The following is a 288,358-nucleotide window of genomic DNA, read 5'->3' on the forward strand; positions in this document are numbered from 1 at the left end:
CCAAGCATTACTTGACTCTTACCAATAGGTTGGAAAGTCAGCACTGCTAATGAAATTCTTCATGTTATCTGAAAGATCATCTTTCCCCCCATCCCAGAGTAAAAATCCAGCGATTTTCACACTCAAAGAGCAGGCAAAAGGCAAAGCAAATTCTTACCCCAAGGAATTTGTGATACCCAAGGCAGAACTAGCATCACCCTGTCTACCCTGCTCCTGTCCCACACAGCATTTATTCTGCAAAATCCTGCTGGACCGGAGCTGCCTTACGGCCCCGCAGGGGAATTCATCCCTTTACTGCCCCCACCTTGGAGAGCTTTATACTCTGGTGCTTTTCAGCACTCTCAGCATGACCTTGGGAAGGAAAATGGCACCGTCTCGTTCCCATCTTGCGCCAGCCAGGAAGCCCAGCGCCTGCCAGACACCGCAGAACACCACAAAGTGCAAGGGAACCTCTTCCCTCCCCAGGCCAAATCAGCCATTTGATAATTAACCAGCGGGCCAGACGAGCCCCGCGGAGGAGGCTGAAGCTGGCGGGGCTCTCCCACGGGCCCCGGGAGGCCGGGGCTGACCCCGGCCCCGCTCGCAGACACGGTGGCAGATGTGCCGGGCTTCCCCACGGCCTCCCCCTTGCCTGGCAGATGCCGGCCTCTCTGGGAAAGCGCTAAATGGATTCTGCTGAATCACTGCAGCAGATGGTTCGTAACACCACCTGGATAGCACAGAAGAGAGAGAGAGATAAAGAAGGTTGGAGAACACAGAGTACCTAGTGTGTGGGCCGAGTTATCCCCAGGGATAAGTAACCTGTGGATAAGGTCGGCATTTGAACTTTTGTTTTCCCAAATTCCTGCGTTATTAAGACTGAGAACATCAATTTTCTAGAAATTATATCCTGACATCTCAACATATATTGTTTAAAACCCTTCAAAACCCACTGGGATGCCAGAGCCCACTCTTTGCCACTGGGAAATGCTGTCAGCACTGCCTGGCCCAGGTTGCTTTGCTGGTGGGAGCATCAGCCTTCATCCATGCCTGAACCAAGATCCTCTAGCTGGGGTTGGGTACAGAGGAGGCTGATGTGTTGGAGGTCGAAGAATATTAAGAAGGATTTAGGAGAAGTTGTTGGGTTTTTGTTGTTTGAGGGGTTTTTTAGAGCCAGGTTGGCAAATGCTTCAGTTTGCTGCAACAGATAATTTTGAAAGGGCAGGGGAGCCAGCTGTGCACAGAAGTGAGCAGCTGTACAAAAGAGAACAACAAACAGGAAACAGGTAACAATAACCAATGTGTTTGCTTGATCTCCTCCCGTTAAACAGCAATTTATTTATTTTTTTTTATTGGGATGAAAAGAGCATGTTAGGAAGAGAAGAGAGCTACAGCACATACACAGAGGGTGCCTACTTGGAAAGCACTTGGAATCCCACCTCTGAAAAGTAAGAACCTGGGATCCCTTGGACTGATTGTCAGGAGACATGGCTGCACAACCTGCAGCACTTCCAGCTGGGTCTCCCTGGCACAACACACCAAGTCCTTTGAGATAATGTGCTCTCCAGGCAGTCAGTTGCAGCTCTGCTCATGATTCCTCCTCCTCCTCCTCCCAGGACAAGGCGTTTTCACACACCAACTGCACCGTAGGCTTGACTCCATTTCACTGGAGCCCAGCTTTGTCCTACATAGGCTGTTTTTGCTGGGTCACACCTGCCATTGATTCCCTCAGAAAACAGCTGCTGTTCATGTTCTGCTGTTCACCTTGCTCAGCACAACGGTGCAGAAAGACACTCGTGGGCAAGCAAAGCTCAGGGTGGCACGAGCTGACCTCGAGCACAGTAGAAACTGGAAGGTGACAGTACTGCCAACCAGCTGGGCAGTAACACAAAGATTCCTCTGCCCCAACTACTTCACATGGGGGACCTCCCTCATTAAAATCATGCAAGAATTTAACCAATTTAAGCAATAAAAGAGATCCATCCTCACAGTGCTTCCCCACTATGTTGAATCCAACAGCACCAGGGACACTCTTATGGGTCAGCATGAACTCTCCTTATGCTTTGGAGGCACTTGCTCCAAACCCAGACCCCATCACCTAATCCAGGAAAAAGCCATTTCTCCACAGTCTCCAGCTGCACTGCAGCATTTGGTGACGCATGGCCAGATGCACCCGGATAGCCACAGCCACCTCTGTGCCTACCAGACCACTTCCAGAAGGCACTTCAAAACAAAAGCTAAAAATAAACAAAACCAGTTCCCAACACTCATCCCAAGGAGAACCAGGCTCTGGAAGGGTGGCACAAACCCCAGCTGCTGGCATGGGCACAGCTGACCCCTGCCAACCTAAGGAGTCCATGATGTGCTGTAATCCTGGAAGATGACAGCCCTTGCAGCATGGGATTAGGACAGCAGATGCTCCTGGGGGTCACCCCCTTTCCTGTAGGTCACAGGTCCCAACGTGGCCAAGAGCTGGCAGGCAGGGAATCCTGTCTAGAGCGTCCCCATTGCTTATTTGGTACATACACAGCCTGCACACACCCCTTCCCAGGATCCGCTTAGTGGCCTGGTTTCTTCCCAAAGCTTTTTATATTTCACATTCCTAAGATTTAATTATGTTATCAGAACAACAGGCATCAGGATTTGGAGTGCCAGAATTCACATTAGCAATTGCTATCAACAAAGAAAATGGGCACAGCATGCCCATGCCAGAGGAGATGTGGGCTGCTCTCCTCAATCTACTCATGGTTATTTATAGCCTGTTTGCAAAGCCATCCACCTCCCAGGTTTAGCTTCAAGCTTGCTTCTTTCTGAGCACCCTCTCTCTCAAAGAAAAGCCTTTTGCCTCCTCCTTCCCCAGCACCACACTCAGATTTGGGCAAATTATTTAATTTTTTTGGGGAGGCAAGGGCAATAAAAAAACACCTTTGAATCCACCACAGCAAAAAAAACTGGAAACAGAGAGCTGCAGGGACACCTAACTCTCAGCAGCAGAAATTAAAAAAAAAAAAAACCTAAAAAAAAAATATGTATTTATAGTTTTTAACACTTCACCACATTGCAGCAGATCACCACGTATCTTCAGCAGCTTTCAGCCCTCCCCACAGATGGGGATGCAGGCACAGGATCTCTAAGGAAGGGACACATGCTTGAAGGCAAGAAATACCCACCTATTTTGAGACGATTGCAAAGAAACCACTACGTGGTAGCAGGAGGGGAGTGATAGCTGTGCCTCCCCACCAGCATTAACTATAACTTGCCCATCCTTTAACCAGCACCACTTTGAGGCAGTCCCACTCTGCCAGGATCTTTTGCTTCCAGGTAATTAAGAAAAAGACACAGTGCTCATGGTACAGGTGCAAACCTCCCCACCAGCTTAGTGCCCTCCCCTGAGCAGCAGGGACAGCTCGTGCCTTCCTCCTCCCAGTGCCAGCTCCTGCTAAACTCAGCCCAGGGATGGAGGTGGGTGTTGAGAAGATTGGGTCAGAGCTCAGCTCCCCAAGGCTGGGAGAGACTCTGCATTTAGGAGAACACCCTCACACCAGTTAGCCAGTTAGCCGAGGTTGTCGGGCTGTCCTCGCACGCCACGTCACCCCCGTGCTCACGGGTTTGTCACCTGGCCACCACCACCATCACTGGGGACAGGGCTGGCCCACAGCTCCCCCAGGGAGCGCCGAGCCCCTTCAAACAGCCCCAAAATGGTCAAAATGCAGAAGTGGTGCTAGGTTAGGTCCAGCCCAGTCACTAAGGAAATGTTCCGTCAGGCTCTGACTGAGACACGGCAGCTCCTTACATGCCTAAAATTCCAGATGGCCCTGAAAAACAAAGAAAATATTAGAGCACATAGTAATAAAATTTTTTTTAAGTGGCAAATTATAAAAATACTTGCAATTAAAGTAATCATTATTAATACATCATAAAAAATGGCAAACACCACACCCCTTTCTGCTAAAGGGGGGAGGAAGCTCAAGCTTACAATTCTAGCACGTTTTATTTCATGTAAATTTATAAAGACAACAATCCTAGTCACGATTGTCACATTGTACAGCACATACCAATACAGTTGCAAACAGAACTCCACGCAAAACTAAGCGCTAACAGTAGCCTGAATCACTCTTCCTGCGATTGTCGTATCTAGACTAACAGTATTACACTAACACTGAAGGAAAAATAGTTCACTATAAAACAGTGATAGAACATTTTTATAAAATATATTCCATTCCAATAGCTTTTCTACATACTGTATACTATAAAACTCTCCCACAAAAATTAGTGTCTTTAAATATACATATTTAATCTGAACTGCACCAAGATTAAAAACAATTAAAAATATCAATGATTTTTTTTTTTTTACATTAACTTCACAGTATTTGTTTGTAGTAGAAGACAAATCCAGTGTTTAAAATGCAGAGCAGGACTGTTCCCTATGGAGACAGCAACTGCCCCACAGAGAAATAGTTTATGAAGAGACAAGCGTTAAGTGTGCCATGTTTTAGTACTTCTCCATAGAGCCATGAACCATTTTGAAAACATGCTCCGAGCTATTGCAACTTAAAAATAAGAGACACACAGAGAAATAGCCAAAAAAAAGTCACCTTAAGAACAAAAATAAGTGCAAACATTTCTTTACTTTAGAAATTCAAGCTAAGAGGAGGGGGAACACAAATACCAGACTATGAGAACAGTGTGTTCATGATGTAGTCAAGGATGAGAAAGTCTTTTCTTTTCTTATTTAAAAAAAAAAAACAAAACAAAAACAACTTTTGCCCCATATTCACTGCAGCACAGAGCATGCTCATAGCATCAGTTTAATGAATTATTTCTATACTAAGATCAGACAAAAACTTGTTTCAACTTTTCCCTGCTCCATATGCTAATGATGTTCTTATGGCACATCCTATTTTATGATCTTCTAAAAAAAATAAAAACAAACAGTAATTGAGGACTGAAATGCAAACAAAAGTGTCACAAGAATGCAAAATTAAGATTACCAGCTTCAGTAATGCTGACTCTACATTAAACTCTTCACATGTTGCTCAACATGCAAAACCCATTGTTATAAAATTTAAAGTGTAAATTAACTAGTTTTGAAATAGATTAACAGTAATAATTCCACTTCAAAAACAAAACAAAACAAAAATCTAATAAATACTATATCAAGTATCTTCAGGAGAAAAAAATAACTTAATTTTAGTAGAAAGAAAAATAACTTAATTTTACTAGATTTTGTTCAGTGCTATTTCCAATCACAGCAAAAATAAAAAAGGGAAAAAAAAGAGAAAACTGATTAAGTAGAATAAGACCACAGTACCAAAGCCACTTATGTTCAAGATACAGTACTCTCCCACAACTTTCATATGTAACAGGTTCAGCAAAAATATTTTACAGTTGAGAAATTAAACTGAAAACAAACCCCAAAACTATAAATAAAGGAAAATTTCACATTACATGTACATTCATAGTTTAAGAGATGAATAATAAGAGGCTGTAACAAGTATATCCTGATTTTCCTTAAAGAGGAAGTACTTAATTAAAAAAAAAGTCAATCCCATATTATTTATGTAGGTAGTGCTCAGTTTTTGGACCAGAGGGGGAAAGGCATTGGGAGGTTTTTTTCTTCATAAGATGCAATACAGTATTTTAAGCACAACTTTTAAAAATAATCTAAATCAGTGCTTCAAATTCATTTTAAATCACACACTTAAGTTTCACCAAACAACTCCAGGAGTGTCAAGAAAGCTGGTGAAGCAATGCTAATGCAGCAGAAGGACATTCACACCCCTCAGATATTATTATTATTATATTTCAGTCCTGTGTACATGTACCTTGAATGGGTCATTTGACTGGAAGGGAACAAAGTGATATCCACCGACATGCACAGACAAAATTATGCTCTAATAGGCAAGAAACTGAATCATCTGGAGTAAAACTGGCTATAGTTACAGGCAGCCTCAGTTTACAAACAAACAAAAAAACCCAAAACATCAAAACCCCCAACAGCTTCCCCTGAAAAGGTGGGACTTGGGGAAAAAGTTAGGCCACTCTTTCCCTTCAGCAGTTTATCTTCATGCTGCCTCTTGGGAACACCAGCAATTGCACACAATTTGGCTCAGAGGGAATTGCCAACTTCATAAAAATAAAATAAAATATAATTTCATGCTGCTGGTTTTAGCACGGCAGCAAATTTTTCAGGCAAGACAGCAGGGCATCTCCTAATGCACAAGGCATGAGTACCTTGAACTACAAAACCCCAAAAACCTGGTAACAGGAGGGGTATTTGGCCACTTTACAGCTGCCGTCCCCTCCAAGGGAGATGGGATCAGCCTCTGGATGTCAATATGGGAAGGAAAATATTCATGTATTATACAATTTTTTGTATGTCCTAGTGTGCATCCTTCAACATTTCAGGAGTGAATACCCTGCAGACAGAAAGTGTTTTTCCATCCACATTTTATGCTCAAAAGCAGCTTTTCAGCAGGTCAGCCCAGTGAGGAGGATGGGTGGGAAGGGAAAATTTTAGTCAAGTCCCAAGGCAAAAACTTCTCATTTAGATTTTAGGACCAACTGCAGAGCAGTATTAATGGAATAAAGAGAATAAAAAATGACCAGTACCAAAGACGCAGCCAGGAATCTTCAACCCCTTTAAAATTTGGGCCAATTCAATGTCTCATCTAACTCTATAAAATAAAAGTACATCTGCCCACTCTGCAATGTGTGGACAGATTTCTCTACACCAAAATGTATTTAAATCACAGTTCATCTCTTCAGATGTTTCTCTGCAACACACAGAGAGCATTTGGGGAACTTAATGGAAGCCAAATTTTTCTCCAGAATGTGCTGAAAATATTTTTTCCAAAAAAAAGGTTAAAAAAAAAAAAAGGAAAAGAAACCCAAACCAACAAAACCCTGACCACAAAGCAAGTACTTCCAGTGTGAAAAGTGATGCTAAATCATTGCAGAATTACTTAATATCATTTCACATTAATAATGTAACATGGGTGCACCAGAGAAGACCTAAAGGACTGTGCTAGGAAGGGAGGGTGGGTGGCAGGGGAAGAGGAGAGATGGAGAAGTGGAAGGATTGCATTAAAAGGCCTCTGGAGTGTATACCGCTGCATCTTTTAAAGATCATATACCTGAAGTGAATATCACCAAAACAAAATAAAGGGAGGAGGAAAACCAAAATTAGAATTCAGATGCTGCCTTCTTTTTTTTTTTTTTTGTTCTGTTTTGTTTTAAACGGGATGGGGGGGGGGGGGGGGTGTAGATATTTAAAAACAAACGAACAAAACGAAAGTCACACATCTCAAACAACCAAGGACTTTACAAGGCCACAATGAAATTTGCGGATATGTCTGTACAGATCCCCGGACTGCGTGAAGCGTCTCTCGCACCACTTGCACCCGTGGGGTTTCTCCCGGGTGTGCACGACCGCGTGGCGGCTGAGGTTGTGGGAATACTGGAAGCTCTTCCCGCACTGGCCGCAGGTGTAGGGCTTCTCCCCCGAGTGAGTCCTCTCGTGCCTCTTTAGCGTGTACATGCAGGAAAAAGTCTTTCCGCAGAGGGTGCAAGTGGGGACCGACCCGTCGGGGGACAGGCGGGTCCGGGAGCCGTCCTTGTCGCGGAAGTGAGAGCTCAGGTGCAGCTGAAGGATGTGCGGGCTCGGGAACACCTTGCTACAGAGGGGACAAATGCAGATATGCCCAGGAGGCACCAGGACGCCCGAGGAGATGTCCGACGAATCCATGTCGTCCTCGCTCTCGTCTCGCTCTTGATCTATATCCTCCTCTCGGGCATGAGAGCTGCCATTCCCCGCGAACATGTGTCCTAACCCTGTCACTAGGCTTTTGGCTGAATTCCCAAAATGCTGACTCTCTGGACTCCTGGCTTCGCCGTCCTCCTGATCTGACAGCAAGTCTTGTTCATCTTTAACAAGTGGCTCGGTACCCTGCTGCTGGCTGTCGGAAGCCAGCTGTCCAAAGACATAGGAGGGGTGTAAGGAATCTCTCCCCGGCACGGGCTTGAAAGACAAATCCAGCGCGCAGTCCACATCACTCGAAGCCAGGGGATGGTTAACAGACCTTTGGGACAAAGGTCCTGTGGAACTATTGACATTAGCCTTTGTTTTTCCAGCTGCTGCGGCGCACGGTTCTGCCTCTGTCGGCACAGAGCTGACACTTATATGATCAGAGGACCAGGCGGGGTGACTGCTGACCTTTTCTTTGCCTGCTGCTCTCTCGTATTCTGCAACGCTGAATTTTTGTTTGTTTCCTGGGTCAAACTCGTGGACCAGGGGCACTCCGGCATCTAGAAAATGCTCCGCTTTCTCCAAACTAGCCGCCTCATCATTAATCTTCTCTTCCGAACATAATTCTTTATCTTTCAACTTGCCCTTGCAGACTTTCACAATGTCATACATGTGAAGGTAGCTCGCCGCAGCCAGCACATCTTCCACTGGGAGACTGTTGAATTCCAGCTTTCCCTCGTACATGAATTCAAGCAGCAGGCTGAAGGCAGGGGCTGTGACAATGTCACTGTTCAGATGCACAATATCCCTTTTGTCTAACTGGTCCCTGTAGAAAAGATGGAAGTACATACTGCAAGAGGCAAGAACGGCTCTGTGAGCTCTGAATTGAGCTTCTCCAACTAAAACAGTACAGTCACACAGGAAGCCCTGGTGACGCTGCTGACTCAGACACTGCAGCAACTGGCGGCTATGGTCTGGAAACTCCATTCTTCCTTCATAACCTGTTCAAAACAGGAAAAACTTGAATGCTACTGTAAACTAAAGCCTCCTAGCAGCTGTAACAAACAGATCGGCTTTTTGGTAACCCAAGCCAAAGAAACAGCCTTGGAGATAACATTTACTGTTAATTGTCTGTAATAGTTTTATTAAAGGGGGGGGGGGGGAGGAAAAAAAAAAAACCACCAACACAACATGTTTCTCATCCTTTCGCACCTGCTCCGAACAGGAAAAACTTGATTGTAAGTAAACAAAAGCTAGTAAAGCAGCAGCCCCTCCAACCTTTGTTTCTCCCACTAAACACTTTAATAAAATTATGCAGAGGAAAGCGCACACACACCCCCGAAAAGAAAAAAAGCATCAACTCCCAGGCTGTCTTCCCAGCAACGCTAACTTGGGGCATCTTTTAATAAAGCATATTCCCCGCGACACGCACGCACACACTCACACGCACATTTAAACTTTATCCTCAGTCGTTATGCACCGAATCACAACAAAACAGCGGCGGCTGGCGCTGGGGGAGCGGCGGCTCTGCGGGGAGGGGGGCGAGAGGCCCCGGCCCCCGCACGCCAAAAGGGCGGGGGGGATAAAGGGGGGAAGGAAAAAAAAAAAGTTTTCCTTGAAGTTATTAAAAGGCAAGGAGGGAAATAAGCGGCGGAAGGCCGGCGGGAGGGCAGGACGGAGGCTGCAGCCGGCTGCGTGCCGCGGCCAGGCGCTTACCTTGCGCGGGGCGCGGCGGGGCCGGCCGCGGGCGCGGAGCCGGGCGGGCAGGAGGGAGCGCGGTGCGAGTGCGACCGAGGCGCGGCGGGAGGGAGGGAGGGGGAGAGAGAGAGAGAGGCAGGCGGGAGGGAGGAGGAGGGAGGGAAGGAGGAGTGCTCGGTTTGCTAATTACACCGCAAGCTGGAGAGTCAGCTGCTCTGACTTCACTGCGATGGAAATGCTACCTCCAGCTGTGCGCCTTTTAATGCCATATGTTACTCCAAATCTCGCTACCAGCCAACCACAGCTTGCTGCCTTTTAAAGTTCCAGCAGCCCCATTTATAGCCCGCGATTAAATCCCACAAACTTGCCCCGAGCCCGCCCCCCCACCTCCGACACTCTCGCCACCACCAGCCCCCAGCCCGGACCCCACCTCCCGCCGCAAAGTTGCTCCCCGCAGCCCGCCGCTGTGACCTTCGCCGGTGCCCGGCTCCGCGCCGCGCCGGTGGGGCCGGCAAGGGGAAGCACCGCGGAGCCGCTCCCGGGATCTCCCCCTTTCACAGCCGCGCTCCCCCAACTTTGCGGGGAGGACTTTCCCCCGCCGGGGTGTGGCGCGGCGGCGAGTTCCCCGCCGCGTTTCCCCGCTCCGCGGCTCTCCCCGCGGTACTCACCGGCGGGCGGCGGCGGCGCTCGGCGTCCGCATGTGCGCGGCGGCGGCGCGGGCGCTCCGCGGGCGCGGCGCGGGGCTGTGGCGGAGCAGGTTGTTCGCCGGCCGCTCTCGCGATACTTTCGCTGCTGCGAGCCGCGGGTGCGGGCTGGGTGCGGTACGAGCGGCCGTGTCCCCGTCTGGAGCACACAATGGCCCCGCCGCCCCGGCCAGCCCCGCCGCCGCCGGCCGGTGCGCGCTGCCGGCTGCGCCCTCCCCTTCGCCGCCTCCGCCTCCTCCTCCTCCTCCTCCTCCTCCTCCCGCTGCTGCCGCCGCCGCTGCCGCTGCTGCCGCCCTCCCCTCGCGGCCGCTGCATTGGCAGCGCCGCCGTCCCGCTCCCAACTCCGCTGCGCCGCCGCGGACAGGGCGCGCCCGCCCGGCCGCTGCAGCCCGACGTGCCGCGGAGCGCGGCCGGGGCAGCGGCCGCGGGGCTGGGGCGAGGGGCGCGGCCGCTTCCCCGGCACACACACACACACACACACACACACACACACACACACACACACACACACACACACACACACACACACACACACACACACACACACACACACACACACACCGGGTTTGTCTGTAGTTGCGCGCCAGCTGATAAATTCCAAACGCCGACGGATTTTTCAAGATGACCTTTCCGATCGTTGATTTGAATTTTAAATTTTAATTAGCTGCAATCGCATCAAAAGTGAGCGCCCTGCGAGGAGCGGGGTTCCCGCCGGGGCTCCCGCCCCGGTCGGGGCCGGCGGACGCGGCCGAAAGCCGCCGGGAAGCCGCGGCCGCCGGAGCCGCTCCGACCCCGCTGGGAGCTGCCGGGATGTCGCGGCTCTGCCTTGTCCCAGAGCCTCGGGGCTGCAGCAGCGCCGGGAGGGGAGGCAGCGGGCTGTGGATTGAGGCTCCGGGTCGAGGGGGGTGTTGACGTTTTTGAGGGATGAATGTGAGAGTGCTGGTGGGTAAGGGACAGTGGAGGGGTAGCGGAGCACCGGGTGCACTTCAGAGCTCCCCTGCCAACGCCGTGCGTGGTGCCAGCTGAAGTCTCCAGACTGTGCTTTAGTCTCCAACAAGTACAGCAGGGAAACTCCTTTCCCTTTCCTTCCTCTAGGTTGCCTTGCCTCGATTGCAATATCTGCAAAATAACAACTTTTTTTTTTTAATTGATCCATTTTGTTCCTACTTTTTTTTTTTTTTTTTTTTTTTACAATGGTAGCATTAGAACCTTAAAACATCAGGTTTAATTTGGATTTAATCTAATTTGGTTTGGGTCTCTAATACATTAAGGCTCTTTGTCACAGGAGCTGGGGTCTGCATCACCAACACCGCTTTTCTTCCACAAACCTCAACTGTTTAACTCCACTAACAGTGAATGGCAGGATATTTGGATGGCTTTGAGCATTAATGATTGTGTTGTCACAAAGCTCTTCAGAGTAACAGGATTTGGTAATACTGTCAGCTCTAGGGTTCAAATTGGAAAATTCCAGCTCAGAATGTGGAGGTGCCCAGCAAAAGAGTTAAAGGTCCTGGGGTTAAATCTGTCACCATTCAGTAAAGCTGAGGGCTTTATCTATTTGTCCACTATGGCAGACAGGACTGGGGAGCTCTATCCTTTTAAAGAGGGTGTCATCCTGCAGTCACAGCCTGTGCAGGCTCGACCAAAACTGGAGCAATTTCTTCCCCAAAATGCAAGGGCAATCTCCACAAAGTTACTCTGTGGATTGCTTAACTTGTGGAGTTTTGTTGTCTTTGTACATTGGAAATGTTAGGCAGAATTTTGTACTTGTATGAATTAGGGCTTCTTGGCAGTTTTGTGTAACTAATAGTTCATCTTATCCTCTCCCCTTTAATAAATAAATTGAGAAAAAAAACAAGATTACAAAAAGAACCAAGATCTTAATTCCTATTTGGGCGCTGTAAGCTAGGTATAATTGTCTGCAATCTAACAGCATCTTATTTTTAGGAAGCCAATTACAATTTCACAGTAAGTCTGTGGTCATTATCGAGTTTAAAGTGTCAGAAAATAACAACAGCATTCCCATTTCCTCTAAGTATCCATTTGGCATGTTGCTGGCTTGCTTTTTCAGGACTCAGAAATACTATACTCACCTTCACACCAAGGCAATGCTGGGTACAATACAGGTGTTGTACTGATTTAGCTACGGTTGTATAAAATACTGGTAGTACAACTTGCTAATGTAAACAAGCACAAAGTCATTACTGGAAGCAAGGCAACAGGAAGAACTGCCCCAGAAACTTTATTCCAAGAGCTCCTGCATTTCTGACAGCCCTCGTGAGAGCACGACAGGGTGAGCAAACGATCTGCTTTCCTCTCCCTGGCCCCTGAGCCCTTCTCAGGCTGAGGGCTCCCCTCCCACCAAGCCCAGAGCAGGAGGCTCTGTTTTCAGTCCTTCCTCAGTGGAGCAGAGCCAGGCAGAGCTGCTTGGCCAATACAGAGCTTTGTGACTGGTGCCTGTGCTCGGAGGAGATCACAACCACCATGCCACCAAACAGCAGGCTGCCTGAATGTGGATGGGGACTGATGGAAGCTGTTGGGAGTGACTATGTTGGGCATCTTTGTGCGGCTGTGTGCATTCCTGGGTCTGGCTAAAACTCTCCTGGGCTCCAACAAGCCTTTTGCTGCCTATGGAGCTTTCCAAAGTTGAGCAGAAAGCCCAGCTTTAGGGCAGAGAGAGAAAAAATCAGTGGTGCTGGCAGGGCTTTCACTTGCCAGGCAAGGCTAGCCCTGCTCCTGGTTGATTTTGCTGCCTGGACACCAGCCAAAGCCCACAGAAATTAGTAGAAAAACCAACTGGATCAGGTCCATAAAGCCTGAGGACTTGCTTCCATTCTTACCCCTTTGATCCAACAAGAGTAGGTATTTACTGAGTGGGGCCTCTCTAGCCCTCTTTGTTGGCCAGATGCAGAAGCAGTAGCAACAGGTTTTTCATGCAATTTAATTGTTTTCTCTCTCACCGCATTGGGCAGAAGCCTCTTTGTGTTTGTTTCTACATGATTTCAGTGCTTTTATGTTCTTTTTTCTTTTAATAGGACATCTTCTTTGTGATAGTCCAGTTGTATCTCAGAGGGAGAGTCGGGGCCTGAGACTGTGTAATACTTGCAGGATTGAAGCTATTTTAAGTGCATTGGTCATAGTGAGGTTTATTTGCAGAAGTTCTTCCAAACTTTTTCAAAGGCTGTTTTATCCCTTGCAGACAGCAGCGAGCATTAGAAGGACTGAATGCTTCATTCCCTCCTGTGAAACAGGGAGGAATTTAACTCCAAAAGATGCAGAGATGCTGGTGGCAAGACAAGGAGCTGCCCTTGGCATCCACGGGACTTCCCCAATTAGCAATCTCCTCCAGCACTTACCCTGCAGTCAAATCCAAGGTCAGCATTTGGGGGGGTTGCTCAGTTTGCAGTCAAGTCATAAAAGTGGGCACGACTTTCCCAAAGATCTTTTCAAGCATGTCATCCAAGACTCCAGAAAGCATTAACTTGCACTGCTGCCATTCCAGACATTAATCAGAGCATATATTGCAGACAGCCTCCTCAGCAGTGTGCTTATGTGAGTCGTATTTGTTTTATGGCTGTCCTGCTGATTTCTCCCCGATAACGAGACCCTGCGTGTGCTGCAGTATTTGTGAATATATATTGGAGCAGCCAGGGCCATTGTCAAATCATCCTACCAAATGGAGAGGCTGGTGGCACTAAGCTGCATGTATAAATCACATATTGTTCTATTTGCCGTAACGTGGCTGTCAATAAGGCTGCATCAATCTAGGAACACACATTAAAATCAAAAAGGACTCTGCAGAGGTACCACTGGCACAGGTCACATTCTACTCTGCAGTGAGAGCTTGCAACATCCCTGTCCAAGCCAGCCAAGCATTTAATATAACACCTGTACCTTGGCTCCCCTGTCAGCATCTGGGAGGCAACTTTCACTCAGTTATTCATCTTCCATAGTTTCACTCACCCTTAGCTTCTGGTTATGTAGGGTTTTTTTACAGTTTACTGTGTTCTGTTTTTCTAGAAATAGTAAATGAAGGTACCTTTTCAGCCTTTATCAAGCCATTGCTTTTTCAGTAAAGAGAGAATGCTTCTTGCTTTGCAATGGTGAAGGAAATTTGCATGGCGTTGACAAGGCACACTCTTCTTTCAGAGTTTTTTTCCTCTTTCACTCTTGTTCATCACCCTGGCAACTGTATTTTAACATTGCTTGGGATTTCTTTGTCAAATTAATCTAAAATTTCAAATAAAATTAATCATGTTCCTTTCTTTTTAATATTTATTTATTTATCAATGGCCAGGAAGGAACCTGAGAACCCACATTATAAAATAACAGGTGTATAGAAGTTTGCAGCAGGATATATAGAGAAGGATGGTGAAAGACCATAAATACTAGTGGACAGAGACAAAATTGGTGTCTGCTTTGGGAGCAGACATAAAATTTATCAGACTCAGACAAAACTATTTAAATCAGAATCTGCTGTATCCTCAATAAGGGTCCAGTGTAGAGTTACTAAATTCTTATTAAAGGAGAGAATTTAATTGGCGTTGCTCTATTTGTAAGCAAATAATGCACTGTGTTAACAATGCACTTTATTTTGGTAACTCCCAGAAGAGACCTTAATACTGCAGAAGTGTTTTGCTAGACTAGGACTGGGAAATCTCAGGATGAAAACACTTGCTAAGCAAAAAATATAACCTAGAATAAAGGACTTTTGTTCTAAAGATGTTCTCATACCACTGTTGAAGCAGTTCCTCAGAAAACACTTCATCCCAGGACGAATCAATGTTAGCCACAACCACTGCCCTGAGTTTTGTAAGGCAGAGATCTGGCATATTTATCCCACTATCTGCAAAAGGTCTCGTAAGCAGGATCCATTCCTCTCCTGGGACTTGTGGGGTTGGCAGAACGTGTTCTTAGAAGTGTTGGGTTCCTCCTTATATAAATCATCAATCTCAAGGCATAAAAGTATCTGTCTTTTCACACGTGTGGAGTATATAATATGAATCTTCTCTTTTGCTTTTCCAGGGGGTTTCCAAATCTACCTAGCATGAGTGCAAACAAACAAGTAATCCCAGATGCCTGTTAAATAAGAAAATCCCAAAGATCTCACTTTTCTCCATTGCCCATTCTAAAACCTCCTGTGTTACACAGTTCAGACTCCTTGCTGCAATGTCTGACAGTGATACCCATGACTGCCCTCCCAAACACATCCCCATAGCTGCAGCAATCACCTCTACTCTTCCTTTATCCTCTTATCAGGTACTGAGTCAAAACCACCCTGCCTGTTCCCACCTCCAAGACCCTTTGTAACTTGGAATGCTCACACTGGTGTCATCTTCTAACCCTATTCCTTATCCTCCTGGGATGTTTTTCTCTTCCCTCACCCTTGTATCCTTTTTGTGCTAGCCCCCTCAGCAAAGGCAAGTCCTGTTCTTTGCTGTGCCTCAACCTTGCCTAGATGTTGCTCACAATGTAGTCAGAGGAGCTGGGGTGAAGATTTTGGTGACACTGGATAGGAAGGATTTCAGGGTGATTCAGGGAGCTCTGTGCAGAGAGAAGCTGGGCTCAGTGGGCTGTCACTGCTTGACTCCTTTGGGAGCTTGAATTCCAAACTCATGCCTCTGAGAGCAGCCCAGCTCCAGGTATGGAGAGAGAAATGGGAGGCTGGGCATGAAGAGAGCAAGACAGATAATTTTTCTGGTCAAAATGAGCTGCTTTTGTCTCAGAGCTGTACAGTAGCCATCACACTGGTTGCTCCACTTCCCTCTGATGTATTCCAGGTGGAGGGGAAGTCCAGAGAATGTCATGTAAGAAATGCAAATAAAAATGTCTTTCTAGACTTCCTTCTCTTATGTACTGTCTGCCAGAGCCTTTGCTCCCCTCTTTTACTGTTTTGCCTATGGATGCATTTTATGCTTTTATGTTGCTCTTCTGGTAAAAGAAGAATTACTTGCTGTGAGTTTACATAACTTGCCTTTTACTGCTCTGGAAATGAATATGGGACTTCAGTCTTAATTAGACTTTCAGTGTAAGTCCTGCTTTAATGAATCACTGAAAGATGTGAATAACATTAAGCTTCAGAATGTGGCTGCAGAGTTGGATACCTGAAGCTGATCACCCAGCTGGGTCTGTGGGAGGATGAGCACTTAGTACAGAGGTGAAGGTGCAGTGAGGGGGAATAGCCTCCCTGAAATCTGAGTAAGTTTGAATTTGCATGCAGGTAGACCCCTGCCTGTGAAGAGTTTGGATTTCAGAGCCTGTGCTTGTGTATTCAACACTTGGGTCCTGCATCATGGCTTCACAACAAAGCAGCAGACTTCACTGCATCAGGAAGTTCAGGCTGCAGTCTGAGATCCAGGCTATCACGTTACCCAGTTCCTCTTGCAACACAGCGAGCAGCCTGAGCTCCACCTGCACCCAGGGAGGAGAGGGATTTCAGTAGTTTGCTCTTGGAAATAAAGTGGGATGGTAGAGATGTCAGAAAATGTACAAAGCCTTGGGAAAAAAAATATCGGCTCATTAAGATATACTCCTGATGCTTTTGCAAAGTGTCTGTCTCATCTGGTGAACCTGGTGACACTTGCTAAAAAGCAAAAGACACTCAGCACCACACTTAACCTGGAGGCCAGCCCATAACAGTTAGTAAGTGAAAGGAACAACCTGGAATGGGGATCACCTGCTGGGGACCTGGGGTGTCGCTGGTAGGATGTCACCTGGTCACAGCAGAGGGGTGGAAATGGTGCTGTTTGTAGACAAAAAGGGGTTTTGTCTACACTCTTTTGCAGAAGACAAAGTGGGGCCAAACTAAAAGTAAGACTAAATGGACAGGGAGAGTTGCAGAAGTAGGAGTGGGCCAAAACCCTGTGGTTTTTACATCTCCCTTTTTTGTCCGACCTTCATGACCCAGACTTGATGATATGCCTAGAGGGTCCATTGGGCTGGGGTGACTGTAGGACCCAAGGTTTTTGTAGCCAGCAGTGTCCATGGTGTGATGTGCTGCTGCTCATGCCTGCCTTTAATTCCATAGTCCAAAAGGCTAAGTACTTATTTTCAGCTGAGTGAAGTAGAGATAGCCTCCAGCTCTAGTCCAGAGCAACGTTCAAACTACACCTTTTTAATCAGGATACTCTCAAGCTCTCTGCTGCATCTTAATGATGAATATAGGAGAGGATTTGTGACTACATGCATTAAGACCAGATTCCTAAGAAGGCAGGGACAGAAAAGGAAAGCAGAGGTCCTTTTAAGATCAGTTCTAACAAAACTATAGTTAAAGAGGAATTTGTTTTTATTTGGTTACTGAGAGTTACCTGAATCCCCCCAGCTCTTCCAGTACTGCATTTGATGTAGAGTCAATACTGAGAAGTTCAGCTCTGATGCAGAAACTGAAATCCGAACAATTTCTCCCTCCTAATTTGGAGATCAGATTGCCCATTTGATTCATGTATACAGGTAAGGTGGGCAAAAGTAGCAAAACTTATATAGAGCAGAGATGAGAAAGAAAGGAATTGCAAGGTAAATGGTGTTTGGAATCATAAGGAAGTCTGGGGAAATAAGCAAACATCAAGGAACAGTGAAAGGATAAAAATGACAAAAAGTACATTTTATTTACTGGAAAAATAAGATGGGTAAAGGCTGAACCCCACAATCCTTTACTCATGCAAGGATTCCTGTTGACTCCAATACTTGTGTAAAAGTATTTCTCTGGGTAAAGGATTTGTTGGACTGTGTCCAAAACCGGGTTAAGGTTGATGTTTCCACAGAGGCGGCAGTCTTTCCTATGCCACCCTGGGTAGTAAATGACAACCACGGGACACGTCTTACGGGACACACCAAACAAATGAACAAACAACAGCAAAAAAGCAACCTGGGGGGCTGAGGGTGGCAGGGCTGGCAGGAAGGTGGCTCAGTGGCCGGGGAGGGAGGGTCGGTGGTGTCGGACCCTCGGCCGGCGCACGCGGCTGCCAGCACAAACTCACACGAGTTGTTCTGGCGCCCGGCCTAGAACAACACGGGGCTGTTTTTTCCCTTCTGTGCTCAACTCTGTTGCTCTGGGACAATGTGAGAGTTTTAATTTTATATGCAGAAGGAAGAAAGAACTCGACCTTTTCCTTTTTTTTCTTTTTTTTCTTTTTTTTTTTTTTTTAACTTTTCTGTTTCTCCACTGTACTTATCTTTATGTGTGGTGGTGTTACAAGGCCAGGTCAGCAAATACTTTATTCCAGTGACAAGTTTTTGTGCAAAGGTCACAAGGGGTGGCCGTTGAGTGATCAGGGCACTTCTAATTGTCACAGACAGATGTGCTGCTCCCACCTTTAATTTTCTGCTTCTTCTGTGGGCTGCCAGGTCCAGCTGTTGCATAAAGAGGGAGAGAACAATGAGTAGAGCAGTAGAAGGGTGGAGTTTGGTGCTTAAAGCCTGACAGACAAATGAGATAAAAAGTCTGTGCCCTGCTCTTGGCACCAGTGACTCAGGGAGCTGCATTGCACACCTTGCACTTGTCCAGGTGTGCCTCGATGGAGAGGCAGAACTCTGGCCAGCCAGCTCTTCCCACATCTTCAGCAGAACCATCAGAGTGAGCCTGCATGTACCTGCCCAGCAGCACCTGGGAGGGCTCCACTGTGCCAGCATAAGCCCAGCCTGATGAAGAACTGCTCATCACCCTCATCCTCCTCCAGGAGTTAGCATTAGGTGCCATGAACATGCACAGCCTTGGTGTCACTGAGGCTTAACTCTAGGCAGGTGCTCCCTGGATCAGGACCTAAATGGTTAATTTTCAAGTGGCTTCTTAGAGCAGATGTTCCCATGTGTATCCCCTCCTTCCTTCTTCTGACACATTTCCTACACAAACAGCAGATTGCATTGCTGCTGTCCTTTTGATCTGAGGGAGGGGGAGGAAAATCCCACACAAATGATATTAGTTCTCTTTTCAGGCAGGCTGGTGACGGTGGGTATGGACATGTGCCTCCCTCCCACCTCTCCCTGCCCAGATGCTTTTTCTGGGACTTTCTTCTTTAGTCCCTGCCCACTTCTGGAGCTGCTTTTAAGGTTGCTTACCTTAAAGTCTGGAAAGAAAGAAGAGGTAAGAGGGGGGAAATTGTGGAAAAATTGTTGTTGCAAAACACTGCTGTCTGTCCAAATACATCCAGAGGCTGGGGTACTGTCTGCTCCATCTCCTGCCATGCTGCTGGCTCTCATGCATGCACTTGGCTACCTCCACTCATCATTGGGCACTGATGAGTTAAGCCACACTGCCTGGATGAGGCTTAAGTTCTTACCAGTCAGGAGACTCTCTTTGAGCTTGTGTCTAGATCATTCCCAATCCCAACTTACTGTCCAGACTAGTGGAGATGGCCACGTAGTCTCAGGCCGCTTACAGAGGGACAGTTCGTGCAGCCTCTGTGAGAGGTGACTCAGGGTGGGGTGGCAGGACACTGCAGGATCAGATCATTATGGGGACAACAGACCTTCCCTCTTTCTTCCAGGAAAAGAACCAGGAACAGCAGAAATCTCAGCAAGATTGTGGGTTCAAGATGAATTAAAGGTGATTCTCTATGGGATTGTAGTTAAGCTGTGCATCTCCTTGATGCAGCACCTCTAGGGTGTCAAGACTGCACAGGTTTGGAGGACTATGAGAAAATTTAATGGTTAATAAATTCATCAAAAGGTGTTAAATGCAATGCACAGATTTGGGCTTACAAAGCCACACAGTGCTGACAGTGTGAAGAATACTCTGGGGTAGAATCACTGATTGCTTACCCCAATCTTACATTCATTTGACCACATCACTGCTGTTCTATTTTGGAGAGAAGACACTAGACTTGATGTACCTTTGGTCTGTCCCAGGATGGTCTTTTTACATTATTATCCTGAGACAGAGAAGAAAGCTTCCTGTCACTCTGCTACGAGTGGCAGCCGCAGAAGCCCTCTAGATGTGTGATGGAGATAATGGAGGTAAGGTATGGTGCCACTAATTTTTCTAGCATCACTCACCTGTGACTTGACTGGTGTGAAAAAGACAAACAGTTCTGCCTGAGCTCCTTCCTAGAATCCCAGGAATCTCTGCCCAGGGAGAGTCTTTGGGATGTCTGGGAGGCTTTACACTGCCAGTGTCTCTGGCCTTGCCACAGCAGCACTGTGGGTGCACTGACCCAGGGCAGGATGCACATGTGAAGTAGCTTAGCACTGAGCTTGCTGCAGCTGAGACATCTAAATGTAGCCAGTGGAGTTTCAGAAATCAGATATTTTTCTTTATTTAATTTTGTCTTTTTTCCCTGCTTTAGCATCATCCTCGTTTCTAACCCTCAGCAGTGGGCTTATAGCATCAGTGCTCTCTCCTGTTGCCTTTGGAGGCTCCCATAAAAATACCTGATTATTATGAGGATGATGTTTCTTGAGGCAGGGGATGGGAAGGCTCAAACGTGACACTGTGACCAGCCAAAGCAGCAAGGCAGGGAGTGACTGATTGAAATGTTCTAAATAAAAAATTCCTTTAAACCAAAACCAATTCCAAAGAGACTCAGCATATTTGCAGATGTTATTCATATAGAAGAAGAATCAAATATCATCAAATAACCCACTAAGCCTGACTTGCTCACTGACTTAGATGGGATAAGCTAAGCTTTGCATGTTATTTCGCTCGATTTCTTGAGCTTGTAACCAGAACCAGGCAGTTTGCAGCACTCAGCCAGCACGTTCAATTCAGCTCCTTCTTCTGTTGCTAAATTTATTAAAATTGCCCAAGAGTGTGCACTGGAGCCGTCTCCATGTGGCTGTTGAGCAGCGTTTCTGCAGAGACATCAAGCACACAAGGCTCCTGGGCGGGCTGGGTGTGTGCAGCCGTGCGGGCTGGCCCGGGCACTGCCAGCACCTCTGCTTTCCCAGAACATCTGGGGAAGCGCCAGAACATCTGCCCCTGGCACAGGCAGCGGCGTCAAGCAGCGCTGCTCTTGCAATTCTCTCCCAGCAACAGGCAGCAGTGGGGAAAGGGAAGAACATTCCTGCAAGGAAAAGTGCAGGCTGCTTTTCTTTCACGGTGTTTCAAATGCAGTGGTTTTTACAATTGCGTTTGGGATGTTTCCTAGATGGTGATTTATGGATATCTTTGTATTTCACAAAGGTCCGATGTTTAGTGTTTCACCCTGTCTGCAGGGGGAAAAAAAATAACCTGCCCAGTTCTTTGTTTTCCTCATTTACATTTTTTCATTATTCTTTCATTGCAACCCATCATGTGAGCTCTCATTTCAAAAAGTATGGGGGTAGAAAAGCTAGTTTGCTGTACTTTCATTTCCCTGAAACTTTTTTGAAGTTTATGAAGTGATGAGAAGTTAGAGACTGCAAAGAAAAAGCAGCCAGAAAAATGGGGACAAGTGAATCCCTCCCACTCACCACCCTGGCATCACCCCAACATCTTTCATTTCATTTTGTTCAGCAATAACAATAATAGGAAACAGACTTTTTTATCAAGTTATCAAGTGTCCTTTGTGAATACTCAAAAAGGTGATTTTTTTTTTTTTTAGTTTATTATCATAAGCATTGGGCTTCATTGCTCAACAATTGGAAATGGAAAAGTTAAAAAGAAAAGCAGGTTATGGTAGGCACAGTCCCAGTCACTGGGAGCTCAGACTGAATCCTTGGGAGACAAGGATTTCCCCACAAGCATCAGAACCCTGAGGTCTCCACAGGGTTCTGATGCTTAGAATATGGTCTGATGGACAGAATGTTCTTAGACATTCTGTCCATCAGACCATATTGGCTCTGCAATATCAGTAAAAGCTGAAAGCAATTTCTCTGTGCCTTTCCCAAAGCTGCCAGCATCCCTCAGTCCCACCCAGCATCTGTCACGAGCTCTCCTTCCCCGATGCCTTCACAGGTCATCCCAGGAGTGTTATCAGAGCTCAGGGCTTAGGTGGTTGCCCTTCACATCAGGAGACTGTATGATACATTTCAGCACTTAAAAAGATAAGCTTATCAGTTTCATTGCCTTGTGTGTAATACATGTTTATGAAGAGTGTGTCCATACAATTTATACCACTAAATTTTCAACCCTGTGGCAACCCTTAGTAGCCTTAGATACAGCAAGAATCAAATTCTTTCCCTTTAACATCAAATTGTTCGTTATTGTGTGATTTATTCAAAGGCTGCAGCGTGGAAAGTAAGAAATGCCAGTTGTTGCCAATAATATAATCACATGTGGGGCTTAATCCTGTAAACATGCACAAGGAAAGTTACTTACATATCTAAGTCTTTGGTGCCAGCAGCTATTTGAATAAACTCCTCAGCCTGAACATGCATCTGTACAGTATTTAACACGTAGGGTTTGAGCCAGCCTGGGGTCTTTGTGCTAAATATATAATAATTATTATAATGAGGGTATTAATGATTTGTTTGTGTGCTGTTCTTACATCTAGTGCCAAATATTATACAGAATGTGAATCTGGGAAGAATTTAGCCCTTCACATTTTATATCTGTAATAATCCATGACTGAATTGCTGGATTCCATCTCATTTGTATATGCCATATTTTTTTCCAGAACATCTGTTTAAACCCACACTGGATAGCTGCCAGATTAGTGGAAAGGATATGGTATAAAGAAGACTTTTGTTTCCTCCAAGCAAGGAGAAAAAATAAGTTACAAGTTGGTGCAGATTGCCGAGAAGAAGCAACTTTTTCTCTCCAGAAGCAGATGTCCTGTAGTGTTTGAAAATGAAATGTTTTTGTGTCTTGCAGGCAAAGGTTCTGTGCTTCAACAATATTGATTGTCAGTTAGTGCAGGCTGTCAGCCTGCCGTGGTTAACCTACCAGTTGTTGGAGAGACAATCATGAGCAATTAAGAATCACATTTCGCAGTTTCAAATGCATCCATATTGCCACTTCATTCAAAATCCTTTTTTTTTTTCCATGTTGGAAAGTACATTGGTGAGAGAGAGAGGAGTTTTCTTTTTTCCTCCTGCCAACCATATTTTCATTGCTGGCCAAATTAAGAAAGATATATAATGCTCATAAAGTTTCTGCAGTTTCTTGATTAAAATCTTACATCCAGCACTCCTTTCAACATCAATCTATATTAATAAGGAGGGAGCACATTGCATTGCATGTCTCTGTGTTGTGCCTTAGACACAAAGCACCAGGGAAGCATCAAGGAAAGATTCAGCTGCAGAACAAGCAGTAGCACAAAGAGGAAAGGACTGTTCTTCATGAGGATGGACCTTTGTGATTTGAAACAGGAAAATGGATAGGAAGATTAAAACTAAGAAGAGCCAAGGGGCTTAGCAGCTGAAATTACAGCAGTGCTGGCTGTGCAGCAGTTATGGGAATGGCTGATAGAGGCAAGGTAGCAAAGTGCTGAAATCAACCTGATACACTGAGAAAAACAGCCCACAAGAGATGAAAATGGAGTACTACACATTCCCAAAATCAGCAGTGCCTGGAAAGCCTGTGGCTCCTGCCACCCCTCTGCCCACCATCCTTCAAGGCTTTGGTAACTGGTGGCCCTTTAAAGAGAAATATCAGAATCATTAGGTCTGGGCACTGTCTTACCATAACTCAATTTGTCACAAAGCCTGTGCCAAGCTCTATGCACGTTGTGCTGTGACAAACTGTGCATACTGTCACCTTAGTTGGTGGTTTCAGTCCAAACACCTGGGAACCATCTCAACATCATAAACCAGCGTGACTTAGAAGGACTTTAGGCAAAGACAAATCCTGCCTCCTTTTCCAGAACTTTTCCATACAAAATCATTTCCTAAAAGCAGCAAAAAAATCCATCAGTTCTTTCAAGACAGCACACCCTTCACAGCCTCAAAAGAGGTTTCTGACCATCAGATGACACCCACCATGGGGTTTCTCCACACCCCAAACCTCAGAAGCCCTTCCTGTGCCTCTGTAACCCACCTCTCATGAAATCCATGTGTTGTCTGGGTCTATAATGCTTGGGAGAACGGGACTGGGAGCAGCACTTGCAGGTTTTGTTGGTGAGAATATGCCCCTTGCAGACACATGGGTTTCTGCCTTATACACAGGGAGAACAAGAAAATGTCAAATCCTAAGCAAACCCATATACATCGTTCAGAGATTGTCAAGAGCAACAGTAGAAAATGTCAGCATATGCTTCACAGCTCAGAGGATCAGAAAAAGAAGTTGGCTGTGACCCTGTCCCTGGGAAGGGTTTTTTCCCCATCCTGCCCTCCTTTCCAACAGCATTATAAACCCCCCCAAACACAGAACAGCATCCAAACTCACTTAGCCAGCAATGGACTTGAGCTGAGTCCCACAGAGCTGCTGTGGCATTGCAGCACTGATGGATTAATACAGTGAAATCTTCATGATTTGGGATCTCAGCAGAAGTATTTCAGAAAGGATGGGCAATTTGGGTCAGCAGTACTGGAAATGAAAGATTCTCAAACTGGGGAATCCAAAGAAAAAAGGGAAATTATACAGCTGAATAATATTGAAAAATCATTTCCTACATGCAAATGTACACAGGTTCTGATACCAAGGCTGATATGAGTATAGAAGTGAAGGGTTTCATCTTTAGTAAGACTTTGTCAATTCAAAACTTAGATTAAAGGGATTTCTGTGCAGTAGTTCTCTGACCATCTTCACCTCTTCTCTGTACAAAACACAAGTTTGTGGTTTCACAATCACATTTTCCTATTTTTAAAACATATTTTCTCTGCTGTCTTGCTCTGTGAGAAAGACATTGAAACTGCAAGAGAAACTGTCTCAACAGAGGAAACTGAAATGGTTTTCGTGTATGACATGTGAACAAGGGAACAAAGTAAACACCGACAAAAATAGAAGGCAGTGCTTTATTTTCTCTCTGATCTTTCATTTTTAGGGGATATTTGTGATTAAGAGAACTTCCAACATTTCAGGCAAATGGGAAATTTTTAAACAACAGATGTAATAGAGAGTTTAGGTGCTAGCATGCGATGAAACAATATCTTATTCTTACTGACAGCAGGATACAAAGATTGTTTGAGTTTAGGACTCTTCCTGAACTGAGCAAGAGCAATGGATAAATGGCTTTAAAAGGACTGCAGATCTTTGCAGCACACTCCATAACTCTGATAGCTCTGTATCTTTGATTCATCTAGGAATGAATTGAATAAACCCAAGAATTAAATAAGCATTCAAGAAAACTAAACATGATTTTTTTTCCCCTTATCCTGTGTCTGTCTTTGAGCTGAGGAAGAGGTTTCTGTCAAGCAATTCAAGCTGTGGAAAAGTACCCTGAGCACCTCACTGTTATTTATAAATCCCGAAATCTTGCTCCTGGTACCAGAGATGAGAAACTTGAGAAAATCATTTGGTTTTATGCTAATCTTGATCAAACTGTTGACACTGACATTAAGCAAACATACTGGGGTGTAATTACATTTCACACTGATCTATGAAATATTCATGTAATAATAACGAATACATACATGCAATCGTACAATATCATCACCATAAACTGTGGTCAAATACCTATGGTATTTGCAATTCTTATACCTTGTTCATATAAATAAATATTCATTAGAACTGAAACTAATTACTGCATGGTTGATGACAGCTGAGAATATTAAGCACCACTACTGAATTATGCCTTCAAAGGCAATGAAATGACATTCATTTTTAAGTTGGGTCAGTTTATTTGTCCAGCTATGATAATATTTTTTTCCAATGGAAAGAATAATGTTTATACTAATTGTCATGAGAATGTCTAAGCATTTTCTGTGACTAGTAATCAAATTAGGGAGCTGCAAGTGTCTGTAACTACACCAATGTTAGTCTATTTTCATATTTAAAATTGGCCTTTCCCACAGCTCATTCAAGTTTATGTTCTAGCCACATGTCCCACAGATAAATAAACAGATGCTCTATATAAAGAGTTAGATCATATTCTGAATGAGTGAGGAACATATGTCATCATTAAGGGAAGCTTCAGTGCCAATGCTGGCATTAAGGTAGAGGAAAGAAAACAAGGAGGAACTTGAAATAGAGCAACATAATCCCAAGGAAGTTGTCAAAACCAGAAGAGAGGTTATTTGTGCTAGAGTTGGCAAGAAAATGTTGTTCGGCAGTTTTTACTGAAAAACAAAAGAATAGCTAGAGGAAATTTTGATTTTTAATTAAAAAACATCCTCTGTTGTTGGTAGTTCTGGCCTGAAACCAAAGAGTATGTTTTTTTACCTTAACATGCCAAATTGTTATGTTTTGTTTTCACTGAACTTTTTGTGCTGTGTTTGAGGTGCCCAGTGAAAACAAGAAAACAAATAAAACTGAAATTTCCCAAGAATATTTCTTTTTGTTGGAAATTTAATTTTTTTTTCAACTGAGAATTTTTCATGTAAGTTTGTTTTTACATACTGCTGATGAAAGGAGGATATCCAGATATAGCTGATGATAGATCTTTGCTGTCTGAATGCAACCAGATGACATTGCTTTTATTGTTACTGTAGTGTTGTGTGCTTCATAAATAGAGACTGGAAAGACAGTTCATGCCCAAGAGATCATTGTAATCTAAATATAAATCTAGAGGCTTTATTTATAAAATGTACAGAATCAGGGGTTTTTAATTGCATGCAGAAATATTGTTCAGAGCAAAGTACTATGCACACATAAAAAGAATTTTAGTTCTGAAGTTTTGAGAAAATCGTAAGTGAAAACTCATGCTATAAGTGACAATTAAAAAAAAAAAAAAGAAGAAGAGAAGAGAAAATGTATTTGCAAATACCTTAAGGATTTAACTGCAATTCAATCACAGCAAATGAGCAGAGGACTGACACAGAAAACCTGGAAAAGACCAAAGATCTCCCTGAAGAACCAAAAGAGGGAGGTGAAGTCTGTGATGGGCAGAGATCACTGATGCAATCAGAGGGTTTACGCAGGCTATTGATCCAGGTGATGGTTGATTTCCCTAAATAACAATCTTTCTAAGATACATCTGAAAGTGTGGTGAATAATGATGCACAAGGTATTGGAAAGCAGCAGAGCTGCTGCTACTCCGATTTTTATCATTAAATTCCCTAAAAAAGGGTTAATTTTTTGGTTTTGGGGTATCCAAGGGTGGGAAGGGAGAGACTGTCTAGAGGAAAAGGAAAGACCCAGTTCACTGCTACCAGCATGGGGGGATGAGGATCAGGAAATTGGGGGCAGGCTGGGGAGGCTCTGGCTGATGGTAGATGGAGAGGAGGGATGTTCTGCATCTGCACCTCATGCACCACCTCCGGAGGAGGCTGCTGGATTTAGCAACCACTTTTGGCAGGCAGTTGCATCGGTCAGTGGCAGCGTGTAAAGGTTTGGCAGTACACAGCCGGATCTGTGTGAGACTTGGCAGCCTGCACCATCTTTTTATGTACTTGATTTGAGAAATGAGTACACGACAGAAATTTCTCATGGCCTGATGCGACAGAAAACATCTAGTGCTTTGTAAGCTGGAAACCTCCCTTAAAGCCCCAGATCCAGAAACACCCGCCTGGCACTCTGGATTTGGAAAAGAAACTTTACAGGAAAGTTGTTGAAAGGCTATTTGGGGCAGGATTGCTTATAAACCAATAAGCTTTATTCTATTTCATGTCCATGGCTGTGCAAGTGCCCTTCTGTCCAGGTGTCCAGCATTGCCACTAAATGAGTCTACACCAACCAGCCCCTGCCAACAGGCCCTGACCTCCTGAAAAAGGAGTGAGGGAAAGGGCAGCCTAGGCCAAGGTGGCCACTGTAATTGTCTGCTCACAGCTGTTGTGGCCTTGACCACCTGCTCTGGGTCCCTTGGATGGGCCAGTCTTCTGAGGCTGCCTGGAAGAAGAGCAGAGCCACAGGTTGCCAAACCCAGTCAGCAGGCACTGGCAGGCAGCTGGCAATCAGGTGTGTTCCTACCTTGCTCCAGCTATTTAATTTATGTGACCATTTGGGGGAAACATCTGGCACAACATCTGACTGACACATAACCAGCTACAGAAAACTGATAAAAACCAAAGCAGCCATTAGGGATAACAAAATGCATTTTTGTTCATCTTAAGCCTCATTCTCTTCTCTCAGCCACCAGGAGTGAGCCAGGAGTAACTCAGTTGTGGTCAGTGAAGGACAGGCTAAAGATGGTATGAGTTTTGGTAAAAATGTTCCTGCCTGATGAGACATTTTCTTAACCAAGCCATCCAAATTTCCCCACTTGCATCATCACTGATTTTGTGTAGGACCTGGGATAGTAATTTTTCTTTCTCTCACTTCAGTTTCTCTAAACAAGGGAAACAAAAGTCTGCTTTGGTCACACAAGTTGCTATCTGCCAGTGCATTCTAGAAGAGTTGAACATAATTACAGCCATTCTGGCTCCATCGATGATTGCATGTAACATTTAACAACTAAAGGTAAAACAAGATCAGGAGCTGGAAAGTGAAATACTTGCAGTTTATCCTGACTGTATGTTTTCACTGCCACAGCTTCCCAGCAACCATGGTAGATTCTCCATGCAGAGCATTTACAGGCTGCCTAGCTTTTTTCCTGACATTAAAGACAGAGAATCTAGAGGACTAGAAATGTGTTTTAACATTTAGCTTTCCTGTATCAACCAGCTGCTGTCCTCACTATTTAAATTAAAGATAACAGTGTGATGTGAGGGAAGCCCAGGTCCCCGTGGGGCTCAGATGCACGATCCAGCTCTGCAAGCGAACAAGCTGCCTCATGTCAGCTGAGCTGTGGTAACTCCGTGGGTGCTTGCTCCTACAAGCAGTAACAATAGCTCCCTACAGCAACTGGAGTGTGCTATCTCAGCCCTGCTTTCACCACCAGCAAGTGCCATTCTGCTGCCTTTCCTGGAGGCAGAGCAGCCCCATGGTTACAGCAGTCACCCCACTCAGCTGGGCAGGAACTCAACTGAGACCTCTCCAGGGATGTGGCCATTCTCCAGACAACTTAGAATTGGACTGTGGTTGTGCAGTGGCAAAGTGCAAATGAGAAGCTCACAATCTTCTCCCCAGGTCTACATGAAGTTCTACAGCTTCACAAGCAGTCACTGCTGCTGCTATCCAAAGTAAATGCTTAAAATACTTTCTGCTGTTGGAATATGCCAGAACAGCCCTCCTCCCACATCCAGCCCCCATATGGAACGATCTAAATGCAAAAGAAATTACTAAAAGGGTGTTTTTGAAAATAATTAGGTCAATTAGAATGTAACAAGGAGAGTGGTCTAGACATAGAGAGCATTTAAATTAGAAACAAACTACTCCATTTGGGTTCTTCAGTTCAATCAGCTATTTAATCATCAATTCGTCTATGTGAATTCTTAGCGAATTAGGGAATTTGCTAATTTAATGTACCCTCAAGGTGGTGACTAAATTATGTATCAATGTCACTGATGCCTGCTCTGTCTAAAGCATGGAAACACAGTCAAGCTCTTCAGAGCGGGGCTTTGGTGTCACACACTCTCCAGGGATCCCACAAATGGATGTGTTTTAGAAAGGTCTGTAAGGTTAAAAATGAGACTTTGGTTCTGCATTAGCCAATCTGAATTTTGCTTAATGTTTCCTTGCCCAAACCTCAAGCCCAAGCACAAAGCTGCTAATAAATGAGAGGGAACTGAAATGAATTTGTTTCTCAGCATGTCCTGTACTCTAAAGTGGCAGGTGGCCATTTTTTAAGCCAAAGATAATAAACAATAATCACTTTTATAACTGATACAGTATAAGCAGATCTAAAAGTGGAAGGTGATATAGGAAACCATAGCATCCTCTTACATGGCATGTTAAGAAACTAGTCCTGTAGCATGTACAGCATGTCTCCCAGGCAATATAAAATGCCATCAGTCTCTCCTAGTGGAGCTAACCCTTACCTGGGTGAACCTGGCCCCTGTGCAAAGCTGCACAAGAGTTATCCATCACTCAGGTCAGTCTTCTCATTGTAACTGACACATTAAAAAGATCTGTTCTGACTCTATAATTGATGCCCTGCCAGAAGCCAAAGTGTCCCTCCTCTGGGGCTCAGATGTGATCATCTCACATCCTTTAGGACTGACACAGACTTTGGTGAGACTGAAGTCAAGCTCTGAAGAAAACAAGTGTGTGGTATGTCTCTGAAAGGGACCTTTGCAGAAAACATGGGTGGGGAGGAAATGGAAGATGAGAAAGTTGGGTAGAAAGGAAAACAAAACTGGAATTTTGGAAAAAATTTTATTTTGTGCTGCACAACATGCATGTTTTACCCTCTTTGCCATTCCCTTTCATTTAGACTCAGCAATTTGAGGAAGCCCCCACTGTGTAGTCAGGATTCAATCTTGGGTCCTGCCTAGAGCAAAATGGATGCTATTATTTGTCACACGATAACTCTGCTTAAACACCCTGTGCTCCTGTGTGGCGAGAGCAGGCTGACAGCCCCAGAGATCCTTTCTGACTGGAGTGGTACCTCTACAGGTAAGAGGCAGCATCATTCCAGCACAAGGTGCTCTTTGTCAGACACTGTCATCTGCAGGGGTTCCTGGGAGGTTACACGGTGACAGGAAAACAGGCTGAACGTCACAGAGTTCAGATGTTCCTTGAGTGGTATTCAAATGCCTGGAGATAGAGGGATGGGTGCAGCCTTGGCAAGATCTTAAAAGCAAGATAAGGAGCAAAGAATAATTAGGCATCTGACTGGAGCTGAAAATTCACATCTCTCCTCAGGATTGGTGAACAGCTTTGGCTAAAATAAGATGCAATTTGAATCTCTGCCAGTTGCCTGTATTAATCTGAGCCCTGCTTTTCTTTTCTTTTTTATTTTTTTCTACTTAAGATCAGAGATTGCTTTGTTCAATGTTGGAGCACGTCAGAAATTCTTCTGTGATCCTTGGAAGTCTAAGTGGAGGGGAGTGGAGAAGAAGGAGTTGCCATATTGCTGCATTTCACACCTGGTGCAACCAAGTCAATGCTGCCTCCCGGTCTGGGTCTGGGATTCAGCAGGGATTTTGTGAAATCACAGAAGCTGCATAGTTAGTTACCCAGTTTGCTTCCTCTCTGTGCCTGTTTTTAGGACATTTCTTTTGATTAAATATAAATTCTAAAGAGAGGGATCCTCTGTTCATGCTGGGGCTGGCTGTTTTCAAAGAAGTTTGCCCTTCAGCCCAGGACCTTATACAGAGATCAGCTTCCTCCAGTAGCTATTTGCTGGCTTTAAAATGACTTGCACCCTTCCCACATGGGCCTGAGATGGCATAGAGCTGGCCTCCCCACATCTTTGGGATTCTGAAAGCTTGCAGGCACCATCACTGAAGCCCAGAGCAGACCCAGGAGTGGGGTTTCAAAAGTACCCCTTGACTTCAGAAAATGAGATTATTTGGGCAATAAATGAATACACCAAGTATAGACTAATGTGGTCAGATCTGAAATGAAAATAAAGACAATTTTAACATTCCTTTACAGTGCCTGATTGAAGAATTTGGTCACATGGCAGGAAAGAAGGTCACTGAAGAGAGCTCTTTTAACAGAAGCTCATTCGTATTTTAAACTGGTCATATGCCTTTTCATTTGTGTCTTCTCAAATGTGAGTCCCCTCTTCCTTCATCTTTATTTACACTAATCTGTTTTCATAACTTGCTTTGAATTGCAAGCAGACTTTTTTCTGTCAGCCAGTTTGAAGGGGCAGCAGAGGCATCCCCCTCAACTCCTGCTTGCCTTGTGCCCAAGAGGAATCATTTCTCCTAAGGAAAGAGCATCATGGCAACTGCTTTGACATGATGCATTTCATGCTGACTGGTCAAGATCAATTTTAGGAACAAACTGTAGCATGCAAGTGTTGCCACTCTTCCATTTGTCTCTGCAGTCAGGCTCACATCAAACACACTCCACGTCACGTCATGGACCAGAAGAAAAGGTTTGCAGCTAAAACAGTGGGACTCACAGCCAACACTATCAGAAGTGTTCCATAGTGATGGCACTGTGGCAAAACACAGATTTCTATCAGAGAAACACAGATCATGCTCAGGAGGACAGCAGTGTTTGTAAAAGCGTGGAGTACATAATGAGGAGAATTTCACCACGCACAGCAAGGAGATGTGTCGGCAGCTACAAAGCAATAGATTTAATTCATACCTGCGAATAATTTGATCTTCAATTTTCCTCCGCGTTACTTTCTACACCCAAACAGCTTGTACAAGCTATCAACGGGCAGAAATTGTCAAGGAGTTATGGCTTTTTAAGATCTGACTTTCTCAGCAGTTGCAAACGCAAGAGCAGAATGCTGATTAGCCTAAGATGACATGTGCATAAAAAAAAGGACCCCAGGAATATAATAATTCAAGGCTACTTACAATGGATTGTGTTTTTGTAAACACTTCACAAATAGTGAACTGGGGAATCTGAGCCCCGAGCTGGAAGCCAGGCTGAATGCATTTCCAGGAGACATGCAGTTAGTACCTTGACTGTGGTAAGATTACAATGAGCATTTTTCACTATTGCTAAGTATACATTTGAGCCGTGTGGGTCAGCATGGTGACTCAGCAATCAAAGTTACTTCATCCTGCTGCAGAGGACTGCAGTTTGGTTTCCAGCACCACATTTAGGATTTCCAGGGGGAGCAGGAGATGAGTCAGGGAATTAGAGCAACCTTGCATTACTTAACTAGTGCTTGTGGCTTGATCAATGGCACTGGGAAGGCTCTGCTGTAGGGAGCCCCTGCAACAGTGTCGCAGTGTGCTCAGTGCTACAGAGCGCTGTGGAGGCTGCCACTGCCCTCAGAAATAGGGGAAAATAGAGAACACAAAAAAAGGTACATACTGTGAGCAAATAATGCGAAAAATTACTGTAGCATCACATGGCAGGTAGTATTTACCTTACTGAGTGTGAACTGATGCATACTGTATCCCATCTGTGATGCAGGCACACATAAAACTTCATATTGCATGGCAAAAAAATACTGCTATTTTTGGAGGTATAGCAAATCCCTGGTAAACTGGAATGTACACAAACCCCACAACATTCCTTAGAGCAGGAGTGTGTCCTCGCTGGTCAGCTGCAACATCGGGCAGGTAATTAACAAATGCCTGGATAAAATGAGCAAGGTCTTGTTTATCAATCAACATCCTATTAATTAGTTCACATGCCAATTTTAATTGAAGTGATTTGTATTAATAATGGTCGTCTGTGCAAGTTGTGTGGCTTACCTGCAGGAATCTGTCCTTGCTCCTGGGCTTAAATTTTGGCAAATATCCCAGCCTAGGAAATACCATCACAATTTCAGAACACTGATTTTTTGAGCACTAAATAGCTGTGTAACTGATAGCTACTTATTAATAGAACCCTTACATGGGAAACCATCATCTGATAACTACATCTGAAGTGAAAACAGAATAACAGTGTTATGTAAGAAACTCTCTAGCTGAATCCATATCATAAAAAAGCTCCAATGACACACATAAGGGGGTAACATTATTTGCAAATTATAATAATGGCTTTCCACATCTGTTCTCATGAAGAGGGAAAGCTGTGTAGCTGCTGGTATTTTATTTAAGGTTTGAATACATCCCATATTGCTTTACATTTTGCAAAAAAAAAAAAAAAAAAAAAAAAAAAAAAAAAAAAAAAAACTATTACTTTTCTTCATTTTACCTTTTCTTATTTTGTTAAAGTCAGTGCTGTAGCTCAGGTTACTTGGAGATTGTCCTAATCCCAAGATCAGGTCAAGCCTCTTCTGGAACTGAATTATCCCAGGTGTGCTTTCAATTAAAAAATTACTCTGTGAGGACAAATATTAGGACAATCACAGCTGCTTCTGTGCTACTGCACGTGATTGTTATTTTATCATTTATAGACTTGCCAGAGCTCCCTGGTGCTGTGTGCTGTCCTCACACTTCACAAGAGGCAATGCCTGCCCCAAGGAGCTTAGAATCAAAAACCACAGAATGGGCTGGGAGAAGGGAATTAATCAATTATTGACTTTCTCAGCATTAAATACAGGAGTATCTGAGGCATGGAGATTCAATGACTTGGCTAGGTTATGCAGAGAGTCTATAAAAGAATTGGGAATTGAAAGTAGCCCTCTTCCATCTAAATCCAGACATGTTGAGTCATCAGTCAATAACAAGACTGATTTCCATGGCAGTGGTGTTTGGAGGCTTTAATCAGGTTTCATGTCCTATTATGCTGGGTACTGTGTAAATATAGAATAACAGATACTCTCTGCCGGCATGTCCTTAAACAGATCCCTGCTGATTTCAGTGGAACTCTACACGTCCAGAAGGATACCCTGGGGTAGATCTGATTTTCTAAATAGGGACGAGGCACAGTAGGTGGGAGTAAAATCTGCAGGATTTATGGGTAACATACCATTATAGGTAACGGGTAGCAACTTTGATCCCTTGTTTTATTTTGGAAGAGGGTAAATGAATGTGGGAGAATCATAAACTTTTGCAGTGATAGCCTGGTACCCACACACTTCGAAGCATCTCAGTAATGGTGTTTAACTGAAATGTAAAGTTTTTCTGCCCAAGAATAAATCAAATACACTTAAAACAACTTTGGCAAAGCTTTTCTCCAGTTTTGGGACACAGTCTTTAGCAAAGAGTGACCTCTTTTCTAGCTGAAAAGGTGGGACTGTGAAAAGTGGATGGAAAATAAAGATGCTATAATGGGAGAACTGTGAGCACGTTTGGAGGACATCTGCTAAGATGTTATCGGTGGCAAAGAAGCCCTGCCCATTCGGTGACATCATTCCCTACAACTGCCAGCCTGTCCTGGCAGGCTCCGGGGCTGCAGCGGAGCGCTGTGTGAGAGCCAGGCTGGATGCGGCAGAGGAACACAGTGGGCTCGATTCCCTCCGGGCTGACAGGCAATAAATGGCTGAGGAGCAGTCGCTCCTCCAGCTGAATGCAGATGACAAGGCTGAGGGCAGTGAAGACCTCAAGGCCAGTCAACAGATTGATTTCTTTGTGGTCGCCTTTGTCATTTTAAAAGTTAGTATGTTATGTGAGCACCAAGAAGCTCCTGCAGAGATGGTGCTCAGCACTGGACATGGACATGTGGAGAGGTGGGTTCCCACACAGCCCTGGGGGGATAGTCCTGTCCTGACCTACACAGGCTCCTCTTGGACCCAGTTCATGCATGAACCCTTCTGTTCAAGGCTGGGATGGGAAGCTCTGCAGACAGGCAGTGTCCAAGAAAACTGATGCTAGTGACAAGTATGCTGAGGGGTGGGGTGGGCAACCAAACGGGTACTTGTTACATCAGCATGTGTGCAGGGGTTTTGACCCTGAATTTTGCAGTGCATGTGTCTGATTCTTGCTCCTAATATCTTCTTAAACTTCTCCCTAATATCTACTTCTGGTTTCAATGCCTTACTCTCTAACAGTGTACTTGAATCAGGACTGTGTTGTTGAGGCAGACCTCCAGATCACATTGATTGCAGTTAGGTTTGTATCACAGACCAGTCTGGGAGTGTATGAACTGAGTGCCCTTCCAGTGAACCTAAAGCAGTGTGATCCGCCAGAGCAGTTCACATGAACTCTGGCCATCACTGAATATATTGTCCATGGGATCCCATTAAAGCTAGCCTGAAGCACCCCCACTTCCCTGAAACACCTTTGGTTTGGAGATGGGGTCCTCAACATCCGCAGAATCACTCCAGAAAACCACTCCTCCAGGGCCACTACTGGTCACACACACCAAGTGCATTGCAGCTTGTTGCTCTCAGGGAACTTCAGCTGAGGGCAGAGGAAGAGGGTTTGGGCTTGGAGAGGAGCCCAGCCCCCTCAGAGCAGGATGGACATAACACACTCTGGCCACAGAGTGCAGCAGCCACAAGCCTATCTGTAGGCACAGCTAACAAAACCAGTATAGAAGTAGCCAAAGGCTAGAAAAACACTCAAAAGTTTTGTGACAATAAGACATCTTGCAGAAAAGGAGAACTCAGTGATTTTACTGAAGGCAAGTGGTAGCATAAGCTTAGACATCAAAGAAACACAGGAGAGTGATTCTCAAACAAACAAAAATAAATTTATAATATATAAATTATTTCTGCACCTTTCCTTTCACAGGACTGCTTCTTATATCACAAATAAAACAGATTCTGAATATAGATGAAGACATCAGTAAGCACAATTTTGTGGTTGCAGTTGCCAGTGTCAGACCAGAATGATGATGGAACAGTCACTTCTCCCCTTAATTTTCCCAACTATATAATTTTGAGCAGGTGATTCAAAGCATAGCAGATTGTTGTGTGCATGCAGATGCCATTAAAAACACACTGAAGAAATTACAAGCAATCTCCTCTCTTCTAGCATTATGAAAATGATAAAAACACTTGCCTGTCCACTGGGTAAATGGCAAAGGTATATGCACTTTACAGGATATGGGAAGCCCCTGTCACCATAATGCTTAAAACCTTAAAAACTTGATTGAAACTCTTGCTCTTTAGGAAACTGCAAATGTCATGATGAAGACTGAGCTGCTCTGTGCTCCTGTCAGCTGGAGATCCATGTGGCCAGAACCAGTGCTCCAAGAACCCACTGCTGAGCCTGTGCCCATCCAGCAGAGTGGCTGCTGCTCCTTTGACAGAGATCTGTATGTGGGGATCTGCAGGGGTAATCAACCACTGAAATAGCCCCCAGGTTAATATGCCCACATTGTGCTTAGCTCTGTAATTTTAGGTGAAGAACATAATCAGCACTGGGTGTGTGAGTGTTGGGAATGCAACAGGAACCTGAAAGTTTTTGGCTTTTATTTTAGTATGTGCCTATAATGTCAGTACTTCAGTCTCAGAGGATTTGCCTACCTGACTATAGTTAAGATCGTGATGTTCTCTCACACAGATCATTGGAGTTTAGCTTTTTTGGGTATCTTTCCTGATCTAAGAATTCATGACAAGTCACTTTACAAGGAAGGGAGAAAACCAGCAGTTTGAAGCAGACTTCAGTCCCTTAGGATCAAAGCCCAAGTCTTCTGATGAGCCTACAGCACCAAACGGTGCCTAGTCCAGACTGAGAGTCGTGGTTATTGCAGTGGGGTATGGCATAGAACTGAATATCTGCTATTTTTGCATGCTTTATTTAGTGAATCTTCTATGCAAACCACTTGGGTTCCTGTTTACGTATCAAACTCCCCACAGCATATCTGCCCCTTGTCATGGCTATCATTATTCCTGGTGAAGAGGAGTGTACTGCTCTCACTTGGGAGTTAACAGCAGTGACACCCTGCCATCCTAGGGCTGTCTGGCTTTAGCATCCCAGGAACAGAGGCAGGAAACCACAGCAAGGTCTCCTGTCCAGCCTATTCTAGGACTTTCAGCAAGCCATGAGGAAGAGCAGCAAGGCCTCATTCAGTGCTGCTCTCCAGCAATGTTACCAGTTCAGATGATAGCAGTTTTGTAGGAAATTAATTGGAGAATTACAGACGAACTCATACATCTATTTAGTCTCCAGATGAATTTCTATAAAGCAAATGCACAATGTTTCAGCATGACTATATTTATTATTTTTTTCCAGAGAGCCTGCTATTGTTTTGCTATTGAGAAATACACCTTCAAACATTGGATTAGTTAAGTTTTAGAAGCACAAGTATGTTTATTATATTTGGCACTGTGAAAAGCACTTCTAATTTCTATTTATATTGAGCTAGATTCTTCACTGAGACCAAAACTGTGTTGTTTGTTTAAAAGCTATTAATGCCTAGACTGAGATACCAGCTCTGTGATCCTAATAAGATGTCATACAGTTTTTTCCTCTGAGTACAGCCCACCTTTTAAAAAGGGAGGAACAAATTCACTGTTGGCCCACAGAGGTGCTGTCATTACTTGAATCATGGAACAGAGCTTGTTCTACTGGGGGTTAACTCAGTAATTCCACTTCATCTTACCATTCTAATCTTTCTTCTAATGCCTGACTGTATTTTTATCCAAAGTTTCATAATTTAAAAATTTAGAAATAATTTTTAAAAGTGATACTGAATTAATTGTTACCTATATATGTGTTAAAAATGGGTGGGAACAGGAGTGCCTGCTCTTTTGGCGTGGTATCAATACACTGTCTGGAAATCATCCATTCTTTGCCACTAAATCCTACATTCAGTATTTTTGGGTAATGTAATACCAAGGCTCAGTTGATGCATCTTATCCTGAAGCACTTAATAAACTAGAGTTAACAGATGTGAAATTTGAAGAAGCGCTCAGGGAATCTAGGGACTTCCCTGAAAATTAGGGTTTATAGACTATAATCCCACTGATGATAGCTGAGTGATAAAACCCACATTGTTTGTATTTATAACAATTCTTGAGTGATTTCATTGTTCTCAAAGAAAAAAAAAAAGCTGCTTTTGTTCATTGTTGATACAAAGTCACTCTTGTTGTTGCAGACCAGGCACTTCCTACTTTACCTGGGTATTTTTATCCACAGTACTTTGCTGTGTTTGAGAGATAAGCCCTTACTCCAGACTCTGAATCACACTTCCCTCTCAGATTTGGGGAATGTCAGATCCAGATCGGGATCCAAACTTTCTAGTTTGGGCCTGTCTTTCATCATGGTAAATCAACAGTCGGCAAATCTAAACAATATGTTCATGTTGAAATCTGGAGGGTTTTTTTAATTGTACTTCCTTTCTAGCAAACAACGGACGTTTATTTTCTTCTCTTCAGGACAGAAAACTGTTTACTCTGTGATCTTATTTTTTAAACTGCTGCTTCATTTGCAGGGGGAAGTCCTAATGACCTTGCTCACCACGAAGCCTGGGAGCTTATCAATCAGGAGAGGGTTTGTCAGGAAGGTGAGAAAGCTCTCCTGAAATCAGATCTATTACCAGAGATCCCCCTGCCCCCACTGTCTCACAGCCAGTGAACTCCTATACTTACATGCACTCTTTACTTCTAGATGTAACTACAGCCTGAAGACTCAAAATTAGTTGATAAATTAATTTTGTCCGTGTTTTTGTTAAGGAAAATACATGTCCTCTGAGCTGCCCGCAAGTTTTCCACACTGATGATGAATTTAATTTTAAATACATCTTTAAGGACTACCTACATTTTAATACACACTACGTATTTTGTAAGTAATGCATGGTAGGTCAAAATGTGATCACAAACCCAGATTTTTCCTTTCCATTAGCTTTACATCTTAGAGAGTTCCCACAGCCATTCAATTCTGCCCTGGGTAACTGGGCCAGTACCACGGGGCCTGCTTACTCTGCTAAAGTACCTGAATTGTACATTTTTAAAATTGTGCTGAAATATGCCCCAGTAAACCTAAAGGTGACACACAGAAAATCCCACACTGGCGTAGCTGCTCTGCCAGCAGGAACTACTCTGTACATTGGTGGGAAAGGAGGCATTACTCTTTCTTCACCCTCCATGAAGAAATGGGAAACATTTCTCCTCTGCCTTATCGTTGGCTCCTCTAGCACACCAGCGTACCCAAAATCCAGGAATCCATTTGACACTCGGTAACCCTGATTACAGATATGATCAGTCAGACCTAGCTGATCAAAACGGAAGAAGAAAGTGAATTTCAATAAACATTTACAATCGTCAAAATGATGTGGTAAAAAAGCCTCTTATTATATCCAATAAGTTTGTAAAGGCAGAGCTGTATTCCCTAGCTTTACTGCTGTAAATGCGTTTTATGCACTTTTATATTGCCAACGGTGCATAGCTGTGGGAAGATGTGCCGTTTCCTAAATTCCAGCCAGCTTCGGATTGCAGAAATGTGATCATCAGTGATCGTATGTTTCTGAAGAAATCCAATCAGTTCTTACAACCCAGTTAACGTTTATGGCACTGTCAATTTGAGAATAAGCAAGATCTCTTAATGACCGAAGAAGACAAATTTTGATAGTGGAAGGGCAGAGAAATGTTAATCTGTCATAGGGGTTTCCACAGCATTGTTTTTAGAGCAGAATGGCTCTCAAAAACCTTACCAAAAATATTGTCATGCTGTAAGCAATAGTTTAAGCAATTTGTCATGTTTTGAGCCATTCCTACTGTGAAAGCAGGATGGCCTCGAGTGCAACATCCAGAATCACTACCCCAGCCCCTCCATGGGCAATTCCTTAATGCAGCCTGTCCAATGTGGAAAGGGATACTGAGCATCCTCCCAGGTACTCTGGTACCTCGTTATTTAATCATCTGGTATATTATAGGAATACTGTAAGGGAAAACTCTGAGGGCAGAGAAGCAGAACTGGCATCCCATGCTTTTGGGGAAGCTTGCTGGAAGCACCCCAAGAGGTTTAAAGGAGCCTGGCCCTTCCTAGAGTCTAAAATGCTGGGGCTGCCTGAGCCTCTCACCTATGTGGGGCAGGATGCCTCATTTTTGGGGATGCCCTTTGTCCAGAGAAGGGCACTAATCTGGTGAAGGGCCTGGAGAAAAAGTCTTACAAGGAACAGCTGAAAGAGCTGAGGGTTTTTAGCCTGGAAAAAAAGGAGGCTCAAAGAGGATCTTATAATTCTACAGAACTCCCTGACAGGAGGGTGTAGGCAGGTGGAGCTCAGTCTCTTCCCGGACAATCAATGACAGGACCAGAGAACACAGTCTTATGCTGCACCGAGAAAGGTTTAGGCTGGACATTAGCAAAAAATTCTTCACAGGAAGGGTGTTTTGACATTGGAATGGGCTGCCCATTCCAGTGGGAGGTGATGGAGTCACTGTCCCTGGAGGTGTTTAAGGAACGACTGAAGCGGCACTTAGCGCCATGGTCTGGTTGACGTGGGGCGATCGGTCATAGTTTGGACTCGCTAACCTGTCTTTTCAAACCTAATTGATTCTGTGATTCTGTGAAATTGTCCATGCTCCAGGCAGCCGGCTCACAGGCCGAGTCAGGAGAAGCCTCGTCCCTCCCCTCCCGGGGCACAGCGTCCCCACCGCTCCGGCCCAAGGCCGGGCCGGTGCCAGGGGAAGGGGGAACACGGAGCCGCCCGGGGCCAGGAAACGCCGCCCCCGGGGCCTGGGGCCGGGCCGGCGGGTGGGCGGAGGGGCCGGGCAGGCGGGCGCTGCTCCGCCGCGCTGCGGGAGCTCGGAGGGTGGCGAGGCCGCGAGCCCCGTCCGGGGAGCGGCGCTGAGCGAGCGGGGCGGCCCCTCGGCTCGGGCGGGAAGCGGCGGCGGCGGGGCCCGGCGGCCGCGCCGCGGAGGGTGCGAGCGAGCGCCGCGGGACGAGCCCGGCCCGGGCGGCGGCAGCGGGCCCGGGGCTGCGGGGGGAGGCGGCGGCGGAGAGAGGCGAGGGGCGGCCTCGCAGGGCGGAGCGGCGGGGAAGGCGAGCCGGCTGCCGGAGCGGGCGTGCGAACCCCACGGGCCGAGCGTCTGCGAGAGGGGGAGGAGGAGCCGCCCCGCCGCCCGGGGATGGTGAGGAGGAGGCGGCGGCTGCCGGGAGCCCAGTGAGGCCTTCGCTCGGCGCCCGCCGCAGAGCCCGCCCGCCTCGCCGGCCGCCCCCTTCCCCCGCTCGCTCGCTCGCTGGCTCGCTCCCCCCTTCCCTCCCCTTCCCCTGACTCCCTCCCCAGCTCCCTTCCCCTGCCGCCGCCGCCGCCTCCTCCGGGGCTCCAGCCATGTAAGTGACCCGCTCTCCGGCTGGGAAGGGCTGGGGGAAGGAAGCGCCGGGGCCGGGGCCTGCTCGGCGCGGCCGCATTGTGCGGGGCCGGGAGGGAAGGGAAGGGCCGGGAAAGGGGGCGGCCGCTTTCCCTTCGCCTTCCCCGGGTGTGCGCTGCCCCCGCGGCCCCCGGGCACGGCCAGGCGGGGTGGGGGCGAGGAGGCCCGGGCTGCGGCCGCCCCGGCCGGTCGGTCGGTCCTGCCGGCGGCCCGGGGCGGACAGGAAGCTGTTGGCTCCCCGGGGATGCGGTGGGAGAGAGGGCGGCGGGGCGGGGGGCTCCTCCCGGGCCTGCCCCCGCCCCGGGCCCTGCGCGAGCATCCCCCGGGGAAGCGGCGGTGGGGGCGGCTGGGGGGTGGTTTGTGCTATTTGTGAAACAGCGGCGAGCAAAGTAGCCGAGGGCCCCCCATTTTCCCACCTCCCCCGCCCCCATTTTCTCCTCTTGTCTTCTGCGGCCGCGTTGTTCAGCCCAGCTCCGCTTTGCGGACCACTGAGTGTTTGCCGACGGGGTTGTGATTCCCTCCGTGGGCATTTCGCGTGTGTAGGTGGCTGTGCAGCGCTTGTGGACTTGAATTTTTTTTTCTTTTTTTTTTTTTTTTCTTTTTTTTTTTTTTTTTCTTTTTGCAGTCGTGTTTTGCAGAGGTGTAGGGAGCTGTCTGCCGAATTCCCCCCCACCCCTCCAGGTGAAGCAGCTGCCGAAATGTTCTTAGAGACTTGTAGGACTTGTGTCTGCTTCGTTGTAAAACCCATAATCAAACATATAAACGTTCTGGTACTTTCAATTTATTTTACTGACAGGACGCTAGTGATGCAGATACAGCTTGCACCTTATTGGTGGTGTGTGCCCCCCCTCCCCGGCCACCCTTTTGGGAAATATTTAACTGTTTTGCTTTGTTTTCCTACCACCTTTATCATGTAAGAAGCAAATTAATGATTTGCGCTAGTTTGTTTTATTTATACCACAGGAGGGACGTACATTTCAAAATACAGTTATAAAAGGGAGTTACTAACACTTAATGCTGAAGAGTATTTGTTTGCAGGTAAATAAATTTGACATACTGCATGACTAGTAATTACTTTCATGTAGTAGTTTCATGGTGACAGCCACAACATTTGTCTGAGTTAGCAGATTTAAAGACCCTGTGGAACTACCTTTGATATTTTTAAATAATAGGGTTTGTGTTGTGTGTGGCGTTTATAGAACTGTTTTTGGTGTGCAGCAGCGGTAAATCAAATTTAAAAATTGATCCAGTGTCCACAATTCACTTTCAGCTCCAGTGTTCACTTTACAGTCTTATGAAAATGTCCTGTAAGTGATTACATTAACAATTAAATAGTTACACAACTGTCTTGATTTCTTTGGGGACTGAACAAAACTTCAATTACAAATACTTCAAAATGGAATTTGATTAAATCTATCTCAGGTAGGCAGCGAAGTTCTGAGCAGCACAGTTCTTAAATCATATGAGCATAAACTGTAAAAGGACTTGTTCTTGTTTGGGAACATAAAGAAGATTTTGTCTGGGCTGCAGAGGGGCTTATGAAGAAGTCACTTTTCTGCCATCCCTCAGTTTTGAAATAGGTAGCTTAGTTTGTCCTATCAAACTGTTGTTGTGTTTGCAGCATGGACAGTTGGATGTCGTAACTGTGGCCCCTCGCCTGAACAGCGTTAACCTCCTGTCTATTGATCAGCAGAGGCAGGAGAACACAAATATTTCAAATTACTGTTTTGTAAACCTAGATTAGGCTAATAGATTGAAAGAAAAAAAAAAAAAAGGGTGAGATGTGGCTGTAGAGATTTTTGTTTTCCAATTACCATTTTCCCCATAACTTAGTATCTGTGAATCCGTTGCGAACCTTGTGATCTGCTGCACTTGCTGCCATGAAATTCCAGCTTAGATGTGGTGTCATTGGACACACACAGCGCACAGTAGTAAATACTGGTGGCCACACCTAAGTCGTGGCCCACAATGCCTTTTTTGTAAGGGAAGCTAAGATGGTGGCACAACCTGGTCCTTCTAAGCTTCCTTGAAAGCTGTCTGCCCAGATTTGGTAACTGGGTCATGGTGCAAAGCTGCTGCAGGCACAGAGGGCCTTGAGCACGTTGGAATCACTGTTGCTCCTGTGAAACAGCCAGGGCAGGATTTGCGTAACGCGGGAGATGTACTTCACTGGTCAAAGCCTGGTGGGAACATCTATCTGTACGCTCCACTTGAAATGTTGGCTGGAGCCCAACTTTGTTGTGTCTGTGCTGTTTAGGTGCCGTTGGCTGTCAGCTGGGAGCACTGGGAGGAGAGAGTAGGTTGCTGGTGGCATCCCGTGTAACGGGCCTGAACGCACCGCCCTGGCCCAGTCCAGTGCTCGTGTACCTTGTCTGCTCTCATGAAAGTGTCATGTGGCCACAGTAGGCAAACTTGGGTAGCTGGATTCCGTTTTGCCTGGTCCTGCTGCTGTGCATTATGAGAACGTGTACGGATGTGTAGCATGTTTGAGCTCAGAGTGTCCTGGGAGAATCACGAATGTGCCACACCAGGGCAGTGGGCATCAGTAACTGGTGGTGTGACAGGGCAAAGTGTTAGCCCAGGGGAATGCTTTTTTGTAATCTGCTTTGTGATCTGGGCTAACAAGTGCAGCCCAGAAACAGTCTGATGTGCCAGGACTGAGGCTGGTGGGTCAGTCTCCCTTTAGTCCCTTGCTTACTCTCCCTCATAAAGATGAGGTGATTACCATAGGTGCTCCTGCATCCCGTAAGCTTAAGCTTCAGCTTAATGGAAGACTTCCTTTTCTTTCTGATCTGCTCTAGGGCATGAGTGGAAACAAATACAAAACTTTACATTGAAAAGAGGACAGGAAGTACAGATTTGTATTTCTACTTTCTTAGAGAAAAAAGAAGGTGAGGATAATGTATAGAAGAGAATGAGAGAAAGAGCTCTAACACAATTCTCCCAAATACGGAAAAAGGGGTTCTGCTCCACCTTCTGTTGGATGGTTGGTTTGACTGATTCCTTAAAGCAGGTTTAATTGCTCCAGTGCCTACAGAAGTGAGTTATCTCATTATTTACGAAGAACTTAATAACCTTTAAGGAGTTAATATGTACGCAAAACTGGTGTCACCATGATACGATGCTGATGTCATACCATTCATGATTTACAGCACTTCAGCTGCATGAGGACTACTGCAGTGTTAAAAAAAGTATTACAGAAATGCGTACTGAAAAACAAGCAAAGAGGAGACTAAGAAAAAGACCAGGTTGTTTAGCTTTTGACAGTATTCAGTCCTGTGCAGACATAGACTGGAGCAGCCAGGTCATACTTACCTCAGATGCCCTCTCTTCACTGGGAACCATTCCTAGATGGCCATAAATGAGGACTGTAATCATTCCTTTTCTTTTTTTTTTTTTTTTTTTTTCCCTCTAAGGATTTTATGGAAAAGGAACTTTTTCTGGTTTACACATCTTCAGTAGTACATTGACCTATAGTTAACTTGCTCTTCTATTCCAAGAAATTACTCTTGCTTGCTGCCACTGTCTTCAATAACATCTCTTATAAAATAGATGTATTAGACACAGCTTCAATATGTGTTTGAAAATACAGTAGATAGAGCAGTTTTGCTGCTGCTGAAGCTGTGCCTATGGACATCTTGTTAGACAGTGAGAAGGGATCCCCAGCTCTTCACATTGCAAATTAAAAATAGCTTAAGTTTCTCCATGTGAAGTAAGTGCTCTGACATGGCTGACTGAAGGACTGAGGTGGGACCCGTGATGCAGGTTGGTGTCAGGAAGTGTTTAATGTTTTTCCACTTTGTTGTGCCACAGCTTCTTTACAAAACTCTCCGCCCCCTTCACCACCCCTCTCCCCTGAAAGGAGGAGGGCAGGTAAAGACACATCCCTGAGAGCATGGCTTCAATAGTAAGTGGGAAATGTTTCTTGGGTAGGAATGGTAGGGAAAAGGCAGTCCAAGCTGCTTGGACACCACAGAGAGTAGAAAAAATAGTCCCTCTGAACTTTGTATTTCTTAGTTGATCTGCTTTTTTTGGCTCTGTTGTCATTCAAATTTGGATTATTAAATGACAGTTTAGCTGATGACAAGCAGGAAGCTGCCAAGTTGTAATCCTGGCAAGTGTTAACGCAGGAAAAACGGGAGTAAGTTAGCTGCAGATTGGAGAATTCTGGTCCTTCATCCTTTTGCATGTTTTTAATAACAGTATTGCCCTTTCTACAGTCTAGTTTGTCTTGTAGCTTCCTTTTTTTTATGTATGGTTGTTGGAAAGGATACTGATTGCTCAGTGCCTCTAAATGGTTGAGTTCAGGATGCAGAGGTAGGATTGCACAGTCCCTGCACCCTGTATGACACAAAGTTAGAAGCGTTAATTTTCACACCTGGGTGTTGCATTTCCATACTCAAGCTGTGATAATCTTGGGGGTTTTGTTCAACACTTTGCAAATTGCTCAAGCCTCTAAGTGAGGTCTAGTCTCCTCTTGACATCAGCAAGCAAGTCTAGCTTGCATGGCTATTGTGCATTTTCCATGGCCATTTTGAAAGGAAGGAGCATGCTGTGTTTGTCAGGTTTCCATCCTAATTGCTCTGGAGCTCAAGGAGTTTGTTCCAAGGTATCTCTCGCAGCTGTGGATTACTGGTCTCTATTCTGCAGCATACAGTTTTCTCATATTTATTTATGAAATTAGGAATAACTTCACGTCACTTGTTCCAATGTAATTTTTTTGTGTTTCTTGCCTCCCTTAGGCAAACATCTGTTTCATGGAGTTGATAATTCTAACTAGTGAGATCGGCAGATTTGTAATTTGGGAAAAAAACCCAAACTCACCTTGCTTTTGGGAGAACTCAGCATAAACTGTTAACTGGAAAAGCTGAGGAACAGTAACAAACAGTGTAGGTTTGTAGGCAGAGTGTCAGGGCCATGACCTCCTTTCTCCATCCATTTCTGCTGGCAGTGATGGAGCTTGTTCAAATTCGAGCTTTGTGCTTTGAACGCTGCCTGTTTCAGATCACTCGGCTGTAGTACAAAGCCCCCTGCCCCTGCTGGGGTTTCAATTCTAGGTTGGATTCATTTTGACCACCTGTTTTCTTCCATCCAGTGTTGTGTCTTAGTGAATTATGGGGAATTAGTTGCTTTTTAATCTAGTTTCTGATGGATGGCTATCACCTGCATGCTCAGAGATAATTGATGCGCACGTGCCAAATGCGTGCAGAGATGGTATATATTTGTCAGGTGGGAATGGGATGTCTCTGTGGTAGGTGAGAGACTCCAGTAAAAGCCAGGTCTTTGGTGGCAGTTTGCAAATGCTGCTGGGTTTTTGTTTTATTAAACTTGTTGGTTACTGCTGGGAATTTGTCACCAATTAGGTTTTTTGATCACTCAAGTAATACTAAGTTGAATAGCAGCATGGACACTTGAAGAGCACAAAAGAATGAAAAAAATAGGGAATATTTGTAATCAGAAGCAGAAAAATAATCAGATTCAATTTAGAAAAATAATAAAAGTTAATGCATTTGGGAAGAGATTACATTCAGCGAGGGAGATAAATGCACAGAATGTTTCTGTGGTAGTCAGCCATGAGCAAGACACATTTTCAATAAGAAATGGCAATCTTGAGCTATATAGAGAGGGATTTTGTCTCATAAAGCAGAGGAATAAAAATCCCAAGTTGTGCTTGGGTATATTGTGAGAAAGGCAGCAGCAAACTGCAACACGGTTAAAGAAGAGCAATAAAATTGATCAGGGTGCTGTAAGGGCTGATTTGGGATAACAGTAAGGTACGTGAGCTTATCTGTGGTTGTTTGTATATCTCTAGGAGAGGTAGAAGTTAGAAATATCAAAGGTGGAGAAGATACTTTTTGGGGAGTTAGGAGATCTGAATGAGATTGAGGGGATGATGCTGAAGGTAGGAAAATCTGAAGCAGGATAGAAATACTTACTGACAGAGATTTATCTCTAAGACACGCTGTGTGCTGATTAATAGACTATTATCAGGCTGTAAAGAAACCTTTCAGGAGAAGTTTTGGAAATCTTCCTTACCAGGAAACATTGAAAACTGTTTTTTTGTGATATTTCAGAATTTTTATTGTTGCAAAGAATGAGGTGATGTTGCAGAGACGGAGGTCTACTAGGTAAGGTCTTGAATCCACCTGTAATTCAGACAGCACCTGGCAATATTTGAGTCTGCCCATGATCAGCCTACTCAGCGAAGAAGCAGGACTTTAGCAAACCTGTATTTTGGCACCTCCACCTGCTGAGATAAATTCTTTTGGAAAGCTAAGCCCTTGTTTAAGATTTGTAATAATAATAGAAAAATCCCAAACTTAACAATGCGGCAATGAAAACTACTCCCTGTTGTATATGTTGGTGTACATCTGTGACATGCTTTGAAATGATGGTGTACTCTTCTTTTGATCCTTTTAGAAATAGCTGGAAAGGAGGAAAACGGAGGAAAAACCCTCGTCCCTCTTGTGGAGCTGTCTACCGGAGTTCAAGAATTTCAGCTGAGTGATCTTTTGCCATAAACTGGTTTTTAAGAGACATTCCTGCCATTATGAATGAAGTAGCGATAGTGAAGGAGGGCTGGCTTCACAAACGAGGTAAGTGACTCTTCCCTTCTGGACAGTACTATGATCCATCCCTCTCTAATCTGGTGTTTAGCAGCATGTACTCAAGTAATCCATTATTTTCCTGTTCATCCTAGTGGGAAACAGCACATAGGTAGCATACCTGACTTTTTTTCAAGCTTTGGAAAATGCATGTATAAGGGGTTTTCTTGTGTGTGTGTGTGTGTGTTCACCAAAAATGGGTGTCAAGTGCTTTGAAAATGATGATAAAGGTAGCAAGTGAAGGAGATTAAATTACTTAGAATGGTAGAGGTTAAATAATTTTGGTTTGTGTATGTAGGTCTGTAGCTTTCCTTTTTGTACTAGAAGGGAGAACTAAGATGAATGTTTTTGAACAGTGAAAAATATGCCTGTATTTTGTGAGCAGTGCTGTGCTCTTGCAGAGACTTGCTAGAATATGTGCTCTTCTGCTATTCTGTGTGTGTCTGAACTGCTCTGGGTACCTGTCCTGGACAGGAAGAATAGCCTTGAGTTTCTGCACTCTGTATATTTTGGTCGTACCATGAACGACATTTTATTTTTCTACAAAGTCTTTATTCTTGACAGAGTGGCAAAACTGAAAAGACAGTCACATGTATGGTTAGGCTTTTTGCCTTCTTAAATGTTTTCTTCCAATTACAGTGGGTTTGGTTTTTTTGGGGACGTGTTCATTTTCAAGTACCTCAGCATTGATTCTATAGGGTATTACCTGTTCCTTTGTATTCTGCTATTGTTTCTTGGAAAGGAGAGAGCAGTGTTAGGTACTTTCCATGATAGTGTCATTTTTTTGGACCAAAACCAGAATCTCTGTGAATCTGTGTGCTCCAGCAGTAGGGAAGCTTACATGGTTCTGCAGACTCAGGATTTTTCTAGAGGGTTTGCAGCAACTTGCCTGAAGGTGCAAAGGTGTAGCATAATTATTTATGGAAGAAATTTGAAATACATTATCATAACCTTGGTAAAGGCTGATGGTTCTTCGGCAGCAATAAGAAATATCTAGGAATTTAGAAAACATGTTGATAATGTGTATTTAAGAGGGTGGAAGTGTATATTTCTAACAGTTGGATATGCAGTGTAGTTTAGCAGATTGATGCTTGATGTACAAATGTTTTGTTCAAGTTTTTTTAGGGGGGGTGTGTGGGATTTTTTTTTTGTTCTGGTTTATTTCGTTTGGAAACACCTTTGCACTCATTAGCTTAACTAGCTAATTCTGGTGTACCCAGGCTGCTTTGTTCTGACAAAGTATTTGAGAACTGTTCTGTGTTTGGATAAAATAGAAGAAGGAAACAAAGAGTTATACTTCCCATTCCCATTTATGAATGAAGAAACTCTTTAAATCAGAGATATTTTTTTAGTTTTAAGCAATGTTTTCAGGCTGAGTGTTTTTAACCATCTGTTGTTGCAATTCTTTCTGCACTTACCTGTAATTAAAAAAAAATTCTGTTATTTTGAGGAGCACAGCACAAAAATCTGAGGGAGAAACATTTATTTTAAACAATATGGAAAAGGCATTGTTAGGATGTTTCAGAGGCACATGTGTCTGAAACTTTTAAGAAATCATGTTGTAGTTCAGGTTTGTCTGTGTTTAGTTTTGGAAACTGAATTTTTATTGTTTCTAGGATTACAAGAAAGCTACTTTTAAGTGAGGAGACCTCTGGAGGAGGTCTTAGTAAAAGATGCCCAGATCTCCTGATCTGATTTTTTTTGTTGTTTTAAAATTGCCTTAGAGAAACAGATTATTATCTCTGATGGATTGCTGATAATATTATGATGAGATTACGTGCTGAGCACATTCCCATTTTCAAAATGTTGCTCTGCATGTTCCACATATTCAATACTGCAAATTTGTGCCCAAACTCCTAAACTGTTAAACATACCTTGGCATTTTTTGGATGCCAGGGTTCCTAATCTTTTTAACCTGTTTCCCCATGTCCTTTTGCCCTCTTGGTATGTGCAGTGACACCTATTTCATTCCACTCCATTGACTCTGCAACTGTTAATTCAGTGTTGTCCTAGTGAGGACGTTTTTAGAAAGCAGTGCTCTATTTTCTCTTCAGCCTGCTGGTGTCAGCCCTGGGAATCTCTTGGTTTTTGTAGCTGTTCAGGGATAGGTTGACAAATTCAGTTCATTTGGCTCTGTCTTTGCTGGGGAGTAACTTAATCCACTCTGTATATGTGTGTGTTTTGTTAGGCATCTTTTTTTTTTTAAATAATCTACATTTATTACTAGACATTATCAGTTTGCTGGCTCTGCTAGATCAAGTGCTTCAACCACAGGATGTTTCCAAAACTGATGTCTGATACGGTGAGCTTCTGAAGTCAAGGCATAAACAATAATTAGTGCAGGGAGGGACTGCTAAAGGGGTATAAGAAACATATGTAAGAAACATATATATGTGTGTGTGTATATAAATATATATATATATATATATATATATATATATATATATATATATATATATAAAGAGAGAGAGAGAGTATTTTAGATAATTTATAAAACCAGAGGTTGCACTGCATGTGTTCTCTAAAGATCCTAGGGCTTTCCACATGCAAGTATATTAGTGACTGGACAAAATCCAGATTGGGCAATAATGTTCTCTCAACCTAACGTTCCCCATAGCTTTGGTTGGATTTGGTGTCTCTTACAGTTCCTGTCCTGAGCAGTCTGCATGGCTGCGTGCAGTTAAACAGTTGCCACATCTCACCCCAGCAGTGGCTTAATTTTGGTGGTTTTAATGATTTGTGTATGTATAAATCAAGCTGCAAAGTGCTCTGGAGCCCTTGTGGATGGCAGGTGTAAGTAAGCATAAAGCCATCATTAGCAGGAGCAGGTGTTTCAGCCTGGCAGGGAAGTAGCAGGGCTTTCTAGAATTGTGTAGTTGTTTTCTTCTGTCAGCATGCTTTACATTTATGTTTTTGTTTCCAAGATTAAAAATACTAATGGAGAAATGAAATTAAACATTACTGCCTGACAGAGAACTCTTGGCAGTTCTCTAAGTCAGTCAGTGAAGGAAGCTCCACTTCCAGTAGTGCAGATGTTTGTTTGTGCAAGGGCCAGTTGTGTCCATGACATGTCGAACCTCAATCAGGCAGAAACAGAAGAATTCATGGATGAACTTTCCCCTCCCCATCCCTTTCTCCATTGGCAGTGCTTGGTGCAGCAAGGATAGACTCTTGTGACCACTCTTTGTGTACCTGCATGGCTGGACTCTTCCAGCACACAGGTGGCAGGTATGAAGGAGCTCAGGCTTGGGGTTTGTGCATCCAGCCTGTGTGTGTGCATCCAGGGTGTGCAGTCCCTGGTTATGTGATGCTGAAGGTTTTGTTTAGTGGGAAAGGATGGGGGAAATGATTCGATGCAGAGATGCTATAATTGTGATTGAATATGAGGGGAGAAGAAAGAAATTATCTTCCCAAATTGCTGCTTGTTGAGCTCGGAGATTATAGGTTTTCTGAATGTATATCATGAGGATTCTTAATTTTGGTTGTGTGTGGGGAACTTTTTGGAGAACAGAGGTGTGCTCAGGTGTTTTTACTTGCATTACTGATCCATTTCAAAGGTTTCATTGGATTTCTTGCATCCTTCTGCTCTGGTCCCTGTTTATAAAGGTCCTTCTATTGTTTTCAGTCTTCATCCTGTTTTTTTTTTTTTTTTTTAAAAAGTCTTTCTGCATGGCTAACAAAGAGGGGATTGTGCATTTTGATACTCTGTCATCTCTGTCCTCCCTAGTATGTCCGGTTTTCTTATTAGGGCATAAACTTGTATGAAAAAAAGGAGTCTTTTGGAGGCAGGGAAAGAGGAGGAAGGAAAAATACACACTGACATTTGAAAAAGGAAATTGAAAAATCTCCATTTCTAAGTCTGAGAAATCTGAAGCAATTATAAGGAGCTGGAGAGACCTGTGTATTCATCCATTAATATTTAGCAGGAAATGCAGAGCTATTTTGTTTTTAAATAGCATATTAACACCACATAGTAATTTTAACCATGAAAAGCATAACATGTCCTCCAAATGCCAATTTTTATGGACTTCAGGCAGGTAAGACTGATGGAGTCTGTAGCTTACAAGTTGATCCAAACTAATAGAGACCCTAAAATGAGAAATAATACATAAGACACCTACTCCACTTCTGGATATAATACCTTTTTTTTTCTTTTGGCTAAAGAATTATTTCTGTAATGAATGGAGTGAAACAGACAACCTAATAAATAACAATTGGCCCGTTGTGATTTTTCTTGCTATAGCTTCATTGCATAAAGTGGATGCAGGATCCATATGTAAAATTCAAACTAGGACTAAGATGCTGATTCCTGCTCTTTTAACTTTCTCTAGCAGAATAGCACAGATGGTGAACTTTACCTTTGTTATTTTGAGCACAGGTTTATACTTTGAGTATTCTGTTAGTGTGAATCAAAAGAGGATTTTACAAGGTATGACCAGATATATTTTTAAGCCAGGGAGTCTTTGGTGTTGCTGTTTTTCTTCACCTCTTCTCTCTTCTCTCTTTTCTGTCCTCACCATGTTCCCTATCTCTTTTCTGTATGTGTGTGTGTGTTTTTTATTTTGGGGTGTTTTTTTGTTTTTACCTTGGCTTCTGTCTGTCCCTGGGATGTAGTGATGGACTGTCTTGGTGACCTCTGTAATCAGAGGTTCATATTAGTTCAAGGATCATCTGGCTTTCATGGTATTTTAAAGAATGGCTGTGGCACTTGATGCAAATTATCCTAAGAGCCATCTGAACTCTGAAGATGCCAGCTATACAGGACACAGCTGCTTCAGAGAAAAAGCTGGGGGGAATGGAAAGGTAAGAAACAAGATAGGGACTGAACAAAAAACAGAGTGGGGCTGAATGAAGAATGGAGTGGGGAAGTTGTGACAGAGGGAAAGAAGCTGATGCTGTTTCTCTGATGGTTCAGAGCTGAAGGGTTTGGTTTATAGGGAAATCTGTTGTGCTTCTTGTTGGAAACAAAAGATAAGCTGTGTCAGTTTGTGGTTTTCCTTGTGTGTCTCTTTTTCAACACAAGGGGCAATAGTTTTGCAATTCTAGCTCTTGGTTGCTTTCATTTTGCTTGTCCTGTTCTGGGAAAAGGGGACTGGGGAGGAACCAGGAAATTGTCAACTAATAAATCTGACCTTGGTAGTAGGCAAGATGCTAGAGACATTAAGAAGGGATGAGATCACAAAACATCTGGAGAAATATGAGCTGATAATGGCTAGTCAGCTAGACTTTTGGAGGGTAATCTCATCTGATGGAATTATTTGTGGAGAGATCATAGGAAACAGGCTGGATCCAGTGTACTGCAAAAGTTTTCTCTGGATGACACGGGAAGTCAGAAACTGGGAATCAGCTGGTGCAGTGTAACTGTACTGTACTTCATCTTCGAAAGAGCTGGTGTAGCCTAGAAATGGCTCATCTTCCTTTCACAGAGCAGACTACTTGTCTTGGAGTGTTTCTGTTACTTTCCAGCAACCTTTCAGAAAACTGTCTTCCAGAACATTTTTGCATGAAACCCATTCTTTATTCTACAGCTTTGTATTTTTGAAGGGTGACATCCAAATGTTTCTTTCTTCAGTAAAAATTACTTCCCAAAAGTCTTTATTCTAACATTTTCACAAAACACTTTCAGTTCTTTAGAGAAGTGATGCTGGGTTAGATGTGTTTTTCATTGATTGTAAACTGACTGGAACTTACTTGGAAGCGAAGCGAGACTGAGCACTCTCTTTGAATGGCAAAGAGGAAGAGCTGGGATGTTGATGCCCTGGTTATTTATGTCAGTCCTGGAAGTTTACTTTCATATTCTGTTTTATTGCACATCAGAAGCAAAACAAACTAGGTCTCAAATTTATCTCTAAAAGTGGGGTAGCGTCATAGATTAATGTTACTTGTTATTAAAAGGGATTTGAGAGTGAGGGATCTAGGACGTTGCAAGCCCTGTAAAAGCAAGCCTGGGAATGCTTGATACAGTGGATCATGCAGAAAGTGCCTTATTGGTTTTGATTTTCTTTTTCATGGTTCCTTTCTTTTCAAAAGGGAAAGGTAGGCCTCTGAAAAAAAAAAGCTCTCCATGTTTTCTGTTCTTTTTTCTCTCAGTAGGCATATTGAGAAGTCATCAGGTTTGGATGTAGGAAGAAAGAAGTACTGAGTGAGTATGCTATTTTGAGGTGAAGAGAGATCAAGAGAATAAAGCTTGCTCTTTCTTGCAGGGGTGGTTTTAGGCAAGGTGCTGTGCCATGCATTTAAAATTTGGCACCTTGTCCTCGCTTGGAAATGTCTTCCCCTGCAGCCCCTGTGTGGATGCCAGAAGGTTCCTTCCCTTCCAACTGGTGCTGCTGCCACTGTGTAAGCACCACCAGTTGCACTCCTTGTCTGTGCCTGTGGCTTCCCCTGCCCAAACTTGCTCCTGGTTATCCATCGTAGCCTGAGATTTTGCCATCTGAAAAAGCTGATGAGGACTTTGGTGCTATTAGAGCAGTACATGGTGACATGTGGTGCCTCTCGTTTCATACACTTTCTGTGTCACTAATAATTCTCTTAAAAACTGGGGTGGTGGTTGCTGTCAGATGCATTTGGGAAACCGACCTTAATATCTATTGCAGAAATAAAAAGGATTTGCTTAATAGCTCAACATTTAATTTTAATGTATTTTAAAAGGGAGAGCATGGTAAAAAACAAATACTTGTCAGCTTTTACATATGTATTGGAGTAGCTGATTTATGAAGAAAAGAATTAGTTGTCTTATTTAAAAGTCATCTCTCATGGGGGAAGACAGAGGAGGTATTATTATTTTCAGATGTATTATGTTGTAGGTACAATGTGCTTCTTAAAGGGGGAACAAAAACCAGGAAACTATATGAGGAAAGAGGAAGAAAAATAATGGAGAAAGAAAAGCACCATATTAGGTGTGAAATAGTGTGTTTTTGTGAGAAATATTTACTGCAGCTGAAAGGGGGAAATAATGAAGACTGAGTGCAATTGGTAAGCATGCTGCAGACCTCTGGGATTATTCTCCCACCTCTTCCAAGTTGAGCCAAAAAATGTGAAAAAAGAGATAGCTAGTCAACTAACATTGTGAAACTTGTCAGTTTATTCAAAAGTGCATGGTCATATTTGAGGACAGCTGAGGTAAACAATCATCACAGACTGTGGGCAAGTCAGTTACTGTTTCCCCTGAGTCTCTTGGGTAAGTTGGGAGAGCATGTTTTGAAGTGCTGTCCAAAACCTAGGCCTTTGGTGAGCTGCATGTAGAAATACACTTTGGAATCAGTGGTTTTGTGCATGGTGCAGTGGTATTTCATGCTCATATGGAGAATGAGTGCAATATCTGAGTCATTTATGGGGCTGTCAAATCAGTCTCCTCTGCCTGGGCTTTGCTAATGGACTCCTAATGAGAACCACAGGATAAGCATGCCAGAGAAGTGGTCTTTGTGTTGGTGGTGAACCACAGCCTTCACAGGAGATACCTGTTTTGGGAGGGAGCTCTAGCCTTAGAGTGGTTGGGGTTGGAAGAGACCTTTAAAGATCATGCAGTTCAACCCCTGTGTCATAGGCAGGCACACCTTGCACTAACTAGACCATGTTGCTCAAAGCCCTATCCAGCCTGGCCTGGGACAGTGACAGTTCTAGGGATGGGACTTCCACAACTTCACTGGGCCACCTGTGCCAGTGCCTCACCATCTTCAGAGTGAAGAATTTCTTTATTAAATATTAGGTAGTCAAAATCTGCTCTCCTATATTTTAAAACCATAACTTGTCACAATAGGCCCTGATAAAAAGCCTCTCTTAGTCTTTCTTAAAAGCCCTCAGTATGCATAAAAAGTGAGCAGTAAGGTCTCTCCAGAGCATCCTCTTTTCAGGCTGAACAGCCCCAAACTCTCTCAGCCTGTTTCCTTAGGAGAGGTCTTCAAGACAAGCATTAGTTGCTGATGGAGACTCAAGTGGTTGACACTAGTGTGCCTTGAAGTGAACTTCAGGTGCTGATGGAGGTCAGGCTGCTTCCAGCAATTGCTACTAATTCTCAAATTTTAAATGCAGCCCTTATGTTTATGTTGGCTGTATAAATCAATTCCCAGATGTAGAAGTCCCAAGATTTTGAAAGTTTTGCCTGAATTTTCTTCATGAAGCAGTGAAGCCTGCTAGTCCTCATGACATTGAGAAAAATTGGAAAAGATAACCCAAGTACCTGCTTCGTGGTTTAGACTAAGCAGAACAAGAAGGGCTGTTTAATGACTTGTCAGAAAAAAAGCTCAAAAAATAGAGGATTTGAAATAATGTGTAGTGTATTTTTTTTTCTGGCCTCCTAGCCTTAGCAGTATCAGTACCCTGCTATTTCTGCAATTGTGTCAGACGGTCTGGGGATCACAGAACACATCCTGATACACTTCAGAAAGCAGGCAATATGAAAACATAAATTCCTGATTATCTGCAAGATGCTTGACAGGTTTCATTGTTAGTAGAAACATAGAAATGAAGCTGTATTTGAACTGCTTTTTTATTTATTAAATTCCTAAAATAAATCTTAAGATTTATGAGAAAAAAATACTTAGCTAAAATTTTGCAATGTCTTCCCATACAAACCTTCGTATGTGCCGTATTACAAATGACAACATACTGCTGCTTTGTGCAGAACGATGTAGTTAAACTGGTGTGGAAAATATTTGCACTGAGTAGTGTTTATGCCCAGAATTACAAGACTGCATACAATTCTGTATATTTTTGGTTTTATGCCTACACTGGGGTGTCTCAGTTGGAGTATTAGTCAATAGTAACACCCTTGAACAACCTGTTAAGCAGCTCAAAATCCATTGCCAGGCCTCTGCAGAGTGGGAATACAGCCTTTTATTTGCTGGTTGCTTTTCAGGGGCTTCCAGCCATGGATTTTCTGGACAGGTGTTTTTACATGTCATATGTATCCCTGCCCTGTCTGTGGTCTATAAACCATCTATAAATAGCAATCATTTAACTAACTGAAAGTGTTTTCTTTGTAATGTAGTTTTTTCTTTGTCTTTTTCTATTATTTTTAACTTCTGATCATGCAGTCTCCTTGCCTCCCTATGCTCATTAAGTAGAATGAAAATTTGGGAACACCAAGGAATAATTCAAGACTCAAATGTGTAGTTGGATAGATTTAGGTGTATTAAATGTTTATTACTCTACTTGAAGTTTATGCATGGATCAGTCTGGAATCCAGTTGTGATTATCTGTGATGACAATGCTGGTTGTAGGATTTGGAAGTAGTTTTCTAGGTGGACTTTGATTTCTGGGCAGAGGATATGAGTCCTATGCCAGTATAAATTCACTGATGAAGTAATTTTATATGAAGTGCTCTTCATGCTGCTGGGGCAATGTATGGAGGAGACCACGCTTCAGCTCATCATGGGTTTTTTTCCATAATTTTTTAAAAAAAGAAATCTTGCCTTTTTACATAGTTGTTACTAAAAAAAATTGTTTATCTGCTTTAATCATAGAATTGATTGAGTTGGAATGGATCTTAGAAATCATATAATTCAACCTCCCTTCCATGGACAGGGACACCTTCCACTAGTTCAGGTTGCTCAAAGCCCCATCCAAACTGGTCTTGAACACTTCTAGGGATGGGATATTCACAGCTTCTCTGGGCAGCTCTTTCTAGCACCTCACCACCCACAGCCTACGGAATTTCTGACCTCATCTAATCTAAATCTTTTCTCTTAGACTGAAACCATTCTCTGTTGTCCTGTCACTGTCTGCCTGTGTAAGAAGTCACTCTCACTTTAATTGCTCTTAAACTATGAAATCAGTGACTTTATTACTGTCTTTGGTGTTCTTTTTCAAACAGTGGAAGAATAGTATACTATTTGAATTTTTCAATTTGAAGTTTTCTTTGCATTAGGGATAGCTGTAAATTTGGTCTTCTTTTGTGATGTAGGTATATTTTTACTCCAGTGGGAACATTTGAAAGGTATATAACTGATGCATCTCCTGATGTAGAAGTCAAAGTTGGCTTATCACTTGCATGATAAGAAAACCATTTATTCTAAATAAGAATTAGTTGAAAATAGCATTTTCATTTGTGGAAAACCGCTGCAAACCTGCTAGCAACAACCTCCAGCTGACTTGCAGTATTTCTGTAATGCCTATTGAACAGTTGTGACAGCTTGTTTCTGTTGTTTCTGCTGAAGTTTAGCTTGTAAAGTCAAGATATCTTGATCTGAGAGATGGGAAGATGGTTAAATTACATCATCATGGAAGAATAGCGGCATACTTAGCTTTAAAGCCATTCAGGACTACATTGGCACCCCTTTGTTATACAGTGTAGCTGAAAACGAACTGCAGCAATAATGAACCAATCCATCTAAATCACAGCAGCTGAACAACTGACTGTTCTATCTCAAAATGCAAATGCTTTGTGCAGAATGGATTTAATTGTAAATGTTTGCTTAGTAGGGAATATGAGCCTTTTAGTTTGTGACAATAATTGTGAATACAAAGACCCACAGAATTTTAGGGTTTACATAGCTTGTCCCTGCTCTCATAACAATATTTCAAAGTCACTTTTTTAAAATGTACCATTTGGCTTTTTTCTAGCCAGTGAATAGAACTCTAAATGCCCAATCTCCAAGTGGTGTTTTGGAAACTGAGGGATAAATTTAGCTCTATGTACTTAGATCAGGCAGAATTTTCTGTTGTATTTCTTTCAATCTATGTTAGGGCTTTTTTGTAGCTTCAGATAATAAGAGAGAAAAATGCTGACTTTCAGAGCTTGAATTTGTTTTGCTGTGCAGAAACGCCAAGTGTAACTTGGAGTATTAAGCATTTTCTTTGAGATTCTAGTAAGGTGCCTCTCAAACAATTAAAAGGTTACTGTGAGGAATTTCTTTTGTAGTCAAACTAACAAGCAAACCCCTTCTCTATTAAAATCTTCATTCTTTGTTAAATTCCTGAAGCCTGACTGCTTGAGTGCAGCTTAAGAGGGTGAATCTCTCTCACTGATTTGAATGAATTAAAATGAAAGCAGCATTGTCATTTTGGGAAAGGCAAAAACTCACCAAGCTCCATCAAAAAAAGCAAGAAAGCAGAAATAGCTGCCTCCAGGCTGTTCTTAGGTATCTGTGTAAGGAAAACCAGATATAACTTGGAAAACAGGCGCACACAAAATGTGTGTGTTTATGCTGGTTGGCATTTTGTGTGTTCTTTAATAGCCTTCACATGTGGATTAGTCCTTCTGAAAAAAAGGCAACCAAGCCCCCTGAAGAATAGGCCTTTGTGACACTGGAGAAGTTTACTGTGCCAAAGTTATGGTAAGAATTTGTAAATTTTGGCTGCTGAAGTACTTCCTTCCCCTGCTATGTTTTCATGTTGGAAACTTGTAAGTGTGGAATAGAGGGTGTTTTTTGGTTTGGGTTGGGTTTTTTTTGTTGTTTTTTTTTTTTTTTTTAATGACAATGCAAACATTCATTTCACAAACTAAACCGCCCGTTCACATGATGCTGCTGCTGTATATAAACACCCTGTTGATCTTGTTCTGCAGAAGTGTTTGTTGGGCTTCCTGAGTCATACGGAAGTGCTCCACTGCTGTTCTTGGTACTGTGCTGTGAATTTGGGCTGTATCTGCTCAGATTAAGTTTCCAAATTAATGTCCCTGAAAGACATGTTTTTACTTGGAACAGGGCCCTCTAAGTTGTGATGTTTTTCTATGCCTCATTTTGTCTCTGTGTTTAGTATTTTACATTCTGCTCTCTCAGGAGTAGGTTTTGTCTTAGTTAAAGCTGAACCTATTGGGAAGGTGTTTGGTGCTTCATAGTTGAAAATCTTTCTTCCTCTTATATGTGATATTGTTTCTTCACACAGATCTTGTTTTGTGGGAGGCAATAACTCAGGCTGAAAGGGCTGTGCAGAACACACAGGCCCAAGAGGACGCTGGTGTTTGCACTGCCAGGTGAGCCTTCCCGGCAGCCTGGGATACAGTGATGAGCTGTGCAACACAGTTGACTTCACAGGGGTTTTCTGGAGTAACCAAGGGCAGAATTAGAGTCCAGGACTAGACTGTCATGGTGACAAAATATTTAGAAAACATTTTCTTGCTTGAAACAAAAGCTTGGATTATGCAACACAAAGCACTGTCCCAGTGTAATAAACGATGCTGTGTATTTTTAAAGGGTTCTGTGTGTTCCCTGACTGTTAGTTCTTGCCAGATTGAGCACGTTCAGGTAAAATGAGGCATTTTTCCTGCAGACTGTTGCTTTTAAAAGCTGGGTTAATTCTCACCCTTTATGCGGTGGAGTTGCAAAGATGTGGCAGCCAAATGTGACCTCACATTTTTAACACAGTAGGACAGCCCTCTTAAAGACTGATGGAATGGAGCAGTGTCTTCCCTTCAGCCATGGTGGCACAGCTGCATTAAGAGCAGTTGCTTAAAACTTACACCTTGTAATTGGCATAGACTGATCTGATTTCTTGTGTGCCTAGACTTGGTGATTGTTTTTATTGGGTTAGAATGTGCTGTTCTTGCTGCAGTAGGGACTTCTTGTTCTGTAGGTGTTTCATCCTTCCGTAATAACTCATGGAACTTTCTTTTTATTAATGCCTGAGGTTTTGTGATGCCCCAGTCTTACCAGTATCTGCACTCTGATTTGAACAGAAGCCACAGGTCTCAAGTAGATTGATTGGTCTGTAGAAGATTGTTCATTGGGAATAATATAAAATAATTTTAAGATGAGCAAATTTATGAGTACAGAATGAAGGCTGCTAGCCAGCCATGTTCAGTTCAGCACACTGCACCATTTGGAATTAATGCATATTTTTCCTAGTCTAGTCTGTGTTTCCTGGGTAATATCAGTTGTAATTTCAGAGAAAGCGTGATTTTACATATGTCCCGCCTTCTCTGCTTAGAGCAGCAGGTGGCCAGATTTCTTTCTGAAAAATAGCGAGTTGTCTCTGTTCTGCAGCAGCTCTAAGCAGATCAGCTGCAGAGACTTTATTAATCTCAAAAGTTGATTTTTCCAAAGTTACTGTAGTTGTTAGACTATACTGTTATTCTTGAAAACGGAAAACAGAAGCAAAACATGGAGGGGGAGGGAATATACTTTCCTAAGGTTTGCATCATCTTGCATCTTTGTATGCTTGGCATGTAACCGTGTCCCATTCAGAGTGCTGCGCTGAACAGAGCAGAGCTCGTTCTTTAGGCTGCTGCTTTGTCCCTACCACTAGTTTTTCTGTTGCATTGAGCTACAAAACCAGCTGCTTTTGCTTTTCATACCTATTTTTACCATCTCTAATTTGCTATTAAGATGTTAACTTCTGCCTCCCGTTAGCCTAGCATGTGTCTATACTGTGACTACAACGTAGAGGCAAGCAAGTAGTTTTACGTGCTTTCTCTTGTGCTACCCTTTCACACTTGGGAAATGGTCCCTGTAAACAGCTGCAGTGCTGCTTTATTGTCCTCTTCAAAAGCTCTGGCTCCTTGTGTTGCTTATAAAAGGCCCCAATGAACTTGTAATGTGTGTGTACTGAGAGTGCTGTTCCCAGCAGCCCAGTATCGGTCCCCCTTTTTGTGTGTCTGTGTCTGGCTTTCCATTGTCCCTGTCCTGTGACAGGCAACTCTGCAGAGCAGGGTCTGTCTCATTGTTCCATGTGTACAGCAAGTGGCTCAGATCCAGATGTGTATCTGAAGTTGCTGTGTACTGCAGTAACACAAATCATTATGTTACAGAAAAACTGCAACTAAAATGGGCGGAAAATTTAGATACACTGTAGTAAGTTTTATGCACTTTTAAGGGTTGGGGTTTAGGTTTGTTTTTTTATTAATCCTCTGACATATTACATTATGCAATAAATGGATATGCATGAAGTTTTCTTCACATTTTAAGAAACCTTTCCTATAGCTAGAGAAAAGCTTTCTTCTTGGGAGCTGCTCCAGGCTACTAGGAATGGGCTACTTGACAACAGCTCTTGTTGGTTTCTTGGAGAGGTTTGTTTATTCCTGTGAATAGAGTGGGTGTGCTTATGGTGAAACCTCATGTTTCTGAAGACTTTCCTCTTTTCAGGCATTATTTTAGAAACGGAATGACACACAACAGGATGTGTGGTTGTAGATACATGTTCACCCTTCAGGGGCCATGCATACCTTTGTGACCATGTACAATCCTGTGCTTTTTCTTTCATCATTCATGTGGTGAAATAAACCATGGGGAACAGTGGATTCATTTCTCCTTTTTATGCCTAGAACACACAGAGAATGTATTGATACTCGTCTTTCTGTTGACTCTTAAAATGCTCAGACCAGTTATTTGAGGTAAGAAGATAAAAATGAGGGCACATGCCCATGCAGGCTTAAGATTTTATTCCTCAAATTTGGTTTGAAAATTGCAATTTGATAAAATTGCATTTGTTCTATTTCTTGTGTTTGTATGCCTTTTAATTCTGAATTACCTTCATGCAGTATTAGTTTAAGTAATCTCTTACAGCATTCTGAGTGGTCCCACTTTGGGAAGGGTGAGCAGACCGGATCACATGAAATAGCTCTTATTGACATAAAGTATTCTGTGATTCGTGACCAGTTTAATACTGGGATATTGGGAATCTCATGCAAAGCCCACTTTAATTTTGAAGGAGAATAACAACTTCATATGTACAGGTGTTCGGCTTTATTTTTCATATTTCTTGTGATGGCCATCAAAGAGAAAATAAATAGCAGTTCCTCAGTTGTCAAGAGGCGTTTTCATTTTTCTGTGTTGGCTGGTCTGTTCGTATACAAAAGTTGGGATTTTTCAAGGGAAGGGTTCAAAACTTGGAATAAACAAACTGTGCTTATTTACAACTTTTTGTAAGTGTTCTGGGTCTGAACCCAAAAGTTTTTTGCTTTAATTGCTAGAATGTCTAGTTTACTAAAATTGCTGTGTAGCTGTGAAGCTGCTGGAAGTTTTGCTTTCATTTGTTTATTTGGCTCTTGTTGCTGTGAGGCTTGCTGTCAGAATGTAGAAATGTTTCTAACCTCATCCCAGCCTTTCTCCTTCTCTTTTTTTTAACACTGATGTGAAAGAAAGGGGTGAAATTTGGGTGTAGCAGGATGTCTGGTAGAACTAGCTCTGTTCTTTCTGGTCACCTTCAAGGAGGGCTTCTATTTTGTCACTGACAGGAGTTAAATTAGGTGCCTGATGGTGCTGCCTTCAGAAGAAACAGCTCCTTCAGACTCTGTGGCAGAAGAAGTGTGCTTTAGATGCATGTTGTGTTGCTGGTGGCTGCAGTTTACAGCAACAGCCTGTTGTGGAAGTTGAGGTCTGGGCCATGGGGTCCAGCTTATCAGCAGCAATTGACAGAATAGTCCGTGGATAGCAGAAGTGACCTGGAAGTTCATCATGGCTTATCTGGTGTCCTCAGCTACCACCAACTCACAGATTTCTTCCTTTGATTAAATCAATGGTCAGAGAAAGAAATTTGAATGACTGTGTCATTCATCAAGGCCTGTTTGTGATGGATTAGTAGCAGTCGTGTCATTTTTTGGCCATTGAGATGAGCAGTCACTTTTTGGAGTCAGATTCAGTAAACCCAGTGATCCGTACTGTGATGGATCTCTGCTGTGTGTTCCAAGTTAGTAGTCACCTCAAACAGTTGACATTAAATGCTGCTTTATGAATGCCCTTAAATTGTAGATTATTTCATAACAGGTTCTCTGGATGGTTGCAACTGGAGTCCCAAAGGACAGAGTAAGTTTTGGACCTGATATGCTGTTTCACCTAAAAAAGAGAGCCTTTGAAGGCAGGAGTGAAGCCTGGCTCAGACAGGAATAGGAAACCTTGAGTAGTATTCAGCCTCTGGAATTTGTTTTATCTGAGACAGTATTGTGTGAAGTCTGGAGCCAAGGTCTCCATATGAAACTACATTAGGCCTGTGTTTGGATCTGTGTATGAAATGAGATAGCTGTAGTACCAAAGGGACTTTTTTTTATTTCTGATTGTTGTATTACCTAAACTCTCTAGAGCAGGGAGATCCTTGAAGGATGCATGTCTAATACAAGCTTCCTGTTAAACTTTCACTAATTATTTTAAAATTATACTTAGAATCTGCTGTGGATGTTTTTAATTTTCTGCTTTGAAAACTTGATATGTCTTCCTTCCTTTTCCCACAATACCAGGATAGCAGTGGTTATTTTGGAAATTGTTTTCCTTGTTCGGGTTTGGATTTTTGCATGCAAACAGCCCTTATGTCTGATACCCTCTTCCATTTTTCTTGGGCTGGAAATGCTGTTGCTAAAAGGCCTATCTATTACCCATTCCTTGTGGCCTAGGGGAACAGGTCAGTCATATTGAAGGTGGAGCATCCAAGAGCTGAAGAGGTGTCTGATGCATGAGAGTACCATCCTGGAACTGAGAATTGAAGCCAGTTTTCCCCTGCTCTGCCACAAACTTCCTCCTTATACAATCACCTCGGACAGGGTTATTTTTCTCTCTCGGTGCCCCAGTTCCCTATCTGTAAAGTGGTGATAACAGCACTTCCTTACTTCACAGGGATGTTGTGAGGACAAATGCAGCTCAAACTGTGGGGCTCTTGGATATTGTGGTAACTGGGAGCACAGATGGAAGAAGGGAAATGTTCCACATAAAAGCTTTTTGTTCTTTGAGCCCAGAGGTAGATTATGGCACTGATGTGAGTGTGGCTTCACTGAAGTCATGGCTTGACTAGTGCCATGTCTTCCCTTCAAAGGTTTCCTTCCTTCCATGTGCTGACAGGGAAAGTCCTTAACGTCCTTCTGGATGTGTTTGTTTGGGTCCTTGGCTGCAGGCTCCGTGAGCCCAAGAGCCTGAGTGACTCTTGCTGTCTGTTTTCCAGCCTGGCCTGCTCACAGTTTCTGAATGGAGTGTGTGCTTCTGGCACCAGCCACCTAGGGTATTTCACAGACTAACTCACACCCTGGAAGGAGTTAAAAATACGTATGAATGGATTTTCACTTGCGAAATCCAGACTACGGTAACAGTAACTCTGAGCAAACCCTGGACTGCAATGTGACCAGAAGAAAGCAATTGTCCCTAACATAACTGGTTAAATTTCATAGAAACCACATCCTTTATGTTGCCACTGGCAACATAACATTCCTTAATGTTTGATTTCAAGCAAAGCTTTATTACCCAGCTGTACATGAAAGCATACTTCTAAAGAATTTCTGTCCAGAGTCACCACAGTGTGAAGCTCTTTCATTTTAATGTGGACTTTATAGTCTTGTTTATTTATGCTACAAACAGGTAAGAGACAGGAAACCTATGTGCTTAATATGTACTTTGTGACATGTCTGAAAGGAAGGAGGCAGTGAGTTGAGTAATTTGTTCAATTGAATCTTGCTCATGCAAATAAGTTTGGTTTTGGAAGCTTTTTCGGCCAGGAGGTAGAAGTATACTTCATTTATTTCTTGCCCCTTGGAACATGGGGCTTATGTCATCTTTCTTGTTCACCTGCCTTGATAAATTCTATATTTAGTTGTCTCTGCCATTCCACTTGAACGGGACAAAAATAACTTCAGTGTAATCCATCCTCTCTGTCCTTTCCTTCCCCCCCCCCCCCCCCCCCTTCCCTCCCCTTTCCTTTCCTGCTGCTAGGTTTAGGGCATTCAGTTGTTTGGGAAGTGGTGTTTGTTTTGCTTTGTTTCCTTACAAGTAGGGTTGGAGGGCAGGAGAAAACATTTATACTCTGGCCTAAAGTTGTTGTGAAGAGTATGCAAACTGTCAGAAACACTTCCTTCTCTCTTACAACATTTGCTGAGGGGTCAGAGTGTGTGCAGAGTGTGTGGAGGGAGGTGGAGCAGAGAGGTTGGGAAATGACTTGCATGTGACATACATCTGTCTGACAAAAAGCCAACCGTGCCAGGGGATAAATGGACAAACAAATAGTGTTTCAGTTCTGAACTCAGAGGTTCAGAACTTAAAGTTTGCACAGGAGCAACTCTTCAGATAAGCTTCCAATTGGACCTTGACTTGTGTTGTGCAAACACCTGGTAGTTAGTACAGAGGAGTCTGTCCTCTAAAACCCTGCCTGGGAGAGGATCTGGCCACAGGCTGTGTTTCGCATGGCCTCTCCTGTGTCCTGCAATGGGCATATACATGCATAGTCTAATACAGATCAGCACTGGCCAAAACCCCAGAAGTATTTAAGCCTTAACCCCTCGCCTTTAGCATGAATTAAGGTGAAGTTGCATTTCTGTTAATTTGGCTGTGAACATTGGCTATTTTTGGATTGGATAAAGAATGTCCCCTGAATTTACCAAAATGCTTGCTGTCTGTGTTATCTGAAATATTATGGTCTTCCACTATTAAGCTGATAGGGATTTAAGGGAAACTGTATCGTTTTGGTGAAACGGCTTTGAAATATGGCCTGCCACTTTCTTGTATCCTGAGCTGAGTGTTGGGTATGTTGTTCCTGACAGACGCATTGTCTGGAGATGCAGGGGGACTGATGTTGCTTTTTGTAACTCAAGCATTTTTTTATTAACGGTGTTAAAGAGGGTGATGTGGAGCAGAAAGATTGAGGGGAAACCCTTTAATTGATGCCTAACAAAAATCAAGTTGTTTTTCACTAAATTTTTCATTTCAGTCATCTGCTTTTCAAAAGAAAGTGAGATATTTTCTCTTTTTTATTTTTTGCTTATTTTTGTAATCATAGAATTGCTGCAGGACAGAAGGAAGAAAGAGTTGGTTTTGAAAATTGGTCACAATTTGCCTGTTTGTCAGTAAAAGCCTGAGCCGTGTAGCAGTGTCAGAGTGGCAGTGCAGCCCTGTCTTGAGTTGCAGCCTGATTGATGGGGGTGTGAAGGATAACTGATTGGAGGACACTGACCATGTAGGGTCTTCTGTGGTGTGAGCTGTGTTGGGCAGTGCAGTGGAACCACTCACCAGACCTGGCTTGCACTCGAGCCAAAATCCTGGTTTGAATCCCCACGCTGTGAATTTGTCACTACCAGAGCCCACCTCGCCTCTGTGCAGTGGTGTCAGGGTGCTTTGGCCCCCTTGCTCAGCCCTGCTTTTAAAGCAAAGGGCACTTGAGTTTCCAGGAATGTTAATTCCTTACTTTGCAAGCACAAATACATGTTCTGAGTGTTTGGAAAGGAGCAGGCCCTGAATTTAGAGCTTGCACTCCCAGGCACGGGGTAATCCTGTTAGGAGCCTGGGCTGCTGCGTTGGGCCCGGGCAGCCTGTGCTGCCTCGCAGGCATCTGCTTCTCTGCCGACTGAGTCAAGTCAATATCCTCAAAATTGTAATTTACACTGTAATGATGGATTACACTTGTCATGGCTTACAGAATTTTGTGTTGTGCCTTTAATAAAGGAAAACACTTTCTAATGCTTATTATGTCTGAAGTCCAACACGTCTGAACTAAAGCTCAGTGTATGCAAGGCAAACTATGCTTTAATTTTACAATTGTCTGATGGGACTTTGCGATTTATTTGTTGTTACTTCCTTAATGATGTTGCAGTCAGAGGCACTGTTTTGCTAAATGTTGTGTAAAAAGTAAATTGTAGCACAGCAGATGTTGGTATTTGGATGGATGTCGGTGCAATGGGGGGACAGCAACAGTCATCTCTGTCAGCTGTCTTCAGGCTCGGCAGGCCTGCTGCGTGGTTACTTTGGTGTGTAAAAACAGCTCGTTTTGCAACTGGGAAGTTTGGCATTACATTTGGCACTGAGCCATGTAGCTGGGTTAACACAAGTGTTTATCCAGTGATTTTCTCAAAATTGGTAACTTGGAGAGAGTGTTATTAAACTTCAGTACAAAGAAAGGGGGAATATGGATGGATCTCTTTCTAAAAGGCATTGATGTTTATAAATTCCATTAAAAAAATTCCTTTTATTTCCTTCAGCTCTGTCTTTTTTGCTTTTTCATTATCCTTTTTCCAGCTTACTGTTTACAGTTTCCTTTTCAAGGATTAATACATGGAAGCATACCTAATGAAATGCCATAACCACATTTTTCTCCAACCTGTCCTGAATTAAGTGCAAAGAATAGAGGACTGCAAATGAAGCTGCTTAATTGCAACCATCCAAAATTTGGTAGAAATTCAAACTGCAGCATGAAACGAGAACCTGCTCATATGCATATCTGCAGAGCAGTTGATTTCTGTATGATAAATTACTGTAAATTTTACCTTTGGATTAAGTATGACAATCCTTGCAGGCCATCAAGAGTTTTTTTCATAGAACTCCTGTTAATATAGGATGTATTTCTTTATGGAAGTAGCAATTTAGACTGCATTTTCAGTAAGGACAGGCAGGAGCATGTGGTAGCTTTGCAGAGCAGCAGTTTCAATCAGATTTTATACCTGAAATTTGGAACCTGTTGATTTAATGTTCATTGGGAAACTTTATCATAAAGGATTAATTTTTCAAAGCCATTTTAATCTTGTATTGCATCTGTGATTAAATAACTAGATGTCTTCATTGCTTGGAAAGGCTTCTGTTTCTTTTGAAATTGGGCAAATGATTAAACTAGGAAATTTGGATTCTCTGATGAGGGGAAGAAAAGTGTATAGAAAAACATTTTCTCAAAGCAGTGATAGCGACCCAGTAGTGGACTTGCGCTTAGTTAATCTTGTAGCTGAGCTGCAATTTTACCACCAAACAAAATACCAGGACAGTAATTTTCATTTGGGTCCTTTCTTCTCTCTCTTTTATTCTTTTTTAAAGAAGAGGCTGTTACCTGTATTGTCCAATTTCTATAGCTAAATGTGTCTTCATTTAGAAAACTGTAATTTGCTGTAAGTCTGCCCACGACCAAGGTTCAGTTAGTATGCTTTGGATAAATGAAAATTTTAAGTGTTCAGTGACTGCTTCTTGGAAACATTTTTGTCTCTTAGTTTGATACTCAGGCTGTAATCCCGAAGTTAAAAAGGTTTTATCATAGGAGATGGAGACATAAATGTACAAAAGCAGTAATAGGAGAATAATCTAAACTGTACAGCTTCCTCAGACCAGAAGGTGGTACATCTTTGTGGCCAGTGTGACACTGGAAGGTTTTCCTGGGAGTGTTGGCTGTGCCTGTGAAGGAGCAGGGTCAGTGCAGCGACCCTGTGCTCCCAGCCAGGCTCCAGTTAGCTCTGTGGAACATACCTACGTGTCTGTGTGTATCTAAAGGATGTAACTTTGAGGTTCCAGCTTGCTGGATTTGGCTGCATGTTAGCAAGGAGGTGCTGAGTGGCAGCATACTCTCCTCACAGACTGGGCACAACCTGTGCTTCCAGCTGCCTGCATTGGTGCTGGGGCAGGAGCAGGAGATGCTGGTGATGGCCACAGGCACAGCTGGCATGGCCCCTCCTGGGGTGGGGGTCAGGCTGCAGCCTCTCCCTGCCCTGCCTGTGCCCTCAGCCCCATCAGCGCCTTCCCTGCTGCCCACCAGAGACCCAGCTTGTCCCTTTGTCAACACTGCTCCAATGCAGCTCTTTCAGCCAGAATGGTAGCCACATCTTAACTCTTGTCTAGCACAGTTCTCTGCCTCCCAAAGGTGCCTCTATCCCCCGCCTCCTTTTCTCCTCCTGCTCCCTTCCCACCTTACTGGCAGCAGCAGGGTTTGCAGGGTGGCCTGGCTTGGCTTGACCCCTGGAGTGGCAGAGGAGCCTCCAGCAGCTGCCACCTGAGCTGGAAGCATCAGTTCAGGGGCCAGTGGCAGGAAATGCTGTGAAACAGGGTGTACTAAGCATGGAGCAGTGCTTGCATGCAGGCTTTTCTGTGTGGCTGTACCTTCCTCCTATGTGTGGCTGTACCTTCCTTGTATATGTGGCTGTATCTTCCTTGCCAGAAGTCCCTGAGGCACAAGCATAGCCCTAGATGGCCTTCAGGAATGTTACCCCAGGTGACCTGTAGGGCTCTTTCTCTCTCCTTTTTAAAATAAACCCAAAACCTATAAACAAGAAAAAGCAAAAAGCTGTCATTTAAAGCTTTATTTATGGTTTTCTGGTGTTCTCAAAGTGTGGCAATCTGACTTTCCTGGAGAGCTGTTGTAATTGTTGCAAGTTGTACACCTGATGGGAAGCTGTAATGCGGTTAGGTGAGGGATGTGCTTAGGAGTTTGTTTTACTTCTGTTCTTTGGGGACATCCTAGGGAGAGTGGGAAGATGGAACTAGAGAGTGTGTTTGTTTATGGGATGGGGCTTTCAGGATTCAGGTGGATGAAGAAATGTGTGTGGTGAGGAGCAGTTGTGTGGTGTGCTGTGCATGGAAAACCAGGTGTGAAGGAAAGGTGGGGCTGATGTGGCAGTCCCTGACCTCAGAAGATCCAGTGAGGCAAGTGTCAGATTTGATGCCCACAGAAACTGGTGTGAATTCAGGGCAGGGTGGGCGTGATGTTTATTTTAACACTGCTTATAGGAGCAATTTGAATATAAAAGATTGGAATTTTTGCCATGTCCTTCCAAACCAAAAATAAGAGGCACTGCAGACTGGAAACTGTAATTCAGGCTCCCATCTTCTGTGTCCATCTGCTTCCCACTTCTGTGTGGGATATGCTGTTCATTTTTATGCTATTTTTAAAATGAAAAGTGACTTTAGTGTAGCAAGATGCTGTTGGCAACAAGGAATTAATTTATGGTAGCAGTGTCAAGGTAGGTGGGTCTTTATTGTGTCTTTTTTCAGGTTGGTCTTTATTTCATTTGTCCTTGTGTAAGAAACAGATCTTTGTGTGTCTGAAATGCATTCTTTCTTAGAGCTTGGAGCTGTTAGAAAGAAGTATAATGAGCTTAATATAATAGATACTTTTGGGGTTAAAAAATAATTGTTATTATATGTATGTGGTTTTAACTGTATTTTAGACGTGTTTTAATGTCACAGGGCTAAATTGTGGTACCACTGAAATCCAGCATGAATCTTTCCTGTTTGATTATATTAAGACTCAACATTTTTACTGTCTATTATAAAAATAAATGAGATGTAATAGTGTGACTGAGTGATCTTGTGACCCTGTTGAAGCAGCAGTGTGGACTATACTCTGCTTTACAGTGACAACACACCTGAGTTCAAGGCACAGAAATCCTTGGCAGAGTTTCTTATGCCTGTGTTACTTGGCTAAGCTTAGCACCAGAGCTGTGGTGGTGGTTGTTCTTCTCTTACTCTACCCAGTGGTGAAGTTGCTTTAATAAATTCTCAGCATGCAATTAAGTTACTTTGCAAAATTCCTCTGAAGTGAGGCAGCACTCCTGTTATCTGGAGGAGATTTTCATTGCTGAGTTTGGGGTAGTGACTCAGTAAAACTTATCTGTGGAATACTAAATTTGGAGGCGTAACCAGGAGGTTGCCATGATAACAAATATTAGGACTTGCTTTCTGGGAAGTGCTCCTAATTCTTCCATTGGCCATTAAATGCCTCAAGATAAATGAAACTTTTCATTAGAGCTAACATGGTCTCCTTGTGCTTCTCCAGGCTTTTGTAGACTTGCTAGTGACAAAATGAAGAAGGGAAATCCAAATTAGCCCCAGCCCTATAAAGACACCACCTCTTTTTTAATGTTGTTTCTTATTTTTTCCAGTGAAATGTTTGCTTAACTTAGCTTTCATTCATCATTCTACGAAATATTTATCAGTTTGTAGAAACATTTTAAAATTCTACATTGGTTTTATTTTCTTGGCACTTTTAAGAAATTTCCTGATGCACAGCATGATCACACAATTACTGGTAGAGCTTTTATTGTAAGTGACCAAAAACAACTCTGTGCATTTATGTTGAAAATTAGGACTCAAACCCAGAAGCTAAAGGATAACAATACAATGTGTTGATTTCTTACTCTCCATAAATTGCTTATTTATTAAAATCCATGTTCTGCAGCTTAGTTTTTACAAAGAGACCTTTTTTCCCCTCTTCAAACTGCCTAAAATAGGTTCATACCTATTTTAGAAATGCTGCTGTTTTCATAAATCTCTCCTAATGTACTTTAACCTTTTTTTTCCCTCCATTTCTTTACAATTCCCTGAGGTTTTGATTCACAATGTGAATGACACAATGATGTGGTAATGGGAGCCTAGGAGAGCAAGCCAGGGACTCGAGCAGTGGTGGAGGAAAACATCCTCAAGGTGGATGTTTTCTGTTTTCTTAGTGGCTGTGTCCTGCTTTTTCCCTCCCCTGCTCTTAACTTTCTCATGGGCACCCATGCCCCAAGCTTCCAGGTTGTCTCTCAGCCTCACCAATTTTGGGATTTTAATGAGGAACCTCTGCTGAGTACTCTCCAGGTTTAATGTTCGTAAAACAAATCACAAAAATCATTCTTGCTCGAGTCTTTGACTCACCTAATTTTTTTTTTAGGGGGGCAGAGTGAGAGAAGGGACCTAAAATAATTTTTAATCAATTAATGATGCTTTTCCTGAGCATCCCCTATGTTTAGGTTGCTTGAGGAATAAAAGTTTAAAAACTGTGATTTTAGTCTTAATTTGTTCTGGAAGAGCTTTAGTTTGTGTATGTTTTTTTGCTTTGTCCCCTCAGACACTCTGCCAGTCTCTAGATGGGATTTACTGAATAGCAAAACTGGGTATGTGATATTCAAATCAAGCATGTGTTCAGATAAGCACAAATGTCATGCCTAAGGATTCTTAGGCAAAAAGGTAAAATCATTGAATCAACTTTCAGAGGCTGTCTAGAAAAGCCCATCCTTGTTCAAATACACCAGGGTGTGGTGTGTTTGGTGTTTCTGGTTTAGTTTTTATTTTTCTTTGCATTTGTAGTAGACATAAAATCTTTGGAGGACCAAGTCACGCTGTTTGTGTAAGTACATGGGGTGTATTTAAGAGCCTGATTTGCCTGATTTGCAGAAATACTGAACATATTCAGACTGAGCTTGAGGAATAGTTGTAGCTACTTCCTTCCTCTAAGGGAAGATATTTAAAAACGTGGAGAGGCTTATTAGCTTAAGTGCCTTGTTAGCTGCATGTGCTGTTTTCCATCATAGTGTCAAGGTAAAAATTACTTGGGGAGAAATAATTGTTCTAAGTATGCTTAATTCAGTTCAGTGAATCTGACACCTCCTCTGTCATTTTTTTTTATTTATAAAAATAAGAGAGAGTTGGGCACCTGTCAAAAGCAGAGAAATACATGATGGCACTTTCTGTTACAGGAATGTTTTATTTTGTTAAAATCCTGTAGCTGCTTGCAAGTTTATTGCAGAAAATTTCTCTAATCGTGTTGGACACCACATGGTAGTTTTAAGTCCTTTTGTTCACACCATGAAGTAGTGAAGATGCAATTCACTCGATGAGATTGTTTTCAGTATAGCTTAAGAAATCACTTTATATATTCCTGTAATTTATGTGGCTATCCTTAAAACTGCTGTTTTTAATGAAATTTCATTTACATCTTCTCCCACTGGAGACAGCTGTAGGTTAGGACTAGCCTGACTAAGCTGTGCCAAAGGTAGGAGTAAGGAGTTTTTTACATGCTGATTAATTCTCTTTTGCTCCTTTGGGAATATCTGGTATTGCTTAAATTGATTGCTGTAAGCAATATGGCAACATTTTTGACCTTCTAAACTGAAATTCAGCAAAAAAAGAAAAAGAAAAATATAAACCTCCGTGTTTCAGTTTTACATAACTATACAGTTGGAGTAAGTACAGTGGTAAAAAATACAGGGGTGTCATCTTCTGCAGTGGTGCTGTTGGCTGGTGATCTCAAACCCTTTGGCAGAGATAGAATCTCAGAACGTGGTAATTGTCCATCCCCTGCACAGAGAAAGTATTGGGTGAGAATCTGTTTTTCCTTCTCTGTAATCTGGCTTCTCATCTCTCCTATGGCCAGCTTTGTGAATCGGAGCACCCGTTGCCTTCCTTAGGTGTTTCCCACCTGCACTGCTGTGTAACTACAGACGGGCAGCTTGCAGTACGTTTACTGTTCTCCACAGCTCTGTGGGAAGCCCGAAGCCAAGGCTATGTGCTGCTTTCTGAAGTGAATTTACAGATGCGGGGTGCCAGGTGACCAGGAGCTGTCCTTCCAGGCTCCCTTTGTCGCTCGAAGGCCAGACGGCTCATCTGGCTCATCCGTCACCCTCCGCCCCACCTCCGGTGCCCACCTCCCTCCCTCGCTCCCCATATTCCCCCAGGATATGATAATGAAGCAGGTGCCCTGGACTGCAGCTCTCCCTGAGCTGGAGAAGCGGCAGGAGGTTTATAAAAGCCGAAACCGAGGAGGATGAGGAGGAGGCGGCACTTCTGCTGAACCTGTTGGCAGTCACGTCAGTCACGGCCGTGCACCGCACAGCCTGCGGGGCAGAAAGTGAGGAGCCGGTTGCCGCACCCAGTCAGGCTCTGGGTCGGCCGAGCCGGGCTGGGCTGGCCGGCGGTGGCCGTGCTCGGAGCAGCCGAGCTGCTCGCTCGGCGCTGGCCCCTGCGCTGCGGGTGACCTCCCCACGGGGAGCAGCCCCGTCGGCAGCCCCAGCCGCCTCATTGAGATTCCAGGCACAGGGAGCGCCTCTGCAGCTGTACGCTGGAGGCGGTGGCCGAGGAGCCGTCCAGAGAGGGGCCCCAAAAAATCATCAAAGAGCCGGCCCCTTCGCTGCGCCTCTGAATAGGCAGACAAACCAGAGGTCCTCCTCTCTCTCCCTGCCAGCGTGTTGGGAACGGCATTAACATAACCTCTTTTTTTTTTTTTTCCCTTTCTTTTTAATTTCCCCAAGCTACTGAAAATCTACTGTGTTTAAATATCTTGTTATGACAGTTTGCAACGGGGAGCGAAGAGTGGTATACCAGCTTGGTGGGTGTCTGTGCAGCTATTTTTATAAAAAACGAAACATACTTGAGCTAAGAGTTTTCATTCAGGTCACCCTAGACTTAATTGTTTGGTGTCAGGTCGTTAAGATCCAGAATTAGCTCCCTGCACTTGGAAAGGGCTTGCTTCCGAGTGCTTTAGAAATGCAAAGGCAAGTTTTCAAGCCCTGCTTTCTTCTTCCAAATCTGTTTTGATTTCAGCTGGTTTTGAAGCGAGTGGACACTTACTCAGTTTACTCAAGCAGTAAGAACTGTAAATCCCCATCCCACTCCTCAGCACGAACGAGATGGCAGCTCCTGAAAGCTTCACATCTTTAAGGAAATTGGCGCTTGTTTGCCGAGCCCTTATTAGGCCGACAGGATGCAGACCACTTCTCATGGCCATTGAGGCTCAGAAATGAGTCACTGTGCCTTTGATGGGTGGCACATTAGCGTTTCGATTGGCATAACTTTCATGTTCCCTCGGACAGGAACTGGGGCTGTACAAGCAGGGAGTGCCCTACATCATCAGAGCGTGTGGGAATGTAGAGAAGGCTTGCATAACTGAAAAGCTTTAATTTTTTGAGTGTTATGCTTAAGCGCAATTAAAGGTGCTACTTCTGATGCTCAGAGCAGAAAGTTTAATGCATTATTTATTGGTAGATTTGTGGTAGCCACTTGACTGCATTTCATGTAACTGAGACTTTGTCAATGCTCCTGGGCTTGTTACTTGGTTACTTTGGGCCATAAGAAAGTTAATAGTCGGTCGGGCGCGTTTGTAAATATCAAGGATAGCATTGGATGCTGACTTGGTTAACCTAATGATTTTTTTTTCAAACCATTGGTATGTATGAGTTGATTAAAACAAAAGCAGAGGCTTCTTAAATATAGTCTGTTCTGAATTAAAGGGTGTGGTGTTGGCTTTGAATGAGCTTGATGCAGCAACAAGCATGCAGCAGTTGGTAAATAAAGATGGATTTTCTTTTGTTCTGCTGGTGCTTGCTGCTCATTATTCTCCACTTACCCCGTGAGCTTCCCAGGGAGTGGCAGCTGTTTCTGATGTTAGACACTCTATCAGTGGTAGACAGCTCCAGATTCGGTGAGATACTGTTGTGGGGAGGAGAGGAAAATAATCTAACCCTGCATTATTGTAAATCCTCAGTAGAATTAACTTTTCATGAGCCAAAGGAGTTTTGTGTTTAACTTTTTCTGAAATACTCAGGCATAAGTGTGCTTTGCAGTATGTGTTACAGCGAAAAAGCTTTTCTGGCATGAGATGGATTTACATTCTGAGTGTGTGTTAAGTATTTTAATGTGCAGTGTGTGGGGGCAGGCACAAGGCAATAAAGGGAAATCAGTCTGTAACAATCTTTGTGTATGTTTCCAGATATATACAGTTTGGGAATCTTTGCAATTTGGAAATTGCTTGGAGTAAACAGAATGATACATAAAGATTTTAAATAATAAAGCTAGCAAGCTACAGAGGAGTCTGTTTGGTTCCAGGATTTTATATGTAGGATTTATAACCCATGCTTTAGCTTTCCTGTCTCTGCAGTGTTAGCATTCTGTTACTGAAAACAAAGAAGGCTCTGCCAGGGCATTACACAAGCAATGAATCACAGAGGAAAAAATGTTTTGCTTTGTAAATTGTTCACTTTTCCATGGTGGATCTTTTTTTTTTCTTTTTTTTTTAGTGTTGTCTGAGAATTTGCCACACATGCTTGCATTTACTGTACTCAGTATGATTCTTTCTAGTGTGACTACTTAACTGCTAATATTAGTGACTTCAAGCAACTTCTTCTTGTGATTCTTAAAAACAAAACCACAACAGGAACAAAGAACACAGGGTAAAAATTGAAACAGCTCAGTTCACTCTTGAGGCATGACAGCTTGCTGTGTATATCGGAGGAAGGAAAAGGTGTTGATGTTTTTCAGACAGCTTTGTCCCAGCAGTTCCACATAATTATTTTTTTTTGTTTATATTGACAAACTTCTTTTCTGCCTCCAGTACTCAGATTTGCTGTCACCTTTTGATGTGGTCCTCGTGGGCTGTAGGCCATTTATAGTGTTTTAGCTAGTCATAAAAATATAAACTTGTTTCTTAAGAATATGCACTCTGTACATATTTTTGATGACTGTTGGTAAATTTATGTTTCTGAGCTTCTGGAGAGGAATGATAGCTTGCTCAGGCTTGAATTAAAATTATACTTAGAGATCATCTCTTTGGGAAGTCACACACCAGGCAGTGTCTTGCCATTTTTTTGCAGGATGCAGAAGTAAAACCTCGGTGTGTTATATAACAAAAATTTGTAGTACAGATGCTGCACTGTGCCTCATACTCTCCTTGGCAAGAACAATAATCAATAATATTTTGGATTGCCATATTACAGTATTCATTAAGCTCCAGACATGTGGAAAAAAATTTAAATAAAATCATATTACTTTTTTACCAATTAAAAAGGTGGATCAGGAGCCATAACCAGCTAAAGCAATGCTCAAAGGAAGATCCAAGTAGAATGATCCCTGCAGAAAGGCTGGTGGTAATGAAATCCTTGATTTTTCACACAGAAGCAGTGAGTGTGGAGGAGGATGCTATATATGTATGGAATGCACCATTTTAAAGACTGTGTGATTAATCCTGTTAGAGGATGTGTTTCTAACAGAGAAGCAGGTTGGTGGGATAAAGCTGTAAGAAAGTATGAGAGCCAAACATAAGCATCTAATCTTAGAGAAAGTCTCTTATGACAGTACAGTCTAATTCTGTTTAAAATTGTGTGTAGTTCACTGCAAATAACCAGGTAATAATTTCATAATCTGCAAAGAATTATTTTCCCCTCTGTAAATGCCAGTGGGGAAGATGTGTAGCATAAGTTACAGAGTAAGAGAAGTAGAAACTCTCAGTCTTACCCTGTTCAGATACTATTTGTCCCATCCAGTCTGGATTTAGTCCTGAGTGCGGGTATGGTAAGGGGTGTGTGGCGGTCATTAGGTCTCCTGGGTGTGCTTTATGCAAGAGAAGAAAATGCCAATGAGTCAGGTATGTAAGAGCATGTTCCAAAATCCTGATTGTCTGGGCAGCCACCTCCCCAACCTGCTTACCTGGCAAACCTCTAGTCAGGAGCTGGGCTGAGCATGCCACGTGTCTTCTCATCACATCTGTGGTGTAATAGTAATGAGATTGGAGTAATCTCACTGATCTGCGCCAAGTTGGACTGGTAATTTAAATGTGAAAGGCTTCATAATCTCCTGCTGATCCCAGAAAGTTTTCGGCATTTAATTAAGGTCAGAGTTAAAAAGATGATGACAACAAAACCTTCTACATTTACCTCCTTGCCTATAAATGTTAAACCATGACAGGTGAGTTCTGAAATTCCTGGAGCAATGATGATACTTTCATAAACGCCTTATAGATTGGTGTAACACTTAGAGCAGTAACAGCCATCTCTGAAAGAAACAATGAGGAGATTTGTGCTCCTTTTCCTCTCTTTCTTTCCCCATACCTATTTCATCAATTCAAATGGATGTTTTCTGCAGACATGGCCACTGCAAAGGTGGCTCTGTGTGACTCTCCCTAACAGTTCAGTAGCACTTCATTTTTTGGTTTAGATTAGGAAACTTAAAGCCCAGTGAGGACTGAAGAGGTGAAAGCAGCTGGTGGGGGCTCTGCTCACTTGTGTCTGTGTTGTGTGGGCATCATTGGGGTTGCTTCTGCTTCTGTGTGCAGGAGGGAGAAGGATGAGTGTGAATGGAGAAGTGACACAGCTGCTGCCCAGAACAGGTTGAAACTGCACTGCAGATGGGGAGGAGGTCTGTGGGGACAGGAAGGAGACAAAGCAGCTGCAAGGGAGTTCCTGGGGCAGGGTGCACTTCACTGGGAGAGAAATCACCAGTGGAGGAAACCTAAGCAGCAGGAAAGTATGAGAGGAGCCTTGGAGAACAGGAGAGCAGCAGAAGGTTGCCAGAGCCAGTAAATATGGTGAGCCCTCTCCTCTCACTGTTCTTGGTTGTTTGAAGAGCTTGCCAGCAGGTGAACCTGTGGGCACTGGGCACCAGCCACTGCAGGGCAGCATTACAGGGTGCACAGGCGTGGTTCTACTGTGGCAGGCTGGAAAAGAGTTCCTAGTGTGCTCTCTCATCTTCTCCCCAGTGTTAAACAAACCAGTGAGAAACCCTACAGAAGCGAGGAGGGTGTGGTTGATGCGCAGCTGTGGGTGCTTTGTAGTTGACCATTTGCTTTTAAAATTTCTAAATTGGTTGTTGGCGTGAGAAGAATTGGAAAAGTGTGATCAGTGCTGTGTTTAGAATAACACCTCGAATTAGAGTTTTGTGACTCAGTTGAGTAGAAACATCACTGCAGGAGCTTTTAGGACCTAGAGGGGCAGCTTGGCACCATGAGAAGCTATTTGAGGTTCTTGAAAGACTGCCTCAGAAAACAGTGATCTGGTTAATAAGCAAAAAACTCAGATATACTGACCGTCATCCAGAAGAGCCATTGATGAGATTTGTGTCTTCCTTCCCTGAAGACCTTAATAAATCCAGGAAATAACTGAGGTTTTGATTAGCTCTTTTCTTCTTATTCTACTGCTGAATGTTTTGAACGTGGCTGTAACAGTCACACAAGTGTCACCTGTGCAGGTTACTCAGATGAGCAGAGTGTGGTGTGAGCAATGGGTGTTTCTTGAGACAAAGAAAGGTGGCATATCTTTCAAAGTAGATATTTGTTTTCGACTTTGTGGTGGCTATACATCATCCAGTGTTTTCCCCTTCGTATTGTGATATATCATCTTGTGTTTCATGCTTGAGATGTTGTGAGAGAAGTGAGTGATGTTATGTAACATAAGCAGAGAATTATCTTCTTATGGTCTGAAAGTGACTGTTGGTTTGATAAAGCAGTTGACTAATTAGTAAATTACCCATTCTTGTTTAAAATACTTGCGCTGCAAAATGTAAATGAAAAGAATTTCTCCACTTGTCAGTATGAAAAATGACAATAGCAAAAATAATACATAGGACATCTGCTCTGATTTTTTTAAAATTTAAAATGCATTTAAGGCAGATGTTGCAGAATTTGAATGGAAATCAAAGTAGATGGAAGAACAAAACATAGCTGTTTACCTTTTATGAAGTCCCATTTTTATGGCTAACATCGCTATCAGTATGTGACTCAGTGCCTGTATTTTTCCACTGTTTGTATCAGACTGAACTGAATGTTCTTAAAACTGCTGCTGTCAGGATGACATATAGTTCCAATATTAACAGAAATTATTGGTGTGTCAGTAATTTGGGGTGTTTTCTGATGTTGCTTCCCTTTGCCCATCCTCTCTTTCCAGGAGAATACATCAAAACATGGAGGCCGCGGTATTTTCTGTTGAAGAATGATGGCACCTTCATTGGCTACAAGGAACGGCCACAGGATGTTGACCAGCGGGAGTCACCTTTAAATAACTTCTCAGTAGCTCGTAAGTGTTTTTAACTGCTTCCTTGTCCAGTTTGGGAGGGGGTTGATGTCTTCTTGTAACAATAGCTGATGTCTTCTTGTAACAATAGCTGCATCAGTAGCATTCAGATCTGCCCAGAGCTCGGTATCTAAATACTAAGTATGTTTATTTGAGTTGATAAATCCCACTGTGTTTCTCAGGAATGATTGTAATGTTGGAGGTTTGATGCACTGCTTATTTTTCTTGTCTTTTAAGTTTTCTAGTAATTTAGTGTTTCTGGTTATTGAATTAAACGGGCTTATTTGTTAATACTTTGTATGTATGTTAACAAATTGCTTTAAAGTGAAAATTCACCCAGGTGCATGTACTTGGAGGGTACGTACAGCAGAAGTATTTCTGCCGCCAGATCTGGATGCCAGTGGCATTGACATTGGTCAGAGTTATTTAATTGTTAGCATAAGAGAATGCAGAGTGAGCACGTTTTAATGAGGCACACTTAGATTGTCTTAATTTTGAGCACAAACCCATAGTTCTATCAAAGCCAACAAAAGGGTTTTGAAATAACATCTCCTAACCTCTGCGCTCTCTATTATGCAAACATTTCCGACTTTGCTCAGGTGCTGCAGCACAGGATGTGATAGAAGACTCTGAAGATAATTTCCTTTTCTTGCTCATGTTTTTAACTTTTCACTGTATACTTCCAGCTTTTATTTTCTCCTGGTCTTAATCTTTCCTGTCTCGTGATCTGCCTGTGTCTCGTTCCACCAGTTAAAAATAGATCATTGTGGCACCTGTTATTAAGAATGATCTGTTCCATGTTCCTGGTGACTACCAGAAGCAAAACTCTGCAGAGGGGAGGGTAGGGGCTTTCCCTCTTCATTACAAGGTAGCTCCAAATACACGGGGTTCATCTTTGAAGCTGATCATTAAGCAGGTATTTATTTTGAAACACCCTGCTCCTGGAAGAGAGCTGGGCAGCAATAGGAATTTATGGGAATGTTCATTACTTTCCCTCCAGTAGAAGCATATACTTGTTCTGAGTGAGTGATAATGGGAACACCAGTGCCTGGTGCTCCTGTGCAGGATTTCAAGAGTGCTTTGAGGCTTCTTGTGTTGTTTGAGAGGCAGAGTTCTTGTAGTGTTTTCATTTCAGTAATGACATGGTACTTTCCTCTTCAGACTGGTATCTTCTTACAGATCAGGAAGGTAAAGCAAAGCAGAAGAAAACCATTAATTCATAAATTAATTCAGTACTTGGTCTATAGCCAGAGGCTTTTAACAAATGCACTTTCTGAAGGACACTTCCATCCTCTTGCCACTGCTAACTGCATTACTTGGGCAGCTCAGTGCCAAGGAATAAAAATGCGTCCATCACCTTTTCTTTGTCTAAGTTGCCTTTAAAATGGGTTTACTTAAATCAGTTTTCACAACAGGAATATGGTGTTTTTTTGGCAGATTGAGCCCATCAGTCTCAGCATTTATAGATAAACCAGTTTGTTACCATGGTATTGGAGCATTGTCAAAGACACAGCACGTGCCTATAAATGAGTTGTAAGTGGCATCATGGGCTGGGTGGTGGGTGGGAGGATGTTCTTAGCAGTGGCTCTTGCCTGGTGACAGGTCAAGAAGGCCTTGAAGATTGGAGTGGGGCTTCCTTGCTAGAAGCCATTATTGTGGATTTGGGCCCATAGAAGCAGCTGTTTCCCCACCAGGATTTAATTTCTCATGTAGGCAGTAGCAGGCAGTGCTGCCAGCACTTCTGTCCCTTCTGGGTGCCCACCACACTTTCACAGATTGACAGAGTGCTCTGAGTTGGACGGGACCCACAGGATCATCAAGTCCAACTCTTCAAGTAACTGGCCCATATGGGGACTGAGTCCACAAACTTGGTGTTATTAGCACCAGGCTCTAACTAGCTGAGCTCATCTCAGGGATCGCTGGATGTATTTTTGTACCACGGGTTTTCCCTTTGAACATGCTTGCCTAATCCTTTCATTGAGGTTAACATGTTGCATTAGTGTGAATGAATTTGAGATGTCTCTGGAGCAAGGCTCAGACCAGAGCACAGCCCTGTAGAAGCCTCCTGCCAGTGAAAGGTGGGGGAAATAAGTTATTTTGTAAAAGAAAAAATATTTTAAATATTAAGATTAAATATTTTGTGAAAATTAATTTCTGTTTTCTTTTCATCCAAGAGACCACAGTAGTCCCTGCCTTTTTTTGTTAATTAGTGAACCAGATTTTTTTTTTTAATGAGATGGCAGGCTGTCTTTGTCAGTCTGTTCTTTGGAAGTGGTCCCATGTTTCTGATTAAAATCTTTACCCTCTTCTGCTGTACAAAAATGTAGGCTGTTTTATCTTTGCAAGTAAAAGGAAGGGTTTTTTTAATAGGGGAATTTTATTACTTATAGTGTAAAATTCATATTGAGTGATTTTGTCAGCACATGAGAAGTGGGAAATAATTAATGAGAAAGCTATGACAGAAGATAACAACTAATGGTCACCTGTCTTTTCCTTTAATGGGTATGAAGAAAGTATTAGCAATAAATAGTGTGTGATTTCCATGTGCTTGACAGTCTCTTCTTTCTCCTACACTAGCCTTTTCCTTTTGATTTGTGAGGGTTTTGATTGTGCATTTTTGAGAACTTGTTTCTAAGCCCCTCTAGCTAAAGAGAGGTGTACTATTTATTTTAAATAACCTTTTCTCCACCTAATTTTCCTTTTAAAATGGCCATAGACTAATGTTTCCTGTATTTAAGGAGTTTATTTTCTCTGGAATCAACCTATTGATGATTTATTAAGAAAAAACCACAAAACAAAACAACGGCAAACAAAAAACAAATACAGAAAAACCCAAAGTAACACTCGTGAAACATTGTTGCGTGAGTGAATCTTATTTGTGTTTGTGTTCTGTATTTTACTACTAATAAAGTAGAAGGAATAAAAAAAGTCTGTACCTCAAAGTTCTGCTCCAGAGCTCATGCAGATGAATAACCAATAGAGGCTGAGTTGTAAATCTGTGAGATAAGTAGCCTTCATACCAATTGTAATCTCGGATTATCATGTATGTCTCCCTATTAGGTTATAAGCCTTTAAAACCATATAGCTGAAAAAAGCAGTATATTGTGAAAAACCACATGGAGAGAAAGGCTGTTCCCGTTAGAAAGGGATTATTGCTCCTGGCTGTCAAAAAGGAAGATGGACTGTGGTGGTTTTGTTGTACTGCTGAAAACATAATTGCTCAACAATACGAGAGCTCCTTTTGGGACAGGACTGCGTGTCTGCAGTCAAGTGTTTTTGAGAGGGCACAGGATGGCCAGATCAGTGGTTGGATTTTTGCTGCGGTTACTAAGAGCCACCTTTGTGCAGGTCTGTAACTTGGTGCTCCTGGCCCCTCACTTTTGCCATGCTGAATCTATCCAGACTTGAATCTATCCAGTGGTGTTAGCCAAAAACAAACACTTCATCATAATCTTTGTGTTTGTCTTCTGAAAGTTTTATTTCTTCATCATTCTATTTTCCTTATTTACCCTTTTTTTTACCTTTTTCTTCTTTCTGTTTGTCCATACCCTTCCTTAAAGAAACCAAACCACAAATAGGAAAGATTCTTCCTTGACATTATTGTTTTAAGTGTGATGTCATTATATAGGGAGCAGAGTTTGACACTTTCATCGAAAGTAATCTGCCTTTTAGCTTAAGTGCTGGGAAAGCAAATATTATGACATTTTAGAAAGTCACTGGGATAATACTAAGTGTCTTTCAAATACAAAATGGTAATTTACATTTGAATGCCTTGGTGTCTATTCCTGTTAGGAACAATTTCTCTGTCCTACTTACTTTAAAAGACCAAACGCCAGGAGAGAATCAAGAGGTTCTTTGGAGAAATTTAAATAAATTTTAACAGGCTGCTGTTTATTGTACCTACTATGTTTCACAGGAAAAACTTCCTTCAAAGTGGGCAAGTGACCCTCAGCCCCTATTTAAAATTGAATGTTTTTACAGCAGAATCCCCAAACATGCCATAAATCAGATCTAATACTTCACAGCATCGCTGTCTGTGCTCTCTTGGAGTGGTGCACGTTGCAGTAATATACTGATGATTAGAGAAGGTGGTTTTGGTGCTTCTCTTAACTTCAACTACAGTGAAGAGTACACAGTTGGGTTTAAAAGTAAGAAAAAAAATACTGTTCATTCATTTCATTGATAAAATCCATGTGATTATCATACATGGTGAGAAATAAGTGGTAGTTTCAAACTTCTAGAACCTATATGGTACAGCACTTTGGTAGAGTCTTCTGTATTTCTTGATATGTGCTGTTATGATTGAGCAGGGTAATTAGACAGCATATTGTTCACTAAACAAAACAATTCTGGGTGACATTCCTGAATTATAGTGGTTATTAACTGACAAATCTCTATTATTCATCTTGCTCTATGCCTTAAAGATTGCTGGATCAGCAAGCTTAACAAATATCAATGGACAATGCTGATTTAGGGGAGGAGTGACATGTAACTGGTCCCTGTCTATGACAGGAAAAACCTTGTGTGGTTTATCATGCTGAAATTAAATGGTTAAATCTAGAGTTCATGGCTAGTTTAAGTATCTCTGCAGCTACTTCAGAATATGAATCTAAAGTGTTTTTAAAATCTCAGCAAAGCCTGTGTTTATTTCTTTATGATGTTATAATTTGGGGTAAGTATGAGAGAACAGCTCTGGATTAGCACAAGGTTAGGAAATAGCCCGATGTTGTTCTTCCAGTCTTCAGCCAGATTTAGTGTTTTAGGACTGCATTGTGCAGGTTCCTAGAGGACAACCCCAGCCTTCATCTAATCACATTAAGCAGATAAAAACGGGAGGCAGAACAAACAAATAACAAAAAAAGAAGGGCAGCTAAACGGAGGTGGGAGTTCTGGAAGCAGGAGTGAGATCTTTTGAATGGAATTTATCAGCACCAGGCTCATGGGGCTGCCGTCCCAGGCAGTTGTGTTTGGCTTTCTCCGCCGTTCTGTGAGAGGACAGAGGTGGCTGCAAGGCCGAGCCCAGCGCGGCCGCATCACTGCGTGGAAGTTGTTTAATCTGAATGAAGGAGTGCCCTTTATTGCACTAGAGCCTTGGCATGACTCATTAATAAACTTTCTCTTATCTAACTGGAGTGCTTCAGTAGGATGCAGTATAACCTCAGTGTGCTGTTGAAGAAAAATTATATTTTCTTGTAATGAAAAATGCAGAGTTACTAATTGAAAATCTTATAATTCCAGCAGCAAATGAGGCATGAAATATATTGCCAAAAATACAGTGCTCAAAAACACTGGCAGTAAATATTTTATCTTTGTGCTAATTAAGAACTTGAACTTAAAACTGAGCATTCTAAATGCACACAATAATGAAATAAACCTAATGGTACCAGTGTCGCCTTAGTAATGTGAACTGTTATTCTGGTGGATTCTGTCCTCCACTTGCATGTTACTGATTGTGGAGGAAGTTCATACCTCTAGCAGTAAACAGAAATTTCTTGTCTTCATAGTGCCTTTTTTTTTATTTAGAAGTCTATTTAGAAACTGAAGACCAAATACCAGCAAGCTTGTGGTTTCATTACCTGCAAGGAAAATAATTTCATGCAAGAAAAAAATGCCCACAATTATATTTTTTTCCCCCCTGCTCACTTGGTTTCTTAATTTGACTTTCCTCTAGCAGGATCTGTTTAATTAACTAGCTTTTCTATTAGCATTTATCCAAAAAATGTAGTGGTTTGTGTCCTGATGTAATTTCATTTATTTTCTTTCGTTTTTCAGATCTCTGTTAGTAGAGCTAAAGTGTACCCTTTATCCAGGAGCATTTTCTGGCCCAAATTTAAAGCATAAACACTTATAACATGTTAAGAAGCTTGAAGTAGTACATGTAATATAATTTCTTCTTTTAAATTACACTGAGCTCTCAGCAGAACATTTTGATGAAGGAAGTGGTGGCTTAGCATGTCGCTGTACTTCTGTAGCCTTTTTGGGCTAAACCCTGGCAGGGGTGGCAGCTGCTCGCTGCGTGTCCGTGCAGCATCCGACTCCCACAGCTCTCCCGAAGGCTTTTGGAACAGGGTCTTCTCAGGGGGTGCCTTTGCAGTTTGATGTTCCCTCTAGTGTTTGAGGACTGGAAATGCTGAGTCTGATCTTCATCAGATTGCTGCAAAATGTTCAGATGTTCTCCTGCAGCTCCCTGGAACCCATGGACAGGGTTTTATGTGGGAAAGTCAATAGGAGGGAACCCCACTTGGGGGCTTGGCTGTAGTTTCAGTGTATGTAATTGTTGCATTATCAAATGGCTTTGGCCATGTGCTGTGCTCTGGGTGACCTTTAGAGTATGAGACCCGAGTCTGAATGGCTTCTGTGTTATCACATCACATTTCTGCTTACCTCTATGGGCAGACCAAATGTGGAGCCTTTCAAAGCAGAATTTTATTTCATAGCTGCTTAGATGGCTATCTCCCAAGCTATTTATTGGTTTCATCAACACAGTAAATTGTCTCAAGTCTCCTAAAGAAGTACTTACAGAGATTTCTATGGCTGATTAATTGCAAAGGTTTGCTAGATAAGAATAAAGACAAATGATTATTTAAACCTGCTTATGTACCATGACTCTTTCTTCCTTCATTGTGGTAGAGTGCCAGCTGATGAAGACAGAGCGACCTAAACCAAACACATTTATCATTAGATGCCTCCAGTGGACCACAGTAATTGAAAGAACATTTCATGTGGAGACTCCAGAGGAGCGGTATGTTTCATTCATATTTAATGCATAAACTCCTTGTAAAAGCAGATGCAAGTGTTCAGCATTAATAGTGAGTCCTCTGTTGAAGCTCTTATTTATCAGATGATGTACATCTGGACTGAAAAGTGACAAATAATTTTCAAGTGCCTTCAGTTTTAGTGTGTTTTCCAGTATAAAAGCAGCCCTAAAGGGAGGGTTTCAGAGAGTGGATTTTGAGCAGTGTTTGTAAGTGAATTGTTGCTAGGTTGGGTATCCAAAATGGACAGGTGCAGGTGTGCACCAGCACACAGGTAGTTATTTCTGGAATGTAAGGTTCATTTCTCACTGGAAATGTTGTGGTATGTAAAATGAAGGGTTTCTGACCTGGGAGTTTCTGGAAGGATGAGCACAAGTGAAACAGAGAAGAGATTCAGGCAGAGTTGAGTTATATCAAAATACTGACCTTTTAAAGTCTATTTAGACACCCTAGTTCTAAAGGAAAAGTTAGTTGTATCATTGCTGATTGCTAATGTTTTATGCAAATTAGATAATAAAGGTGATAGTTATCTGCTGCAGGTGCAGATTTCTGTTTCATCTTTTAGGAAACAAAGCTAAGAGCAGAGCTACATCCTGTGCTCTTATCATTGGAGAACTGATCTCTTACCTCCAGAGAGAAGAGTTTTCTAGCACAGCTATAATACAACTATGGGTACTTAAATATTTACTTGCCCTTCAGAAACTGAACTTAAATTATTCCAGTATCATTGCCCTAAGGGAGTGGGTATCTTAAAACACTGGTCCTCCCTAGATATGATACTAATACATGTTTATTTTGAAGACCAGTAAATCCTACTCAGTATTACTCACTTACTACTTTCATAGTCTTTGTATGCACTTCACATGCTCCTTATTATTGCTTTTGATTCTGTTACAGTGATCAGAAGAAGGTTTAGTCAAATTAAAAGCAAAGAAAAAGAAACTGCTCCTTGTTTCTTTTAGGAACTTTGTGGTCAGTGACCCTAAAGGGAGTGAATAGCAGTTTCCACTTGGAGGAAGATTGTATTTCAGTCTTGTTTTGTTCCCTCCTAGCCAATTAAGTCAGCTTTGTGACACTTCAGGGCTCAGAGTGTTAGTCACCTCTGTTGTGTACTCTTGAGACATTAAAGCTGAGGGTGAAATTCTGTTCTCCCAGAAATCAAAGATACTCACTTCAGGAGGGCTGAGATCTAAACCAAGTCAGTAGCGAAAGAGATAAGAAGGTCAATATACCTTTAGCTTTCTATATGCCTTTAGAACCAATGTTTGTTTTTTTGAAAGAAATGGAGAGAGAAGAGTGCAGAAGTTCTTTTTGCAATCGTTTTGTATGTAAAAATATGACTAGCAAATATGACTAGGAATGTGTTAGTGATAGTGAATAGAGCAGTCTGTGCTGGGAGTATAGGGAGAATGTTCTGAATATTTGACATTATCTTGCTGCCCCAGACAGGGCTGGATGAATTGTGCACAATTCAGGCAAAATCCAAAATAAAAATACACCAGGTAGGGAAAACCTTACGTGGTGCCATTTTGTGTTGGATACTTTTTCCCATGGACTTTGCTTCCTGTGGGGAATGATCAGCCTCTTGAATCCATTATAAACAGAAACTCACGTGTTCAGATATAATCTTTAAAAAAAACCAACTTCATAGTGAAAAATTGGACATTGATAAGGATGGCATGGGTGCACTGCAGATTGTGCACAGAGTTGTTCAGCATTGGCTGCTGCTGATCCTGCTCTAGTAGCAAAATATTTTATCTGGGATGTCCTTAGGAGAAGAATTTAACCAGTCCCTAGAAAACACCAACTAAATCACCACATCCTTTTCCCTGTATGTACAAAAGACAGTAAACATGTTAAGTTCAGATAGTCCACTGGATGTGTCTTCAGCCCTTGTGTGTGTCTTTAAAGCCTGTCCCGAGACCCTGGAAGCCCTTACAAATTGTATTCTTCATGTTCAATAAATTTGCAGTGAAATCGAGTGAAGGCCAAGAACTTCCACTTCAGTAGCTTCAAAGGTGTGAAATCTCCCAAAGGACACTGGAGTGGAAGTGTTCTCCGTGGGAGTTGAAGGGGTCACTGTTAGAGCACTGGTTGCTGAAACAGCTGTGGAAACTTTATTGTAGCCAAGACCTGTGCCTGAGATGAAATGTCACTGCTTTTGCTGACATTCTGCTAAAGTTTACACAGCAATTGCTGTACTAATGTCATCATCTTTACAACAGAAGAATAACCTAAGTGCCCTGAGCTTTAAGACCTTCTCCAAGAACATCCTTGCCACTACAGCCACTAAAATTTGGGATACGTGTGTGAAGAGGTGCCATAGTTCCCCAGGAGTTGGATGTGTGTTTCAATGCACCACAGAAGTGTAGAAACTGTCTTTAATTGCTTTGTGCATCATGTAAACCTTTTGCTTTTTGGCTTTGGCAAGTCTGTTTTGGTTATGTAAATCTCTGTATCACCAGGTCATATCCTGAGCTGTTGACTGAATACCCATTAGAAATTCTGTTATTCAAAAAGCCTTGTATTATGTCCAGACTGGGAAGACTTAAGTTGTCTCTTGTTTCTAGTATGATTAATAAAGATTTTAAAAATGCATTTTTATAGTGCTTGAAAATGTGCATAATTCATCGTATCTTCCATTGATTCATGAGAGAGTATTAGTGGCTCTGTATTCCTTGGTGATCCTTGCCGTGGCAGATGGTAATCTAAAGCCACAAGTAATTAATATCTTTGCCTATATTTTGCCAGGGAAGAATGGACAAAAGCCATCCAAACAGTAGCAGACAGCCTCAAGAAACAAGAGGAAGAGATGATGGATTTCAGATCTGGCTCTCCCAGTGATAATTCAGGTGCCGAAGAAATGGAAGTTTCTATGACAAAGCCAAAACACAAAGTGGTAAGTGGGCATAGCAGGAATGACTGTTTTTTAGGTCTTCTCAAATATAGACAAGAAACAGCCATCAAGCCATGTCTGTACCCCTGACAATTACATGATTGGCTGTAGCTGCAGCTTCTGAAGGAAACAATTGTCTCAGCAGAGCAGAGCCTGTCTGGGTCTGCCAGAGTTCTGAGTTCACGTGTGCTCACTGGAGGGCTTTCAAGACCAGCTCAGGGCTGGGTTTGGTTTGCCTATTTTCCTGCAGTACAGAGCCTGAAACCAAAGCTCCTGCTGGACCTTGTGACTCTGTAAACTCCTTGCAGGCTGGTGCAGAGGTATTCTGATGAATTTGCAAGATTTAGGGTGGGTCCATAGGTTTAATTGCTCTGGATTAAGGGTTTAGGTTAACTCCAGCCAGCCATTGCAATGTCTGTCTGTAGTGCTTCTACAACTTGGGGTTTTGCATTAAGCACTATATAGCCTGAATGTGGAAGGCCAAATAAGGAATGGCCTTCCATGACATGAGTATGTGCCAGAGGAGATCTTTGCCCTCTTGAGCCTTTTTAGGTATCTATCTTCAACATCCCTTTGTTTCTTTCTATCTCATTGTATTCTTGTCGTATTTCTGTTTTCAAAAGTGTTCCCACCAGTTCTTGCAAGAGGGAATTGATGGAACCTTTCCCCATGTAAATGCATTGTCTGTGGAGTTTAGGTGGGCACTTCCTTGTGTCTTCATCTCACCATTGTCATCCTCACCCACTCTCATAAATCTGTTTCAGTTCTGGGAAAACAGATGAAATTTTTCTATAAAAAGATATCCACTAGTGCCTTCACTGAGTCAGAGCTTGCCAGCAGGCTTCTGGATCTTTGGTTGAACAGATCCTGCTCTTGCTGAGAAGTCTTCATAGAAATGCAAGAACCATCTCATTCATCAGATGGATACAGTGTTCTGAAACAGTGAATGTCTCTTCCTGGCATGTTAGTGAGGATAACCAAAATTATTACTGGGGTCCTGGCATGAACTCTGTTGAGCAGTTTAACAGAAATTCTCCTCAACCCAGCTCTGGGGAAGAATATGGAAAAGTTTGCTGTTGGGGGCATCTTAAATTTTTTCCCAAACTGAGGCTGCAGCAGCCTTTGGTTGTGTCAGTCCTACCGTTGACGTGTTGGCAGTGGTCACTGATCCGACAGTCTCTGCTCAGATTCTGATTCCTCCAGTGTTTTTCCTCATGGTGAAACAAATCAGAGCAAATGGCTGATCTGAGAGGCGGTGTCAGAGACTGGAAAGATGTCTCAAGACATTTTGGGATGCATGTGTGTGGTGGAAGGGGCAGGTCAAGCCTTGCCTGTGAGACAGTGAAGTGCCCCACACCTCCCAGAGCCTATATCCCAGCCTGGCAGAGCTGCCAGTCACTGACACACCAGAGGCAGTGCTCCATTCTCCCCCTAACCCAGCTCCTGAGTGGTCAAATGACCTCAAGTCCCACCTGGGGGAAAAACCCATGAAGGCCAGAGGAGTGTTTAGGGTCAAACACAAGGCCATCACCTTGTCTGGATCCTGCCTGTTCTTGTTGTTTCTGCCTGGACACAGCTGGAACCCAGGAGTTGGTAGCTGTATGTGTGCTTTTCTAGATATCTTCTGTCTTTTTTTCCTCATTCCCTCTTGTTGGAATATTTTGAGTAATTTACCATGGAATGAGTTTAAAGTTTGCTAAGGTGAATGGTCCACATTAATGCTGTGAGAAGTGTTTCATGTTGATTGGATGTTGTAGTAGACCTTTAGCCAAAGTTGTCTGATTTTCTAAAGTTTGCTAGTAAGCGCTGTGTGTTGTTTTGACCTCATGAGAACATCTGGTTGGTATTTCTCCCATGTGTCCAGCTCAGAAGAAGGAGAAGGTAGTTTATAGTCAAAACCAATGTTTTCTGGCAAAAAGGTCATGGAATCCCGGATTAGACACAGATATGTGGTCTGAGAAGAATATTGGAGCTTTGTCAAAAGAAGGGAAAAAACTGCCCGGTCAGGGTTCCGGTTCGGAGTCATAAATGGCTGCCCAAAAAGATAAAAGAAGCATGTGTTGGAAGGGACGGAGAAAGAGCTGATGAAGTTGCAAATTGCCTTGGAGGCTGAAACAATAGCTCGCCTCAGGGTGGAGTGAGAATTAACAGCCCAAAAGCAACTAGCCCCAAACCTGAGAAACCTGTTAAACAACTTTGTGCTGAACCAAAGAGCTTTAGAGTTGCAAATAACACCGTTGAGGAAGCTGTGGAGGATGAACCAGGGTCTTGTGCCTCCCTGAAGGTGATTTCAGCCCTCTCAGCTCTTCGGAGGAGTTTGATGCAACAAAGCCAGACCTCTCCCCAAACCATAAACTGCACCCATCGGTAAAAAATGAGGAGCTGGGAGTCGCTGAGCATGATGTCACTGTTGTCACCTCCCTCCACTCCTTGGAGGAGGGATTTGACTCAGCAAAGCCAACTTCCACTGCCCCTACCTCAAGTCCTGCAATCCAGAGGCAGATATTATGGTGATGATATCGTAGTCTGCAACAGAATTGGTTCATTTAAAAGGGAAAATTATCAATAGTTTTAAAGAAAATAAAACTGAGAATGTTTTGAAAATTTTACTGATGGGGAGTGAAATAAAGCTTTCTGAGGAGGGAGTGGCCTATTGTGTGAAAAGTTTAAACCTGTTGGATGTATATTTGTTAGAGAGGGAAGAACTCATCCCTCTCCCCCCTCCAACATGTGGTAAAATTACTGTGAGAGTATGGGAGGCAGTGGGCTTCCAACCACTGCATGGGAAACAGCTGGTGCTCTATTGGCCTTTTCCAATGCAATTGTTATTTATTGCAAAATTTAAGGATCAAGCCCGAGACAAAAAAACTCTGTGCCAAAAAGTTGGAGAGGGTGGTGAATTCAAATACCCTCAAGGTTTCCTTGTGTTTGCAATGAAGCTTTGCAAGCTCCTCCTGCACTGCCTCCTCTTGGCAGCAGTGGGTATTGAGCCTTGCCGACACCAGAGGCCAGAGGTGGAACTGCAGAATCCCTAACCCCTTGGGGAAAATATACTTTTGTCATTGTGCAAGTTTGTTGTTTTAGTCTTGGTGATAATTTTGCATGTTCAAGTATATCCTGACCAGGCAGTAGTAGACTGGGTGTATGTCTGGAAGTGGAATAAAGAGGTACTTAAGCAGAAGCGGAGAGGACTCTTAACTATACACACAGCTATGAGATCTGCAGCTGGAAATACCTAAATTACTTGAATAAAGTCAGCTCTGGATAAAGAGGAGCACAGAGGGACCATATTGGATAATGTAGTAAACAGAAAATCTGATAGGAGATAAAGCTGCAATGAAATCTGAAATCTAAAATGAAATACGTTAAATGGTTTATCATTTTTATTTTCAGAACAGTGTCCCCAGTGTGCCACCACAGTTGTTTGCTCCTGAGTTAGTTGGCCATCCTAGCAGGACTTCGTGACTAACAATTGTAGTAGCAAGTATGGCTTCAATGCAGTAAGCAAGAAAGAAAAGAGAGTGGTGTCTTTTTCCCTAAGGACCACTCTAACATCATACACACACACAACAAATACGTGTTACTGGTTGGCTTTTGGACTGGAGTCTGAATTTGCAAAATTGGATGTAACAGAATATGTAGATCCAATGAAAACTGTTTTCTCTAAAGTGAAAAGGCCTCAAAAGAATGGCTGGCTGCTCTAACTCAAGTTGGCCTACATGGCTAAGAATGTTCATTAGTATTGTTAAGGTACTACATAAGTTTCATTAGTAATGGTTGCATTTTTTATATGTTCTAAGGTTATTTTCATAGACTTCTAATTATTCAATGGAACATTTTATAGCAGAGAACAAAAAATATTGCCAAGTAGTTGCGTCTTCTTTTTGAAGCAGGTCTGAGTGGGACCAGGTTTTCTCCTTCTAGAAGTGTTCCATGAGAGGATGAAGTGGTGATAGGACAGAGGAGTTGCTGTCCTTTGCTGCATCAAGCATTTACATGTTTTTATCTTGAAAGGTTTTAAGATATTTATGTTCATAGATGTTTATATAAGTTTGTTGCTGCAATATTTTGAGATGTTAATATTTTCCCTCTGGTTGCCAGAGTGGAAAGATTCCTCCCTCCAGTTTAGTTTGGGAGTTCACACACAGGATTTCATATGATGATGGAAACAAGTTTGTGTACCTCTTCCTATCTTCTCAGTGCAGAGTATAAAATCTCTGTATTGAGAGAAGTGTGTGTAGTAATGGTAAGCAATGTGTGAGGCATGATTGCACAGAAGAAGGAATGTTGAACTGTTGGTGGCCCTGTAATGAAGGAGAATAGGGGCTGACAATGGAACTGAAGTGGAGCTGGGAAGTTCCAGCTGTAGATGAAGAAGGCATAAGTGATTAAGAGAGAAAAAATATTTGGGGTTTGAGAACTGCTGAAGAGTCTGGTAAAGTTGAAAAGTATTTGGTCCAAACTCAGGACCTTGACTAAAATTATGTGCTGAGCATGTTGGAATGACTGAATGTTGTTATATATTGGACCCCACGACCAAGGCAATTCAGACAATTAGGTAGTAGAATTTTACTGAATGTTTTTTCCCATGGTGCCCAGTAACTTCTTCCTCTTTCTCTGGGTACAGGTTCTGGTAATCCCCCTGAAACCTGCTTGGTGGGAGAGATAATAGTAGCAATTTGGGATATGTATGTTTGTTCAGGTGGTGCTGGTACTTGGACCTGTAAGATAATGGACTCCAAAAGGCAAAGCAGCCTAAACTATTGATCCTTACAGAGTTTGACAAGGAGTGCAATGTATGGCACTATCAGTAAATCATAGAGAATACTAAATTGAACTCACCGAGCTATTTTGGAACCCAGCTTACAGGTCCAGCAAGTACCAAAAATAATTGTATAAAATTGTATAAAACCTCACAGAAAAAGAGTGCTGTCTCAAGGTACACAGAGGAAATTACAGACCAAACTGCTGGAATCTTCAGGCACTGCAGCTGAAGGAATGCTTCATGAATTCTTCCCCCAAATCCTGATGTGCATTGCAACTCACCTGCAGTTCTAGAGACTCAGGGAGTGGGGAGCACTGAATTGTATAGGAGGATATGTTTGAGTTATTGGAATAGCAGTTGCCCATTATATGAGTTTTAGTGTACTTTCCTCTTCTTTCTGCTCTGTTTGCTTGATTAGACCACAAGAGGAAAGTTACCATTACCGTGGTCCTGTCTTGAGGCATGGGGTGGTTCTCAGAGACTGGAAAGATGTGATGTTTCAAGAAATTTTGGGGTGCATATGTGTGAGGGAAGGGGCAGGTTAGGCTGTGTCCTGGTGAGACAGTGAAGTGCCCCACACCTCCCAGAGCCCTGTATATCCCAGCCTGGCAGAGCTGCTAGTCACTGACACACCAGAGACTTTGCTCCATTCTCCCCTAACCCAGCTCCTGAGTGGTCAAATGACCTCAAGTCCCACCTGGGGGAAAGACCCATGAAGGCCAGAGGAGTGTTTAGGGTCAAACACAAGGCCATCACCTTGTCTGGATCCTGCCTGTTCTTTTTGTTTCTGCCTGGACACAGCTGGAACCCAGGAGTTGGTAGCTGTATGTGTGGTTTTCTAGATCTCTTCTGTCTTTTTCTCCTCATTCCCTCTTGTTGGATATTTTGAGTAATTTACCATGGAATGAGTTTAAAATTTGCTAAGGTGAATGGTCCACATTAATGCTGTGAGAAGTGTTTTATGTTGATTGGATGTTGTAGTAGACCTTTAGCCAAAGTTGTCTGATTTTCTGAAGTTTAAACAACACACAGTAAGTGCTGTGTGTTGTTTTGACCTCATGAGAACATCTGGTTGGTATTTCTCCCATGTGTCCAGCTCAGAGTGCATGAACCACTGGAAAGCCCTTTCAAGACCCTTACAGGGAGTAATTTTGTCTCTGTTTTTTGGTACTGTTCTATGAAACACAAGAAACCCGGTGTCCTAGAGAGGTGGGGAACGTCAGAAAAAAGGTGTGGGTTTAATCCCTGGAATGAGAGCAGCGTGTGCCTTCTAATGAATGTCTGCACTGGCTAAAAGGTCAGAATGGCTATGGATTCATATGTTCAGTGTTACTTTTACAGTTCAGTTTTGAGTCATGCAACAGAGCGTTCAGTTAATTGAAAGCTTATCGTTTTCTGTAGGTAGTTTGATTATCTTTGGGAGCGCACTGGCATTCATTTTTGCAGAATCATTTCTGCTCCTGAATTCTACTAAACAAAAAGATTAAAAAACCCACATGTGCGACATATGCGATGCATTCTCATGTGAATGAGAAATTCCAGTCAGAGAATAATGCACTTCTTGTTAGATCATGTAATTAATTTCTTCTTTATCTGTATCATTAACAGACCATGAATGAGTTTGAATACCTTAAGCTACTGGGAAAAGGCACTTTTGGAAAGGTTATTTTAGTTAAAGAAAAAGCCACTGGACGGTATTACGCTATGAAAATTCTGAAGAAGGAAGTTATTGTAGCAAAGGTGAGTAGATGGGAAACTTTGGGATGTGGTTTACCCTTGATACAGCCTTTGTCAAAGTCATGGGAACGATTCTAAGGGTAGTTGTAAATAATTGCTCTGTTAGTGTTTGAAATGGACGCCTGATCTGGGGAATCACTTTGCTGGTTTCCTTCTGCTTGTGTTTCAGGATGAAGTAGCTCACACGCTGACAGAAAATCGGGTTTTACAGAACTCTCGGCACCCCTTCTTAACAGTAAGCATTTCTGCCTCTGCACAGTGTAACTTGATATCACCACCACCGAGGCTTTCCTTATTTTTTGTTTCTTACTTAATACATCTGAGAGTTGTGTTTCCAGAGTGGCTGTGTAGTTTTGTAGCTTTCCATTTTAGGGGAGCATAAATGAAAATACTTTTTCAAGTTTTCTGATTCTTGCAGGGCAGGTCCTTAGCACCTCTTGAAGACAGTATTTTCAGGCTGTGGTTTGACATGAGGGCTCACCCATTTAATGAGAGTCTCTGAGAGGAGTATCTGCTTTCCTTACCCTTCAAATGTTTGGTCTCCCCTTTGTAGCAGAGGTCAGGGTGATTCTGCTTTTGTGACAAACAAATTCAGGGAGATATACTGGGGAGAAAAACCTTTGATTTTGTCTTTGTTGTTTTTTTAAATACCCAGATACAGCTCACCAGTAGAATCAGAGCACTGGTAATGCCAGCCAAAGGATAGCGGTAGGAGCATGTGGAATGGGAAGGAGAAGAGCAGGACTCTGCTTTTATCTGCTGCTTTCCTTTTGAATTGTAAAGTCAATCCATACTCTTATTTTAGACCTCTTATTTTAGAGTGCCAGCAGTCTCTCTGGGCTGAGTTCAGATATCCAAGTTCCATCTCAAGATTTGGTTTCTAATATTTATTACAAGTTGTCTCTGAATTGTTTACACCTGCTCAAAGCCTCTAAGAGACTGGTTGTTTCATTTGGCCAGGTACAAGGGCTAAGGTGGAACTCAGACCTTTTAAGCATGACTTCTAGAAGTAAATATTGCCTTTATTGAGTAAAATCAATAATCTTGACATGTCTAAAACCTGGTCCTTAATTTTTCTGGAAAAAACTATTACTTGTTTAAAAGTGCCATCTTTCGTAATGAAGACAGCAATATCATATGCAGTATTTTCTTTGTAATGCTTTTATAAACCCAAATATCCAGAACAAGGGCTGTCTTGAGAAATTAGCTTTAAGACTGGGTTTAGCTTGGGTACCAGGAAAAGGTTCTTACCCAGAGAATAGCTGGGCCCTGGAATAGGCTCCCCAGGGAAGTGATCACAGCACCAGCTTGACAGAGTTCAAGAAGAATTTGGAGGACACTCTGGGGCCCCTGTTGAGATACTTGGGGTGGTCCTGTGCAGGGCCAGGAGTTGGACTCGATGACCTTTTTGGGCCCTTTCCAGCTCAGCATATTCTGTGGTGAAAAACCTTAATACTATGGCAAACAAGTTGAGGTTACTCTTGCCACGGGAATACATGTGACAGGACTATACACAGGCACCGTGTGACTCTCCATCACAGCCTCCATCTGGTCTGTTTTTGTGAACTGCTCACAGAGTGGTATTGCCAGTGTTGGCCAATCCCCTGGCAGGCTGTCAGCAGGGAGCAGTTGCAGGCAGCAGGGCAGAGGCCAGGGGGCTGGTGTGTGAAAATAAACATGTTTCATATAAGAGGTCTTGTAGCCAGTGTGGTAAACCTTGTGCTCCAGGGTTTGGTTGTGGCCTCTTTTCTGTCAGTTGAACCTGTGGCCAGAGGAGGAAACTTCAGTCACTGTTGGTACACTTTGAGTCCCTGTTAATGGGCCAGGACGTTGTTTTGCAGCATTTTAGGTGATGATAGCTTCTGCAAGGAATTTTTTTAATGTTTTATTGAATTTATTTAATGAAATAAGTTGGCAGTGAATCAGTCCTCAGCTGCAACAGGAAAATACAAATATTATATAAGGACAAAAAGTTCACTAAAATAGAAAATTTCATGTCTGCTTCTGAAAATCTATTAAAAATGCTTTTCTAAGTGTCACTATGATATCTCTTCTAAGTTTTGGTTTAAATCTGTTTCAGGCTTTAAAGTATTCCTTTCAGACACACGACCGCTTGTGTTTTGTTATGGAATATGCTAATGGAGGGGAGGTAAGGGAAATACTGTTTAATATGAAATAATGTTTAATGTTTAATACTTTAGGATTTTCCTGCTATACTACTCACTTTGCTTGACATTATTTATCTAAGGTCCATTTCTGCAATTCTAATTAATCCAAGTTGTCCCAATTAAACAGAGCTGTTCACAGGTTTAACTATTATGAAGAAGTAAGACTTAATTTTTTCAATTCCATTTTTAGAACATAGAGGTTTTGGGCATAAGTTCATATTTTACATGACAGCAATATATTGTAATCTGACATTTAGAAGTTCAAGAAGGCAAGGTTGCTTTCTAGTTGCTCTAGTTGTCAGACAAGTTTTAACACTTAAATTAATATTGTGAGTATATTTGGAGGGAGAACTAGAAACTGCTGTCTGCTTCTACAGTCAGGAAGGAAAAGTTGGAATATTAACATTTCTCTAAATCATGCATTAGGCTGTAGTTTTAATATGTAATTGTAGTTCAGTCAAAAATAGTTTCATAATTTTCTGGACCTGTAAGACTGTAGTACATGAACTGGTTATCAGTGTGCATCTGTGAATATGAGACATAATTATCTAATCATTTAATTTATGATGCTTTTTAACACATTTGGGAACACAGCTGGGTGAGGTTGGAAAGGGGTTTTCTCCTAGTTAATAGCACCTTCCAAGCAGGATGGCTTGTGAACTGCAAGACATAATTCAGAAACATTTAAAGTTAACAAATTACTGTTCTTGTAGTTGTTTTTCCATCTGTCAAGAGAACGTGTCTTCTCTGAAGACCGAGCTCGCTTTTATGGGGCTGAGATTGTTTCAGCGCTGGATTACCTGCATTCAGAGAAGAATGTGGTTTATAGAGATTTGAAGGTATGTAAGAAAATAATTTTCAGGCTTTTGAGGTTTGGCTTTTTTGTTTGTTGTTTAAAAAAAGCAAATGATCCTGAATGATTAGAAATTCTTTCCTGACTGAACTTTATCCAAACTGTTGTGGCTGTTGGGCTGGACTTTACAGGATATCTAAACCCTTTGATAGTCCAAGAAGCTGTGTAAGGCATTTATTGTGACTCTGGCAGCATTTCAGAGAACATGAAGGGTTACTGGACTACAGGGGTTTCATTTTTTCTTGCCTGCTTATGTTCTGAGAGAAACTTCGCTGGTGCTTCTTCATGGTGGAACATAATCCTGGTCTTACCAGAGAGATGGAAGTTCACACTGCATGGATGTTTTGCTTCCTTGCAGTGTGCTCACATCATCTTCATAGTAGCTGCTTGCAGTTAGAAAACTAGCTATGCTTCAAGTTACTCATTTGTTTGGGGAGCACAGTAGGGGAAAAGAAACCCCAACCAAACAAGGTATTTCAGGGCAGACAAACTTGAGAAAATCTTGAGGAAAATGCAACAATAGCATTTTCTTTCTTCCTGAGAAGAGTTTTCAGAACAGGATGAAGGGATTCTGGTAGTTTATTTAGGGGCAGTCTAAAATGAAGCATGCTCTGTAATTTTCTCAGACTATGTCAGAATAATTTTGGGGTCTCTGCAGGGATTTTGTCTCCCATATCACTGTGATTCCCCTGCATGCACTTTATTGATACACTGAGGAAAGTGTCCTAACACCTGGTGATTTTCTCAAAAATCAGATGCTCAGGGTGGGATGTATACCCTGTGCTGAGTAAATGTATATAGTGATTCTCATTTATAGGGTCTCTTTGGAAGTGGTTCCTTAACCTTGCATATGATTTCTGTTTTATTTATTTCATGCTATTACTTACTGCTACAGATTATTTAATAAAATCAGAGTAAAAGCGGGGATGAAGTTGTGTGAGGAGGAATATTTAATATACTTTCTAAAGAACTGGTGTTCTATTGATGATGATCTTGTAGAAGTACAGTGTTCATGTTCTGCATTCTTTCTGTATATATGGTTGGTTACCCCAAGTAACTACAAATTAGTTACTTAGTGTTCCCTAAAGGACTGAGGAAAATGTTACAAATGTATATTTACATTTTACATGCTCTGGCTCTGACCCCAGAGAGGATGCGGTTCAAAACTGATCTTCAGAATTCATGTCTTTGATTATCCTGCTCAGGATCAGTGTATGTTACAGGTAATCATGTCTTTTAATTTGGCTTTTCTTCCCAGTTGGAAAATCTTATGCTGGATAAAGATGGACACATAAAAATAACAGACTTTGGACTATGTAAAGAAGGCATCAAGGATGGAGCAACAATGAAGACTTTCTGTGGCACTCCAGAGTATCTCGCACCAGAGGTATGCTTATGTTGGCAGTTGTGTTAAATTGCCTTCTTATGTGCCTTCCATGGTAGCAGTAGGAGTACAGAATAATTCCTGTGCCATGATGTGCTCATGCACTAACTACTGTTATATAATTACACATCCTGAGACTCCTTTATTCATCGTGATCTGGAACACATTTTTAGCATAATGATACATGATAATTTTTTGGCGGGGTAGTTTCTTCCACTTGATGGAATATGTACATTTTACTGTAACGGTGCTTGTTTCTTGTATCAAATACATAATTTAAAAAAATGCCCTTTTAATCAATTCAACTATTGTATGATAGATTACCGTTTTTGCAGGTTGCGATTTGTTGTCCTAGCTGAAAGGTTATCAATAGGACTTCACTTAAGAAGTAGAAGTATTGTCCAATTATTTTACTATTTGAGGACAGTAAAAGGTGATATGCGTTCAGAAACAGGACACACCAAGCTTTTTCTGCATTATTTAGCATGGCATGCATTAAAAATGCTGGCTGTTTTATGACTATAAAAGCACAAGATATTTCTCAGTGTTGATTTGAGCACTCCAGTTTTAGAGGAAATAAATCCAGGCAGGGGATCTCAGTTCCTAAACAGTATGTTTTGGGTAATTTTTTTGTGCAATTTTTTTTTTCCTTTTCAAGTGCAAAACGCAGAAGCGTGTTTGCAGGTTTGTTCCTGGAATCACTCTGAGTTAGTTGTGCTGCAGAGGCGGTGTTACAGCTGGGAGTGAGTTGGGGGCAGTTGAGCAGTGAGGTCAGGGTTGCGCGTATGCTCAGTGCTCTGCAGGCACACGCTGGTTTCTCTGTCCACGCTCAGAGCTGTGTGGAAGCAAACTCCTGCACTCATAGGGCACGAAGCCTGTGCCAAGGTGCTGTGCCTTGCACGAGGGCTGCTTCCCTTGCAGTGGGGCTTTGCCTCCCGTGCCATTTACGTTTCCATCCTGCTCAGAGCACACTCTCGGAGCCTTGGGCTGCCAGCAGGTTACGGATTGTTGGCACAGCTTTCCTCTAAATTGGGAGACTTGAGCATTGCAAACCTGCCTTGAATTGAACTGTGCAAAAGTAACAAAGATGGAAAACCAGTGTGGAGGAGGAATATTTCTGCTGCGAGCCAATGTCTTTGCTGATCAGCGCTTTTGTGCTCCCTGCTTTCATAGTGGTGGCAGCGTGCTCTTGGGTTTTGTTCGGTTTTTGTTTTTGTTTTTTTTTTAACTCCCAGCTGCTTTCAAGGGCCTCCAGTCCTTTGTAATAATGAAGAACATGGGCACCTGTCGAAGTAGCTTGCAGCAAAGAGGAGGAGCCAGTCTCATGATGACTGCCAGTTTTTCCATGGATCACCAGAAGTCTTCAGTGAATCTAAATTGGGGTCCATGCACCACAATTTGAGATTTACTGATGCAGAGAGTAATTAGCAGCATGACAGAGTGTTTATTATTCATAAACACGCCTTTTATTTTAGCTTCCCTCTTAAAATCAATTGCTGAACTTCAGTTTCTCATCAAGGATTTTATGAGGATGCTAAAAATATTTATTGTTTTGGTTTTTCCTATCTTGGAATCTGGGGATTCCCTGTGCTGGCAGTTGGGCTGTTTTTTCTGTTCTGTTACTTGCTATTATTTTCTCTTTTTTAATATTTATGATGAGTTGGCTCATCCAAAAACCCTGAAGGACAAATCCTTTTGATTAACTCAGTTCTCTCCCTTACTTGCAAATCCCATCTGTGAGTTGGAGTGTTAAATTCTGGGGAGGCTTTTGTCATCTGGTTAATAGCATGCAAAAATCTGGAAATTGTGTGCAAGTGATCTTCTGTGCATTTAAGGTCATACATCCTTAAAAGCAGGGGTGTCGATGCTCCTGTCTGCATTTGTAACTCGAGTCCAGCACAGCAGTGTGTCTGTACAGTTGTTGCATCGTTGTTTTTAGGTTCATACTGGAATCTCATGCATGGGTGACAGTGACTGACCCATGTCAACTTTGATGTGTCAGATGCATTGATGGCTGTGATGTGTACAGCTGTTCTGCCTTCTCTTTCAAATTCCATCTCACAACAGTCTAGAGCTGCTCGTTAAGAAATTATGATCCCTTTATTTAAGTGAAATGACCTTGTTACTTTACTGCTCCCCAGCTATCCAGTGTCTTGCACTAAATCATGGATGAGTGCAATCTCAATATCTTTTTTTTTGTCACAGTGCATTTTTGATATTCACTCCATTGCTCTCTTCCTACACAATCACTAATCTGATGATATGCTCATTGTGCTAAAAAACATTGAAGAAATAAGCACTTTATATTCTGTTTAAAATTAATGGAGGTGAAGGAAATAGTTGTAGTTAGTAATCTAGTTTATAATACAGAGTATTAATACACTTTCTAAAGTAACATCTGAAGTGTTTACTACATTTCAAAAGTTCCTGTAATATTAACTACGTGCACAACAAAGGCCTCTGTGGTTTTCTTTTTCTTTCAGTCTCTCCTATTGCATCTCTTGCAGCAGTTTAAAAAACAAAAATACAAATCGGAGGCCATGTGAGTGTTTTATTTTAGGCAAGCCAAGTGTAGGGGAGTGTGAACAGGAAGCGCTGGTTGAGCGGGGTGACTCAGAGCGGGAACTGCATTGTCACACAATCTCCGTGAGCCGAGGGCTGCCGTGCCTCGGGAAGGACGGGGCCGCTCCTGGAATCCCAGCCGGCGGCAGCTGTGCCGGCCGTGTACATGGAGGGGGCAGCTGCACAGCCAGCTGTCGTTTGGTGTGAATCATACGGCCGGGGATGCTGGAAATAGACCGACGTGGGGTAATCTAATACCTGGCAGCCTTTTGATTTTTACTGCAGGCCCTCTCCCTCGTTCAGATAATTAAGGGGAATAATTAGTGAATAAAGAGAGGCAGAGTGCAAACAGTTGTTACATTAAGTGCCTTGATGCTTCTTTTTCATGTGCAAAACCTTTATATCAAGATGTGTAAGACATTAAGATCTTGCTTTTGTTAAACTTGCACTGACTTGGGCTCTTTTACCTTTTAAATTTGAATGTTAAGTATTCTGAATCGCAGGAATGTAAGCTCACACAGACACTGTCCAGTAAGAAAACAGGATGGTGGTGCAGTTGTGGTTTGTGCTCTTAGCAAGAGTAAGCTGCTCGGTGCAGGACCGTGCAAGGAGTAAAGATGATAACTAAAACCTGAGGACAGGGTCTGGAACATGAGATGTTGGTGTCAGCTATGGACAACTGCAAAGGAGACACAAAGTCTAGAGGAGTCCTTGTAACATTTCACTGCACAGGCCACAAAACACTCTCCACTCCCTTCAGCAGCCCACAGTGCAGAAATCAGAAATGCACTGTGGCAGGGCTTCTCTGGAGCCAAGCAGGAGAGGTGGAGAGCACTGCTGGAGTCCTGAGTCCCTGCACCAGCCACTGCTTTGCTAGGTAGAAGTACCCAGGGAAAGAGAAGAATAAACTGTGCTGGGCTCCTTTTGCTGTGAGACTGGCAGAAATCCACCCCACTGAATGTTCTGTGTTTGCAGCCCTCTGAGCAGGGGCAGAAGTGACTTTGGAGTGGGGCAAAGGGTTGGAGGGGAAACGTTTCCAGACAATTTGGCTGCCATTTTCCAGCCTTAGAGCTGGTCAGATATTAGAAGTGTTGTTCTGGCTCTTAGTGTTTAATGGAGATTAGTTACTGAGTATTTGTGGGTGGCCTTTTAGGATGTGCAGAGACACCCCTTTGGGATGCAGGTTGATAAGAAGATTATGGATACTGTTGGCTTTTTGCTTGTGAAGGAACAGGTTTATGGCCTTTTCTCCCTGTACTGTCTCCTTGGTGGGTTGGGGTTTTTCTAAAAACTTGGATCCCGTTTGGAACAGTTTGTGATGAATAAGTGAGTGTTTAACAGCTAGCTCTGCAATGTGAGAACAGTTCTTGGCCTTTGGACTTTCAAAGGTTGTGCTTATCATGACCATAATGTGAGGGAGGATGGGAGAAGGAAGACAAGGAAGTTGCTGTAACATACCTGCTGCCTCATTTTCCTCCCTCTGCTCACCCAGGATGGTGAGCATGGATGCCAGTTCTTTTCACATGGTTCTTCTGCAAATACTCTGCTGGTAGATTTGGCTGTGTCGTGAAAGATGGACTTGCTGGGGTAAATTTTGTTTCTTGAGTTCTGTGTTCATGCCTGGTGTGGGAGTATTTTCTAAAGCCTTTTCCTTACAATCTGCAGGTTCTGGAGGATAATGACTATGGCCGTGCAGTGGACTGGTGGGGTTTAGGAGTTGTGATGTATGAAATGATGTGTGGCCGGCTCCCTTTCTACAATCAGGACCATGAAAAGCTCTTTGAACTCATCCTTATGGAGGAGATCAGATTTCCACGCACATTGTCACCTGAAGCAAAATCCCTCCTGTCAGGTTTGCTGAAGAAAGATCCTAAGCAAAGGTGAGGCTGTTGCTTAATAGTTGCACTTTTTTTAAGGTATTTGAGATAAAAATTGTAATTTAATTTTTAATCCATTCTAATTTATTATCAAACAAGATGCAGCAAGTGGATCTACTCATTTATTTTTAACTTTTTATATGAGCTGACAGCATAAATAGCAACATGAAGCAGCAGCTTTGGTGCTGATAGAGTTTGGTGGCTGCCATTAAAGCAAAACTATAGCCTGGGAGAAAGCACGTTAACCCTACCTTTGGCTGTAATGAATCCAATGGCTGCTGTGATGCTCTACACCAAATGCTTTTACCTTCTATTGCAATTAAGAGTGCCGTCCCTTTCCTGAATTTTTTGACTAGATATGTGCCAGTGATTTAGCATCCTGCTTTGGACAGTAGGTGGTGATGTTTGTACCAAGTTTGTGGTGGAGTTTATACGATGCTCAATTGACTTTTCTTATTTTCTCCTTGTGTTTTTGTTTTTCTTTTGTTGCTGTATTTTTAAAAAAATAGCCCTTGATTTAAAAACAGAAAAAAAACACAAAAAGAGCCCCTAATGGCTAACAAATAAAAAATGGAACAAGATCCAAAAAGGATGTTGACCTTCACAGAGATAAACATCAGTTTAAAAACTTGCCATCTTGTCAACCCAGACATTTTTTAAACAAATAATATTGTGACTCTGCCCCTGATCTCCTGTCCTGAACCCTCCACTGTTAATGGCCCCAAATAGGAAAGCTTTCATGTGAGGTGCAGGCAGAGAATTCCGGTTTACTTCCTGGTGTTTGTTTAGTCTCCGTGCATGTGTGTGCACATAGCAGGAAAATGGGACTGCCACTACCTGGATACTTGCAGCAAGGATTTCTATCATCACTGTAGGCTATTTCCTTCACTTTTTTTGATGAAAGATCCTGTTGGGAGGTCTCGTAATGCAAATCCACAGGTTTTAATGTTGGAGGATTGATCTTGGCGATGCTGTGGGGAGGGAGCACAGCTGCCCAAACGTGGCCAGCCCTGCACAAGGTGGCAACAGCTGCACCCCCTCCTGATCCCGGCGCCTGTGAGGGGACCTCCAGGAGGAGGTTGTGTAATTGATGAGCAGCCCCCAGGCTCTGTGCTCTGCAAGCCTGGCTGCAGCCTCTGCCAGCAGCATTCCTGCCCAGTAAAGCACTGGGTTAAATGCAATTGTGACCCTTTCATAGCTTATTCAGGTGGGGCTTTTCAATCACTGGGAACACAGGCAGCATCTGCTGCAGTTTGTTCTTAAAGGAGCATCTCTGATGAACCAAAATGCAATTTGTTTACAAACAAAGAATACCCACTCGTTTCTAATGACAAGATTTTCCCAATGCCAATAATTACTCCACAATATGCTCACTTTATACAAATAGCCACTTCTTCACATGTATCTTCTGCAGGCTTAGAAGCAGCACTGCTCTGATCTGGTGGACAGATGATTTTCATGCTGCTGATAGAAATAACTGACAAGCCTGCACACATGCCTTATTGTAATTATGCCTAATTACACTGGTGCTTCCCAAGCTTTTTTGAATCATGGACTGTTCTTAAATACTGCTTTCTCCCCAGTCACTGTTCCATAACTTTAACTGAAGTTGTGGTTCAGCAAATCCACTGTACTTTGGGACATTTCAGGCAGCATGGAGAACTGATCAGGAAGCACTGGAAGCAGAAGTCCTGCATCCTGCCCCTTTAGTGTTATGTTCCTTTTTTCTGGGTGGTCTGGGTGCTGGGGAGGGCGCCTGGCATACTTGGTATTTGACTCACAGTGTGCTCATGGATCCATATGGACAAAAACCAGCCAGAGAGCTACTGAAATACATTCACTGAAATGTTATGTAATAATGTGACAGTCTGTGCTTTGGGGTACCACTGTGTAATTCAACAGAAATGCCCTCTGGTGCCCAGTGGTGGACAGAAGTTGGTGTCATTGTAATGTTTGTGGCAGAAAGCATCAGAATTGGCAGTGTATCTTTGGATGAACTTTAGAGTGAGATGGAGGAGACAGCCAAAATCAGGAGAAAAAGGAAACTGGGAGATGTTGTCATTTCCCCTAAAATCATCAAAAAAACAACCAACCCAACAATAAAGGTTGATATAATGAAGCTTAGTGCAAGGATACTTTAGGTTAAATATCAGGGAGCTAGGTAATTGTGATGACCTGTTGTACCTGAGCTGGATATACTGAAGCAGTGTTAGCACACTGTGTTCAGTAATACCACTTCAGTCTCAAACTCCCAGGCATATGGAGAAAATGGGAAGAACAATAAATTGTATTCTGCTTTTAATCATGGCTATTTCCTAAATTTGGTCATATGAAATCCATTTTGTAAGAGAAAAGGAATTTTGAAGTTTCTTTTGGGATTGATAGAAGTTTATTAATCTTGTAATGTGAGCCCTAATTTTCCTAAGAAGGAAAAAATCTATTCTGTAAATATTTCCTGTTAATGTGACCTGAAATTCCCCTTCGCTGCTTTGTGACATGGATCAAATGAAAGAAGGTAATCAGAGCATTTTTTCATACATGAAACAACACAGTTTTTACTTTTTATTGTTCTTCCTTTGGCTGTAGAGACTGTAGCTTGTGAAAGTGGGCATGGATCAGAGCACCCTGTGTAAATGTGCTATGTTTAGATTGGTGGATGGGTTTAAAATCAGTGTCTTGTAAGCTCTGAATCTTGTCAGGTTTTTAACTTGAGAGAACTTCAGGATGGCTTAATCTGAATTTTGATCATTGACTTCACTACGTGCCTTTGTCCCTGTCATAGGCCAGGGTTGTTCAGCCTGGGGTTTGTCACAGGCTGCTTCACCTGCCTCTGTGGTGCTGTTGGACCTTGCCATTCAGCAAGAATAATAGGAAGGTGATGCAGCATTTCAAAAACACCTGTTCAAAGATCTGATGACTTCAGAGAGTTGCAGTTGTGTCTTTGGAGAGCTGAAGGCACTCTGTGGGCCCTGGTGGTCAGTTTCTGCAGTCATACAAAGATCTGGTACTTCATTCTTCCCTAGCCATGATGGTTCTTTCCATATCCACATGAAAGGTCAGTCACAGATGTTCAGGAATGTGAGAGTTGATCAAGCCCTTACTTGTATGAATACTGAACTCGTTGGTTTTTTCCCTAGTGAAAGGAGGAGATTTGTAGTTAAGCTGTGTGTCTGTCCTCTCTGCTGCTCTGCTACAGGAAGGTTAGGTGTCTCTTGAGCTCCCTTTTACTCAGGCACTGGGAGGTCTGCAGCCCTCACAGCGAATGCTCATGTTGGAAGAGTTAGAAGTGACACTTGAGGGGACTTCAGGGGCCTGGGGTGGTCCCAGATAGCTGGTGGCCAGCAGAAGGAGGTAGCCTTGGTCCTCTTGGACAGCACACTTCGGTGCCTTGTGGACATGCAGAGTTTTGGAGCCACACATGAGAGGTGGCTTGTGTTTGCTCTGAAACATGTGTGCCTTGAGTAGGAAGGTGCTTCTGTCTTCAGACAGCTTCAGGTTCCTGTGTATCAGCTGAAGTGCAAAATGCTCATGTCTTCATGTTTCACCAGGTGCTTTGAGATAGGCTGAGATTTAGCTGTTGTGTATGATAATTTTAGTCTAAATCAGTTCTGTCCACGGCAATTTAGACACATTCAAACAGTTCTCCCACAGAGATCTAAATTGAAGCTGAGAAAAACATAAAAGGCAAGTTTAAAGATTTTTTTTTTCTCCCAGCTTTCCAGAAATCGCTATTTTAGAGACTTCCCAAGCTTCACCAACCTCAAACATGACTCCTCTTGATTACTGATGTTGCAAAGTGGGAGCTTTTTCAGTGCTTTTTGTATCTACCATGTTTGTGTCACATGCATGTGGTTAATGAAGAAGTGGGGAAGTAAAGCTCAGCAAAGAGCTGGGAGTTAGCTGCATTAGGCTTTCCAAAAGTTTTAATCTCTGAGCAGGAAAACACCCAAAGACTCTGTGTACAGGGCTACAGGACTTTGGGAAGAATTTGGCCTTTTCCTTCCAAATCTAGAGTATTCAAATCATACTGTTCTGAAAGCCAAAGATAGCTTCTCTGTGCTGATAGTGCCAGTCACAGGAAACTGATGTGAATACAGCTCCCAAATCCTTCCTGTGGCTCTTAGAAGCCTCTGAAGGTAAGGACTGTAGTAAAATGAGCTACTGGTGTCCATCTTGACTGTATCAGAGAAGGAGAAATAAGAATCTGTGTGCTTGGACCTGGTGAACACCAACAGCCTTTGCTGGGCTGTTGTTCTTGAGCCTGGTGGGGCTGTTTGTGCCATTGTAGAATTGGGGCAGGGCTGACTCAGAGAAATCATGTGAAGACAGGGCTGAGAACTAGAAGTGTGCAAGTTTCTTTTTAAAGAGCTGGGAATGGACCTGGGAGCTGAGCACGGTTTACTTCTACGTGGGCAAATAGAGATACATATTATTTTTCACGTGATCCACTAATTGCAATCTTCCTATGTGTTTACAGACTATATTTATATACATATGTTAAAAATACAGTACAGCAAATTTTAAAATTATTTCTATATGATACATCTGTGGAATGATGGCTGATTGCCCTCAGTTTCTGGAGTACAGACATTTGTCATTAAATGGTTAAAGGGACTTAAAAGCAATATGCAGATTCATAAAAATTTAAAATGTGAAAATCATTTTGTTTTAATATTGATGTTGCATTTTATTAATAATTTTCACTTTTGGATTTAACTAAAATAAGAAAGTCTCTCAAGGGTAGATAGAAGTTGAATGAATAACCAGAATTGTTTGCTGGTTAGGTTTTGAGGGATGTTTTCTCTCGTTTTTCTTTAAATTGTTTTTTGGCCTCTATACTTTCTGTTCTATTTCTTTGTATACTGTGAATTTCTGTAGCTTCTGCTTTTCAAGTCCTATATATACTATTTTTGGTGCTGTCTGAGGACTTAAATGTGCAGAATTTAACTTTAATGATCCAGGAATCTCTTCAGAGCTCTTATTTCTGCTGCATTTTTATTTATTGCATGTCCATATGAAAGACAAACCTGCTGCTCTTTACATTCTCACTGGTGCTTAACCATGATTTTTGTGCTAGTTGCCAATTTAATTGTGTTGTCCTTGAGACGGACCTTTCGTAATAATTCTGGAAGACAAAACCATATTTTGGAATAAATCCATATCCAAAATACAAGGTTTGTGTTGTTTGACTAGATTTGTGTAATGTTCAAAAGGTAAGTAAAACATCTGGAGTCTTTCTTGGCATTTCCCTGAATATGTGTTTGCCCTTCATGGAACACAGGCTCGTATTAGATAACATATTCTGCAAAGCACTTGCACATGGCTGCAGCCAGCCAGCCTTCCTGCCTGCTTCTGCAGGACACCATTCAGGTGCTTCTGAGCTCAGAGTCACTGTGCCCTCCTGTGCAGTCTGTTGACATCTGTGGATAAAGAGGATTGACTCCACCCTCTTCATCAGCCATCATCATTGTGCTGTGGAAGCAACAAGGAGTCTGGCAGAGACTTGGCAAAGACACTACACCTGGAGGGAGCCAGCCGAGAAATGATTACTCACAGAGTTTGTTTCTGTTCCCAGGCTGCCCTGGAGTTTGTTCCAGGCTGCTCTGCAGCTGTATAAAGTGCTGCCAGGCAGATGGGAGAGCCCTTGGGTGGACTTGGGTTGGTCTTAGAGCTACCTGGGAGGAGAGAGGTACTGGAAGGCTAGGGTGCTGTTCCACTGCACATTTTTTAAAGGATGATAAGGAGCAAATCCCTTAGGGCACTGTGGCACTGTCATGGGGGAGGGCAAGGAAGTAAGTACAGCCCCAGGACTGTCGGGCACCTGTGCTGCTGGGTGTCTCTGGTACAGCTGTGTCTCTGCCAGCTTGCCTTCTCTGCAGATGGTGCTCAGGCATGGCTGAGGGGTTGAATGCATCAGGATCCATTCCCAGTGAGCACTGAGAACAAAGTGTTGCAGTATGTGACTTTTCCATGCTGAACAGTCATCCAGTGCTGTCCCAACAGCATTGTGCTTTCATGCTGCATTCCAGAGCATGCAGTCTCAAGCTGTAAAAATACCACTTCAATGGCTTTTAGCAAAGCCTTCATATTTTCTCTGTTATTTTGAACCAAACCCCTCCCCTCTATCCCCAGATAATCATGAGCTGGGGCATAGGGTTACCACAGGTGGCCCAGAGGACATTCTGTTGCTTCCAGCTCTTCAAACAGGGTGAGGATCTCCGTTTGCCAGTGGCACCAAGCATGGGAGAACAGGCAGATCCTAGAGATCAGCCTAGGTGAACATGGTAACACCTGAGCATTGTTTTAACCTTGTTACCTGAGTCTCCTGCTGCTTACCCAGTATGTGTTTTGTTTTCTCAGTGCCTGCCTTTGCTTGCAGATGTGGTTCAGTCTTTTAGAGAGCATTTTAACCTCCACAGCAAAATTTAAGCATCTGTTAGCTCAACACTGCAGCTAAACTGATTGCATCTATAAGCTGTGTGGACAGTTTTATTTTGGAATAAAAGTGCTCTATCTTGATATACCTCAAGTCAATAAAACACCCTTTGTGCTTTCCTGAAGCCAAGGAAGAGGAAAGATTTGCATATGCTGTGATATTATCACTGCAGTTGTCAACTGTTTTCTTTAATGGAAATTTAAATCAGGTTGCATAAATCAGTTTGCCTTAAAAAGCCTTGTTTCTCTTTCACTTCAAATTCGGTTTTACTGCTGGCATCACTGTACTGTAGAAGACTGTTAAGGGGTAGTTAGTTGCATGTTAATGTAGAGAGAAGGATCTGTGGCTCAGACCTTTTACTTACAGGATCTGCTGTGGTCCCCAGGACAGCATCATTCCTGAAGGGCAGATCTTTTGAACTGTGGGTTGTTGTTTTTTTTTTTTATTTGTCTAACAGAGACATTTTTTCTAATTCTGTTTGTTAGCCTCTTTTTAAATCTTTTAGTGGAACTGTGTTGAAGCCTAAAATAGGCCTTGCACAAAAAAACCAAACACACAGCAAATGCTAGAACTGCTCCCAAATGCATTATATAAACTCAGAATTTCTTCAGTACACTGCAATAAAAATTGCATTAGAAAAAATAACTGTACTCAAACATTTAATTACTTATTTTGCCTCCTACAGGTTAGGTGGCGGTCCTGATGATGCCAAGGAAATCATGCAGCACAAATTCTTTGCTGGCATTGTTTGGCAAGATGTATACGAGAAAAAGGTATTTATACAACTGTTCTCCCAAGGTGAATTGTAGCTGTGGATATATCAAATGTTTCAGATTTTGTTGCTCTCTAAAGGTACACAGAAACCCTCCACAAAAAATGTTTCTAATTGTTTTTAGCAACAACTTAATATACTGTAATCACATAATTTCTGGATTTTTATTTTGCAGTGATAGGAGTATCTCTTAATGAGATACATGGTTTTATGGCTGAATAAATAGGTTGTAATCAAAATAGCTTCCTATCAACTCTTGCTGCCATTTCTTGTGTTGCCTGACACATCCCTTGCAAGCCCAGAGTTACTGCTGGCTCCTGAGCATCTGAAGCCAGACTTCTAGAGGGAGGAGCAGAAGATGGGCTCTTCTTTCCCATTTCATTTTTCCTGCCTTTTCAATCTAATGTTGTCAGCATTAAAGACAAGTCCAGACAAGTGTAGACTCTTACATCAATCCAAGCCTAATACTAGTTTTTGTGTGTGGCAAAGGACTGATATGAAGTGTCAGCACTTCATGGTATTTCTCATGGGTTTTCTTTGAGACCCACTGGGTTTGTTGGCTTTTCAATGGGAGCCACTGAAGTCAAAGAGCCCAGCCCTTCTTGTAAGAATGTGTTTCATCAGTTGACTGTGCCTCAGTGCCCCTTTCTTCTCAGATAACTATTTCACACTTCCAGGATGCCCTGCTTTGTGTTCTAAGGATGGTGTGCTGTTGTCCTCTCATCTTCAATTCTCAACAGCCACATTTTTATAACACTCACGAAATGCAGCCAAACGTGGTGGGTCTGCAGATTCAAGGCTCCCATCTACTGGTGCCACACAATCTTACTCAATCCCAGCAGTCCCTTGTGGTATCAGATCTCATTTGATCTCTAAATACAGTTTGGTTGTCCTTCCAGTTGGTGGGAGCAGGTAAGACACTTGGCAGATTCTGAGTCTCCATATTGTAGTGGGAGCATTGTCCAGTGCCTGTATACAGCTACATAGAGAGCTCTGTTTCCTTCTCTTCTTTCACTTCCTCACAGATCTGTGTGGCTAAAATAAGTGAAAAATCATAAAACAAATTTTTGTGCCTTGAAAATGTGGATAAGACATTAAGATCTCAAAGCATCCCTTGAGGGAGAGCTGCATGCAGTCATGAGGGCAGGAGAAAGTTCCTTGGAGTTTATTCAATATAACATGAAAAGATCTGAATTCCTATTCTAAATAGGAAGTCGTCCCCCTTTTCACCCAGTTGACAAGCTGAATGCTTGAGGGTTTGCTGGTTTTATGCACTTGAAGGTAAAAAGCTGACAGTAGAGCTCAAATATTTTGATTAAAGCTATTTGTGATTGGTAGTAGTCCCAGTTCCCTGAACAGAAGAGAAGTCACACAAGCTGGAGGCAATGTTTTATTTAGCCACAGGAATAAGAAAGCCTTCTTAAATTGTTCCATAGTGGTAATGATTCAGATTATTCTGAAAACTATCAGGAAATTCCAAATACTTGAATCTTTTAGAGCAAACCATGTGCTAATTGAGACTAATCCTGACCTTGGCCTATCCAGGAGTCTAGATCCTGGCTTTTCTTGTGTCCCATTAGTGTTTGCATCTCAGGTAGGCATGCTATGCAAATAGAGAGCCTGTAAGTAGTTGCTGCCTATATTCTGGTGGTCCAAAGAGGGTCTTGCATCATTTACCTGAAGTGCAGTCCCATGGATTGAAGCTGCATTTTGTCAGCTGCTGAGAGGTGTTTGTGTGCTGAGCTTGGTTCCCCGCCACCTCCAGTAATGCTGGGTTATGAGTATGGGCCTGGGTAAGCCAGAATGTTTGCTTTGTAATTAAACTTTTTGGAAGCATAGCTTTGCTTTAAATTATAAGGAGCTTTGAATAACTGGGGTTGTCCCCCAGATTTAAAATGTTTATTAGGCTCACTTGGAAGCATGCTGTCTGTCTCTGGTGCAGAGAAGGTGCAGTTTAATTTGCAGTAATTTGCCCACCCACAAGCAAAACATATGCAAAGAGATTTTAATCACATGGGGGCTTTTTTCTGGTCTTTTTTCTCTCTTAAACCAGCATGAGCCTGTGGGTACCAATGCTGGTCTGCAGCCGTGGGAGGCTACAGGTGGCAGCTCCCTGCCAGTTGAACTGCAGAGCTATTGCAGTGACAGCTTTTCAGTAAAGCGACATATTTGCTTGTTAAAGCCAGCGTTGGAGCTTTCTGCGGCTTCCCCTCTGTTTCCAGCTTAGCGCTCAGAATTTGACAGCTAGGGGGAAAAGATGTCTGGTGGGTGCATCATAATCTGTCTCAAATTGCTTTTAACAGATACTAAAATAAAAAGGAAAATGATACAGGCAGCGCTAGCCCGTTCCACATGTGTGCTGGCTTGGGATTGCTGCTCTGAGTCGCTCCAATGTGCTCAGTTCAGGTGGCTGCTGCAGTGCCCAAGTCCTAAATCACTCCGAGCTGTGCACAGCAAGCAGAGCAACTGGGGGCACTGTGAGTGCCAAAACCACCATTAGCTTAAAAGGACAGAGCTACAAACACATGCACAGCCTGTCAACCCCAGGGTTGCTTTGGGAAGTAGGCAGAAACTGCTGCAAGGAGAGGGAGGATAGAGTTACATGAGGAAGAATCTTCCTGCTCCACAGGGCTTTTATATGTAATATGGTAGTGTGATTTGATTGAGAAGTGTTATTAACATTATAATGTAAAGCATTCCCTCTTCAATAGCTTCAGGGGACTGCAAAGCTTCAGAGTAACTCCTGAATTTGGGATATCCTATTTCCTTTTCCTTTTTAAATTCAGGACATAAAATACCATTTCTAAGGACCTAATATTTTTTGGTAAGGGTAATGTACCCAGCTCCTTTATGCCATTCTTGGGCACAGAAAATTGTGAGTAATTGGGAAAAAAAGATGATGAATATATACTATAATTGTGCTCTCTTATAATAAACAGAGCTTTTATGTTTTAAATTTTTAAAGATTGATTTTAAACAGTAAATGCTTCTTTGCATGTGGGAACACACCCATATGTATACATTACATTTCTTACAGTCTTTACGTTGAAAATGAACACACTTGATTGGATTGATGTTTATAAGACAGGACGCAGGTGCTCTTAAAACAGATCAGAAAGACCATTCTGGTGATAGGGAACTTGAAAGTTGGCAAACAAATGATTCTTCACGTCCAAGCAGGAGGCAAAGTCAGGGTTGGGGAGGAGGTGTTTTGTGTATTAAAGATTTGCTGATGTTTTCCAGGTAGTGATTTCTGTCACTGTAGTGTCGTTCATGTTTGTAGAAATGCAGAAGTGCATGTCTCGGGGTCACTGCATAGTTCCAGTTGTGGCAATTTACCATCCACCTTGCTAAAGCTCTCCCTGCAGTTTTGGATTGGAAGCTTGATGCTTCCTCAGTCACGCTCCTGAATGGCTGCCCGGTGTGGCTGTGTGCTATTAAAAGATGGCCACGCGTAACCCCGGCGGTGGGCGAGCCCGGGAGGGCTCAGAGCCCTGTTCACATCCTGCTTCTGCCCCTCCACGCAGGGGAAGGTGAGCAAGGTGTGAATCCCAGCTCCAGTGCCCTCCAGAGCTGTCCATGTTCCAAGTGTGTGCATCTGTATGCAGCCAGCTCCCCATCCCGCTTCCCGGGCGCTCCTCCTCCAGCCCCAGCCAGGCAGCTCCGCTCCATCTGGAGCTGCTCTTGCCAGAGCCTGCCTAGGTACACATGGATGATTTCCAGCCTGTCTGCCCGAGTGAGGCTCAGGAATAAACCCCAACGAGTGCAGCTCCTGGTGTAGCAGGAAGAGGCTGTTCACTCCGACTGGGCTCAGGTTTTTGTAAGGGCTCCAGGTTCTTGAAGTTTAGAGTTGACATCAAGCTGCTTTTGGGGACCAGGAGTCTTAATTAAAGCTTAGTGCTGCTGCTGCCTTGGCCTAGATTCTGCTGGGTTGGTCAGACCTCCAGTGTGAGCTGCATGGGCACAGTAGTGCTGTAGCTGAAACTTTTTGTTGAACGTTACAACCTTTGTGGTGATACACAGGGTTAGCTGATAAATTTCATATCACGATGCATCTTTCTTACTGATTTTATTCTCCTTAAGTATAAATCTGACTAGATGAGGTTGACAATTTCCATATAACTATGTGGGGAACTAGTACATGTTATTTTTAAACATTGGTCATCATGTTATTACTTGAAGAAATTTTAGGATTCTAAGTTTTCTTTGTGCAGTTAAATCCTAGGGAAAAATGCCTTAAATGCCCCATTAATAGTAAGTGCACACTTAAGTAACTATTTTCTACTGTATGTGCTTCCTTCTTTGTGAACTGGTGTTTTTTAGACATTTTAGGACTGTAGAAAAAGGCACTGTAGTTTATAACTATGTCAAATTCTACTTGTTTCAAACATCACTTCAAGAACCTGTAAATGGACACTTTTTTTCTTTCCTTAGCTTGTACCTCCGTTCAAGCCACAAGTTACATCTGAAACAGATACAAGATACTTTGATGAAGAATTTACAGCACAGATGATAACAATCACTCCTCCTGACCAAGGTAAAGTTTTTCCAAATGTTTTCCACTGTGTTCTCCACAGCACCAGAAATAATTTGCTATGATGTGTCTCTTCAGCCCATATAAAAAAGTATCAGTTTAAACTTGACGGTTTTCCATGTGTATTTGACCAAGAGTTGGTAAATTGATGTGAAACTTTCTACATCTTTCCAGTATTGGAAATGAAAAACCTGTTTAATGAAATTATTTGTACTGTTGTCTTTTCCAAATTTGCACATTCCCACTGGAAATCAGTGATAATAATGTTTAGCTCATGTCCATATCCACATGCACTGTGTGTATGCAAGCAGTCAGTTGAGCATGGGCTAATATCCCATCAAAATACTGTATTTTTGTGATAACTGAGCATGTTTGTTGCTCTCAAATAGCAATTGCCAGAAATTCAGAACAGCGAGTTCTTTAACATGCAGTATCTTATTGTTGATTTACTGAAAATAAAAATAAAGGTAGCAAATGTTACCTAATTTTTTCTTACTCTTTCAGATGACAGCATGGATTGTGTAGATAATGAGAGAAGGCCTCATTTTCCTCAGTTCTCCTACTCAGCCAGTGGAACCGCTTAATGTTTTGCCATTCAGAAACAAAACAGACTGCATTTTGGGGACCTTACTTCAATGGACACTAGAGAACTTTCTATATTATCAAGTTACAAACTGTGTTTGTATTACAACTTAGATGAATTTGTAGGAAGCCTCACAGATTCTGTATTTAAAACAATTCTTTGATGCATTTTTGAGAAGGAGAACAAATCCATTCTTTAAGTATTATGTCAAGGCTTTTATGCTGAATCACCATACATTTTTAAGAATATACACCAAAACTGTTTACTTTAGAAATAATTAAGGTATTCAACATATCAGCAGCTCTTACCAGAAAATCCCCTTATTTTATTTATTTCATACAGTTCATTATCTAAATACAGAATCTGCACTCTGATCAATTAGATTTATATAGGAAGATATAAGACTTTAGTAGCTAGTGCAATAATATAAGCAACAAAGTGAACAAACTCTGGAGGGTTAAGGTTCAAACTCATTTTGGACAGCAGTGAAGTGTCATCCAACTCCAGAAAACCAACTATAGGAACAGCATTAATGGCCTCAGTGAGGTAAATCAAAAAGCAAAAGTTATTTTTGTTATAACATCTGCTACAAGACATTACATATCAAACTGAATCGGTGGAACTGCCACGCCGTACAGATGAGTATTTCATTCTAGACAGTGCATTTAATTATTCCGTTTGCATAGAATCTAGGAATACTTCATAGGATTGGCTTCTCAGAACCTAGAAAACGCTTGATTTACCAATCTAATATGAAAGGCAACAACACAAAATCACCCACTTCCACCACTGTACAGAAATACCACACAGGTCTAAGAGAGAAATCATCCTCATGAGTGACTCAGCCAGACACGAGTACATTTGGCACTGAAGTAATGACTTGTTGCCGCCTTTTTTTTTTTTTTACGAAAAGATATATGAATATATATAAACACTTAATGAATTTTTGCATCATGCCAGATCATTTCTTCTTTCTTGAGTGTACATTAAAGGTATCAACCAACAGTTCATGGTGCCTTCTCACTCTTGAAGGTTCAGTTTAACAGTGTTTCCCATGTATAAAAAAAACTAGGTTGAAACTTCATATGTGTTCGAATAATAATGATGTTCAGAAAGTGAACTCTTTTTTTGTTTTTCATTTTTAATCTTAGTGGGAAATTCCCCACACCCTATTTTTGTTGTATCATGTTTCTTTGTAATTTTCATAAAAGCAGTCTTACTCTGTCTCTGCTGCAAATAAAGTTATTCCATTGTAGGTTGCGTTCTTTAAATTGCGCTTTTTTTTGGTTTTTTTCATTCTCTTGACTGTATAAAAAATAATGACATGTACTTCAATTAAGTAGCATTCAATATTTTTATTTGAAAGGAATTATATTATGAAAACCCTCCCTTCCCCTCTCCATCAGACACTGCTGTGCTTGCACAGAGAGCCCATCATCTTGATTTTTTTTTAACAGCACTCAACTCTAGTATTTTTACTCACAATATGAAAGTTTCCCTCCAAATAAATAAAATTGCTTTAATGAGTTAGGTTCTTATTTCTTGTTGTAGAGAATTTGTGGAGATGCAACAACTGCTCCCATTTCTCAAGTTTGATGTGCACATCACTGAAGGATTCAGGTTGTTCTGTTCCTCCTCAGTTTCATCTATGTGCTGATCATTATGCAAAGATAATTTTGGAAAATGCTTGTTCAGAGAAAAGCAACCTGTGCCAAGAATAAATTGTCTTGAGGTGAATGAGGTCTGGCCTTGTTTTGCTGCCCTCCTGGTGCCAGCAAAAGGCCCTGATCTGCAGAGGTATTTCTGTTCCACCACTCAGGCCAGTCTGTGCTGCACAATCTCTAACACTCTCCAGGCACTAATGTTAATCACAGCTGAGAGGTGGTTAGAGAAGGCTGGAATGTCCTTTTTCAAACATGAATACAAAGAACGAGATCTGAACATCCAAGAACAACTGCAGTGTGCTTCAGAATAAGCAACAGGAATTGCAACCGTGGTAAGCTATTAAACATCCAGCCTGTGTTTTGGTTCAAAGAATAAGCTGTAATTCCCAGTGCAATTTACTGCATGTTTGTGCAAGGAGGGAAGGGGAAGAAGATCTGTGTCTGTAGAGGCTGGTGCTGGACAGCCTGTCCCGTTCAGCAAGTCTGATCTAACTGCTCTCCTTCCTTTGCTTCCAAATCTTCATCTACGTCTCCAGCCAGCCCAGGGACCAAGTCCAAGGAAACTCTTCTGCAAGTCTTGACAAGTTTTGAGCCAACACAACTTTGTGCATCCAAATATAGGCAACACTACTGAGCAAAGGTTACCATTATCTGCCCCAGGAAAACCTGCTCTGTCAAATGCAAGAGCAGGCATGGATCAGGTTGTTTTATTGAGGCTGATTACACCTCATTATTTTTCTGCCAGTTGTTGCTAATGGATTGTTTTAATTCCCTTATATAAAAGGGAACTCAAAAAAACTGGCAGAAATCTCTGACTCTTAGTATCATTAGCAACTGAGAGCTGTGAGGGCCACACCTGAATGCTGGATCTTCTGGATGCATTTTGCCAGTGATCTAAATACCTTACTTGTTGTTCATAATTGAATGGTTATGGCTGTTACAGCTGTATATCTGCAAACATAAAATGTGTTCTTTACATTTTGAATCGGCACAGAAAATCCTAGTGCAAAAACCTGTGACCCGAGTGTCATTCACCTCAGAGATTGTGTTTGTACCACATATGCTGAGACTGCTTAAATCTTGCATGTTTCTTTAGCTCTTTGATTCTAAACCTCAAAACTTTTCTAACAATTTCTACAGCCAAAACCTCCCTATTCTTCCTTCTGGCATTCAGAAATGTCATCTTGCTCTGGTGTTGCACGTTGCAGCAAAGATGGTGCATCCCAGGTTCTGAGCACCAGTAGTGGATCTGTGTTACACCCCAGGAACTTCATTGTAAATTCAGACTTTGAGAAAAACAGGAAAAAAACTCTTGGCAAAGCACATAAGTAAGTTCTCTGTGTGCCTGTGACTGCAGTCTGGAATTGAGGTCAGCTGGGCAGTGGTTGAAACAGACACAGTCCTCTGAGTGCTGCTCGGGGTTGAGACATGGGCTGGAGCCAGGTAATTCTGCAAGTTCCAGTTTCTATTCTCTCGTGTAACTAAAGCATTCAGTAGAATCCCATTAGGATATGACAGGCTGTTCTCCCTTTAAAGTGGATGAAAATGACTGTTTCATAGCATTCCAAACTTTTGCATAAATTGTGCAAAGGTTCTAAAACTTTGCACAAACTGTGACCTCTACCCCCCCCCTCCCAGTACAATAAGCAGCTTTTTATTAATTTTTCTTTATGCACCTTCACTCCTCCAGCAGGTGACATCCACCTGCTCTCCAGCTCTCATCCTTGCTTCGAGCCCTAGCTGGTTTTTTTATTCATTCACAGTTTTCCACCTGAGAAACAAACAATGATAGTCTTTAGAGGTTTGAGGGCAAAAACTTGCCTGGATTGTTTGAATTGGATGGTCCTTGCTTTAACTAGTGGGAAATTTTGTCTGCTGCTTCGGACTGTGCCCATGTGTTGAAGTGCTCAGTACACCAGCACTGTGTTTTCATACTCCTGAGTGTTTGTGGGGCCTTTTCAATCTTTGTCAGAGAAAATACCCTTTGCTGCTTAGAGAGCGCATGCCAAAACAGATTTTTATCTCCAGTAGCTGTGTGTAGGATGGTGGTCTCAGATCAGAGGTCACAGCTCACAGTGGGAGTGCAAACTCCAAGGAGACAGAGATGCAGAAGAGGAGCCCACACACAGAAAGTTCCTGTGCAAGTTGTACAGATCTGCCTGAGAAGTTTGGGAAATGAAGATTTAGCACGTCTGGTTTATTTCACTGTATCTAGAAGAGCTTCAGAGGTAAAAACACAGTTGAAGAAACAGGTGAACGTAAAGGATCTTGTTTCTTCAGCGCTGCAAATGGGTGTTTGTCTTCCACTTGGAGCTCAGTTTCTGTAATAACAGGGAGGTTCATTGCCACGAGGAGAGGCACGCAGGGAACACGCAGCGCCTGTAGCCAGCAGGATCATTGTCCCCCTGCAGCTGAGGTGCAGCCGTGTGCCCGCTCCTGCTGCAGCACACGCTGCATTCTAATCAGGGGATGGCTGCCTGCTCTGCCCGAAAGCATTTGAAACAAATGCCATTTGTTACAGCGGTTCCTGCTTGACATTTTTTTATATTTCTCTAACCGATGGTCGCCACCCTGGTTTTGTGAGGGTGGTGGGTTCTTAAGGACCAAATCAAGGTATTCATGTGTAAAAACTCTACTTCCCTCTGTGGTTTTTCAGCCTGCACATAGCTCAGTTCTGTTTCCCGTTCGCTGAAGTGCTGCTTCGCATGGGGTTTTTTTGCCTGTAACTGGGTTTTTTGGCCTCCCCCCAAAGATTGGCTTTGTGTTAAATGTAACCCTGTTTTTCACACTTTCTTCATGGCTTTTTTTCAGGTTACTGTAATTTCTTGTAATGTTGCATTTCATTGGGGCTTTGAGTTTGTTTCGAGAAGATAAATGGCAACACAGCATTTGCTGTATTTTCTGGATTCTGAAGGTCTCTCAAATTCTTTACATACTAATACATTCACCCTGCAGAAGATAGAATTATTTTTATGTTGGAGTGTAAAGTCTTCACAGAGGACACACAGACCCTTCCCCATATGCTGTCATCTTTAGTTAAATTCTCTGTATCTATTCCTTTGTGCTGCTGTGTCCTTAACAGTACTGATGCTGTTACCCAGGAAGTTGTCGAGTACTGAAAAAATCTATATCAGAGCAAAAAATAGTGATTGTGATCTTCAGCAGAGTGCCTGAGAGTTCACTGAAATTGGATTAAAACGAACATGAAATTCATTCTTAAACATGCTGGACTCGATGGTCCTTGTGGGTCCCTTCCAATTTGCCTTATTCTGTGATTCTGTGATCCTGCTCTGCATTAGGACCTGCTGCACTTTAGAGGCTCCTTACTCTGAAATTGGCTTTTTATTTTAATTTACTGGGGCACAGATCTGACTTCAGAGAACAATTCCAGCACCTTCTCCCACGCACAGGGCTAGAGCTCATGGAGCATTTGAGTGATTTTTTTTTTTTTTTTTTTCTAAATAGCTAATGAATTTTTCTCACATACTTGATAAATTACTCCAGTGACTTTTAAAGGCTTTATACATATGCAGAAATATCAAAACATTAGCCTTTCAATGAACTTACAGAACAAAAAATGGAGTGATATTATTAGGATGGTTGCAGCACACAGTAAATTTTCCATATTATATGTTTAGTTGTTGTGATTGTTCCTTATCCTGATGATACTGGGAGAAATTAAACTAAACAGGAATACCTGGTCTCCATCCAGTAATGAGTGTAAAATGAAACTGAGAAAAAGCAGAGAGAACAAAGTGTCTTGGAGCAACTGCAGATTGGAAAGTTGCAGAGGAAAGGAAGTGGAAGAAAGTGGAACAAAATGTACTTATGTATGCAGGTGAGGTCATAAATTTAATGTGTAACTAAGATAAAGGGATTAAACTCAGTATCTCCCTTTATTTGATTGTAAAACTTAGAATCAGGTTACCTCTCCAAAGTTTTACCTTCTGTGGTGACTTGCTCAACGTGAAAGAAGTGGGGCTCAAAGGTGGCTGCTTGGTGTTTAAAATTATCTTTTTTTTTAAATTCCCATAAGCAGCAAAGGGGGTTGTAATGAGGGCAATGCTTCCTGGACAGGTAACTGAGAAACCTCTCATAGCTGTGCCTTGGTTGAGGTAGGAGAGGCATCCCAGCAATGCAGGAAAGCACTGAGTGTGGCTGGAGGTCAGTGTGAGTGGCACTGAGCTGTCTGGGGTTCCCCTGTGCACAACAGTTGTGTCAACTTTCAGATCACTGACAGTAACTTGGCTTTTATCAGCCATCTTTCTATAATCTCTCCTCACAAGAAAGGAGAAGTCAACAAGGACGCCTAAAGAGGAAGAAAACCCTGGATATAAACCCATTTATTTTCCTAACGGGTTCAGCTGCAGTTTTCTCTGAGCAGCACTGGATCAGGCACGCAGGCTGGTGGAGCCCCAAGCACCCGAGGGCTGCTGCACAGGAAGGCTGGAGCAGCACAAAGAAGATTCCAAGTCCCCATCTGGAAAAAGCCCCCACAGGAGCACAGGCAATGGCGATGCCATCTGTCTTCTGCCGAGCAGATCTCCTCTCCTGGGAGCAGGAAAAAAGCTGGCACATGGAGGTGGGCTTTCAGTTCCCTGCTGCACGGAGGTTGGATGCAGATTGCTGGGTGGCACCTGTAGAGACCAGCCTGCACTACTGAGTTTCTTTCCCCTTTTTAATTTTTTTTTTTTTTTCAGAATTCCAGTTTTCTTTATTTGCCTTTTGCCGTATGACATCATTCTGCCATCTATTCCCAGCAGACAAGGAACAATGGATTTCTTCTTCCTCTTCTCCCTCTCTTTCATTCTTCCTTTGTGCCTTACCCTGTCCCTTGTCCTCTGCAGGCCCTTCTAGAGGGTGTGTTATCAACTGACAGAATGCCTCTTTAAATAATTATTTTCCTCATGCTGGATGCTCCTTGGGTCACTGTGGAGACTTCATCTGACCCCAGTCCACAGGAACATTTACAGCGTCAGTAAAGACCCACGTCCTCAAGTTTCATGTAGACTCTTAACTGGTGTATTTTGGCATACTGGCCTAAACAAAGAAAAGAGCAAGTCTCCCATTGAGTTTTAAAGTGATTTCCTATTTCTATTGATATTTTTTATATCAATTCAGCTACAGATAAGAGGAGGAGATAAGTGCCCAGTGCCTTTTGTCACACACTGTTGCTCCTTTAGTAGAGTTAGAAGAGAATTGATTGCTTTAAAAAATATTTGGTTACCCCTTACTATCTGGCATCCTTTTTGTGTTACATGACATACCTAAATTTGTGTGAATTTCCACCTGATAAATATAAAAAACCTGGGGAAAACAAAACAGAAAATTTGCCTGCCCTTTATCTCACTTTGCTTTGCTTTGTGGTATGAACTATCAAGTTTAACATATCTAGAGTTCTCTAAAAATGTAGAGTTAAGTACCTGATAAGACACTAAATGAAAATTGCTGATGGAAAATGTTTACATCTTCTCTTTAAAACTCTTACAAACACTTAAGAACTCTTTAAAATGTGGGAAACTAAAGCTACCCAAGCTACTTCAACATCCTCAAGTTCTCTGCCTCAGTCTGCAGCCTGGGACCAATTTACCCACTTTCCTAGCTGTGAAAGGCTTTCAGTTCAACTCAACAATATTGATAAAACTCTTGGAACTCAAGACTTAATCATGTCTTTTCCCATCCTACTGCAGAACCAGGGAAAGCTTCCCCTCTCTGGCACCCAGCACACATTATCCCCTGGGTACCCACTGATCTCATCTTCGAAGAGGAACTGAGGGGGAATTCCTGCCAGGCAGCTCTGTGGAAGTTGCCCAAGAAGTTTTAACACCCTATTCCTGGATGATATTGTCCCATCCTATAGTTACCCTGCTTGGCTCCAGCTAGTCTGCAGATGCAGGTTCAAAATAAAATCAACCTCCATTGCTCCCCCGCCCACTTATTTGGGCAGCTAAGTGAAATCCAAACATATGGACTCCATAAATCCTTTGTAAATGGCCTCGTGTTGAACACTGAGCCAAAGCAATGGTTGTCATTAAACAAATAATGACACCACTAGAGCAGAACACAAATGGCACACGGGGGCAGATGCTCAGCTGTGCAGCCCAGTTTGCCCAGTGACACCAGGCTCACTGACACTGCTGCCCCGGTGCTGGTGCTGCCTGCTGTGAAACCAACCTGGAATCCACACAACCCTCCTGCAAAGCTTTGAGGGGTGCCCGGGCAGGGCCAGGCTCTGAATGAAAGGATGTTCTGCAGTGTTTGTGGAAGAGCAGGATGTGAACACCAGGACAGGCTGCCCAGGGAATGGTGGAGTCACTCATCATCCCGGGGTATTTAAAAGCCGTGTGGATGTGGCAACCTGAGGACAGGGTTTAGTGCTGGGTGAATTGGTTGGATTTGATGTTTTTAACAAGCTCAATGATTCTATGGTTCTGTGGCAACAAATTTTCAATAAACACAGATCATAATCAAGAAAGCATCCACAGCTAGGCAAACCAGAGTAAAACAGCTGAAATAAAATACTGCTGGAGACAGGTTTAAATATAGACTGACTCAAAAGCACGTGAAGAGCTGTCCTATTGCTGGGGCAAACTGTCTCTCAGTAATATGAAATGCCACAGGGAATGTGTCAGAATAGTTTGCTACAACAAATAAACACACATACACCCCAGCCCACTGAATTTTTTCAGTAATTATAAACTCTTACATGCAATCTAAGTAATCTCATAACTTTCTGAACAGTAATGAAACTGTGGAGCATGTTGCATTAAAATATGTATCAAAATAATCATCTTAAATTTATTTTACACCTTCCAAGGAGCTCAGTTCATCACACTTTTGCTTGTGTGGCATCTGACCAGATTGTCAAAACCCATTCTTACAGGGTACTGCAGGGTACTATAACTTAAGTGATTCATGCATGCAGCTGTTGGAACTGCTTGTTGGGTTGTGAAAAAGCTTGTGGTGCCAAGTGCTGATCTAGGAGAACTCAGATCTCCATCAGCCGCCTTGGCTCCGAGTTGTTACTGAACAACAGATGGTAGCAGGAGTTAAGCAAACTAAGAAAATATTCTAAGTTAAAGGCCTCACAAGAACTGAAATTCTTGAGAAAATACAGAGAACAAGTGTTAAGGTTGGAACTAGTTTTCATGTCCAAGTGATGTATGCCACTAAACTTTAAAGGGTACTCTCATTTCTGGCAGCACTCCTTATGGTGGAAGTTGTCATTTAACTTGGGCAGAAGCAACCACGTATGGAATTAATATCACAGATATTTCAGGTACAGCTCAGAGCCACGACTCCTGCACATCAAGCTGCACTTGCCACAATGTCTGGCACTAAGAAAAAGAGGAAAGAACCCCAAGTTGTGTTGTTTTGCAGTAGATTACAAGCAGCAGCAGCAGCAATGAAGGGACAGGATCATGAGCACTGATTTATTTCTCCAGCAGAACAAGGACAGCACTGCAGTTCACAAATGGGAAACTTGTTGGTGCTAAGGGGAACAGAAGTGCACAGGCTCTCACTGTGTCCTTATCAGCAGCAACAGCACAGAAGGGACAAAGCCAGTGCAAGATGCAAGAAAAACTGTTCCAGCAATGATCCCAAACATGACAGGGAGGGTGTAAGAGAGTGCACAGAGTAAACAGAGTGAGGTCTTGTACCAGGCAAGAAAGGAAGGCCCTCTAACTCCAGTAACTTCTGGTTTTGGGTTTCATCAAGACAGCACACTCCAGTATGAGCTAGGTGAGGAACAAAAGGTATTTTCAGGACTTATAGAAGTTTGTGTTCAGCAGTGCTGATCCAAAGTCACAGGAAAAAAGTAGTTTTCTGTAATACTTTTTACTCCATGCCCTGGCTGAACAAGAAAGATCCTGCATTTCTGTGACCCATATAAGTACACAAATTTCTTCAAACTCTGTAAGCAGCAGTACAGGCGACTACACCCAACTGAGACCAAGCTCACTCATTTATAGAGACGTGAGGACTTCCAGAACAACCTGGATTGAAACCACTCAACAGAAAACAATTTATGAAGGAAATATGCAAATGGGCTTTCTTAATATTTTTGGGAGGAGACCACGAAAATCTGCATATTGACTGCATATTTTCAATCTTAAATTTTACTGTACTTTAACTCCTTATACTGGTTATCCCAACTGATCCCAGGTTTCTATGCTTGTTTTTACTGCATTTAAAAATACTTTAAAATCTATTTAGGGGCAGTAAGTAATCTTTCTATCATGGAAAGCAAAATGAGAACAACCAGATTACTCATTTGGGGAGGTATTACTCAGTGCAAGAAAGTGTGGGAGAACCAAGCTCCAGTGAATGAAATGAAACTCACTGGGATGAAATGCATAAAAGTGCATCAAATTCTGTATGTAAACTACTTGGTTGAAAATTGAATCATTTCTTTAGGTTCAGAAATCAATATTCAGCAAAGTGCTGCACTCTACAGCACATCCCACCAAAACACCTAAGGATATGAGTAAGTTTGATCGTATCAGTAGTTCTAGCAGAGTAAACAGGATGTAAGAGTGGACATACTCATAGCCTTTTACCAGTTCCTCACTTCTGGCAGCAGCAATCAATGCTCAGGAGAACAGAAGAAGGCAGCAGATCTCAGAGTGCTGAAGAGTTTCAACAGTACTGTTAACTCCTAAGTGTGTCCAAAATCAACACACAGCCTTGAGCTCCCAGAAACTCATGAAATCCTTGTGCTTTGGTAGAAGAGCACAGATGTGCCCTGTGTGTGACCTGGAAGTCACCAGGCTTCTTGTTCCCCTCCGTGGTTTCTCTGCACTGCAGGGTCTCCAGGCCACTAAAGCCTCGTGTGCAGCAGCAGCAGCAGCAGCTCTGGATGTCTGGCACAGAGGGATCTGTGCAGCTCCTGCAGCCCCACAAGGTTTGCCTTTCCCCTGGCAAGGACACCTTCATTTCTCTCCTCTCCTCCAGTGCTGCTCATCTCATCTCATCAGAAAAGCCAGTGAGGTTGGTCACATGTAATAGATCCTTGATAAATCTGTGTGACTGTTCCCAGTTCTGTTCCCACCCTTCCTGTGCTGGGATGTGGAGCTGGACACAGCTTTTGTGAGGATTCACACCGTAAAATGCCTGTGGGCTGAGGTCACACTGACCAGCCCATCGTTCCCCAAATTGTTCTCCTCAAATACTGGCACAACTCTCACCACCACCACCAGGACCATCCCTCAGGTGCCACTGCCAGCCAGCACCCACTGCACATTTCCTGGTCCAGATTCACAGTCCTACTCTTGGCATGGACATCACTGAACTCTCACATCATTATGAGAAACAACTTGAATAGGATGTTAATTCAATGCAAAGAAATGTGTAATGGGAATATTTGGTTGTGGTTTTTCTTTTTCTGGTTAGGCTTTGTTTTTTTTTAAGAAAAGTGTGACATAACTTACATGTTGGTATATAATCACCCTTATTTGTCATAATGATACATTAGAATTCAATGAAAAAATGGGAACAATTTATGCTCTTGCATTTGATTTACATTTTGCTCTTGTCTTTGCAGGCAGCAAAACAGTCTGTTCAGAATTTCAGGGCATATTTTATGAACGGTACAAAATATCTGGGATTAAAAAAAAAAAATCTGTTTTGTGAACATTTGACCTACAGGTTTACGAGGGGAATATTTTAAAACACACTTCCTCTCCAAATTAGCAGTCCTGTTATTACAGTATCAATTGAGTGAAGACTTCAGAAAAACACCAAGAATTTGGGTTACAATAGACATAAACCCAACGTCGTGCTGCCACCCTGTGACTTGAAGATGAAACTTCTGCTGCGAAGGCTGGAGGAGGGATTGTTTTATCTTAAGCCTCTAATCAGATTAAAGAGCATTTCTGCACGAGGAGCCGCTGGCAGCTGGTGGAATTCAGTGCAAGTTTAAGAGAAATACAGACCAGATCAGGACAGTACTGGTGCAGGTTATCAAGGGGACACCTGCCCTCAAAACCCTAAACTGGGTCTTTGTCAGGGAAAGAAGAAACAGAAAAAACATCTGCATCTTACAGAACAAATAAATGAGAAGGGGATCATGATTTAAACTATGACACTTGAGCAAAACAATGTAAGAAAATACAATTAAATAAATCCTAAAATTTAAAGTAAATCCTATAACCACAAAATGTTCAAGCAATAATAAGCTCTGCAAGAGATAAGTAACTTAACATCTATCACAGGGTTTTAATGCAAATCACAGCCATGAGTATAAAAACTTTTAATAAAAGTGTAAGAGAAAATAATTTGATTCCAGCTGAGTTTTTTCCCAGAGGAAGAAAACAAAATAACAAAAGCACAGAATACAAACCACCAGCAAATATTAAAGCTTGTATTACAATTGTAGCAGTTCAAAATGCAATCAAACTGTAAAAGCTATGGTATTTCAATAGCTGTTCAAAAAAAGTTATATATGTGTATGCATGCATATTAGCCATCAAAATATACAACACAACACTGTGTGATCACTTTCACTTTATTGCAATTAATGATGTAAAATAAAAAGTAATTTGGAAGAATTTTATTCCAATTTTCTACCCACATGTATTTGCCTTTAAATTACACTGCTCCTATTTATTTCTTAAAGAATCATTAACACTTTCTGGCTGCTTTTAATAGGTTACCCAATCTACCTCACTGAAAACAATGTTCAAAGTGTTGCTACCTTTCCCTTCCCAGTAGTGAAAAACCCTAAAGAGAGTGGAGGAAAGAGCAGGTGATTTTTCTCAGCCTCACTCAAAAGCCTGCTGGGAGCAGGATGCTCTCTGGGAGGAGCCCCCCACATCCCTCTCCTCTTCCAAGCTGCCACACCCGAGGTTGTGCTGCCAGGTTGGGCTCTGGAGTCCCTGTGCTGCTGCAGCAGTTTTGTTTAGCACATGTCTGACTGCTGCTGTTGGTTTGAGGTTTTGCTCCCTCTCCCTGGAGAACCCCACATGGATCTAGGCTCAGTCTGACAACTGATGGTAAAGCACTGCAAGGACAGAGCTTGACAGACACAGAACAAACAGGAATTTGCACATTCTATCCCAGCTGCTTCCCCAGGCACACAGGGCTTCATGTGCAGGTAGTCAGTGCTCTTGGAATCCAGGGGCAGTAAAAGCAGCACAAAGAGCTTTTAGTTGCAGAATTTGCAATGAGGAAACAGTATCACACCCAACCAAAAGTTACAGAGCAGTAGTAGAAGCAAGTTTGTATATATACTCCATACCTGGGAGATTAATGACAGCTATGTTTTGCTGCGATTCAATTTTTTTAATCCAGTTTGATCCTGTCAAAACCCAAAGCCATCACACAATGACTGGTAGGGAGCATGGTGAAAGAGAGAAGTATTTATTCCTTGCATAGTGCTGGCATTTCCTATTGTCTCACCAATCCAGCCAGAGGCCAGCTGAGTGTTTTCAAAAGAAAACAGCCCAGCAAACCTGGGGACAAAGATAACTGTTTCAATTTCTACTTCTTGGCTGCATCTCTTCAAGGTAAGATTCTGAAGATTCAGAAGATTTAAGCCCTTTGCATATTGCTGCCACTTCTGAGTGTCACTTCTGAGCTGATGACAGCAAACTCAGTACAGAAGCAAAACATAATTTCCTTACCCATCCTTGTAAGGAAGAAAAGGACATAGTCTCTCACTCTCACCTGCATTATCTGGGGTTTATACCCTGTCCTGAGATACAATACAACAGCATCTAATTATCACCTGTTCAGAAAGGAACACAAAAACCTCTGAACTGGCTACAAGTGTAGGACACTAAAACAAAAAGGAGGGGAAGAGGCTGAGGTGATGGCTGTATTAAACAAAAGACACATCAATCATAGAATGGAGAACTGACATTTATTTATTTTTAATTTTCACACTGTCTGGATCATCTGTAGAATGGCTCACTTCTCTTAGAAGAAAGCAGACTTCTGAACTGAACTGCAAAATATTTGGGAATTCCTTTGTACAATGCTATTGAAGGAGAAAGCTCAAGTGTATTTGCTCTTTTCAGTGAGCTTTTTTACAATGTTGTGGGTTTGTTCTAATAGTCTGAATCTACTGGAGACTACTGCAGTAATTTACCACTTTAGACTGTCCTTAAATATTTGGTGTCTATGAAACCACACATTTCTAGAATTGACTCAGTTATTAGTCTTAAAAGAAACTGTTTTATCCTGATCAGATCAGCTGACTTCCTTTTGGACACAGAGGTCTGCTCTTTGAGACATATGTCACCAGTAATGATACACAGGCCTCAGAAGTTTCTCATCCATCTGTAAAATCATTACTGCAGGATATTTTTACCCATCAATTTGCTGGCTCCGCAGGGGATCTCCTTCCCTTGGAACAGCCAGAAAACTTTGATTTTTGACACTTTGCACTGAGTGGGAGGGGAAGAACATGCAATTACAACAAAAAAGCACAGGATTAAACCCAATTTCCTGCTCAGCTAATAAACCAGACAATTTCTCTGGCTCTCATTTACAGTCCTAGGGGTACCCTATGTGTTGTATTATAACTCTATTACAGCTCAATGATCAGTGGCAACAGACAAGTCCTTGTGAGGAGGAGTTAATTAGGCAAAGAGAAAAATCTTTGTACTTCTCACCGTAAGATTTTTCCCTTCACATAGGTTTTTTTCTTTTTTGTAGGCATTATAAAGATTTATAAACACTCTCCAGTCTTACCTCCCATTGTTTATCTGAGAACTGCAGGACTAGAAAATGAACTTTTTTGAATAATATTTGAGTCTTTTGGTAGACACAGGGAGTTTTCTTACCTTCTGAAGCCAGAGAAGCAGTTGTGGTAACCACTAAACCCCATTTCTCACACGTGTGAAGGACCTCCCCTGTGCAAGGGTTGGCCATGCTGTTCTGTGCTCCTCCTGCCCTTCCCCTCCCAACCTCTAACCTTCTTCCAGCCCTCCTGCTTTTCTTCTCTCAGCTCTTCACGCTGCATTGGGTATCTATCCTAATGTACAAGCATCTTTCAAGCAGCTAGAGGATAACAAATAAGAACATTAAGCCATGAAATTTATGTCATTGTTTACAGAGGACAGCTTTCTATGAAATACAGCAGTGACTAAATGAGCCAAAAAACCATTTCCATCACTAGTTTGAAACACAAATCATTTGTAAACAACATGTCTCATCTCTCCCAGAGCCTAGAAGCAAAACATTATTTTCAGTCTCTCACCCTCAGGAGAGAGTAAGAAAAAGCAGACACATACTTAAAGGTTTCATTTTGAAAAATATGCTTGACTGAAAAACACTTTAGTTCACTGCTTAAAGCTTCAAATGAAACAAAGCCAAGTTTTAAAACTCTTTCCTAAAACTAACATCTAAATGCAATAAACCACAGGTTCTTTCCATCCATAAAACTCAGCTTTGTGGTTTAAAATGATTGCCACAGGGGCAACATTTTTATCTGCCCTGTGACACCAGCTGGGAGCTGCACCAGAGATCTGCCACCATCCTGACTTCATCTATTAGAGCTTTGAAAGAACAGATAATGCCATGGAATTCCTGCACATTCCAACTAATTCTTTCACTAGTAAATCCCCTGACTTGAGACTTTTTATTTTGTTTGTTATGGGAATGAAGATAAGACAACATTTCACAGCTGCTCAAAATGAAGACTGGAGTAAGAACCAGTAAAGTCCCCCATTTTAACTGGCTCCAAAACATGCAGAACAGGAAAACTAACCAGATCCATCAGCATGTCTAGGCTGGCACATATGGTCAGTCTAAGCTGGCACAGATGCTTGAGAGTGAAGTGACACCCCTCAGGAAACCCTGAAGGGCACAAATGCTTTCAAAGTGTGTCTGCATAGTTATACAAAGTGCTACACAGGCGAGGGAGGATGTCATCCTGCACCTCCCTGTGGCTGACACACCCAAAGCCCTGACACTGCAGCTATGAAGAAGAGCTGGTCTCCAGCAACAGCCACCCCACCCTTTGCTAAAGCATTTACCATTCTCTTTGGGTGGCTGCAGGATTCTGACAGGGAAATACCCAGAATGCCTCCAGAGAATGTCAAATAAAGGTGTCCCCACGAGGGAGAAATCAGGCTCTCAAATTGCACTGCAATGGACTTTCCATCTCTTCAAAGAGAAATGGCTAAAGTGGAGGGAAACAGGTAAAACAAGGTTACTCCACCCAAAACATACTAATTACAGTAGAGAAGACTGGGAAGCATGAGTGGCAGGCTTTGCTTCAGGAGTTCAGGGCAAAGAATTTGAGAAACAGACCATTAACTGGGCCACAAGGATTTCTTTTCTGTGTCAAACCTATTCCTTTTATCCTACAGTCTGACATCAGCCACTCAAGTCAGCATTTTCATGAGGTAAAGACCACTGTAGTTTTCTCTTAGGCATAGCTGTTTTGCCAGATGAAAAGTGGCTTTTTTTAAAGAAACATAGCAAAATCAGTAAAAGAAAACTACTTTGAGGGGCTGTTCAGTAGTACTTTATTCTTACAGTACAAACAATACAGTTTGCGTATTGTTATAAGCCTCTGCAGTAATTTGAAAAGAAAATTAGGAATGAGCTGGTTTATGGAGAGGTGTCCCTGAGTGCTGACCATTTTTCAGACCACTTCATGAGCTATTTCTAAGTGGGCATTCAGAACAATATGAAGTTTACAGAGTGGGTGATAAACTCATACAGATAATTTGCTTTCCAAGAAAGACCTTTCAGTGAACGTACTGGAAAATTTACTAATGAGAAAAATTTTTCTGCTCCAAGCCTGGTGTGCTATTGCTCTTTCTATTAAAGTTACCACAGAAAGATTAAAACCATTCAAGCTGTCAGTAACCACAAGATATTTGTGATAGCTTAAAAAAAAAACTTAACCAGAATCAGCAAATTGTCTTATTTGGAAAAGCCCTTAGGCCTGGCTGATTTTCCTAGATAGCTCGCAAAGAAAATGTTGTGTGTCCAGAATGGATTCACACTCACCTGAAAGCACAGAAGGAGCAACTGATTTCTATTCTGATCCCACAAAAGTGTGTCCTAACATGACCAACAAGTGAAGAGAATATTCGGAATCCTGTATCACATCAGGACCACCAGGTAAAAGCACAGAGTGGTCCCTTCCAGACAGGCACATCACAACTAGGGAAAAGGAAAAAGCCGACTCAATCTAAAAAGCTTTAAAATATAAATGTTTATTTAGCTACAATATTAAAAGTACAATATAATGTATAAAACATAGAAATTCCATAACTAATTCACATGCTAAAAGGATTATTTAACCAGTTGTAAGGAGAAGACTTCATGAAATTCATGGATGTTTTAGCCACAAGGGTTATTTCATCAAGTTTCAGACTTGAAATACTGAACAACCATTGCAGAGAACTTGCTCTCCCACATCACCATAACTAGGGAAAAAAAGAAACAAAACAGAAGAAACAAAAGTCAGAGCGCCTGCTGTTTCTGGAACATAACAATGGCATACTATTCCATTATCAACTGCAACCATGGGACTCCCACACAGCACACTCAGTATTTCTTTATCCACAGAACTGTTAACAATGAGAGAAAAAAATTAAGATTATTCCTTGGAAGTGCATGCATTCAGCACTGGCCAGCATGCTATCCTGCTGGTGGGGAAGCAGGAGAAATTTTTGCCTCCTACAGCATTTAAGTAAGAAGCTGAACTAGACTTGTACTACGGTTGATTAGAGTGCTTCACACAGGCATTTTAATTTGCATGTTTCAGACAGTTTTACTGCTGCTAAAGCAAGAGAATTGTTTAACTCCTTTATGGGTACGAGCCAGATATCGGCTGCACCCAGCTACCAGGCCATGTGTAATTAAAATAAGCTTCCAAACTCGAAAGGCACTTACTCAACAGCGGAGCACAAAGAGCAGGTGACGGTGTTACAGCAGCTGCAGAGCCTGCTGCAGCTCTGGCACACGAACCGGTCACACTGCGCACACGCCTCCTTCACATCGGCCGTTCTCACACACGACGAGCAGGCTCTGGACGCTCCCACCGGTGGAACTGCTCGGCAAAGACACGGAAAAGAAGGGATGAGCTCTACAGCAAGGCAGGGGAAGCAGCTGGAAGTTCCCGCAGCTGCAGAGCGCGTCCGTGCACAGCTACAGGTGGCAGCACTCCACAGGATGCTCGGGAATGAGAAGGGACAGGGAGCGCCGCTTGGAACGTCCTTGGTTCTTTCTCTGCTCAGCGGCAAGATGCAAAGTGATCTAAAGCAGAACACAACACGCGACAGTTCCGAAATCTGTCAGCTCAAATCTAACACTTCCTTTAAGGAAAGTCAATAAAGAAGAACCACACAGCAGTAAACCACTCATCATATTACAGACTTCCTAGGGAGGGGAAGCCAAAGGGCAGCACTGGTCTCTGTAGTGACCAGGGACAGGAACAGAGGGAATGGCCTCAAGCTCCGTCAGAGGAGGTTTGGCTTGCATATTAGGAAAAGGTTCTTCACCCAGAGGGTGGTCTGGCACTGCAACAGGCTGCCCAGGGAAGTGGTTAAGGTTTAAACTCTGGGAAGTGCCAGAGTTTAAGAATCATTCCGACAACGCTCTCAGGCTCATGGTGGGAACGCCGGGGGTGTCCTGGGATGGAGCTGCACTTGGACGGGTCCCTGCAGCTCAGGGCATCGCGCGGTTCCGCGACCCGGCCGGGCACTCACTCACCCCTGTCCGCGGGCCGCCGCCGCAGTTTCCCGTCGTGTCCGATGAGGAGCTGCCCGCTCCAGCGGGAACCCTCGTCCTGCGCCTCCCCGGCCGGCCCCGGCTCCGCCGCTCGGGCGGCGGCCGCCGCGCCCTCCATGTACGCCTGGGCACCCCTGAAGAGCAGGCGCCGGGTCCTCTCTGCCGGCGAGAGCAGAGTTACGGGCGGGCTCCCCATGGCCGCGGGCCGGCACATCCCCCCGGCGGGGCGGCACATCGCATCCCCCCGGCGGGCCGGCACATCCCCCCGGCGGGGCGGCACATCGCATCCCCCCGGCGGGCCGGCACGGCACATCCCCCCGGCGGGGCGGCACATCGCATCCCCCGGCGGGCCGGCACATCGCATCCCCCCGGCGGGCCGGCACGGCACATCCCCCCGGCGGGCCGGCACATCGCATCCCCCCGGCGGGACGGCACATCGCATGCCCCCGGCGGGCCGGCACATCCCCCCGGCGGGGCGGAACATCGCATCCCCCCGGCGGGCCGGCACGGCACATCCCCCCGGCGGGCCGGCACATCGCATCCCCCCGGCGGGCCGGCACATCGCATCCCCCCGGCGGGCCGGCACATCGCATCCCCCCGGCGGGGCGGCCGGCCCGGCGCCCCCCGCTCCTCGCCCCGCTCACCGAACACCTCCCGCCGGTACTCCTCGCCCCGCACGCCGCGGCTCAGCTCCCGCAGCCCCACGCGGGTCTTGAGCTGGAGCGGGGCCGCGTCCCCGAAGGGGCAGGAGCGCTTCGGCATGGCCGGACCGACCCGCGCCCGCCCCGCCCCGCCCCGCGCCGCGTCACGGCCGCGCCGCCGCCGCCCTCACATCCCGGCCCGGCCGCTCGGGACCCGCGGCCGCTCCGCTCTCTCCGCAGGGAAGGGAAAGCTCCGTCCGCAGCGCTAAATCCCTCTTCCCGCCGCGTCCCGAGCGGCCGGCGGGGCTGGCAGAGGCGCCGGCCCGGCCCCGCCGCCGCCGCCCCTCAGGCGTCACCGCCGTGCGCCTCCGCGGCGGCGGGGCCGCGGCACAGCCGCAGCGGCGTTGGGCCGGTGCTTGTCTGTAAACTCGGAGTCACCCATATGCGGGGTTGGAAGGACCCGCGGGGATCATCGAGCCCAACTTCTGCCCTGCGCAGGACACCGCAGGACTCGCACCGGGTGCCTGAGCGTTGTCCGAACGCTTCTTGAACTCTTGTCAGGCTGGCGGCTGTGAGCGCCTCGCTGGGGAGCTGTTCTAGAGCCCGACCGCCCTCTGGGTGGAGAACCTTTTCCTAAACCTCCTCTGACACAGCTTTCGCCCATTGCCTCACGTCCTGTCGCTGTTCACCACAGGAAAGAGATCAATGTCTGCCCCTCATGAGGAAGCTGTAACTGAGGCTGAACAGACGGAGTGCCCTCAGCTGCTCCTTGTGCAGCTTCCCCACCAGACCCCTCATCGTCATCGTAGCCCTCCTTTGTAACCTCTCTAATAGCTTTAACAGATTTTTATATTGTGGCACCCAAAACTGCCCCCAGCACTTGTGGTGAGGCAGAGCAGTGCAGAACAGAGCAGGACAATCCCCTCCCTTGCCCAGCTGGCCATGATACTCCTGATGTGATGTCCCCAGGACAGGATTGTCTCTCCGGGCTGCCAGGGCAAGGCTGGCTCATCAATGACCCAACTTCCCATCAATGAGGACACCCAGGTCCCTTTCCTAGTTCCCCAGTCTGTCTCTACATTCCGGGTTGCTCTGTTCCAGGTGCAGAAACTGGCATTTGTCCTTTTCGTACTTCATACAGTTGGTGATTGCCCAGCCCTCTAATGTGTTGAGGTCTGTCTGCAAGGCCTCTTCCTTTCAGGCAATCGACATCTCTTACCAATTTTGTTTCATCTTTAAACTTACTTAGTATCCTTTCCAGTCCTGCATACAACTTGTTTATGAACTCTCTTTTCCCTTCTTGGCAGCCCCCACACTACGCTGGGCTCATGGAGCTCTTTGTGCAGTCTAAACCCCCTGCCCAAGTTTGGGCTGTCTGAATGCTGTGGGACCAACAAAAATGGGCACAAGCTTGAGAATTTCCTTTTTGAAAGACCACCAGGGAGGCCAGAGAATCCCTGTCTGGCCAGAGGACTCTGGTGGGCTCCTCAGCACCAGCCAACATCACGAATGGGCTCACCACTTGTGGGCACAATGAGTTTTTGGGGACTGATGCTCTCCAAGAGCTTCTGCTGTGAAAGGAAATTACTGCAATTAATTTGCTTTTTACAAGTGGGATCTATAGCACCGCAGGTGTGGTTACATGGTTAAAAGTAAGTATCAGGAGCCATTCCAAGTGGCAACCAGTCTGCATACTATGTATATTTTGAAAATACATTGTTTTCCTCAGGGCAAACAAGTTTAAAATGGTGTTGGAGTTTAGGTGCCATGTTTTGTGTCACTTGAAGGTGATCTGTCAAGAGAGTTTTATTTCTTCCAGAGGTCTCTGAATTCAAAACTTCCCCTCCATGTACTGTGGAATCACAACCAAGTACAGGAGCGATTTTTCCATGAATGAACTTACAGTCTGCTAAGGGTAGAGGACTTGTTCTTGGTTTCTTTGTTTTGTTCTGATCAAAAAAGTTCTTCTTCTGAAGAAAACAAAGAAACAACCAAAACCTCTAAACACCAAAACCCAAACAATAACAACCTTCTCAAAAAGTAGTGATAGAATCAGTATTTTTTTTAAAGCCTTTCATTCAGAAAATCATAAAAATTTACATTTTCAATACTAGCACAAGATTTAGAATGGCATGGATTAATGTGCTGAAAATGGGCCACAATACCTAATGGACTAACTCTTGTCTGGTTTCATTGCTCGAGTTCTTCCAAAACTACTGAAACCCCAAGACCAGTAGTACTGAGCACAGTGCCTGACTATGCCTGTAGGATCACAGCTATCCTGAGCTAGAAGGGACCCACAAGGATCATCAAGCTCTGCATCCTGGCTCTGCCCAGGACAGCCCTAAAACTCACACCAATGCTTGAGAGCATTGTCCAAACACCAAAATGATGAGTGTGAGTTTGCTGAACTGCTAATAGTTTGCACATACAACCATTCTGGTTTCATACAGGTTAATGTGATTTTTAAATTATTTTTCTGCAGACCTGATGAGCCCAGCCTTCTGGTCTATGATTGTAATTCACAGCAATTCCCAAAAATCCCTTCTGAGCTCCAAAATCTTACTCCTGCCACTCTTTCTTTATCTGCAAGGATTTCTGCTTTGGCTTTTTCTGCACATAATTGCAAATGCCATGCTTAAGTATGTTCAGCAGACTTTTCCAACTGCACATTGAAAACTCATGGCCTTTTCTTTCTGTCTAAGGAAACTACTTTGTAAATATTCACAACTTTGTAAATATTTTGATGTCCCTGATGTTCTTTGGGTTCTCTGGGAAATACTGGTTAATGCGAATGTAATTGCAGAATGTAATTGTAGTTGGAAAGAGCCCTGTCAGGATAGAGGACAGCAGATCACACATACTTCATTAACATAGCATGGGATAAATATGGATGGAGCTCAGCTGTCTGAGAGCTGGATGAAATATGGAGAAAGAGCTAAAAGCACTATTCCACTTGTGGGAAAGGAGTGCTCTGAAACACTGATCTCAAATATGAAGTAGACTTGAAAGGGAGTAGCTCATGGTGAAACAGTGGTGCTGGTGCTGTCACTGAAGAGTAAATTTAAGGACACTTTTGCAGAATCACAGGGTATTCTGAGTTAGAAGGGAATCACAAGGATCATCAAGTCCAGCTTTTGCTGAGGGCTGATCACATTTGACACATTACCACCACTAACCCACTGCAGGATTCTTCTGTGCATCTCTGAGTCAGCCTCAGGTGGTGACATCTCTTAATTGTTTTGTAAGATTCACCTTACCAACATCTGCTACTGACCAGCTCTCTTCTCTTTGCAAGCTATGAAGGCAAAATAATTGCCTGCTCTGCACCAGCAGGCCTGAGCACCTCACAGGGAGGGAACTGGTTCACTTGCCAGTCTTCTGAATTGTTACCCAGCAGAATGGTGCTGAGTGGTTTTTTTTCTTAGTTCCAGAGCAGTGAGCCTTGAGGAAGATCCACTGATGATTTAGAAGTAGACAAATAGTGATCCAGGCCTTAAAATACTTTATCTATCCCTTCAGCTTCACTTATATTGAAGTCCTCCTCTCCATGTGCTTGTAGTAAAATTTCCCATTTTTTTCTATTCCTCCATTATTAGGCCATTTAGAAAGACATCAAAGCACATCACATAGAGGTGGGACTCTTCCTCCTACACATCTTTAAATGGGGAGTTTCCTTGGTTGAATTGGTATAAAATGAGTGGCTTTTGGCCAGCTCGCTGGTTCTTTAATGTTTTCATGTTAAAACGGTTAAAGAAATAATCTGGAAATTCTTTTCAGTGGAAATTATATGATAGTAGCTGATATAGTTGGCCATGTGCCAGCATGCAATTTGTGTTTTGTGGGATGGGCTGTCAGGATGGGCACAGGTCCCCTGGTGGGCCTAGGGAAAAGTGCCACACCCCATGTGCTCAGTCCCACTGCACTGTCCTTTCTCTGCTCTGCAGTGTGGATCTGAAGATAAAAAAACCCTCCTTGCATAAAACTGCTTTTACCTGAAGGGCTAAGGGGCCATTTGCTTTCTTCTGTATCCTTTTCTTAGTACATCAGCCTTAACAGACATGTTTACAGCTGGGATCAGACATTATCTGTTCACAAGAGCATGTTGTTTCATGAGGACCTGCTAGCACAAAGTTTGTGCCTCATCTTGATAAGCTCTTCATGAGGTTCATGCATCCAAAAGATATTTGACAAGCCGGCGATATGCAGGATTAAGGGCTGGCTCTTGAGACATGCTGCTGTTAAGAGAAGACTCTGCTATCTTGTCACTCCAGCCAGTGCTTGCTCTTAAATTAGCACAGCATGGTTGAGTTTCAGAGCATGTTTCTTTCCTGCCAGCCCTGAGATGCACCAGTGCTGCTCAGCAGATCAGAGCACCCGAGGGTCCCACTCACTAGAGGGCACCCTCAAAACTATAAATTATTTTTGCTGTTACAGAGATGTTATTGTTCTGTTGTGAAGGGTTTACAAAAGGGCTGCTTTCCCTGTTTTTTTTTCTTAGTTGTTGTTGTTCCTGGCCCTCCCATAATGTGCTTTCTTTTCTGTTGCACTGTTTTCTTTCAGTTTGCTTCTTTTCAGATTATTTTAATCTGTCATGAAAGAAGGAATATGAATCAGACAGTGAGAACTACTATCACTGACCTAACACAGTGCCAAGTGTTCTGTTTTCTTTCTCTGCAGGAAACAATGTTTTTGATTTAATGCTAGGTTGTCCTAAAAATTCTTTAAATCTTTGTCCAAGCAGTGCTATCCATTGCTGAGTATGGATTTATGTGGGAGAGGCTCTGAGACATAGCTCTGTCCTTCCACTATCCCCACACAGTACAAACATCCTCTCCCACACATGGCTTGGGAAGGGATGGGCAAAACCTTCCTCCCTCCCTGTTGCAGCTGCCTCCAGCCCTGCTGTTATTATTTTGCTGTGGAAGGGAATCCTTGCTTTGAGATAGCTTGGTGTTCCTCATGTGCTCTCCCCTCTCCATTGCCCAGAGCAGCTTTCAGCTGGAATAACTCAGGGTGCATCTGCTCAGCTCAAAGGGGCTGTGTCAGTGCAGGCTGGCCAAGAACCCAGCTCTGCACTCACCATGTCTAACAAACCATCCCCAGCAGCAGCCCACAAAGTGTGTTTATTTTAAATATGTGTGGCTGTGTTGTCAGCCCTGCACAGAGAAGATCTCTGTGCACAGAACAGAAGCTGCACAGAGTCAAGGCAATTCCCTGAATGTTGCCAGGATAACGTGCCACAGCTTCAGGGACCAGGGACCATCACAAATGCTAATGTGGAAATTTCCTGAGCACAGCCTTTGCAGCTGAAATCCATTTATGCAGGGAAGTCTTGAAGGCACTCATTCTCTTTGCTCTCTCCTGAGCAGTTTGCATGAGTGGTGTGGTACAAGCTGTAAAAGTAATGTTCAATCCTAGGCCTACCATCCAGGGTGCCAATTAATAGAATGAGACTTTTTTGTGGTTCTGGCATGTTTCCTCTGCATGGAAAACATCAATGCATTTTGCATAGGGCTCAGACTTTCATCAGTACCAGCTTTAGTATTTTAATTACATAGTGTGAGGCAAATCAATCTCTAATAGACAAAATGCCTTATCCTATTTGTAATGCCTTAACTAACTTCTTTTATTTCTTTCACTTGACTTCTTTTCCATGTATATTAGAATCTATTATAACTTTATGTATATGCTCAGTAGCTTCTTATAATATATTTACATTAGTGTTTTTTGATTTTTTTTCTGAATGAGGATATCAGAGAAGATATTGTGTCACAATCCTGTCTTTTTCTTCTTTCCTGTCTGCAAGATTTAGAAGATCCCCAGATTGTTGGTGAAGGTGTTCAGTATTGCCTGTTTCTAATACTGATCCATTACCCTACCTAAGCTGTAGGGAGCTTAAATATTCAAATGTATCACCACTGTAACTGTTTCAAGTATAAAACTGTGCTACTAACATTGAATAATTGATGGAATAATGAAGAGTAGTAGCTTAACATTCCTCCTAGCTCTTCAAAATTCACAGCCCCCACCCAGTTTGTCCCAGGCACAGGTTGTTCTTCAGGCCATGTCCAGCACCCAGCACATAAGCTTCCTGCCATTTTATTCCAATTTCAGTTCTTCTGGCAAAGAAGAGAGGTGTTACTTATTGGAGATGTTACTTATTCCAGTACCCAATATATGCAAGTAGAGATCACTGAAGTCATATTCTTTTTTCTGAAGAACATACAGTACTGAAAATCAGTGGACACTCAGGGAATGGGTTTGATGTCTTAGTCCACTTTTCCAATAATCTCCTTTGGAAGCTATACATAGAAACTTAATGCTATTTCAGAATGACAAGGCAAACCTTTTATGAACTTAGTAAATGTCTTCAAGCTATATTTTATCTGAGACAGACATGATTGAGGCCCCGTTGGTACAGCTACAAACTGCATTCCTGAATTCTGAAAGAACCCAGCTTCCAATGAAGGCATGAAACAGTGATAAGAGTCATTGCCAAGGTCACCACAAGGGCACAGCCTCAATGGCTGTGAGGAATGAAGCAGAAGAAAACTGGAGTGCAAAATCTGAACTGTTCAACGCTATGGGGTGGTAACTGAGCAGCAAATCTGTGACTGTGGTACTGACATACACGTGACTGTGCACTGGGAGTAAAACGAGTCTTATCTGTAGTAAGGCATAGTCTTGAAACTAGAATATTACATCATCTTGGCAATTCTCCCTTTCTTCCTCACCCATTTATTTAGGAAGCAAAACATGACATTACGATGGATGCATTACAGTGGACATGCAGCAGTAATCTGTGGTACTACTCATCAACATCAGTAATGGGAAACACCTTCCCTGCCTCTCCTGGCCATTATCCCCCTCAGGATAGCCCAGCAGACCATCTGCTTTATTCAAGATGCATGTGCACTGTTGGCTCACACTCATCCTGACATCTCATTTAAACCTCAGGTCGTTCTTGGCAGAGCTGCTCCTTAAGCAGGTGCTTCCCAGTCAGTACAGAGACATGAGGAACCCTGGGCCTTTTCCTGAGCTTCAGGAGCTTTCCATGGACTAGCCCCCAAACTTTTAAATATTTCAGCCATTCTGGAATTGGAGCTAAAAGGGCAGGTTTCCATTCATGGTAGAGGGCTGCACTATTTTAAGAATCTCAATGGAAACACTAATTACTATAGGTTTGACACAGTGAGTTTCCTCTTCAGAAGAAAAGAACATGATGAAACACCTCTTTATGATCATGACTGGTAATACACTGTATTTCCATGCATATAATTTTGTCAGATTCACCAAAAGCTGACTCCAACACCACATGCTTGGGATCTTTCCCATTTGCAGGCCAGCCAGGCTCACAAACCTCAGCAGCAAACACCATTTCCTCACATTTTAAGAATTAGGTCCAGTTAGCAGGAAAAATTTTGTCTTCTATGGGGGAAAATGGACACTGACATCTCTGCTGAGAGGGCATGTATAATTGACTGTCCTTAAGACAATCTTTTATATATATTCTGCAGTCCTTAAGAAAACTTGTCTCCAGTGACTCAGCCCAGGATATTTTAAGGATTTCAGCAGCCACCTAAACTGTCTGCTCTGCCACTCCTCAGGCACTGGAAAGATATCACCTGAAACCCAACACTGCTGTCTGAGGCACTATTTACAGCCCTGCAATGTAAACTCTGGTGTCTACGCTCAGCTCCTGAAAGGTAATGCCTGTCACAGGAAGGGTGCATTATCTTGAGACTGTGGAAACATTAAAATACACAAGTGTTTGGGGCCTTTTTCCTGACAAAGACCTTTTCTTGCCATATATTTATTTAGACAGTGCTCAAACTTGTACTGCTTCCAATCACTGAAAAATGCAGATATTGGACGAAACTTTTTACATTAATGGAAGATACAAAGTATATGTGCTTACGAAAGACCTTCTCTCCTGTTTTATCTTTTGTTACCATCTCATAGAGCTGATGGGCAAATATTTAATGAATAATGTCTGCTCCAGAAACCTACAGATATTAATAACACATGCAAGTATTTCAGAACAACTATTTTCCTGTAAGTATACAAGAGTTTAAATGGCAAAATCTTGCAATCATTCTGTAAAACACGCTCTTTATGAAAGCTCGTTTGTGATGGATCAGTGATTTGGGAACAAAAGGGTCCAGTTCCCTACCTCCCTGAAACAGCCTGTACAATCCCACTTCCCTCATGCCATAGATCCATGTAGCACTGTGTCAGCTGAGCAGGCTCCATGCTTCAGGCATCCTCTTTGTCACTGGCAGTCTGGATCTAATAAAGAGACAAAGCAAGCACTGACACACTCATTAGTGACCAGCAAACCACCAGGTTGCACCCCTGATGAACTGCCACAAACAAGCACTTGTAGAAATGAGATGGCTGGAGCTGGGTTTCCTTTCTTGCCTGATGTCCAGTTAAAAGAGTAATGTGAGCTCATCCTTTTTGCCACCATCTGACACTTTAAACCAGCTTTCTGATGGACATGACATGTTACTGTACAGGAGGCAAGGCCACTTCCACAGGGAATAATTAGTGGGCTGGAGCTTGACCCCATGTTAAAGTATTACTGTCAGAGGTTAGGGGTGAGAATGTATTTTTTCCTCCACCCCAAACATCAGACACAGCTCTCCAGCTTGTTTTTTTTGTTTTGTTTTGTTTTGTTTTTGGTGTGGTTTTTTGGGGGGTTTTTGGTTTTTTGACTTGGACATTGCCAACCTGACATGGATTTAGATGACACTACCTAAGATGCTTCAGCTACCGAAGACCATTCTATGTGAAATTATACATATGTGTGTGCATAGATGTATATAACTGATGCAAAGGAAATAAAAAAATACTAATTAATTAGCAGACCAATTCTCATTTAGGTCTCAGGCATTGGCCTGAGTGGTCTGTGAAGCACTGACCTGCTATAATTTACTAGAGGTCACTTACCTCCTGTTTCTGACTCCTTCTAAAACAGAGGGGAAAAGCTGTGGTTTCTTTGGAGGTTTCTGGAAGCCCTAACACACTTGTCTGAAGCCCAGTCAGTTTTAGAGGTGATAATTGTTTATCTGAGCCAGTATCAACCTTTGCTTTCTCTCAGTGTTGATGATAAAGAGCTTCACGGAGTTCACATCAGTTGTTTTGAACTAACTTTTATTGCAAGAATTTCTGCATCACTTAGAAAATGTATTTTTCCTTCATAAAACCATTGGTCACTCAGGTGAGCTAAATAAAGACGACTAACCATGAATCCCAGTGGTAAAAGTCGATCCCCACTCCGTTTGTAAATGGGAAAGGGAGACAAAGTTTGTGAAGTAAGTGAAAAAAGGCTAAAACCTGAAAATTTGTAGACTGAGAGAAAACATACCTTCATTCACTAATGCTGCTACTTATTTTCTAAAATTCATGAACTATTAAACCAGGTTTTGTATGAAGTTTATTTTGTTAAAAAATAAGAGAAATAGAGACCAAGAACTGTTACTTCAAATCTATTTTAATACATTTTCAAGGAGAAAATAAACAGGTGTGGATCAAAAATAATTTGAAAAAATCTGCATAAGGTGTAAGTAGAGATTGCACATTACTATGGAAATGCTTCATTTTCTTTCCTGTTATAAAGTGCATTATGCCAGAACTGTAAGACCATATATAGCCAAATACAAAAGCTTCAAAACCCTATCCTGAATGTGTTAGGAAGTGTATATCTGACTAGGAAGGCCATATTGTAAGGGTATGTGTCAGAAAATATCCCAAGAACATTCCTGTGCAGGAGTGAACCCATAACTGCTACTTTTAAAAAACTATAATCTTTACCACAAATTACGGCTTTTCAGTAAACGTTTTCCCTTATTCTTCCATTCAGATATCAAACAGGATGATGCATCAGCCAGTTTTAGCCATTATTATTGAATTTGGCTGGGGAGAAAGTAGTTAAATTCATCACAGTGATTGTTGTGAAATTAAATTCCAAACAATACAAAATAACATACATGGAAAACAGCCAAAACTAAAGGAAATTTATGTTAAAATGTTCCTATTAAGCAGTGTGCCTCTCAGTAGATTAAAGAGCTTTTTCATAAAAGCCTGAACTTATTCACTCAATTATTTAACTTATTTAACTCAATGACAGCACATGTAAAATTTAATAGGAGTATAACTTTTATTTAAAATATCCATGCTATGAAATGAAATGCATGATATTATTTTTATGGTAACAGAATAAGTCATGGGATAATTGCCTGTTACATCATGCTCACTGACAACATCACTGGGTTTTCTGATGAATCCTTGAAAGCAAGGACAAGCCATGTGGATCTAATGGATACTTAATGGAAAAAATGGAAAATAAAAAGATTAGGTGGAAAGTAATCCTATGAAAATTATGCTATCAAAGCTATTGTCTCCAATATGCCAAATACTCAGTTTAGATTGGTCATTTAATCCAGTTATTCAGCACACCAAGTGGCTCATTAGTCACTGTGGACTTTGCCTATAAATCAAGCAAAGTTTAAATATAGTGGATACCTCCCAGCACAATTGCACTGAGGAAGATGAGGCCAAGAAAAGGAACAGCTCTAGATCATTCAGAAGGCAAATGTCACAGGGTTAAGCCATGTGAAAACAAAACTTAATTGTTGTATCTCCAAACATCTTTATGCTTAAAGCACCTCATATGAATGAGGCACACTTCACAGTGCTTATGAAAATTAGCACTTAGCAAGTACCTTTCAGAAGTGCTTTGCAAACATAAATAAGCTTAGAAGTCTTATTGGTCTTTCATCAGAACAGCTATCACTATGATAGGGAGAACTTCCTCCTCAATTCAGATCATGGACTGCAGGGCTTGACCCCAGGAACTCCAAAAGGCAGTGTTGAAGAGGTGAGAATGTTTTACTAATTGCAATTTTACAGATTGCCAAACCAGCAGCAGTGAGATTAAACTATTTGTCAAAGATGGACAAAGGAGTTAAAACAGAAGTAAGTAAGGATTTACAGCTTTGGGATCTTTTTTGTTGGCTTTTATTTTTTAGAGAAAAAAGGTATTTGCTTGTGCATTAAGCCAGACTCTATAATGAACTGGGGCATGGAGAGACTGCACCAGAGCTGGATGGTGTAAGAATTCTGCCATACAAGCAGCAAAACATCTGTAAAAAGTTGCATTTAGGGCTTTGCACTGGTCATTTTAAAAGTGTTTCTTGACACAAATGGCTTTGAACATTATCTGCTATTTGATATTGGGTGAGACAAGACAGAGGGGATGAGTATGGCACAACATCTCCTGACAAATCTTCCTTTTTTCCCCATTTCTAATGCCAAGTGTGATAGTTTTGTACCCTTGGAGTTACCATATCAGAAAAGGGCTGTTTTTACACGCTGCATAATGGCATCACTGAGGATTGTATGCCATTTCCACAGCCCATGGGAATGATACAAAAACATTGTTACAGCTCTCTGAGACATATATAAAAAAAGGAACATCTACTTGGAGAACTTCACAGTTAGGGAGTAACTCTGCCTCTAGAATGATCTTTTTCCTCTACAAGAACTAGGCATTTTTTGAGAGCTCTTGATGCATAACCATTACAAATCAGAAGATCCACAAAGAAATCCAAAAACATTCTTGAAGATTCTGGGACCTCTCCACAGCTTCTGCATGTCCCAACCCTGGCTGCCACGTGTCATCCCCTTCTATAAATAAGCATTACATTTTGCTGAGGAAGGTCAAAATGTATGAGGGGTGTAAATACTGCAGCAGTCATCATTGAGTCATGCATTGATTTATTCTTGGAAACCTGTGAGCTGTGGAAGCGAGTGCCATACAGAGCCACAAGTCCCAGGTTCCTCAACGGAGTACCACAGTAGAACTTGGGAAACTTCAATCACAGGGCTAGCAGGGAGAAATGTCCCAGGTTCAAGGAGAAACACAGCTGTCTCAGCTCCACTCTCCTCATGTGTTTTGTATCCTGAGGACTCCTTTCCTTCCACCTTCACTCACTCCTTTTCCTACTGCATAAAAGGAAGGCCACACACCTGACAGTCTCCAGGCTGTTAGTACACAGAATAGTTCAAAGAATTATTAAACAGGTCAGCTTTCTCCAGTTTGGCCCCTTTACAGATGTTATCTCAGTTACTAGAATAGGCTTTGTGATAAATAAATTTTATATTTTAGCTGCTCTCCATTCATTTTAGTAGGCTATCAAAAATATTATATAAAAAATTATATGTAATTGTGTTTGCCTTGCTTTGTGCAGTCAAAAATACCCATCTAACTTTGCTGTATTTTATAAACTGAAAATCTTTATAATTCAACCAATTTCAGTGCATGGTATCTGTTCTAGTACTGCCATCCCAGATACACAGATATTTTAACATTTGAGGAAAAAAATCTAAGCCTCACAATTCTAAAGTTACCCAATAATTACTGCAAAAGGCTTGATACTGGTTTCAGCAAGGAGAAATACTATATAGGTGTAAAATACTTTCAAATAGTAACATGGATCAATTGAAAAAAATTATTGCCCTATTTTGTTAGGAATATTTTTTTGACTTTTTTGATGATGGACACCAAGGAGATTTTATAATGAATTTACTGAGAAATTAAATAAAACGTTACAATACAGAATATATGGGTTTTTTTCTATTTAATTCCTAGAAGAATTTGTTTGTTTTAAATAGCATTTCCATTTAAAGAGGAAGCAGTAAGGAACCGATGAACGCCAAGTTGTGCTTCTCATCACTGAAGTTCTTCATTTGTTTAAAACAGCTGGATCATTGACTCTCTTGATTTCCCAACTCCAACCCATTTAACTAGGGAGGAAAACACATCTGTTAGAACAATTACTGAGAGTAAATACTATAATCAATGAACTGGAATAATTTTCACCTTTCATCATGCTTCACTACAGACTGACCCATTTTAGGAAGGAAGTTTCATTGTCAAAAATCCCTCGACTCCAGCTGCACAACTGAACTAAAAGTGCAGTATACTGAGGTTTGAAAGCATGAAATAATGATACCATAAACACAAAGCATTGCAGATGGAAGGCCTAATAGAAGGTCAGGAATGTTTGTTGCAGGTTTAAATGCAATTGCTTTGAGTGACAGGCTGTTTAGCTACATCCCTGCAGAGAGGAAGCCAGAGCTGTGCCAGACTCTGAAATCTGCATGATGTAGAACAGGATATAGTGGTGCCTACATACTACAATATTTTTAAATGTAAGGCTTTAACTATAAACACTATCCAGTGTGAGCAGCCACCCCAAATTCCACACTGTAGCTGTTCCACTGCAGTTTTATTGCCCGTGGTTTCTACAGAATTGACTGTGAGTAGGTCTCTCTTAGCCATCAAACCTAGCAAGGCACCCTGACTTTGCACAGCAAACCAGAGGAATAAAGGTAAGGGGAGCTGTATTTACACATCCCTTGTGTGGCCTTAACCACACACAGGCCATTCTCTGAGTTTCAGTCTCTGCTATCAGATGTTTCCTGATCCGTGACCGATGCAGGAATTGCCACGGTTGTAACCAGCCTGTACTGCACTGATGTGACCTTTGAGGTGCTTTATGGAAAACAAAAGCACACATGCCAGCTGTCTATGCTTGTTACTGTGGAAAGTCTCTTGCAGACTCCACCATTCATGCCACACCTAACTGTTGGCACATCAACAGCTCTAGCAGTTAGATTTGAAGAAAACCGGGTGGCTTGACCTTTGCAGATTGATGTTAAGATTCTCATTTTTCCAAAGTGGAAGAACTGGTCTAAGCAATCTTGTATCTGTTATGCAACACAATTCCTTGTATGAGTAAGAATGGAAAAAAAAAAAACCAACAAACCAAAACAAAGACATTTAAGTTCAAACAAGGATGCAGTGCAGGATGCAAAGCAAAAGGGGGGAGATGAAGACATCAGCCTAACTACATACTGAAGCATGGTGCACAGACCCCTAAGTTTTCACTGACAGAAGGTGGCCAATTGCCAAGAACAACACATGTTTATCTTTTCTCTGGTTAAATACCTGCCAGCAGCAGCTTGGAGCTCTCTGCAGCACTGCAGACCTGCCTGCTGAAAGCAACCCTTTACTGCTTCTTGGCAAGCTGTCATTTATCCCCATCAGCCCTGCCACAGGTACTTTAATTCCCTCCTGCCCAAATAAAGCGACTTCCAACTACCAAATTGAGCACTTTGACAGAGCTGTGTCTGTCTGCTGTGGCATCCTCATATGGACATCTACAAAGAAATGTACCTGGCACACCAACATGGTTTTCCACACAGCGGATGTAATTCTGGGCCTTGGGTGGGAGGTCCTCCCATTTTCGTGCTCCAGTTGTGTCAGTTTTCCACCCAGGCATTGTTTCATATTCTACTTCTACCTTCTGAAGTATCTCCTGGTTAGCTGTGGAAGAAAATTTTTGTCACAGTTAGTTTTAGCTGCTCTGCCTTAAGAGAACAGACCTATGGCTCTTGACCAATAAAGTCTTATGACAACAATTAAAATCTGATATATGAGGAAATAGTATTTTTACTGGTTTATTCAGTCATTCACACCTTTATTCTTAATTGAGGTTAAATTCTGATACTTAGGAAGATAAATCTGATTCAAGAGGATCTAGGAATACAGTTTCCTCTTCCAAAAACTGTAGAAAGTACTCTATGCTATCAACATGGAGTCAATAGCAACACTGCAGTTTTATTTTTGAGGAAATAAGATTTTTTGAGGTTTACAGTACTTCCACTTTTTGGTTCATATTTGCACAGAATAAAACAGTAGAGAAGACATTACTGTCTCAGAGAGTTTCATCTGTACAGAACAAGGTTAAATCAGTCTTGTTAAAAACTGGTGTCTACAAGCTTTTCCCCACTGGAATTCTCATTGTGTCCACAGCCAGGAACCACTCCCAGGAGTGATGGGAAAGCTGGCTGCTGCCAGTCCACCCTGTGCCTCTGGAATCCCCCATAGCTCAACAGAACAAACCCCTTTTCTTGGCAGAGACTGTTACACATATCTTGAAAACATCATTAATGTAAAAAAAAAAAAAGTATCATTACATCTAAAAGGTGAATCATTATTGAGGGGGCAATGTATGTTTTTATTAACCACAGTGTTGTGGCTGTTAATAAAGCTTAATAAAGCTATTCAGAAGCAGCTTTATTCTGCTTGTTTCCATCTCATTTTTGTACAGCTTTTATTTCAATTTTGCTTCATTAAATGCTATTGCCAATGATAAACACTCACTGACTCAAGCCTTGCTGACTTTCAGATCCTCAATTTTGCCAATAAAAAATTTAATGGCACAACACAGAGGCTCTAACACAAGATTTTATTTGTTCTGAAGTTCTTGACATTGTAAAGAGATGCAAGGTAAATGGAAAATGCCTATATAATGGTATGGCAATCTTTATACAGAGACTGCAGCTCCATAAATTGCCACAGAATGTCTAGTGAAAAAGAAATCAAGTCTGATTTTAAAAAACAAAATTGGCTTAACAGGCAGGAAAGATAAAAATGAACATAGAAGTTTAACTTACCTGGAAAATATGGAATTCTTTTTCCACCCAGTTTGTAGGCAACACCAATTTTAATTTCATCAAGGACATCAAGAATATCCAGTTTTGTTAATGCCAAACTGCACAAAAACATCAGTTAGTTACACACATCATGAATCTCCTTTTCAATACTTTCATTCTATTTTTTCCCCTTTCACAAATCCAGCTCAAGCAGCCCAGCCAGCAGAAATACACAAATGTATTAAACTATTGTTAACTGAATTCACACCTCTGGGAGGAATACTTGACTGAGGTACCACAACACATTTCCAAATGCTTGGCTGCTCACACAGGTTCAGCTCAGTATTCAGCTCAGTGCATGAAAATGCATCTGACTGTGGCAAGGGGCACCTGCTGGGCCTGGTTTGGATGGGTACGACCCATGACATCGCTGACAGTGACTATTTCTGTCATTCCTACTGATTCACAACAACTGTCTGACAGACTTATTGACTGATTACACTCTCGTAACAGAACAAGCAGAGTCTGGTTATTAAAACCACATATGCAGTTCATTAGGAAGGATCCCATCCTGCCTTTCAGTCCCTGGGCAGTGCTGTCAGTTTAATGAACCTTATTAATTTTGTGAATGAACACATTAGGAGACAAAAATGGAACCTCAAAAAGACACTGCAGTATTCACTGGTCTGAATAGAACTGCATTTTAAAACTAGTAAAATTGTTCAAAACAATATTCTAGATGTTGCCTGGCAAAAATTTGAGCAGCTAAGGATTTAGACAGACATGTGCATAATAGTCCAGGCTATATGTGCTCAGTAAGTACATGATGAATGAAAGGATTAAGTGAAGAGACTTTTTGAGAAAGAAGCACCATAGAGCCAGTTCAACTTTTTAAAATCTCCCCATGTTTTTTAGCTATCACAGTTATCAGAGAGGATATAGTTTTGTTGATGAGTACAGTAATTGTACAGAGCTGAAATGGAAAGAAACCTAATGCCTTCTTAAAATTTTCCACATAAACTAGAGCTACATAAGTTAAAGCAAAATATAAATCCAATTTAAAAAAAAACCCCAAAGCTAAAAACCCCTTTTGATAAATTAATGAACAAGACCTTCATTCCTTTGTAACATTAGTAGCATAAATGATATTAAATTATGTTTCAGTCTGTAATATATTAAAATGCTCAGGGTCATGTGTTTGCATATATGGACAAGTTTGCCTGAATGCATCAACCAAGGAAGCCACTTGGTCTCAAAGAAAATAAAACTTAGCCCATTAAAAGGAGAATTTATAACACAATATTTCACTACACCTTTGTAAATAAATGAACCTATTGAAACTGGAATGAAAGCTGTGCCAGTTGCTGTACCCTTGTATCACTCCATTAATTTCACTTATCAAGGCAGTGGCTCCAAATGATGCAGAATTGGTCATACAGGTAGGATCCATTAGAGTGAACCAAACCTCAAACCCAACAGATTTTAGACCATGGCACAAGTCAGTATGAAAGCACTGGATCAAAAACACTAGAGTAAACTGTTAGAAAACCAATATATTGATCCTATGTACACTGGCCATCTGATGAAAGCAATGTGAAAACGTACCAAAAAATCACAGCTATCATGTTGCAAAATCACTTAATTTGAAAACAAAAAAAAGTCAAAGGAATTAGATTATTATCAGCATTAAGACAATTCTCAGTTGCCCACTTTGCATTATTGTATTGCTTAAAATGTGACACTTTACTGGACTTATATTAATGTTACCTACATATTTATTCTGCGAAGCACAAAATTATCACTTCCAAATGTAGCGCAAAATCTGTGATGCTTACGCAGTGAATCCGTTGATCATATGAGCATATTTCAAAATGACAAGATCTAACCAGCCACAGCGTCTCTTTCTGCCCGTAGTCACCCCCCATTCATGGCCACGGGACTGTAAAAGATCTCCAATTTCCTAGAATAAGACAGAGAGAATGCTGATGGTGCTTCTGAAAGCACGGCTTGAAAACAAATACAAATAAATATAGATAAATAGCAAGAAAAATACAATTGTTCCAATTTGAAAGATATTTTTCAGGAAAAAAAAATCACTAGGAGAGGACTAAGGCAGATAACACATTCCCTTGTGCATAGGATTTTTGTATTACAATCACTAGCATTTCAAATCATGTATTTAATACGACTTCTGTGTTCCAAGGAGAGACTTTTCTCACTTCTTCAATGAACAGGAAGATTTTCTTGACAATTCAGTCCATTATAAAATATTGTTTGCATTTACTTTCTTCATCTGGTCTTTTGACATCTTTTGGTTTTGGGGACAAGACTGTAAATGCTTGGGACAAGACCAATGCTTGTACAATGTCTAGGTCAAAACACCTAGGGCTCCTTGCCTCTACCACAGTGTGAGACTGCCAGCTGTTCCATTCAGACTGGAATGGCTATACGCTGGTAAAAATAAAGAAGGAAGAAACTTTATGTTCACGATTCATAAAACCAAAGGATACTACCAACTCATCTGAGCTATTAGAGAAAGGATTTCAGTGACTAAATCCTTAAATTAGATTCGGAGCACTGCCCTAGAGATTGCTGCATGCATAGCTCATAATCAATATCCTAAGCTTTCTAGTTTCTTGATAATGAAAATACAGCAGGCAGTTTAAAATAACCAGAATCTCTCCCCTTCTTTTTATTGACCCATTTGTGCATGACTGGCTGACATACACACCACATTTATTCTATAAATCATCAAGAACACAGGCTGTTAAGCACAGAAGTTGTTCTTGTAATTTAAGCTCTTCTGGGAATCACTGACAGTTCCAGTCCACAACAAACTCTCGCCACTGAAACACACCTAAAGATGTTACATAAGATGATGACATCTGTTTTCACGTTGATCATTACAACAGAAGTGTGGTCACTGCAATGTAACAACATCACACTCGTGTTTCTCTCCTCTCATGACGAACACCTTAAGTTCACAGTGTAATTCTCCTCTCTTCATGGGTGTGATTGCTCAGCATTATTACCACCGTGCTTATTTCTCAGTGGCATAACCCTTAGCCCGCCGCACTGGCTGTCACTTGCTGCCAGCTGTGCCCCCCCCATTGTGTAACACTAGACCTACATTGATCTGCTCGGTGGGGAAGGCGCCGATGCCCACGCGGGTGGTGTAAGCCTTCACCACGCCGTACACGTCCCCCACGTGCTGCGGAGGAACGCCCAGCCCCGTGCACACGCCGCCCACGGTGCAGTTCGAGGAGGTCACAAAGGGATACGTGCCTGCCAGGAAAACACAGCAGCACAGCCCTCTGTCAGCAATGGTAGCAAACAAAGACTGGTTTTTATCAGTTCAAAGAAGGTTTTCGCTTCTATGTTTGGCTTTAAAGCTAAACTGGAACAGCAGCCAAAGAGGGAGGCAAATTCTTTTTATTATGTGTCATTCATCCTTTACAACTTTCACCAAGGATTGCACATCAGGGAGAAATTCAAAAGCATCTCAATACTACCTCCATTAGGCATGGGATCTATTATATGATGCTTCTGCTGTGTAAAGCTTTTTTTTCAATGTTCTGTGTATCACAGAAATTATTTCCATTACATTCATGGAGAGCCTGGTGTAAAGGTCACAGTCTGGCATTCCCAATGCTCTGCACAAGTGGCTGTATTTGCCACAAATTGTCTAAGTCTTAAGAGGTTACTTATGATCTCTACACAGTGACTTGGGGCTGGAGAATCTCTTCAGTCCTTAATTTTTTCTTCATTGATTTAATTAGACTTTTGGTAAGAAAGCAGACCAGAGACCAGTTGTAGTGGCAAGACTTATAAGTTGCTGCACCAGTTTAATGTCCTCCCATGGCAGAGGAATTACCTAAATTGAACTGCAATGAGTACCTGGATTGTTTGGCAATGTGCATGCACATTTAAAAGCAATCAAGACAAGAGTATCTGCAGTGAAATTTCAGCTGCACTGGAATAAACTTCAGTAAAAATCAATATTTAAACCCTAAGCACTAATCCTGTTAATGATACAATTTCTGTTTTAATGAGCTTTACTTCTGGGAGATCTGTTCCTATAAAGGAAAGACTATTTTGTTTCTCTATTTTCCTGCTGTTTGCAAAGTCAATATAAACACAAATCAAAATAAAAGCTGATCTCTTAGGAGTTAAGCTGAATTTAGAATACAACTTACCAAAGTCAATATCAAGTAAGGCTGCATTGGCTCCTTCAACAAGGATCTTCTTTGGGGAGCCATGAAGAGCTTCATACATAAAATACACACCATCTCGAACCATGGGTCTTATTTTTTCAGCATATCCCTGCAAATTGAGTACAAATGTCAGCTTCCCCAGACAGTAGCTGGAAGCAGGGAACACTGTGTTCACTTTTGAAAGACAAAACATACAGATAAGTCTAAGCTTCCAGCCTCAATAACTGTGTTTTCCTGAAAGATACAACCATTAGTTTATACTCCTTTCAATCTACTGAACCACTCATATAAGAAAACATGACTTATTATGGCATTAGAATGCCATAATTTCTGTGTCATTTCTGTTCACAGAGATGTGGTATATCTACTGAATTTTGTTGCTGTAGTCTTTAGATAGTGTGTCTATAGTCAGGCCACACTGAGAATGGGACTTAGAACTAATCCAAGCACCAAAATAAAAACATATCAGTCCTTTTGAACATTAAAAAATATCCTCAGGGTGTCAGCTCTAAAAAAGTATAAGAAAAAACTTGGGAAAGGTAAGAGATATTTTTAATGTCCGCTTTTCCTACATATTCCTGAAAGCTGTTTTACCAGTGGCTCTTCTGGATTTATTTGTAAAAAGACAATTTTTAAAAAAAATATCAGGATCTTGAAACATGCTTCCACAAACAATTCTTCAGTAAGCAAGGAAGTCCCACTGACACACTGGACTAATTGAAGTCATCACCCTGCATTCTCTTGACTACATTGACACCACAGTCATTTTAAACAACATTCAAGAAAGTAAAATATTACAGGAGAATTAAATCCTCCACAGAGCTTACATGAATGCCTACAGCAAGAGAGAACATTCTACTACAAAGCATATCTACTGTTTGTTAAAAGCTTTTATCATAATGAACATATACATTTTTCATTTAAATTAGCGCAATAAGTGTATGTCTGGTACACTTCATTTTTTATCTTTTAAAATTAAAAGAAATATTTAGAGTGATAAATCCTTACCTTTAGCTTTTTCAATTGTCCTTCTGTATCAATTTCCAATGTGGGAAACATTGACTTGTACTGTTGTGCCAGGTTTTTAAATCTGTAAAGAATTGAAATTGAACTGAAATTGTACCTATGAGGAACATAGTCACAGAATCACAGACCCTTTGGCAAGAACTCAGTTTATATTATGCACAGTATATACTGAAAGCTATAGGGAGAAAATACTCAGGACTCTGACACCTCAACCAGTGCATTTCCCAGTATTCAAAATTACATTTTAAATAATGAGAAACCCTGTGAAGTACAGGAGATACACACACACAGAGTCTTTCCAGTTTTCTTCTCCTTCTAGACAATTTATATATTAAAATCCGACACATATTTAAAAACATCTCCTTAAAAGAAAATCTGTCAGGCAAAATGTATCACTCTTTAAAACAATATTTACAAATGAAAATAGTTGTACCTTGAAGAAAATTCATCAAAATCAGAGAGGAGATCACAAATCCGAAGGCCTGTTCGTGCAGCTTTGGAAGAATATGTTGGTCCAATCCCCTTTTTTGTTGTGCCAATACTAAGTAAAAAGAAACACCCCCCTCAATATGTATAAACACATACAAAAATACACTTTGTACCAAGTAATTTTATCAAAGCTCTTCAGTAAATCATATACCAGGGAAGGATGTCTGAGACATAAAAAGATATTAAAGTTCTATAATAATAAATATATTGCACCTTTCAGGCTTTGCGTAAGTATTGCTAATATTTGTGGTATTTAGTAAAGCATGAGGCCTTGAGTCTGGCTGACAGTTTGTTCACTAACATAAGTAGGAACAGAACAGAAGCACAGAATTATTAACATCAACAAGGCTCTTCAGAGACACACAGCATTGCTGTTTTCCAAAATTACACTGATTTTCCGAATTTGCGTAGCTATTAATGAAACGAGGGTGTTGAAAATATTTACTTTTTGCCTTCTTGTGCTTGACGTTGCACTTCCTGGAGCCCATCTACTGCCTGGTGAAAGTCAAACACTGCAGTGGAAAATCAAATGGATATAGTGAGAGAACAAAGGAGAAAAATATTCTTTAAATCACAGACATCCATAATTTCAAGACAAGGTGCCTCTGCTTTCATTGACAGTGCACAGGCCTCCTCAAGTGAAAACAGAGGGAGTATTCCTTAAACATTGTAAAAAAATGTAAAACATCACTCTTCAGTGGACACAGATTCCATTATCATGCTTCAGATTACAGAACATAATAAGAAGCTGTGTTAGATCAAATACATAGCGACTCTGTGGAATAATAATTTAATTTAGCCTCATGAGCTAAGCAATCATTTGTGAGGGTTCTTTCCTCTTCACTCTTCACTTACCTATATGTGCTCTATCTGATATAATCAGTCTTTTCTCCCAGTCTTTCAAACCTGTCAAAAAATGAAAAAAGGTAGGATTTCAGCTGTGCTGATTGGTTGAGCTTTGCCATTGGCTTTCACTTTTTCTATATTTTTGCTAGTTTACTTGGCTTCTTGTTAAGATAACTGTAGACAAAATGGATAAACCACAAGACAATATCAAATAGCAACAATGTTTCTGTTGAGAATTTTTTCCATTTTTGACTTATCAGGTTTCTCATTTTGGTATGGACAAAGATATTTCTTAAATGCCAGAGTGCTGTGGCTTACACAAAGTTCTTTAAATAAATATTCTTGTTTAACTTGCTACAAAATACATCACTTAAACTCCGTTTGTGCATCAGAAAATAGAGAATTTCTATATAGAAACATAAAACAATCTAAGAAGGAGAGGATCTTGGAAGGTCATAGGGTCTAAAGCTTTGCTCAAAGCAGAACCAACTAAGTTTATATTTGGGCACAGAAATTTTGGGTTAAATCACCCCTATGTGAGGTCACAGGAAGCTTAGCACACACTTTAGCATTTATTTTCTTTTCAATGTGGCATCAAATGCCATAAAACTCCATGAAACCCATGAAAAGACTGCTTTTGGAATACGCCTAAAGACTACCACACATTTCAACATTTTAAATACTGTTTCCTCATTTCAAATCCAGAATGTTATTACTGCACTGAATACTTATGGTCAGAAAATAGCTTACAAAAATCCTCAACCTGGCTGCCAATATAAAGGTAGGTTAAAAATTACTTGATACAAACCTTTCTTTTCATTCTTTTCAGCTTCTTCAAACAGGCCTGGTAAATGTATAACCACTCCATTACCTTTGGGAACATAAATGATTTATTTTAAAGCAAGGAATAAACCACTTATTTTTAGGATATAAGGCCTGTAAACACTTGCTGTGTAAAATTTTATTTAAGAAGTAAAACTAGAGTTCACACAAAATGATCTTGGGAATTTTTTGGATAAATCCTGATTTGGGGTAAGCAGCTGCTGGGCTGCTAAACTCAGGACAGGCAGAGCTGGCTTGTTTCAGGCATGAATGCCAGGCTGCTGCACAGCCAGCTGAGGTAAGCGGATTCTTGTCTTTGTTCACGGTGGACTTTGCCCTGCAACTTCAGCCTCAATTGTTCACAGGGAAAAGCTCAAAGAAGTCCCTGACCTTACCACAATGACAAGTCTCTGTATATAACATTTAAATCTTCTTCGATATTCAGGTCTTTGTTTTAAACTCAACCCAAACTAGTGCTGTGATACATTAGCAATGCCTTCCCCCTGCTTTTGAGCTACAAAATAGAACCCACGAGTGATAAAGAGCAGTGCTGGCGAGACATGGAGGATTAGTGATGCAGTGGGCTGGAAACAGCTGCTGCCTCCTTCTTGGGAATGTCAGAAATATATGCAAGAGGCTGTCTCAGCCTAAATTTAGCATAACTCAAGTTATAGTCGTTACTAATTGACAAGGGAGTAAATAGGAAAGCAAGACAACACACCATATTTAGCTGAGAGAAAAAATATGTTTAATAGATTCCAGTTATTCATTTGGAAATTATTAAATGGAACAGAACTTAAACTCTGTGACTTACTAGAACTTACACTCATATCTTTAACAGTCTGTACATCATTTCTCTCAGAAAGAATCAAAACTTTGGACAAAAGGCTTAAATTTGCCTACCATTTAGATATGAATTTAATGTCCAGTGAATGCTGCAAGTTTTTTTATGATGCCATCTGCATCAAGTATCTTTATAGCAAAACATGACATCATCCTTAACAGCTGGTGATGTGAACAAAAAGGGGATTGGATGATGGCCTCCTAAGTAGAGCCCTGCATTTTGGGGCCTATTTCTGGAAGTCAGTAAAAAACTGTGAGATATCATTTTTATTATTTATTTAGCTAAGTCCTGGCATTTGTGTGCTCAAAGAATAGCACATATATTTCTGAAAGTATAAAAAGAGAGTCCACGTAGAGGGTGGGGTCCAAATTTTACCATAAAGTATAAGAAGGAACATAAGATGTTCTTGCTTTCAGTTTTCTAACGGTGGAAACTAAATTGGCACTGAAAGTAGAGTAACTCTTCATGTTAAAGCAGCAGTGAAATAAAAGTCAAACAGCTGAAGCTAAAGCAAACCTGACTACAAGTCATGTTTTTCTTTCCTTGTTACTGCAAAGTACAGTTCCAGCTATCCACTACACAGTATCTTTTTTTATAATAATTTCTAAAATGTCTTACCAATAAAAGAAATTGCCTTTGGATTAATGATGCCACTAGGAAATAGGTGAAAATCATATTCTTTCCCATCAACAACCACAGTATGGCCTGCATTATTCCCACCCTGCAACAGAAAGAAACATGTGAAGAATAATTGTCCAAACTCTAAGCAGATTATTTGGCAAGAGCATCTCTTTTTATTTATACATGCCTTTGGTCACTGCTTTCTCCACATTACAGTTTCTTAACATGTTGTAGCATTGTAAAAAGTGTTCAGACAGGACAGTGAGGGAGTTAAAGAAGTTCAGCAGGACTGTAGAATATTGAAGCAGAAGGATATAATGAAATTAAGGCAGGGCTGGGCCAGAGCAGGAGTTAATACAGGAGTGGTGGCATAAGCTAGGCAAGAACTGAAACTTTCTGGGAAAAGAAACTGGAATTAACTGCCACCCTTGGAGTCCTGTCTCTGACATGTCTACACAAACCCATCCTTTTTAGGCATCTTTTGTACATGGACATTTCCTTGAGTTTAAGCCCAGTATTTCCCTTTGGATGGAAGCTCTTCCTACCTGCCCAGCCATAAGCAGCTACTGCTTCTCTTGCTGTTAAAAACAGAGCCTCTCTTGTCAGGTTGGAGGCAAGTGCAGACTTTGCAGCTTCACTAAATGACCTTGTCAGTCACAGAATATCCTGAGTTTGAAGGGATCCACAGGAATCCAACTCCTGCCCTATACAGGACCACCCCAGAAAATGGTCAAGAGATGATCTTCCCAGTAACCACCACCACCACTTTATGGAGTCTGCAACAATTCATGACTTACACAACTACCTACCAGAACCAAGAATAGGAGCTGGTATTTTCCTTACTGAACTGCTTTTCCACAAACTCTTTTAAAAGAGAATGATGTGGCAACACAGACATTTGGAAAGAGGCGAGCAAACCAAGGTCATGAGTTGACATAACCTGAAATATTAAGAATTAAAGCTCCAGTTTTCTCAGCAGGCTTAGTGTTTTTTCCTGCTGTGTCTTAATGCAAATTTGTCTCCTACTGATAAGGTTGAAACCTGACTACTCATTTGCTGTGGTGCTACAGGCCTTCTGTTTTCCCAAATGATTACAAATCTTTGTGGGTTTGATACAAGAACTGGATGATTTAAACTGTCTAGAAAGAGGGCTGGAAGGGGAACAGACTGCCACTGGTAATTTGCAGAAAATAGAGTGTTGGCTGAATGAGTAGAGTTACATGAAAATGCTGAGAAAGAACAGTCATTTATGGAAATGAATACTAGAACACACTTTAACCAGAGTTTAACTTATTTTGCATTTACTCATTTGCCTGTTTGTATGTAAAACACAGGAAAATGGCAACTGAAAATTCTTTCAAAATGTGGATAAATGCTGAAACACAACATGAGGAATATAAGAACTATGGCTTAAAAAAAGAGAATGTTTTTTAAGCAGTGTGATGGAGAACCTTAGGAAATATACCTGCAAACGTGATAAAAACAATTTTCATGCTTTGGAACATTTGAGCTCAATAATTAATTTTAAACAGATAACCTGCTAAGGGAGAGCTGAGGAGTTAGCACAGAAAAAAAATAGTACATACAGATTTTATTTGACTTAAAAACTGCTGGATAGCTCATCCTTGGGATGGGAATGATTTCGAGATATCTTGCTAATGCATAATTATAACTTGTCCAGAGAATCCTGGCTAGTTTTCTTGCCTCCCAGATATAATAAATCAGTTGTAGGAATCTGGATCTAGTTAAAAGTACTCTATTATCTAGAAGGTTAATTAATCAGGCAGGAGAGTACTTTACATGATATTTAAGAGGTCTGACTCTGGTGGATTGCACTGGTTGAAACACTAGTTTATTTTATCACCAAGATGAAAAAAACCTAGTACCTTCTTCTGGGAGTCCCACTTTCCTTTTCTACTCACTTATAGACAATGGCAAGATGGAAACTTTAGAAGAATTAACTCCATAATTTGACACAAATTTAACCTCTACTACAAATAACAGTTTCCTCTTTTCCTCAGAAAATGGCAAACCAGGCTGCTTCAAAAGTATTTGTTGTTACCATGCTGCAGTTATACTCTGCTTTTCTTAACCAACATGAACATGAACAAATGGAATCAGGCTTGAGGACTCACAATCTGAGGTAACAGCATTCCTAAATTACAGTCAAAGGCATTTTCTTGTATCCTAAAATTTCAAAAGGTGGGATACACTAGTATGAGAATGCTTATGAAAGACAGTTTATGCTTTTGGAAAGTTTCCTGAACAACTGAGATCCAGACAAATGCTCTTTCTTTAGCAAATGCTTAAAAAGGGATGCTAATAAAGCAGTTTGTGAAAGTTGGCATACATAAAAAAATGCTGAAGCACAGAAACACCATCAGATATTGTACATCCTTTAATGGCCAAAATCTCTGATACAGTTTAAGTCCCTCTGGATAGATAACACACATCAAAAATTCAGTGACAGACCACCTAAACCAGCATTTCTTCACTACTGACATCTCTGGAACTGCATTTTGCACTGCTCCTGCTGTTCTGTGTTTCCTAAACTGTTTCCCAGGTATATTTTTACAGCTCAACTAACTATACTTTTATAAATATAATTGAAGTGATAGCAGAGCATTGAATTACCCAAGAGACATGACCACACTTGCAAAACATTACAGTGGTCTGATGAGGTACTTCCTGTTTATTATCTGGTCATCTCAGTAATTTCTCATGTTCAGTTACATAGATATTCTAACAGCATACTGGCAGCCTAACAGCTGAGATATTAAAGACATCTCCTCCTTTTCTAATTTTACTCCAGTTCTGAGAGTCAATATATGGCTTGTATGAGCCATTTCTTCTCCTTACAAAATATAATGAACCTAAAATCTTAGATGGGGTTTATTTGAAGACTATACATTTGAAGGTGCTGCCTGGTACACTGCAACTGTGTGAGCCCACCTGAAATTTATTTCTCTTCAACTATTTTCAGTTTCCTAGGTCCCTAAAGATGGTATTTTCTGAAGTTCTTAAAAATTATCTCTAACAAAGGGAATGTTAAGGCAACAACTTATGATAGATTTATCATCAGTACCATTTTGGCATGATCTGTATTGTGAAATGATAGTATGGCTAGAAGTAAGTTATTGTATAGTCTGGGCATCCCCACTAAACCATTCTGCTGTAGGAAATGCTGTTCCCAGGGAGGCCCCATGAGGGAAGCTGTTCCAGTGACATCCATAAACACTCACACTCTTCCCCTGCTCCGGGGTGTGCCCCTTCCACAGATGCAGTGGAGTCTGGGGTTTACTTAAATAATTAAAAAAAAATATTACACTGTACTCAGATTATTTTGTTTTCCTTAAGATTTCAATCTATATTTTCTGAAATTTTATAATCCAGGTGTAAAATTACATATTGTCCCTGTACTAGGAGAAACTAGAGGAACTAAACTATCCCATACAACATTGTACAGTCTTTTTTCACTACAGCACTTTCTTAAAAAAAAAAAAAAAAATCCAAGCTTTTAATGTACTATCTACTTGTGGTATTGGATTGATGTACTGATGTACATTGATTACTATTCCAGAGTGCTTGAACACCAGAACTATATCAATATACTAAACTGAGAAGCTGTATTTTACCAGTGTTAACAACAGTAGCTGGCATAAACAGCACCAGGGAACTGATAATTGCCAGAGGACAGTCATTGTCTTCATAGTAGAACTTAAAAAAAGCCATGAAGAAACAGACCCACCTCCCAAACTGCTTAAAAGCTGCTGTTTTGGCCTGTATTGTTTTTAAAATCATCTCTATTTTCTGCAGCCAAAACATCCCAAGACAGAGAATTTCTTTTGGGAGCAGCAGTGAGGCTGTTCAGTACCTGCAGCAGGACCTCAATTCTCCCAGTTAGCCTAATGATACATGTTTGAACAGGAAGGAAATATGTCCTATGTTCACAGGTGCTTCTGTCTGCTCTTGCCAGGCAGGTAGTGTGGAGGAGTGTTACATACTCTCCTGGCTGGCACATCCTTCATTTGCCCAGTGCTCCTCACAATGCCTGAACAGAATTTGATTAAATAGATTAATATGAAAAAATCATCCAATCACATATAAAAACCTTAAAACCAGATGATTGTTTCAAACTATAACTAGAGTGTGAACAAGAAACAGGTTTATTTTTGATGGGTCCTACAATGATGAGGTCTCATCCTTTTCCAGTTAACAATGGGGAAACAACAGAAACTGGTTACTGAAGATCTGCAGCCAACATCACCATGGTGTGAGTGACACACCAGCAGCACGCAGAGCTCCTTCACTGCTACATGCAGTGAATGTATGAAATGTCACAACTAGGTTTTGAATAAACTAAAACATTGTTCAAGGAGATATCTGTGCTAGGAAGCACATGGGGCTATCTGAACACAGTTTCAGTACTGGCTGATATGCCTGAAGCAAACCTTGCGTGTATAAATGGGAATATCAAGTAGGAGTAGAAAGATTGTATTACCTCTCCTCTTGGCAGTCGTGCAACTGCCACTAGAATACTGTGTCCTTGGTACGGGGACAAGATTACAAGCTGATCCCCTCTGGCATTATTATATGAATTTATAATCTATGAATTGAAATACCAGCCACTAGCATGGGAAGCCTTCATCTGAAAACAAGTGCTGTGACTCCTGTCTCTCTCTCTTCATGATAAGTGTCCCAGTAATACAAATTCCATCCATCAATGGAGCAAAACATTTTCTGAAATTCAACTGTATCTGCAGGGCAAATACCTCTCATCAGACTACCAAAACACTTCTGTTTTTTTTACCTGAATTGAGTAACTTTTTTCAGTTTATTATAGGATTTTTTTATGTGAATAAACAAGAAGGAACATTTTTACATAAATGATTTATTCTCTTTACAATTTAATTAACAATGGCTATTTCTAACTTGCATCAGCAACTGCCTGGAACTAATTTGAATAAATGTAGCTAATAAGTGCTACCAGCATGGCTGGCTCTGATGTGAACTTTATAATAATATAGATCCATTGACTTTCACAGGATTTCTTGTTATTTACACCACTGCAAATGAGGTTTAAGCATCATTGGTATTAAAAATCCAGTCAGACAAGTGCAATACATTAACTGCTTTGTACATGTAGACCCTTCAACACAATCTCACTGAATCACCTGTGTGTGAACGCTCCTGCCAATGACTGGAAGTGCTGCACATTCCAGCTGGAAGGTTGTTGCCATAGTGCTTGTTAGATTCCCTTACTGGAATTCTTTTTCCAATTTTTTTTTTCCAGTTTAATTATTGACAAGTAACATCCAGCTCGCTCCCACTTGGGTTTCAAGAGGTGGACCATAATGTTTTTTTATCTTTTAGCCCAACCGATAGGAAAGAGGTGGGTTGAGACTATCCAGAAGTATCCTTAAGACCACAGGAACTGAGGGAATGCTGATTTTTAAAGCTGTAGTGGTGACAAACAAGTGGTCTGAGTTGCAAGTTTATCTCCAGACCCCAACCACCCTCAGCCAAATCTAGTTTGTTTGGCTCTTCTTTCCCAAGACTATATTGCAGTAATGACTCTGCACAGAACTTGTTTGACTCCTGCTCTGTTCAAGTGTGCCCCTTTGCTGTCTCAAAGAAGGGGCAAAATCCATAGGATCCCACTGTCCCAACTAAAACAGTGATCTTTTCAAAAAGTCTCAAATTCCAATGGGAGGAGACCTCATATAACCTCATGAGATAATTAGCATGATTATAAACACAAACACTCTTCAGAAGAACTGAGCAAGATTTTTGATCCCTTAAAGAAACATAACATGATTTGTAGCACAAATAAAAACCCCGAAGCTTATATCATATACTGCACCAATAATGTAGTATTATTTCTTTACTGCAGAAAATTACCCTAACTTATACAGATACCTTGGTCTTCCTAAGCATCTGAAAAATGCAACTGGAAAAGCCAAGTCTAATTCAACTCAGGTGTCAATCAACAATCAGCATAGGCAAACTAGACACTCAGACACTGGTGATTTTTCTCTCAAACTGAATTCATTGTTTTGTCAAGTCACATCAAAACATGCCACAACAGACCACTATAACAAAATACCTATTTACTCCAGCAACAGATGCAAAGAATATAAATTCAAGGTGTATTAGTAGAAAATGCTACAGTGGAAAAAATATTCTTATGCTAGCAGAATGCTAAAATAAATAAAATCAAACATGAAAAAACCTAGATAAGTCTGCTTGTCTTTAATTCTCTCTGCTGAAGAGGCATAGTCACGTCCCTTTGGGAAGTAATATGATCCAAGGATATGAACATAACTTTTCTTATATCTGTAAACAAGTTAAGGACAGGAATGAAATAGAACAGATATAATTTCAGTTTAATTTTCAGCTGTTTTCTTTTGATGCTTGTAGAGGATAATAAATTCATCAGGCTTTATAAAGGGGATTGAAAATTAAGCTTGCTTTCTTATGGAGATTTGGAAACTTTAAACCTGACCTTCTCATACAGTATTTATAATCCTGGTGGTCCTGAGATGATCTTGCTGATGCCCAAAGGAAAGGCTAGTTTAAAATAGCAGTGTCACCATGTTGTTCTAAAGCTTAAAATGATTTAGTGTGGCATGTAAGTATGTATAAGCATAGTGAAAAATAAAATTGGATAAAATACCTTAGAAGCAACAGATTGCTACAAAAAAAGTTTCAAGTTTGGAAGGGTAGACTACTTTATTGTAGCTAAAGAAACAACACAATTAAATCCTCTCCTGTTTTGAATAGTGAAATAAAACCTACTTGTTTTTGCAGGGAATCTTGCAAAAAATTACTTAGAAACCTGTATGAGTGTACATGCAAATGGCATTATCAACCTTCCCAAACACTTGAGAAATCAAAACAACAGTCCTGCAGTCACTGTACACTCATGACTTCAAGGTCATCAATCTCTTCACTGAAGATCATCAAGCACTAAATCATTAGGAGATTAAAGCCTTTCCATGCTACTTTATCCTGTAGGGAAAAACTACACTAAATATCACAGTTAAATCTCATTGAAAGGAGAGCAACACATGACACACACAGAGAAAAACAGCAGCAAACAAGCTCCTGTAACTCCATACAAACCTCACATAAAACTGCCATAATTTAATCCCTGTTGCAAACAGTTCCAGTAGCCCATGATCAATAGGAACAAGTCACAACAACGTGTGGCTGCTTCCCCTGCCCTGTCAGCAGCAACAGGGGAACAAAGGAAACCTCCCCATCTCGCACCTAAAGCGCCCAGAGAAACTACTGGTCCGGCATTTCTGCCACGTTTGGGTTTTATTATTCAATTGCTCGCCCACAGTATTTTCATTTGCATTCCTCAAAGCATTGTTACTAAAACAGATGGCATTTATTGTATTCATTTAAACACTAGCACAAGGAATTAGGGAAACCTACAATAATATACAACAGTTACTTGTATGGGCACTCAGCATCAGGCACATCCCTTCACCCTTGCTTAAATTGTTCCCTAATGTTGCAATGCTTCCTCAAACCCAAAACGTTGCCAAGCTTTTCTTACTAGTAAAACTTTCTCAAACTTGTTAACATCCACTACACAGAGAAAATATGCCACTCCACACCCTTGGTTTATGACCTGGTTAAACCTCTCAGTCCAAGTAACTCTGAATTACTCAACCACAAAAGACCTTAACAGCCATTTTTTCTGGTACCCTTTTCAACCTCCTCAGCCTTTCTTCACTATTAACATGAACTGTCATTTTTGTCCATGTGCCTCAAAAGATCAGATGATCTTTGAAAAGAAAGCAATTCTTAACCTGAAACATAGTATTGATAGAAGAAATATTTTAAGAAGTGACTGCATATTTAATGCAAAACAGAAACTTTAATATGAGAAGCTTAAGAAATCTAGTAACAGCTCTTAATGCAGCCACATTCTTACTATTTGGTGTTGCTTCTTACAAGTCACTTCTTAAGGGAGTGCAGATAACATCAGGCAGATTGTTTCCAGATTTCCAGAAGGCAGAATTGTCACAGGACTGACACATCCAACATTGTCATGGGCACGCTGGAACAGCAGTGACAAATGACAGCTTGAACAATTTTTTTAAAACTGCCTTGACCTACTCCCTGCTGCTGAATCACTGCCACTGGTGTTGGTGTGAAGGGAAGAAAAGCATGCATTTGTGTTGCAGCTGGCTTACAATCTATTCAGTAAAAATGATGTGACCTGTGACAGGTAGAGGTGATTATCACAGGGCCTCTACACACTTAGTAGCAATGGCATTCCTGTCTTTCACATTAGGCTTTTGGAAAATCTTTCCTTTCCTTTGAATTTTTTATCAAATTTTTTTATGGGGCATTTTTAGTGAAAAGTTATTTTTGCAGTGTACCTTACATAGTCTCACCTTAAGGAAACAGCTAGAAATGCATGACAACCAGCTGGCCTCAGTTAACTGAGAACTTATGATGTGTGACTTTTTAGGAACAGCTCTAGTCCAAGCAGGCCCTCTGGAAGCACACCACCTTTGGCCCCTTGGCACTTGGGACAGGTGACTGTTTGATCATCCTCCAAAACTGATCTGAGAAATCAGCTAATTAAAACCCTGATAGCTAACACCAGCCACCAGCCCTAGCTTTGAACGTAGACACAAAACAAGGAAGGGGTGAGGCAAGAAATGTACATCTGGAATGAGAGCTACCACAGATAAAGTCACAATCTGAAATCATGTTTTGAACAACACCAAAGCTCTCTTCCTATGTTAGATGTATCCAAATTACTTCATCTGATACTCTGACAACATGCTAAGAGGCAACATAAAAAGTGAACTCCCATCTTTATGTCAAATATTCTCTTAGTTAAAAGCTTTAAAAACAAGTTTTGCATATTTGTTTAAAGAAACATCAAAATGAAATATTTACCATCGAAATCTTTGGTTTTACCCTTTCCTAAAAATATATCAGGGATTAAAAGTATTGCATGGCATCATGTGACAGCTCCATACCTCAGGAGGCCACAATAAGAAAGAAATATTAGCCTCTAGCGTTTTTCTTCTGAAATTCTTTGCTTGCTGAAAGAGCAGTTTACAGGAAAAAAATGTTCTTTATGTTCTCCATTAAACCTACTCAGTTCCTTAACTGTTAACTGTTCCTTAGCCGGCTGTTATTAGTTTATTCAGAAATACATTTTCTGCTTCTTTATATGAGTTTCTGCGCCTGTGTATCTGGTATTTTAATGAAAGCAGCCTGTAAAAAGTTGTGTACAGCACCATCCATAAGAGCATTCAGAGACCTTTCACCCTTTTCGAAACATCCTCTTTCACAAAGAATGCTGTAAGTATAAAGGTGAAATTAAATCAATTCCTTCTGGTGAACTATTATTTCATACTCAAATTATGTCACATATTTCAGTGTCACTGAAGGGTGTGTACCTAATTATTTTGGACTCAGACTGTATAATCTAAGCACTGGTCAACAAATTAAGTCATCAATTCATGTGAAATTCTGAATGCCCAGGAAAATTACAAAGGCTGGGGTTTTAATGCAGATTTTTCTTTTAATACACTTTAAAGCTTCCGTTGTGCCTGTGATGGACTTTTATTGCCATTCACCTGCTTGCCTTTTTTCCTAGTATCCTAGAAAACAGAATTTCAGTTCCTCTGCAGAAATCGATGTCACAGATTATTTTTATGCACCAAACACATTAAAACACTTGAGAAACATTTAATGAAAGTTATTTCCTTTCATGGAAACATTAAGGAATTATTGTTTTTTAAAACCCCTTTCAAACTCAAATTTGAAAATCCCTACACAGACTTTACATCTCTACAGAGAAAGGAGGGCGGTTGCACTTTTTTTAAAAGGTCAGCTCAAAGAATATCCTACTAGGATGAAGAATTACTCTAGCTGGGACATGATTTCAGAAGACTTGAAAATCTATTTTTGAGATATTAATTTTCAAGTTTTCTCTACTTCCTTTTCATTGAGGACTAAAAGAAGCTGTTCAACATCCTTTCCATCAATGTCTTGGAAAATTGAGTGGACATCAGGTAATAAATAATGTTGTCGATCACCATATTCTAACAAAAAAAGTCTGGTGCAAATTTTTCTGACATTTTCTCTAAAATCTCTAATAAGTCAGTCATGCAGTATTTCTTGTTTAAGAAATTGTTTCTAATACACAAGTGCTAAGGCACTGAAAGTTTGTCTTAATTTCCAGGGGCAATGCAAAGCAGCGAAGTTCTGATCCAAACACTGAGCTTTTTCATGGCACTACACAGCATTAATGAAGTTCCCCTCAAATTGATTACCTGTAAATTAATGACCTGCCATTATCACACTGAGAGAACTCATCAGTACTGTTTACTTCCTTAAATATGTGCATATCTTTACTAAACCTTAACAGATTTCTAACAGAGGCCAAAAATCATACACCATTATCTACTTGCACGATTGGCTTTGAAAATATGAAATATTAAATTATTAAAACAGCATAGTTAAAAGCACAAAACACCCATTGAAGTATTAAAAAAATACAGTCCTCTTTAAAGTTACATAATATTTGCCATTCAAAAGTAAATTATGACTCATATTTTCTTTTTCAAATGCTTTATAGTTGGCCCTAATCTTGAAGGCATCTCCTTCTAACCAGTGTAGTCTCACCAGTGTAGCTATTGTAGTCTCACACACCATGTATTGGGGGACACTTTTGAAAAGAGCCCAGTGCTTTTCTAGCTTCACCTGCCTTCCATCCATCCTGGTCTCATCAGGCTGCAGGAGGACAATCCAACGTGCCCAGCAGCACATTAAACCATCCAAGCCATCAGCCTGTTGCTAACACACAAACCCTTGTGGCATGCTCACACACACACTCCTGTATCCTTTCAGAGGGCATCCTGAGGCTGCACCTGGGGGGCACACTTGCAAAGTAGCTCATTGCATGGACAGCAGACCTGTCCTGAAAGCAGCTTCAGGGCACCCCACAAAACTGAGCCTGAAAAAGAACCAACTCCTTGCAGTAGTAATCTCATGAGAACTCACTATTTGACAGGGGCCTTTATGAAATGCTCCTCCTCAGCTAAAACTTTTAAATCTTTTTTTCTCACCAAAGCAATCCCAAGACCTGAGTTTAAATTCCTAGTAACACATTACTGGGCGAGGGAAGGGGGAAATAAATATGAAAAAAAAAAAGGTATGGTCCTAGTAACGCATATTCATTAGCTACCTTTTGCAGGGAAACTTCTCCCCAAGGTGATTCAAGATCTTGGGAGTTTAATGTCCCAAATGAAAATACTTCCTCCACCTTCTAAATATTTAACCTGCATGATAACATTTATTTACATAACATACTTAATTAGAAAAACGTCCTTGGATTTATTACCTTGGATTCAAGGATGTCTGTAGCTTTTTAGTAGCTATCATGCATTTTAAAGCTGAATAAATTTCATGGTACATACTAGCCGAGCTGGACTAAACCGACTACTTCTTAACATGTGCACATAGTTTAAAGGGACAACAGACAGAATATTAGCTGTATTGGTCTAATCTGTTCATAACTAATGTTTGAAAAAAGTTAAGTTCTTTAGAAGTTATTACCATTATTGATGCCCCATCCCTGGAGGAGTTTAAAGCCAGGCTAGATAGGGTTTTTAAACAACCTGGTTTAGTGGAGCATGTCCCAGCCCATGGCAGGGGGATTGGAACTGGATGATCTATAAGGTCCCTTTCAACCCATTCTACTATTCTATCTGGAATCACCTATATGTCTAATTTCGTTTATATTATGTAAATACATTGTTTTGGAAATCCTTACAATATATTCAACTCAAAAATACCTATAAACAAAGCCATGCAAGATGCTTCCTGTTTTCATGCAACTCTAAATCCTTATTTTTACATAAATTGGTTCCCCCCCCGCATTTTACTCATGCTCAATTTTAATTTTTCTTTTTTTTTTTTTTTTTTTTTTTTTTTTTTTTTCAGAATAAACTTCCAGGCGCTTTGGAGGGAGCACAGCCCGCCCATCCGAAACAGCCCCTGCAGTAAAACTTTATCAGGCTCCTGAGGTTCCCTACGGCTGCCCTTCAGGCCGGCTCCCAGCGCTTCTCCCCGGAGCAGCACGCCCGGAGACAGCGGCACAGGCACGGGAACATCCCCGCAAGCCCGGACCGCGCCCGGGCCGCGGGGCTCGGCTTCCCGGGCAGGCAGCCCCGCCCGCACCTCGGGATTCAGTGTCGCTTATCGTGAGGGGTCAGCTATTTATATTTATAGCTCAAGGCTTGTTTCTTTCCGAGTGGCATTTGGAGGCGCAGGCGGGTGGGCCGGGGGGTGTGTGCGGCACACGGCTGCCCGCCCGGGCACCTTCGCTCCGCCGCCGGCTGCGGGAGAGGGACGGGGACTGGGGACAGGGAGCGGGAGGGAGCAGAGCAGCAGCAGCGAGGAGCGGCACCGCAAGGAAAGAGCGCTGGAGGGAGGAAGGCGGAGCAGCGGGGGACGGAGGGGACCGGAGGGGAGGACAGCGCCGGGCCGAGCTGGGGAAAGCGGCAGCCGAAGGGAACGCAGGGTGGGGGAAGCGCCGAGGGAGCGGCAGAAGGAGCCGGCCTGGCACCCACCTGGCACCGGCACACAATATCCGACTCGGTGGCCAGCAGGTCGACCACCTTGCCCTTGCCTTCGTCCCCCCACTGCGCCCCCAGCACCACCGTCACTTTGTTACCGCCCGGCTCGCTGCGCGCCCGCTTCAGCCCGCCGGCGGCGGGGTGGCCGCTGCGGTCGTTGGACGCCCGGGTGCCCGACATGCTGGGTGGGTGGGTGGGTGGGTGGCTGTGGCCGCAGCAGCCGCCGCCTCACGCTGCCTCGCTCCCCGCTGCCGCCGAGCCCTGCGCGCTGCCCGCGCCGCGCCGCCGCCGGCATTTAAGGGCGCCGCGCCGCCGCCCGCCCCGCGCCGCGCTGACGTGAGGGGCCGCTGCCCCCGGCCTCGCCCGCCCGGCCGCGCTCACAGGCACGGTCCAGACACGGACAGACACACGGACACTCTCACAGCACCTCTCACACCCACAGTCCCCTCACACAAACACCGCGCACCGTACTGCCTCACAGACAGTCCCCTCACTCACATGCTCACGGAGCACCCCGCACAAGCACGGTCCCCTCACATTCAGGGTCCCCTTGCAGGCAGGCACAGCTGACAGAGGCTGTGGAACTGTGAGGAATGCACAGCCCCAGGGCATGCGTGTAATGGGCACCTCAGAGGGATGCAGGCCCTTGTCGCCCTCAGGGAGACACTTGAGTCTGAGATGAGGTGCAGACAGACAGATGGACAGACTGGGCTGTGAGGCGCTCTGAGCTACGGACAGACAGATGGACAGACACTGGGCTGTGAGGCGCTCTGAGCTACGGACAGACAGATGGACAGACTCTGGGCTGTGAGGCGCTCTGAGCTACGGACAGACAGATGGACAGACACTGGGCTGTGAGGCGCTCTGAGCTACGGACAGACAGATGGACAGACACTGGGCTGTGAGGCGCTCTGAGCTACGGACAGACAGATGGACAGACTCTGGGCTGTAAGGTGCTCTGAGCTACGGACAGACAGATGGACAGACTCTGGGCTGTGAGGCGCTCTGAGCTACGGACAGACAGATGGACAGACACTGGGCTGTGAGGAGCTCTGAGCTACGGACAGACAGATGGACAGACACTGGGCTGTGAGGCGCTCTCGTGCAGGGGTCTGAAGCTGTGTCACTCTGGGCTCCATGGCAGTCACAGCACACGGGTTCAAGGCATGTGGCTGTCACACAGTCCAAGGCCTGTGGGGCCGTGTCACACAGATATACAGACATGTCGTACTGAGGTGCATGACTGTCACTGTGACACTCACAAGCGCTGTCACTGTTACTGAGGTGCCAGGGTCTTAGGCACAGGAGCTGTTGTCCTTGTGAGACACACACACCCACCCACACACAGAGTCCTGAGGTGCATGACCCTGTGTCACTGACAGACAGACAGACTGGCACTGGCACGAGGAGCACAGGCCACTGTCACAGCAAGAGGGATGCTGCCCTGAGGCATTTGGGACTGTTGCTGTCAGACAGGCAGGGAATTGCACACTCAGAGAATCCTGGCATGTACACAGGTACACTCAGAGTACCCTGTGATATGTGACAATCAGAAGGAAAGGGACAAGCACACAAGCTGCTCCAGCACACAGGGATCATGAGACACAAACATCCACCCGCTGGCCTGAGAAACGCAGGCAGGCACACTCTGAGTTTGACTGACACACACATTAGCCTAAAATACGTATGACTGTTGTTACTGCACTGGCACTTACCCTGTTGACAGGCACATACATAGCTGTTCCATGGCCTGAGACACTTGAGACTATTTTGGCGAGGCACACATGCACACCCACACATACACTTACACACTGACATGAAAAAAACCCATAGGGCCATCCGTTTGAGACAGATAAACAAGCAAGGCACGTGGAGCTGTCACAAGGACAGATTTAAGCACCCGCTTCTCTGTTGTGACAGGCAAACAGGGCATGCCTGTCACCTATAACACCTTCTCCATGCACGATCATGGGCTAGGCTTGGCTTTTTCCGCAGCACGTGCCCTGTAGCTCCAGGCATGTTGGCACAGTGTCCTTTATAAAAGTGAGTTGAAATGTGTAAGGTTAACAGACTAGTCTGAGGCACATGCACCGGTGTTGGTGTGAGGTGTATGAATGCATGTATGTACCAGCACACACACACACACACACACACACACACATGTACGCAGAGGCAAAACAGCAGAACATACCAGGCTGCAGCTTCAGTGCAGGGGAAACTGCACCAGCTGCTGCTCCCATGCTCCTCCTGGCAATTGCGTGCGTGTGATCCCTACCAAGAGAGCAAGGGACAGAAATTCAGCATTTTCCAGTGACACATTCCCTCTCTTACACTCTGACTCAGATGAGATGCTGTGATACTTACGAGATTACACAAGCACATAGTTTGTGCAGTGGTCAAAATGCAGAAGGGTAGTTCCACAACCTATTACCCTGGAAGAAGGATGAAAATAAACCATTGGAATACTGTAATAAACTCCTGAGAAATAAAAATACCCAGTGTGTACAGCCCACTTCAAACATGCATATTTGTGCCTTGTATGTGTGCAGGTAAAGTTCTACCCATTCCCGCAGACATATGTGGATGTTTATGTATATGCATGTGTAGGTCATAATCCATACTCCAGCACCTTGTAGGGATTCATGATGGCAAAAAAGGAAGATATTTGCTTTACTTCAATTCTAGCATTTGCAGCATTTCTCCTAGGAAAAAGAAGTAGAGAAGATTCAACATAGTGTATGCTCCAGCTGAGTATAGCAGGTAACAGTGGAGGTAATAAATGTGGAAGACAGGAAGGGAGCTCCTGATGTTAGAGCCTAGTTCTCTGGCTTCTGCAGTCAGTGAAATCACACCACACCTTGCAGCTCCTATTGAATAAGTTCCAGAGCTGTTCTAAATAGAACCTCTGCTAATTTCCAGCCTTCTGGCTGATTTATATCCATATGTTCTATGCTGATGTTGCCATTTAGTTCAAATACTTCTTCCTTTCCCTTCCCTGTGTGTTTATTTATAGACAGAATTACATCCAGTCTCCAGCTTTGTTTTGTTCAGCAGAAAGACAAGGTTTTTTTGCTCTTTTCTCAAGGCAGACTCTCAAACTGCTGATCATTCTCACCTGCCAGCCCTGCACCTGTTCTGATTTTTGCTCATGTTTCTTGAATATGGGCAGAGAGCATTGTACACTGTGGTCCATGTCAAGTTCCCTGTTACCTTCTACCAGGCAATTAGTCTTCTCTTTTCACATGAAAGTATCTCACCTAAGATATTCCTGGACTTGACAAGTTTCACATACATGGTGAGAGTCAGCTCCTTTCTCACACCTCACTGCAGTGCTGGTATCTCATACACAGAAATACTGCTGACTCTTTCTGCCATTCACACTTCATATGAACAGTTCAGCTACTTGCCATTTAATGCATATATTCACAGCCAGATGCCATGTATGATCTATTGTGGCCTGTGAGATGAGACTCCAGCTTGGGTTTTGGAATTTTGTGTTGTACAAATTTAACCTTTATCTTTATTTTGAACATTATTTCAGTTTGAAGGATGTGTGGTACATTGACCTTGGCTGGAGCCAGTTGCCTCCTGAGCTGCTTTACTGCTCCCCTCCTCAGCAGAATGGGGGCAGAGAAAATAAGATGATAAAAACCCCTTGTGGGTCAAGGTAAAGGCAGTTTTCTGAAGCAAAAACAAAGGTCATGTGCACACAAGCAAAGGAAAAACAAAAAAGATGTAATTCTCTACTTGATGCTGTGTGAGCACTGCTCAGCAGTAGCCAAAACACTGGTGTATTATCCACACTCTGCCAGCTACCAGTGCAAAGCCCAGCTCTAGGAGGGCTGCTATGGGAAAAATTAATTCCATCTTAACCAGACTGAACACAGGAATAGTTACTGTGAATCCTTTTAAGACATTTGATTCCTGAGGTCTAATGTGCACCACAACTCCTCAAGCACAGGCTTTACTCTTTGGGCTTCTTGCCCTGGTACTAGGCAGTCTAAAGCTGCCCAACACCAGACCACTTGAGCTTAAATTTGCTCCATCTCATATGGGAACACCTAGCACTGGCCATTTTGTCTTCCCAGCTACACAGTGACAGTTTGTGGACCTCATCTAAAAAATTTCTGCACTGGTCTGTCATCCCCTTAAACATATGCAGCCAGTCTGGTCCTGCTGAGCAACAGAAATCATTGTTAATGACTTCTCTTTAGCTGCCTTTGTAATTGTTCTCAGCCCATACTCTGCACTACATTGAAAGTCTTAATGAAGTCCATTACTACTGCATATCATCTGTCTTGATAGTTGTCAAAGGGAGCCAGTGCCAGAGTGATCTGGTTTGGCTTTTGCTTTTCCATTTTGTAGTTTACGCTGGTTTCATTCACCTCCAGGCTTTATTTTCTGTCATATTTTCCTCTAAAGCTTCCCTTACTATTCCAGCATGTTTCAGAGTTTTTTTGCAACTTAATAACAAAATAATTTTGTCTATTAAGTCACAAAAAATGTGTCATTTCATTGTGGAATAAATATTTTTCAGGCATTGTGTTTATGGTTGTTTTTACAATTTGAAAACAGGAGCCCCGAGGAGAATGAAATACAGCAGTAGCATCACTCAGTTCCCTCACTGATTCTCCTCTAATTCTCCTCAAAACTGATGACTTGCGAGTCAGCTTCCCACAGACAGAGTACAAAAACATCCTTTGCTTCAAAAATACATATTCCTGGTGGTGTTCTTCTGCAGAAGAAGCCTTTTACAGCTACATTTTGGAGTCAGAGAGGATGCTGGTGTTCTATTTAATATTATTTTTATGGCCTTTAACATTGCCATTCTTGCATGTTTGTTTTTTTTTCTTTCTTAATGGTACTCTATACCTACTAGTAAAGAACTCAGATATTTTTCCAGATTAATGTTATTACTGTTCTTGCATTTAGTTGGGTTTGGTTATGGTCTGTTTTTTTTAAGTCATCCTGATGTGATCACATGTAAATTGCCCTGCTTAAGGACAGACTTCAATTTTTTTTTGACAGCAGATGACAGACTACTTGGTCTTTGTAGACCTCAGCCACAAAGAATACATTTATAACTTTCCTAAATCTTCTAACAAGGTACATTCTCTGTCCTTCTGAGATGGCCATAAACTCCATCTTTATTTTTTTTCTTGTGCCACCAAGGCCAAATCTTCTGTTTCTGTAAACTGTTTTACATGCAAAAATACTGGACACTTTGAAAGCAGACTAATCAACCAGGGGAACACTTCCCATTATGAAAATTCAAATTAATTAACAGCATAGAAAAAATATGAAGCAGGTTAATTACCTGAAGTGAGACACCAAGTGCCACACTTCTAACACCAAGTTAAAAGAAAACTTAAGTCCACTGAAATAAATGGATTTAAATACATCTTGATGTGAGAGATGGAAAAAACCAAACAGATCTCCAAGGTAGGTTTTGCTCAGTTAAAACCAAATTTTTTACTTTTAAATTGAGTAAGATATTAACATTGAGGTCACACAGAGTGCCATGAGACTTGTAAGGGGCACAGGAAGGCAGCAGCCTTGTCCCCTGTGAGTCACCTGGTGCTGTGTACTGCTAAAGAAGGGAATGAGCTGTTAGCTCCATAATCAGAATTGGTGTCTCAGATTGGCTCCCTGTTCCTCAGAGCTCCTCCATTAAAACTAAATCATCTGGCAATACTTGACCTTTGCAATTTCACAGGAAAAACATCAAGCATTTGCCTTCTCAGATAAAAAAAAGCAGTGCTTTTTATTCTGGGTGACTAATAAGAGCAAAATACGTGCACATTATTAAAGCAGTGCACTTTAGATTTACTTCAGAATAAATTAACCCAAATGATAATGTTTCTTTTCAGAACTGCATATTTACCAAGCACCTGTTCATTTACAGCCCTGATAAAAATAGTAAATTGTTGCAAAAACACATGAAGATCTGTACTTGGATAGTAATAAAGAACTAATTATTTGGATAAAGAACACATCATCAGAAAGGCAGTATAGGTGGTTCCATTTTATTTTCTGTTTCCATGAAAGACTTGAAGCATGCAAAAAAATGTATTTATTGAATGTGCAGGTGACTGAAGATGAAAGCAACAAGTATCATGCTGGAGAGCAGGATGCCTCTCTGAATAAGGGTCAGAATGTTAACATGGTTGCAGAAGAAGCCAAATGTCTTGCTGAGATGGAAGAACAACCTGTAAAAGGCAGGCAGGTGTCCTTTCACTGACCTGAGCCCAGCTGGAGATCCAGCACTGCACAGTGGGGAAGATGAGATCCAGGTGAAGAAAATCAGGAAGAGATCCACAAGTGCATGAACACAGGTGTGGAAATCCTGGCATGCAAATACTAGGAAAGCCCTAGGCTGAAAAGCTGTTAGTCTAGCAAAAAGGAGACCAAAGGTGACATGATATCAGCCTGCAAATATGCAAAGCATGCTGCAAATTACAAGGGAGGGGTAATGTGTTTTCTCTGTGGTGTGTAGGATGAAATGAAAAGTGTTTGCATGCTTTATTAGATTAACAAACTAATCAGATAAGAATGGACAGGTGTGTAAAGCTTCAGTAAGCTTGAAACAAAAGCTGTGAATAAGAGCATCTTTGCTCCAGCACTATTCATAAGGATCACATTTGGGCACAGCAGCAGCTTGTCTAGACTTCAGGATTTCTGTTGTCCTTGGGTATTTCTGAGAAGAGTTTAGGCAGAAATGATTCAACATTAACTGCTTTGAGTTAGACCAACTTTAATAACTGTGTATGTCCCAATGTTGTGGGGATTTTCTGGAGACTTTGGCCCAAACTCTCCAAAGGTACATTGAGAGGTACACCCGTTTAGAGCAACAGGTCAAATAGTTGAGCAACATTTAAGAAGTTGTTCAGTTGCCACCTAAACCTGCAATCACTTCCATGTCTGTGAGTGTGCCCCACACTGAGCAATAAGCTCTCACTTTGCTACCAGATCCCTCCCTCATGAACATTGAATGTATAAACTGGAGAAAATACCCCACAAAATTTTATTTGGGCTGTCATCCCAGATTGCCTGAGGATTTATGGGTTTCAGGTGGGATGTGACAGACATTGCTGCTTCAGATATCTTTTTGCTGGCTAGAGATGTGAACATTTTTTAGTCTCTGCCATTCTAGATGGAAGCCTTTAATAGGTGAATGGTTTGGGTTGGAAGCGCCCTTAGAGAGCGTCTGATTCCAACTCCTCTGCCATGGGCAGGAACACCTGCCACCAGACCAGGTTGCTCTAAGCCCCATCCTGCTTGGCCTTGAACACTCCCAGGGATGGGACGTGCACAACCTCTTTCTCTCTGCCCAACAAATAATCAAGTTTTGATACCAGTCTAGCTTTGATACCAAAAATAGAGGTTTCTTCACATCATTTCAGCTATTTGTGTAAACATTATACAGAAAAATAAGATGTCATAAAACCTGTGGAAGGATTTAAAGACACATTTCAATGAAATGAGCTCAACTTGAATCTTTCCATCCAATAAAGAGGTGGAGATTATGAAAGGGTATGTATAGTTCAAGAGAGATTAAAGGAGCATTGCAATATGGTTATGCCCATTTATGCCTGTGAGAGCATGGCCTGAAGTCTGCCAGACTCTCGGTAAAAAAACTGTGGTAAGCTCATTGAATTCTGGGGTACATAGTGGTACCCAAGAGGGTACAAGATTACAGGCACAGGGTCAAGATTTTTTTTTTTTTTAAGAATTTTTTCAGTTTTAGCGCTCATGGGGAATTAATTTAACTGCTTAGAAGTTCTATATTGCCAGATGCAATTAAGAAGCTTTTTTTTTCTCATTTATTCACCTTTTTTTTTAGGAGATTAAGATCCAGATAATCTATCCTGCCATTTTGCACTTAAATAAAATAAAAGTACCATTACTGTATTCATTCTCAGCACAAGAAAAGCACTTGCTCAGGATCTCACTTGCTAGTATCTGATTTAAATCTGCAGCTAATAAGCCTCATAAATTCAGGTACTTTTGTTTAGCTCTGTTTACTAAAATGAAGGTACACAAAAGTAAAATACATCCTGGATTACATCCTGGAATACAATGCAGTTGTATGTAAACTCTGCACTGAAGAGTTGTACTTATACTTTATACAGTTTCTAAATCATTATTACATGCTTTATAAAAGCCAACTCAATCAATACAACAGTGACCCAGTAAGATGTTGCAGCAGAATATCAGCTGATTTTCCCAGCTCTTGAAGACTAGATGCTTTTACTATTGGATCAATTTGTATTGGTGATATTTTATCATATATCAGCTTGTTACTTACAGCCAAGCAAGTCAGTCCTGTGTAAGAACACACAATAAGAATTTTTCCAGAGGAAAGCTCTTGTATTTGATCCTGGATATATCAGTATATGGAACTGAATTAGGAATCTGCTTTTGCAGTTGCTTTCTATGTGTAATGATAGCAGTTATGCTCTGGAACTTCTGTACTATTCATCAAAACGTACCTGCTCTTTACCTTTTAACAGCATTTAATTTTCTGCTGCAGTTACAGTATTATAGTGGCATATGTAAATTCTTACCAGATATTTAAATGCATATTTTCATGTTTTGTTCTTAAGCGTTCTTGTTCTGTTGCTTACTCTGGTCATTAGCTGTATCCTCAAATTTCCATTAGAAGCAGCTAATTTTCCCACTTGATTAGCTAAAGAAACCTCTAGATGTTATTTCTTTTGCAGTAATATATATAAAATATATGTTATTTTTCTTGAAGTAACATATAAAATATAGTCCTTGCAATTATCTGATATAATTCCTCAGAAGAATTTGAATGCCAAGTAATGGAAGCTGCTGCAACAGAATCTGAAGAAAATAATGCAGGGGAATTTCTTAATTTACTCTGAAGCATGGGGAAAAAATAAAATCAACATACATACATATATAAACATGTCCGGAGGAGGTAAAAAAAACCCAACCCTAGAATGCCTGAGTCCCTGGAATCAGCATAAGCCTGTCACCAAATTATTTTGGAAATCTTACCTTAAATCTTATTCACAGAAAAGCTGTTTTCAATATATGCAATCAAGTAAGATATTGCTCAGTTGTCTAAATAGTACCCTTCACTTGAATTTTACAGTTTTTGACTCAGTTTTGTTCTCAGCAGCTGAAGTCCTCACTAGTAATCTCTAAGTACATCAGCAATGGGGGCTTCTGGCTTTATTGCTGGCCCTAAGAGACATTGCTGCTGTGTGCTGTCCCTGGCAGATCTGTCAGCTGCACAGAAATGATCCTCAGACAACTGGACTAACCAGATATTCACACTGACAGAGCATGTGACTGGACTTAAGGTCAGAGATTTGGAGATTGCAGGATTGGGACCTTTAAAGATCCCTGCACAGGATTGCCCTGTGTGCTGTGTGGCACTGGCATTGAGGGAGGTACCTGCAAAGTTAAAGGATTACTTCATTCTTTGTGGAACCAGGCCTTGACAATCCTGTAAGCACAGGCTGATAGGGGTTCATCAGATTTACTCTTTTCATTCCCTTCTTCAGAAAATAATTACTTAACTTGCTGATTATATGACTAGAAAAACCCCATAGAACCCATTTTACATAGAATAAAGAATGTTAAGATATCAGCATCCTGCCATGCCAGATACGATACCTTCTGTTATTTTGTCACCATACCTTGATTGAGATTAAAATAGGTTTTAAAAGTTCCTGATTGTCTTTGTCACTGCAATGCACAGTTCTCTAAAATCAGTACTGAAAAATAATTCAGACTCCAAGTGCTCTTTCATGTTCAAGTTTATACTCCCCAAGAATTAAATCCACCTTCTCACAAAGGAACAAAAAGAATGACAGTTCTGCCTAAACTATCTCCTGAAAATACAGAAGGTTCTTCTGGTTTGGTGCTCCTTTTCTTTACAGGGTTGAAGCAAACCTTTAATTCTTACAGCTGATAAATGTCACTTTCTGATTTTATTTTATCATATACTAGGTTACTCTTTTGTATTTATAGCAAAAATGTATTTTTTTATTTTAACCTGCAGCTTTACATTAAGTATGTTGTGATTGCAAAGTATGTAAAACATTTGCGGTAGAACTTGACAAGACAATATTGAAAACTTTGTTTTTGTCAGTTTTCAATAGATTTTATATATTTTAAAAATGTATTTCTAAAAGTGAATAACTGTGAAAGAGGATCTAAAAGGAGGCCATCTATTTAGACACCAGATACAAGAAAAACAACAGTCTTCCAAGGGTTGAGCATCTAGCATAAAATTTACATGAACTCCACTCAGATTTACTGATGGCTTCTTTGCAGTGGTGCTCTGAAGAACTAAGAATTGCAAAGTAATGTTATTAGCAGAAATCTTCAATAAAAGTGGATGCCAAGTATTTCCCAATATAAAAATTTAAAATATACACATGCCAATGTTAGCACTGGACATGCTTCACACCCAAGGAGGCCCAGCACAGCAAGTGCTTATCTGCATCAATCAGCACAGAGACTTCTTTAAGCTCCGACATAACTCCATTAGGGAATCAGATCTCTGATCAGAAGAAAGCAAATAATGTGGTAACAATAACACCAGACACAACTTGCCTACTGTGCTGCTGGAGTTCAAGTGTGTGCAGCTTTCTATAACCCTAGAAGTCTCCCAAGAACTATTCTGAACAATAGCAGGATATCCTCCACTTCTGAGCAAAGTCAGAGAAACAAACTTGCTACTTGGGAGTGGTATTTTTTTCCTAACATCCCTCTCATGATTTCTTCAAAACATTCATTTGCACTTGAAAATTGATAATTGATGTCTTACTATCCATCTACTTGACAGCTACGTCATCCATGTCTAAGTCACTCTCATTGTATCAGATCAGCTAGAGTTAACAGATAAATTCCTTCTCATTAACAAAAGATGGCTAACAAAAACAATTAATTCTTAAATGTACTACACTTTCCGTACTCTCCCTTTAGCCTCTTTGCATCTTCTCCTTTAAACCATTTCTTCCTTTTCTCAGATTTTGCAGCTTGCTCCTTCCTTTCTTGATTTTCCTGCATTCAGACAGAATGAAAAATAAAATTATAAGTAAGAGTTTCTGAAGGAAAAGCTTGTTAAGAAACTCTCAGTTTGCAATGAATAGGTATTCTGAACATGCCCTGTGTGTATTTAAAAACTCTCAGCTGCTGGGGTTTGAGGGTAAATACCAGAACAGAGCTTCCTGGTCAGTCCCTTTGGCCTTCTCCATGTGATGATGTTACCAGCAAACTATTTCACCAGCTTTAACTGCAGCTTTCAACTATGGACTGAAATGCATTCTTCTTAATTAGTCCCTTTGTCCACAAAAGAGAACATTAGTTTAACTTAATTAGCATTCTAGAGATTTATCCCATAGCAACCTTGTTTGTATTCAGGGATTCCTACCAGAATTTTCAGGAGCTGTTCAGCTGTGTTAAACAGCAATTCAGAGTTTCTCTCCAGTCTCTCATTAAATTTGCCAGTAGTATTTCTACACTACAGTTCAGGGCCAGAGTCCAGGCTGGATGTTTATTGGTACCACTCACACAATTGCCAGAATGGCATAAATCCTGTTGGGATTTATGCAGATAGGCAGGATTCTGGTTTCCACAGAGCTGCTGCCACCAGAATAATATGGAGGAAGAAAAAGGATTGGAATGATTACTGCTAGCAAAAGAAGACCATTACTCAGTGGAAGAGTATTTTTGGCTTTTGATAACTAGCACAACAGTGGTAAAAGGTAGTTCTGAACAACTGAGATAACATACAGTATAACATAAAGATGATAAAAGCCATTTTCTTAAATGCTTCTGCAGTTCTTGTTCTAGACTTGTTTTGTCACTAGAACATTGCCATCCCACCTGGAAGCTTGCCTGCTTTTGATTGCAACCAGTGAGTAATTAATCTACACATTGTGGGTAGATCAATACTTAATAGACTGCTATGTTATATGACAAAAACTAATAACATCCAGGAAGATGCTGATGATTCGGTGCAGGTAAGATTTTTGATGAACATGTGTCTCATGCTTTGCAGAGAGTTTAAAGCAGAAAATACAGTTTCCCATGATAGTGATAAATCTGATTGCTATGGATCATCTGCCACTATTTCCATAAGGTGAGCTGAACAAGCCCAAGAAAATGTGCACAAGTTTATAGAACAAGACTTTACAGAAAGTAAAAATCTAGGATCCTTTGGTCCAAAGGAACTTTCAAACAAAGAAGACTTGTGAGCAGTAACAGAGTTAGTCTGTTTGAAATATAGGAGCATTAGAAGCTCAAGGTTATGGAAACTGTCACTGTGCCTTGGGAAAAAAAAACAAAAACAAAAAACTATCCACTCTTGACAGAGAAAGAAAGTGATACATTTTCCCCAAACAGAGGGTGCTTCTGAAAGAACAGGGCCCAGGTGGTGAAGTCTTAGGGAGAGGCTAGAAGCCTTCCATCAGTACAAGGCTCCTATGTGCTTGCCTGATAAATTCCTGCTGTGTCTTACGATAATATCTTTGAGATACTACGGCTGCTGGGAGACTTGCAGATTTGTGGGCCCTGGGAGAATGTCTCTATGTAATATGTTGTAAGAAATTAAGGAGGTGAATTCAGGGATATTCACAGCACACACAGTAGTGAGAACAAGCTAAAACATATTAGGAATAAATGTATCAATTGAGCAAGCCTGGACCAATTTTTAATTCAGAAAAACTGTAAAAAAAAAAACCCAAACAACATAACAATTAAATGTAAACACACCTAACAAAGTTTCTTGAAAACAAGAAACCCAAAAAGGTACAGTGGTAGTAGGAGAGAGGAATGAATACCCACAACCCCTTCTCCACTTTCCTGGATTAGTGGAGGCAGCTGCAAGGATGCGATTCAGTGAAAGAGGGAGTCACTTTGGATTTGCACTTTGTGGGATGTTAGATATTTGCTTGATTTTTGAATTAAAAGATGCTCCGGGACAACTGTTTATCCCCACACTATCTAAAGCACATCCTGTTCCAACACCATATGCACCCTGCTGAAGAGCAGCTGCTCCAGCGTGGTTGTCCTAGGGGAGTACACAGAGGAACTATCCCTGTGCAGTGCTGTCTGTATAACCTCTGTAATCAGCTGAATACTTCCTAGAGCAGATTTTGTGGAAGATTATTTTCTCCTTTTCCTGAGATTAGACCATCTCTTGGCTGGGAGGTCCCTTCTATGAACAGCTGCAAATGTAAGGGCAATCAAATGTTTACCACAATCCCCTATAATCACACAGAGATTCTCTTCCCCACAATTTTACCACTCGGTTCTCAGCAAAGCTCCATTTCTGATTTTTAGTCTTTGAGCTGAGGAGCTATTTTCTCCCTGTCTCCTTCCTCCTGCCATCTGCTTCTTTCATTTTTTGAGAATTGGTGAAACAGTCATCAGCCCTGGGTGACAAACCAGCTCCCTTGCTTCCTTTCACTGTGTCAGTTTGGGTATCATTTGGGTATTTCAAAAGACTTTGTTGATTTGGGTTTTTTTCCTCCAGACAGATGGAGAGAAAGATGGCAGAGTCTTATTAAAGTAATTCCATTTGTGTAACTCATTTTTTGTTACCTGAAGGATGAGAGATCAGAAAGAACCCCCAGGGAAGGGAGAAAGATTTTGTTTGAACAAAATAACAAACCTCAAATCTCTGTAGATAAGCTTAGGAGACATGAAGAATCACTATTTATCGAAACTATTTCCCTTCTTATTTGATGTGGGAATGGAAAGATAGCACTAGCAATTTTGGCAGAGCTAAGAGACCTGCTTTATACAGAAGACTAATTTCAAAATAAAAGTTACACCTTAGCATTAAGGCTTAAAATAAATGGCACTGGGAAGAGATGATGCCTGCAGCTGATTGTAGTGTAAAAATCAAAATCACAGAATAAAAATATGCTTTAAAAATAAAAACCTTCAGCTTTTCAGCATGTTTCTGTTTCAAGTACAAATAGTATCTTTTCTGTGGTGTTAGTAAGAAAACAAGGCAAGAGGAAAAGGAGATTAATTCTACATCTGCAGTAAAGGAGAGAGGTGCAGACAACATGGCTAATAGCTATGATACCTATGAGGTGAGGTGCTGCTGAGAAATGGAACTCAAAATAAGATGAAAGGGAGTTTCCATTTTGGGATATCAAAATAAGCTTCTTTCTAGGGGCTCTAACCTGGCTGTGAGCAAGAAGCACCCAGAAACATAGTGTGAATCTCCTGCAGCTATGCTAAGACACTCCATAACATTTACTGGGACTGTTTCTTGAAAGAACTGCAGTTGCTGGAATTACCCTTCACAGTAAATTTCCAGTATAGCTCTCCGCAGATGCTGAGCCATTATGTTCTTGACTGTCTTAGTTCTTTCCTTTGTGCCTAGAGTTTTGGGAACTTTAAGGATCAAACATATTGCCAAACAATCTGTAGTTATTAGGGTTAATTTTCCAGTTAATTTTTGTCTGTGGCATTATCACATCATTTCAGAGCCTAGGTAGCTGCATTTCTCCAAAAATTTCAGCTCAGTGGAGCTGAAATTGACTGGAGAAGCAGCTAGTGAGAACAGTAGAGGATATATTTTTTGTCTTTCATCTTCTATAACTTCCTCAGAAACATCATTGTTTTCATCTGAATCTATGATCTGCCCTGAAGCACTCCTCCAGTCTCTCTTGGCAGCAGAGCCATCTGTATTCTTGCAGTTCTTATAATACAGATGGTTCTCTACAGAAGGTTGATCCAGGCTGGGGCTCTCCTGGAGTCAGCACAAGAAATGGTGATTCTTGCTAAGATGTGTATGAGTGTGAAGCCACTGTCACCTGGCACTAAGAAAACCCTAAAGGAAGTACATTAGTCCAGGTATGAAGTGTGTGCAGTAAGGGAAATTAAATAGAGGTTTACTAGAGAGTTTACGAACTGGAAGGTGCTCTACACAACTTTTATGGTGAAGTTGTTGTTCTCTTACTCCTTATTGCAAGGAGTGAAGTCCTATAAATTAAGAAATATAATCCATTGGGAGATTTTGAAGGGTTTTTTGGAACACATAAAACACACTTTGGAGCTAACTAGTACAATGAAATTCCAACACATAATCACACCTTCCAGTTAGGCTTTGCCAATTTGAAAATTTACCTTTTGTCTAACAGCAAAGTCTATAAAGCATGTCAGCTTGTTCATTCTTTCACATGCCACAAAGGTCCTATTACATTGAGGTCTGGTTAATAATTTTCAGTGGGAAAAAATTACTTAAACTGTTCTCCACAGCTAAAAAAAGATCCACCCCCCTGCCCCATCCAAAAGAAAAAACAACCCAAGCAACAAAACAAAACCCCATGAACAAACAGAAAAAAAAGCCCCAGATTTTATATTTGCCCACATACTCATTTTCTGCTGCAGTTTGCAAGCACATAAATTTACTTTCATTTACTTCTGCAACCAGGGTTACGTACCCCAAGTTAGAGTAGAAGAAAATAGAAATTATTGCTTGATTAAAAAAAAAATTCTAAACCTATTTCTAAACAGTCACAAGGGCACACCACCTGTAAGGTCTTGAGGAAGATCTCTCTGAAGGTTTTCATTGTGCTGAATACATCTTCCAAAGACAGTTTTTTTCGGTCTTCACAAAGATAATCTGCAAGTTCTTCCTTCTTCTTTTCAATGGTGGCAAATTCCTTCTGCAGGTCCTTTGAAGCATTCAGGCTGTCCTGAGACACATTTTGTAACATAATTTATGCATATCAAAAAGTAGCATATTCTGAGCTGCCCAGAAGACTTCAGCCACTTAACAGAGAGAGGTCAGTTTTTTTCAAAACTAACAGCTAAGATTGGTTTACAATGTGTGATATTTATTTCTGAATTGAATCATCTGCATTTTCCCTCATTTCTTTGTACAACCATGTGGAAACGTGGCACAACCTGGGATGACTGAGTAAAGGACTTGCAGCACCAGGATTTCTATCTTATAGCTTTAGTTAACTGATATGCTCTGAGAAAACAAAAATCTAGAATGTTAGAAAATATGATTGAGAGCTGGGGGGGAGGCGAGGGGAAAACATATTGCAATCTATCCACTTTTTCCCCATAAAGCACAGTGACACAAAACATATTTCTGTGCTGCACTGTACACATTTATAGCTGCAGCCTACATTCCATTTTTTGGGCCTTCCTCTCTTTCACCCACAGAAAAATCTGTCTGGTCCTCAGCTGTTTCCATATCCCAGGACCACGTCACAGAAATGGAGGAAAATCTGAGATACTCCTCCCATCAGGGCACAGCGGGAGGGTAATAATGACCCCTTTCCCACAGGGCTTGGGATATCCAGTTGTAACCTGAATTACACTGCCTTTAAGAAGAAAGTATTTAGGAAGAAAGATGGGAAACATGTCACACTCACATTACCTACTTGCACAGATTTTCCATGCTGTATTTTTAAATCATCTGTCGACAAAAATAAATGCTTCTCTATTTCCAACAGTTTCTTCAAATTGGCACCTGCCTCAGCCTGCATGGCGTCAACGTGGATTCTGAAAAGTCCACAAGAGGGACAGTACATTGAAGGGATAAATCTTTTGTTTGCATTAACTTAAAATGTTATTATAAACATTATCATCTCTGCAAGTGAACATGGAATTAATTGTCCAGCCCAGACCCTGCTTTTGCAGGTAGTTCTTTTCTGTGTAAATTATTTTCCATGTGAACAAGCCCTCATCTAAGAAAGACTCTGTGCTTTTGCCCTCACTACCTCCCTGGGTGGACTGTGGAAGAGTTTCACTGTCCTGGTATTCAAAAAACTCCAAAAAATTTCCAGCCTATTTCTATTCATAAGCAACACAAGCTCATCTCCCCTGTGCCAATGCTGTCCTTATTTATCTGGTTCTTTTCCCTCTTTGTCTTTTCTCCCCAATCTATTTATAGTCCAAAATTGTATCTCCTCTCTGTGCTGCTTTAGCTTGTGTGGAGATCCAAACAATCACTGCCAAACCAACATCATCTGTAGTTCTGAGTTACTCTCTGGGCCAGACAAAATTTACTGAATCAGGAAAACCTGACTTGGTTTCATGGTGCATCCAGATGTGACAGCATTAGGAGAGTCCCTTGCAGGATTTGCACCATGCACAGTTCTCCACAGGTTGATTAGCAAATCAATTTTGTAAGTTTGAGAGTTCAGTTAAAGTAGAGGACAATTTCTTTATACAAAGAATGCATTTATATCATTGGCCAGAAAGATCTAGTTTCAGTCAAGAAAAGTATTTATGACACAATCCAAACAGAAATTTATGGTTGAAAACAGCATTTTGTTTAGCTTCTGCAAAGCTAACTCACAACAGCCACAGCATTTTTCTGTTTAATTATGGAATTAAAATACTTTCAAAAAATTATTTGTCAGGTACATAATAAATGTCAATCTATTGATAGATTTAAAAGTTACTCCTTTCTTGAGTTACAATAAAGTCTAAATCACTACAAGATTCCTGTGAATCCTCTGAATTCGTAACAGGATTAAAAATGCTAATCCTGATGCTACAAATGTGAATTCTGATTGGTGTATTGAACATATCTCCATGTAATTCCATTGAGTTAAAAGGCTGGCAAGAGACACATGAGGCTTTCATGGGAGAAAGTCAAAAGTCTCCAGAAACAGGTTTTTTCTTTCTGCCCACATATATTACAAACGTATGCTGATGGTCAATTCTGGGAGGTCCTCCCCAGTTGCCAGTAAATCACCCCAGTCATTCCCTTCTTACATAAGCTTTGTACCTTCAAATGGGCTTTCACCTAAAAATCACAGAATGTGCTGAATTGGAAGGGACCCACCAGGACCAACAAGTCCAACTCCAGGCCCTGCACAGGACCATCCCCAAAAGTCACATTGTGTGCCCCAAATATATTGTCCAAACACTTCTTGAACTGACTGAGAAACCTCAGGGAATATATGTTTATATTGCAATATGTGGAAGACAACTCTGGTCCTTGAAAATGAGGGAAATTCACTATCTATACAGTTTTCTTCTAAAGTAGTACTGGATCCACAGGAAAAAAAAAAAATCACACTGAGCCACAACTAAAAGTCTTAACCAGGTTGAACTATAAAAATTTCAACACTGTTTGGTGTTGAAGAGAACCACTCTCTTCTACAGCAGAGAAATCCTGTGACCCTATTACACCACCATAAAATGAGTCAGCTCCTTGCTGGCTTTAAAAAGGTTGGCAACTCATACATGACAAAAACAAACAATGATGTCCTACCCCACTGCCTTGGAAACCAAGTCAAGATCTCTGGGAAGCTGCAGGAGATCTCTGTGGTTTTTTTCAACCTCCTAAAATTGAAGAGAAAAAATTGTTATCTTATACAGGCTGTCAAAGAGCATGTAAGTTTTTCAGCTGGACAACATCAGGGCTGAAAAATTAACACTTCAGTTTTGCTCTTATAAGTGTAGGGATAAATTTAGTCTTGTTCATTCTTTTTCTTATGTTGGCATCTACAGGGAGTTAAAAAGAAAGGAAAAGACTCATTTTAAGTGCTCAGGCTGACATCCCATGGGCTGCCACAGTGTGCAGGCTGACCTGAGATTTTGTCTTCATACCATAAAAATAAATTTCATTTGACAGATACATTTGGGATATGTGTCAACACAAGGGAGCACTTGAAGAAGTGAAAGAAAACAACAAGCAGACAAGTCAAGTGAACTTGAAGAAGGAAACCTAGTGTTACCTCTCTAAATATTACTGGGTGTGGATGTGATCTCATCTGCACAGAGAGCTGTGGAAAAGTTTTCATGGTATTTCCAGCACAGAGACTCACCCTCTGGGTACCTATAGTGGGGTATTACTGAGGTAAAAGCCCCTTAGCTTCTGGGGAATTAATATTTGAGAATAATGCACACAGGATTAGTTTCTCAGTTTTGTTGTACCTCCAAAATATGGTGAAGCAGAGTAATGTTGTTTTGGTTTGCTTTTGTATCTGTTAGTTTGAGCAAGGCATTAATTTTAAAACCTCCAGCATCTCCAGTGTGACGCCCCTAGAAGATACAGAAAAAATTTCCTTCCTTCAGTTTTCAAGTCTTGCATTATTTTCTGTTATCTTTAGAATACAACAAATAAAGAAATAATTTTACTTACATAGTTCAGAAAGTTTCCAACTTTAAGAATTAATTGGCAGAAAACTGGCAGTTGGTGACTGGTAAGAATTGCTAAAGAATAAGAAGACAGACATTTTCAATAAGTCAGTAGGATTTTCATTAGGTTTGACAGTGATGGTAACAAAACTTCCATCCAAGATTATGTGAAGTCATTATTATGTATTTGGAAAAATACCAGTACAGAAATAAATTAGCTGAATGGAAGTGGAATGAGTAACATTCTGTTGTGATCTCTTCTTTACAAGTGAATGGAAAAACAGTTTTTCCATCAAGTTTGGAGTATAGATGTGTCAACCCTGCAGCTGCCTTATGAAAGAGAACCACATACAAGAAAGTGTATAAACTTGTGAAAGTCTATAGCTCTCATTCCCAGTACATATTATTCTAGTTAAGAGAAGCAAAGGGCTTTGTGCCTCATTATCATTATTACCAAGAGCAATAATAAAAAGATGCACATTTTAATAACATTTCTGGCAGAATTAGAACAGAAATGCTGACCTTCAGAATGGGATGGAGGGGGAACAGAGTTGCCAGGGTGGGACTACAGAGAGGTGTTGATTGCACCCCAATAAAGAGCAACCATAGTATTGACATCAGACACCAGGTATAGTCCTGTTTTGTATGTAAACATAAAAGTTTGCAGTTTAAGTGTTTAACAGGAGATCAATAACTCTCTAAAACCATTGAAGTGAAGCCGGAGTGCAAGAGCATCTTCAATAAAGAGACAACTTCAAACTAAAACCAGAGCTAATTTTGGGTGGAAGAGTCTCCTGAAATATTGGTGAACATCATCTGGGATGCCTTTTTCTGGCAGCCACATCAGATTCTGGTATGCCACTATGTCCTGCTCCACCACAGAACTAATCTGGACTGCATCAGCGCACACTACAGGAAAAACTGGGCTTGATTCATTGTTATGGAAAAAAAAAATCTCATCTGCACACAAGAATGTAACAAATACAGGATCTGTCACTGACATCTCCATCTCAGGAGAGACCGTACTGCTGTCTACAGGTCCCTGAAAGGTTGTCAGAGGGAGCTCAGCCTCTTCTTCCAGTGGCAGGATGAGAGAGCACAACCTCAAGCTGCACCAGGCAAGGTTCAGGTTGGACATCAGGAGGAATTTATTCACAGAAAGAGTTGTTAAGCAGTGGAATGAACTGCCCAGGGAGGCAGAGTCACCACTCCTGAAGGTGTTCAAGAAACAACTCGGCACTTAGTGCTAAGGTCTAGTTGATAAGGTGTTGATGGGTCAAAGGTTGGACCCAGTGATCTTAGAGATCTTTTCCAGCCTAAATGATTCTGTGAACCCTGAAGTGTTCAAGGCCAGGCTGGGTAGGGCTCTGAGCAAGCTGGTCTAGTGCAAAGTGTTCCTGCCCATGGCAGGGAGGTTGGAACAGGATCATCTTTAAGGCCCTTTCCAAAACAAACCATTCTGTGATTCTCTGATGAAGGAAATTTTCTTATTTCTCTTCAGAACTACTACTTCAGAGCAGAACAAAACAAACTGCAATTCTTCAGAATGTATTCTAGGAGCAGGAATTTGCAGAATAATTTTGATGTTCACTACACACTCAACAATTAAAAGGTTAATTTTGATTAGATTATGGCATAGACTACCACTGATGCTAATCAAGTAGAAGAAAGTGGCTGAACCTGGGCACTGGTGCAGCACTGATGTACTTACTTTCACAGGCTGTCCTGATGGCTTGTACTTTTGGCCACAGACACTCCAGCAGAATTCTTGTTTCCTCACAAATCAGCATACATTCAATCCTCAGCTGGTAGCTAAAAAGAGATCAGTGGAAAAAACCACAACAAACACCACAAAAAACAAACCCCACAGGCCTGATTAATTGACTTGTGTTCAGCAAGAGCATCATCCATTTTAGGCAAAGTGCAGTACCAACATTCTTATGGCCTCCTTAATGCTCTGACATGAGAACTGCATTATAAATAAATCAAACACAGATATTTCCAAAGATGTCCTAGAAACTATTATCATCTCTTCTTTCAGAGTGCGATGCTGGACTGACATCTGGCAGTGACTACCTTGCATAATGAGGCCATAATTTTTACAATTCCTGGGCAACACTAGCCAGGATTTTAGTTCTTTTTAAGTACACAAACAAATCTGAAATATTTTGGCAGTGATGTCCTTTAATGACATTTAACTTCATCACAGATTAATATTGTGAAAGGAATTTTTTTTCTAAAGTACTTTTAAATATAGCTAGAAGTTTGAGAAAATTAAAAGCCCCAATTTCACCACCACATTTTCAAAAACGTGTCTCTGGTTGTGGCATGGCAACTGATCAGATTTATGGAGGGCTATTGCTATTACTTATAATGTATCACCATCTTTTTGTGAACAGCAGAAAGAGTTCTCTGCGTGCACCTCATTTGACTTGGTAAAAACTGGGGAGGTGGTGAAAGCACAGGCTCTGCTGTGATTCACTCTTGGATTTGTGAGCTCTCCAGTGGGTGAACTGGGATCTGTAGCCCAGGGGTGGAGTGAATCAGCAGCCTGGTGACAGGATTCAGTCTGCAGCTTCACGCCACACAGGAATAGCTGTTCAACAGTCAAGGGTTCTTTCATACCAAGGTTATTTTAACTGTAGTTTGCCAAAGGTGTCTGAAAGTCTCTCTGGCCTTTTGGAAGGAAAAAAAAAATATTCTCATACAAGGTCTGCAAATAGCAGTGAGATGATTTATCCTGAAGACTGGATGTCAAGAACATCCCTCTAGCACAAGAAACAGAGGCCTTAATTTTTATGGACAAGTCTTGAAAGAACCACACTCATGGAAAGAGATGAGGAAAATTTTGCTTACCTGGGAACTGCCAAAAGATAGAGATAAAACTGATCAGCATTTGCCAGCTGTGATTTTTTGTCTTTGTAAGATTTCAGGCCATTTATCTAACAGGGAATCAAAGAGCAAAATAACCACACATTTAACAGGGAAAAAAACACACAATAATTTCATTCTCTTTTTACAGGCATGAAACTTGCTTTTCTAAACTTTGTGTGCACAGGCAATGGGAATGAAGCAGGTGAACAATAAATTCTCGGTATGAACTGGTTTGCAAGGGCAAAAATGTAGGGCTTTTTTTTTACTGGAAGGTCTTTTGCCTTAGTACAGCATCTCCTAGGATGAATTCCTGATCTGTAGGCAGAGATTCAGGAAGCTATAATGCACAGACACCCAGAATCCCTTTAAAAAGATGGGTCCTTTCCCGTCCTCCTTTTTGAAACTTGCTCTGAAAGGCTCTCTATTCACCTAAGTCTACAAATCCTACTGTGTTTCATCCACTTAATTAAAATAACAGGATAGAGAGCAGCACTTTGTCTACACCTGTTGAGTCTCCCAAAATGTTTTTACTCAATTTTGTGTGAAGAGGTCAGACTGTTGCTGGGATGGACTTCCCATCACTCTGCCTTGGAATTTCATTGACCTAGATACAGCAAAAGGATGTGGGATCCAGGCATAGCTTCCTGTTCTAGCAGTGCAAGTATTTCAAGCTGAGCACACAACACACTGAACTCCACCAGAATGACATGTTAAGGGATACCTCCTGTTCTTCAGGCAGCAGTTTAAGTAGCTGTCTCAGTATGTCAGCATCCAGCTTGGATCTATCCCCTTTCTGAATCATGGCAGCAATGTCTTCATTGGAGCTGCAAGAAAGAGAGAAATGGTGGGGAGCACTGGGGGAGTAAAGACCTCAATCTCTCTGCTGGCACACATACTATACCTGCCTCCCATAATATTTGGATCTTAGTCCTCAAAAATACATGGAGATATGAAAATGCAAAGGTTTTTCTTTTAAGCCTAAAGCAATATTCCTTATAATTTAGGTTTGCTTTTTGGCCTTTGTTCATATTTACACAAGAAACCCAAAGCTCTGCTTTTACTGTGGATGTCCAGTGTCACTGAGAAGGCATTTACATTTGAATTCCTCCATCATTTGCTGTGGTTTGGGCTCTGGAGAGCTGGGCTCCCTCGGCCACCAGCACTAACAGAGGCATCACCCAGCTCAGAGCAGCCTCATCCCTCACAAGTGCAGTGGGGCTCAGCTCTTTGATCCCACAGTCACCAGCTGCTCCCAGGAGAGCTTCAACCACTGCCCAGGGAATCTTGCAGGAGAGGAAATAGCATCTGCATTAGGCTGTGCACCGTTCTCCCCCACTGAGAAGCAGTTTGTCATGGAAAAAGAATAATAATAATTAAAAACATCCCTCTGACTGATCCTGATTTATTCTTAATGAAAAGGGATTTCTTGGCTGAGTTTTCTTCTTGAAACCCTTTTAACATGGGCCATGACACAAAGGGCAGAAAGAGAGCAGAACATCCATCATTATCCTACGATAGTTTTAGGAAATCTAAGAGCAAAGATATTTTCCCAAAAACTAGTACAAATTCCTTTCCTCCCCCAGCCCTCCATGAGGGCTGTGACTTGGTAAATTTCCATTTCTTCAGTTTTTCAAACTGTTTCCTATTTATAGAAAAACTGCACATAAAGTCTATGTATGATTTTGGATCTGAACCCCTGGAAATGCCACTTTAAATGTAACAAAGTGACTTGAAACTTCCAGTCAACAGTCTTCCCTAACAGCTCCTGCCAGAATTTGATATTTATGACAATAATACCAAAGAAAAACATGTTTCTACATAACTGTACTGTTATTGATGAATATTGTCTCTTTAGGAATCTGTAGTGCATTCTAGGTTTAATACCAGTTTGAAGAATGATATTTTTTGTCTGGAAAGAGATTGCCACCTCTCATTATTAAAAAAAAAAGGGGAAGAAAAGTTGACTTTTTGTTAAAGAAAGATAGTACTTGAAAAGTATTTCTGCTAAATTAATTTAATATCTGAATAAACCCATAGATACATCAAATCAGTCATTCAGATGTTATTCTCCAAATCTTACCACTTAAATTGCTTCAGAAATATATTCAGGAGGAGGCTTTTCTTTGCACCTATGAATGTGATCTGTAAAAAGGGAAAAAAATTGGTCAGCCAGAAATACATTTACCTTAGATTCAACAGATTTTCTAGGGCTTTTGTTTGTTTATTGGCTGTGATTAATTCTTTTTTGGTAATAATATTATCAATAACCTTAATTGATCAAATCCCAAGTAATTGACAACAATGCAGGTTTTTAGATGTATTTGAGAAAGAGGCAAAGGCAGAGAGAAGGAAATTGATTTGCTTATTCCAGTTTATGAGAATTAATATTGAAATTCCCACATCCTCCTGCCTCAGATGAAGACCTATCCCTCAGGAGAGTTATTTCAACTTCTTTCATTCCAAACCTCCCCTGTGTTTTTTTTAAGGCAGCCTCAGGCAGTGGATCTCAAAATATTTCAAACTTTCTTATTATAAACGATTGCCAACAATAAAGAATGAATAAGCTTTTAACTTCCAAGAACCTTGCCATTTTCTACAAAAAGTGGGCAGTCCAAGTACCTCATTTTTTTTCTTTCTTTTTGGCTCTGTTTTCTCTGTAGGGAATGTTGGTGGGACAGAGAAAAGAAGCTCCAAGCTTGCGTAGTCAGGTTCCACAAGCTGCTTGCTGCTGCTTGGCATCACAGCCCATATGGAGTGGCTTTCTGGAAGAGAATAAAAGCTCAAGATGGACCACAGAGGTTGAGGAACACTTTTAAGGTAGTGTGATTTGTAAGAGGGAAAACTCTTCCAAGGATGAATGAAATATGATGTTCATTAGCCCTGGACAAATGTGAATTATTTAAGAGTGACAGCTCCCACAGAGAGTATCCCAAAGGTTTGAAGCCTAATTAAACCTGGAGGATTAGTGCCACATTCAATTCACTGAGCTGAAGGCAACAGATGAACTTAATGGGCTGCTTCAAATTGTTTTTGCTATTGCTGACCAGCTACACATTAGAGGACTGTGGTACCAAAACAGGGGATGCTGCATCCACTTAGGTAAACAACTCTTCTTGCAAGAGACCAAGACTCCCAAGCCCAATATTATTAGCAGACTCCTCAGGACCTATGCAAAAAACAAATAGAACTTTCAAACAAGATTTTGTACAACATGGGAGCCTTTAAGACAAGATCACCTTTTGCTTTAGGAGAGATTGCAACAATGACATTAAATGCATTGGGGATGAATCTCAGTTTGTCTTTCTGCACAAGAGAGAGGTCCATGGCTCAGTTTTTACATCTGTGTTTATATATTTTATCACAGCAGCAACTTTTTGTCCTCTAGGTCTCCTGGTCCTGGAGATAAGCAAGGAAGAACAACTGAGATCTGTGTTGTCTGAGCTGAATATTAAAAACTACAGCAAAACTGGAGATGTGTTTCCAGCCTCTTTGCTGGAACAAGACTTTTAAGCCCCTTTGGCTCATGCTAACCACAGACTCAGGGTTATTTTGTGTGTGTGTGTGTGAAACACCACACAAATCACATGCCTGTGGTCAGTATGAAATGAAGCTGGGGGCTACCCTGAGGGTACACATTCCCCAGCCCTACTGACAAGAGCTTTCAGCCTCAGATCTTGGCTGATACACCTTTTGGCTGTGCAAGAACATAAAAAGCAAAGCAAAACCTTCAGCTAAGAGTTCACTCAGTGGTGATGTGCTAGCAGTTCATTAAGAAGAACCACAGAACATGACTATTCAAAGGATCTTTCCACTCCACACAGAGTATTTTGCAAACCTTAATCAGCACAGACTCACAACACTCCTTTAAAAATAACAGAGATTGAGAGATTAAGAGAAGGTAACTCCAGTAGCCACAGAGTCTCAGCCCAGAGCTTCTTCCAAACTACTGTTTCCTCCACTAATTGGCAGAGGACTCCCTTTCCATATTAATTTTGGGATTATTATTGAGAGCAAGCAAAGGGACCACACGTGTGACCTGACTTTTGAGTGAACCCATCAGCCCAGCATTACAAACAAGCACGTACGTCTCACCACGTCAGAGGGGAGCTTCTGCCAGTGGAGCAACTTCATCCTCAATGTTGGTGTCTTCTTACTGTGGGGCTGCTCCCCACGTCCACAGGTAAGATGACTGCACCCAGGACTGCTGCATGGTTGAGGAGATGGGAGTGATGGGGCATTTATGCCAGGCATGGAAACAGGGGGAGGAGGCACCTTGCACCCAGGAGGTAGGGGTGGAGGTGCTGGCAGCTGTGGTAGCAGAGCTGGTATGATAGACTGCTTTTGGGAAGAAGAGGAAACATCTTTCTGGGAAGGTGATGCGCTCCCTGGACAATGCTCTGACTTCCCAGAAAGGCCAGCTGCTGGAGAAAGGCTCAGGTCTGAACTGGGGTACTCCTCTTCCAAATCCATATTAACTTGAGTGCATTTGTTCACCTTTGGAACAGATCTTCTAGGCACTGTTTTGTGGGGATTTGAGCAGCACATGCTTTTTAGCAGGTCCTCCATGGCTTGCCCTGGTCCCATTTTCCTGCTCTACAAGACAACAAGGAGGTGCATGGATTAGCAAAGTTCCTCACGACTGCTCTCTACTTGCAATTCCTACAGAGATGCAGAAATAACAGTGGCTTTCACATTAAGGTAAGCAACAGGAATATGTCTAACTGCTTTACAAGTGATAGTTTGTAGCAGTTTCACCTTGCTGAGTGGGGAGTAAAGCAGTCCTTCAGGCCATAAAGTTCATTTTTGACTTCTCTTGATCCTTCTACATTCTTGTTATAATGCATAAAAAAAGAGCAAATGCTATCAGCATAGTAAACCCTTACCTGGTTGTTTTTTCCCCTGTTGACAGCTGTTTGGTGGGGTGGAGAGATGCCTCCTGGAGAACTTACTACAGTTGTTCTACAGAAGGGACATCTCAAACAGCAGGGACACAGCCCTGAAAAACCATGTTGCCACAATTTGCCTCGAGTGCAGAAGGGTGCAGGGGATTTAAAGAGAAGCTCTCAAAATAGCCTAATAAAGTAAACAAGCTACAGCTGAGGAGGAGGAGGAGGATTCAGGGTGAGCTGCTTAGGTACTTGTGACTACACATGGAAGTGACTTGTAAGCATTTCAGTAAGTAAGATTATCTTACCTATTTTGCCCTTAAAACAAATTTTAATCTAGGGAAAAATCTTTATATTTGTCTTGAGACAATACAGTTTCTTTCAGAGCTTCTTGCAAAAGACTGCAGGAGTTCCTATCTTGTATGTATGCCCAGTTTAAAACATGGAGACAGTCCTACAAAAGTTAGTAAAGTATTTGCTGTTTTAGGACTTGGCTTTGCTTGCTTGACTGAGCAAACCTTTGCAAACAATTGCATTTCTTGTGGCTGAGCAATGTCCTGGGACACTTAATCTCAGTAGCTGGAGCTGCTGTGTGATTTTTCTCTTTATAACCTCTACAGCAATGGCCATCAAAAATGGCAGGAGGAGCACGTGCTAATAGGGGAGCAGTGAACAAACTATCAATGACACAGTAGGTGCAGCATTTTTAGGATATATGTAGGCAGAAACATCCCATTCTTGAGCAAAACACACGTGAATAGCATCAGCAGTTTTAACTATGTGGGGACTTTCACTTCCAGTGCAGCATGAGAGATTTTTTTGGTACATACACCACATTTATGTTCTCAAAGAGCTAGGTTAATACTTACTAATGATGATATATTGTTATATAGGATAATCCTTATGAACCATTTTCCTCCTGACACAGCAATTTTGGGCAGTTACTAACACAGAAAAAACTCATTAGGTGAGCTGCATTAAAACCTGCCATTGATGCATCTCTAGTCCATAGCACATCTGTAAAGCATCTTCTATAATTTGTAATAGTTTGTCTTTGAAAACTAGCACTTCATAGTGATGACAATCTCCAGCTCTTACAGCCCCAGTGCAATTGTAAACCAATGCATCTAAAGCAAAAGAAAGCAATAAAAATTTGATATCTTTTTTCAGTCTTAATTTAGTAAGAATGGCTTACATTAGAAACATTAAATGTTAAATCAGCCAGTAAATAACATTTGATTTACATACTAAATGGTACCAGTTAAAATAACTAAGTCAAAGGCCTATAACAGAAAATTAATATTAACCATATTTGCGGTTTACTTGAATTAATTTGTCGTTGTTTTCCATATTTCTTTTTGCAAAAATAAATAGTTTCCCCAAAGGTAAAGCAGGCTTACATTTAATTTAAGTAAACAATTTAATGTATCCCCTTTAGGACTTCAAAATCTTTGTGGTAAACTTGTACATATGTCTGTAATTACCCTAACAGGACAAGTGAAGGATTCAGCCCTATGAAAAAGCCTAATGAGAAATGAGAAAGCCTAATGAGAAATAAGCCACTTTCTGCTAAAAGTATTAGGAGTAAAATGAGCTGATTAAAAAAAAAATCTTATTAGAAATGCTCATATTAAAATTCTGCTGCTTGTTTATTTTAATTAAGCTATAGGGAGAATCAGCAAGACTATTAATTAGGAAGCTCTTTTTCTTTTAATCAGAGTGCTCATCTAAATTGCTACAGGGTTTGTGTAAAGAAAAGTCTTATTTTTAAAAATCCTACTAACAAGTAGTACTATGCAAGGAACAGCTAATATGCTTTGAATGATAAATAGGCTTATAATAATGGATCTCCAAAGATTATACTTTAGAGACTATGTAGAGAAACCCATGCTTTTAAAAAGATTAAAGCTTTGGTTTAACTTCAAGGCAGCTGTAACTTACATTGCTGATAATGTTCAAATGAGCTTGTGGGTATATATTAAAAAGAAATCTCTGTGTGAAATTTCCCCTTAGAAAGTTCAACCTCCCCTCCCTGGTGAAATATATAAATTAATAGACACACATCTCAATGCAGCCAGACAAGCACTTACACTTGTGCTACTTATGCAGGGCAGGGGACAGAGATTGACTCAATAAATCAGCCCAATTCTGATGACCCTGTTGAATCAGTTAACTTGCAATTACCTGTGAAGATATTTTCAGTGCTCTACTACTCCACCTTTTGTTTTATGGGGAAACCTGATGATGCTTGAGGACCACAACAATACAGGGTTTCAGTTCCACTTTTTTATCTGACTACTGACATGCTAAAAATAGGCACATTTTTCATTAGCCTTGAAAGAGAAGCTGTATTTTGACAACAGAGGGTTTAGAATTTTAAGTCAAATTAAATAAATATCTTACATCTGTAATTTTGATTATGTAAACACTCCAATATTTTACTGCTTGTGTTGCTAATGGACTGATGTGGGGCTACCTTGTTTTGTAAAACTTGATTTTCTTTGTAATGGGGAATTTCATCCATTGGTCACTATTATACTATTAATGGGGATTTCAATGAATGTTTCAGAAGACCTGACATTTCCTCTTGAATATAAATACATAAAATGTTTCTCTTGAGGGGGAAGTTGTTTAGGAACTGTACCCCACACACATTCAAGGTAAGCACAGAGTGTACACCTGCAGGGTAAGATAGTTTTGAGGATATGAAGATGTACTTCTTACCAAATGGCTGGAGCTGAGCAGGAGAAGGTACAACCCACCTGGGGACAGGGTTAGTCACTTGTTTATGCAGACAGCTGCTCCCTTACTAGAACAAAGCTGTTGTTCATTAGCTCCCAATGGGCTCCACTTGCTCTGTTTTGGATTCAGGCACTGACTTGCATTAAGATGCTCCTGGTGTAATATTCCTCACTGTTGACTTTGCAACTTGTGCAATTTATTTGTGATGATTATGATTCTTAGGAGGATAAAAATAAGAAGAAGGTGATAATAGAAATCTCAAACCTTTCTTGCACAAGCAATCTTCTCACTATAAGATTCACTCTTTTTCTTTCAGATAAATTCCTAGGGGTTTTCAAGGTTTTTCTGCAATCTAGGGTCAGAGAGGCCTTTGGGAAATAGTAATTCCTTGCAAGTTCCCCTCTGCCTTTTGTTTTGATTCTAGTATAGCTACAAACATTAAAGAGAAAAAAGGAATTTTCTTTTTCTTATTGCTAACAATATTTCTGTTGTGGTATTTTTCATCAGTGTTTGTCCAAGTGTTTCAAATGAAGTCATTGCCCCCAGTTTAGAGATGGGGAAACCGAGGCAAAGCTTATGTGCTTGCCAACTGCCTCTTAGGCAGAAAATGAGTTCTCTCAGTAGCACAAGTTGCTGGCATTTCATTTCAGTGCTCTGTCTGTCAAAAGCCTCTTTAGTCTTGCAGTCCACCTCTCATTAAGATCCAGCTACTGCTGTGCCTCCATTTCCTCTTATCAGAAAGCTGGAAGCAATTGGAAAATGTTGGAAACAAAGTGAAAGAACTCATTTTTCACTCTGCAACTGCCCCTGCTGCTGGCAGGAATGTGGCTGTGAAAAGTATGTGGACTCTGCCCTAGGGATGGAGTTAATGAAAAAGTCCTCCAAGGGAGCTGGCTCCACTTTTTGGCAGCTGGTGGTAAGGCAGGACCCTTGGGATGTGCTGCAGAAGGAGCCTGGGCCAGCAGCAGCAGCAGCAGCTGGGGGTGGCAGATGTTAGGAAGCACCTGCTGCTAAGACTTTGCTGGTCTCTGGGCCCTGCAGCAGTGATGAGGCAGTTCAAGGAACCATGGAAAGGTGTCTGTAAAATATGGGGACAGACTCTGAGAAGCAGGAGGCTGGGAGAAGATGTGTAGGATCAGCAGTGAAATTTGAGAGAATAGGGATGAACTCTTCAAAATTGAAATAAATGTCAACAGTTACTTCAGTTGGGCCTTGTATAGCTAAAGGGATTGAAGACAGGACATAACAGCTTTAATCTTTGGATAATTGCTAGGTTTGAGTTAAGTCATGGTTTGAAGAGATTGCTGTTTGCTCTCATTTGATCTACACACATTTGTGCTATGGTTTGCATCTGGACCTCTGCAGGCAGCTGTGTGTGTCACAAAACATGCCTTGTGGAGATCAGGGTCTGTTCTCCGTCCTCTAGACCTCTACCAAGGTAGAGCAGTTGAAAATATTTGGAGGGGGAAAACCTCTTCTTGTGCTGTTTTCCCTGGGGTCTCTCCAATTCAGGGGGTGTTTCAGAAAAAAAAAATATTTGTCTGTGATTCAGGATGGGTTTGTAGACTGTTGGTATGGTGAATGCAGTCACTACCCCAGGGGCATATTCTTCTGTGTATAACACTGGTCCACCAAAGAGGATTAACACAGAGACCTGAAAGGGTTTCTGGACTCCTATTACTCCTACCTTTTCTACTTCTCTTGTATCTGCTTCTTGCTGAACAGAGAATCATAAAAACATTGGTTGGAAAGTTCACCAGAAATGATTTTGTCCAAGCTCCCTTTCAGAGAATTATCATCACTGCTCTGGTTTTGTCTGAGCTGTGAATATCTGAACAAATGGAGGTACAAAACATGGCAAAGTGTATAAAAAAACTGTTGGTCTCAAAGGATGAATTGTGGGAATTGTGTGCTACTGAGGGTTTCATTTAGATTACAAAATCAAATTGTGGGTTTCAAAGGATTACAGGACCAGACTTCATAGACTTGTTTCCCTTTTTGCCTGTGCTGATTCTGCTTCTCCTCTTTCTTCATCTATTCTGACTGATGGATTTGGTCATTAATTGTCACTAATTCATGACTAAACTTACAGCAGATTATGCTGTATGAAGCCACATAAGTACCAGACAAACACATCAGGTTCTGCATGCCCTGAGCAGGGCAAACCAACCATAACCATAATAATGTACGTGCCATCAGCAAAGACTGCTGATCTGAGAAAAAACCTACTTTGACAGGCTTGGGAGTGTATCTAAACTGACTTGATAGGAACTGACTGCCACAGGGTGATTCTTGTCTTCTGACTTTGAATAATGCAAGCTGAGCCTGCCTAAAGTCTCCATTAGGGAAGCAGAGGACTCCTGCTAATTCCTACCAACACCTGGCTCTGTGTGAATTGTCACACACAACTCTTGCAGGAGTTGTGGATGCTGCAGCAAAGAGAGCATTAGAGAGCTCCTAATGTGAATTAAGTGCTAGCACAGCACGGATGAAGGGGTGAGTTACTTCCAGAGCTGCTGAATATGTTGATTAACTTGCAGTGATCAAATTCTCCCCTGATATTTAAGGTCTAGTACCTGCTCTGAACTAAGGAATTGGAAACATTTTTCTTTATTATGGACCTCATTTCCATTGCAAATCCTGCAAATCATGTGGTTATTTTGCAAGATTGACACCATGCAGTAATTGCAAACATCTAGAGAGGTCCTGTCACTATCACTGCCCCATTTTTAACCCTCTGTAGTCACACTTCCAGTAATGGGAAAGCTGTTTATCATATCCTGCCCAGTTTTGATTGTGAGGTGACCAAACAAAATGTGGTTTCTGATGAAGTTGGCTCATGACTGTATTTGCTTTCAGACTCATTACGGGGACACAACCTCATGACTAACATGTTCACTCATATTTCATGGCCATGACTATTAGCGCACAGACAGAATGAGCCAGGGTTTCTACAGAGCTAATGTTTAGCATTGGTAGGCTTGCATGTTGTACTTGGTTGATCACTGTGTACCAGAAATATGAAGCCCTAGATCCAGGCTTTACATTGAGATGGAATGGAAACTGGTTAGTTTTCCTAAAACAGGCTTATGCATTTTAATTTCAATTTATCCTGCCTCTTTCTAACAGGAACAGAAGGTATTTCTCAGCCCCCATGGCTGTGTGGAATGTAGGAGAGGACCAAATGGTACACTCAGCCCAAGAGACACTGGCATAGCTTGGAAATTTCGGCCATGCTCCAAGTAGAATGCAAAGCTGTGGTGGTGCTCATGAACTAGATACAGCTCCATTTATATATCTCCTTCTTTTCAAAGAATCATTAATACTGGAGAAGGACCTCCAAGATCATCAGGTCCGACCTTTGACTGAACACCGCTGTGCCAACTAAACCACAGCACTAAGTGTCACATCAAGATGTTTCTTGAACATTTATAGGGATGGTGAGATGTCATGCAGAGAGAAAATTAAGAAGGCAAAAGTTCAGCTAGAATTCAATCTGGCCACTGCTGTTAAAGATGATAAAAAGTTTTTTTTATAAATATACTGCCAATAAAAGAGGGACACGGAAAATCCCCATTCTCTATAGGATGTGGAGGGGAACATTATCACCACAGATGAGGAAAAGGCTGCCTTTGCCTCAGTCTTTAACAGTAAAACTGGTTATCCTCAGAGCAACCAGTCCCCTGAACTGGCAGACAGGGACAGAAAAGAGAATAGGTCCCCCACAATCCTTGAGGAAATGGTCAGTGACCTGCTGTGCCACCTGGGCACTCATAAATCCATGGGGCTGGATGGGATCCACCCAAAGGTACTGAGGGAACTGGCAGAAGAGCAAAACAATTTGTAATTACTAAGCATATATGACAATTATGCTTTATATCCTATGTGGAAAATATAGGACTTTGATGGATGAATTCTCATGAATTATAGGTCTTCTCCATCCCTACGAGAGAAAGGAAACTCACCAAGTATTTATTTTTATTCTAAACTTTGAAATATTTTCAGTATTGGAAAAAAAAAAAAAACAACCAAAACTCCCCAAAAACCGTGAAAATCCATCTCATTAAACATATATGATTTTTGATGTGAAATATTTAGAAAAGACTTCTGATTTCTCTTGTATTTTCATTTTATCACATAGCCAATGCTTAATTACAGAAGATGTATTTATTTGGCAGCAAGAAGCTTGTGGTGGTCACAGCCTGGTTTACATACCAGACTTCATGTGCAGTTGCTGTAATATACCACAAAAATTCTATTTTGAGGTCTGTACTCATGATTGACTTAGAAGATCACAGCTCTGTTGAACTGGCCATGATATTCTTTTTACCAAGAATTAATTTGGTCTTGCAGCCACTGAAAAATCTTCAGCTCCTTTATGAGCTTTATTTCAAGCTCATAAATGGAACAAAACTGCACATCCCAGCTGAGTTTCAGTTTTTGACCTGCTCTGATTCTTTTCTTCTGTTCTTCTGAAATCACTGTAATGGAAGCAGAGCTGCTCTGGAGAAATAAATTATAAATGTTGTGCTTGAGTCTGCTGATTGGGATGTGATTGAATAGATAATTTACAGATGATTATTGAACAAAGAGCCTCTGGTGGCTCAAAATAACCCATTTCTTTGTAAACTCTTGAAAGCAGGGGAAAAATAATGCCAAAAAAACCTCTCTTTTAAGGCCAAGGTAAGCACATAGAGCAATAAAAACTCTGGCTGTGGAAATGAGCTGCTCTCTCTGGGTGGAAATGAGGGAAGCTGAAAGATCCAGATGGAGAAATGGACACATGATGTAGCATCTGAATTGAGCAGCCAGTGGAGCATCAGCAGGAAAGGTTCCCCAGGTAACACCCAGAGAACCTGTTTGTTCCTCACTCCTGCATCTCCAAATGATGATGATGATGATATTGATCAATCAGTGGGGTGGTGAGGAGGAAGCTGGCTGTGCACTGCTAGCCTGGGCTCAGGCTCTTCTGGAAACACAGAGCTGGGAGAAGTTGTTTAATACTCAGGTTTTTGCAGCTTGGAGTCTAATCTGAGAGCAGCAGAGCTACACTGAAGAGCAAAAATATGGCTTGGGTGATGTGCTCTGAGACTGGAAAAGGGGGAAAAAGGGGAGATAGCTGTAGATATGATAGAGACAGTCCTGCAAATCAAACCTGGGTGGCACAGTTCTACAGGGAATGCTGGGGGAATCCTTGCTTCAGCCAGCAGGAATGAGTTTTCTGTTGCAACAGGGCTGTGCTGCTCTGCTGTGGCTCCTGCACTGAACCTGACCACGTGTCTGTTCTCAACTCATCTCTGCTTCTGTTGACCAGTTCTCAATATGCTCATAGTGATGCCTTGGTTAAAGCAAACCAGTGATTTAATTCTTGGTTTCACTTTTTAAGTTTTCAGTATTACAAGGACATTACAAATCCTATTAAGCAGAGCAAAATAAGCTTTAGTCTGCACATTAGTTTAGCCACAGTGAGTTACCATTTAAATCAACAGTTCTGAAATGTACCCAGTTCTTCCACTGGATTTATGTTTCAGCACATATCACACCATAGATTCAACAAACATAGATAATTTTAAATGGACAGCTATGTACAAAATTATTATACAGTGTTATTACAAAACTTAAGAAATAAAGCTCTGAATTTTGAAAACACAGTACTGCACAGTCCCAGTTTTAAAGCCAAAGTAACATGATTCCACACGTTCTGCAGCTTGGATGCAGAGTCTTGAGTACAAGCAGCTGACAATGGAAGTAAAACCCAGAGATTTACTACAGGATAAGCTGAAAACATGTCCAATAGAACACTCTGGAAAACCTCTTCCTTTTGCTTTAGAAAGAGAAGCCAGGACCCTGGTTCTCCAAAAGTTGATGGATGCACCAGCGGGTGTGACAAGACTACTTAAGACTCTACTGATGTGCTTCAACTTAATTGCACATAAGCATCCTGTAGGAACCAGACACTGTTTATATGGCCATATATTTATTAAAATACATACTTTTCCTTTTACTTGCTTTTCCCCCTGTAACCAATTTAAGTGACTGAGAGTAAAAATATATTTGTCTAATCTGGGTCTTGGACCTGGCCCAATATATGAGTCGTCAGTGGGCAGTGAGCAGAGGGATTTAACACACCTCCACCTGTGATGGTACAGCCACTGCTTAATTTATACCCTTAATTTAGTCGAGGCACTGCTGTTTTTAACACTTCTTCAAGGGCTGAACAGTGCAGTCTGCTCTTGGGCCACACTCAGCTGTCATTTCAAGAGGAGTTTGGCCTAAGAGCAGGTTGAAAGCCTTGGCTTCCAGGACAGCGGATGACAGGTCTGACCCTTTCACTGCCACTGTGCACTGAACCATCCCCTGCCCCACGGGTGCCCAGTGCAAGGCACAGGCTGAGGGGTCCAAAGTCTCTGGGGAGGCTCTTGAGGTCCTGGGGAGGGGAGTGAAAGGCTGCATGAGGAGAAGCTGTGGGTCTTCATGGGGCAGAAGATGTCCATGGTGGCATTTCATTGATGCAGATCCTGGAGTCTCAGAAGCTGGCAGCACTCCAGGGACACACGAGAGGTTCTCTCATACCTTCTGCCTTGCCACGACACCTGCAGGAAGAGGGGGAAATGCAAATTATTTGCAACTATGAACAAAAGTGATGTGGTTTTGCATGCATGTATTATCTAATGGTTGAGGTGCTACTAGGGAATTGGTTTCATCTGTTCCTCAGATAACCTAAAAACATGTAGTTTGGTGTACTTAATGAAAACCTCATGTTTCCAGAACCAATCTTGATGCTCCTGAGTTTGGGCAACATTGCTTTTAAGTTTAGTCCAATAACATATATCCTTCTAGGTATTAAATTGCTGAACCAACTAAATCTACAGGATTTAGCAGGTCTGTCAGAAGGATGGGGCAGCATATTGGCCTGTCTCACTCCATAACTGAATCAAATGCCATTTCTGAAGGCAGACACGAAGGCAAAGGACTAGCAGGAAGATGAGCATTAGATTGATGACATTCTCACAGTCTATTTAAAAACTGCTCACAGACAATACTGGGTCTGCAGAAGGGGAGGTGAAGCATCTCTCCCTCAAGAATTAAAGGAAAACCTCAACTCTTCAATCCCTTCTGTGTCTTTGCAGGGGAAGGTTGATGTGCCACTGTGCCATGTGCAAGTAATTTCTGCCCTTCTGCACGTGCCCTCACTCCTCACCAGGCTGTGGTCTCTGAGTTGGTCTGTCCTCCTGGTTTGGTTTTCCTTTTGTTTTCTAGGGAATAAATCAAATAGATTTCTGAGCAGGGAAATTACTAAAGCCCAGTTGCCAAAGCTCAGTTGCTTATGGACTTGTGCTTTCAAGGCTTTTCCTTCCCCTAACCATTCCAAGTGATGTACACAGGGGAGGAAAAGGGGAGCTGCACAGACAGATGTGAACATTTGTCTGTAGGAATTCTCTAGGGTTTAAGGCAGACACACTCAAAGAGCAGCTCATTTGAGTTCAGGTGTTTTTAATGTCTCTCTTTTACTGTCATCTTTATAAAATAATTATTTAAGCTCTTTCTGCACTTGGTTGGAAATTAGTTGAGATGTTAACAGGGTGCACACAAACAGTGTCACCACCAGTGCCTTGATTCCAGAGAAAAAAAGGCTAAACCATTTCTTTCAAGAACATGAAGATAATGTGGAATACCACTTTTTAGATGTAAAAGCTGACATTTAAAGACATTAACATTATTACAGAAATTGCTGCATAACAAGATATGGTTAAGGTGAGGCAAGAACTCAGTAGCTGATTACAGTCTTTTACTGCTCTGAAATATTATCACAGTCTCAGGCTGTTCCTGCCCTCTGCTGATGTCAGAGAAGCTCTAAAAACTCCTAAGAGGTTTGAGTCTTGATCCCTGTAGCTGGATCTGCACAAGAAGGAAGATTTCTGTGCCTTCACTGAGACCCATTAACTTCCACATCACCAAATCCACCAGACAAAGAAATATCCTGTACCAAAAGAGAACTAGTGGGAACCTGAACAGACCATCTATGCTTGGAAGAAAACATAAAATTAAAAAAAAAAAAATCATGTGGGAGATCTTAGGAAAAAATACTAATTGGCAACACTCTAGGCTTGCTGAATCTGTCTTATCAAGAAGTTCTGTCCTATCTGTCTCATCAAGACACGAGCTGGGTTTGGGAGAGGAAGCTCTCCAGCAGGAAACTAAGACAAGCAAACGGGTTTTTGCTTCTGCTTTCCTTGCTGTGTGACGTACAGAAGAAGAAAAGGAAAAAGAGAAGTGCAGGTTTCAAGGTGTAGCTCATTGCTGCCCTCCTGGCATCAAAGCTCAGGCAAGCTCTGCTGATGCAATGCCAGGCACTGCATTCCAAGGATGCAGTGAAACTCCTGCCCGACTCCATAAAGGTACTGTATGCCCATGCATTTATCTGTGCTGAATTTCTACGTCTTCCTAGGACAAAGCAAAACTATGGTTTGTATATTTTTTTTTTCAAATATGACTTTTTAAAAGCCTGTATGCTTAAAAGAAAAAATTGAGTTAACTCATAGTTCCAGCTGCCCTTCAGCAGCGTGTCCTCTGGTGGTGGCATACTTCTCACCTATGCTTCCTTGTTACTGTTTTCTGTTCCAGCAGGAAATCTTCCTTAGGATTTTTAAACCAACAGAGCTACCTTCATGTAATCCTATGGTACAGCAAGTAAAGAGCCAAAAGGAGGGCAGGAGTAGTGAGGACTGTAACTACCCAATGCATATCCCATTTTCTCTTGCTAGCAGTGATGCTCCATGTGCAGGAACAAAAGCAGTCCTGTGGAGAAACCCTGCACAGATCCCTCCTGTCTCTGTGCAGGAGCAGGGCTCCCAGCTGGGCTCCCAGCCCCAGGGAACTGGGGATGCTGGACAATAAATACATTCCTTTCAGGAAACAAGACAAAGAGATTTGATAATATTGATTTAGTTCATAAGAGATGCTCATCAGCATGGAAAGGACAATGCGTAACTATGCAATTTCAGTACAGTGGGTGTTTAAGTTGTTTATTTTTCTTGTTTTTCTTTCCACTTGCTGTAAAAACAGGGGAAGTTTTGCAAATAAAAGTCTCATCCTAGAACTCCTTTTGAGGGGCAACCGTATGTTGCCAGCATTAGTGAAGGGTGCAGGGAACTTGTGTGCAACTCTGGAGTTGAATTTAGCTTTTAGTGGGAGCTGGTATCTTGCCCCAACTAGTATTTGTCCCTGGGTCCAGTGTTTTATTCCCTTTATTCCCCTTTTCCAGGAATAAATTATTCCCTTTCCCATATTTAAACAGTGCTATAGAAAATGGCTACCCACAAGCAAACCAAATGTTCTTTGCTGGAGGTAGGTACTGAAATTGCATTTTTACAGTTTTTGAGAAAATAATGTGATCAAAGCAAGGACTTTGTTCATCACATGAAGTCTGATTGTTTGGTTAGAATAATGGCTTTTAATTATCTGCAGGGAGAAGCAGTTTGGCTGCTGCTGACACAGAGGACAAACATGTGGGCTGTGACCCTGTGTCGAATGGAGATCAGCACTGACTCCACTCAACGCAAGATCAACACCCTGGAGAGTAAAAATCAGAGTAACAAATTTATTTCAGATGTGTTTGTGATTAGACACAGAGACAAAAAGCTTAGGTGATATGCTGAATACTGATTAGGTCTGTGAAGTCCCAGTGCTGTGGTTAGTTCACAAAAAAAATCTTTGTGAGTTTACATACCTCATTGTGCCACACAATCTTTTTTTGTTTTATTATCTCCAGTATCAGTCTCAACCTCTGCTTTTGAACAAAAGAGAGACACTAAATATATCAGATCATGGCAAGGCCAAGGTAACAACAGGGAACTTTTTATGATGAAAATACTGTCTAGTAGCAGAGAGGTCTCTAAGAATATAGAATCTTTGAATGGTTTGGGTTGGAAGGGACCTTAAAGATCATCCAGTTCCAGCCCTCTTGATGCCATCCCTGGATGCCCAGGGAACCCTGTGTCTTTTGCAGGCTGGGGTCAGTTCTTAAGACAGAATTTCAGGTGTCAGGAAAGCATTGCAGGGCTGGGAGCACAGGATGCTCCCACTGCTGCAGCTTTTGCTCCTCAGATAAAGCAAAGTCAGGAGCCAACATTACAGGAAACAACTTCTCATTTGTGGCTTGTTTTTAACAAGGGGAAAGCGACACGTTTAGAAATGTAAATTACCACAACCCTGGGGCATGCTGCACTAAAAGGTTAAGTCCCTCTGAGGTAGATGCTCAACCTATGCTGTCTAATGGGTATTCAAACCCCGCTTTCCTTTCTCCTCCACCCTCCTTAAAAGAAAAAACATCAAGCATTGGTAAAAAGAGACTTTCCCATTTGCCTGTCCATTTGTTTGACCTCAGGATCCTGCAGGAAACAGGTTTTGGAAAACATATTGTAAGTTCTAAAGGCTGACAGACCCATCTGCCTTCACTACAAGGCATCTCCAATTTGGGAGTAAGGGTGGTAGGCTCTGAAGAACTTGGACACTGTTCTCAGGTTTGGGACTGGCTGAGGACTTTTGGTAGGAAGAGGGAGGCCTGTGTGGCTCCAGGAGCTGAGCTCCCTCCCAGCCCCAGCAGGGCAGCCCAGCTGGAGGATGGATCCTTGGTGGAAGCATCAGCAAATGCTCTTTTTCAGTGACTGACCTTTCCCCCTCCCTCTGCAGCAATGGTTTGAGGGCCTGATGTTTAGAAGCCACCTAAAGTACCCCTGGGGCAGGTTGTCAGGCAAAGTGCTGTGGCAATGAGGGGGAAAAACCAAACAACCCCAAGGCAGCATTGATGTTGCTGCTTTTATGTGTTTATAAGTAGTTCAGAGGGGTGATTGCTGATTAAGTACCAAGTATTAACTGCTCTTAATCACTGCTCTGGAGCCTAATGGAGCTCATGTTTGCACATAACCGTGCCTTGCAGCTGTCTTTAGCACACTTGACAGATGTGCTTATTGCCATCTTTACTGCATATCTGTAATGGGCTTTTGAATTATTGATTCATCATTACTCCTTTATAAACTACTTATACATGTCACCAGAATGAACTATGCTTTTGTTTTCCTTTTTAAAGCTCTTTCAGGTTTGAAAAATATAATAGCTGTACAAAACAGTGTGACTCTAGGGGTAGGGGCATTGGGCTTTGAAGTGGAAAGAAATATACAAATATATCAGGAAGGTTCCCACATTTAAGTCAGTCCCCGAGGGTTATTTATAAAATAGGCTACCTGAGTAGCTTTTGCTGTGCCTCTTCTTCTTCTTCCGTTTCCCTGATGGCCTCTGCTTTTCCCTGTCACTGTGAGTTTGCTCTGGGGGAAGTGTTGCTGAGCAAGAGGAGTCGGTGGCCGGCTCCTCTGAGAAGGATTTGTCTTGAGACGTGTCCAACAGCGAGTCTGTTCCAGGGTCTTCGTTTTCCTTTGTCATTTCTTTTGATTCTGCCTTCTGAGCCTCGTTGCAGGGAGCAGACTGAGCACTCTCTGAGCCATCAGCTGGGCATTCCTTGTCCTGCCCTGCTGACATGGACCCCTTAGTCCAGCTGAGCTGGTCTCTCAGAGCAGAGGCTGAACTGCTGCTCACAAAGCTTATCCTTGTGCCTATGTCAGCCACAGAGAAGGCAATGGAGCCGCTCTTTGTGCTGGGCTGGAGGCTTTCCACGTTGTTTGCCTGCTCCATTCCGGGGCCCAGCATGGTCTGACTGGCTCCATCAGCTTCCCCCATGCTCACTGAGGGGCTTCTGGTCTGGGACTCCAGTGGCAGACTTCCTCCAGCACTGTTTGTAGACAATACCTGGCCTGGAGCTGAAGCATTTGTAACACCTCCACCTGCCTCCATCTTGGTTGAGGGAGGAGTGCTTTCTGAGGGATGATCATCCTTGTTTTGCTTGGTCTTGTCATCAGTCTGCTTCCCTGCTGCTTGTGGATCCTTCATGCTCTGTCCTTTAAACAGAAAATACACAGTCAGCCACAGCTGCAGTTTTACCAGGAATCACCTAAGATGCACCTACCCTGCAGAGGTTACAGGTTAGCAACTCTCTGTGGAGGGAGCACTGACCCTAAAGCAGCTAAGCAGAGGCAGCACCAGTTTATCCTCCCTGTACCTCCCCTTCTTATACCCATGTGGTCAGCCCAGCTGGACTCCAAGCTGCAGCTCAGCAAAGCCCCTGATTTGTTTCCAGCAGCTGTTAATGTGCCTTTGCTACAAAATGGCTGATTTCCATGGAGGCTCCAGGACTTGCAAGGAAGCCTGAAAGTCTACAGCAGAAGAGAGAACCTGCCTGTGAGGTCCTGGACTAGGCTCGACTTGGCTGTGTGAGGACTTCAAGGCTGTCCACTAGCCAGCCTTAACCTGCCCTTGCAGAGCAGGTCCAGGAGAGCCATGGACAGACCAATGTCCTTGGACTTGCCTAACTGCACTGGCACTGAGGTCAAGAGACCAAAGAAAAGCTAAATCCATGGGCTGTCTCCTCACAAGCACCTAAAGCACTTGGGTACTTCTGCAAATAGGGTATCTTATGTTTTTTAAAGGGCTTCTTCAGTCTCCCAAGTGTAGACTAAGACGGGATGCAGCAGTCTCCAAGACAGAAGCACACTGAGCTACTGAGACTTGAGAGCATGGAGGGGACTTGTGTGGGGATCACAGCAGTGCCCCATCAGCATGGTGCCATGGCTGACACATGGGTCAGGCACCTCAGAGGGTTTATCAACACAGATGCAGGGCCATGCTGCTCCAAATTCCTGCTAATTCTGGGACAGACCTGGCTAGCAACAGCTCAAGGCTCTCTGCTCCTCTTCTCCTTGGCACTGGCTGCAAAGCCTTCTTAAATATGCCCCAAATGCAAAGACAAAGGCTTCTCGCTGGTGCCTGCTTGGCTCAGGCTCAGAGGCAGATGGGAATGATTAGCTGCAGGTACAGTCAGGTCTGTGTCCTTACCAGACTGGCTTTCCTCAGGGCTCTCTGCAGACAAGGGTTTAGGAACTGCCTCTGCCTCGTGTCTGTTCTTCGTCTTCCTCAGCGTGAACCCTTTCCTTATGTCGGCGAGCAGGGCGTCGATGACACACACCTCCTCCTGCTTCATCAACCCCTTCTTGACTGGGGAGAGAGAGAGATGGATGTTATACCTGCCCTGAGACAAGCCAGGAGGAGCCTGCAGTGATGCCACTGCTGTCCCAGCACAAGCAGCCACTGGGCAGGAGCAAGGCACCTACACCAGGCTTAGGAGCAGCCAGTGCTCTGTGATCCCACACCAGCCCATCCTGGCTGAAGACAAGGGATTTGCTCCCATGTCCTGGTGCTACAGCCTGGCACCAGTGGCACCAGCTCTCCTGGACATGTCCCTGGTTGTCCCATGACTGTGGAATATTTCCTGTTTGTTATCAATGTTGGTAGGAGCCCTTTTTATTGGAAAAAAAAATAATTTGTTTTTTCTTTTCTCTCAGCTTCTTCCAATTGCATTTTTCAGTCTTTCATTTTCATCCAAAATAAGGCATATTTAAACAACATGCAAGATTTTTGGGACAACTGTGGTAAAGAAAGACTATTTAAGTGTATATGGAGACCTTGGATGATGGATAAGTCAAATGTTTCTTTTTAGGTTTGGGATTCAAAAGTTATGTTTAGAAACTGGAAAAGTTAACTGAAATATTTAATTTGTGGTGATTTTCTTTCTTCTTGACTGTTCAGTCAGCAAACCTAAAATTAACTTCTCTGCCCAGATGCAACTGTGGAAAATCAATTCTTAGCTATGGCTGTAAGACACCTAAAAGCCTTCAGTCAGTCAGCACCTCGAAACCTACAAAGTAAATTACTAGTACTGGTCCATTAAAACAGGACGACCAAACAGCTCCTATCTCTATTTTTTTAAGCCATTTCAGATACTCACTGACTTTTCCATTTTCTCCCTTCTGTCTCTTCCCCTCTTCCTCTTCTAGCTGTTTTTTCCTCTTCTCTGCTTTGGCAGCTTGCTCCTTTCTGTCCTTGTTTTCCTGCAGGGAGGTAACAGTGGCATGACAAAGTTGGGTAAATGTCTGCTAAAGAAGCTGATTAAGAGAAAGGAGATCTACAGATGAAGGAAGAGAAATTCTGACTTCATCCTGTGCAAAAAAATAAAATGGGCATTGGCAATAAGGGCTGTCTTATGAAAATGATGAGGGGGAACCAGGACTTGGCCAGGACTCTGCCACGTCCCAGTCGGAGGTGGCAGTGGTGATATGCCTCACACAGCCACCTGCAGTGTGCTCACCTGGGAGCTACTGAAGCCACAGTTTTTTCCACACAGGTGGCTTTTATATTACACATCCCCCTTCTGAGACTGTTTGCTCAGGTTGGAGCAAAGGGTTAAGTTTTGTAAGCCCCTTTCTCTAAAACTTGCACACTTGGTCCAAAACTTGACTCTGCAGCTGAAGCTGCAACAAAATCATAAATCCTTTGGGCCAGGCCCAGCAGCACCAGAACTGCATGAAGATGCAGTGGAGGAGGGATCAGACAGCACTTCCCTGGGAGACCTCATGCCAAGTGCCAAAAGGAGAAGGCTGTAACCAGATCCCCCCCGGGATTTGGGGTGCCCATCCCATCCTGTCCATTGGAGTGGAGGCAGCATCCAGCACTAGGGATGCTCAGCATCCTGTGTGCAGATGCCAACCTTCAAGGCTCGGATGAAGAGATCTCTGAAGGTCTTCATGATGCTAAATATGTCCTCTAAGGACAACTTGCTTGGATCTTCACAGAGATAATTTGCAAGTTCTTCTCTCTTCTTTTCAATGGTTTCAAATTCTTCTTCCAGCTTTCTGGATGCATCAATGCTGTCCTGAAATGCATTAAATGCACAGAGTAAAACACCATCCAGAAGATGAGTGAAGTGCACTCGCAGAGAAAGGATTAAAGCTTAAAGCAGGACTCTAGGTCCTGGCTTTTAACTGCAGCTTTTGGAAAGTAGGTGGGAAGAAATTAAGATTTGCAGATGATCTTTACTCTTGGCAACTGCACTGTGCCAGTTTACAGGGGTGTCTTGAGCAAGACATGGAAAACTGCATGCAAAGCTTAATCCCACGTGAAGGGCTTCACTGTGGTGATCCACACAGAAGGTGACCATCCTCTCTTGAAGTGAGGAGTCACACAGCAGCATGGACAGAGCAGTTGGGGCACACACCCTAAGAAATGGCCTCACCAAAGGTATCTAGGTTTGGGGTGCAGCTGGCCAATGTGTATTTGGGTTGTGCAGCATTGCATCGTATTTCCAAATTTGACAGCATGTCTTGTGGCAGTATTTTCTCCCCTCTCATGAGGCTCCTCTGCTGCAGATGTACCATGCACCACCTCTCTGTGTGTAATGGGGAGATCTAAGGCAGCTCCATTACTGACCTGGATGGGTTTCTCATACTGCTGTTTCACATCCTCATTTGATGATAAGACTTTCCGCTGAAGCTCCAGCAACTTCTTTAAATTGGCACCGGACTCCGTGCGGATAATATCAAGATTAATTCTGAAATCACACAGAACCCTGCCATTAGTTTGACACTCCAGCATCTTGAGCTGACCAAGGAGTGGACAAGTCTGAACTGGTGGTTTGGTCACCCCTCTGCTTCCCACCACTTCAGTGAACTGAACCCTGTGCTCTGAACTCTGTATACAGTCCAAGCCCAGGGAAAACAGCTTCCCTACACAGTACTTATGGAAAGGCTGCCAGGCCTACCTACAGTTCTGTGCACTGGGTAGATGAATGCCAAAAAAGGTCCACCCGTTCAAAAGGCTCTTCTCCACCCATGCTCAGTATTAGCTCACTTTCCCTGCCTGGAGGTACTTCAGAAATGCTTCTGGTAGCTGACCTTCACCAGCTCCTGCCACCACAAAGGCAGAGTACATTTCAGAAGGGCCTGGGAGGCAGTTTTAAATGACTGCTCTGCAAATTTCGGTCCTAAGTGTTGACAGCTGTAGTAGAATTATTATATATTAAAGGGCTTTCAACATTCATCAACCAAATCTTCAGTTAAAACTATGTAAGATGCCATCTTGTTAATATCTATACCAGCTGTGTGTGTCCTAATTTCTGGTACATTGTTGATGTGCATGGGATTTATTTTTGTTTTTAATTCAAAGGAAGTGACACACAATTTTACCCTGCTGCTTTTGAAACATATTCAAGATCCTTTGGCAGTTCCAGGAGGTCCTTGTGGCTGTTTTCTACTTCCTGAAGAGGAAGAGAGAAAGAAATGTTATTTGGTGTGTGGCAGGAGCCGAGGGGAAGCTGAGGGGAAGACACAGGGACAGAAGTGTCCAGGAAGGATGACTGTGCTGTGTTCTGCTGCTGCCCCCCTTTCTGTAGTTTGCACATTCAGAGAGGAAAGGTGTTTCCCCTGCTGTAGAAACATAGAAGAGTACTAAACCCTCAGAAATACTCATAGTTCAAAGCAAAGCAGAGCTCTTCTTGAGCATAGAGGGAGGTAGGACCGTGGTTTGATGCAATCTGACACTTCCCACAGTACCAGAAAGGTACTAAAAGGCCTTGAGTCTTGCATTTTTTACTTTCATAGCTGTCCTTACTGAAGCTACTACCAGCTAAAGTGGGGCTTGAACATGAGTAACTGAAATGAGGGACATTGATGAATGAAGGTGGCAGAGCAGAGCATGGAGAAAAAAAGATATAAACAGCATTGCAGGGAGTAGGAAAGTCACGGGGACTTAGAGAGAAGCATGAAAAGCCTGAGCACAGTCTGGAGGCAAAGGGAAAGTTCATGGAAAGGCAAAAAGACTGAATGGGTACAGATGAGGCAGGACAGCTTTGTGCTCTGTGGTTTGCAGCTGCTGATGTGCAGATTGCACAAATATGAAAGGAAGTTGCAGACACTGTGGAAAAGATGCTGGAGGGAAGCAGAGCAAGTCTTAAAATAAGGACTAGTGCCCACAAGCAGCCTCCACCAGAGTCACCAAAGTGATTCAAATTCTCCTGACTTGTGACACTCCGGGGCTTGCCAGGGAGGACGTGAGTATGAGCATGCAGCATTAGCCAGCAAAAGAAATGCTTCATCTGTGATAAAACCCTCCCTCTTCCCTACTGTGCAGGACTTGGCAGTGGTACCTCTAGAATATGGTGGAGCAGTGTAATGCGGGTTTGGTTGGCTTTGGTTTCTGTTAGTTTGAGTAAAGTGCTGATTTTAAACCCATCAGCATCGCCTGTGTGACTTCCCTACAAGAGAGAAAAAAAAGCAGATGTAACTCCTATGTTCATCCAAATTACAACCCTAAAGGAGATCATTCACAGACTGTAATGGGGGGAGGAGAAGACAAAAAAAGTCCTTACATAGTTCAGGAAGTTTCCAACTTTGAGAATCAGTTGACAAAAGATTGGCAGGCGATGACTGGTCAGAAGATCTGAAAAACATAAGGGGCTTTTAAGCAAAAGCCTCTGTTACACCAGAACATTTTCCAAACTGCACTGAAATTTGGATTCTGAATTCTACTAAATCAAATTTGGTATTCTGGCTTTGCAGCCCAATGCCCAACCAGCAGAGAAACTGACTCCATGCAGATTCAGTTCCATGGGTTGTCAAAGTCCTTGTTGACTTATGTTTCTTTCTTTACATCTGGTCTCTCATTTCCTAATGGCAAATAACCTGCAGTTGGACCCTCCCCACTAACAGCAACCAAGGTCCTGCCTTCCTTGCAAGTTTCCCAGTGTGGGCAAGGGTAACTGGGCTGCAAATTGAATCTTGCCAACTTCATTTAGCTGTGCTGTGAAGCCAGTTCTGACTGCACTATGATCACCTGCTAAAACCAGACATACTCACCCTGTTCCTGGGTCTCTCATGGTAAAGGTGATTATCGAGCAGGGGTGAAGAGTACAGTCCCTGTCCTTGCTCTTGTGACAGGGTGCTGCAGTGCTGTGCTTTCTGAAGCACTCAGCTTTGAGGTAGGAACAGCTCCAAAAGAACAACTGGGCTGCTGGGAAGTCACTCTGGGGGAAGCTTCAATTTATGCCAGCAGACAGCTGTAATGCCAGCTGGAGAAACCCCCAGCAGGAGTTAGGGGAACTGGCTCTGTAGGACAGGCAACACTTGACAGTGCTAAGAAGAGCATACTGCTCTCAGAGGAGTGGGACCAAAGGTTTCTGCCTAAGGAAGCCAAAATCTATTGCATAAACTTTTTGTGTACTCACCATATTGCAGCATCAGCAATATATAACCCAAAATAACAAACTCTTTCTTCTGGTTCCATTTCTAGGCAGGGAAATACTAAAGCATTGCTACTTTTAGGGGAAGTTTTCTGGCAGCAGAGAAAATTGCTGTATGAAGTTCTTAATTTGGGAAATAATGCTGGATGGATGAATTAGCTGCAGCAGGGCCAGCTCTGCTGTCTAAATTCAGCTCCTTTGAAAGGGCTGATGAACTTCCAGCACTTCACCATTCAAAGTGTTTCAGAGGAATACATCTGCAGCAGAAAAAAATGGATGAGAACGAGAGAAAAGAACCTTTGGTTCTGTTACAGGCTTTGACCATAATGAAAATACCTAAAGCTGCATCCCATTTGCAGTAAACCAGTGAACAGACCACACAGGAGTTCTTTGAGGTTTGGGTAGTAATACTGCAGAGCTCCAGGGAAGTTTTGTGGGGGTTAAAATTTCCAGTCTTAAATCAGACCTACAAATAAGCTCAGGTGATCTATACCTTCACAGGCTCTCCGGATGGCTTCAGCTTTGGGCTGGATCATGTCGAGCACGACGGTGGTCTCTTCACACATCAGCATACACTCGATGCGCAGCTGGTAGCTAAGGGTGGAGATGGATTCTCAGCATAAAGGCACTGAGATCTCAGCCAGCACAGCAGCTCCTTTCCCACATCACCAGCAAGCCCTTGCCACCCCACAGCACTGCTGTCAGCCACATCCACACAAACCACTGCTGTGGCCTGTGCAGGGAGGCAAGGGGCTGCTGCTGGCCCTGAGGACCAGCAGGGATGCTGGTGCATTGGGATTCTGCTGGTGCATTGTGATCAGCAAAGAGAAGGGTTTCCCCTTCTTGGCACTGCATTTGGTACTGCCTTTCACCAAGTTATGGAGCCTCCTTGGGCACATCTGACCCTGAGTCTGGGTCAGCTTCAGCTGGTTCAGAGGGTGAGGATGTGCTAGATCAGGAAGAGCCCTTCATCTAAGGGTAACAGGGAATGGGATAGCTCCAAGGTGGAAGGGGAAATCCACCAGTTATATCCATCAGTCTGTGAGGCTCCTATAAAGAAACTTAAACTTCCCAGAGGTAAATCAAGAAACAGACTGGACTGAAGTTTATGACTAACAACCTTACCTGGGAATCTGAAGGAGGAGAAGATAGAACTGATCTGCATTTGCTAGCTTTGATTTCTCTTCTTTGAAGGCCTTCAGGTTTTCTATCTAATGAGAAATAAAGAATCAAGACTGCAGGGCTGCTCTATGTGTTCAGCTTTGTGAACCTAGAGTAGTGTTTTCCTCCTGACCTCATGCTTTTCAGGCAGCAGCTTCAGCAACTGCTTCAGAACCTCAACATCAAACTTCGTCCGGTCCCCATTCTGGATCATGGCAGTCACCTCTTCATTGGAGCTGCAGGGAGGAGGAGCAGAGCCAGCCATCAACCAAAGACCACTTTTCAACTATCACACACTACCAAGAGATTTATCTGTGTAAGCACTCTGCTTTCCCTAGTAAAGAGTCACAATAATCCAAAAGGAAAGGTATCTCCCCACAGTTAACCTAGAATCAGGACCCAGATCCCTGCTATCACCCAAATCTTATTTCTGACCCTGATCAAATGACTCAAGGCCAGAGATGAATCCTACAACTGAGATCCTGTCTTTTTTTATCTTAAAAGAAAATGGAACTCTTCATTTGTCCACTGGCCCTGATTTGAGGAGGGATTTTACCTCCAGGTGTGTGTCATAGTCTATGTCACCCTAAGAGTCTGTGCCCCAACTTCATCTGAAAATGGAGATGTAACTCCTTTGCCAACATAAGGGAAAGTTGTATGTAAAAACATAAACCCCTAAACTCAGTATTTTAAGGACAGTGTAGGAAAAAATGTGCAATGTTTACTAGCATAGACCACCAAAGCACATTGGCTAGAACAGATTTCCTGAGGACCTTCCAGATACTGCAAAACCTGCCCAAAGTTTTGTCAACTGTCACGAAAACTGGCCATATCTTACCATTTAAACTGCTTCAAAAATATGTTCAAATTGAGACTTTTCTTGGAGTCCAAAAATGTGATCTTCATTAAAGAAAAAGAAGATATCTCATATTAGATGAGCTGTCTGCGGGGATCTTTACTCGGAAAAACGAGGGGGTCTCCTCACCTCCTTCGGCTCTGCCTTCACTGGTGCTGCTGCCTTCTCCTTGGGGGCTGGCTGTGGGAAGCAGAACAGCTGCTCGATGCTGCTGTAGTTGGGCTCTATCGTTTCCTCGCCACTGCTGCTCACAGAAGCCCACATGGAGTGGCTCTCTGAAAGAAAGAAAAAGTGTTCAGACTGGCTGCAGGCACAGCTGAAAGCTCCTGCTGCCTGGGACAAGGTGAGCTGCCAGCAGGGACACTCTTCAGGACATGAATGAAATAAGAAACATATTAGTCCTGGATAAATGGTCATTACTGAGGAGGGGCAAGTGCCACAGGTGGGATCCAAAGGGGCTGAAGGGCAATTAAACCTGCTAGGAGGACGCAGCACTGGGCACACAGAGGCTGTACTGCCCCATCCCTCCCTGTAAAACTGTTTTCCTCCATGATGGGCAAACTGGATCAGCATGACAAGGACCTCAGACATTTTGTTTCTAGTTCCCTGGTTGATATATTTTTTGCTCCCTTGCATCCTAACAGAGGGACTGGGCACAATTTGGACATTTTCTGACTGTGTCCTTCTCAATTTTTCATTTTTATGCTCAAGCCTCCTGGCTACAGGACTGCTTGAATTAACTTCTACTTAAATTTCTTATATCTTAAAAAAGAAATCACACTAACATGCCTGTAGAAGCCTCTACTGAAATAATCCAAACATTTTACTGCTCTTGTGATTGCAGACATGCCTTATTTAGATTTCACCTCTGCCTACTTTCATGCCTTGCTTGTCTAGGACAAAGCTGACACAGCTTGTCAAAGTTTCTTCTCACATTTCATGTTCCACTTTGAATCCACTAGTAGAGGGAAATGTAACCCAAAAATCAAGAGAGATGTGATGTGATCCTCACATGCACTCTTAATCATGACTTTAATACACCCAGATACAAGCATAATTGAGCTGGGTAATAAAAATTTGGGGAACTCAGATCACAGCTGGATCTAAGGCATGTCATAGTGAACAGGAAAACATTCCCCTCCCTTTCTCTTGTTTTAAGTTCAAAGTATTTTAGTAATAAACAAGCTATTCCAAAGTACTAATTCAGTTGGAATAGCTACTATTACATTGGTAGTTTCATGTTACTTTTATATCAGCTTTGTAAACAGAGCCAACCACATCTGACAAACTTTAAGATAGTATTTCTTCCCCTGGGAAGCAAAAGCAGCCATGTAAAGCACCCCTAAAGCAGCTTTAGTGACTATGCCAGAAGCACCCACCTCTCACCACGTTGGAGGGCAGCTTCTGCCAGTTCAGCTTCTTCATTCTCAGCGTTGGTGTCTTCACTGTCTTGTGGGGAGGCCTGCCCAAGCCCAGGGGGCAGCTGAACTGGGAGGCCACCACGGCTTCTATGTAATCTCCTGCCATGCCAGGAAGGAGGGGTGGAGGAGGAGGGATGCCACCCATGCCAGGCAACGGAGGTGGAGGGGGTGGGATACCAACCATGCCAGGCAGTGGGGGTGGAGGAGGAGGGATACCACCCATGCCAGGCAGTGGGGGTGGAGGAGGAGGGATACCACCCATGCCAGGCAGTGGGGGTGGAGGAGGAGGGATACCACCCATGCCAGGTAATGGAGGTGGAGGTGGAGGAATACTCCCCATGCCAGGCAATGGTGGAGGAGGAGGAGGAGGAGGAGGAGGAGGAGGAGGAGGAGGAATACCCATGCCAGGCAATGGGGGTGGAGGGGGAGGAATGCCAGGGAGTGGAGGGGCTGGAGGTGCACTTGTCAGGGGGGATGTGGGGGTCATGGCTGCTGTGCCAGAGGGTAGAGGTGGTGGGGCTGGAGGTGCCGGGTTGGGAGCAGTGTTGGAGGGAGGGTTGGATTTCTCTGGCAGGGCACAGCAGGCTGTGAACTGGCAGGATGAGATCTTTTCGTTGTCCAGTGGCCCTGAGGATGTTGCTGGTGCCCTGGTGGGGTTTGATGATCCCGCTGGACACCGAGCTGCACGTGCACATGGCTCTGGTTCAGCCTGGACAGCTCCAGCTGCGCTCCCAGACAGGCGGTTCTCAGCTCGCTTTTGCTTGTTTGGATGTTTTTTGATAGACAGCAGCCTCTCAATGACTTCTTCAACTGTGTTCCCTTGGACTGGAGAAACGAGTCAGGGTCAGGGAAGGGAACGAGATCCACAGGCTGCTTCATGCTATTCAACCCTCACCAAGCAGTAGATCTGGAGCCATGGCGAGTCCATTTCCTGGTGTCACTTTACACAGTTACACTTTTCACTTCTAGGCAATTTCCTTCCTATGTGCCCAGCCCACAAACACTTCATAGTGTGCCTGCCAACAAGACAGGTCAGCACCAGTGGCAGGATGCCAGTGAGGACAGATTCCCACTGACTCCCATGAGCCAAAGCTCAGGGATTTACCATTAAAAGAAGACTGGGAATCCCAAACTACTGCTAATGTGGCCACCCACATGGATGAACCTTCACTTGACCTTATACAGAAGGCAGAGCTTTGTCTCACTTCTGTTCACCTTTCACCAAGTCCCACAGATTATTTCCTGCACACTGGGGGAAAGACTTTTATGGGACAAGGGAAAACAAGAGGAGTGTGCAAGGCTGGATGGATACGTCATTCTTACTGTCATTGGCGAGTAAAAGGGCTCTGTTCACTACGGCATCCAAGGACTCCCAGAGCAGGAGGCTGGAGTGATGAGAGGGCTCCAGGTGCAGCAGGCTCTGCAGGATGGACAGCAGCTGGACAGAGACTGGAGAGCGGCTCACCTGGAAGACAGAGCAGCTTCTGTCACAGCAAGGCTGGCTCCCAGCAAAGTTTAAAAAAAAATTAACTTGGCCATTGTGGGGCCTCACACCCCATGCGAGGGGCGACTTACTTTGTTGAAGAGAGATGAAAAGACCTCATGATGATCATTCATGTTTATGCCATCACATATCCTTAATAATTCCTCATCATCCTCTATTTTGAACTCCTCAAATGTGTCACACTGGATAAGCAGATCCTCCTCCTCGATGTCTCTGCAATATTATAGCATTTGTTTTCATTGGAGAGCCCTTCACTAATTTTCAGATTACTGTTTTTGTTAAGTGGCTTTTATCTCTTTGCCTCTTGGACTCAGCCAGTTGGTGTTGAAAGTACCCAGCTCTGCATGATTTATAAAGGATGAGATGCCACCAGTGCATCCCTTCCTGAACAGAATGTACCTCTTCCTACAATCAATACATACAAAGGAATGAGACTTCTCATGGCATAACTTGGCCCAGCACAGGCTTGCTATGGAATTCTCCTTGGAGCTGTAACATCAGAGTGGCATTCTGACCCTTTTGCAACCAGGCTGCCACCTTCATTTTTTTAAAGTCAAGACTAATGGAAAATATTTCAGTGATGTTTTTTTTTGAAAAGCCTCCTTCTCTGTTATTCAAAACTGGATTTTAAAAAGCACAGACACTGTAAATCTGACTTTTTCAGTACTCTCAAGACCACACAGTGTTAGAATTTTACAGCTTCTGCTCTAATAAAATATTTTCTCTTCCCTAATTTTTTATGGTGTTGGATTGAGCAATTCCAGTTACATGAATAAATGCAACTCACATAAACTGCATTTTAGAATTTATCACAGATGTTTCTGATAGAACATAATTTTTAAATTACATTCAGATATACATTAGTAAATTGTTTTAGCTGGATGCTTTTGGGACCAACAGCAGCAGTGGTGTTGAACACAGCAAGCTGCTCAGTGAACCCACAGCACTGCTTCAGATTCAGTCTGAAGCAGCCTCAATGAGGACATTGCTGCTCCATCTGTGCCCAGAGCTCTGTGCATGCCATCTGTGCCAACAGCTGTCCCTGTGACACTGTGGTTGGCAAGAGCATCTCAACACTGGCCAAGTGCCTGTAGCTCCCATGAAATGGGTGCACACAGGCATGGTCCACTCCACCCAAGAACACTGCACTTCACACAACAGAAGGTTGGGTAAGTATTAAGTTTCCAAAGCTACTTCACTGTGAATCTAATTTTAAAGAAAATTTAAGTAGAGACCCTTACCTTAGCTTGTCTAAAACATCCAACAGCTGAAGCCCTGGTAGGTGTAAAAAAAAATATATAGTTGCATTATGGCCCACTTAGTACTTATTTGTTATGATCTTTATATATGTTATGCTCATAAAAACTTTTTGTAGAGAGAAAAAGTGAAAATATCTTCAGATGGCTCTATCAAAATGGGTAGAGTCATCTGGTAAATGATGAGACACCATATCTGCAGCACCTGTGTGAACCACTGCACAATCCCCCTGGGGTTACTGAGTGACACGGGCACTTTTGAGGCATGTGACCTCAGCCCAAATTAGATATTTAAAATCAGTCTGATACCATCAAATGTCCCTTGATCTCCATGGAGAGAAATGGAGCCCAGGCTCATCAACTCAGATGCACCCAGCATGTGAGGTGAATACCAACAATGGTACCTAGGAGCCTGGGATTCTAGCAGCTGGAAAGTTCTGAACCATGGGAAAGCCTCTGTGGCTCAACTGAGTAGACACAGAGTGAAGAAATTTTATCAACTCTTACAAGTAGTTGCAATATATAGAGATGTGATGGTTGGTTATAGAAATGCTCTGAAGAAGCTCAAGTGATACAGTGCTGCTGGGATTCCAGAAAAGATCAAAGCTATGGAAAAGCAGCAAAGTAAAAAAAAAAATCTGTTGACAGAAAGGCTGTTGATAATAAAGGTCAAAACACAGAAGAAAATTAGTATTTGCAGTTTTGCTCCCCAGCCTCTCCAGACACCTTATGGATACATCTGAAAAAACCCCACTTGGTCACTGACTTTCTCCAGGGAAGGGTGTAACAAACATCCTTACCTATGAACTCATTCCTGATTTGTGTCCTCGTTCTCAGCTCTTCTTTCCCCAGGATGATGGCATTGATAGCACTCAGCAGTGTCACCATGTATGGCACGTTGTCTGTGTTGGACAGCTCGTTCATTATGATGCTGAATCGATACTGCTGGTTCTTCACACTCTGTGGGTAACACAACTGATACTATCACAAGGATGGTCTATACACACCTAAATCCCATGACTGTGGGGCAGGCTCTCAGATGGAATTAGCATCTGGAATCCTCAGTTTATTCCACTGTCAACAGGACACGAAGACATGGGTAAAAGCAGCACTCCTGCATTATGGAGCAGGGGCTGGCTGGCACAGAAAGTCCTTGGAAACACCTCCTGGATCCCTTTCTGCTTTCTGGTAACTGATGCATGTACCTGAGCTCGTGGGCAGTGAAACCTGTGGATGTGGCACCATTTATTCTGGTGATCTGGTGGTGCTTTTGCTGCCAGAAAGCACCTTGTGGTTGGCAGTCATCTGTCCACACGAGTCACAGAACAGCACCGCAGACCTACACTGACCACGAAAAAATTCCTACAGCTTTCACCTTATAAACCCCTACTTCTCTTACCAAAACAATGGTACCCCTACTTTCTGTTACCAAAATAAACTTTATTTCCACCCTTTTCTGTGGTACATGGATGTGTCTGCATGGATCAAAGCCGAGCCATTCCTCCTACTCCAACCAAACACTTGCCTTGTAATGGTCCAAAGCATCCAGAGCCAAAGAGTGGCCATCTGATGAGTAAATGCACAGTGCAGCCAGGAGCTCAAATATTTGCTTTTTGACCATGACATTAGTTGTGTCAAGTGCTGTAGGAAAAACAGAACAAAACAAAGCAGAATTTATATTGACATTAATATTCTGAATCTCAGTGTCTTCTGCTACACGAATTATGAGCAGTAGTAGAAAAGAGACTGAAAGAGGGGACGCATTACAGTGGAAGATAGGAAGAGAAATATCTTAATGTACAGATATCTCATCCCAATAGCATTATGTGATGGTAAATTCTAGTGGGAACAGTAAATGCTACAGGTATCCCATTGGCATTTTGGTGCAGCTTGTAGTTATTAATCTTTTCCATGTCCCAGCGACATGCTGCAACAACAGCCAAGATTTTTCAGCACTCACAAAATTTATTTCCCATTTTCACATATGGCTATCTTCTAGAACAGCAGATAAACAATTTTCTTTGATTAATGACTCTTATTTTTTGTGCAGAAAAGCTCAATATGCATATGAGTTAGAGCAATTGTTCCAAGGGGTCCCATGCATTCCCTTTTCGCATTACTCTTTCTCTGTGAGCCCTGGGAGCTGTTGTGTTTTTCCTATATTAGAGCACAAAGAAGCTCCAACACTGAAAATCCAGGATACCCCCCGGTTTTCACAGTACAAAAATGCCAGGTTCATATTTTATATAAGGTAAGAAAACACAGGCTGAAGAGGAAAGAAGGGGACTTCAAAACTGAAGAGGGAAGCAAGTCAGCTTTCAGACTAAATGCATTTTCAAAAGCTATTAATAATGGTTTCTGGGTACAGAAGTTATTCTTCCAGCACCATTAAGTGCTGTATAATAAGTCCTACATAAGATGCCTGATGAATTTCAAAGCTAACAATGAGCCAAGTGAATGGCAGGAGAATGTAAGTGGTGTTACCCACAATGTTGCAAGAGGAGCAGAGTGAGCAGCACAGAGAGCAGGCTCTCTTGAATGCAAACATGCCACTTTCCCTCCTCTTTACAGGCTACAAGACTTTAAGCCCTTTCAGTTCCTTTCCTCTGCCCTTGGGGCTCTCGAAGACTGAATAGCAAATGTCTGCTGACAAGCAAAGGGTTGAAGATTTCTCATGCCTGTATACAGATAAGGCTGGGCTTATTACCAGCTTCTCAGTAAACTATGACAATAATTGTGTGGAAACAGCACTGGGTGGCAAAGGCAATGGGATTTCATAGCAGTTTTATTTTAAAGAAGAAAATCATCTCATTAATCACTTGTGACCAACCATTTCCAACTAGCCTGGTGCAGGGCAGGAGGATAAGCAACAGGAAAATGCCCCCCTCCCAGTGCTGCATGTGATGGATGAAGCAGGAAGGCGTCTCCTCACCTTGGAAGAGTTTTCTGACGTAGCCCTCGTTGCTCACAATGTATTCTATGCCTTTGTGGGAGTTCATGACCGCTCGCACACAGCTAATGCAGGTGAGCTGAAGCAAGGCATCAGATATCCTGGCCACTCCTCGCCCCGACAGCCTGTCCAGGGCCTCCAGGAGGAGATCCAGCCCGGACAGCTCCAGGAACTGAACCATCCAGGCATCGTCGCTGTTCTCCAGCCTCTTCCTCAGCCCAGAGTAGTTCACCACTGAGGGCATTTGCAGGAGGCGGATGCACAGCTCTGGCTCTGCATTTTCCAGGTTGGCCTCTGACTGGTCGGTCTCCTGGGGTCCGAGTTTCTCCTTCAGGGCAGCCCACTTCTTGTGGGCACCTTCCTTTTTGGCTGACATTGTGACTGGCTTGTTCTGAAAGAAAAGACAAAGTGAGAAGTTTGTCTGGAATACCAAAAACGATCCAGTAGACTTGCTTTTTATCCAGTAATTGGAATGTAAATCCCAACTACAGCAGGTCCCAGCTCTCCAGCATGTAGGGCATACACTGGAACCAGTCCTGTGTTGAAGAAACTCACTATATCCCCACTTCAACCACACACATTACATTCAGCCTCTCAAGACTCTGTGGAGAGACTTTTAGCACATCCAGGCCAGCAAATACAGCTTTAAAAGTAGCCAATTTGCAGCAGTCAATTGCCACTACCTATTTTCATGCAGTGAAAGGAAAAGGTTGGAAGCAGCATTATCAGCTCTGATCTCCTAATGCCCATTAAACCACTTCAAAATCTCACTGTGCTGGAGAGGCTGTGCAGTTTCTAAGAATTTGTAATGGGATGGAGAAATCATTTTGAGCATATCCTGCACATAAGAGCATCTGATTACCGTGTTCCTTTTTCACTTTGTTTTCTTGGGACTGATGTTGAGGTTGATTTTATAGCACTCAATCCCTTCCTGCCTGCTGCAATTGCAAATATGTTTGTACACATGGTGTTTATGCCTGATAGTGTGAGAGCCTGACAGGCTGTGAGTGCAGGTACAGCAGCAGGAGGCTGGCTACAAAATCAGCAGAGCACTTTTCTGGAGATGGGGAGCGATGGCCTGCCCCCCTGGAGAACATGGCCTGTCCAGCCAGGCCATCAGCAGCAAGGAAGGCCAGGAACTGATTCAGCACAGAGAAACTGCAAAGCCAAGTGTAACTCTTGGTGCCAGATTTTATGGTTTTAGGCAGGAGGGATCAAGTCATACAATGCAGGTCCTTTTCAAAGCTGCATGCAATGGCTCTGGCCACTGAGATTAGCTCAGTTGGTCACAGCACCATGCTAATAATGCCAAGGCTGTGGATTTGATCCCCATATAGGCAGTTCACTTAAGAGTTGGATTTGATGATCCTTGTGGGTCCCTTCCAACTCAGAATATTCTATGAATCTGTGATTCTGTTTTAAAGCTGAATTACTCCCACAGATGACAGGTTGCCCCACAAAAATTGATGCTACCATCCTACCACACCACCAATACCTCTGTTCCCCATGGCTGCTCAGCCTGCAAAGAGCTCAAAATATCCTGGGGCCAGTTGGCCCCAAAACTCAGCACTTAGGGGACTGAAGAGATTATAGGAGACTCTTATTTTCCCTTCCCAGCTCAAGCACAAGGCTTTCTAGCCCAACAATGACTAGAAAAAAATGCTTGAAAAATCTAAACTAAGTAATCTCCAGAAGGTTTTTTTTTTTTTTTTTTTTTTTTTTTTTTTTTTTTTGTTTTTTTTGTTTTTTTTTCCAAAAAGCTAAGATAAAGGATTGACCCTTTACACTGGTTGGAAAAAAAAAATTTAAAAAATCTCATTTTAAAGCCTGCTTGTGATTTTTCCTGGTGACTGTGCCGTTTAGAAAGGTCCTGGCTCCTTCCCTGCAGCAGAGCTGCATGGCTTCTGTTTTACCCAAAGAATCATTCTGGCAATCTCCCCTTGGCAAATATACAGCCAAAAAATTTGCTCACTGATTAGTGACAGGCATGATATTATAGGCCTAAATATGCCTCTTGGAAAGATGCAAAGTGTGATGGGGTAGGACACCTGAAAAATTTCTCTGAGAAAATGTGATGGTGGGACTTTCTGGCAGGTCACAGCATCAAAGTCTGCACTCAGAGGTCAAAGGGGTGGAAGAGTTAGCAGGGTTTGGTGACAGAAAATCCATTTAGAGAGCTCTGGAGAAACTCTCTTGCAGAGTTTTCTTTTGCTTCAGTGGGAAAAAAGCTGGCCAAGCACCCAGTTGCTCCCTGTTCTGTTAACTGAAAAAATGATGGTCACGATCCAAAAACATGAAGTGGCAAATATACCATCTGAGAACACACTGTACAGCTGAAAAGTGATAAAAAGGACCATAAAAAAACCAACCAAACCAATCCCCAAACAAACCTCCCTGCCAAAGCACAGGCTTGAGTTTCCAAGATTTGTCATCACTCCCTGCAGTCCAGAGCCCTTACTCACTCTTGGTAAAATTCTTTTTGGGATTAGTCAACTCCAGTCCCACCCCTGTATTCAAGCCCAGGAATCTGGGTTAGGCTTGATGCAAAGAAGAGAAATCCTTCCTCACTGGAGGGAGAGAAGCAAAAGTTTAAAGCCCCAGGTTCACAGCCCTGGGGATGGAGCAGCATCCTACACCTCTCACCAGTCATGAGGACTGCAAATCTACACTCAAGGGGCTGGAGAGGTCCACCTGCAGTCAAATTCTCCTCCAGGCTGTGCATGGAGCCCAGCCATCTCTTTCCAGAACTGGGGTCAAGCTGGACCTCCAGTGTAGAGCAGTACTGAGGACCATCTGACCTGGGTGCTGGTCAGCCCGTGGGGATGCAGAAGCAGCTGCCAACTGCAAGCTCCTCTTCTCTTGTGTGACTTCTTTTTATACTCAGCAAATCACTTTTTTCATTTGAACATGAATAAACATTTCTTATCCAGCCAGATAACAAGACAGGCTGACTTTTTTCTCCCAGATGTATGAATGCCTCATTAATTGTATTTGTATGATACTGTATCAGCTACAGCAAGTCAGAGAAATTACAACAGCATTATTGACCTCAGGCTTAACTGATTCCTGAAAATTAAGCTTCACCAGTGCAACAGGAGACAGGAAATACTGAGAGAGCATCCTGTTTACCAGCAGATTTGTTCTGAATTATCCTTCCCTCCCACCTGCTCTGCACAGATGTGAAGAGATGAGAAAGAGAACCGGGAAGCACCTCTCCAAACAGTCCTGGCTTGTGTTTTTATGCACCAAAATGAACAAATTGGATTGGTTAAATATTCTTCCCAACAGAGAGCACACCCTTTTTGTAGGAAAGCATAAAGGTAGCTAATGTATCTAATTGTAAAAAGGGAATAAAATAAACAGGAGCTGCATGATATAAATGGAAAGGAAATGAATATGGAGATGGCAATACGACTTTGCAGATGGTGTGATAAATCTGTTTACAAACACAGATGAGAGTGATATATTGTGAATGCAACATCTTTCCATATTTTCCACAAAGCAAAGTGTTGCAAAGATGTTCAGATACATCCTTAAAGGGCTGCTGGTTTTGCCTTTTATCTCTGCCCACAGGAGCTTGTTAGCAGGTAAATGATCTCAGCAGAGTGAGACAGACAAGGATTGAAATGGAACACATCTATCTGGCTGGCTCACAGAGGATATTTAGACTGTGTTGGCCAAGGGAAGGAAAGTGCCCTGACAAAACCAGACAGGACTGCTGAATACACCTCACCTTTTGCCAGAAGAAGGGGAGCTTTGCTTTTGGTTTCCCAGGGCAGAGAGGGGGCTGTGGTGATGGAAGCAGTGTCCCCAGTGCCTGTGTCTGACCGTGCCTGCAGCACCCACGCTCTGCCTCCCCAGCTGCCTGCTCAGCACTGGGGCTGGGTGCTGCTCCCTGGGGCACAGCCTGACAGCGTGTCTGTGCTTGCTGCTGTGGGGACACTCACAGCCACAGCAAAGTACAGAGTACTTTAGATTAGATTAAAAACCTTTAAGATCATTGACTCCAACCATTAACCCAGCACTGCCAAACCCACCACTAAACCACGTCCCCAAGTGCCACATCTACGTTCCTTAAATACAACCCTCTCCTCATCTTCTTACCCTCAGAAGCTGTTTGGCCCTGATGGGGAATCACAGAATGTTAAGGGGTTAGAATGCACCCTAAAGATCACCTAGTCCCATTCCTCCTCCCATGGGCAGGGACATCTCCCACCAGACCAGGCTGCTCAAAGCCCCATCCAGCCTGGCCTGGATGCCAGGGCTGTGGCATCCACGACCTCTCTGGGCAACCTGTGACAGTGTCTAGCTACCCTCACAGTAAAAAAGTTTCCCCTCTTTGAATCTGCACTTGTTACTCCTTGTCCTGTCAGTACAGTTCCTGATAGAGAGTCTCTCTCTGGCTTCCCTGTAGGCCCCCTGCACATACTGGAAGGTTGCTGCAAGGTCTAAATGAGCATCAGTGTAAAAGTACTCTTAATTTTAGGAGGTTCCTTTGGGAAACATAAAGATATCCTGAGAGCTTGTGTTCTTGCACATGGCAACAGCAACATCACAATTCATGGTGCCAACTCCTTGGATCACTGCGTTTGCAGAGTTATAATGTTCCCTGCATCCGTCCAACCTGGTCTGTAAAATTTTCTCCTCCTTTCTTTCTAAATCAGGTGCTTCCCAGATTCAGTTTTCTGTGCCTCTCTGTCCTTCAAGTCCACTCCTAGGGAGATGACATCTGTGGGAGATAAATCAGGGTACATCAATACTTCCTCCATCCTGTGAAGCTGTGGAGAACAGAGCTGCACAGCACAGCTTTCAGTCTAAATTATTACATGCCTCCAGGATGACACGGATCACAGCAAGGACTGGGGAGGACATGTAAAAAGAGATTTCTCAGGGCAGCTAAGCATAATTGAGTGAAAACAAAAGGGAGGAAAACTGCAGGTCAAACTATCCTGATTTTTTGGGGATCAGATCCATTGCCTATGTAGAAGAATAGGACTTGGGGGCTGGTGTGTGTAAGGGGGAACAGCAGCTCCTTGCTGCCCTTTGAAGAACTCTGGGAGCATCCCAATCCCACATGCTGCCCTCACAGCCCTCTGCCCCCCTCCACAAGACTGCCAGGGTGAGAAAAGCTCCTTTATGCTGCTCAGTCCTGCCTCCCTTCCATGCCTGTTCCTGGCTCTCAGGAGCCTGTTCTGCCTGGCTGACTGCTAATGACAGGTTTCACTTCTGGGGAGCTCCAGTTTTCCCTCTGCTGCTGGGAATATGCCAAGCCTTTGTATTTTGCAACATGTCAGACTACTCAGTCCCTAAAAAGAAACAACATCCTGGCTTTGTGCTTTCCAAAATCACTTCTGGAAGTGTGATGTGCTTCCTTCACCTCACGTTTTGCTTTCATTTGTGCTGTTTTCCTGTGCGGCGTTGGAAGAGCTCACCCACATCAAGGCCAACAAACCACCCTCCCATGCACCAAGATGAGTTGGGGAAAACCACAGATCTCTATTTTAGACACCAACCTGACCCCCATCAGTGTTTGTAGGAACCAGCAGCATTTTCAGTCTCCCAGGGCAGCATGGTGGGAAATTTAGGCAAGCAAAGCAAAAGCATGGTTTGCACAACAGACCTTGCCCCAGCATGCTAACCAAGTGCTGCTCCATCCTCCTGCTGCCATGGCCAGTGGCCTCAGCAGTCTTTAGATCTACATATTCTGTATCAGAGGCCAGAATGTGTGATTTATGATCAAAAAATGAAAGGTTTTGGAATGAGTGCCCACTCTTGCTCTTCAGTACTGAAGAAGGTCTCTGGCACGCTGTGCTGTGCTTTGGCACAGCCTACAGGAGCTCTCACAACACAACCCAGGTCAACTGTGGCCTCAGCAGTGCTGCAAACCATTATGGGGAATATTTTATCTTTAGGAAATGAGGGAGCATGGACACACACCCTGCTGCAGCTGGTGGGCAGGAACTGTGCCATCCACACTCCGACTGGGCCTGGCACTGGGCTGGCAGTGGCTTCTGCTGGCAGCAAATTCCCAGAAAAGAACTTCAGTGCATTGACAAACAGTGGCCACACTGGTATAAATTTGTATGTATTTTGCCAGTATAGCTTATTCTTTCACAAATAAAGGAAAAACATGGTTCTGATTCTGTCCCATTCACCACTATTAGGATGCCACGTGCCAGCACAGCTTTTCTTTCCTGGGCAACTACAGACTACACTATTGTGTGATGTCTCACAAAATGGGTAAATGTGTCCATTCAATATGTATTGGTAGCACTGGAGTTGCACCAGGTTTAACCCAACCATACAAAAAAAAAAAAAAAAAAAAATTGCCGGTGCCTTCTTCCTCAGTAAATAAACAAATTTCTCATTGGGCTGCTGAAGGACCACAAACAAATCCAGCTCAAGTGAGATGCTCAAGGACATTTATGTCAGGATCTTCAATGGCCTCTAAACCCTTATTTATAGCAGAGGTTCCATGAGCTTAGCTTCAAATGAGTTTGAAACCACTCTTTGTTACTATAAGTGTGAAGATACAATAATCACTTCCCTTAACGTGGTGAGCCAGCTTTAAACCAGACTGGTGCAGCTGTCAGATTTTGTTTCTGTAATGGCCACTGCCACTTGGGGGGGAGAGAAACTGTGTGAGTGCCCAGTCAGACCAGTATCAGAAGCTTCCCATGGTGGGTATGAAGCCTGGGCACCCTGATGTGCCACCACAGCCCTTGGCAGGCACAGCAGGCTCCACGCTGGAGGGATGTGAGTGGTGGCCAGCCCCCAGCTGGGCTGCACCAAATGGGGCCACCAGTGCTTCACGCCAGTCCTTCCCCACTGCTGGGAGCCAGAGACACATCCTGACTCCAGCCAGAAATGAATGGACTTGGGTTCAGATCCCATGAAAACTCTGATGGGAGTAAGGTGGGTCTGGAGTCCCATCAATCCCCTGCTCCAGTGTCCACATGCTCAGGCAGGAGCAGCAGCTCCATCTACCAGTGATTTCAGCACCATTCAGCATTTTGGGATGCAATTTATTATTATCATTTGGGGCCATGTGAGGAGCAGAAACTGTTACCCAGCAACACGGACAATGCAGTGGTAACTTTCTAAGACTCTTGGCTTCTGCTCTGTGGGAAGCTGTCACACAAGCAGATATGAGAGCCAAAATCCTTTTATTGCCTTTTTTTTGTTGTTGATGTTTTAAAAAATCTCCCCAGGATGCCAAGAGGACAGAGAAAACTGTCAGAAGGAAGAATTCCTACCTCAGAGCTGAAGCCAAATGATTCCATTGTCTCTCCCACATGGAAGGATACTTCTCAACAAGTTGTGTGATCCTTCCCTTCCCCAGCCAGCTCCTTTTCTCCTTCTCTCATCAAGCAACCTTTAGTCAAGATACTGTAAATCCCCAAATGAGTGTCTTTATAATTCACACCCTCTAAGAAAGTTCAACAGGATGTCAGTGTCTGATAGCATGCAAATACCACCCTCCAGAAAGGTCCAAGAAGTAACTTTTCTGTAACCTCCAGGGAAGGCATTTGCATGTCATTTGTCACCCTCATTCACCCTGTGGGTGTCACTTCCCAGTGGGCTGGGAAGGTGGGAGCCTTGCCCCCACTCCATGTCCGAGTCCCAGTATGAAAAAGCACTCCTGCCATGGGGTGACCCAAAGCAGGGAAATCACCAAAGCAGGGCAATGATCTGGCAAAGGAAAGGAAAAACAATGACAAGGAAAAAAGAGAATGCAGGGTGGTCAGGGTGGTGGGATGGAGAGCACGGGTGTGGGTGGGGACAGCCCCTTGCCTCTTGCATAAGCTGTGCTGGGTTTTCCAGCTTTGTGGCACCAGAGCTTTAAACAGGGCAAGACCTCAGGGGTCTTTGCAATGCTGGAAGAACCAGGGCAGCCTAAAATACTGAGGATGTCTAACCCAAGGCTGCCTACCCTAGGAGAGGGGCCACATGGCAAAGGATGGGAGCTGGGAGCTCAGGCAGTGTCCTCTGGACCGAGCTCACTCAGTCACAAGAATTCTGCTCTCATTGGGCACCACCAAGGTCCTGCTGAGCTCCAGCCCAGCTTTTATGGGCTGAGCAGGCTCTGAAGACATTAAAAGCTCTTTTCTACAGAAGGTATCTCTGTGCCTTTCTGGTTGATATTTCATGTAAAACTAGTTTGTGAGCCACAGCTGCAAAATGCATCCACTCAGCCTCTTGGGAAGTGTTAACTGAAACCCAGTCATTATTAAATTGTGAATATTTCAACATGGCCTATTTCAGTATAAGCCTCCTGTGTAGCTCAGGGGTAGCAATTAGGCTTCATATGTTTATTTCTTACTCTGTGAGGTTCTACCCTGAACTGAACCTCCCAGATCAAAAGTTGGAACCCACATCAAGAGTCTTCCTGCCTTAGGTGGGAAACTCCAGCCTTGTGTGCATGAGCATGACTCCACCAATATTAGAAATACATTGATCTGTCTACCCTTAAGTCCAAATTCAGCTGGCCTTTAAGAGAACCAAATTGCCCCCATGCTTTCTAATTAAAACAGTTTTGTCATAACAATGTAATGTCCAGGGAAATGACTCTGCATAATTCCCCATCCTGCCATAGGAAACACTCTGGGGGTGTGCCCATACAATCCAAGGCTATTGTTAATTCAGGATGGGTTTTACAACAGCAAATGAATGTCCCTTTACATTTCATGCACTCCTGAAGTGTAATCCCCGTGTTCAAAAGATTAGTCACTAATCTGGCTCTTGAGAGCAGGACCAGTCTCACAGCAGGTTTTAGGGGAAAAAAATTAAGAGGAAAAAATCCTGCAAAGAAAGGATTGTGATGGTGCAAATTCGTCCTTGAAAACCATGGAAGCAACATGAAAGGTTATTAATCAGGTCCCATTACGTTTCATCTGAAGCCTGGATCTGAGAAATATTACAGAAATGTTTCTCCTTTTAGAAAGGTTCCATCATTTCTGACATGAAAAAACCCCACCCAACAAAATCCCACCAAAAAAAAAAAAAAAAAAAAAAAAAAAAAACCAAAAACCCCAAAAGTAAAAAAGCAGAAGTGGAGAAATTGGGCTGAAAAGCAGGAAAACCAGCTCTCAGGCTGCACTGCTCCTCTGCAGGCCACATGAACATGAGCTTTCAAGTTGCTCAGAAAGAGGGCTAAATGGTTTTCCCCCAGTAAATCAGCCCAATTTTACTCCAATATTCTAGCAGACGATTTGATTCCTCTGAATAGTAACTACACCAAAATCAAATAGATTACATCAAGAATTAAGAATTTAGTTCCATGCTAGGTCAAGTATAGCAGAGATCCTCTAGTTTTTGAGTATCACTCTGCTGCCTCTGAATCACAGTGCACTGGCTTGACTGCCCACATGGCCAGTCCACAAAATTCAGAAATCCAATTAAACAGACATAAATACAACCCATTTGCCTTAAGGAATTGGATTATTCCTAATTACAGCAATCAGTGTCTTCTCGCTGTTCTACATTTCTGTGACAAATTTATTCCTGTGCCAGTGTCTTTTCAAGGAAGTCATGTCGAGGGTTTTGGAAAGGGAACACCCAGCTCATTTTGGGCTGGCAGAGACCTGTGCCAGCCAGAGGTCTGCTGCAATGGCTCTTTCTAGGTGATCATGTCTAAAATCCCTCTTCTCACTAAACATCAGCACAGATGTTATTCAAGAATGCAAGGTGCAGTATTCACTTCTGCATCTCTGTGATGGATTTTGTTGGATACTCTGGCATCTATGGGACCAGTGATAACAACTATATGTCTACAGGGGAAAAATTAGGGAAATAAACTTGGATAATGCAATTTCTCTGTTCATTTGAGAACTGAACTCTGAGTTAAGTAAGCAGAAGGACCAGAGTCAAACAAAGTGTTAAAATGGCACTGAAGGGGAATTAGGCATGGATGAAGACATACAAATTTAGGGAGAGAACAAAGTAAAATTTAAGGGAAGACCTACCCCTGCCCACAGGACCTCTGACCTTTGCAACATGACCTTACGCACTGGGTACAGCAGGAAATGCCAGAAGAGCTACTGGGATGTAAATGGGGTGAACTAATAATGACCTTCCCAGGTATTGGGACAGCATAGTGACAACAGTGACAGCAGCCAGTTTGCTGCCTTGTGGGGAGCAGAGACATCTGAGCATCCCCAGGAAACCACGGGAGCGAGACAGGAACTGCAGAGCTGACTGCTGCTGGCTCTTACTGAATTTCTCTACTCTCCTTGAAGACTGACATCTCTCCAGCTCTCTTGTCACAGACCAGCTCTCTGATTGCTTTGTGGCTGAATGCATTCACTTTAGAGGATGTTAAAAGGAGGGGGGAAAAAAGCCTTCTGAAGTAGTCTTTATCTGATGAATACTTCCGATAACAAAAATAAAGGACTCTGCAACTGCCAGTAGCATATTTCTGGGAACTGTATTGAATGGGGCTGATCTGCTTAAAACATCCATAACATTTGCTCTGCAATTCTTTTGATAGGAATATTCTGCAAGAAAGAAACATGGGGAGGGTGCACAGAGCCATGTACAGGTTTCCAAAGGATGTATGTGCTCCTAAGCATAGGTAAGGTGCCTAATATTTGTTTATTTATCCTGCATACGTGTAGTGCACCCGTGCTAAGCCTGCAGGGGAACAGCTTAGGCACTGCCAGGATAAAGGGTGCCACGGCAGCTGAACTCTGCTCCTTGGTACACATCCTGGTGCTGCAACAGCAAAAAGATGTAATTACAGAAAAAAGACCTTTCTGAGCCCTGCCCCAGAGGAGAGAGGCAGGCAGCTCCTGTCCAGGGTTTAGCTGTGTCCTTCCAGCACAAGCACAAACCCTCCCCACCTGCACAAGGGTGAAGATCTTCAGGCAGGCAGGAGCTCTTCCCTAGGAACCAGTTTGATGCTGAAGGCCCACAGAGGAAAGGGCTGAGGGCATCACTAAGCCAAAGAGCTACCCAGACCCATATTTACTGACATCCCTTCTGAACAAAGCTACCAAGACACCAGAATGGTGCAGAAGGAGGAAGTGTTTTCCCAGCTGTTCTCCAAACAGGTTGCAAATGCGATTCCCTCCTATGGGATCAGCTTTTCCATTCAGCTGCTGCTGAATCACAGGGGTTGGTATCTCATCTGGTGAACAGCCCAAATGCAAACATCCTGAGTGTTTTTGTTCAGATAAGGCTGACCACAGCCAGGATTCCTAATGGCATGGGCAAAGCAAGTATTGCACACATTAAGAACAGCCAGGTACTGCCAGGTACTTTTCTGCTTGCTTGTGTGAATATGAACATTACCAAGGGTAATGAGAGAACCTGCTCAGCTGCTAATTCAAGAAATTAAGCATTTGAGCTGTTTAAAATAAATCCTTGAAAAAGGTTGGCTTAGCATGATTTCAACATTAATCCACTCCCAGAGATGCCTTCAGAGTATTTTCTCTGCTGCTGGGTAAAGAAGTTTGAAGAGCCTATTTTATAACACAGTAATCCTAAAACATTAACGGGTTTAACCTTTCATTTTGCTGTAGTACTAATTCCAGCTGTTTTGAGAGGGCTTAAAATTGTCCCCTTAGATACTAACTTTCCAGTTCCAGCTAAGTCTTTGTATTAATGTGAAGAGATTTTAGTACGGCCCAACCAACTGGGGATCATGGGAAAGGTCTCATGCTTGGTCAAAATAACCTTACTACACAGGCAGGATACTTAATGATTATCATTTTGACCCTTTTCAGTTTCTCCTTATCACTTTAGATACTGTTTTGTTCTTTGCAAACAAATCGGTTCTTCAATCACATCCTCAGGTTTGCATAGTCCAAAGAGTTGCAGTGCTTTATGCCAGCTGAACATGTGGCTGTCATTAATCTTCAAGAGGAAAATCACTATATTTGTCTGATAAGTTAATATAGAATGAATATTAGGATATAAATTTATAAGTGATTCATCTCTTCACATATGGCTTGCTTTCTTACACGTGTTATCAGAACAGGGGTTTGGGAATTACAGGCTTGTAAATCAATTCAGCTTTGTGTTAGTCTTTTCCCTTCCTTTTTAGATAAATAGAGGCCTTATTTAAGGCTTGCTAATGTTTATGGAGGTTCAGTCCATTTCCAGTAATGGAAACAACAAAACCCAAAATTTATCCCCAGGCTTATAAAAGAAGCTTCAGAACTGGATAAATATAAAATAACTCATGAATATTGGACAGCTTGTTCTGAAATGGGAAACTACAGCCCATCAGTGCATAAACAAGTGAGCACAGCCAGGCAGGCTTGGAAAGCAGCCTTCCAAGGGGGAAATGGAGCAGCTCAGCCAGTTTTCAGATGAGAGCTACTCAGGGAGCCTGCTGCCACATCGGCATGACACAAACCAGAAAGGAAGCAAGTTATAAAATGTATCAGGGAATAAAAACATTTGTTCCCCCGTTCATCTTCATGGCAGGCTCACATTTGCGCCATTTGTCGTATAAGTCAAGAAGAAGACACATTCACAAATACTTTCTAAATTGCAGAGCCCACTGCTGACATGACAGGTAAATATTGCATTCTTACAGTTTCTTACTCCGTGTGAACTTCTTTGCTCTGGCTCAGAGCAGATTTGCTTCACTGCATTGTGCACCCAGTTGAAAGTTAAGCCGACCAATTCTAAAGGATTTATCTTTTTTTTCTTTTCTAAATGGCAGAAGTAATTAATCTGCTTCAGAGAATGAATCAGCCTTTTCTGAGCTAGAAACACACAGAGGAGATTGTGGCTGTTTCTGGGGCAGGAGGGAAGCTTGCTCACACAGCTGTGGGCTGTGAGGGGGACAAACCCCAGAGCTGCACCCCAGAACCCCCCAGTGCCACCCCGTGCCCCCAGGGGACCCGCTGGGACAGAGGGAATGGGCTCAGCACTGCAGTGCTGATGGAAGAGATGAGCCAGTGCACAAGGAGTGGTCCAGGGAGGGCTGTGTGGCTTTGCCTCTCCTCCTGCAGCCCCTGCGTGGCACATCCAGCCTGTGAGGGCTGCACCCACTCCTGGCAGTAAATCCTTTGGCAGCAGGGGCCATCCTTTTATTTAGGTGAAGCACCTTGATCTGGGCCAGACGGTGGGATGAGTTCATTTGCCACGGTTTGACTTCTCAGTAGGCTGTGGGAAGAAAAGCGCTGCTCACAAAAGCTGCTGTCCTGTGCTATGGGAACTTCTGTTTCCAGCTGGGGCCTCTGTCAGAAAATAAAGCTAATGCTCAGCTCACTGCTTCCAGCCAATGCTCAGCAATGACTTAACAGAAAAGCAGGACAAGCAAAGAGCAGACAGCTCCCAGAAAGGGGAAGCCAGCAGAACACAAGCAGCACGGAGATAGCTGCCTCATTAAAAATAATGCAACTTAACCCACGGAGCCGAGCCTAACAGCGATGCCTTAGCTGCACTGACAAAAGCAGAGCTGCTCACCAAAACTATAAATTACTAAATAAATAAATCAATCAAGATGATGCAAACCTCATTCATTGATCTGGAGAAAGGAAAGGGGCTCTGCAGCTGCTGCTGCCCTGGGGGCTACTGCTGCTTCCCTCCCTTCATCCCCTCTGCCAGCCGGGGTGTGCTGGGGAGGGGCTGTGCCCCCAGCAAGGGAAGGGCTCCCCTTGCAGTCCCCAGGACAGCAGTGGGGCTGGTGTGTCCCTCCCTCCCTCGGGAACACAGGGAAGGGGTGGGACAGGTGGCTATGGCTCCCTGTGCAGAGCAAATGGGACTGGAGCTCATTTGACCTCTGCAATGGCAAAATCACCAACACTTTCCATTTTAAAGTACCACTAAATATAGAGGTTCTATGGTTGCAGGATGCCTTCTTTCCCACACTTTCCTGGAGCAATCTCCACATTTCTCCGATGTCCTTGCTTGTAAAAATGTGACTCAGCTTTCCCATCTGGAAAAGTGGAGACCCACATAGTTTCAAGGTGGCCAGCTGCCACAAGCGATGTCCTATGTTAGCACTAGCCATCAGCCTGGGAGCAGCAGAGGCAACAATGGCTTTGCAAATTGGGTTTGGGGTAAAATCAGTGTCAGAGAGTCTGCAGGTACTCTGTGAGCAGCAATGCAAACCACCAGCTGAAACTTTCCTTGTGTACCTTGTGGGGAAGTCCTCAGCACCGAGGAGTGACTGAGGACACCTGCTCACAAACTGATGGAACAGCAGTGCAAAGAGCAAATCCCTGCTCTGGCCTCTAACATTCCACAAAATGAATACTGTTCACACCTCAGCTGAATAAAGGTCTGGTAAAAATAACAAGAGGGAAGTCAATGCCAAGTAGCACCATCTGGTGATAATTACTACAACCATGCCAAGTTCAACATCAGGCCTTACCAACTACAGCATTTGGCAGCTCTTCATTTGTCTGTTCTTGTGACACTGGACACAGTGCTGGAGCAATGTCCCTTCTGAAGCAATCTGTTTCTTTTGTGGTCATTAAACATTTTGGAGTCAGCTGAGTGACTCCAATGCTGGAATGAGGACTTCATCCACTGTCTCTCAGTCCTTTCTGGCTTTGTCTGGTGTCCTGTATCAGCTCAGCTGGTTTTTCAGAGACCTTGAAATACACCATCAAATGCTACAGAGCTTTTTGCAAACACTACTGCTTACTTAAGATTCTCATTGATCTGTGGCTCCAGCATTCCTAGTACTTTGAAATGTCAGCTCAGGTATTAAAATAGTAGAAACAGCTGAATCCATTAACAATATGTGTTCATTACATCAAACAGAAAACCCACCATGCTGTTAGATGCCCTCCTGATGCTTTCTGCAGATGTGAAAGGCTGACTGACAAAGCAGCAACAAATGTTCATCTGCCACATCACACAATCACTTTTAATTTTGGGCACTCCTGTAGATGCCAGGCAATGACTCAAGGCCTCATGCTTGAACCCCACACCCTACTTTCTTCTGTATTCATTTTCATAAAATCACCTTATCTACCACTGGCATTATCTGGTAGCAGTCATAAAACTTATCTGTTGCTCATTATTATTTTTTCCTAAGAAAAAGGAGCCAGAGGATACTTGCCCTTGACAAGGAATCTGCTAGGCACTGAAAAATCACTCAAATGCTTTTTTTAAGCATTCCCAATTTGTACTTCACTCCAGTCCTTAAAGCATGCCTGCAGAACTGGAACCACTGGAATGGTGTGACAGCCCCACACCAGACCTGTGAGCATGAAGCTGCCCTTCTTTAGAAGGAGACAGTCAAAACACAAAATTTGATGTGACTTGTTTCTGTCCCCAAATTTGTTCTTAGCATTTTGGTTGGCAGCACAGGACTGGAGAAATCTCAGTAAAATTAAAACAGAGATTGTTTGCCCATCCTGTTGCAGCACTTGGTGCTCTCAGAGCTTTTTCTAGCCATTGGGAGGGGAAGGCAACCTCTGCAAGACCAAGCTCATGAACACTGCATGATAAACTGCTCACAGGCAATGCTGAGAAACACTGGAATAAACCTGGGCTTGGTGGATAATGCCAAAGGGATTATGATATATTAGGTCAGAAGCAGGTAGTCATGCACTGAACATGAGGGGTATCATGCTGCAGTCTACCTTCTGCAAAATATTTAGATATTTTTCACCTAGTTATATAAAAAGCAACAATGTTAATGAATGGAGTAGGGATAACTCCTTATGTTTATCAGCACTTACCAACTGCAGTATTTTGGACTGAGCAGAGCTGGATTTGTCCAGTGTCACTGTGTGACCCCATGACCTGAGTTTGTTGGTTCAGTGGTATTTTCTTTGAATCATTATTGATAGACCTTCCTGCAAATATTAAGAGCAAGGATATTCAAGTGGGAGCTTAACCCAAGCTCAGACATGAGCACTGAGTTTGCCTGAAGTTCCTTCAGCTGTTTCAGCTTGATGAATGCTTAGCTCACTGCCCAACCTGCATTACTGTGCTGCAACCCACTGCTGAATTACACCCATCTTCTACTCATGGTTACAGTACAATGGTGGGGTTAAACATCCTCATCAACAGAATAATTACTGCAGAAAAACCCCACATCTAATAACTGATGCCATGGAAGTGAATTGGGTGGAAAGAAGGACAAAAGCAAACTTAGCTTGCTTTGGTAAGAAAAATTTTCTGCTCAGCTACTCTGGGAAAACTGTCCAGCATACCTGGCACACAAGACAGGGATAAAGTTCAGCTTACAACACATTTGAAGCCATTTTCTATCCAGTCCAGTGAAATCAGAAGTTTGCAAACAAAAGATAAAGATTTGTAATAAACAGAGTACAGACCTAGAAGGATCAGACAGACATTGAAATGGAAGGAGTCAGTCTGAGTCTAGCAGGGGTCACTACTGCAAGTGAGGGAGATTCCATCCTACTTAACTTCTCCCTTCATGACAGAGCAAGTGGGAGAAAGCTGAGGGAATACTGAACCAGCACAGAACATGGGGATATGCAATAAAAATGGGATCAACAGAATGACTGGAATACAATGAGAGCTGACAGCAGAAAACAAATGTCAGATGGACACCTGGAGAGGAAAATCTCAGCTTCCCACCCCCCATCACAGGACAGGAGGAGCCTGAGGAGGAGGTTAATTGCAGCACCTACCTGGTGAGGGATTTATTTCTAGGTGAGGTGTCAAAACATGAGGAGCACAGGACCTCTGAGTCCTGCAGCTCTGCTCATCCACAGGGAACTCGGAGATTAAGAAGCCCAGCTCAAAATTGCCAGGGATCAGCAGAAGCTGGAGCTTGCTTCATTAAAGCAGACAGCGAGTTGTAGCTTGTTTGGCATTGCACAGTAAAGAGAAAAGCATGCAACTCCTATTTCTACACAGATAAGAGAAAAGCACCGGACGGGGAGAATGAAGCAGACATAGTGCAAATACAAAGTAAGAGAAAGCCATATATCAGAGAAAGGATTATAATATAAGTTCAATTAAGGTGTGAAATTTCCCCTTCCCAGAAGGCTGGCAACAAATGAATTACAGTGGTGTGCAATAAGGCATAATATCATTCTGTGTTTAGATTTGCTGACCTGCCAGGTCTCTTCCTGTCCTACATATAGATTATCTTTTATACAATGGGTCTTGTACACTGCTTGCATTTTTTCAGCAATATTTTTGGATGACAGCCTAGAATGGGATTATTAACTTATAACAGGACAAAAAAAAAAATCTCATATCCTCAGATTCTTGCTATCCCTTCCCCCCTGCCCTTTGGTTTTGGCAGCCTCTGTTTCGTGGAAAAATAAGCTTAAGTGGATGGAAGAGAAATTAGATTAGTGGCCAGACAGCCCAAATTCTGAGCAAGTTCAGTAGGACAATGGCAACCTTACTGTAACTCTGCTGACCCCAACTTTCCTTTTCAACTAACTCAAGCCAGAAATTTGAGTTGCAGTCTACTAGGGAGCTTGGGGTGTTTTGCACTGTGTTTACCCAGAGAAATTCTTCAGTCTTAAGAATCCAAAAAAAGAACGTACAGTTCCACAGTGCTGATCTGGTACAGGGAGGGACAACCACAAGCACCGTTTTGGGGTATTTCTTCTAAAATCAGTATGTCTGAGCACTCCTTCCCCACCCACGAGCTCTGGAATTCAGCTCTGTATACTGATGTTGCAAGAAGCTATTTAATCACTGCAGAGTTATTGAGCAGAGGGGAGGATGAGGCTGGAGAGAACTATGTGGGAAAACCGGGCAGGACTTGGGAAACCTCGCCTGAAAACCACTGAATAACAAAAAAGAATTCTACAAAATAAAAGCCTGAAAGTGGCCCAGCGCAGACGCAGGCACAGCATCCATCCACTCCGCGCTGGGAGATGCTCTGCCAGCCCTAGGCACAGAGGACCACATCCCGCCCGCACATCCCACCTGCAAGCCGCACACGTTGCACCCACACGTGCAGTGCGGCCCGCCTCACGCCCGTGCACCGCGCGGCCGCACCTGCGACCCGAACCACATCCCGCAGCGGCGACCCGAACCACATCCCGCAGCGTGTCCGAACCCCGCAGCGTGTCCGAACCCCGCAGCGTGTCCGAACCCCGCAGCGTGTGCCAGCGATGCAGCCCGGACCGCCTCCCACCTGTGTGCGCTCCACTCTCGCACCTGCAATCCCGGCTCCATCCCACTCACATTCACACCGCGCTGCTGCATCCGCAGCCCGGACCGGCTCCCACCTCTCCCGTGTACCCTCAAAGCGGCAGCGGGGCCCCGTCCCAGCGATGCTGCCGCACCTGCAGCCCAAACTGGGTCCCACCTACACTTCCCGGCTGCTGTCGCGCCTCCATCCCCCTGCGCTCTGCCATCCCTCCTGCGGCTCCGAGCCGCCCCGAGCTCCTTCCTCGGCGGCCGCCGGCCCGTCCCACCGGCCCGTCCCAGCGGGCGGCAGCGGGGCACGGCCGGCCCGGGCTGCAGCCCCCGGAGGGGTTCAGCCCAACTTCTCCCGATGCCGCTCCCGCGATCGCCCCCGGCGGAGCTCGGCCTTACCGCGGCGGCTTTCCTGCGGCGGGGACGGCACAGACACTGCTGCGGGCAGGGACCCTCAGTGCCAGCGACCCTGCTGCGGGCAGGGACCCCGACGGGCAGGGACCCCGAGCGCCGCGCCCGCAGCCGCCGGGCTCCGCCGCCCGCGGGAGCCGCGCCCGGTTCCGGGGCGGGGCGCGGGCGGGGCGGGGGGTCCGGACCGGCCCCGCCGGGGAACTTTTGTCTCCTCCCGGCCGGGGGTTCCGCCGCGCCGCCCCAAAGCCCCGTGCTGCTCGGCGTATTCCCTTGTCGGCCCCGCTGCCGAGTCCTGGTCTCGCCCTGGCAGATCATCCCCGGGAGAAGAGCTGCCCGTCCCCCTCGCTGCAGAGGGGTGCTGCCCACCCCGGAGGGCTCCCCAGTGTGCCCCTCCTGTGCCCCGTGGGCATCCTGGAGGAGAGCGCTGCCCCGGTGTGAGCGGCGCAGCCCCGCCCGGCGCGGGGACCTCTCAGTCCTGCCCTGGGGTTCCGATCCGCCGCCCGGGGCTGCGAGCTACGGGGGGATCACGAAAGATGGGGACAGGCTGCCCAGGCGGTCAGAGACCCAAGGGATCCCGCACCCTCCTCTAGGGACCCGGCACCCTGGTCTCTGCAATGTAAGCGCTTCACTTCTAGCATGGAATCATCGCGTCGATCTCGTTGGAAAATACCTTTAAGGTCGTCGAGTCCAAGCGTTAACCCATCATTGCCAAGCCCACCACTAAACCACATCCCCAAGTGACACATCGACGTGTCTTTTAAATACCTCCAGGGATGGTGACTCAACCCCTTCCCGGGATAGCCTGTTCCAATGCTTGAATGTTGTACTTTGCACTGGGCTAGTAAAGCTAATATTTGAGCATTTTGCACAGATTTTGAGTGTATCACCATGTAAACATCTAGTCAGATACTCGCCTAAAACTAAAGTCAGTACAAGATATTAGATATTAAAACTAGAGACTAGCCTAAAACTAAAGTCAGTACAAGTTTAGCATGTGGTACTTCTGGTGGGCACAGTGGGCCACCCAACCCAGCAGAAGAGAAGGATGCCTTTTCCATTAGTAAAACACATCAGATCTAGAGATAAGCAATAAGGCAGGTGGAGTTAAGCTAAATATTGACAGCCAAGTGGAGACAATTTGGTGGAAAATTGTTTCCCTTCGTGGGTCAGAAGTGCTATCTCCTATAGGCATTAGGGGCATGAGTCAGTTCTGATTTCAGGCAGAGCCACTCAGCTTTGCCATCCAGAGAAAACCTGTCAGGGAAAATCATGGAGGGGGGGAAATAACTGATAAAGGGCAGCTGCAAGACACTGAGAGCCGAGCTGAGACCACTGAGTATGATTACAGGTGACTGGAGGATAGTTACAGGGTAAGAACACAGGGCTGAGTACTTCTGAGACTTCAAATTGGAAAATGAGACCTGAGCTTTCACTGTTTGCTCATAAAACACTCCTCTGTTTTTAGTGGAAGAGAAGACAAATGGAAAAAGTCTGCTGCTCTCAGAGATGGCAGTTAACCAGAGTGCCTCATAGTTTCTTCTTTTGCCCAAAACAAATGTTTCTAATTGGTATTTTATGCAGTACTCAGGTGGTACATACTTAGCTTTACAAATCTACACAGTGGGAAAAATGGATGTGTCCCCTGCAATCTTTCTCTTTTGGGTATAAAATTGGTTTTGAAAGAACTATTTGTTTTTTAGGAAATAGAAATTGTCTTTGGCTGCTGCTGCTGTTCTTGCTTTAGCCTTTTTTCCATTCTCTGCAAGTTTTTGCTACTTTGGTATATAAAGAAGAACAGGGAACGTAAATCTTTCCTGCTTGAGAGTATTTTTCTTCTTCTTTGTGTTTGTCTGCTGCCTTTGTATTCTGGAGGAGTCCTGCCAGGGTTCACCATATGGAAGTCAGACAGGTGGGACACCTTGATGTGGCCCATGGGACTTCCCCTCCTGCTGCCTCATTCATATGCTCATTTCAGGCATTTTCAGCATCAGGTTTGTGGCCTCTGTCCCTCGTGGTGACTGTAACTGTTGGGGCAGTTGGGCCATAGATCCCTTAATCCACTTCCCTGTTATGTCCATAGGAGCAGGGAGTGTGGCCATGGGGCAGCTGGCTCACACACAGGACACCTGCAGCTCACAGTGACCTTGTACTTGGGACAGGTGAGAGACAAGGAGAAGAGCAAGGGAGCTATTCCTCCTCCATGTTTCATTGCTTTATTCATTCTTACTCTAATGCTCAGTACTTCTCTGTCCTGCTTGGAAGTAGAAGAACAGTACACATGGCTGTAAAAATTGCTTATGGAGGACAAATTTTAACTGCTGGGCCATAAGGGCTTTCATCCTGTAGGAACGAGGGGCAAAGCTCAGAAAAGACAAGGCAAAGAGAAAAAAATGAAGCTCTGTGTAAATACCCCTCATTTTCACCCAAATCCCTTTTGACCTAAGCAGATATGACTGTGGGGGTGAGCAGTGAGCACACAAGTGCTCCTTTGTTGGGACAAAGCCACGCTGTGCATCCATGTCCAGAGCTGGTCCACATGTGCTGTGGCCGAGGGAGTGCAGCAGCTGGTGTGCTTTCCCAGACCTATCTCTGCAGTGTTCTTTGCACTTTGGAACAAATAATCAGGCTGAACTCCCCCTGGGCTCTCCATCTGTCTGCCTGGAGGGGCTGTGATCACTGATTTGTTGTTGGATGGTCTGAATTGCCATTTCTATTTGGTGTAATCACTGCCAATTATGTAAAGCAATGTGTACATAGAACTCCACCACATGGACCACATTCTTCTTTGGTTACACCATGAGCCACTATTTGCTCTTCTAACCTCCAGCTGGCCATTTTTTTTCTTTGGTTTGGGCAAAAGAGCTGATAGCAAATTCATTTTTATTCAACAGCATCCGCATACTTGGCTGCTCGGTTCCACAGTGAAAGGGCTGGAAAGAAATACCACAGCATCTGGAATATGGGGCTTTGAAGCTCAGGGGAATTGTTGCCCTGGCTGGATTGAGGTCCTAAAAAGCAACTTTTTCAGTGGAGCAAGCTACTTTCAAATCGTTCTTAGCTTGTAATGCTTTGTGTTCTCACTACTTACACTAATATTAAATAGATTAGAAGACAGTAGAAAAATTTCATTTGGAGGGGACCTAAAATGACCATCTAGTCTAAATGCCAAAAATATGAATCAAAGTTTTTTTTCTTCTGATCTCTTTTTTTTCCCTTGCTGTCCACAGACCTCTGTCAGGTTCCTGATATTTTACCTGCAGTTGTGCCTTGCCCTTCAGGAGGGCTGAAACATTTATTTGGTGTTTTTGACATGAAGGCAGGGCTACAGTAGAGCTCAGGGATGTAAAGATGTGAGTGTTTGTGCAGACATTCCTTTTCCTTCTAAGCAGCAGAGTTTTAGACAGAGATCTGCCATGCCGAGAATGTAATTTCTGCACAGCTGCAGGAATTGTTGTCCCAAGGTCTGATGACGAGAGTTGGTTTTGTGTTTGTCCCTGTTCAGATTAAAGTGGGACTCATTTCCAGCAGTGATGAAGGTTAAGAGCATGTACTGCACAGAAGGATTCCTGATCTTTTGTTTCTTCACTTAAGCCCTTTGCAATGCTTACAGCGAAGGTCAGAGCACAGAAGAAAAGTGTTTTTTCATTTTGAGTCACTGCTTTGTTGTCAAAGAGTTGAATTTTCCTGAGGAAGAGGCCCCAAGAGAGTTGAGAACCTTAAAGAAAAAGATATTATCTATAATACCAAGCGCAAAATAATCTTTGTGTTTTAGTGTTCCCTGAACCACAGGAGATTGAGTAAGAACTGCTGAGAAGCAATGTGGTATTTGTAAGTCAGTAATGGTGCATACATACACGAGGATTTAGACACACATTTGCAGTTGTAATGGGAAGAAGATAAACCTCCCCTCTCATTTAAGAAGCCTAGAGACACTGAATGGGCGAAATGCCTCAGATTGTGTAATTTAGATAAAGTCTCACAGATGTCCTACTCACCTAAGCACAGTCAATTTTTCTAAGATGTTTTCAGTCACTCTGCCTCATGTTTTGTTTTGTTAGAGGCTTCACTTGGAGAGCAAGAGTCCTTTGTTTCATCAGGGCTCACCTGCTACTCTTGTCTCTTCCTCACTTGACAGTGTTTTTTCCTTTGTGTGCCATCACGTTTATTTCCCCAGCAACTGCATCTCAAACATGACTTCGTAGAGATTAAAGGCTTTCAGAATGAGCATCCACAGCAGAGACTGAAGTCTTCTTCCCTTCCCTTCTTCCCCTCATTGCAATTTAGGATTAATGGCTGTATTTCTTATGTAATGGATTTTTAAAGCACTGTGATTTTGGCACTGATTATTCAGGCACACTCAAAGCACAGACTAACAGGATGTAATTTTTTACTAAATCAGTACTCTGGTTTTCTTATAAATCTCTTCCTTTTTGTTCTTCCTGGTATCCTTCCAGGTACACAGCAAAGCCACACTTGCTGTCACTTGCTATGGATGAGGGAATTGATTACAAACTCGGGAGACAGTATTTATCCAGGTATCCCATTCACGGGTGGGATACACATCTGTCAGCCAGACTGGGCAGACAGGAGATGTCTGGCTCCCTCCTCCTATCTCTTATCCAGGTGATGTAAAGATTTCTAATTCTTCCAGAGCTTGGAAATATTTCCACTTCTGTCAGGAAAACCTTCTGCTTTTATGCTGAAATTGCTGGAGTTCAGGTTCTCATTGCTAATAACTCACCTAGGAGCATCCTTTGAAACCCTGTGTAATTCTTGATAATTCCCAGAATGGTGACTTTTAAGTGGGACAGATGCTGAGAAGGAGGATGCTAGTGGGGTTTAACAGCATTAGATTAGAAGACTTTTGGCTGATAAAGCATAACAAAACGAGGGTTGAGAGGGCATGTGAGCATCTCTGAATATCTCAGGAAAGGTGTCTGTGCCATGCAGGAGCAAAATACCCCCTGGTTATTCAAGTGTGTGAACTGTGCTAGCACAAGAACAAATGGGTATTAATAAGAAATAAAACCATTTACACTGAGGAAGAGAAGAAGGGTTTTAATGGTCAGAAGGGTATTATCTCTGTCAGGAGATGAAAGGCCAGAATTCTAGGCTGAGTTAAAAGGGAGCTTCATTTCTTTATGGAAAGTGATTAAAGACAGATTTGTGTGCAACAGCAGATGCCAATTTCAGTGACCACAAAGGTGTTTGATCCTAAATTCTCCTTTCCTTTTACTTAAGCATCTGTTTATAGCTTGAAGGAATGAAGAAAAGCTGTGGTACATGGTTTGCCCTCCTATTTTGGGTAGTTATCAAGGACAGCTGCTCTCACAACTTAGGGGTTCTTTCAGATAGCTCACCCCTCCTTTGACTCCCTCCGTGTTCCTCAAATACTCATGTCAGGCTCAGCCTACCTCTCTTGCCTTGGTTGTGGTTCACTGTTGGCTTCCCTTCTCCTTTTGCATCCTGGAGCTTGCAGTATTTTATGCACTTTGAGGCAGGAACTTCTCTGTAGGTTTGCCTGTCTCTTGTAATGGAAACTCCCTCCATCAGCTTTTGGATCACCAATCCACTGCCACAGAAAGAAGGACCAAACAGCTTACAGCTTAGCTTAAGATGCATGTAACTGGTTATAACAAAATTACCTCATTAATGCCACAGCTCCTGCCTCTTTACCCTTCCCAGAATATTAGATATGCAGATATGGCAAAAAAAAAAAAAAAAAAAAAAAAAAGAAAGAAAAAAAACCCCCACATTTCTGGGAAAGAATTTTTGCAAGCACTTGGGTCCTGTGATTTGATCCAGCAGAGAACAGAATCCACCTATTTTGTGCCTTGTCCAGTAAAGATTTAGAACTTCAGAAAAAAACCTCATCCAACTAGCAGAAGACAAGTTTGAGGCAAATAACAAGACATGATTCCTCACACTAGGTGATATAAATTGGGAAACTCCCTGCTGCAGGATGTTAATAACAGTAAAAATCAGTGAAGACCAGTTTGTGGAAGAAAAGTAGACTGAGGGCTATGGAGATAATATTTTTGTCTCTGGAAGTTCTTGAGTTGCAAAATGCTGGAGACAGAGGAGGTGTGGATATGACTATATGCTGTAATTAATTATAGCATAATTATTTGTTATTATGTTGGTATTAGTAATTGGTAGACAGGACTAGCAACTATGAAACATCTTGTTTGGCCACTTACAGACAACAGATGTGGGTCTAGTTGGATGGAAGCTTTGGTGTGGCCCAGTAGAGCTTATTTTATATTTTGGGGTTTCTTCCAGCCTGCTCCTCAGGAAGAGGTAGCCCTCCACCACCTGCAGAGCACAGTTCACTGCCCACTCCTTGAATAAATGCCTATGAAAATTTTAACTAAGGGGCTTAGAAATAGACTGATTAAAAATATGATAGCTGCAAAAAGCTGTCAGGTCTTCCCCAGAAGGTCTTTGTTGTGGTTTTGAGCAAGGCATGGGATTTTGTTTCCAGAGACAGCTTAGTGCTAAGCTACCAGTGATTCAGCCTAAGGTGGTGGACAGATGGAATTACCATGGCAGGACCAGGCATGGTTCCTTCTCCTCTAAGATCACCATTTTCACTGCCCTTGCCTCCAGAGAAGCAGCATGTTCTGCATGTTAAGTATCAACATGGCACCAAACTTCATGCGCGGTTTTGATAAATAAAATCTGTGTTCTAAGCAAAGGCACCCAGACAAAGCCCCTTTGTGAGAGCAAAACTTAAGCCTAGTGTATGTCGTTGGGAGAAATACAGAATTCATTTTGGGGAGGGAAACTGATATGAACAGCAGGCCATTTTCTTCCACAAAGGCTCTCTTTCAAGGCTGGTCCGTGCAGCAGAACAAAGGCTGACCCCGTAATCTCTACTCAACAGTAGCTTGGGATATTTGATTTGTTTGTACATGCATATATCATGCCTGGCTGTAAATAAATAGGGCCATGGTTTGATCCACTGTGAGGATAAAGCCAGCCTGTTCCCCTTACCACTCTGGTTTCAAGGAAATGCTGATTTTGTATCTCTGCCTTCTCTTGGATGAGGGATGTCCATCTTGCCACAAAGGCCAAAGGGTCTCAGTTTAAAGCCAAGTAACAAAGACACAAAAGGTTTTACCACCATTTTATTGGTGCCAAATTGGTTCACCATTTCTTTCTCTAATCCCTGTAACTTCTGTTTTTTTAAGAACCTTTTCTTGGCTGAATTCATGGCCAACAAATAAATAGACCAAGGAGAACTTGGGTCTTCCAGATAACTTGAGGCTCATGCTATGGTAAATTATATTCTGTTTAGACTAACTCTCCACTTCTGTATCTCATATGTAAAAAAGAGGAAGACATAACTTCCAAAACCTATCCTTGGATGCTTGAGGTATTCCTACAATACAATAGTCTTCTGCTCAAGCACATAAAGCAGTGGTAATATGCAGATTCGTGATAGTTTTTTATAAATTGTCCACAAAATTTGTTGGGAATGAAACATATTTGCTCAGTGCATTTTGTGGTTATGCTCATAATGCAAGGAAAATTTGGGTTGTTTCTCTGGAAACATAGCAAACCACTGGCCTAAGACACTGTGTTTGCAATGTAAACATTTGGGACCTTGTTTATATAATTGTAACTGGAAAACAAAGCAACCATAGTGAGAGTTTTGCCTAACCATCAGTTGTTTTACTGGATAAAACAATTTTTACTTGGACATTTTTATCCCATTTGGTTCATTGATGAGCATTAGGCAAAAGTCTGTGCAGCAACAGTTGTCAGAGCCTGGCATGAATGGTCTCCTATGCCATAACATCACATGGCATAACAACACACAGCAATGTTTTTCTAATAATGTCAAAACCTTTGCGTTCATTTTAATATTTAGGCCAGGAACACAGAGATCTGTTTCAGCAGAAGAGCTGATGAAATGTATGACTCAGTACATGGAATTGCCTCTAAATACAAAAGCACTTGATTATCATCAGCAATTACCATGACAATTTGTGACATTCCTATAAACGGACCTTTTTTATTAGCATTTATTGTTTCCACTCCTCAAATATTTTAAGACACATAGTGATGAAAGAGCAGATTTTCTGGAGATCTTAATATCTAAAGGGTCCAGGAAAAATATGTGAGAGAACTTCAGATTGTCTTTGGAAAATTGGTAGAAAAGAAAAACAGAGGATTGAAGTAGTAATCAAAGGGGTAAATATGAAGCCAATTCCATGGATTAATGACTGGTTAAGGCATATGTAGCAAAAAAAAAAAAAAAAAAAAAAAAAAAAAAAGTGGACTTCCATCTGGCTCAACCTGGAGGAGACTGAAGGGACACTTCAAGAAGAATTTGGACAATGCTCTCAGGCATATGGTATGATTTTTGGGGTGTCTTTGCAGGGCCAAGAGTTGGACTTGAAGATCCTTGTGGGTCTCTTCCAGCTCAGGATATTATAGGTTTCTAGCAGACTGCTGTAGAGATTTATCTTGTGTTGCTTTTCTTACATATTCACAAGTGAAAAAAGAAGTGACAGCAGTTCCGGATGATACAGGGTTAACTGAGAATAATAAAAATGAAAACTTACAGTAAAGATTAACAGAAGGATCTCACAAGGTTATTGGATGAATGGGATAATAGCAGATGCAATTCATTTACTTAAGGCAAACAAGACAATCCTAACCATGCGCAGCAGTAAGGTCTAAAATTAGCTATTGCCACTCAGGAAGAACTTCAGCTCATCATGTATAACCCCATGAAAATGTCAGTTCAATGCTCAGAAATTAGAAGGTGGCAAACCAGATGTTAGGTATTGTTCAAATAGGAAAGTGCACAAAAAAAAAAAAAAAAAAAAAGAGAAACATAACAAGCTACTGTAGAAATGTTTTGCACTCACAGCTGGGAAGCTGCACACCCAGAGCTGTTCTTGACTTCCTTGCTGAAAAAAAAAACCCCAAAATAAAGTAGAAAAAATGTGGAGAAAGCAACAGGAGTAGTAATAGGAACAGGACCTCTTCTCATAAGACTTTACTGAGTAGGGAGAGGGTTGGTTGAAAGGGTCTGTGGTTGAAGCTGCAATGTCATAAGTGCAATAGAGAAGGTGTAATGGTGAACAAAATTATCCACCTTTTTCCTTGTCAATTGAGAGCTTGAGGTCCTAAGATTTAACTCTGTTTTCTTCAGTAACAGTTTTCAAACAAAACCCCTGTTCCTTACAAGGTCAGGCTTTAAACTGTAGACTTCACTGTACATCCTCAAGAAAAAAGTTCTTCAAAAAGTGGTTAGAGAGATTAAAGGGAGAAAAGTCCATTGAGGCTATTAATCACAAGGGTCTATTGTGGATCAGCAAGTCCAAAAGATGCACATGGATTAGAAAATTTGGTGCCAAACTGCTCTTAAAAACTGACCTTCAGATTGGTGCTAGACTTTGAAACTCTGATTTTTCCAAGGTTACAGAGGAAGATGGCAACAGAGTCTGCAAGAGCACTCAGATCTCCTGTGTTCCCATGGGACTGTGCACCATGGGACAAGGCAAGCTGCCTATGAATGTGCAGTTCTGCTTCTGTTTTTTTTTGCAATTAACGCATCATTTAATCATTTGCTAACATTTTCAAAACATTTATCCCCTGCTACTGACAGGTTTTGAGCTAACTGTGGTACAGAGAAGCTGTTTTTTTGGAAACATCTGAAGGCACTCACAAAGCTGATGTGACAGAGTTTCCGTAGCTTACTCTTGCTGCACAAAGGTTTGCTTCCTTATGACTCAGCCACTAATGTGCCTTGGTTACTCATCAGAAAACTGCTTGAAGAAAAGACTAATTTTGAGCTGAATTTGATTAACATCTGAACAGTGGAGCTGGGAGAGACTCAGAGCTGGGGTTAGCAATAGCATGGGGTAATGAGGACTGACAGCTTTCCACACTTCACTGGTGGAAGCTTCATCTTTCTTAATAAACCCTTCCTCCTTCCAGCCACACAAAGCTGCACTGAGCCCCAGGGGTTTAGGTTAACCTCAGGATGCAGTGTTTTTAGTCCTGTAGCCTGCTCAAGGGATGTGCCTGGTGCCTGTGGGCTGACATGTCCCCTCCTGCAGCAGGTGAACTGCGTGGGGAACATGCCACATCTCCACCCTGTGCCTCTGGGGCCAGGCAGCTGAGCCAGCATCAGAAAGGTCGTTATTTAACTTTGCCATGGACCAGCAGAAAATGCTTCTTTCAGCTGCAGGAGGAACACAAAAAGGAAGTGATGATTCTCGGTGAATCTGACTCATAAGACTTGAGAGGGTTATATTAGGGTAGGGCAGCATTTACCCCTTACTTAATGGAGACCTTCCAATCACTGCCTAATTCTTGTTTCCTTGCTATTAGCAGCCTGTGCTGCCCCGTGCTTGTTTCATTTGCACTATATTGCCTTGCCCTTGGCCTGACTGTTTTGATAAAGAGTGAAAATCTTGTTCCTGTCCTTGGTATTGTGCAGTGAATTGCTTCAGGCTGGACAAATCTGTTCTCTCACGCAAGGCCAGGCTTGGAATGAAGGATGGGTCATTGCAGGGGGCTTTTGTCAGCAGCTGCAAAGCCAAAACAGAGCTGGTGCTTGTGTGCACTGAGAATTTCATCTCTCTGGTCCTCTCTACCTCTGTAAAATTTTAACTGCTCCCTGTCCCTACATGTCTGGCAGAGAGAGACCAGAGGGGAGCTGAAGCTGGCAAACACAGGAGGGAGAAGCTTGGCTGCAGAGGCTGGTCCTTGCCTCACAGGCAGCAGAAGCTGGCATGAGAGGGAAAGCTGGGCATTCCCAGTGTTGTCTTTCTACACAGGGTCTCACACAGGTTTCAGAGGAATCACTGGGGGGTTGCAGGTCACTTCACAGCACTGGAGCCTGCTGAAGCAAGCAAATAAAGATGGCTCAATTCAGGCTACCAGAGCTGAGGGATGAGTAGCCCGTGTCGTGTCTCCCAGCTGCACAGATCCTGCGAAGCACAGCACTGCTGGCTGTACTTGGCTGCAGACCTGCAACGTTTTTCCAGAGCAGAGAAAGACCTGAATTCCAAAGGCCATCCTGTCGGAAGTCAGACCAAATTCTGTAGGTGCTGCTGAATGTTGTTGAGAACCCTTGAATATTCATGTAGCCAAGATTTGCCTGTTGCTGTGACGCTCTGAGGATGTAATCCATATGAAACATGCAGGGAGAGAGACCTTTTGTTATACAGACTCCAGTTTTCTTTTATTTATTTAGAAATCTGTGCAGGGCTTAGGAAAACTGGTCTTTAAAGCTGTCATCAGCTTTTAAAAGACAAGCACAAAAGCTTCAGCTTACCATTATCTGATGAGCTTGTAAAATAAAAGCTGCGGAGGTGTGTGGGCACTGAGCTTTGTTTTCCAACTCCATCAATGAAGCTGGAAATGAATGGGGAATGGATAACTCATGTCTCACACCTGCATCACCACCTCTGCCAGGAAGGGGCCTGTTCTCCACTGAGATCACCTTACTAGAGGTAATTAAGCTGGTGCAGGACAATGCCAAGTCAGAAGGGCAGATTTGTTCCATCTCACGTGCTGGGCATAGGATTTACTCATTTGACTTCTTCTTTCCATTCCCTCCCTCCCTGTGGAGGCAGTGTGTTCATGGGCTCTGCTGAAAGTGGTGGCTTCTCTGTGTTGGGATTCCATGTGTCTGGTGCAGCTGCTTTGCTTGGTCTGTGAATTCCTCATCAAACACGTAGAGGCAATCCCAGATGGGAGCATGGAGGCAGGGTCCCTACAAGCACCTTCCACTCATTTTCCATCCAGAAACTCCAGTTGAGTTAACATCAGCCATGAAGTGATTTCATACAAAGGCAGCATGGTGTCTTCCCTGAAAATGAAGAGCCTTTTCCCATTTACACAAGCAGCATGATAAATATTTTGATTTCAGTATGTCTTTTGTTGGGAATCATTTACATTTAGTTTCTTACCACAGTGACTTGGGGGCTAAGAATAACTAGAGTCTAGCAGTTCCTAGCTGGTGAGACATGTATTTTGAGAACTTGGTTCAAACTTGCATTACTCATAAGATGTAGAATCTGCTCCTGCACTATGCTCAGCAACATGCAGCTACTCCAGTGTCTTTGCACTGAAGGAGCTTGGTAACAAAGGGGACAGTGATAGCTGCCCACAGCCCTCTGGCTGGCAATAGCTGATATTTCCCAGCTAGCCACAGCTGGACATACTCACCCAGAGCTCATTAGTGCAGCACCTCTGCTCTGAGGGCTGGAAGATGCTCTGTACCCACAGCTGCGTGCAGCCCAGCATGGAGAAGCCTCTGGCAGGCAGCAGGTTTGCACTTCTCTGGGGCCACATTCTGATGCTCTGCTCAGTGAGGCAGCTGGAGCCTTCCCCCAGCCAGGGCACTGCCTTGGACCCATGGAGAGCCACCCTGGATCAGCACTGTGCAAACATCCGTCTGCTCTGGCTGCCTCTTATCACCCAGCAGTGTGATAAGCTCTAATGAGTTGTGCAGACACAGAGGGCTGCTGTCCACAGAGCACAAGCCAGGTGAAAGTTTTGATCTGGTGGGTGAGCTGCTTCCTCAAACAGCTGGATTAAAGCTCTCTGGACTGGTGTCTCTGTTTTACAAGGATGAACTCCATTTAGGTACCCTTGGTTGGTTTTGGAGGTTTTTTTTTTTTTTTTTTAATCTTCTGATGGTCAGAGAGGGAGAAGGGAGAAAAGGCAAATGCTTTTCAATTAGTGATGCTCAGCAGGGCTGTGTGCTCTGGGTGCTCTGAGTGCCCAGCACCAAGCAGGCAGTGTTGTTTGTGCCCTGGAGCTCCACAACTTGGGCATTTGCAGTCCTTTGGGACTGAAGGGAGCAAATGAGGACAGCATGGAAAGGTCTGGGTCGCCTGTAATGTGGGAGGTGAGCAGAAATGCCAGAGGAGTCAGGCACTTGGAATGGGAGGGGGCAGATAAAGCCTGAGGGACTGCTGGGAGGGGCAGGAGGGAGTGTAGGAGGCTTCACTGCCATGTCAGGGACAGGGGAATTGTAGAGTGTTCCAATTTTCAGTTTGGAGGTGGGATTGAGAACCTCAATCCTTGCCTTCTTCAGTCCAAAATAAAAGTTCATTTAAATTTCTTTTTTCTGGTTGAAATGCAGGTTTTATGTGAATAGAACATAGAAAGGAGAAGTAATTTGGGTCAAATGAGAAAAGGAAGCAGAAGCAAAGATATGTGCTGAAATGTCTGAAATGTGGTGTGAAATGGGTGGCCAGTTGTGGAGTTGCAGCTGGCCAAAGGCAGTGTCATTGCACTGAGGTGAATGAAGTTTATTAGATTTCTCTGCTGTGGATGAGATTACACCCCCAAGAAGTCAAAAAGGAAGCTGTGAATCTTGGCCACTTTTAGAATCACAAATCAGTATAGCAGAGAGGATATTTGGGATCTGATTAAAAACAGAGAATCACAGAGTCTCTGAGGGCAAGGACTCGTGCAAAGGAAGGTTCAGCTATCCAATGCAGCTGGACCATGGCCAGTCAGCTCTGGTGCTCTCCAGGAGGGTGCAGGATGATGCTGATATTGATAAAAAACAGAGAAGTTTTCAGTGTGCACTGTCACACTCCCTTGCTGTAGTAGGTATTGGTGTGGTGCAGCCACTGAGGAAATGATGGGGGCCACCAAGACGGCCAACATCTGGCCATACTTCTGGAGAGTGCTGTGACTCCATTTTCAGAGCCCATTAAGTGTCTAGAGGCCTTTGGAGATGTTTATCTTTGTTCCTATGTCCTTCCATTGAACAGATACACCCAATTTGCCTGTGTTAAGTCCTTGGAAATCTGCTGAGCTGTTAAGTTTAGCATTATGATCCTTGCCAGTCTCTGTGGGATGTGCAAGGGGCTTGTTCACAGCCTGTGTGGTCACTCTGCTCCAGCCACCACTAGCCCTGGCAGGATCTGGACATCCATATCCACCAAACAGGGCACTGATGTAAAGATCAGAGAGGGTGATGAGCTTTGTTTGGACAAATGACTGACTGTTGTTTGAATGAAGACATAAAAGTGCTGCTGGCAGTCACAAAATGGACAACTATGAGTTATGGTATCAGGAGGCCTGATAAATAATAATAGCACAAACTATTTATCTTTTTTTGGGGTTGCTCACATTTAGTAGGAGAGTTTAAGCCATGCCTTCAGCTTCTGCTCTGTGCAGAATCAGCAGATTCCACCAAATCCTTCTCTGAGGATCAACCTAAAAGTGGCAGTAACTCCAGCCATGGGACTTACATTCCTGTCAGTGTTAGTTGGTAAGACTCTAAAAGAGTGAAAGTCTTTTTTTTTTTCCTAGCCTGGCTGCTGAAGAAAGGTTTGGAATGTGTAAAGTTGAGCTTTTAAGGTTGTTAAATTTTTTTTATTTATAATAGTTTTTATCTGACCTGTTGAGGTCCAGCTAGTATAGAAACTATGGCAGTCTCTTCTGAGTTCTGGGCGTCTTTTACATTTTATCCTCAAAATTATGTGCACTATGTTTACAGTTTTCATACTAACACCTAAAATTTATGTTGGACAGTGTGTCCCTATCCAAGACTAATAGAAAAGAGTTACTATCTCACTGAGACATGGAGGACAAGAAGAAAGAAGAAAAGGCTAGGGCACGCCCAGATTCTTCTATCTTGTACTCCTGAATTACATTCTAAAAAAACCCAAAATTCTACTTTTCCACCCTGTGTCAATTCCTTTATTACATTACTCAAACCCTTTTGGCTTGTAATTCCACATATAAGGCTGGCAGCCTCTCCCATGGGCTGAAATAGAAGCCACAGATGTTTTTGACTTTGTGCTAAGGTCTATGAGCTCCTTGCCAGGGTCTCGAGGCATCCAGGGCAGCTAAAGGGATGCTCTGGACTCTGACACATTCCCACAGGCCAGGTAAGAATTTCATGCCACAAATGGAAAAGTGAGGTTGGAAACACCTGGGCCATTGTTTCTAGCCAAGACTGGATGTGAGCTACCCCTTTGGATTTGTTCTGATTTAGAGTTAAAAAGCCCTTTCTAGCTTTTTGTCCTCGATGAACACAATAAAAGCACTGATTTTCTTCTTTCATGGTACATTCACATGTCTTTTCTGTGTCTGGATCTAAATAAGGCTGAGCTGGAGGTAAGGTCCCTCAGTTTTTGTGTAGGCTGGCATAGCACACTCAGGGCTCTTGTTCAGCACATTAAACCTGGTTCCAGGTTCAGAAACCTGTGGGCAGAGATGTGCAGTGCTCATTCCCCATTCTCATCCCCATCTGCCCTGCAGTGACCACAGACCAGGTGCTTTCTTTCTGCTTCCCAGTTTTGCAGCCCTGGTTGGATTCCCCAGCAGGGCTGACCTGGCTGGGGGCTGAGGCTGATGCTCAGGGCGGGCGCCTGGAGCCAGAGCTGCAGAAGGAGGCTGTGCTAATGCACTTGGTGAAAAGGGCTTTGAGCCCTGACTCTCATTTTTGGGTGACAGCTCTTCCTCCTGGGGGATGGGGATTAAGGACAGGGTATGTTAAGCCTGAACACCTGCCTGTGATGCTGGCAGCATGACAGCCCCCTCTGTGTGGCCTGAGTAGAAATGTGCATTGGTTTCTCATTAAAATTGTGTCACATAAGCACAGAGGAGTTCCATGAAAATGAACAGTGGGGGTGGAACACCTCTCCTAAGAGGACAGGCTGAGAGATTTGGGGTGTTCAGCCTAAAGAGGAGAAGGTTCTGGTGAGAACTTGCAGCACATTCCATTACATAAGGGAGCTACAGGAGAGCTGGAGGTACTTTTTATGAGGGCATATAGTGCTGGAACAAGGCTTAATAGATTTAAATTGAAAAAGGAGAGATTTAAATTAGATATTAAGAAGAAATTCTTGTCAGTGAGGGTGGTGAGACACTGGAACACGTTGCCCAGAGAACTTGTAGATGCCCCATCCCTGGAAGTGTTCAAGGTCAGGCAGGAGGGGGCTCTGAGCAGCCTGGTCTGGTGGAAGGTGTCCCTGTCCATGGCAGCGGGGTTGGAACAAGATGAACTTTAGGGTTCCTTCCAACCCAAACCAGTCTGTGACTCTATGAAATAGTTGTTAGCAGCAGGAAAACAACTGCCAATTTTTTGAGTGTCAAATTTCAATTTACATGGAGAGGGAGAGGCTCAGACATTCAGCTGGTTAAGAAGAAAACCTGGGCCTTTGGGGTCTTCATTCCTCTTTCATGCTCTGAGTCATCACTGTCACCCTGGGACAAAACATGACAAACCAGCCACAGCCCTGTTTAATTGCTCAGATTTCTGAGAACAGACTAAATGAGGTCTCTGACCCTGGGACAAGAACTGTAAAAAGCCCTTTTTTTTCTCTGTCTCTGCCCTTCTGGGGAAGCTCTCTGCAGGCCAGGCTGGGTTTTGGTTTGACTTTCTTCCCTAGCACCTGTAATGTTGTGGCTGCACAAGTGTGAGGAGACCCCAGCCCTACTCACCACTGAGCTGCCTGCACCAAAGAAAAGGAGGATGGCTCCTGCAGTAATGTTCAGGATGAACCCTGGACTAGAGAGGTCATTAAATCACTGTCTAAATCCCCCCCGACTTGATATTTGAGCAGATCTGTGAGAGCTGTGAGGCTCTGTGAGGAGTCTGGGGTACAAAATGTGATCTCAAATAAATGTCCCATCCAGGGATTTTCCTAAGTAAAGTTGTCAAATGAGGATGTGCCCAAATGAAGCATGCTTCAACTCGTCCATCCCTTCTTGGGGTCAACAAGTGGGAGCCTGCATCTCACTTGTTGACCCAGGATCGTCACATCCACACTGCCTTTGTTCCTGCTGATGTGCTGCAGCTGTGGGGCTCACACTGGAGTACATCTCCCTCTCTCCTTTGCAAAGGAGTTATTTATTGCCAGACACTGTGAGATGGTGAAGTGGCTCGTGGCAGCCATGTAAAATGCCTTAACAGCTCATTGAATGCCACAGATGAGAAGACAGCAATTACACTATTTACACCACAGTTGTTTTGTTTTACAGCCTAATTCGCATCCATTCCCCTGTAACAACTCTGAAGGAAAAGCAGCCGTTCATTGGTGTTACTCAACTGTGTAATTAAACAGCAAGTGCCTGATCTGTCACAGAGAGAGAGAGAGAGGCTCATTCAGGCTCTGCCTGAAATGTGTTTGCTCAGCTGAAGGGTGGAGTTCCTCAGGATTGCTCTGCTGAAGATGTGAATGAAGGTCTGGGTACTTACCCAGGCTGCTCTTGTGATGGGCATAGTGGTCATTTCAGACCACAAGTGCTTCTTTAGGTTTTGGGGCTGTATTAGCCTCCCAAACTTCCTAGGTTGAGTGGGCTGAATAGTCAAACTGCTTCAGATAAAAGCAGAATCAAGTATGGCCCCCATCTCCAAGCCCTATCCCAGGGTGCTGGAGAGGATGTAAGGATGACCTCTTACTTTCTTAAAATCTGAACATGACAGTTTCCAAATGGGATTATCATTTAACAGCTCTTTGCCATCTCTATCTTTTGCACTGGGGTTGCAAATGGGGAGTGATTGACACTGATCACACCAGATGGCACTTCTATTTGATTTTCTGCTTTATAATTGGCTTGCATTTCCTAGTTGCCATGTGCTCTTTGCATTTTACAAGGAAATGAGGCAGTGGAGCTATGTGGGCACAGCTCTGTCTCAGATCACCCTGTCTGTAAAACAACCCTGTGGGAAGCTGCATCATCTTGCTCTGACTGCCTCTTTCTGGCTTTGTTTGAATTTAAAGGAGGTGAAGTTATGAAGTTCTAACCATTGCTAGCCTGGTTTGCAGGGGTAATTTATTAGTGTTGAACAAGCTTTCCCTGCTTATGTTGCTTTCCTTTACATGGTTTGCATCCTCCACTGAGAGTGAAATTTGTTCTGGGCAAGGCTTGGAACACTAATTCTGCCTCTTCTCAGACACTTTGGTTACCAGTGAATTTACCACAACCATGTAAGACCTTCTAAACAGAGCAGTGCTCCATCACACTATTTTTTCTGACCATTGATGTCTGTGTCTACCTTTCCTGCACTCTGTTGCTGGATTTCACCAGACCAAGCTCCCTGAAGGGACATGGAAAAGGCTGAAGAATGTTTGCACTGGCAGAAGACCAGGCTTTCAGGGGAGGCTGTATGACCAAGGCTTACCAGATGCAAAGGATGGGCTTTTGGGGGACAATCAGAGCAGGATCTGTGAGTACAGTGTTTGAAATTTTACATTTATGTAGAAATGCTAAATAAACGTACATTGAATATGTAGGCCTTTGGAAAATAAGATTTCTCTCCTAGAATATGAGGAGAGGCATATAAGGTTTTTCCAGAAAGTCCTCACTTCTTGTGGCTCAAGCTTCAGACTATTTCATGATTAGGCATTGACAATCCTTGACACGGGTGAAGGAGAAGGAGATGTGCTGGGTTCTGCTCTGGGACTTTTGTGAGTGAGTCTAGTGACCAACCTTTGCTGGTCAGCCTGGTGACAAGGTGACACTTTCATATTTCATAGTTTTGGTTTCATGGGTTGAGAGCTTTAAGGTTTTCTTGTTGTTGCAGTTTTTTTTTTGTTTTGTTTGTTTGTTTGTTTTTGAAAATAGTGTATCTTGTTCAATGCCCTTTTATGAGATGCAGGATTTTAGAGAAGTGATGCCTGCTGTTCTTGTGCAGACAGCACTGGGGCAATAGCTAGTGACTCAAAATGAATAAGAATCAGATTGCTCTGCAGTGCTGTGAGCTCAGAAAGAGGAAATAAAACCATTAGAGATGGATCAGACCTTCCAATGTTACCCACACACTTCCTCCAAACTTCTGGCACCTTGGCATGTGCTGCTTGCCTTGGGTATTGCTGGTGAGTCAGGCAGACAAAGGCAGTGCTCTCCCCCACTTAGGTGCCTGTACCCTTAGTGTAACCACTATTTGTACTTCAGGATTTTACATTTCTAACCTTTCTACCTGGGCTTGTTTGACAGCAACAAGACATTTGTTCAGCTTTTAGATTAGATTCCTAATGAAACATTGTCTTAGGTGCCCAGCTTGGGAAAACTAAGCTTTGAGTTACTTGGGGAGCTACTTTTTTATTCAGAAATGTGGATTATTTGGGCAAATAAACTGAAGGGAAACAAGAAAAATTCTAGTCACTCTGTTGTTAATGTTAATTTGTAGTGAGACTTCCATGTCTCTTTGCTTGTTGGGCACCCCAGACCTCCCAGAGCTGCTTTAGCTGAGGGTGGCATCTCAGTGCCACCATGAGTGCTTGAGCAATTAATTCCATTTCTCCTCTCTGCCCACAGTAATAACATTTCCCCATCTCTCTGCCATGTCTCACCTTTGAACAGAAATTGCTCCTAAATATATTGGTACCTCAGAAGTTTCAGGTCTTTAACCCCCCCCCCCCCCCCCCTTTTTTTTTTTTCTTTTTCCTTTCTGGAAACTTTGATTTTATCCACCCAGCAGTGTCTGCAGCTTCAGTTTAGGTTGAGGAAACTCTAAGAGTAAGAAAAGAACAGTTCTGGGAAAAGGCCAGTGATTTTGAGGTTTTTCCCAGGGAAGGAAGAATCCCACTGAGAGGCAGGACAAGACTTCACAGGCATTACACTGCAGCATCAGCCTAGGGATTCCATTCTTGCTGATTTGCCCTTCACAGCCCAGGCCACTCCATGGTCAGCTTGTGAAGCTGAGAGCTTAATTTAGGCTGAAATTCTCTCTTTCCCTGCAGTCTGTATGTCCCTCTTCAAGCAGCAGCAAAGTCAGGAGGTAACTTGTGAACTGGCTACTCTGGACAGGTTTTCATGGGCCTGGGAAAACCCATCTTAATGACCCAGAATTTACTTCACTGCTTGGTTCCATGTCTTGTCCCTAAATGACACAAGAAAAAGGAAATTTTAGCTTTTGCATGGGCAAAATTTTCTGTCCTCCCTCTTAGCCCTGTTGTTGGGGAGATTAATTTCTGAATGTGTATACATTGGATAAAACTTCAGCCAAAACAACAGCTATTTGAAATTATATAGGGTAAAAACCAAGGTAAATCAAACCTTTTTCAAACCAGTCCTACCAAACTGATCATTCCATAGCAAGATGTTGCCTTCTGTTCTCTCTGGTGTTCCTGTGGGTAGTCAGAACTCCATTTATGTGATTAGATAGTCTAGATCTGCAAATCCTGCTAAGCACACAGTGAACCAGAGGAGGAGGCTTATTTCAGTTCTCAGGCAATCTTGTTCTTTGTGTTCTTGTCCCTGATGATTTAAGACATGACAACAAGCAAATAAGCCACTGGAGTTGTGAAATTCCATGTATTTTTATTCTGCTGTGATTCTTGAGTAGAGGAAATATGAAAAGATGTGCATGTTTCTAAGAAAGCACCTTCTGAAAAACTAGAACTAAGGAAGTAGAATAGAATCTCCATAAAACACATCCTCTCTCTGTTAGTCTCTGTATGTCTGTTGTTAACAAAGTTTTTTGAAGTTGACTCAGCCTCCCACTGACATCTCCAAAAATATTTGTATTCCTCTGAGGGATGTTTGATCCTGGCCCTACACAGAAAATCAAGAAAAACAGTCCAAGAGTCAGTACATACCCACAGTATTTTGTGTGTCCCACTCTCTGAGATGTCTGAGTTTGCCCTGACTCTGTTTCATTGCTTCAGGGTCTTGTGCCACTTGTCCACACTTGCTCTGCTTTGCAGATTTTGTCATACATGCTGGTGTATTTATTTCCTGGTGGAAGCAGAGTGTGTTGGCAGAGGGAGGGCAGGGCTGGAACATGCCCACATCCAGCTCTGGCAGCAAACTGGGAAGTGTGTGCCATCTGGGAGCTCCCAGATAACTCAGGCTGGCTTTATCATAAAGTACATATCCAAGCCCATTTACTGCTTCTGCCCTGGAATTAAACCAACACAGCCATGCTCACTGTGCACCTTACAAACACAGCCAGGAAGAGAACATTTCTGCAGCTCAGACAGCACTGACATATATTTCAGGGTGATATTCCTATAACTGTCCAGGAGTTCATAAAAATAAGTCATCCTACTGGAGGACCTTAAGGCAGGAGTGATTTTGCTCAGACTATTCCCAAAGTGCATTTTGGTGGCACACCTGAGCAAAAGGGCTTTTTTGGTGCCCACATCCTGCCCGGTGACCTGCTCACTCAGCCAAGCTCCTGCCTGGCTGTGTTACCTGTGTTTCATCCAAGATCTCCAATCCCACCCAATCCATGGGACAGAGACTGTCAGGGGAACGTGGCAGGGGGATGCCCTGCAAGAAGCAGCAGAGCAGTGCCCTGCTTTTGTGTCCCCACCAGCTGTGCCCTGATGACAGGGCCACCCTCCTGCTGCTGCAGCAGAGAAGCATTTCAGGGCAGGGAGTGGGACTGCACCAGCACAATTGGTGGGTTGTGCTGGCACTAAGATGTGAGGAGAAGGTTCCCTTTTCTCCCTGGCTGCCCACTGGGAGTGCTGGGCTGCTGTAAATACCCAAATTCCTCTTGGGCAGCTCTCAGGCAGCTGTTCCACTGCCTGGGAAGGCAGATGCTCTGCCCAGGGCTCTGCAGCTGAGCCTGACCTGGCAGGGCTGAGGGAGGTGCTGGGTTCAATCCTGGCAGATCCAGGCACTGAGGCTGAGTGCTGGCACCTTGAAGTGCCAAAGAGGAAAGTCTGGGGGTTTCTGTGGTCATGTAAAAGCTAAAAGAAGGCCTTTCTGAACTGTGTCCTTGTACCAATTTTGCACCAAAATTTGGCTTAAATTCTTTGTTGCATCAATTCCTCATTCTTGGTCACAGTGCAGCTCCTTGCCCTTGCTTCACATTGGTGTTTTCATGCTTCTTAGAAGTGCATTTATTTTTTTTCATTATTTGTCTGATTTTTTAGTTCCTTGTTTGGGACCTCCCACTTTGTCCTCTCCTATTCCAGTGTGATGACAGCATGAATTCTTCTGGTGTGAATGTTTCTGTGAATATAAATTCTCACCAGCTTTTGCAATGCTTCATGTGTGCCAACATCCACGGAAAGTGTAGATCTGGGGTAGCAAATGCTTCCACACAGTCTCCATTTGAACAAAATAATGAAGAATATTGTGGGAGATGTCTCTATCTGGTTCTAGTTTATCTGAACATCTGCTAGGAGAATGGGACTCTCCAAAAGCAGACATCATTATTAATGAAGCGCAGGATTTGTATGTGTTAGCTGAATTTCACAACTGCTTCCAAGTAGTGAGAAAAAATATTTAGGCCTGGTAATAAGTAATGAATCCAAATGTTTTTAAAAAAGGTGAATGTATAGCCACTGCTTGTAGATATTTTTTTTTTTTTTACCAAGCATTTAAAAGTGGGTACAAATTATTTCAGTAGTTTTGAACTACTGGTCCTAAGATGCTGTCTAAAATTCTAGTTCACATGTGCTCCAGCAATGTGAAGGATGCTTAGAGGATGCAAGAAGCAGCATCCAATGTTTGTTTTTTTTCTGACCTACTGCTGACTAATTGAATCATCCCAAGCACCAAGCTAATGTTTTTCCTCTCTAGGAGAACATAATGTTACTGGGAAAAGAAGAAAAGGGAAAAAATCAAAAAGGCAGTTGCAGGTATTTGTTCCAAATGCCACACAGTGTGTACCTAACACAAGGAAAGAACATTTTTGTAGCTGAAGAAAATGTTCAAATATCCAAATGAGCAAGGCTGGTGGTGCTGAGCCCCTGGCACCCATGGAGTCTAGGAGGGTGCAGCAGTCCTGGCTGATGGCATGTAAGTACAGATAGGCAAACCCAAAAATATAGAAGTTCACTTTTGGTATATGTTTTAACACCCCCAAAGTAGATATCTGCATTATTGATGCTCAGAGCTACCAGAACACCAGTTCAACAGACTGGCTATTGCAAACAAGATGCTGGAAGAGGAAAACCTGGCCTCATCCTGCCTCTGAGTGAGGACCCAAACAAGCATCCATCTCTCAGTGATGTGGATGGACTAACTGCTTTGGGCCATGCCCTGTTGTTGGTAAATTTTTAATTCAATGTCCTGTGGGCAGGCAGAGAAATTGGGCAGAAACTCCTTCTCTACAGCTGTGGGCATGAACTAGCTGCTCACCAGTAGATGTCAAGATATCAAAAGGATTTTCTTTGCCACTCTGTCTTGGTCTGCCTGCCCTCAGAAAAATATCAGCTCTTACTGAAAGGAAATAATTTTTTTCTCCTAGTAGTGCTGTCTCACAAGACGAGTATCTTTGGGAAGAAGGATGGAGAGAAGGCTACAAACCATGGTAGCATTAGCAAAAGCAGAAGCAGCACAGTTCCCCTTCCACATGAGATCAAGAGATTTGAGTTGTACAGAGGACCCCAGGTTGCAGAGAGACAACACTGCCAGGCAGGAAGCCTGGAGACTTCAATTTCACAGATAGGGCACGTCTGTGGCTTTTGCAGCCTATCACAGCCACATTGTCCCTTGGAGAGTATAGAAGGAAAAACAAAGAAATACAATTAGCTAAATAAAGCAAGAGTTTCCTGCATGTCTGGTGTTTGCTGCTTCTGTGGACGAGGTGCTGGGGCCCCAGCAAGCATTTTTGATTTTGCAAAGAGAAATTGTGTTTTGCGCAAAATAAGTGTCTTTTGAATGTCTGATTTCTGAAAAAAAAATCAATTATGTTTTTTTTATTTGATGAAATGTGTCTGTGGGGTTTCATTGAAGTGCTGCCTTTAGTTTTCCCCATTTTTTTAGCTCCACAAAGGTTTTTTTTTTCCAGAATAAAAAGAAAGGGTATCTGTATTCAGCTAGAGTATTGAGTCAGGCAGATCAGTGGCTGCATTTCACCTGTCTGTTACAATCTGTATCTCTGTTATCAGTGGTCACAGCAGTGTCTCTGTTCATAGCTCATTCCAAGGAAGAGCTATCCTGGTGGCAGTGATGCCATTCTGGGAGGTCCCATGTCACTGAGCTCCTCCACCCCTCACAGCGTTCAGAGGTGATCCAGGTGACCACGTGTTTGCTTTACTGTACCAGCTCAGCTAAAAATATTGGAGTGTCATCTCAGAAGTTGCATTGCTGTGAGCACTGTGATTTCAGCTGAGCTGCAGCATCCCAGGAAAGCAGCCTTGTCTGGGTCGTGTCAGAGCACCAGCACAGAGTGCTCGTGGCAGCTGCACTGGAGGATGCAAATTACTGTCTGCATTGTGTGGGTGAGGAGCAGAAGCAGCCCTGATGAGGCTGGTGCAGTTACACGTGCACAGCTGGGCTCCAAATCCAACCCCTGACATTAAACAGCCCTGAACGCTGAGATTTATTTTAGGATAATGCAATCAGTGCTTTAAATAAGGGGTTTTAATGGGAAAACATTGCCAAGGTGCAATTTTTTGCTAGAAGCTTAGAAGTGCAAATACAGTTTAGGAGAATCTCTACTTTAGCAGAGTAATTTGTTCACTGGATTGAAAACATACCTGCCTTCCCAGCAGGGACACAGGAACTTAGCAGCTCTTCAGACCTCTTTTGTGCTGTGATTTGATGATACAGTAAATCCAGCTTTAGGGTTCCCAGAACCAGAACAAAAGTACCAAATCCTGTGGCCCAAAATGCTGATATTGCTGCACGAACTCCCTCTGCTTGCCCAAGTGTGCACTGAAGGTGCTGCTGGGCAGCGCTGCACTGATGATTTTCATGGCACATTGGCTGTCACCTGCCTTCCTTGAGCTGGAAAAGCAACCAGCCCGCAGTCTGAGCAGTGCTTTATGGCCAGGTGGAAATACTAGACGCCTCTGGCTGCTGCAGGTGCCGTTCACACTGCTGAGAGCAGGGTACAGCCCTGGGGAGCTGCGGAGCTGCCTGAATCCAGGCAGTGCAGCTCCACGCTGTGGGGAAGGAGGGGAAGCAGACGGGTTTCTCCACTCTGGCACTCGCAGCTTCTCCTGCTGCTGGGATGCTGAGGGAGCTTTGCCGACTTCTCCCACCCCCAGGGCTGGCATATCCCCCCTTCCTCAGGCTGCTTTTGCAATCTCCCCTGAGCTGTGCTGGGACTCCTGCGACTTTATATTTTTTTTTCCACTTCTAGGCTTGGGAAACAACAGCAGGTGAGTTTGGGAGGATACAGGACAGGGGACCAACAAAGCCCTCTGGAGGACTTTGCCTTCTCGCTTCAAAGGTGTTTTTCTGCCCACAGGGGATGTCTGTAGCAAAATTCCCTGTGCTTCCATGGGAGGCAGCCCTAAGGAGGGGTTAATGTTCAGCTGCTTTGCTGCTGCTGCCAAAACCACCTCTTCCCGGTGATGGTGCCATCCTTTAGGAGGGGGTACCCCACTGTTTGTGGCACATAGAAATTCCCAGTGCTGCACTGCCAGGGCTGGCTCTCCATGATGAGCACTCACGGAGGTGCTGCTGAGGTCCTGAGCATCGATGGCTCTGGCAGATGTCAGCTGAGTGTGGGGTAAAGCCTTTCCTTGGGGCCAGGCAGCCCATGGTGCAGAAGGTAAGGCTGGTGGTGGAGCCAGGCTGCCTGTGCCAGGGCTGCCAGCTGGGGGAGAGGGCTGAGGACTGCCAAAAGACATGTCTGATGCAATATTCCTGGGAAGGGTGGCAAAGGCACACTTGTGGGATCAGTCAGGCTTGGCTTCAGCAGGGATAACTCACAAGACTGATCCACACATGTTGCTGCTCTCTGTGACCCCTTGAGTGGCAAGTGCTGAGGGTGTTTTGGGGCATCCAGGAGTGGTTAGCAGCTGGTTTCATCTTGAATGTTTTGCCCTGGTTTGAGCTTCTCCCAGGCTGCCCTTGGAAGATCACCAAGTGAAGAGTGCAGCAAGACAATTTCAGCTTGGAACTGTCAAATGGGCCCAATTGCTTTCCTGTCGTGTTGGCTGACAAAGCCAGTTGTACTCTGCCACTGTCAGAGCTTCCAGCAAGCTGTCTGTTCATCTCTACCCCTAAACGTCATCAGCAGTGACATGGATCCCTGAGAGTCTTGTTAGTGTGTCTTGCTGGCAGCATCTCTACGTTTGATCCCCAATGACAGTCTCAGCCATCTGTACTTGGATCCTGGTACTCCTAACAAGACAAGAAGTCCACTTTCCTTGCCTAGGAGTTTATGCTAATCTTCAATATTGCCATCCAACACTGGCAATGCCCTTGTTTCCCTTTTGCCAAGGCAGGTAGGTTTTCTTTGGTGGTAGACACCTGGGTGGAAGTGTGTTCAGTGCACCATTTAGCTTGCTTGGATCTGTTCAAGTGCAGCTTGTCTGCTTCCTGATAACTGTGATGGTTGGAGGCTGCCTTGAACTGCCTTTTGTATTTGTGTGCTGCTTTATTATATTTTCTCTTAATATGCTGCATACTCAGGGAACTGCCTGCTGACTGCTCATGTGTCTAAAAATGAGTGTTTTAGCAGCTTGGATATGAGGAGATTGGGGATGTAGTCTGCTTTGGTTGCATGCTTTTATTCTGCTCGTGTTTTCACCATATGAATATTTCATCCCAGGTCTGGTCTCACTTGGATTGCAAAATTACACCATTTTACTGAAGCTGCTGTATCCAACACTGATGGCAGCCCTATTGCTCCTTCTTCCTGTCTCAGGATTATCATGTCCCAGATCTGGGACTCAGCTGGGCAGACTGCACTGGTGGCAGCTGTCTCTCAGGCAGCTCTGCAGCGTGTCCTGACACCTCTCCAGGCCCCTCTCACCCATGGAGGCATATCCAGCTGTGTCACATGCTGCCAAAGAAGGTACCTTTAGAAGGCTTGAACATCTTGTGTGTAATTTAGAATCTCCTCAGGGTATTTGGATCCTGACAAGATTTAATTTTGCTTTGCTTAATTGCAGGTTTGGTTTGTTTTCTGTGTGATGCTGTGAAATATCTGGGAACTCGCCCTATTTGCCATCAGTCCCTGTGCCTATTTGCCTTCTGCTTTCTTCTGAATTAATATCACTTCAAATTAGTACTACCTTTCCCCCCTCTCTTTCTTGAAGATTTGACATAATTATTTCTCTTGCAGTACTTACTGTTGTTGACCTGTGTGTCATTTGCTGATAAATCCTGCCCTTCACCATCAGAAGTAAAGCATTTGCAGTGCATTTCTTCCACCAGATTTTCCTCCTCTGATTTGTCCTTTGTCCTCCTCTGCATTTCCTTGTAAATAACTTCTGGTGCTGTTTTCCCATGTGTTTCTGGGCTTTTCCAGGCCTGTTTAGCAAAGCAGATCTGTGTCCATTTCACTCAGGCTGGCTTTGGAAAGGGTCAATCATATCTGTGCAAGTTTCCTGCTCTTGTGTGGCAAACAGAGCCCCTGTGAGCATTTCTGGACCCTGCCCTGGCACCTTGGTGCTGCATCTGCTGCCTGGCAAGGAAGGACAGGCTCTTTCCCAGCTGCTGTGAGCCTCAAACAAGAGACTCTCTGAAGCGAGTGACTGCATTTGTCCTGGCTGTGGTTGTGCCCCTGCCCAGGGGGTTCCAGGAGCATGTCTCAAGTAGATTTTTTTTTTAATTTCTTCAGATCTGATTCCATTTCCAAAGTCTCTGTAATTACTCCCTTACAGAAGTCATGCAGCTCTGCAGGCTTTGCCCCACAAGTGTCTCCTACGTCATTCCAGAGGAGCTGCAGACCCTGCAGGGAAACGCTTTGTGAAGTGGTTCTTGAGAGACATCCCTGTGCTTTCTAAGTGATGTGAGAAGTTTAATCCCGTGGGGTGCTGGCTGTGTGTGTGCAGCAGAGGAACTGCAGTGTCCCTCTGCACGTAGGCACACACAGCTGGCAGCTGCTGCTTCTCCTGCTCGATGTGACTCCAAGCAGCAGATTTGGGCACTGGCCCCAGGAGAGAGCAGGGATGGCTGGGGAGGGGCATGGAGCTCTCCGGAGCACCAGGCTGCTGTTGGGAGCAGGGCTGCACTGCTGGGACGTGACTGTGAGCACGGGGATGGCTGCAGAGCTCCTGAGATTGCAGTCAGGGCTGCAAGGCAGCAGGAGCTGGAAGCCACTGGTCACTCTTGCAGGTGATGGGAGGCTGCGTTGTGTGTGATGGGATTGGGCTCAGCTCTGCCACCACCTTGCTCAGTGTCCTTAGTCTTGTCACTGTGCTCCCCAGACTGAAATGTCTCTGCCCATTACATGGGGGTTTTGTGGCTTTTTTGTGGTATATTTTGAGGTTGGTAAACTGACAGCTGTACAAAAGATAAATCTTATTCTTTCATCAGCGTTTCCTTCAGCAGAGCTAACCCTAAGCTAACCACTGATCCAGATGCTCTTGGAGTCGACTGGGAGTTTATACATCAGCTCCTTGCTGAAATGCTGTCACATCCAAATTGTGATTTATGCACTCTAATGCTCTCTCAATACCTTTTTAATTTTTTAATAGATCCTTTAGTGAAGTATTCCACCTCAAGCCCAGCATTATTCATGTGTTTAAAATATAAACACGGTAATTGGTGAAGCAACAGCTTTATTCAATTTAACAGTTTACCAGATCAGCATGGCTGAGAAAGAAAACCTGCCTCCTAGAGCTATCCCCAGGTGGCAAGTCAGGAAGGCAGAACAGCAGATTAGTAACTGCTCTGCTGATGTCTTCTTACTACACTAGCATTATATTGGCAAGCAAATTTCAGGCTTCCCTCTTTGACATGGTTATGGTGATAAATTAGGTACACAGAAGAACTAATGATGAAATTAAATGGAGTTATGAATATATATAAGATCTCTTTCCCAAGGTCAGCTCTGGATGACACAGCAAAGCCATTATAATAACAGGTAAGTGTCAGACAGTGGTGGGCAGCATGCTGCTGGAGCCTGAATGCAAACTTTTGTTCTGGGAATATGAAGAGAGGAGGAAGAAAGGAGTGTTGAAGTTCATGGTATCTCCCTCTGCTCTCAGAGGAGCCCTGTTTTGAGCAGGTAATTTGGTCTCTTGCCACCTGGGTGCTGAAGGAAGCCCTGCCACCCCACACAAGGTGCTTTGCTAGGAAGCCATGCAGGAATCTGGATGAGAGCTGTCCTCTGGATGCTTCAGACACACATCCTGTGGGGGCTTCAGTGTTCCAGAGCATGGAACTTGGGCTTTTTGGGTGCTACTCAGCATTTCAGGAGGCAATTCAGTCTACTTGGCCCCATCTCAATCTCTCCCGTATAACCCAGGGCAAGTAATTTGGGTCAACATTTCAACAGTGTCTGGTGATTTTTTTATTCTTTTTTAAAGCACCTTCATGTTTGATTGTTTAGCTTTGGGCAACTAAACTGGATTCAAGCCAAAGCTGCTGACCTCAACTCTGCAAGTAGGGCTCTCTAAAGTAGTATAGCCTAAGTACAGGACTCAGAATTGCCAGGCACTTCTGAAAAGCCTGGTCTTACATCCTCTGTCTCCCATTTCTCTGTGGAGCACAAAGAGATAACAGTGCTTCCTTTGCCTCCAGGAATGCTGAGGGCATGGACACAGTAAAAGTAGACGGGCACTCTCAGACTCAGAGGATCAAAAAAATGTCTCAAGTAGATTTTTTTTTTATTTTTTAGATTTGATTCCATTTCCAAAGTCTCTGTAATTACTCCCTTACAGAAGTCATACAGCTCTGCAGGCTTTGCCCCACAAGTGTCTCCTACGTCATTCCAGAGGAGCTGCAGACCCTGCAGGGAAACGCTTTGTGAAGTGGTTCTTGAGAGACATCCCTGTGCTTTCTAAGTGACGTGAGAAGTTTAATCCACATTTCAACAAATGACCTTGCCCAGAGCTGCAGCTCTGAAGTCCCTGCAACTCTGCAAGTTGTGTGTATGCAGCAGATTTTCTCTGTACCTTTTTTTCCAGTGAGGATGTCCTTTTCTAAGGTCAGGGCATTAAGTTGATCAGTTTTCATTCTACTTTTGTTTGCAGTTTGTAGAATAAATTGAAAGGAGCTGTATTTCCTTTCTAATTGGTGAATGAGTGGGTCTGGTTTCTACCCCATAGTAAAGAGAGGGGGGAGTTATGCTCCCAGAGGAGGGTCTGGGCTGTCCCAGCTCTGCAGGAACTGAGACCTGCTGCTTCTCAAAAAAGAAACCTTGCAAGCCAATGTCCTCTAGGTCAGGGCAGCAAAGCCCAGCCTTGGGCAGTCAGGGATGGGGAGAGATGGCAGTGGGGTGGGACCGACCATGCCCTTGTCTGCTTCTCCAGGCTGAGACCGTGCTGTCCCAGCACTGGGCAGGTGGGGTGGGCCCTGCAGGCGCCGTGGGGACATCGCAGCTCCGTGTGCTGGAGCATGTGCTGGCCCTGCTTGTCTTCTCCTCATCCTCCTGAGAGATTTATGGGCAACCATCCAAGATGTGAGGATTTTTATTCCCCTTAGTTTCTAGCCCTTGGAAAGCACCTCCCGGTGGTCCGGGTCTGTCACCCAGGTCACTGTGGTCCCAGGTGCAGTGGCAGCAGTGACAGCAGTGGTGGCAGCAGTGACAGCAGTGGTGACAGCAGTGGCAGCAGTGGCAGCAGTGACAATAGTGACAGTGGTGGCAGCAGTGACAGCAGTGAAAGCAGTGGCAGCAGTGACAGCAGTGGCAGCAGTGGCAACAGTGACACCAGTGAAAACAGTGACAGTGGTGGTAGCAACAGTGGCAGCAGTGACAGCAGTGGAAGCAGTGACAGTAGTGACAGCAGTGACACCAGTGATACGAGTGGCAGCAGTGCCAGGAGTGACACCAGTGCCAGTGGTCGCAGCAGTGCCAGCAGTGCCAGCGGTGACAGCGGTGACACCAGTGCCAGCGGTGGCAGTAGTGGCAGTGGTGGCAGCAATGACAGCAGTGGCAGCAGTGACACCAGTGATACTGGTCACAGCGGTGATACCGGTGCCAGCAGTGGCAGCAGTGACACTGGTGACACCAGTGCCAGCAGTGGCAGCAGTTCCACAGTGCCAGCAGTTCCACAGTGGCAGCGGTGGCAGCAGTGGCAGCGGTGACAGCAGTGCCAGAAGTGGCAGCAGTTCCACAGTGCCAGCGGTGACAGCAGTGACACCAGTGATACCGGTCACAGCGGTGATACCGGTGCCAGCAGTGGCAGCAGTTCCACAGTGGCAGCGGTGGCAGCAGTGACACCAGTGCCAGCAGTGCCAGCAGTGACAGCGGTGCCAGCAGTGGCAGCAGTTCCACAGTGACAGCGGTGACAGCAGTGACACCAGTGATACCGGTCACAGCGGTGATACCGGTGCCAGCAGTGGCAGCAGTTCCACAGTGGCAGAGGTGGCAGCAGTGCCAGCGGTGCCAGCAGTGACAGCGGTGCCAGCAGTGCCAGCAGTGGCAGCGGTGGCAGCGGTGGCAGCAGTGGCAGCAGTTCCACAGTGGCAGCAGTGACAGCGGTGCCAGCAGTGCCAGCGGTGCCAGCAGTGCCAGCGGTGCCAGCAGTGACAGCGGTGGCAGCAGTGACAGCAGTGGCAGCAGTGGCAGCAGTGGCAGCAGTGGCAGCAGTTCCACAGTGGCAGCAGTGACAGCGGTGACAGCAGTGGCCGGCTCGCGGCAGCAGAGGGAGACGCGAGCCCGGCCACGGGCTGGGGTTCCGCTCCTCCCGCTCGCTCCGGAGCCGCAGAGCCGCAGCAGCAGCAGCAGCAGCACGAGTGTGAAGCTGAACCCGGTTTTCAGCACGAGTGTGAAGCTGAACCCGGTTTTTCAGGCATGAGCTGCCTTTGTCTCTAGTGGCAGGCACCGTGCACGCGGGATTTTTAGCAGCTAGGGGAACGCAATGTTAACATCGTTATGTACAGTTTTGAAATTCCCATCTCGGTGGGAGGCAAATTCTGAGTCAGAGGAGATTTCCAGCGTGCTGTTTCCATGAAAGAGTAAGAGGAAGAAAAAGGGAAAGAAAAAAAAAAAAAAAAAAGAGAGAGAAATAAAGGAAAACAAAATATATAGAGAAAATTATTAAAAAAGCTATTACTGGCAAGGAGCCAGTAGCTGCTGATTAAGGACCACACAGCACAATAGAGAAAGCACAGCCTTGTAGTGCTGGCTTTGGACTCAGGCAGGAACAAGGTGCCTTGGTACGTTCTGCCTACTCCCCTGTCCCCTAGAAAGAGTTTTTCAGCTGCTCTGAAGTTCCAGCAGGTAGGTGCATGCTGCTGCAACTGGGCTAGCCCTTGTCCTTGGAGCATGCTGCTGGTGTGAGATGGAGTGAAGCTGGAGCCTTTGTCAGCCCACAAGAAACCCCAGAGAAATGTGGGCTCTGCAGTAATGGGGGATATTACTTTAAATGGCTCAATAACACTACAGCTCTGCTACCTCCTACACCATAGTGTATAAACTCTTGTCCAGATCCAGATGGATTTTCTTCGACATTTCCTCAAATTGCATTGTTTTAAGGTACCTTTGCATTTTTATTGGCAACCCAGTTGTAATAGATGGAATCCATATAGCATTAATGCTGCTTTCTAGGACATGCCTGGTAGCTGTGAAATATAAACCAATGAGGCCTTGGACTAAAGCTTAACCTTATCAGCAGAATTCAGATAGAGTGGGACTGAAATTATGCTACTAACAAGTGTTTCCAGCCATCACTGCTGTGATGAAATGGGATGGAAAAATCAGGAAATAGAGCTGTGTCTGGATCCACACAGCTCCTGAGTGCAGCAGCACAGAGAAAGGAGCTGGCTGTGCCTGGCAGCAGCCTTGTGATTAAAATAAACAGTTCTATGCTGCAACCCCAACCCTACCTTAGTGAGTCTCCCAAGCCAGGAGACATAAATCCTCTTCAACTGCAGAGACAAACTGCAAGTGATCGCAAGAAAATGTGGGCAGTTTACTGATATTTTTAGGAACTCCTCTCCATCTAGGTTAAGAATGAAGAGAGGGCTGTCAGTGCCTTGGGGATTGCTGTGGGTATAAGCCAGCACCTCAATTTATTTCAGCTCCTCTAGGAGCAGAGATACATCATTGTAGCTGCTGGGATCTTGATCTGGACGTGCAAAATCCACCCTAAAGGCTTGCCAATATAATCTCTTAATGCCACCATCTCTCCTGCCTAATGTTCTACCCCATGGTGCTGTGTTATTATTAGGCAGCTTATACAGTGTAGGTTAAACTGGAAAAACCTCTGTTTCTTAGCAATTTATAGCCCCCAATTATTGGGGTCTTAAGGTCACACAAGCCTATGTGCATAAGCTGGCTCTTTGGAGAGCAGGAGGTGACTGCTTGGAAATTACTGCATTTAGCTCAGAAATTTAGCTCAGGAAGGACAGCAGGGAGATATTTAAAGGAGATAATGCTTGAAGCAGGATAGCTGAAAAAATTTAAGATGCATGTAGCCCCTTTGCTTCCTCTGATTTTTGGGAGCTGAGTTGTGTTCACTCCACTTGTCTGGCTCTAAACAGCTGCCCTAATAGTCATGCCCATGGCCAGATATCCATACTAAGGGAAGACAAATCTGGTTTTTAGTACCTAAAGGGTTTTTTTGCCTTCTTGCCTGACATTGGTGCATCTTTGATTCTAAGATTTCCTCACATCTCAGTCCCATAGAGCCAGACTGCAGCAATCGTTCAATCCCAAATTCAGCAAGGAGGGAGACAATGCATACATGTGCAAAAATGGACTCCCAGATATTGGCTCCACACCTCTTGTCCAAGCCTTTTTGTGCTGCACTGCTGTTAAGCCAACATCCCTGCTGTCCAGATGTGTGTGCCATAGCACTGTTCCTCTCCTCTGCTCCTCAAGTGGTGCTGGAGCTGTGAGATGAGGTCAGCAGTGTCACTGGGGCACTTGTACATCCCTTGCATTGTTATTTGTTCCCAAGGACTGTTCTCTAACTGTTTAATTAGTCCCTTCAGTAATGAACTATGTACCATTTGCTCTTTTTAAGCTGATATTTACCCTGTAGGAATCAGGGGCTCCTAAGAGCTGTCACACATCAGAGTGTTAAGGGGACCCCGGGGAGAGGAATCATGTGTGGGCTTTGGTAATGGCCAGCAGGGCAATAAACCAGTCCCAAATGCCTGCTTTTAAATACTGACAGAGACACTGGAGCTGGTCTATGATTGTGCTTTTTAGCTGGTGCTTCTCTCCCTCTCTCCAGTGATGCAGGGACCTGTGCATGTACCCCTCTTCAGCTGTCACAGCTGCAGGCTGCCAGGCAAAGCACAGCAAGAGTTGTTTGCCAAAATCTGTCCAGCCAGAGACAGCAGGAGGGTGGAGAGGAGACAGCCAGGAGCCCATAAGCAGAAGCAATTCCTCCCTGTGCAGCAGCTGAGGCTGGGCTGCAGCACATGTGTGGCACTTGGGACGATGGGCTGTTCTCAGCAGCCTGGATTTCCCAGTCAGGTATTTCTGGGATGAGAAAGCCTTGATTTTTTGATGGCTTGCCAAAAATTAAAAGTAAACTAACCCCTATGAAAGTGCTTCTTTGATATTTTTATTGCTTGGAATTCAGAAGCTTGCTGTGGCCTCAGTCCTTGAATTTTCCTCTAGCCCATGCATTGGAGCAAGCGAAGCACCACTGACCTCAGTGTGAGGGTGGATGCAGGGGCTCCTTCACTGGCCAAAAGAACAACATAAAGGTGTTTTTTCTGCTCAGGTGCTGCATATTGCTCTCAACTTGTACTAAAACATACCTAAAGAAATGCTGGTTCTTGCAGACTGATGGATTTGAATATGCCAGCATTGCTAAACACTCTGTTTAGGATTTTTAAACATTTAATTTGTAGCGATGGAGACTAAATTGAGAATTAAAACCATGCACATCAGTCCCAAGGGAGTTTCCCTCTTCCCTCCCACTCCATCTGGAATGAAGAGGAGTTGGAATTATACATGAATTAATGAATAAGTAATAGAGAGTCACACAAATAAATTAGAGATGCAAGGATTTTTTTAAAATCATCCACAAGTTAATATTTATTTATGTAACTTGCAGAATTCCAGCCAATAGCTGCATAAATATTAATTACTAATTAAATTTTAATAGCAAAGCAAAACCCCTGTATTTGCTAAATGTACATGTATTAAAGCTATCATTATTTGTTTGGACAATTAGGTCTGTTTGTGACTTTGGTCAAGTGGTGACAAGAATACAATTTTAGAGCAGGGGATATTCTGGATTAATCATGCTTTTTGATTTGATTGCAATTGCTCAAAGAGAGGATGAATTAATTATTTTTTTTTTTACATCCCATAAGGAGATTATAAATTTAAAAAGAACCTTCAGCAAAACAGAGGCATTGCTGGACTCCCAGTTGTGCATCCCTGCTACATAATTGACAGATTTCCAATACAAAGAGGAGGAGGAGGAGGAGGAGGAGGAGGAGGTGGAGGAGGTGGAGGATGGCTTCTCAGCCATCAGCCTGCAGTGGCTGTCCTCATTTAGAGCAGCTGATTGTCTGGCCTGTGGTGGCACTTTTCCATTTATGTGTCTCCTGGCAGCCCAAAGGCTCCCCTGCAATTTCTGCTTTTGCAGGTTGCTGTGAGTAATTCCGCATTAACGTCCTTGTGTGTCACTTTTTGATGCACATTGCTAAACCCAGTTGGGAAGGAAGTTCTGTGGGATGAGCTTTTCTTTTCTGCAAAAGAAGGGAGGATGGAAAGCTGGTGGGCCCTGGCAGTGCTGTGGTTCAGGTCTGAGGCTGCCCTGTGTTTTCTCACACTGCTCCCCTGGTTGCTCCAGTTCTGCTGTTTTCCCTGTGTGTTGTCCTACTGCTCTGGGGAGCTTGTGAGGGTTTCTCAATGCTGTGGTTAAACCAGGCACTGTCCCCTATGATCCAGGCTGGCTTCCTGGCTCCCAAGTGGCTCTTGTTGATGCTTTGCCATGACTTGGGGCTCCTGGGCTCAGGAGAGGCAAGGAGCTGAAGCAGCTGTGACTGCCAGAGACCCGAGACTAAAGAGCTTGGCTGGTACAGCTGGGAAAGGGCTGATTTTGCTGAGCTGTGGCTTCAGCAGCTCAGCTGAATTGATCTTAGGTGGTGAAACGAGGTGAAGGTGACAGTGGTGCCACAAACATTTCAGGGGTAGGATTGTCTAAAGACACTGAGAACAAAATGCACCTATGGGTAAAAGGCGGTTTATAGGTATCTATGAATTTTTAAAGGGAAAAGCAAATATTCCAGCCAAAATGGGACCACTGCTGTGTAATATCATGCAAAGAGCTGGTGCTACTGCCTGTGCTGCATCCCTGCTCTGGGGCAGTCAGGGAGGTGCAGTTGTCTTGTGGTTTGGGTTTGGATTTGTGCTATGGAGCTTTCTTCTTTTAAGTCAGTAATTATGGACTTAAGCTGGTGAGACAAACCCAGAGTAAAGCAAATCAATCTGTTTCATCCTGGTGGGGAGTCAGGGTCTGCCTCCCAGTACTATCCCACTGTGATTCATCAGGCCCATGGTCTGTTGTAGGTAAGGTCTTGGAAGTCAAAAAGGTGAGACCCAGTGCTCCCTGGGACATACCTGGAAAATCTTTTGAAGGCTTAGGGCTTTAATAAGCATGGAGAGCAGATAAAACATTTATTGCAGTGCTTTTTAATTTGGCCTCATTTAATTACAGGGACACTACTGGTTAAAGAATTTATTAAGCAATTTTCTTACCCACTTTGAGATTGATGGAGCATACAAAGACATGAGTTGATTAAACCCAGCCAGGTTTCACCCAGCTTTCTGAAATTAGTAATCTCTAAGGTCTGAAAAGACAAGTGCATGACAGGGTTCTATGCAACAGCCCCAGGTACCTCCCCAGTGAACTCTCCTGGATCCTGTATTTGGTTCAATAATAGTGGATGGCCATGAGCATGTCCATTTTAAGTACAAGGAAGAAACAGAGATAGGAAATAAATTAAGCTGGTAAAAAGCACAATAAAACAAAGTGCACAAATTTAAATGGAAAACACTGAAAATGTACCAGAAGTAATAAAGACAAACCAGTGATAGGAGTCCGAACTGAAACCCTGGCTAATTTTGTACTGCAAAGATATAAAAGAAAATCAATATTAAAAAAATGGGACCTTTATCACAGAACCTGTTAAATGGTGTATGCAACAATTTAAAAGAAATTACTTGAGAGCTAGAACTGCAGCAAAGAAACATCTAAATAATTGACATTTAAAGAATTAACATAAAATTATTCCAAGATAGTAAGGGAAATAGTCAAGCACTTTTCTAATGCTCATGTAAAACCAGGCAGCTTTTACAATGCACCCTCAACCTTTAATGCATCTGCTTAACCATTAGCCTCATGTCCCAGCTCTCTATAGGTAATATAAGCATTCACTAATACATGGACCAGCTTGTTTAGATCAGGGTTTTTTTGGTCTTGTCCTTGACCTCACTATTAGGTCATGAAATGGCAGGCCAACATGGGGCTGGCTCCATCTCTGCTCCTCCTGGGCAAAACTCCTGATGGACAGAGAATTAAATCAGCATCCCCTGAGTAAGCTGCTGCTCCTTTGGAAAATGGATTTCTCTGTCAGTGGTTGACATCGACAAATACAAGATGTTGTGGCATTGCCATGCATCCTTCATTGATCAAATGTTTATTTCAGTATGGTGCTCCCCCTTAAATGGGGTGTTGCAGATGCTCATTAAACAAATATTCATTATTTAAGCAAGACAAAGTCTGTCCTTAATTTCTTCTTGGTTAACTCTTCTTTCTACAGCTACTACAGGTATAGTCAAGAGACTATACAGATGCTGGCATGCAAAATTCAAAATATTTTAGTGTCTTGTGCTGGATTTTGGTCTCCCCAGGCAGTTTTGGACTGGCACACCCCATCAAGGACCTTTGAACAGACAATAAGTGAAGGTACCCTAGTGTAATGCAACTGATGGCCAAGCTGATGCCTGTGCAGCCAGGCCAGCTGGCAGCTGGTGCTCACAGACAAAGCCCTCAGTCCTTCAGGCAGTGGGATTAAAGCTCTCTCTTTACTGTGTGAGTCCCAGCAAGGCTCAGAGCAATGACAGCACTGCCAGCTTCTGCTGACTTCTTTCCTGCCTGCTTGAGGAGTAGTTGGCTCTGACTGACCCAGGCAGTCCTGGGAGAACAGGGTGGGAACATCTTTTAGTTGCTTTGATATGTATGAAAGAAGCTTTGTCCCTCACTCAGATGAAGATTCCCAAGTGTCTGAAGCTTAACATCCATGAGATCTCTCTCTGTAACAAAAATATACACACCCCCCTAGATCCTGTCTAGGTGTTTTGTTGTGTAGCTGTGCAGGCAGCACAACATCTGAGCACAGAGCATACCCAAGAATCAGCTCCTGACATTTGGGATTCAGGCTATTTGCAAACTCTGGCATGTCTCAAGAACTCTTTTGCACAGGCTTCACATTCCCAGAGTTGTCTTCAAAATTACTGGGGTCAGCAGCCAGGAGATGGGGGTTTTATGAAACACCTGTGGAACAAGGCTGAAAGCTGATTGACATGAACCCAGCACCCAGTCATGCCTGAACCAGATTCCTCTCTCAGATGGGTCATGTGGCTTCTCCATGTGCTCAGCCTTTGAATTTGGGACACATCATCCCTTTTGCCTTTGCTTGTCTTTGTATTTTCCATGACACTTGCAGGAACTTGCATTTTTTTTTTTGAGATCTTACAGCTCTATGAAAAGTAAACTTGGCTCCTGGGTTTAGAGGCTACCAGAAGATGTTTATGCAGTGGTAGGAATGCAGATGCCCTGTTTCTGTGAGAAACCAGGCTAAAAAGGAAGTCAGGAGCATAGTGATCCCTGGAGGAGTCAGGAAAAGTCCCACAGCTTGCTTATGCATGGAAGAATGTTGAAATCTGGAGGCTGGAGCCTGGATGTGTGCCCTGCTGTGAGCTGGGGCTGCACTGGAAGGAGCAAAGCCCAGACACTGCCCTGGTGTGCAGAGTGGGGCTGGAAAATCCCAAACCAAGAGCACTCGACTCCATTTGCCATTTCTTAGATAACATATTCAAAGAGGTTCATACCAATATTTTTGTCTGCTTCCATTTCCTTTTTTTTCCATCTACAATTTTGATACATAGTTGGGGTATTTTTTCCCTGGCATGTGTTTTTTCCTTACCTTTTTTTCCTTTTTAAAAGTGCAGTTTCTCCAATGATATTTTAAAACAAGATGGATTTATCCATATCTTCAGTTTTACTCCATTTTACTTCAAGTTTTGTGAGTGCTAGTTCTCTGTTTTACAGAATAGCTAACTTGGGGGCTGGGATGTGTTAATTATTCAATGATTTAAATGAAATATCAAAGGAGTTTTTATTGATTTGCATATAAAAGTTATGAAACGAAATATATGGCACAACAGACAAATTAGTAGGCCATAAAAAGCATGAGTGAATTAGTGTTTTATTAAAGCTTTAAGATAACATGCTGTAGTATCTGAAAAGAAAGGTCAAAAGGAAAAAAAAAAAGGGAAAATTTAAATGTGTGCACATTAATGGACTGGAGAATGTGGCTTTACT

General features: G+C 43.0%; 7 protein-coding genes across 9 annotated transcripts; 1 reads left to right on the top strand and 6 right to left on the bottom strand.

The window, feature by feature from the left end:
• Window positions 1-3,951: 3,951 nt before the first annotated feature.
• Window positions 3,952-10,151, bottom strand: ZBTB42 (zinc finger and BTB domain containing 42). Of its 2 annotated transcripts, none has more exons than XM_021528924.2 (2): window positions 10,093-10,151; window positions 3,952-8,727 (listed from the first exon to the last, which is right to left on the bottom strand). In XM_021528924.2, exon 2 carries the CDS (start codon window positions 8,711-8,713, stop codon window positions 7,286-7,288), a length of 1,428 nt encoding a protein of 475 aa, XP_021384599.1. In that variant the 5' UTR covers window positions 8,714-8,727; window positions 10,093-10,151; the 3' UTR covers window positions 3,952-7,285. The 2 variants fall into 2 exon arrangements, with proteins under 2 accessions (XP_021384599.1, XP_021384600.1); XM_021528925.3 differs by lacking the exon at window positions 10,093-10,151 and adding an exon at window positions 9,443-9,523.
• A 31,341-nt stretch (window positions 10,152-41,492) lies between these two features.
• AKT1 (AKT serine/threonine kinase 1) lies at window positions 41,493-118,937 on the top strand. Of its 2 annotated transcripts, none has more exons than XM_021528923.3 (14): window positions 41,493-41,592; window positions 48,051-48,226; window positions 80,235-80,363; window positions 86,991-87,102; window positions 89,867-90,014; window positions 96,385-96,516; window positions 96,683-96,748; window positions 98,594-98,662; window positions 99,395-99,520; window positions 100,793-100,921; window positions 105,146-105,360; window positions 112,479-112,566; window positions 117,000-117,102; window positions 117,604-118,937. In XM_021528923.3, the coding sequence occupies exons 2-14, from the start codon at window positions 48,181-48,183 to the stop codon at window positions 117,681-117,683; spliced, it is 1,443 nt and encodes a 480-aa protein (XP_021384598.1). In that variant the 5' UTR covers window positions 41,493-41,592; window positions 48,051-48,180; the 3' UTR covers window positions 117,684-118,937. The 2 variants fall into 2 exon arrangements, with proteins under 2 accessions (XP_021384598.1, XP_077640062.1); XM_077783936.1 differs by lacking the exon at window positions 41,493-41,592 and adding an exon at window positions 42,293-42,311.
• A 15,559-nt stretch (window positions 118,938-134,496) lies between these two features.
• Window positions 134,497-136,827, bottom strand: SIVA1 (SIVA1 apoptosis inducing factor). The gene is made up of 4 exons (XM_021528933.3): window positions 136,686-136,827; window positions 136,024-136,200; window positions 135,205-135,361; window positions 134,497-134,735 (listed from the first exon to the last, which is right to left on the bottom strand). The coding sequence occupies exons 1-4, from the start codon at window positions 136,801-136,803 to the stop codon at window positions 134,678-134,680; spliced, it is 510 nt and encodes a 169-aa protein (XP_021384608.1). The 5' UTR covers window positions 136,804-136,827; the 3' UTR covers window positions 134,497-134,677.
• A 9,336-nt stretch (window positions 136,828-146,163) lies between these two features.
• Window positions 146,164-173,876, bottom strand: ADSS1 (adenylosuccinate synthase 1). The gene is made up of 13 exons (XM_021528922.2): window positions 173,672-173,876; window positions 161,052-161,154; window positions 159,576-159,638; window positions 158,777-158,827; window positions 158,367-158,433; window positions 157,866-157,973; window positions 157,415-157,496; window positions 156,389-156,515; window positions 155,323-155,477; window positions 154,028-154,152; window positions 152,214-152,311; window positions 150,931-151,080; window positions 146,164-149,495 (listed from the first exon to the last, which is right to left on the bottom strand). Exons 1-13 carry the CDS (start codon window positions 173,855-173,857, stop codon window positions 149,443-149,445), a joined length of 1,368 nt encoding a protein of 455 aa, XP_021384597.1. The 5' UTR covers window positions 173,858-173,876; the 3' UTR covers window positions 146,164-149,442.
• A 10,724-nt stretch (window positions 173,877-184,600) lies between these two features.
• LOC144246457 (inverted formin-2-like) lies at window positions 184,601-196,839 on the bottom strand. Its single transcript, XM_077783854.1, has 10 exons — window positions 196,760-196,839; window positions 196,386-196,488; window positions 195,647-195,732; window positions 194,502-194,602; window positions 192,795-192,865; window positions 192,587-192,694; window positions 191,922-191,992; window positions 190,078-190,198; window positions 189,214-189,378; window positions 184,601-184,720 (listed from the first exon to the last, which is right to left on the bottom strand). Exons 1-10 carry the CDS (start codon window positions 196,837-196,839, stop codon window positions 184,601-184,603), a joined length of 1,026 nt encoding a protein of 341 aa, XP_077639980.1.
• Window positions 196,840-208,627: 11,788 nt separating this feature from the next.
• LOC110469797 (inverted formin-2-like) lies at window positions 208,628-223,720 on the bottom strand. Its single transcript, XM_021528919.3, has 14 exons — window positions 223,617-223,720; window positions 222,765-222,867; window positions 222,596-222,681; window positions 221,964-222,064; window positions 220,601-220,671; window positions 220,379-220,486; window positions 219,420-219,490; window positions 218,665-218,785; window positions 217,946-218,110; window positions 217,187-217,289; window positions 216,238-216,396; window positions 214,536-215,243; window positions 213,023-213,082; window positions 208,628-209,885 (listed from the first exon to the last, which is right to left on the bottom strand). Exons 2-13 carry the CDS (start codon window positions 222,843-222,845, stop codon window positions 213,024-213,026), a joined length of 1,833 nt encoding a protein of 610 aa, XP_021384594.2. The 5' UTR covers window positions 222,846-222,867; window positions 223,617-223,720; the 3' UTR covers window positions 208,628-209,885; window position 213,023.
• A 3,929-nt stretch (window positions 223,721-227,649) lies between these two features.
• On the bottom strand, window positions 227,650-249,218 carry LOC110469798 (inverted formin-2). The gene is made up of 5 exons (XM_021528920.2): window positions 249,069-249,218; window positions 230,601-231,009; window positions 229,194-229,309; window positions 228,469-228,628; window positions 227,650-227,687 (listed from the first exon to the last, which is right to left on the bottom strand). Exons 2-5 carry the CDS (start codon window positions 230,992-230,994, stop codon window positions 227,650-227,652), a joined length of 708 nt encoding a protein of 235 aa, XP_021384595.1. The 5' UTR covers window positions 230,995-231,009; window positions 249,069-249,218.
• Window positions 249,219-288,358: the final 39,140 nt, after the last annotated feature.

Source organism: Lonchura striata, chromosome 6 (assembly GCF_046129695.1).
Source record: "Lonchura striata isolate bLonStr1 chromosome 6, bLonStr1.mat, whole genome shotgun sequence".
NCBI lineage: Eukaryota > Metazoa > Chordata > Aves > Passeriformes > Estrildidae > Lonchura > Lonchura striata.

Coding starts and splice junctions, on each gene's coding strand:
- ZBTB42 (XM_021528924.2), bottom strand. CDS start 8,713: ATGGAGTTTCCAGACCATAGCCGCCAGTTGCTGCAGTGTCTGAGTCAG.
- AKT1 (XM_021528923.3), top strand. CDS start 48,181: ATGAATGAAGTAGCGATAGTGAAGGAGGGCTGGCTTCACAAACGAG. Junction 80,364..86,990: donor AAATAACTTCTCAGTAGCTC/GTAAGTGTTTTT, acceptor TCATTGTGGTAG/AGTGCCAGCTGATGAAGACA. Junction 96,749..98,593: donor CTCGGCACCCCTTCTTAACA/GTAAGCATTTCT, acceptor AATCTGTTTCAG/GCTTTAAAGTATTCCTTTCA.
- SIVA1 (XM_021528933.3), bottom strand. CDS start 136,803: ATGCCGAAGCGCTCCTGCCCCTTCGGGGACGCGGCCCCGCTCCAGCTC. Junction 135,362..136,023: donor GCGGCGGCCCGCGGACAGGG/GTGAGTGAGTGC, acceptor TTTGCCGAGCAG/TTCCACCGGTGGGAGCGTCC. Junction 134,736..135,204: donor TCTTTGTGCTCCGCTGTTGA/GTAAGTGCCTTT, acceptor TTTTTTCCCTAG/TTATGGTGATGTGGGAGAGC.
- ADSS1 (XM_021528922.2), bottom strand. CDS start 173,857: ATGTCGGGCACCCGGGCGTCCAACGACCGCAGCGGCCACCCCGCCGCC. Junction 159,639..161,051: donor AAAGGCAATTTCTTTTATTG/GTAAGACATTTT, acceptor ATGTTCCCAAAG/GTAATGGAGTGGTTATACAT. Junction 152,312..154,027: donor ATGATCAACGGATTCACTGC/GTAAGCATCACA, acceptor GTTTTTGTGCAG/TTTGGCATTAACAAAACTGG.
- LOC144246457 (XM_077783854.1), bottom strand. CDS start 196,839: ATGCCTCTGTTAGTGCTGGTGGCCGAGGGAGCCCAGCTCTCCAGAGCC. Junction 191,993..192,586: donor TGCTTCACCATATTTTGGAG/GTACAACAAAAC, acceptor CTTCAATTTTAG/GAGGTTGAAAAAAACCACAG. Junction 189,379..190,077: donor AGCATGGAAAATCTGTGCAA/GTAGGTAATGTG, acceptor AATGTGTCTCAG/GACAGCCTGAATGCTTCAAA.
- LOC110469797 (XM_021528919.3), bottom strand. CDS start 222,845: ATGATCCAGAATGGGGACCGGACGAAGTTTGATGTTGAGGTTCTGAAG. Junction 215,244..216,237: donor CCCTGAGGAAAGCCAGTCTG/GTAAGGACACAG, acceptor TTCTGTTTAAAG/GACAGAGCATGAAGGATCCA. Junction 213,083..214,535: donor GCACAGCAAAAGCTACTCAG/GTAGCCTATTTT, acceptor TTTGTTCAAAAG/CAGAGGTTGAGACTGATACT.
- LOC110469798 (XM_021528920.2), bottom strand. CDS start 230,994: ATGTCAGCCAAAAAGGAAGGTGCCCACAAGAAGTGGGCTGCCCTGAAG. Junction 229,310..230,600: donor CGTCAGAAAACTCTTCCAAG/GTGAGGAGACGC, acceptor TTTTTCCTACAG/CACTTGACACAACTAATGTC. Junction 228,629..229,193: donor ATGCTTTGGACCATTACAAG/GCAAGTGTTTGG, acceptor TGTTACCCACAG/AGTGTGAAGAACCAGCAGTA.